This window comes from Delphinapterus leucas, chromosome 16 (genome assembly GCF_059928025.1).
Source record: "Delphinapterus leucas isolate spDelLeu-1000000601 "Yukka" chromosome 16, BTC_Dleu_Yukka2, whole genome shotgun sequence".
Taxonomy (NCBI): domain Eukaryota; kingdom Metazoa; phylum Chordata; class Mammalia; order Artiodactyla; family Monodontidae; genus Delphinapterus; species Delphinapterus leucas.
In genome coordinates this window covers 33,300,735-33,576,987 of record NC_143144.1, presented here as the reverse complement: position 1 = coordinate 33,576,987, position 276,253 = coordinate 33,300,735, and the positions used below count along the sequence as shown (strand labels likewise).

Below are 276,253 nucleotides of genomic sequence, written 5' to 3'. Positions count from 1 at the left end.
CGCCAGGAAGGACAGACCTGGGAGTGCGGCAGAGGAGACCTGTGCTCTAGAGGCTATTGCCTGGGCTGTGCAATGACTACATTTCCTAGAAAATAATACACATGAGAACACATAAATAGAAAGATGCACGTGTTAGGATATGTGCCCAGGAGGGAAGGTGGTAGAAGAATGGCTCTGCAGGCATCAAAGGCCGAATAATTAGTGAAAGCGTGGAGGGGAAGCCCTTTCTGGGCCATGAAGTTCCCAAGTGTCAAAGTGTCAGGGAAATGAAATAGCAAAGGAGACGGGAAGGGAGCCGTGGGCAGGGGGTGGGGGGAGGAGCGGGAGGGGGGGGAGCGGGGGGGGGGGATGGGGGAGGGGGAAGCCAGGAGAGTTGTGGGAGTGGGGAGCGTCCTTCGGAGCTAAGTGAAGATGAGTGCGGATCGCCCACGTGGAATGACACCAGCGGCTTACGTGACATGAGGCCTCCGAGTGCCCAGGGACTTCAGCCACATGGAGGTTGTTGGTGACCTGGGGAAAGGAGACTCCTTAAAATAATGTGGCCGTGTTTCGCACCCCAGTTGTAATCCTTGGGTACCTCTAATACACCAGGTATTAGCTGTCAGTGTCCCGTGTGCCTGCCCGCTACCCATCTGTCTGCCCTCATTCTGGGCTCTCCCACCCACCCCACTCCAGACTCCCTGGCTTCACCAAACGGGCCCCACTCACTCCTGCCCCAGGACCTTTGCAAATGCCATTCTTTCTGTGATACACTTCTTCTGTCTTTGGATGGATGCTCTGTCTCATCCTGTAGGTTTCAGATGAAATTTCTGTGTTTCTGAAAAACCCCTTCCTCGGTAACCTCCCCTTTCTACTCCCATGTTTTGTTTCTTGTTCAGTGTGTATAATGTGTAAATATGTGATTTCCTCGTTTAACCTTGGGGCCCAAACCCCTCGCGTCTCCTCCTATACCCACCCACCCTCTCGTCTCTTCACAGGTGGTTCCTCCGAACCCTCCCAGTCTCCGTTTACTAATCACCCTCCAGAAAGACTCTCCCAAGCATCCTCCATAAATGATGGCCATCTTACTCTGGTCCTGAGCCATCAAAAGCTGTAATTCCTTGTGGGTGGCAGTGCTTGCTTGTTCATGCCTGTCGCATCCATAGGACTCAGAATTCTTTTATTTATTTATTTATTCATTCATTCATTCATTCATTTATGGCTGCATTGGGTCTTTGTTGCTGTGTGTGGGCTTTCTCTAGTTCAGGTGAGCAGGGGCTATTCGTTGCGGTGCGCGGCAGTGGCTTGTTGCAGAGCACGGGCTCTAGGCACATGAGCTTCAGGAGTTGTGGCTCGCAGGCTCTGGAGCGCAGGCTCAGTAGTTGTGGCGCACAGGTTTAGTTGCTCCGCAGCATGTGGGATCTTCCCGGACCAGGACTTAAACCCGTGTCCCCTGCATTGGCAGGAGGATTCTTAGCCACTGCACCATCAGGGAAGCCCCAGACTCAGAATTCTTGAGGTCTTGCCTTGGCTGCTTTGTTTGCCATTTCATACCTGGCTCCAGTGCAGGGCCTGGCACAGAGAAGGTGCTCGATGTAGTCATATCAGAATGAATCCTAGGTGTGCCCATCTCTCCTGCTCCCTGAGCTCCCCTTATCAAAGAGGTTCTGCAGGGGCTGCGAATCCTGCTTGCCCTCCGGTGGGTTCTGTGCCAGGCTCAGGTGCCCAGAGATGTAGATGTAGATTGCCAGCCTTCATCAGAGTTGTGTGGGGTTTTTTGGGCGTTTGTTTTTGTGTGTGTGTGTGTGTGTTGTAGCGCTTGTTAAAAAGTAGCACTGTAACCATGAGTAGTTAACACAGCAATCACTTGGCAGTTTAATGTTTCAACACTGGAAGTGGACAGGGAATGAATGACACGATATGACAAAGCCCATTTCCCACAGAGGGTCCAGAGGAAGGTGACATCAGATGGGGAGGCACTCGGAGGCGGGTATCGAGGAAGGGGAGTTGGGAGTTTGGTCTGAGAGGTGGTGGTGGATGGAGGGGTGGGGGAATGAGAGGCGAATGGGAGAAACAGCAGTGGGTGGCTGGGGTGAAAGGCTTGGAAATTGAAACTTCAGGAGAAATTTTGGCCTGGGACAAATTCCCCAGAGCAGATGTGACCCAGGCACAGTGTAAGAAGCAGTGACACGATAGCCAAGATATGGAAGCAACCTAAGTGTCCACCAATGGAAGGATAAATAAAGAAGATGTGTCGTATATGTACAGTGGAATATCACTCATGAGCAAGGAGGAAATCCTGCCGTTTGCAACAACATGGATGAACCTGGAGGGCATTGTGCTGAGTGAGGTAAGTCGGGGAAAGACACACACTGTATGACGTCACTTACGTGTGGGATCTACAAAAGCCAAACTCACAGAAAAGAGTAGGATGGTGGTTACCAGGGGCTCGAGGGGGTGGGAGGGTGAGTGGATGGGGGAGTGGGGAGATGTTGGTTAAAGGGTACACACTTCCAGTTAAAAGATAAGTTCTGGGGATCTAATGTATAGCATGGTGATTATAGCTAATAGCACTGTATTATATACTTAAAAACTGCTAAGAGAGCAGATCTTAAATGTTCCCACCACAAAAAAGAAATGGTAACTACATGACATGATGGAGGTGTGAGCTAATGCGCTGGTGGTAATCATTGTGCAGTGTATCAAGTGTATCAAATCAGCACTTTGCACACCTTAAACTTATACAATGTTATATGTCAATTATATCTCAGTAAGTCTGTGGGGAAAAAAACTGAGACAGACACCTGGTTCCTGGGCTCTGAGGTCTACTGCCTTGGCATCTTCATGAAAGAGGTTTTGGAGAAATAAGGAAGAGGGGCTGTGTTCTGAGTTCAGTTCGTATCAGCCCTAGATGCAAAAAAATGTGGGTAGGAAAATAATTCATTGGAAGAGGAAACCAACCACGGGGAACAGGGGAGTTTACAACCCCCAAAATCCGCATCAAAGGTGGCATTGGACGTCCCCTTACAATATGGGAGGTTACAGCAGACCCATTTGATGTGACTGTCACAGGACAGTGTGAGACTCAAAAGGCATAAGGGAAATAATTCGCTAAATCTGATGTCATAAAAGAAATTCTTGTGCATTAGGTGAAAAAACCCACAAAGATAAAACATAACTGACAAATGGAAAATATTTACAATGTCAAATTTAATGAACCACAGATCAATAAGAAAGCAGCCAAAACCCCAGAAGTAAATGGACAAAGTATAAGGACAGGAATAAACATGTAATTAAAGAAATGGAAGAAACCACAAGAAATGAAAGTTGCTCGAAGGCGCACATTTCCAGGAATAACTTTTTAAAAATGCAATATTGTATTTTGGCGAACAAATGGCTGGGGGGGAAATGTTCTTAAAATCCAGGGCTGGCAAAGATGTAAGGAAATGTGCATTTCCAAATACGGTCAGTCGGTGTGACTTGTTACAAACTTTCTGGAGGGTACTTCGTTCTTTTTTCTTGAAATTTAAATGCCATGTTTGTCAGGTTTGACCCTTGGGTCAGAGGTGCCATCAAGATAGGGAGGGAGTGCTTTGCTCCCAGACCTATGGGTCAGGTGGCCACACCCTGTCCTGAGGACAGCAGGAGGGCAAGGTCAGTGTGGGCTGACCGGATCAGGGTGGTCGGGGGGAGGGGGGACTCTCAGGAAGCCCACGTCTGTTCTTGGCCTCCTGAGAGCAGGACTCCCTCCCTTGCTGCCAAGGCTGAGGGGGCTACCTCTAGGGTGTTTTGTGGAGCCCCCAAAAGATGGCCCTGGGACACGGGGGCTGGGAGGAGCCCTCGTCCTGCGCAAGCCAAGGCTGAAGCTGCTGAGGCGACCGTGGCAGCCTAAGAGGACCATTCAGATCCCCAGGTTACAGAGGGGGAAACTGAGGCTCAGGCGGGTGAGGCCACTTCTGAGGATCCCCACTCAGTAAAGGGCAGACCCCGTCCCCGGGCAGGATGGGAACCATGGTGTGGCGGCATGATTCCCCTTCCCTTCGTTGGGAGAAGTGGCTGGGTCGTGTCCTCACCCAGCACTGGGCCTCGTCCTGCTGCTCTGGAGGGGTGTGAGGACCCTCGGAGCCGTGCATGTTCTCCAGCAGGAGGGGCAGCCCCTAGGGGAGGAGTAGGAGACTGCTTCCCCTCAGTCCTGGACCCACCCCTCACCTCCAGGGGCCCTGGCCCCAACCTCTGTGCTCACCTCCCTCCTCCCGACAGGAGGTTGGATGGCTTGTTCTAGTCTCAACTCTGGGCTGAGGGATCCCGTAAGAGTCCCAGGGGGAGCACCTGGCCAGGCTGACCCTGCCCCCTCCCCATCACCTCCTCCAGGGCTGCTCCAACCTCCCAAGAGGCACTGTGGGACCATCCATCTCCCCGCACAGAACTCTGAAAGGCAGCTCTGAACATTCTCCCTTTAAAAAAAAAAGAAAAAAAGAGAAAGAAGGAAGGAAGACAGAAAGAAAAGGATGGAAGGGAAGAAAGGAAAGAAAAGGAATATCACCTTGTAATTAGCTCTGATTTTGACATCAAAGCATCCCGAGGTTATGAGTTCTAAGATATTTCATTTGTTTTGACCTCATTTCTATTTCTCTGCTTTCCTTGTGTTTCATTTTCCATTTCTAACTTTCTGAGCTGCATGTAGGCTCAGCTGCTTCTAGATCCAAAATTTACCCCAGAGGCAGTTCTAAAATTTCCACGTGGTTGTTCTTGCTTGAATTTTTTCACTTGTTCCTAGTTTCACTGACAGGCAATTACAGAAAATAATCTCTGTTATTTGTACTTTTCAAAAATTTTTGAGGTTTTTGTTGTATAACAGTCCAAAATGGTGAATTCTAATGTTATGTGGTCACCTGATGTTATTAGCATGTAGATTTGCATTTATTTTAATTTGTTGAATATTTAAATTTATATAACACGTATTTATATTTTAAATTATGTAATTTGTAATTCAGATACTCCTGTGGACAGTAATTTTAAGCTTTCCTTAGGGAAAGCCACAGACAAGAGAGAACAAAAATGTGTGAATGCTCAGGAATGGCAAACGGTGGTTTCCTCCCTCCCTCCTTCCCTCCCTCCCTCCCTCCCTCCTGCCGTCCAAGACTTGCATGGATCATGGAGCACCGTGCTGCGGGCCCCGGGGACATGGGCCAGGGAACCCAGGGGTTACATGTGGGAACGTGCTCACAGCATGAGCAGTGAGAGGAAGGGCTCACCAGACAGAGGGGACAGTGCGGGCAGAGGATGGGAGATGGGTCCTCGGAGACCACAGAAGCAAGGCTTCAGCAGAAGGCAGGAGGGTTGAGGGCGTGTGCCTTTATTGTTGCTGTCCTTCCCTGCCCCCCTGTAGTGCTGGTCTGCCCTGGTTACCAGGCGCAGGTGTGTCCCCTGGTCTCCTCCCTGTTGTGGCCCAGCAGACCATTGAGGGTGGGGGCCCTTCGTCAGCCTGGGGAACTAGGGAGGACTTAGCCTCCCATGAAGCTGTTATAGCGGCAAACCTAGGAGATGCTGCAGAGTTTCATGGCAGGAGAACCTTCCGTATGATATGAGGCCAAGTCTAACTCTCCCTGGATCTCAGTGGGAGATGCTGGAGGGTGCTGTGGTAGGTGTCCTGATAATAGTTCTCTTGTTTCTGATGGACTCGTTCAACCAGTGGCAGACGTTCTTTACGGGGAGCTGAGAAGCATGCCAGTAGCAGTTCAGCACTAATTCTAGGAAGATGTAAAGCCCTCATCAAGTTTTGTCCTGGAATAGAAGACCAAAGCCCAGAAGTGTCAGATGTCCTGGACGTGTCCAAAATGGATCTGGAGCTACAGAGAGTGATTCAGAGATCTTGGAACATCCCAGTGCAGGGGGCCCGGGTTCGATCCCTGGTCAGGGAACTAAATCCCACATGCCACAACTAAAGATCCCGCCTGCCACAGCTAAGACCCGGCATAGCCAAACAAATAATTAATATTTTTTTAAAAAACGCACAAAGATCTTGGAACAAAGCTGGAAAGATCCGTTTCTTCTTCTCAAAACAGGATTCTGTCCCTTGAACTGAAAACTCATGATCATTGAAGGCTGAAAGAAACAATATCACCTCCAGACAGGAGGTGCAGGCCCAAGACAAAGAATATCGGAAACAGCGATTACACCAGAGTTTCCAGCAGGGAGATCAGGATGGCGGAGTAGGAGGACACCGAGCTCACCTCCCCCCACGAACGCATCTGTAATACATGTGGAGCAGCTCTCACTGAAAACTAACAGGACTTGCAGAAAGCCTCTTCCCCAGTCAAGGCTGTAAAGAAAGATCCACATGGAGTTGGGCAGAAGGGAGAAGTGATCAGGTCAGGAGCTGTGCCCCTAGCAGGGGACACAGAAGAGGAGGAGGACTGCATGGGCTTGGAGATCCTCCCTGGGGAGTGAGGGGTTTGAGCCACACATTGGACGCCCCAGCTCTGGGGTCTGATGCGGGGAAGACGAGTACCCTTAGCTGGTTTGAAAAGCAGTGGGACTTACTGGAGGGCTGTAAGAGACCTAGACACCACCCTTGAAGAGCGCACACATACTCGTGCTTAGTCCTGGGAACAAGGCAGAGGAAGCAGATGGAAACCTCCCCCGGGCTCTGGCCAGTTTCATGCGTACCCCAGCCCACAGCGGGAGCCTGCCCAGCCACTCTTGGCTCTGGTGCAGCTGTCCCCCAGGGCAAAGGCTGCCATTGCTAAGGAGAGAGCACACTTGGTGGGGGGATGAAGATGGCTTGAACCTGGCCCTGCCTCCAATAGGGTGAGGGCTCCTGTAGGTGGCGAGCGTGCAGAGACAGCAGATCAGCAATGACCGGGGCTCTGACGGGCTTGCTGGAACTGTCCCAGAGCGTACCCCAGCCCACAGCGGGCCCCTTCTCCAGCCTGTCTTGCTCCAGTGCTGGAACCAGCTTGGACCTGACCCTCAGGGCTTCTGCACCAGCACCTGGGGCCCTGACCATGCCCCCAGTAGGGACTGATGGCCACTGAGCAGAGGAGACACCCCTGCTCACAGCTGGCTCCAGCTCTAGCCCCTCCATCTCGAGCCCTACCCCCCACCGAGGCGGTAGCTGCCAGCACACCCTGAGGGAAGATGTGACCCACGCTCACTTCCACTAGAGCCACTGGGCACACGCAAACTGCTTAGGAGCACTCTCACACAAGGACACACCTTCAAGACGGGGGTAGGTTACTAACTTTCACCTAATTTTATAGAGACGGTTAAACAGAATGAGAAGACAGAGGAATTTGTTTCAAACAAAATAACAAGAAAAAAAATGCTGGAGAAACAGAGAGATTTACCAGATAAAGAGTTCAAAGCATTAGTAATAAGAATGCTAACTAAACTAGGGAAAAGAATAGATGAACACAGTGGGAATTTTAACAGAAAATATAAAAAAGAACCAGTCAGAGAAGAATACAATAACTGAAATGAAAAACAGAAGGAATTACCAGCAAACTAGGTGATACAGCAGACTAGGCGATACAGAAGAATGCATAAACAATCTGGAAGATAGAATAATGGAAGTCAACCAATAAGAACGAGAAAAAAAAGTTTTTTAAAGGAGGATTGTTTAAGGGGGCCTTAGGGACAACATCAAGTGTACTAACGTTCACAGTATGGGAGTCCCAGAAGGAGAAGAGAGTGAAAGGGGTAGAAAATGTATTTGATGAAATTATGGCTGAAAATTTCCCAGAGCTGAGGAAGGAAACATTTCCAGGTACAGAAAGCACAGAGGGTCTCAAACAAGATGAACCCAAACAGACCCACACCAAGGTATATCAAGATAATTAAAATGGCGAAAGTTAAAGAGAATTTTAAGGGCAGCAAGAGAAAAAAAAAAAAAAAGATTCACATACAAGGGAACCCTCATCAGCCAATTTTTCTGCAGAAACTTCACAGGCCAGAAGGGAGCTCTTACAACTCAATATAAAAAAAAAACCCAAACAACCCAATAAAAAAAATGGACAAGACCTGAGTAGACATTTTTCCAAAGAACACATACAGGTGGCCAACATTCACATGAAAAGATGCTCAACATCACTAAGCATCAGGAGATGAAAATCACAACCACAATGAGATATCACCTTGAACCTGTCATAATGGCTATGATCAAAAAGAGAATAAATAAGGAGTTCCTTGGTAGTCCAGTGGTTAGGACTCGGTGCTTTCACTGCCATGGCCCGGGTTCAACCCCTGGTCCGGGAACTAAGATCTCACAAGCTGCGCGGCATGACTGAAAAAAAAAAAAAATCCACGGAGAGAGAGAATAAGTAATAAATGTTGGTGAAGATGTGGAGAAAAGGGAACCCTAGTACATATACCATTTGTGGGAATGTACATTGGTATAGCCACTGTGGAAAACAGTATGGAGGTTCCTCAAAAAATTAAAAATAGAATTACCATATGATTCAGCAATTCCACTCCTGGGTACTTATCTGAAGAAAACAAAAACACGAATTCAAAAAGATATATGCATCCTAATATTCATAACTGCATTACTTACAGCAGCTAAGATAAGGGGCAAACTAAGTGTCCATCAACAGAGGAATGGAAAAGAAGATGTGGTACGTATTTATGATGGAATATTATTCAGCCATAAAAAAGAATGGAGTTTTGCCATTTGCAACAACATGAATGGACCTGGAGAGTATTATGCTTAGTGAAATAAATCAAACAGAGAAAGACAAATACTGTATGTTGTCACTGATATTTGAAATCTAAAAAGCAAAACTAATGAATATAACAAAAAGGAAACAGACTTACAGATACAGAGAATAAACTAGCGGTTACCATAATAGAGAGAGAAGCGGGGAGGGGCAAGATAGGGGCGGAATTAAGAAGTAAAGCACTATCTTTAATATAAATTGGTGACAAGGGAATATTGTACAGCACAGGGAATACAGCCAATATTTTATAAGAACTTTAAATGGAGTATAGTCTATAAAAATATTGAATCATTGTTGTATACCTGAAGCTAATATAATGTTACAGATCAACTATAGTTTAATTTAAAAAAAAAACAAACAGAGCTTCTAGACTTGGGTCACACATCTGATGGTCCAGATGGAGCACTTATCAGGGAGCACATGCTACCCGAGCCCTGGGCCCTTGTTTTTCTCCCCCCACTTTTTCCCTCCATGGCTGCCAGGCGTTCCCTGCCCCTCCTCTTCCTCCACGCTGCCCAGTGAATCCACATGTGGAGTTCATGGTGGGAGGATGTTCTCTTCCACCCCTTCCTCCAGGAAGCCCAGGCGGGGCCCTGAGCTGGCTTCTCACCAAGGGGTCTTTGTCCTCCCCGTCGTCCTCCCTCAGGGGCTGGGTCTTCCCTGAACACGCTCATCCAGAACGTGCAAATGAGTTACCTCCTAGCTTCATGACCAAATCCCAAATCACCCCAAGGCCCACTATAATAGCTCACCTTTGTCCAAATGTAATTTTGAATTATCTGTATTTGTTTTTAGTTTAAAGAACTCTTTTTACATAAGTTTTTTACTTTTTCTCAGATTGTATCTCAATAGTATTATAAACAAACTTCTGGATAGTATTTAGTAAGTAGTGGGTTGGGTTTTTTTGTTTTTTTTTTTTGCGGCACGCGGGCCTCTCACTGTTGTGGCCTCTCCCGTCGCGGAGCACAGGCTCTGGACGCGCAGGCTCAGCGGCCATGGCTCACGGGCCCAGCCGCTCCGCGGCATGTGGGATCTTCCCAGACCGGGGTACGAACCTGCGTCCCCTGCATCGGCAGGCGGACTCTCAACCACTGTGCCACCAGGGAAGCCCAGTAGTGGGTTTTTTAATGATTCTCTTCATATTTTAATTTCTAGAAAATATAACGGGTTAAATTTAAGTTGATGACACAATTCACTATTTCTTTAACAACTATTCTCTGGGAGGAGTTCAACCACCAGAGACATTTGAGATATCAGAACACCTTCTCTCTGCCGATGCTTCTGTGTTGCTGGGTAATAAGAGAACAGTGGGGATGATGTCATGGTCTCTGTAGTTGATTAAAGAATGGCTGTGCTGTGCTGATTGTGTGGGGAGCAGGTGTGTGGAATGAGGGGCCCAGGGGGCTCCTGGTGTTCTGGGCCCAGTAGAGCTGCTGCCCTCTGGTTGTCAGGGCCCCTGGCCAGGGCTGGACTGAGCTCAGTTACTCAGGGCTGCAGAAGGTGGGTACAGGCTGGGATTCTCAGCTCTGTTCCACCTCTCCAGGGCATCTGGGTCTTTTCAGCTAGAGCAAAGAGCCTGCTCCAGTGGCACCACCGGCTGTGCAGTGCACCTGCTGAGGGCCTTGGGGGCAGCCTGTACCAAGCTCTGGGCCAGCAGCCTTGGGGCTGAAGGCTGGGGTATAAGTTGCTGAGCTCAGTCTAGCTGAGCCAGGATCAAGCATGTCCAGGGATGGATGTGGATTCTAGGCAAAGAGCAAGGCTCGAGCTTCTGGGGGATACAGTAAGCCGTCCAGGCACCTGAGGCTTGGATGAGGTCCACCTTGCCAGAGTGACAGTCCAGGAGGAGCCCATCCAGGGCCTGAGCCATGGCTGTGGGCAAAGAATGCACTGGATCTTCAGGGAAGCCATGCCTAAGATGCTGTGGGATCAGATGGAAAGACGTTTAAACCAGGCTCTAGAACCTGCAGGCTGTGCACTTCTAGTAAGTTATGGGAACCTCACTGAGACTCAGTTTCCTTCTCTGCTATAAGGGGGTAAAGATGGGCCCTGTCTTCCAGTGAGCCTGGGAGGGATATGGTAGATGTAAATGTACCTAGCAGGTGCTCAGGAATGGACACTGGTTTATATCAGCCTTCTCTGGGGCACAGCACTGAGTCAGCCTCTGTGGACAAACAGGGATGGGACGATTAGCAAGAAGAGCCCTGACAAAGGGAGGCCCACAAGGGTGAAGACTCTGTATCAGACTAGGTCAGGAGGAGGCAGGGAATAATCCTCATGGATACAACCAGGGGAGTCAGGGGAGTCAGAGGATTAAGTCAGGGCCTATCACAGCACCTGATACAAAGTAGCCCCCCGTGAAGGTGGAATCAATGAACATGGAGGGTGATGTGTGATGTTTGTCTGCACATCCTCTCCTTTGACTGCAGTTTTTCATACAGCCACCAGAGGGCAGAGCTGACCCATACATTCCTCGTGGGATCGAGGCCAGACTCCCTCTTGTGAGTTCTATTGGGGATGATAAGCCTCAGAACTCAGGGACCACCATTCCTCTCTGTAGGTACGGAAGCCATTCACAGCCCCTGAGAGGTCAGAACCCTTTTCTCAACATTCCATCTCTCTGGAACAAAAAAGTCCAGTTGAGGCAAATGTTCCTGTGTCAGTCTGATCAGATTTCTCAGGGTTTTGGTGTGCCTGTGCCCCTTCTCATCCCAGAGAGTACCCTCTTCTTTCTCCTTCGTTAGGGGTGTACTGTTCTGGGGGTGGGGAAGGATTATGCACATGAGAGATTGACCCTCAGGTTCTTCAGGAAACCAGGCGGGACTGACCCTCAGGTTCTTCAGGAAACCAGGCGGGACACAGATGCCGTCCAACATTTGTGTCTGCTCTCAAGTGGAACTTAGAAGGGAATGGGAATTCCCGATCAAGGACACTGAAGCCCCGGGCCCAGGAGCCATCCCCCACCCTGCAGCGAGCCAGGCCTCAGGGGCACAGCTGGGAACCGCGGGCTTCCTGAGTGAGGATTCTCCCCAGGGTCATAAGAGTCTGAGGCACAGGCAGCAGCATTTGTGGCGCTGTGTCCTACCACTCCCTGGCCTTTTGTGACATGTACCAGCCTGGGTCTCCTTCCCCCCGTGGGCCCCTCTATTCCTCTCATGTGTCTTTCCCAATCTGGCTAACTCTCCTTGGTTCTCTGGGGTGGACCTCAAGCTGTGTGCAACCGCTCTCTGCTGGTCTCTCAGTTCCCTCTGCATTCGCAGGGTGTGCTTGCGTCCTTGTGGGTCTCTGTGATTAGTCACCTGCTCCCTTCCCTGGTTCATGTTTATCCGAGACACTCATCCTCAGGTTACCCTTCCACACTTCACAGGCAGAGGCTCTTTCTCCTCCAGCTTCAGTATCCCTGTTGCTCCTCGGACCAGGCTGGATGCTGGGTCAGGATCTCATGCAGATTCCGTGTTTGTCCTATGGATGTCTGCAGGGCTGTGTACACACAAGCCACGGCAGTGGGCACAGCCCCAGGACAGTACCGCTGGGTTGCTGGGACAAGGCTTTGTGGTGGAAGCAGATGTGGCTGGTGGCCAGTGGCCCTGCAGTGGTCACCTGCCATAGTTGCACTCCTGAAGGCCCTGCCTCTCTGAATGTCCCTGCAGGCCTGGCTCCTGACCTGGGGCAGTGTGGGGTCCATGGCCCAGCATGTGCCCTCTGGTCTTGAGTTGGGGCACAGCCGTGTAGCTTAGGAGAGTCCCAGCTCTGGCACATGGTGGGGCTGTGCTCGCTTTGCAGAGGGCTGAGTTCCTCTGGCTCGGGTCATATATGAAGCACAGATTCAGTTTTTTATATTTATACTCACAGTCATAATTTTTATATTAACACCATCTCCCAGTAAACCAAGATGTGTTTGGTTGAAGCTGTTTTAAATACATGTTGACTGGAAGCTGGAGTCTTTATTTGTTCCTAGTCAGTTTCTCCTGGGTCAGTGAGTAACAACTCCAGCACCCACCCAACACATCCTCTGCCTCAAGGGGCCTGGAAAGCAGCAACCACACACCAGGGGGTAGTTTCGGAAGAAGACCCTAGAGTTAGGAGTGATGCAGATGCCAGGGAAGCCCTGCCTGCCCCCGCAGAGGGCGGGCATTGGACGGGTGCCTGAGGAGCTGGTCCCTTCACCTCTACAGATGTGGGACACTCCAGCAAGGATCAGACTTTCCCCACACCAGTCACCCTGCCAGGAGCTCTACCTGAACTGTCATCTTTTATCATCTCTTCAGCCCAATGAGGTGGAGCAGCCTGTGGTCTGGCTGCCCTTCAGGATGCCCTGAGGGAGCAGGGTGGGCGGTGCTGAGACCTCCTTCTCAGCCCCATTCTTGAGCCACTTTTAAGCTGAAAGCTCCGGAGAATGCCCTGTCTTCTTGAACATTCAGGTCTTTTAGAAAATGAAACCCAGACCATAGCCAGTCTTAGGCCCACAACTTGGCCTGAGGGGACATCGCTCCGACATCCCAGATCACTGGGACAAGCATTGCAGGCCTAAATGCCGAGAGGCTTTGGTCCCTTCTGAAATGTTTTCAAAAGTCTAGAATGAATGTGTTGAGGTATTGTTGCTGTAATCTGAGGTTAATTAAATATAGGAGGACTCACAGAAGGGCACTGCTCATGAGAGAGTAGAACACATCCAGGCTGTAGGACCAGGAAGAAGGAGCCTCTTTAGAGAGCTCTGTGGACACTCCCACAGCTGACGCCATGGTGTTCCGGGGCCTGGCTCCTGGGTGAGCCAGGAGGGGGCCAAGGCTGTCACGGGAGGGTCATGTGGGTGTCAGGATGTGGGCTCAGGTGTCCTCTGAGGACAGTGGAGGCCCTGGATGAATGTAGTGAATGTGGGGGAGGAATGGGGAGATCCATGATGGGAAGAGTCCCTTCAGTTCCAGTGAAAACACGAGGCTGGGATCAGACCAGAAGCTGGTTGTTCCGTGAAGCAGGGCGAAAAGAATCCCATGTTGTCCTGAGCCTGGAATTCCTCCCAGGGGAACAGCTGTGACTGCGTAGAGCACATGCTAATGTACCTGTTTGATTCTGAAGACCAGGGCCTCCTTGATCCTGTGATGCACTGGAGTTAAACTAAAGTGTTGTCCATGAAGAAGCTTGCAGGCCATTGAAAGTTCTCTCCTGTCACAGTGTAGGTGGCAGACGGTTTCTCTAGCTCCCTCAGGCTGCGATCCAGGTGCAGCCCATCCTGCATCTTTCCTGGGGAGAACCCCAGCCTGCTTGCTGCTAACCCCTCCCTGCCCCTGCTGTCTGCCTGTCCTGTCCCGTCCCACCGGCTGCTCTCAGCTTTGTCTCCACCAGGCAGCCTCATGTAAACAACCACCAGGGCCTGAGCCCTGGCTGGTGTCTCCTCTGGGCTTTGCACGTGTGGTTTGCAAGGCATCTGGGGCCCACTGCCCCAGAGAAAGGGACACTTAGACTCTGTGAGAAGCCTGTGCACTTGGTCAACATCCCTGCTTTGATGGACACTCATCCCCAGGAAGGCTGGTTGGGAGCTGCAGCCACACTTGGTCCCTTCCTTTGCTCTGTCCTGCTGTGTCTTACCTTGCTGTCCTCCCTCCCAATGTAGCCATGGAAACTCCTCGGGAGAGTCATTCTAGTCCGGGTGGAGGCAGGGATAAAGCAAATCCTGGGCTTTCTCACCCCCGGCTCCTGGATGTTCCCTGCTGCTTCAGGAGAGCTGGGGTTTGTTTTAAATACCAGCCCCATTTGTAACCCATACACTCCACACTTCAGCCCCTGCTCAATAGCCACACAGAGGTCAGGAAGACTTTTCATCTGTATCTGAGCCAAAAATCAGCAACTTTGACAATGTGGGCCCAGACTAAACCCATAAGATGACAGCAAGCCAAAGGAGGTCTCTCCTGCCTCACCCAGAGCCTCTGCTTGATGGTACCTGCAGGTAGGTTTGCCAGATAAAATATAAGATGCCCAACGACACCTGAACTTCAGATAAACAATGAATAATTTTTTAGTATAAGTACGTCCCAAATGTTGCATACTTACAGTAAAAAATTATTTGTTCCCTTGTGCACTGTTGGTGGGATTATAAACTGGTAAATGGGTCTAGCCACTATGGGTAACAGTATGGAGGTCCCTCAAAAATTTAAAAACAGAACTACTATATGATCCAGCCGTCCCAGTTTTGGGTATATATCCAAAGGAAATGAAAACAGGTTTTCAAGGAGATATCTTCACTCCCATGTTTATTGCAGCATTATTCACAAGGATGGAAACAACCTAAGTGTCCATTGATACATGAATGGATAAAGAAGATGTGGTGTATACATAGTGGTATATACATACAACGGAATATTATTCACCCACGAAAAAAGGAAATCCTGTCATTTGCAGCAACGTGGATAGTCCTTGAGGACATTATGCTAAGTGAGATAAGTCAGACAGAGAAAGACAAATATTGTATGACATCCACCCTTTTTTGTGTGTGGCAGAAAAGGCAGTCAGAACACTCCAGACAAGAGAAGAATCATGCTCAGAGGAAGAGCGACATGGAAAGCACCCCTCAGTTCCGTGAACTTGGAGCATCCTCTTAGAAGCTGGAGAAGGAGAGTGGTGGAACACAGGATGAAGAAGGAGGTAAGGCCAGGTAAATAATTAATTAGTCATTTTATTAGAATTTTTATGACATACTTTAATATATTGGCATTAAGCCAAGTGAGTGACTTAAGTTAAACAGGTGACTTAAAAGATTAAATAAAATACCCCGTGATACTCTTTCATGTTTTTAAATAAAAATAATATCTGAACCAGTGTTCATTTCTTGATTTTGATGGTTATATTGGAAAACATCTTCATATGAAATATAAACTAATATACTAGGGTGATGAAGTATCATGTTTGCAACCTACTCTCATAGGTTCAGAAAAAAATTTGTAGTGCACTTGCATCTTTCTTGTAGGTTTGTTATTACTTCAAAATAATAATTTAAAAGAACCCCAGAAAACCATGGCTCAGGAAGTTATATAACCTGACCTAGGCCACAGGGATAACAAGTGGCAGCTCCAAAGTGCAACTCAGGTGTGTCTGACTCCTTAGTTCACACCCTTCCCCACCAGCCATGGCCCGGACCTCCAGGCTGCCTCCCCCCAGACCCTTTAAAATCTGCCCAAGAGGACCCCTGCTCCCATTCCTTCACCTGCAGAACCGCATTCCCTCCAGGCCGAGTTGTGGTCCTTAAGCTGGAGCTGCTCTCCAGTTGCCCCAACCCTGCGCTGGCCCTGGCTCCCCATCCTGTGCCTGACAGAGCCGCAGGGCACGTGACAGGCGGCAGCAGGGCAGCTGAAAGCACTCAGGGCTCCAGCGAGGCTCTGACGGGCTCCCTGCTCCTGGGAAAGGGATTCCATTAGCTGAGCTCCCACTCTCCCTGAGGATCTCAAGATTTTTCAGACCACTCACAGGTAAGCGTGGCGACTTCTTCCTGTCTCTGTTCCCCATCGTTACCATCCCTACGTTAGAGATTCCCTCCTCATCAAGTGGCTTGAAGAGGGAATCTTATCAATTAAGGCTTCACGTGTCATTCCACTACTTAAAGAAATCACCACTGCAGGTCATCAGACATCACCAAGGCCAAGACAGAAACTGCTGTCCCCCTGTGACCTTCCAGCCCCCGCCCTGCTTCCCCACCTCTGAGCCTGCCGGGGCGGAAGGATGGGGGGAACCCGCCAAGGGTTCACCTGTACCTGTGAACCATGCTCCATCAACTCAGCTGCAGGCCCCATAAGCAAGAGCTGGGGCCACGCCCCATGACAGACAGCTTGTTCCAGCTCACCCTGACCACCCTTTGGCTTCAGACGTGACCTCTGCACACTCTGGAGCCCTATGGACACTTCCAAGAGCCAAAGAGGCTCTGGAGCTGGAATGGCCCCAGGAGGAAGCCCTGTATGTCACTGACCTGCCTCTTTGCTCCCCTGGGAAAAGAGTCCAGCCCTGGTATGTTCTCTCCAGCTGGTGGGCTTTTGGGGGATCGTGATTCTGGGGCTGTGAACGTGTCACTAGCCAGGACCGGGAGGCCAAGGCCCAGGAGGGAGAGGGCTCCCTTTGCCACGTGCCTCCATCGGTTCCCGTATAAGTGCTCTCGTTCTTCACTGCTTTGGGGAAACTGGGTGGAGGGAGAGTAGGTGGCCTCCGGTCCATGGGAATTTTCCCTTCTTACCGATCTGGAGTTTCTCTTTAGTGGGTTTCCTAAGTGGCCCTCCAGCTTGAGTGCCCTGTGGGGAAATGTACTGGGTGAACAAGATGGCAGCTTCCTGCCTGGCTGTCCTGGAGTAGAGGCCCTTGTGGCAGGCCCCTCTCTGGGGTGGAGAGGAAGCCTGGTAGCCTACATCATAAATGTTGCTGTCCACCTCGCCACCTGGAGGCAGATCTGGAGGCAGAGAGCCACATAGGCTCTGTTCGTGTGGGTGAGTTTAGCCCCATCCCCTGGGTCTTTCCCAGGGTTGCAGCAGCATGAAGCAGCCCAGCAGCCACAGGCTTCACTATGGGTCAGGCAGGGAAGGAGGGGCCCTCCCTGGGTACCACTGGGACTTGTTCCACAGAACCCTAACTATGGGTACAGGAAGATGGGCTTGTGAATATCCTCATACTTCACTGTGAGCCTGGGCCGGGCCCATTGGCCCCAGGGATTCAGCAGGGCCTGCAGGGTGGAGGCAGGGGGAGAAACAGCCTGCCAAAGAGAAAGCATCCCGAGAAAGCAGGGAGGAGGGGACTCCCTATCACTGACCACCGTGGGGTGGCCAAGACCTGGGCCCTGGTCATCTCTGCTCATCCTCAGGATCATGATCCCTTAGAACTCAAAAGGAGGGTAGCTGAGAGGATGAGGGACAGATGGAGCTAGTGGATGTTGACCACATCCTTCCCCCCAACAGCCTGGGAGGGACAGGCCAGGATTGCCTCCAGGACAGAAGTTTCAGCTGAAGCCAAGAGAGGTGAAGTGAGTTCCCCATGGTCACACAGCGAGGAACAGAGACTCCATTAGAACCCAGGTCCTCTGACTCTCCAGAGCTCTTTACAACTCCTCACCTGCCCAGGTACCACTCCACCTCCAGCCAGAGGGATGGGGCATGAGACCATGCTAGGTACCAGATGATGCTGGGAGTTTCCAAGGATAGTATGGGTCTTTCCAGAGCTCCTGTCTGTACCTGCCCTGGCCCTCAGGCTCCATCATGTGCCTGAATCTTGACAAAGCACGGCAAGGGGAGACCTTGGCAAATGCTTCGGGTGGGCCACAGCCTTTCCCTTCTACAGAAGGAGCCGCTGGAGCAGGCACCATGCTGCTGTGCTCTTTGACCCTCACCCTCATCTGGATGGTGGTTTCTGGCCTTGAGTGCGACATGAAGGAAGTTTGTCTAGGAAGCCGTGGCGTCCCTGGTACTCCTGGATCCCATGGCCTGCCAGGAAGAGATGGGAGAGATGGCATCAAAGGAGACCCTGGACCTCCAGGTACTGAGTGGGAGCTGAGGGACAGTGACCTGTTTTCAGGGGGACTTGCTGTCCAGGGTTCTGGGCTGGGTTCAAGGGTCAGCTGGATGGTGGGAGTTTCCGGGGACCCTTAGACTGGAGCAGCCCTGGAGGGTCTACACTCAAGGTGCCCGTGGAGTGACAGGTGAGTCAGCCTGGCTGATAATGGAGGTCCAGTCCTGTCAGCCCCAACCCACTGTGGATGATAGATAGCATACATCCTTGTCCCCCTCTCTCTGCAGGCCCCATGGGCCCCCCTGGAGGAATGCCAGGCCCCCCTGGGCGTGATGGGATGATTGGAGCCCCTGGCTTCACTGGAGAGCGTGGAGAAAAGGGAGAGCCTGGTGAGAGGGGTCCTCCAGGTGAGCAGGATGTGGCCAGTGGACAGAAGGAACTGGACACCGTGCCCATGTGGTCAGTTACTTGAGGGATGAAGGGGAGCAGACAAAACCACGGAAGTCCCCAAAGGGTATATGTTTCAACCTAGATAAGAGAATATGAGGTTGAGAAATCAGAGGGGTCTGGGTCGTGGGCCACAGCGCAGGGACTGGTGGGTATTGGAAGTGTTCCACGCATCACAACAGCTGATGGGGAGACATAGGGCGTCAGGTGTGGGAAATGGGACAGCACTGCGAGGAGGGGAGGCACTTCCTAGTGCTGAGGCATAGGGGAATTCTGAGGGCGCAGGGGGTTATGTGGACCAAGGACCAGACATGATATCACTGGGAACCCCGCATGTCCAGGGCACCTCTGGAGCTCTGAGCAGTAATCAAGGTCCATCAGGAGAGTCAGAGAGAACCACATTTGCTCTTGTGGTTGGAAGGTGGGGAAGGGAGCCCTGCCCAGAAACTAGAAAACCCTACAGAAGTGGACAGACAGAGCCATGAAAGGATGTGGCAGGAAAGAAGAGCAGAGAGGGGGCTGAGCAAGTGCGAGGCTGCATTAAAGGACAAGTGTGTAGGGAGTAGGAAACACACTCCAACCTCGGGGACCCTTATGACCTGGGGCCTGGGCAGCGGCTCTAGACAAGTGAAGGGCAGAATGGCAGGCTTGCAGCTGGCCTCGCACCTGCTTGGCACAAGTGAGGGTTTTTGTTGGCCTGCCCCTCTTCTTGTTGGGGATCTCTCTACAGGGCTTCCAGCTTATCTAGACGAGGAGCTCCAGAGCACACTCCTTGAGATCAGCCATCAAATCCTGAAGACGATGCGTGGTAAGGGGATCCCTTGGGGCCTTAGAGGGTAGGGGGTTCCCATAAGTTCTCCTCGTCCTCAGCATCAGACTCCAGAATCTAGAGACTTGACAAACAAGTGTGGACATGGAGGTCCTTGTTCAGATGTTCTTGAACGGCTCAGAGGAGACCGAGGTAGATATGGATTATCTCCCTATGTCCTGGGGAAGCAATGTTCCTGGCTATACTGCTTTCTATTGAATCCCAGGAAATTGCACAGCTTCAGGCACATAATAGACGGTCAATAAGTAATTGTTAAATGGGTGAATGGATAATTAAATGATGGGAGCATGGAGGGGAATCCAGAAAGACTAGGATTGGAAGAGGGAGGGAAGAAGGAGAGAGAGGAAGAGGTGAAGAGATTGCCAAGCGCATAAAGGCAGAGAGCATAAAGGGAAGGAAAAGGACTTGGAAACAAAGAGGCCTGTGGCCTGACCCGGATTCCTCTGCTGTCAGTCCTCAGTCTGCAGGGGTCCATGCTGGCAGTGGGAGAGAAGGTCTTCTCCACCAATGGGCAGTCGGTCAATTTTGATGCCATTAGAGAGTTGTGTGCCAGAGCAGGTGGACGCATTGCTGCCCCAAGGAGTCTAGAGGAGAATGAGGCCATTGCAAGCATCGTGAAAAAGCACAGTACTTATGCTTACCTGGGCCTGGCTGAGGGTCCCACTGCTGGAGACTTCCACTACCTGGATGGAACCCCTGCGAGTTACACTAACTGGTACCCAGGGGAGCCCGGGGGGCGGGGCAAAGAGAAGTGTGTGGAGATGTACACAGATGGCCAGTGGAATGACAAGAACTGCCTGCAGTCCCGACTGGCCATCTGTGAGTTTTGAGCAGGCACCAAGGCCACAGGATGGAGAGGGTCCTGCCTTGCCTTTCAGCCCACGTCCTGGGGAATCCACCTGGTCTATGAGGTGCTGTAACACCTTTGTAGCTATAAGAGTCGGAGGTATCTTAGCCACGGCACTCCCCGGTGGGCCCTGACTCCTCGCCCTTGATTACTAATCAGTGTGACTCCCCCCCGGAGCCCCCTCTCAGCTTTGCGCTCTAGACAGCCACTCTAACTCTGCCCTTTGGCAAGAGAGGGAGGCTTCTTTCTTCCTCTTCTTGTCCAACTCCTTCATTTATAGATGGCAACAGTGAAGTCCTGGGATGGAGGTTCCCTCCAAAAGCACACACAGGGTGCCTGCTTCCTGGCCCCTCTACTCTTTCTTTGCAGCCCACTGCCCGCCCAGCCTTATCAAGATTTAGCAGTGCTGCGCAAGCGTAATGATAGATGGGTGGACTTCTGGGAAATTCCAAATGTGTGGAGCTAAGGATACATTCGGGATTATCTGGCAGCCTGAGGTCTGTGGGGCACATCTGCTCAGGCTCTCCATGAGGTCAGAGGGCCGGGTGGTGCCCCAGCATGGTGGAGGCCAACCCATCCCTAGTGATTGGCATGTATTATCCACTCCCTTGACTCTTGGGGTACCAACTCAACTCCCTGACCTAAAAGCAGCCAGCCTATGCCTCTAGGGAAGATCTCACCCCCACCTCAGACATTACCCAAGTAACTTCCTGCTGAGGAACACATCCCCACCACTTCAGACCTCAGTGAGGTGTTTATTGAGCATATACTATATACCAAGCACCTTGACAAGCACTTCTAAGACATCTTATAAACTATGATTTAATCTTCACACAGTGCCATGGAATGAGCATTATTTTCCCCATTTTTTATACAAGAACACTGAAACTTAAGTTAAATGTTTTGAGTTTTGTTACACGGAGCAAGTGACAGAGGCTGTTTTCAAACCCATCTACCTGAACCTGAAGCTTATGCTCATCACCACCCCATCCTCTCACTGAACAGAGATGATTCAAGTGCAATAAATCATGAATATGTTAACATGAGTTTCCATTGCTTTGGTTTCAAGAAATATTTCTGTGATTTTAGAAATCAAGTTAACTCTGGCTCTGAGGCCCCACTTATCTGAAAAGTGGAAAGTTCAATCTCAGGTTAAGCTTTCTTTGTTGGGTGGAAGGGGCAACCTGCTCCCATCCTCAGGTTGTATGGGCAGATGGGGAGTTACAGAAACGTCTGGAGGAGCAGATGGGCATTAGTGTTGATGGCGGGCATCAAGATAGCTCCTGATCTAAGTCTACATGTTCCATTTGAGGGTGGTGATATCATGCCTTCCGTTCCCCGCTCAGCCCCCTGGATGTTTGCCATAGCCCAACAGTGGTGGCATTCAGGGCTCTGTGAGCCACCTCAGTCTCAGGACTGCATGGAAAGGGACCATGGCCCCCATGTCCCAAGGCTGTGTGGGAATTGGATCATGTCTCTACTTGCTTGAGGAGGTGACCATATATGTGTCCCATCCCCAGAAAGGTCCCCACTTCTCCCACCTTCACATAATGCCCTCCCTCACTGCATATACTTCTTTTTCGGGACAAGAGGAAGTTCTGGATCACAATCCACAAAACCAGATGGGAATGAGCAGAAATATTTCTCATTCTTTCATGAATGTCAATTTTTAATCTGGTCACCCTACCACATGATCTTAGGGCCCAGCACACAAATTATTGAGCCTTCCCCAAAATTCAAAAAAGTACGGAGAAACATATTTCCCGTATTTTACAGAGGAACAGTCTAAGTCTCTGAAAATCGTCTTCTCATTTCTTGTTAGGTTTATTTTTACTCCCTTTATGGTGTTATTTGCAATTGTTATTATATTATTTTTATCACATTTTAAATTAATTATTGCTGGTTTATAAGAAAACTACTGATTTATTTTTGGTTGATTGTATATCCAACCATTTTGGATTCTCACTTTCCCCCTAATATTTCTAATAATTGATTCTCACATTTTATAAATATATGCTTATATTTACAAATGACAGAAATTTTGCCTGTCCCTCATGATATTTATATTTCTTATATAGCATTCTTATCTTTTTATAGGGGCCAGGAGACCCTATATATTGTTGAAGACACTCAGTGATAAATGTTATCTTTAGGGGCGCATTGAATGTATAATGAGAACATTTCCAGTATTTCAGCATGGAGTTGCTTGTTTTAGGTTTCTGATGCCTTTTATCACGGCAAAGTTCCCTCTTTTTCATAGTTTGCTGAGATTCATTTTCATCATGAATGTGTACTGAGCTTTATCGGATGATTTCTTTGGCATTTCCTTTAAGCTGTTAACATCAAAAGGGTGTCAAGTGTGAGTTGAGTCATTTCTTGTTCCTGGGTACTGGCATCTAGAGCCCACAGGTGAGAGTAAAAGGGTCATCTTTTAATGAGTCCAGGGGGTTCCAGGGACCCCACCATGGAACCTGCAAGGTGAGGGCCATTCAACGTGAGTGGTTTAGTAATTCGCATTCTGTTGGTCAGTATAAGGAAGACTAAAGAGGCGAAAGCAAGCTGACCTTCCATGGGTGACATGTGTACTCTCACAATGGAATTTATCCCTTCCTCTCCTCTCCCTGTGGCATGGGGGAGGGGACTGTCCTATCCTCCTCCTAATCTTTGCAAATAGGGATGCCCGAATTACTTTGCCTTCCTTCCCTCATTAAGTCACCTAAGGCAGGAATCTCCTGTTCTAAAATTGCTGAAGAGCTGAACCAGCAGAGGGCCTGATCTTGCTGAGGCATGGGGAGATGAAGAAGGGGGAGAATAGAACTGTTAGCAGGTGTGTTCTGGGGCAATGTGGATTTCCACCACTTGGATGGAATTTCCCAGGGGCTGCCAATGTCGATGTCATGGAAGCTAGCCAGAGTTTAAGCCCTACTCATGAGCAGATTGCTTCTTGGAACACAGGGACTTGAAGAGCAAGAGACTATGAAGTGAAATGTTCACTGATGTCATGTTGAGGGTAGGGAGCAGGCAGCTGGAGGCTTTTACAGAGCCCCTTATCTGAAGGACCAGCTCCTGGGAGGAGCTGTCATTTATAATCAGTCATACCGAGGGACCCAACAACCGGTTAGGATGGGCTGAGAAGCAGCAGTGTTCCCACTGATATATGGTGCCTCCTGTGAGCAGGTATTGCCACCCTGGGCACCATCACTCTCTCTACCAACCACACATGCAAAAAAAAAAATAAGAGAGGAGGCACTGTCCACCCTTCACTTCAAGAAGCCACTACTCTATGGCCAGGGTGGTGATGAATCAGAGATAAAACAGATTTTAGTGACAAAACTAAGGGACAATAATCATTTGGACTATATTTTAACTCAACCCTAGAAAGTTTGTATTCCAAGGGAAGAATAGGTATGAAGAATTTTGAGAGCATGTATTAGTTTCGAGAAAAGGGTGAGCTTCAAGCCTCAAGATTGTACATATCTGCATTAAGATTCTTAAACTTGTTATATATTAAATTAGTGAGTTAACTGGACTATGTTTTGATGTTGAACCATCTTTGCATTCCTGGGATACCCTACTTGGTCTAATGGCTGATACTCTCATCACACTTACCACGTGCCAGGTATTATACTTCCATTAACTCATATAATCCTCATTAACCCTCTTATGTAGACGTTATTATTATGCCCGATTTACAGATAAGAATATTGAGGCACGTAGCGATTAAAGTGATTTTCCAAAGATCATGCAGCCAGTTCATGGCAGAAGTGGGCTATGAATACAGGAAGTCAGATTCCAGGGACCGTGCTATTAACCATGGATGCATGGCTGGACTTTAATAGCTCTTTTTTTACTTCAAGCTTTCAGGGGAGTTCCTGTTCGCTCCACATCATTTCATTATTCTGATATTAGTGGCTACTGGGGACATATTCTTCCCACATTTAAAGCTGCTGCTCCCTTAGTGTCCGCTCACGGTCACATGGCCAAGCCAAATATCAAAGGGCTTGGGGTGTTTACTCCACATACTCCAGTGGGAGGCATTGCAAAGTACCATGGCAAAGGGCATGGATATATATTTCTACGAAAAGAAAATGTGCAAATCAGGAGAGTAATTCAAACCACCAGGGTTATGTTTGCCAAATTTGTTTATTTTTGCAAAGAACGAGCGTTTCTGAAATTTTATTAATAGCTCTATAGTTATTTCCTTATTCTAGTTTGAGTTTCACTGTTTAATTTTTATTTATTCCTTATTTATTTATTATTCCTTCTTTATTCCTTATTTATACTGTCTTTTTTAAAATTAAATTTATTTATTTATTTTTGGCTGTGTTTGGTCTTCGTTGCTTTGAGCGGGCTTTCTCTAGTTGCGGCGAGTGGGGGCTACTCTTCCTTGTGGTGCGCAGGTTTCTCATCGTCGTGGCTTCTCTTGTTGCAGAGCACAGGCTCTAGGCACACGGGATTCAGTAGCTGTGGTGCGCGGGCTTCAGTACTTGTGGCTCATGGGCTCTACAGCGCAGGTAGTTGTGGTGCACGGGCTTAGTTGTTCTGCTGCATGTGGGATCTTCCTGGGCCAGGGATCGAACCCCCGTCCCCTGCATTGGCAGGCAGATTCTTAACCACTGAGCCACCAGGGAAGCCCTATACTGTCTTTTTAAAAGTATCAATTTATCTGTTGTCTAGAGTTGACAGCATTCCGAGGCCTAGTTTTGAGTCTTGTGTCAGTCAGATTTCACTCTACTTATTTTTTACTGTGTTCAGTAGTTTTCATAAGGTGAATTCAAATTTACCTGATCTCCATCTGAGAAAATCCTGAGGTGCCTGGGTTAAGGGTAAGGTCCTCCATTGCTTTTACGTCCCCATGCTACACTAGATTGTGATGAGCTGGGACACTTGAAAAACAATTTTTCATCTTGGCATGAAGGGAAATTTTTCATAATAATAATAATAGCAAAATAATACTAATAAGCATAAATTCAAACCCCAGATCTATGACAGGACAGACTCAATGGATATGCATCCTCGAGGGGGGCCTTTTTCCCACCAGGGTCAAGTATTTCTTATTGTCCCTTTGCTCGCAGTGCATATCCCTCCCTCCTCCCGTTCTATCCTCTCCCCTCCTTCTAAAGCCATCTTTCCTCTAAGTCTGTAGGACATATAGGGTCCTGGTTGTATGTAAATCTCTCAGCTTCAGATTTCCACCTTTCTGGGGAGTCTGCTCATTTGCCGTAGGGTTTGAGAGTTCTTTGTCCTCTGAGCCTATGCGCCCTTCGGAGTTGTGTCAATGGCATCAGGAAACACAGCCCCTGAGGGGGGTCTTCTTTACAATGGGCCCCTCTCAGTGCCTGGCAGCCTCCTTGATAAATCACAGGAACCTGGGAGGCTTGCTGAACAGGGCACAGTGACTTGAGTACACAAGGGCCGATGACTCCTGAGGGACCAAAGCACCAATCACAAGGCAGAGTCTACCCCTCCTCCACCACAGGGAAAAAGCAAACCTCTAGAGTTGTTTGGTGAGACTAAGTGTTTCAAAGAGTGGGTGTAAGTCTGGGGGAAGGCAGGAATCAAAAGTTATATCAGTGACTTGAAAAAGGCCACTTGATCAGGCTCTGGAGATAAGAACCAGACACTCCTGGAAACCCAGGCGTGGAGGAGCCGCAGACTGATCTGGTGTCTGCCCTGCTCAGGGTCTCTGCTTCCCTTCTTACTCTCTCAGTGGATCCTCCCCACGTGCCCAGCCCTGAGTTACACCCTGGAGACAAGGAGGGGAATCAAATGCAGCTCCTGCCCTAGAAAAGTATTAAAAGCACTGGGAGAGTGGGCACAGATGTTAGCTCTAGCTGGAGGCAAGTCAAGAGGGCCACTTTGAGGACACGATGCCGGAGGATTCCTTTGTTCCACAAACGTTTGAGCGTTGATTCCGTTTCCAGGCCCTCTTAGAGGTGGGGAAGCAAGATGCCTGTTTTCATGAAGTTCCTGTTCTAAAGGAGTGGGATGGTCAATAAATATGCAACCAAAGAAATAAGACAATTTTACATAGAGAAGAATTATAAGCAGATAACTAAAACAGAGAATTATAATTTTGTGATAGAATGGTTAGGGAAAGCCCTTTCTCCAGCAATAATATTTAAGATGAAATCTGAACGACAACAAGCAATTATGCAAAGATGGAGAGAAGTGTCCTAGGCTGGAAGAGCTAGTGCAAATGCCCATGTTCAGCCTTGAATTTGAGTTGTCTACAAACACTTCCTTTCCTTGTGCCTAGCGCTGCAACGCGCCCAGACAGGGCAGCTGACGAATGTTCTGAATGACAAGGGAGGAATGAGGTGACTCAGTGTTGTAGGTGTTTAACCCCTTCCCTCCTGCTCCTAGTAAATTAAATATGAATGGAAGGGGGAACTAGGCAGAACAACTGATACACAGGTGTACGCCTGTACATGTGTGTCTGCAGGAGCACGTGTTTGGTAGGATGTCTATGCACGTCCCTTCCAGAGACAAATATTTGGAAAGAACTGTCCTCTGGGATTCTGATCTATGATCTGAGAATCTGTGATCCCAGAGGATCAGATAGCAGAGCTATAGAGACAGATGCATGGGAGGGAGCAGTGGGAGGAGTCTGGGCTGTTGCAGTAGAGAGCTGCCCAGTGCTAAGCTGGAGACCCCACCAGCAGCCCTGGAGAACTGCCCAGGATACGGCGGTTCTAAGGATGGTTGTTTATTAATCTGGGGTTGAAGGCCAGTCCAGCACTGTCCCTGGTCACCAGACTAATTGGGGCTGACATTGCTGAGGCATCTTCCAGAGGCCTAGGCAGGAGGACCAGCTTCCCTGCCATAGCCTCTGTGCTCTGAGGAGGCCCCTAGTAAGTCATTTCTGAGGACAGAAGAGGAGGCCTCGGCCCAGAGTCTGGCCACTTGGCTTGATCCTGGTGAGTTCCAGGCAGGGGCTGTGGTGGGGTTGTCAGGCCCCCTGAGGGCCTCTGTCTCTCTGACCTGGGGCCTTGTGCCCTTCCTGGATCCAGGTTACCATCTGCAAACTCAAGGTGGTCTTTTCAGCCAAACAGAAGAATGGAAGTGGGGCGTGTATGCCAGCAACATGTTTAGCTCTGGCTTTGGCCTCCCACATAATCAGGGGAGCTTAAGAGAGAGGGAAGGTGGGGAAGATGTGATCAAGAAAATTCCCTTCCGGGACTTCCCTGGCAGTCCAGTGGTTAAGAATCCGTGCTTCCACGGCAGAGGGCACGGGTTCCATCCCTGGTCAGAGAACTGGGATCCCACATGCCACACAGTGCAGCCAAAACAAAACAAACAAACAAACAAAAAACAACAAAAAAGAGAGAGAACATAAATAAATTTAAAAATTAAAAATCCTAAAAAAAAAAGAAAGAAGGGAAGAAAGAAAATTCCCTCCCAACTTCCTACTTCTCACTGAGTCCTGGAGGGAAGGAAGGGTTAAGGGAGCTGACAGGCCAGGGTGGCCAAGGACAGATGCAGTAGTTATGCAGCAAAGGCAGGGACGTTGGAATTAGAGGTCAGAGAGGAGCAGGGGCATAGGCCCATGGGGGCTGGGCTGTGAGGCTTCCTGGAAGGGGACCAGCTCAAGCAAAGGCTGGATGGGAATCTGATGGCTGGATGGGGGCACAGAGCCGGAGAAGCGTCTCGGAAGCATGCAGAGGATCCTGCCAGGAGGAGTATGAGCTGACCCTGCTGGGCCCAGGGTGAACAGAAATTTTAGGAGCCTGGGTTCTGGCTGGAAAAATGGCCTCTCAGTGGAAAATCTCAAACCAAGGGAAGGAGGTAAATCTAAGTGGCAACTGGCCAGGATCAATGACCAAAGAATGTTCCATTCTCAGGGTCAGAATAAGTTTCCATACCTCAGGGTACTCTGGGTCCCGAGTCCCAGCAAGTGCCTGTCACAAAGTAGAGACTTTATTAAACAGGATGATTGACAGGTTGTTGGGGAAACAGCTGTGATTCTGGGGGTGGTTGGGGCCCTGTGGTGTAAAACAGATTTTTATGTGACATGAGACAACGGATGTTGTAAAACAGGTCCCGCCAAGCAATGGGTCACATGCTATAGTTTGAGTCTACCTTTAGCGTCCATAGGAAGGAGAAGAAGAGGAAAATTTAGGCTACTTAGGCTCTCAAGAAAGGGAGTTGAGAAGAGAGCAGCCAAAGGTCATGCAAGAAATGAACTCTCTTTGCTGGGCCATCGGGAACAGGGCTTGTGTGTCATTTGTAGACCCTGTGGGCTTTCGTGCTTAGGGCTGCCTAACCAACGAAGCCTTGGGCCCGCAGGGCATGAGAGCCCCAGGGAAAGTGGGCCCCTGTGATATTACTCTTGCATCTATATTTGTTTTAGCGCTGATCTAACTCTAAGACATTTTGCTTGCGCTAGTAGTAGTTTTCCTAGTAGCCTGGGAGTAACTCAGGGCCAAGAGTTGTGATATCCCCCTCTGTGTCAGCTGCCCTGAGCACAGGGTCCAACACATCAGAGATGGTAGCAAATCAAATGAGATGGAATTATTTTCTTTGACTTTCTCCACTCTAAGGTAAGGACCATGTTCCCGTTTTTGTCACTTCCTGTCCTCCTTCTGTGTGTGGCGACAGCATCCTGCTCAGAAACAAAAGCCTGTGAGGACGCCCAGAAGACCTGTCCAGTGGTGACCTGTGGCATCCCGGTCACCAACGGCACCCCAGGCAGAGATGGGCGAGATGGACCCAAGGGAGAAAAGGGAGAACCAGGTATAGGACAGGCCGCTCTGACTTCTTAAATCTTTTACCCCAACGGGAGAGTGTTCTCTATAAGGGATCTAGCACAGAGACATGAGGAGGCTCACCTTTCATTATGGTAGGTGATGATTCACTCAGAAAAATTCCTGTAAAAGGGCATTCTCTCCAAAATAAAGACGCTTCTCTGACTCTCCAGGATCCCTCATTGCCACCCAGGAATTGGTGATGTGTGGTTGTCCTTAGAGAAGGGGTGTCTTTTCTGCTCAGGGAGCTGGCCCTTAGGACAGGCCATCCCCTGAGACGCAGGAGGATCTTTCTTCTTTGGATCACTACTAGCTGAGTGGTGGTTTCTTGGGGTCAATCAAATATTGAGCTTTTGGAGAAAGAGAATGAGCGACAGACACTGGGTCACATTTCCTTCCTCTTCCAACAGGGCCAGGGCTCAGAGGCTTGCAGGGCCCTCCAGGGAAAATGGGGCCTCAAGGAAATATAGGGAATCCTGGGCTTCCAGGACAAAAGGGCCACAAAGGAGATCGTGGAGACAGTTCGGGTAAGGAGCTCACCCCAGCAAGTGATGTGGGCTGAGGGGACCCAGGACCTGGGAACTCCAGGGCCAGGTGGGAGGTGCCCCGTCTCCTGCTGCCCCACTGGAAGATGCTCAGCTCTGCTTCCTGACCCAGCGCCCTCATTCCTCTCAGTTCCTTGGGGCCCAAGGGGATTCCCACTGGTGCCCGGGTATAGACTTCCGAACCCTGCCTGCCTCACCCTCAGCACATCTCTGTAGGACATGTGCCCTGGCCCTTCTTCAGCTGCAACAGTCCAGCATGTGGTTCCAGGCTGCAAGGGAGGAAACTGGTCCTCTCTGCTGTTGGATTATGTCTGTTGTCACAAGAGTGGCATGAAAAGGGTTGGCCTCATAGGACCCCTGGATAATGGGGGACATCACAGCAACTTAGTTCAGAGTAAAATAAATTCAGTAACAACAAAACCAAAAGGATGACCTCTTACTTATGTTTGTCCACTGGCCTATCAGAATAATAAACGTATTAAACAGTTTGCCTAGAATAGGAAATGAAAATATGATTAAGAAAAATTTTCAAAAAGGAGAAAAATTAGCTGGGCCTTTTCTTATAAATAATTATAATATTGCAATATTTAAGCAGTATATGAAGAAAAGGATCCAGAGCTATAGTTTATGGTATTATTATTTCCAGAGTTATAGTTTACAATAGTTACTAAGTAGATCTGAGAAGGCAGGAATACAGTTTTTTTCCCTTTTGCTTCTTTTTGTTTTCTTATTTTTCTGGAATACGAATACTTTTCAGTAAGCTAATTTTTTTTTTTTCAAAATACTCTGCTCTCCAATTGAGGGTCTTCTTCTAAATAAATATCCTCTCCCTATTGCTTTATAGTTGCCGAGGCTAAGCTGGCTGACTTAGAGGGACAGATAAGGAGCCTGAAATCACAACTGGATTACGTCAAAAAGTGTAAGCTTTTTTTCTGTCCCCAATGTGTTCTTGACTCTAACTTTTTTCTCCAGAGTGCTCTAGGTTTTGGGGGGACGGTGGAAAAGAACTTACACTTATGACAACTTATTATATACTAGGTTGGAATTTTCTCATAATTTGGTTTTATTCAATCGTCTTGCCATCCCTATTTGTGGGCATTACACCCATTTTATGTACAGGTGAGATAAAAATAGGTCCAGGAAGTATAGATAATTCATTCAACAGCATACAGTTAGGAAGTGGGAAGGAGGATGGCGTGGAGGTCTGCTGACTCTGGAATCTTTGCTCCTTCCTTAGCACCCACGGGCCTCAGATGGTGGTCCATGCCTCTTTCTCATCCTGGTGCCCATGTCTGGCAGTGGGGCTCAAGCATGTTTCCCTAGGTCCACCTGTACTGGGACAGTTTTTAACAGATATTTGTCCTAAGGATGGGATATGTCAGGAGAGCCCCGGCTTGCTGCCAGGGACTTGCCTTCCACCTTCTTAATAGGATCTCACCAGAGGTGGTAGAGAATGGGGCTCAACCCCAGACTCCTAAGTTCCCAGAGAAGGGCTTTTTCATCTGCTGTCCCAGGCTGGGCTTGAAGCCAAGTCAACCTCACCTACATTTTGTGATTTCAGTGCAAAGCTTCTCCTTGGGTAAAAAGTCTGGAAAGATGCTCTATGTGACCAATGGTGAAAAGATGCCTTTTTCCAAAGTGAAGGCTCTGTGTGCTGAGCTTGGGGCCACCGTGGCCACCCCCAAGAATGCTGAGGAGAACAAAGCCATCCAGGACATGGCCCCTGACATTGCTTTCCTGGGCATCACAGATGAGGTGACCGAAGGCCAGTTTATGTACGTAACAGGAGGGAGGATGGGCTACAGCAACTGGAAGAAGAATGAGCCTAACAACCAGGGCTCAGGGGAGGACTGTGTCCTCCTGCTAAGAGATGGGCTCTGGAATGACATCTCCTGCTCCTCCTCCTTCTTGGCCATCTGTGAATTCCCAGCCTGAAGAGGCAGGTTCCTCCGACCCCTCCTTGGCTCCCTGCTGAGGTCCCTGCTGCTCTGAAAGAGAATTCAGTGCCAGTTTCCCCATGTCCAGTGTTGATTCATTCCTTCATGGGGATGGGAGAAAAGCAAGGGGACATATTTGACTGTGGGGGGATGAAGTGAAAAGAGACTGACAGTGGGGCATGAGGGTTTCTGGTCCAGTCCAGTCCATGGCAAAGGACACCTTCTGTCCTGCCAAAGAGCACAGCATTGGGTCAGAGTCAATCTCAGAAAAAGCACATTCAAACCCTCTCCTTTTTTAGTGAGGACACTGCAGCCCAGCAGATGGATCAATGGAGGTCCACATCTGTGTCCGAGCAGGCAGTGTCTCAGCTTCCAAGAGATCCAATTCCCACTTTTCCAAGTTGCCATTACCTGGTGCCAGAGTCTCCTTCCCATGGCTAGCCCAGCCCTGTCTACGACATGAGTGTTGTTTTTTAGCTGTTCATGAGCTATACACTGAAACTGTGACACTTGGCAGTGTCCTACATGGGTGACAGCGAATAGTCCTAGGAATCCCCTCACTTGCCCAAGTGGCTGTGGCCTCCCAATAGTCACTAGGGTGATCTTGAGAACAAAGGGCACCCTTCCCTTCCCGTATGCTTTTAGGAGACTCTTTTGATATTGTGGCCTATGCCAGTATCGCGGGAGGAGGCAAGTGGTCAGGCACGCTGGGTCCTTCCTTACAGGGCATCATTGGTCTTAATGCCTCCATGTTCAACATCCCCTTTCTTCTGTGACATCCTCATCCCATTATAGGTCAATGGGTCCATTATTTGTAGAGACAAGAGGGAAGATCTCCCTAAAGGTGCATTTCACACACTGGGGGGCAAATGATGCAGCACCATCCAGTCAGCAAATAAAACCTCCCCTCTGAGCAGAGTTCTGACACCATCTTGGCCCACAGTCAAGCTCATGACCATGGATGTTCTTGAGAAATCTCAGGGTGGACGGAGCTGGGATTCTATGGAGCCCAGGCAGCAAACTGTGGGAAGAGAGTGAATTCCGCTTCCAGCTGTATGCCAATCACAAAATGAGATTGAAAATATTTCATGAATGGGCTAAGGGCCAGTTTAACTTAATGAAATATCTTTGCTAAATTAGTTTTCCATTTTATTTTTCTTTGTATCCGAACTACCAGAGGGAGCGCCTCACACTTGGTAAGTGCTTGATGAGTGTTTGTTGCATGGGTGCACTAAAGAATTACCAAATGGACGAGTGGGTGGGATACTGCACATTGAATATTATAGGGTAGAGTTCTCTCTGAGGTGTGCTTCTTCTGTGAGGCTGTCGGGGTAGGGGTGGGGTGTGCTGAAGACATTGGGGCTGACAGGGGGAGGAAGACAGTACCTGTGTCCTCAGCCTCTGGCCCACTTAGACTGTCACATCACTGAATTTTCAACCTCGTGAAGCTCTTCTTCAGGCATGCACTTGGGGGCAGTGAGAAGGGTACTTTTGTGATGTACAGCAGAACAATTCACTATTTGCGCTCCAAATCCAGACTGCTTGCCAAAGGAATGGGAAACTGCCTAAAATTTAGAGGCACACATGAAACCTAGGTAACGTAGGTTATGGCAAATAGAAAAAGGAAAGACCAGAAAGTTTTTAGAAGGAAAGAAGATACCTGTAATACAACCCAGAACAAGAGAATTATCATAATCAAGCATGAAAGTTGCACCTGAATTTCCTCATTGCCAAGACAAAAATGAGAAAATGGACAGGTAACCATTATATAATTCTTTCTATTTTATGTAAGGGGGGGCGGGGACCATGTCTACCCTGAGATGATTGTCTCCTTTGTTTATACTGTGTATAAAGGTCAGTGTACAAGACGCAGTCATGTGCTTCACAGGAATTGTTTCCCAGCATGTAATGAGTGCCCCCTCAGTCAGGGAAATGCAATAAAAATCTGTGGATGAGCTCAAATTCTTCCATTTCCCTTTCAGTCTTCTCCTTCTAGTTCCTTCCATGGTGCTCCCTTCCCCCTTCATCCCTCAATCACTAGAGCCTCACATTCCTACTCTGAGAGCTTTCTATGCCACCCAAGACCTGACCCTGCTCCCCTACCCTTAAGTCATCCCCAGTGGACCTGAAGCTTTCTCCCCAGGCTCTTGGACATGTGGAGCTGGTTCTTCCCCTGATCTAGCACCTGATCGTCTTTTCAGATCTCCTCTCTCTAAATGTATCCCCTGGCCAGCATTCTTCCCTCAGTCTAGGATTGAGGCAACAACCTCCCTGTATTTACTTCCCAATTCTTATCAGCAAGCAGTGGGCAAATCAGCTCAAGAGAGGGTGGAGTTAACCTAAAAATGGATTCTCATGAGAGTCCAAGGATAGAAACTACAGTTCATCCAGGCTTCCCAAGACCTAAAACAAGAGGGAAATTATGGATTCAAGAATACGGTCCAGACCATCTCTTTCACTCTCTCAAGGGCTGAGGGCAGGCTGTTTTCCTTTACTAAGGGACATATGATGATTGACATCTCTTGCACAGGGGACCTAATGAAGCCAGGTGCTCCAAGGACAGACCTCAGGGGCCTCGGGCAGCACATTCCCCTTGGGACTTCAGGACTCTGAGCAACTTCTTGAGCCCCGTTGTTTGTTCTCGTGAAATAGGAGTCTTCGCCATGGCATGCTGGCTCCCTGGGCCTCAGTTTCCCTATCTGTAAATTGGTCAGTAATGGCTTCTCCCTTTTAAAGCTGGATGAATCAATGATCAGATGCAGACCTGCAGGGCCCTTTCAGGGGCAAAGCTGCAGGATCCGAGAACTGTCTTCCGTTTTTGTTACCTGCCAATTTTTTCCATACTCATTGTGCCCTGAACACTTATCACCAATTTCTCAGTTCCATAGAAAGTCAGTCTGAGTGAGTTAGAATGGCAAACACACCCTGCTCTTGAGATGGGGACTTTGAGTTTAAATTATGTCTATAAGTCAACAGTCTCCCATGAAGGTATATAGATACAGCCAATGTGATTCCAATTTACTTCCTGTACTAGAATGAAAATAACTACCAAAACTCGCAACATACAAGGCCCGGGCTCTGGCCTGGATTCTGGATCCTGGTATGGCAAGGCCTTGTTCCCACAGGACAGTCTTTCTTTGGAGCCTTCCAGCTCTACTGTTCTCACTTTTTAGCCATGCCCAAGCCAGAGGACAGGGGCTTGGGGTACCAGCTGAAGGCCTAGCATTCACACTCCTCAAATCCCCTTCCTGCCCAGGACCAGCCTGCCTCCCTTCTCTGGCTGTCAGAGGTGGGCGGGAACCAGGGTTCACAGTTTGCTCATTGCTGTCAAGGTTGTTTGCTCATTATTGCGTAACTGAACTATGCTTTAGAACCTGCCAGGAATCAGGGATTTTTTTTTTTTTCTTTTCTTTTCTCATTAACCAGGAAGGGATTGAACATTATCATGGAGTGTGGGCTGGAGATGCCGGGAAGTAGACTTTGAAAATTGATGTTGTCCTCCTAACCCTAAGTGGCTGGTGGGGTGCTGGGAAACGAGGAGGATCTCAGGGCTGGGCTCCACCTGGACTGGGTGCCCTTAGCCCTGGTGGCAACCTGTGCGGGGAGGAGGACAGTATCTCTAACTATGGACCCGTGGTTTGTCCAAGCAAATACAAGTGTCATGCTCAAAAGCGGTGAAATGCAAGTAACCATTTATTAGCCTAACAAACGCTTTGGGCTGGGCCAGCCGCCACCGACCCCAAATCCAGCCTGCCCTGTCCTGGCAAGCACAGCGCTTATGCCACCTCATGCAGCTCTCAGAGCAGCGACCCGCAGAACTGCCTGGAATGCTAGCCAAAGTCATAGGCTCTCAGCTCCACTCTGCACCCAGTGAATCAAAATCTCAGAAATCTGTTACGGTCGCGAGGCCCCGAGGTGACCCGGGTTTTTTGTCAGTTTGGGAAACGACTGCCCTAAGAAATATAGTCACCGTAGCTGCTTTCTGCCTCCCTCTCACTTTTGCAGGAGGGCCTAGAGCCAGGAAGCCAGGCTTCTCCTTTCCTTGTAGACCCTTCATGAGGTGAAGGGCGTCCTGCTTCCCTCTGTACACTTTTTCTTCCATTTTTGTTGAGCTATAACTGACATATAGCACTGTATAAGTCTAAGGCATACAGCCTGATGATTTGACTTACATACATCATGAAATGATTATCACAACAAATCTAGGGAACATCCATCATCGCATATAAATAGTGCTTCACTCTATACTGTCAGACCTGAAATAATCTCCTGTCAGCTGATCGATGTCACTAGTAAAAGCAGTGCTGACTGAAATCCTTCCCTATGCATTTCCAGGGTCTTCTTGTGACCCCTGGGAGTGGGTCTGGGCCTGGAACAGCCCTGGGGAGCGTCAGAGAAGGCGAGGCCCTGGGCAGGTGAGACTCTGGGTGGGGAATTGTGTGTACCTGGACTTGGGGGTATTAGCGTGTATTTTTGAGCGTGTGTGAGCATCTGTAGGAAAACCAACAGACCCAGAGCTTGAAGTTCCCAGCATCCTGTTGTTAGGGGCCTCAGCCTCTGCCCTGCCCCCAGCCTGTGTCCAAGCTGCTCTCTGCACACCCTTCACTGAGGACCATTGGCTCTGAGTGGTCCCAGGGGCTCTGGGTAAGGTGTGTGGGTGCTTCGTTATGGACTCAAGGGTCCGCAAATGGCTGTGAGTTGTGTGCTGGGACCCGCTAGGGCTCAACAGAGACCGTCTGGGTGCTAATATGATCCTCCGCCCCTGCCAGGTCTTGGATTGTATGTCACCACTACCCCCGACCCCAAAATCCTTATCTGACCACTGAATCAAGGTTGACCCAGCCCCAGTCACCATTATGATGCCCTATTTTATTTTCTTATTAGCAATTATAGTCACCTGAAATCAACTTGACCATTTACTTGTTTAAGTTATGTCAGTGTAGCAAAGTCAACGAAGAGCCAGACTGCCGGGATTCAAACCCTGGCTCTACCACATTGTAGCTGTGTGACCCTGGGCAAGTCACATACACTCTCCGTGCTTTAGTTGCCTTCTTGGTAAAATTGGAATAATAATAGTGCTCACCCCACAGGGCTTTCATGAGGGATAAATGAACCATACAAATAAGGCACTGAGGTTAGCACTGGCCTGCAGTGACTGCCATGCAGGCGTTCATTCTTGCTGCTCTTGTGATTATTAGGAAATTCGATCACTCACCTCTGCGGTCCCAGGGCCTAGAAAAGGACTGGGAGCCACACGCACAGTCAATAACTGTTGAATAAAGAAAAGAATGAACAAATGAATGACTGAATCTAAGTCCTCCCCCCAGATGAGTGTGACCCAACTCCCTTCTCTGGAGCTTGACTCAGCTCCAAGCTGGATCAATGAGAGAAGCAGCCAGATTTATTTTGGAATACGGCTGTGGGCACAGCCTCCGTTCTCGGGTTATTGGGTTCAGTGGCTTTGTACCCCGCCAGCTACAGCCTCCTGCTGCCCTCTGCTGTTGTCTCTAAGACAGGGCCAGCAAACTCAGAGATCATATGGCGAGCCAGGTGAGAGGCGGGGTCCCGTGAGCCCCTTGTCTTCGACTTCAGATGATCCTGTTTTCCTCCACTCCCTCTTTCCCCTGGTTGCTACACTCCCTTGGAATGCCTTTGCCTAAAAGTCCCTACCCTGCAGGGCCAGATGTCCTCGCCCACTGGGTGACCACACGTCTCTGGCACCCTGGACCCAGACAGCTTAAGACCATGCTCACAGTTACATCGTCATTCTAGATCAATGCACTGAGGCTATGGGCTAAATTCCAGATAAGAGAAAAAGCAGTGCCACTTTCCTCCTCCCTGACCAGGGAGCTGTAAACCCCCTGGAGCCCCAGGGCAACAGGTGTCAAATCTGACCCCAGGCCACAAAGTAAAGGTTAAGGGAGGGCTGAGGAGAGATGCCAAATTCCCTTCATCCTTGCCCTGTTTAATTATGACCAGTGCCTGAAAGGAGATGAATATATTGTTTTAAAGTTCTTTTAATCTTTCTCATGTTTGTGGTTATAGCACCTGTTTTATCTCTACTACTCTGCCTGTTGGTGTTTTGTCTTTTTGGGTTTTTTTTACATAGATTTATCAGGATATATTTTTCTAATTTGCCTTTTAAAACGTCTGATTTCTGGGTTAATTGATCATTTCTTTTATTTTTTAAATATTTCATTAATTTCACTTCTTATATTTATTTGTTTTGGCCTTTATTTTTTGTTGTTTTTAAAATTTGTTTTAAAAAGATGAACACTCAATTCAATTATTTTCAGTGCACCTTTTTATGGTTTTTTAATTTTTAATAACAAAAGTAAAGTATATTTTCCTCTGACTATAGCTTTAACTATAGCTCATAGATTTTGGGTACTTATTACTGATTAACTTGATTAATTTAATTTAATTTAATTAATTTAATTACTACTAAGATTGTGCATTTTTTCATGTTTCCATACTATTGGCCATCAGTATTTCTTCTTTTATGAATTCCCTCGTCTCATTCTTACTTATCCCATTTTTTCTACTTAGATATTAATTTTCTTATTGATTTATCTGTTATGTACTTTGCAAATAAATCAGACTTTTCTGATTTTATGTTGTGTTTTAGTTTTTGGCAGAGTCGTTTTATATATTTTTGTGTGTAGATATATCAATATTTTATTTGGATTTTCTTCTCTGATAGTCTTAGATAGCTCTTTTCCCTTCTAAGACTACATAAACCATTACTTACATTTTCTTCTGATTTTGATTTTTATATATAACTAAAAGAATCTGACTTCATTTTTCTTCCAAATGCTTAACTTTTTAATTCAGTATTACTAATTGAACAATTCATTATTCTCCTACAATTTGGGTATTCTATTTCTATTTTTATCAGGCATATATAAGATATATATGTATATATATGTATATTTGGACCCGTTTTTGGAGTCTGTGGTTTTTTACATTGTTTTATCTAGTCCTGTGTCAGTAATACACTGTTGTAACTATGTTAGCTTTCTAAAACCCTTTAAAATAAAATGACCACGTCCATTCTCCTTATGTTTTTAAATTAATGTTTATGACTGTTCTAGGATGTTTATTCTTTCATCAGAGCTTTGGAATCATTTGATGAAGTCCTCACAGCCTCAATCACTCTTTTTGGGGGGGATTGAATCTTTGGAGAATTCACATCCCTCTCAGACTCTCTGTAGCTGGGGACCAGGCATCCCAGGCTTGCACAAAACCCACCACTGGTTTTCTTCCCTTTCCTGCCCTGGTCCATCTTTCTGGTCACAGGATGCGTTTGCTTGGCCTGAAGTTGTCATCTGACATTTTGGCCCTGGCCTGGCCCCAGCCACTTACCCCTGAAATGAATGAAGTATTCAGGGGGTTAATAAATGTGCAGAAAGTCTGGCAGTGAGGTCATGGTGCTATTTCCTCATATCAAAGAGCCTGGAAGCATCTTGAAGTCACTTTCTTCAGGCCTACGAATAGACTTATAAGCAGGAATTAAGGATTTCATTCATTCAACTCTTCTACTTATTCACTTGATTCATTCTGTCTCCTTACTAAATAAATAGGAAAAGTACCATTTTGCTCAGGCAGGGCCCTCTTGAGTCCTTCTGTGGCTCCAAGTTGTTTCAGCCAGGCAGTCTGAGAGAGACTATACTGCTTAAGTAAATGGAGATCAAATATGTGAGTATTCAAAATGTATCCAGTAAGGATGGGCTACACATGCTGCAGTAACAACCCCCAAACCCCAGTCAAAATCCAAGTGGATCTGGGTGATCCCCAAGGGCAGTTGTTTTCCATCCATTTGCTCAGGTGTCCAGAATCCTGGATCGTCCAACTCAATAACCACCAACACTTCTGTGCTCACCAGGGCAGCAGAAAATTGGGCATTTCAGAAATGTGCACTTGCCCTCAACTGCTTCCATCCAGAAGGAATACATGTCACGGGTAACGCCTGCCTCCATAAGGCCTCTCTTATTGAAACAGTGAAAAACAATAAAATCTACCAAAAGGTACCAGTTATTAGCTATACAGAGGCCTAATAGTCACAGGCGATTAGATTGAACAATAATAAGTGTCTTGGTCTCTGAGTATCTTGGTGCCTTCACAAGAAGATGGCTCTCCTCTATTCTCCTGGTTAAAAAGCTCTATAATCCATCCACTCATTCCCAATCTACCCCTTGAGCACCCTCACTGCCCGTTGCTGAAGCACAATTCTACAGCTGATCTCTAATGTTAAGGAAGTGCAGGGCTGTAGCATATGTGAGGGCATGACCAGCTGTTTCCATCTGTGTATCCAGTGCCTGGATAAGTCTTTGGCATATAAATTAATATTTTATCTCTTCTGATAGGTACCTGGTATCTTTGCTCTACTATATAAAACACAAGTAACCCAAAAAGATCCAGTACACGATTAAACTTGAATTAAGGACATCTGGAAGGTAATAGTGATTGAGAATGCTCTGAATGTAAGCAACTCAAATGCCAGTGATTGATTTATTTATTTGTTTGTTTTTTAAAGTTAAGTATTTTTTAAATTAATTAATTTATATATTTTTTGGCTGCGTTGGGTCTTCGCTGCTGCACGGGGGCTTTCTCTAGTTGCGGCGAGCGGGGGCTACTCTTTGTTGCGGTGCGTGGGCTTCTCATTGCGGTGGCTTCTCTTGTTGCGGAGCACGGGCTCTAGGCATCTGGACTTCTGTAGTTGTGGTGCGTGGGCTCAGTAGTTGTGGCTCGCGGGCTCAGTTGTTCCACAGCACGTGGGATCTTCCCGGACCAGGGATTGAACCCGTGTCCCCTGCATCGTCAGGTGGATTCTTAACCACTGCGCCACCAGGGAAATCCCAATACCCGTGTTTTATGTCAGTGGAATTCAGAACAAAGATAGAATCCTAGAAAAGTAAACATCAGAGGGCTTCCCATAGGCTGCTCAGTATGGGATGTGGGCTGATCTGGTGACAGGAGGGTTGAGAACCAGGACGCAACTTGAGAATATACTATAAAACAGGGACTTCCTCGTGTGGTTGTCCCCTCTCCAGGTATGGAAGGCTCCCAGCTTGCTCCCATGATGTCACCTGGCATTGCGAGTGTCATAACATCTCTTGAGAATAAGGGTCACACAGCTCTGGCTTCATTTGGCACCTAGGCTACCAAACTAGGGACACGGCTACTATGGTTGGGGTGGGGCTGACATTGTTTAAGATCTATGTTGACCTTTGCCCATGAATGATGGTGTAGGAGAGACCTCTGTGCTCAAGAATGGGTAAGGACCTGCATTTTCTGAAATACTTGCCTCGATCCTCTGCTTTAATCGGGCTGTGTCTGCAGAACCCAAATGACCCACCTTACTTATTCTCTGCGCTGGAAAGCAAACCAGACCCCCGTGGCCCATGGTCCAGGTTGATCTGAAGCTTCCTCCTAGGCTTTGGGGTCTCAGCGTTCCCGGCCTTCAACAACACAGGAGATTTTTTTTTCTTCCTATGGAGTCACATAGTTCTGCCACTCTTTCCTTCCCTCTTGTCAAGAAATAGGCTTGGCTTACATATTGGGATGAGTAGTGATCACCCATAGAGCATTGTCCAGACCACCATGACCTCGCAAGGATCCCAGTGGCCATACTGTACGATGTGGCTCCTCCCCAGCCCCCAGGGTGAGTTGATTGGATCAGAGGTGGGCATCTGAGACAAGTAGATGCATTTCTACATAGTTTTGAATTGATATCAAGCAAGAGTTTCTGATCTCTGGGACACACAAGAGACCTGGACGCGGAGGAAGCTGGTGTGTAAAGGAGGGAAAGAGGTGAGGATGGGCAGAGAGAGGCAGAAGCCAGGGAGGTGGCACAGCGGTGCCTGTGCACCCCCAGTCCTTCGTAAGTCAATTCAGAATCCTCTGTTCTTTAAAAACACCCTCTTTTTGGCTTAACTAGATCCAGTTGTTTTTCTTATTTGCAGTAAAAGCAGTCTGTTCTAAGCTCCAGGCCTTTGTACTGGACAGTTGTTTGCTCATTATTGTGTAACTGTTTATGTTTCAGAAGCTTCCAGGAACTGGGGATTTTTTCAAGTAACAGGGGAATGATATGAACAGGGAGGCTGAGCTGCATGCTGTTGAGATGTGTGGCTTTTGTTTTCAGATGTGCTGTCCCGTATATGAAGTGTGGCTGCAAGAGTGTTGGGAAGACGGGTAGGGCTCGGGGGTCCCATTCAGAAAGGGCCAGAGAGGGCAGTCCTCCTGGTGCCTGGGAGCAAAGGAAAGAGTGGTAGATTTCCTGTCTGGGGGAGGGGTATTCGTTGCCCCCTCCCATGAGCCTATGGTTCATCCAGGCGTCATTCCAACTTCTTAAGCACAGACGTCATTTAAATCTTCCTTTGCAGCAGTGTGTCAATAAAATCAACTAAATATACAGAGGCCTTTGGCCTAAAAATTTACAGGCCAGAAGTATAAGCTCTGGGGTCAGATGGCCTTTTTCATGAGCTGTAGCACCGGTACTACCTGTGCAAGTTCCCTCCCTCTCTGTGTCTTAGTTTCCATGTCTGTAAAATGAGAAGGGTTTGAGTAGATTATCTCTGAGGCAGAGTGGAGAACATCCCCGGAACTGCCAGACAGGGAGAGGTTTGGGGATGAATTTGAACACGGCTGGGCACCCTCCGTGTCTGACATTTCAGAAGGGATTAGGGTTGTGCAGATGGTATGTTCTCCCCTGAGCCAACCACAGTCAGACTGTCATGGGTAGAGAGAGATCCTGGGCGGTCAAGGGTGAGGGGAGTCTACTGGGTGTAAGGCCACTCAATCTGGCCAGAGAGGAAGGTGCCTCCCTGCCAGGTCACCCCTCTGTAACTGTGCAGTTTCCTAGGCTCAGGGCTTGAAGCAAGAGGCAGACACTGAGACCTCCCAGCCCCGGGGCTCCAGATTGCATTGGCTGGAGGAGTCTGGGGTTCGGGGGGAGGTCTAGAACAGGGCTCTACATGGGCGAGGTATCAATAGAAAGGATTTGAAGCCGTGGGAGAGAATGAGCCCAAGCCTGGAGCGAGAATGAGGAGAGAGAGGAACTGGAGCTGAGGCTCCCGAGCTCCTCTGTGGAGCAGTCCAGGAGAGGAGGAGGGATGAGGCTGATGCAGAGCAGCCAGAAGGATAAGAAAATTGCAAGCAGAAGAGGAAAAGGGAAGGAGGAGGCAGTGATCAGCCGGGTCAAATGCGGCCGATGGCTGGAGGAGGTGGAGGGCAGAGGAGGAGACGCTGGATTTTGCAACAGGAAGGTCTTGGAGATCTCATTTTAGCCCTTGCCCTGGGAAAGCAGGCTGGCCCCCTTTTCCTCTGATAGGCCTTCCTGGTGTGAAGCCAGTTTCAAACTTTATTCTGAGGGAGGCGTTCCATAGCAGCCCTGCCTGCTGGGCTCACCCATGGCTCTGTGGAGAAGCCCTGGCCAGCAGAGGGTCACCTTTTTCTTTTTTATAAATTTTATTTATTTATTTATTTTTGGCTGCGTTGGGTGTTTGTTGCGGTGCACGGGCTTCTCATTGCGGTGGCTTCTCTTGTTGCGGAGCACAGGCTCTAGGCGTGTGGGCTTCAGTAGTTGTGGCACGTGGGCTCAGTAGTTGTGGCTTGCGGGCACTAGAGCGCAGGCTCAGTAGTTGTGGCGCACGGGCTTAGTTGCTCCGCGGCACATGGGATCTTCCCGGACCAAGGTTCGAACCCGTGTCCCCTGCACTGGCAGGCGGATTCTTAACCACTGCACCACCAGGGAAGGCCTGAGGGTCACCTTTTTATTGGGACATTGGCAGCATACAGCTCTGGGCAGTGCCCCACCCTCCCCCGGGGCTCAGAACTCGCAGATCACGAGGCACTGTTCTCCACAGGCCTTGTCGTTCCACTTGCCATTGGGGTAGATCTCCACACAATTCTCTGTGCCTCTGTCGTTGTTGGGCTCCCCGGGGGCCCAGTTAGAATACACCAGGGGCTCCCCTGTGGGGTAGGTGAAGCTGCCTTCCTTCTTGTTGTCGGTCATGCTCAGGAAAGCAGACTTGTTCTGGTCTGTGACCAGCTGTTTCAAGGCCTCGTTCTCGGCTGCAGAGCGTGGGGAGGCCATCTGTCCCCCGGCCTGTGTGCATACCTGCTGTGCATCCTGAAAAGTTTTTTCAAAACCTCCCGTCTTGAAGATCTTCTCCCCGACACCCCGGCCACTGGGAAAGAGATCCACTAGGGGAAGAGGAGAGTCAGGTTGGGGTGTGGCAGCACCTGGACCTTTGTGCTCCAACCAGAGCCCCCCAGCCTCCCATCCAGGGTACCAGGGCACCAGATAGGATGAAAGCGAGGCACTGGTTCCACAGCAGCCCTGGCTCCACGATGCGCCCTGTGAGTGGTGCTGTGGTCTCCAGTTACAGGTGAGGACCCTGGAACTCGGGGAGCTTATGTAAGAGGCCCAAAGTCACACAGCTGTCAAATGTAGAGTGAGGATCAAACCTTGTTGGATGTGACACTAAAGCTTAGACGTGCACTTTCTGTTCCTCCCCATGTCATATGCCAGAACTGGTTTTTCAATTACTGTGTAGATTGGAATGACTTTGACCAGGGAAATGACACGGTGCTGCCCAGGGCAGTTCCTAAGAGTGTGGAAAACACCATGCAGGGGGCTCGCTCTCACCCCTGCATGATGGCTGGGCATGTGGGGTTGTCAGAAGTGGGTCTGTGCTGTGTGAAGGGGTGAGGGGAAAGGAGAGGAGAGGGTGGGGCATCTGAGAGCAGCGACATGCTAATCTCTGCACTGGGGGCAGCCCAGTGTTGGCCTCTTGATATGCTTATGGGTGATGCCCCAGCCAGTCAGCCTCCCTGGACCGCTGGACAGGGGATGAAGGCTTCTGAGAGGTGTGTGTGGGAATGGGGGGCAGGAGTGGGATCGACGCTGGAGAGACCCCTGTTTGGGAGTCAGAAGGCCACGTGTTCAGCCCCAACCTGACAATGACGGTCCAGGTGGGCAAGGGAAAGTCACTTCCCTTTTCAGGGTTTCCCATTCCTTATTTCTAAAGTAGGTGTACACTACATAAAAGCATCACCTGTGTGACATGTTAAGTACCTCTTATTACTCCATCCTATCCCCATCCCTTTGACTTCTAGGCTCATGCATGGAAATCTTCAGGGCTCCTAAGAGGGCTCACTGGACTGGGTAGGAACCCAGACTACGCCCTGACCCACTGCCCTTCTCCTCTGAGTAGTTTCAACAAGGACTCAGAGGCCAGATTCTCCACGGGGTCAGGATGGCACCTAGAGCAGCCCTGGACGAGGTCAGTGCAAGTTCATGTGCCATAATTGGGTTTATGTCCCATGCATCTGGGTGGGTATGCATGTGCATGCGTGAATATGTCCATATATCCATCTGAAGGTACACAGGTGGAATTAAGGTCCATCTGGATGGGTGTGCATATTTGTGTGTGCATGTGTGCACATGTATGTAGATGGTGTGGAGTGTGCGATGGTGTTTAAGTACCCACACATGTGGCCGGTGCCTATGCCCGTGTTCTCCTTTGTTTACATCAGTGTGCATATGAGCAAGTGAACGGGTATGCAAATATGTTTGTAGAGGGAGGACAACATCAAACGCTGGAAACTCTCATCCTTACTACTTAGGTACTTAGTTGGCTTGAGTCCTTAGGAACCAATCTATATCCCACCCCTTTATGCTCTACTCCTTCAGAAAACTCTTCTTTTTTTGGATCATGAGGTTTGATGAATGATGTGGACTCAAAGCTGATGTCAAGGAAAGCAGAGAAGGGGGAGGGGCAGTTGGGGACTGAGGCAGAGAGTCCCAAAGGCACCGGGCACTCAGGTGCGCACTCCAGGAGGCCTCCGCCTCCTTAGGATTCCAGGCTTAGGGAAGAATCTCTGCTTTAAACACCCAAGGAGTTGCAGGGAGAGTCCAGCACTGGCCAGAGACTGCAGGCAGCCTGCCCCTGCCAGACCCAGCGGCATCTTTAGGGTGAGATACTCAGGGGCCACACAGCAAGGTTGGGCCCCACCAGACTTGAACCCCATGAGCAGCATCCCAGCCCCTGCTCACAGGACTATGTCTGGATTCTCTGGTGCCTGGGCTGTGCAGCTGCATCTCTGGGTACTTGCATACCTGGCTCCACAGAGGGAAGAGATGCATCGTGGGTTGGGTGTCCCCTTGTCTATCATAGGCACATGCCCAGAGTAGGCAGGGGTGAAGGTCTCCTGCATTGGTGACAAGGACTGCATTCTCCTCCTTTTCCCTTGCATCTACTTGCAGCTCCTGGAATACGTGGCTGCACTGCTGTGTCCCAGCCCATCCTTAGCCCCACTCCCTGCCCCAGTTCCAGTCCTAAACATGGTCCCAGCCAAGTTCAATTTTAGACCCAAGCCCAGCCAACTCCAAGCCAAGACCCAGACCTAGTATGAGGCCCACCCTTGGTGTCTGGTTCAGGTTCAGGTCCAGGAACTCACCTTTCTTATACTGAGAGAAAGCATTCTGGAGGCGTTGTAGCTGTCTCTGTAAGGTATCCACCCGCTGCCGGAGAACGGTGATGTCTGCAGGGCAGAGAGGTCGAGTGAAGAGAGGTCCAGCACAGCCTGGGATCAGCTCAGAGCCCGGGCCTCAAGGGAAGGGTACCCAGTTGCAGACACATATTGGGGGTGGGGGTAAAGAACTGGGACGCAGCCCTAGGAAGCCCACATCTGCTGACATAGGTGGGCCTGTGCTGCCCACAGGATTTCCTGTGTTTCTGCTATGAACACTGTTCCCTGAGCAGGTCCCTGCACCACACTGACACTGAACCAGGTGACACTGTAATTCCAAATTCTAGGAACCTGATTAACACTTCCTTTTGGGGGGTGGGAGTAGAGGAATACATGTAGCTCAAGTACTTCCCATCCACTGGGTTATTTGAAGTTCAAAGCTATCTGATGAATTGGGAAGGGAGGTGTGCTCGTCCCAAAGATCAGACAGAAAAACTGCTCAGGTTGCCCTCCAGCGAGTCATAGAGGCTAAGACCAGCGTCCGCTTTGACTTCCAGCCCCCGACCTGTAACTAAGGGGGACGCCTGAGAGGAGGGCCCGGGAGGGCCTCCTCCCACCCTCCGTCCCCACCCGCGCCCTTGTGGGGCCCCCAGATCTTCCTTACCTTGGAGTCCACTCTCTCCCTTCGCTCCTCTGTCTCCGGGAGCACCTCTGTCCCCCTTCAGTCCTGGGGGGCCCCTGGCACCTGGAGATCCCTGTGGACCCATGGCTCCAGAAGGCCCTGGGATCAGAGAAGAAGAATTGGGTGAGTTCTGAACACATTTTCTAGCATTTTCACCTCCCCCAGTACATGGACTATCTTATCGCCCAGCAATACACCCTCCCCATATACATATGTCCCTCTGTGCCCTGAACCCAGCCTTGCATCCTCTCTGTGTACTGACTGTCCCTGTCACCCAACAACCAACCTTCCCTGTACATAGACGGTTCCTGCTACTCGCCCTACCCTCTCCCTAGAGACAGACAGTTCCCAGAGCCCAACACTGGCTGTCGCCCTGGAGTGCTAGCTCTGACCTGGCGCGTGGTGATGGTGGGCACAGGGGAACAGGAGCCCAGCCCAGCTTCCATCACTCACCTGCTGCCCCAGCACTTCCAGGGGCTCCGCGTTCACCGGGGGCACCTCTCTCTCCTTTAAGACCTGCGGGGCCTCTTGTCCCCGGGGAGCCCTGCATGCCTGTGGCACCCACTCCTCCTGAGGAAGGAACAAATTGGGACGAACACGGCTGAGAGTGCGCTCAGCACTTATCATTGCCTCGGAAGCGGAGCTTTTCACCCACAGCTCCAGGTGAGAGAATGAACTGGGAGATGGTGCTCCTTAATGCCTGGCCTCCTCTGGGGAGGGTATCGGGGAAATACGGTCAGTGTGGGAATCTGCGGAGAGAGACCCTGGCAAGGCCTACCCGCTGCAGATGGTCCGGGCTTTTCCAGGCGCTGTGCGCGTGCCTTAGGCCCCATCACAGACTGCCACGCCTCCTTCCCACACCCGTCACATACCAGCCACCTACCTCTGGGTCCAGTCTCGCCTTTGGGGCCTGGTGCACCTGCAGGTCCTATGTTCCCCTGCCTCCCTGAGGGACCGTCTCTTCCAGCTGGACCAGGCCTACCTGGAGGTCCTGGAGGCCCTGGGGAAAAGGACCAGCCCAGTTAGTGACACTGAATCTCCTTGGAAGTGGGAGTGCATAAAAGATGAGGGCAGTAATAGAAGTCTGAGAGGCAGCATCCTCCTAGAGGTGCTGCCCCACAGCAGCTCCAGTCTTCCCTGAAATAACCCAGCGCCACCTTGAAAACAACCTTCTGCCTCCTTCCTGGGGTAGAATCTGTGCATGCCTACTGGCATGTCCTAGCGACAGCACACCACCTGCAGACATCTGCATTCCATGCCCAGCTGCTCACCAGGTGGTCCAGTGTCTCCCTTTGGCCCGGGTTCTCCAGCAAAGCCATTGTCCCCTTTGGGCCCAACTGGGCCAGCTGGTCCAGGCATCCCTGCTTCTCCTACAGGTCCTGGTAAACCTATGGCAGCAGAAGAAATGGGCATAAGCCTGGCCCCAGGTCCCGGAGGAGCCAGGTGATATTCCTTCAGGTTTCTATAAGGTGTAGACACTTCATCTCCACAAGACCCGGTCCAGTGGTGATCCAGGAAATGGGCGTCCACATCCCCATTTTACAGGTGAAGAAACAGGCTTGCCAGAGCTGGAGGCAGATCAAACCAAGACCTGCCCTGACTTTCCATACAATGCACCTTCCCCTGCCCCAAGGCCACAGTATTTATAGCAGACAAGTCTGTCAGCTTTTGCCCTTGATCATGGACTCCTTGCCCTCCCCCTTCCCAGAACCAAAGTTTATATCAGAAATGACACCAGATGCTAATCACCAGAGAAATATAAATCAAAACCGCAATGAGCTACCACCTCACACCTGTGAGAATGGCTATTATCAAAAAGTCAGCAAATAACAGGTGTTGGAGGGTGTGGAGAAAAGGGAACCTTTGTGTACTGTAGGTGGGAATGTAAACTGGCACAGCCACTATGGAGAACAGTATGTAAGTTCCTTAAAAAATTAACAATGGAACTACCATGCAATCCAGCAATTCAACCTCTGAGTATTTAACCAAAGAAAATGAAAACACTAATGCAAAAAGATTTATGTGCCTCCAAGTTCATTGCAGCATTGTTTATAGTAGCCAAGACCTGGAGGTGGCCTAGAGCCTAAGTATCCATGGATAGATGAATGGGTGGAGAAAATGCAAGGCGTATATACAATGGAATATTATTCAGCTGTAAAAAGGAATGAAATCTTGCCATTTGCAACAACCTGGGTGAACCTTGAGGGCATCATGCTAAGTGAAATATGTCAGACAGAGAAAGGTACCATACGATCTTACTTATATGTAGAATCTAAAAAACAGATGAACAAAACAGCATGCTCATAGATACAGAGGACGGATTGGTAGTTGCTAGAGGTGGGGCTGGGGAGTGAGCAGAACGGGTGAAAGTAGTCAAAAGGTACAAACTTCCAGTTATAAAATAAATGAGCCCCAGGAATGTAATGTACAGCAAGGTTACTATAGTAAATAATACTGTGTTGCACGCTTGAAAGTTGTTAAGGGCGGAGATCATAAAAGTTCTCATCACGCACACAAAAAATTGTAGCTCTGTGTGTTGATGGATTTTGATAAGCCTTATCATCATTTCACAATATATACAAATATAAAATCATTATGTTTTTCACCTGAAAGTAATATAATATTATATATCAATTATACTGTAATAAAAAGAAGAGAAAAAGCTATGTAACATGCTCTTAAAACTATAGAAATTAGACCAAATTATTATGCATCATTAAGTGATAAAAGTATGCTATAAACACTCTATTTAATACGATTCTGTTTCCTAAATATGTCCGTGAATGTGTAGGGCGTGTGCACACGTAAAACGCATTGGATAAACCACAAGAACAGCACCTACAAAAGTGTTAACAGTTGCTGTTTCTAAGTGGTACAATTAAGGTATTTTTAATTTTCTTCCTTTTATCTTTAGTGACCACTTATTATTATTATTATTTTTTTTTACACATATTATTTTTTATTGGAAAAATGACCAAACATTTTAAACTTGTTACCTCAAGAAAGACTGCCTAAGTCTGAAATTATATGAGATCTACCTCGATTTAAGAATTTTACACTGTGTGTAAAATTGTGAGTTTGGTTATTCTTTCATTGAGATGAAATTCACATAATATAAAATTAACCTTTTTTTTTTTTTGGCTGCGCGTGCAGCCTGCCGGATCTCAGTTCCCTGACCAGGGATCGAACCTGGGGCCTGGCAGTGAGAGGGCTGAGTCCCAACCGCTGGACCACCAGGGAATTCCCTAAAATTAACCTTTTTAAATTTTACAAGTCATTGGCGTTTAGCACATTCACAGCTTTGTGCAACTACCACCTCTATTTAGTTCAAAAATATTTCATCAACCCCAAAGAAAACCTCATATCCGTTATAACTCTGTCCCTGCTTCTTCGCAGGCCCGGCTACCACCATTCTGCTTCTGTCTCTGTTACTTTTTCTGGATATTTTATGTAAATACATACAATATATGAGCTTTTGTGTCTGGCTTTTTTAACTCGGAGTGACGTTCTCGAGGCTTATCCAATTTGTAGCACGTCTCAGCACTTCATTCCTTTGTGTGGCTGAGCAATGTTCTAGAGTATGAACACAACACGTTTTGTTTATCCATTCACCACGGATAAACGTTGATGGACACATGGACTGTTTCCATCCTTTGGCTGTTGTGAATAAAGCATTCATGTGCAAAAAAACAAGAGAAGAAATGACACCTGTCAGGTGCTGCTAACTTATTCATTCACTTATTTGTTCATTTCCTCATTGTTTCATTTATTTGTTCGCTGGGAAACGAACTATGGAACATAACTTTCTGCTTAGCACTGAGCAGGATGTAAATGTGAGCACCAGGTCCTGGTCTGCAAGGGATTTGTCACTGAATTTTAAACTGTGAGGCATGGGTAACGAGCGAGGAAGACAGTTTATGAGATGTCCCTCATCCCATCCCAGCACCTCCAACCCCAGCACACACACATAGTCAGAGGAAACAGGACTTCAAGGAGAAGAGAGGTGACATTTCAGATTTGGAAACCGTGCTCCAGGGTAAGAAAGGCCAGGGCCTGCCTGGGCCAAGCATGTGCTGGTGGTGGGAGACTGTGCATTTGACGGGTGGCTGAGAGCTTCTGTGCTGGGCATTGTGCTCTGCTTTTAGTTACAGTCCTCACTAGGCGTGGAATGGAAGCATAGAGGACGGGCCTGCATCCCAATCCCACAGTGTGCCGTGCTCAGGCAGAGACATCCTGGCCCCAGGCCAAGCCTCTCTCGGGCTCCCCACTGGCCGGGGTGGCAGCAGGTACGTGGGAAAAAAAGCCACTCCTTAGAGGGGAGCATTAGAGGTTGCCCATCCTTGTGCACAAACTGTGGAGGCCATGAGAGCACCCTTTTTCAGCAGCAAGCACCATGCCTCCCAAAGCACTCATTTTGCATCCTAGCATCCCCCGAAGTCCTAGCCCTGTACCTTACTGCCACCCGAAGTGAAGTTTTATGCACCACCGATTTGGCCAGTCTTAACTGTATTAAAATTCCTCCTGTCTTGGCAATTTACATTCATTTATTCCACAAGTATTCACTGAGCTTCTACTAGGTACAAAGCACTGTCCTAAATGCTGGGATTTTATTAGCGAAGAAAACAGACAAAAACCAAATCCCTTCCTCATGGAACTTAAACTCAACTGCATAGAAATAGATAATCAAAATTAAAATGTACAACATATGACAATTTATAAGATCAGAATAAGTGCCACAGAGGAAAAATAAAGCATAGAGTATTGGTGGGGCCGTGCAGTGTTCTCTCTCCAATAGGAGGGCCAGAGAAGGACTCTGTCTGTGACTAAGGCCATGAAGGAGGTGAGGAGTGAGCCATGGGGATGTGTATGGAAAGAGCAAGGCCCTGAGGAGGCAGGGGGCCAAGCGTGCTTAGGGACCAGTGACAAGCCAGTGTGGTCAGGGCCCAGGGAGAGTGGGAGGAGTGGAAGGAAATGAGATCAGAGAGATCAGCAGGGGTGGAGGGTGGTCTTGGGGACTGCTGTGGGGTGTGAGGTTTTACTCCAAGGGAGATGTGCGCCCCTGGGAGGACTCTCTCACTGAATCCTTTCGGGCGGGGGTCTTGGAGGTGCTGAGGAATGAGGGAATTGTCCTTGGAAATTCAGCCCCCCAAGCAGGGTCCGGGTCTTATTGGCCCTGCATGAAATGTCTGGAGCATCACCAAGTGACCCAGCTCCACCCTCTACCTCTGCCCAAGGGTCTCTCCTCTCAGGCCCACCTTGTGCTTTACAGCAGGTTCTTGGGACCACGTGCATCAGAATCTTGTCACCAGTGCAGACTCTGGCCCCACCCAGACCTACTGGGTCAGGATTCTGAGGATGCTCTGATCTCCAGGAAATCCTCAGACCCATAACAGTTGAATAACTAAAGTGCCTGGGACTGAGGAGCCAGAGAGGAGCCTGGTCCTTGGTCCAGCTGTGCAGTGTTCTCTCTCCAAGCACTGACCCAAGGCCAGGCTTGGAACGCACAAGAAGGGGAGGGCTCAGCCACATCCATGCTGCTCAGAGAGCCACTGTAGGAAAGGCTCCCTACCCCACACCCTGCCCCGGGATTCAATTCAGGGCCCCACTGGGAGCTAGAGAGAGCTGGCACCTTGAATACCACCCTCCTCCTGAGTTCACTTCCAGGCAACCTTCTCCAAGCCCCAGCCCAGTTATGTTGGGAACTACTTTCTGTCTGTTAAGGACAGACCGATAATTGTCCCTTATCCTACAAAGCCTGGGGATGTTACCTATTCTCTCCAGCTTAAATGCTGCTCGTTTTCTTCCTCCCCAACCAAAATGCAAACTCCAGAAAGATAAAGACCTCAGTTGATCCCTGCATAGCCCTGGCCTAGTGCCATGGTGGTCCCCTTGTTCTTGTTGCTGGTTCATTGAATTCTCACTTCTTGCCAGTAAGACCCAGATCCTCCCCTGTGGGGCAGTATTTCTCGGACAATTCCCTTAATAATCAGTACCTTTGGAAACCTCAGGAGAATTCACCTCATTGGTGCAGCAAGAAGATGCAACTTTATCCTGAAGACTCAACAGGAGAATGAAGCCTTGGCTCAATGATTTGTCACTGTATAGTAGATATTATTCCCATCTACAGATGAGCAAACTGAGACTCAGAGACACTGAGTGGCTTGTCTCTGGGGGTCCCTGCTGTGGAGCTGGAGCTAGCAGTCGAGCACAGATGTGTCTGATACAGAAGCCCATGTCCCTTTCATCTTCCAGGTTGGGTTTCACATAGCACCTTTGTGTCACAATTTTCCTACCTATCAAATGAGATTAATACATCCCTTGTAAGACTTTTGGTGGGATTAAATAAACCACTCAAGTGAACACCCAAGCACGGGGCTGAACAAAGAAATGTCAGCTGCCTTTCCTTCTCTCCTCTCTCCATAATGTATTTAGGGAAATCCTTTTGACCAGGCCTGAGTATGGGGCCACAGAGCCTCATCCTTTCCCACCCCTCATGGAGTAGAGTTTAATTGCATATTAAAAATATTTAACATCCTGCAGAGGCACCATGTAAGCAGAATGAACAACAATTAAGTTCTGGAGTATGGTTCTAGAGGACCCCAAATACCAGTCATTTACTCACTGTTTGCTCCTTCTTGGGTGGGTGGAGTCAAGATCCTAGCGGAGGAATCAGGGCAGCTGCTGACGGAGCTGGGGGCTCGGGGCAGCCCGTCTTTGCCAACCAGTAAGGCTGTGTTTTAAGTGGGCTGGATATCTGGGGGAAACCCACCCATGCGGGATGAAGAAGACCATCTCCAAGGTTTACACAGAAGAAAATCCAGAGTTTCTGGGTTGGTTACAATTCCAATGCCCACCCCTTCCCACCAGGACAAGCCCATGGTCCCAGCTCTACCTGGATCCCCCTTCTCGCCCTGGGGGCCTTCTCTCCCATCTTGTCCATCACGACCAGGCAGGCCCTTCTCCGGGGGGTTACACATGACCAGGGTGCAGGCGTTGGCCAGTGTTTTCTGGGAATAGATCTTCATTTCTGCCCCCAGAGACCTTGGGGGCTGTGAGAGCAGAATCAGCGTGGAGAGAGGGAGGAGAAGCATGTCCTAGGCAGAGGAACAGGAAGAAAGGGGGCATGCTTTTGGTGCGAGGATGTGGATTTTAGGGCTTGGCCTAGCTCCTGGAGGCGAGGAGAAGCACATCCTCAACCTCCTCTCCTCTGCTCTGGGGCCAAGAGCAGCGGGGCTCTGAAAGCAGTTTAGGGACAAGGTGGGCATAAGGTCTGGCCTGAGAGCACATGAGTTGACCAGCTGGACTTCTGACGGGGGTGACCAGCAGCACGAACCTATTCTTAGATGCTCTGTGTCATCCCTTCTTGTGCCTCCCCTTGGGCACTGCCATGGGCACTGTGGCAAGGATGTAGAATTCCTCACTTAGGCCATCTGTCACATCAGGAAGGACTCACTGAGAGCTCTCGGGCGGGACCCTTCCCATCTCTGGACCTCCTTCTCCCTTTCTGTACCAGTAAGTTGGTTGACTTAATTCCGACAAGGCAAACTCGTTTCCTCTCACTTGCTGCCTTGGATGGACTAGTCCTGGTGGTCTCAAGGGCTGCCTGAGAAAAAGCCAGAGCCCCGAGCACTGGATGGGTGAATGACTGCATGTTTGCCAGGTGATCTGCCATTCCCGGGCTCCATGAGGAAAGTCCATGGGACACCTAGAGTCCTGTCCAGGCCTCCTGAGAGGACTTGGAACAGGGGCCTCATGGAGGAAGGGGACGTGTGAGACGGGCACAGTCAGGGGAAGGCTAGTCTCGGGGAGGAAAGAGCAGATGTCCAAGAGCACATCCGGTTACCATCGGAAAGGGACTCAGGAATTAAGTGAGGTCAGGGTGGGTGCAGGACCTGGGCCCAACACTGGGCTTCGTTCCTCTCTCAGAGAGAAGCTGTAAAGTTACGAGCATGGAAAGGGCTCATGGGAGTTGCAGAGGCTGGGAACAAAGCCTGAGGACCTGTGCAAAGGACAGGGGGTCACGAGGCAGGCTGAGGTAGTGGGAGGGGAGAGGCTTCCTGGCCAGAGAAGTGCCTCCTTCCAAGAGGAAGATGAACTGCATTTTCCACAGGGGATTCCAGACAATGGCATCTGAGGTCTGGTTGGATGTCACATCCAACTCACCCAACCTCTCCCAGCGCAGGAAACACATCTCCTACTGAGCAAAGGGAACAGAATGAAGAGCGCTCCTTCGTACTCCATTGTGCCCTCACCTGCAACAGCTACCCTCCGAGACGGGAGCAGCTGCACAGACCTGCCTTCCTCAACACCCCTAGGGTAAACCACCCAGACAGGCAGGAAGATATTCACCAGACATTGGGAAAACAGAATGAGAGGCAAGGACAGAGACACTCACAGTTGCTTCCTTTAGGGCTCCAGAATCTCCAGGCAAATAGAGTTTCCTGGGCAGGCACGGGCTATTTATACACGCCCTGTAATGTAAGCCTCCCAGCCCCGGTTTCCCAAGAACTCGCATCAAGAAGTAAGGCAATTTACTTCCTTGTTGACACACTCAATTTCACCCCACCTGGGTTCTGGACACCTGTCACTGATGTTCGTAAAACTACACACACATCACCTTAGAGTTCATAGGGCACCCTCAGTCCACGATTTCATCTGCACCTCACTGCAGCCCTGTGAGTTAAGTGGCAGCATCAGTGTCTGTATTTCACAGATGTCCGGGAATCCAAGGTCCAGAGAAGACCAGCAAGTTGTACAATGACCTCCACCTCTTGCAAAAGCAGCTTGTGTCTGCAGAGTCCAAGAGCCAGCACCTGCTGTGCCCACTTCTCTTTCTCCTTCATGTCCACATTACGGCTCAGATACTAGGAAAGAGGTGGGAGCTCCTTGGCATACCTGAGCAGGGGTGGAGCAGGTGGAAGGGCTGCCAAGGCAGCAGCCTGTGGGAGCCAGTGGCTGGGAGAGCTGCCACCCGGCAAGGGTCACTCTTTTGCTTCCTGCTCTAGATGTAGGACAGCCTCCCCCTTGCCTTTTATGGGACGGCCTCCCCTTAACTTGGTTGCCCGAATCTCTCCACCTTTTTTGCCAGTGTTTGTCCATTCCATGGCTCTAGTGGCCAGTTTGGATCCCTGAGCTGCTAATATACTGTTGCAACCATCCCCAAGGAAGCTCTAACTTCCAGTGACTGTGGGGCAGCTGCCGGCATCTCTGCTTGCTTTTAGATCCCTGTGACTTTATCTCTTCCATCAACCCTTCACCTAGGTCTACACACCAGCCACCCCAGGTCTCCAATCCTCTCCTTTGGCCACCCCACTGGAGGTGCTGACTTGCTCCTGGGTTTTGATGATCCCTGTATATTATGGAATCTATAATGCCAGCTTTCCTCAGTTGGTAGGGAAAGGTCTTCTCTTTTCCATCCTGCAATTTTTTGAAGGAGGATCCCATAGTAGAGAACATGGGCCCCTAATGCTTGAGCTCTTCCATTATTAACACACAGCCCTCTCTATTCTAAGAGGTTCATGTGCCCTGCCCCCTAGAGATGTAGGTCAGCATGGAGGTTGAACTGAACATTTGCTCTCCTCTCCCCACAAAGCCTAATTGTCAAGTCTTATCCCGGTGGCTAGACAAACCCTCCTTATTTATGGTGACTTTTATTTCAGGAGTCCTATACTTTGTTCCTTCCTGCAAGCTGGCTTCTACTAACTACCACCTCCTAGACTGTCAGATACATCCCTCATGATGCCCTCAGGCCCCATTATAGACCAGAATATGGTGTTTCCTTTGTCTAACTTCACATTCCAACAGAATCCAGTTCTATTTATGATCCAGCCCAGACACTCGTGTTGCAATGATAACCTTTGCTTTTCTCAGTTCCACCAACACAGGTGAGAAGAATCACAATGGCTTTCATGCAGAGGATCACTGGACCACACTGTCTTCCCAATACAAAGTCCAGGATGACTGCACAGTTTCTTTGGGAGCTGGTCACTGGTGCTGTACTGCAGCCGCAGAAGTATCTGCACCCCGTGGTGGACTTCATGAGCTGCACTTTTGTCAGAGCTAAGCTGTAGCCTCTGGTATTTTACCGGCTGCTTGTCCACGTTACTGTTGAAACACCCAGCTCAGTCGGCCCATGTAGGGTTAGGCCATTCAAGATGGCTGTTCTCTTGCTCTCTCTACATCCCCCTGCTCGACCAGTCCCTGCTTCACTCACATGAGTATCCAATCCTTTTAATTATAGGGCTTAATTAGTAACTGCCTACCCACTGCCCCAGCTGTTGGTTTCCTTGGTAACTGATGAGCCAGCCTGACGTCAATTCCCCCTATAAATGGTAGCCTCCTCCCTCCCGAGTGGGGATTGTTATGTTCTTCCTGCTCTCTGCCGAAGGTGGTATGTTGTGGCTCTAGGACCCTTCTGCTTTGGACGTGTAAGATCCCTTGTCCAATAAGCCACTGATGTCTTTGTCACTATCTCCGGGCACTTTCTTCGGTCACAAGGCTGGGCGTCGACAAGGCTTGCAGGCCTGCGGGGTGCAGCTCAACAAACGGTGAGTCAGCCAAAACGCTGAGGAAACTCCCGGGAGAGCCGAGATGCCGGGGAATAAGGACGGGGAATGGAAAGTTGCGGGGGTAATCCTGGGGTGGCCGTCCACCAGCATGTGGGGCCCCACGGCAGCTGACTACTGTGAGAGTTGTCTTTCTGTCCCGTTGTATTGATGACATCCTGTTAACCTTAGAGCCTCTTTCCAGTTTAAAAGCAGCAGCCCAGTGCATGAGGAGGGCTGGTGAATACAGACAAAACGCAAGAGCCTTTCTGCTTTCTTTTGTTGTTGTTATCTACAAAATACAAACATACCCCTGATCTGCCACCCCCAAACAATTACAGACACAGGCTTTAAGGATATTCACTGAGGGACGGGCTTGTGAATTGGACGTGGCCAGTTACCCTGAAGGGTTTGTTTGAGGCTGGGACAACGGCAAAACAATAAAGGTACCCTTGGGCTTCTGGTCCCAGCTATGGCAGGGGGCAGAGCAGCGATACAGTGTGATGGAGCAAAGCTATATGCAGCCTACAAGGCCTTACAACAGGTGGAAGGTATTACAAAAGGCCTACCCGCGTTGTTAAGCAATGCAAAAAAACCCACTTTAGCAGCCATGAAGTTCAGGCCTGGGCCGATAAAATGCTATACACTGGCATTTTCACCTGCTCTCCAACCCCACTGCTGCTAATTGAAGGCTAATTGAAGGATGAGCGGCCTACTTAAACAACAATTGAGACAGGAGACCTGCTGTCTCAACCTGTGGACCAGGAGGCTAACTCAGCTCATACAAATTTATAGCTAAACACCCCAGGAGCAATCATCCCAGTGCCTATGCCGTGTTAACCCAGAGGCAACTAGTCAACACTATCCGAGTTCAACTGTTGAGCGGCCCAGGACCATTGCCACCTAATGATCAGGACAGTAACTCACTTTTGCCCTTCCCACAGAATCTACCCCCAGGGGAACATATTATAAATGGCCCTGGGACTGGCAGGTAAGTCCCCTGGCGGTTTGGGTTTGCCGTCCCATGGAGATTAGGACTAAAAAGGAATTAATAGATTTCACCTTTCTTCTACCCAGCCCCACCTAAGACTACTAAGGTAATAAATCCAGGCCCCTTACTGTAGAAAGAAAGACGCCATTATATTAACCCTATGGTCTGTTAAACCCCCTCTCCAGTATTTGGCACCGGCCGTGGGGACTGAGGGTGGACAGGTGGTATGGTACTGCAGCTCAGGACAAAACCCACAGGCAGGGGTGGTGTTATGTCAGAATGCTGTTACTGGGCTTCCCTGGTGGCTCAGTGGTTGAGAGTCCGCCTGCCAATGTAGGGGACACGGGTTCGTGCCCCGGTCCGGGAGGGTCCCACGTGCCGCGGAGCGGCTGGGCCCGTGAGCCATGGCCGCTGAGCCTGCGCGTCCGGAGCCTGTGCTCCGCAACGGGAGAAGCCACAATAGTGAGAGGCCCGCGTACCGCAAAAAAAAAAAAAAAAAAAAAAAGAATGCTGTTACTGCTTGTGTTTTGCTTAATGGTCATGATCTTCCCTGTATCGAGTTGGCTAGACATCTTACATTTCGTCTCTAGTCTGAGCGGAGGGAATCTGTTTGCAGACTGGGTGACAACGGTGGCCTCACTGCAAAATGAGTCTGATTGGTGGGTCTACAGTGAGATACCACTGTTGTCCTCCTCTGGAATTCCATGAACAACTGACCCGATAAGCGCCTGGCCCCAAAGTTTACCCACCTTTTGGGCTCCCAGTACTCTCTAGCTGCTGTTGTCTGTATCGAATTTGTGGTATCTGGTAGCAGTGCACCTCTACATAGCTGACCCCAGGGATATCGTGGAAGAGGGGCAGACCAAGATTACAAGGGTCCTGTGGGATAGGTAGGGGGGGAGTGTATGGTCAGGTCATTCAAGATGGCTGTTGTCTTGCTCTCTCTACATCCCCCTGCTCCAACAGTCCCTGCTTCGCTCACATGACTATCCAATCCTCTTAATTATAGGGCTTAACTAGTACCTGCCTACATGCTTGCCCCTGCCTAGCTGCTGGTTTCCACGGTAACTGATAAGCCAACCTGACGTCAATTCCCCCTATAAATGGTAGCCTCCTTCTCCCCCCAGTGTCAAAGATTGCAGCCATGTCCTGCTGCCGTACATGGTGGGGTGTTGCTGTAGGACACTTCTGCTTTGGATGTGTAAGATCCCCTGTCCAATAAACCGTTGATGTCTTTTTCACTGTCTCTGGCTCTTTCTTCAGTCTCAAGGCTGGGTATCTACAAGGCTTGCAGGCCTGTGAGGTACAGCCCAACAATGGTGGACAGGTTGCTTTGGTTTCGGTCCCAGGGAACAGTCAGGGGAGGTCTGGCATTGCGGCCTTCTGCCGGGGCATTCACGGACCCACTTCTGCTCTGCTCTGGGTGCTGAGCTCTTTGGTTCTAAAACCATGTCTAGGGTAGAAAAAAGGAGACGTGGACCTCAGAAGAAGTAAGATTCCGGCTCAGTTGCCCCCTGATCTGTCAGGCAGAGGGCAATGTCTGTTAGGCCTAATCTTGGGATCCTATTTATATCTTTCACCTGGTCCTTGCAAACTAGGTGCAAATTCAGGGCAACTATCCACACCTGGCTAGGAGTGGCTCCTACATTGGTTGGCTAGAATTCCGGGCTCCTCATACACTATTACCTCTCTTGCCCTTTCCCTGAAAGTTGATGTCTTAATATCTCCCACTTAATGAGTCCTAGGGCAAATAGTGATCTGCTTCCACTTCCCTACCCAGAATACTCAAGTCCTCAGGTATACAAGCATTCCTTAAAACCTTTCCCCCGTCTGCTAAGAGCTGTGATCCAAAGGAAAAATCACCTTCTCTGACTCAGATGGATGTCCCGGTTCAGGCATGGTTGAAATTCATGGCTTCAGTGAATGTGCCCACTTGATACGACTACAAGCCCATCTCTTACGGACAGACGTTCAGACACAGGCAGCCACCAAGTCCAGATGAAAAGCACCTGAGTCTAGAATCAACCCTCTTCTTTCAGGGTTGTATCAGGAAAGGAGCTCTCCTGATGAGGTTGAATTTCCTCTCCATCCATGGAGAACAGAGGTAAGGACACCAGGTCTTGCAAGCCAGTTGAAGTAGAATCACAGGTTCTTGGATACAAATGAGTCTTTCGAGACTCTGATATACCCAAAACCACTATCTTCATAACTTATGGAGAACAACAGTTCTCAACCAGGGGCAATTGTGTCTCCACCCCCAACCAAGGATAAGGTCAATGACCCTATATGGTTAGGTTATTAGGGGTAGGGGAGGATGGAGGTGGATTTTGGGCAGGGTCTGTATGGGCCCCCAGGCCCCTCAGGCCCAAGATGCTGATAAACAAATGTTACCTCTGCTTCCATAATAACTTCAGAACTTACCAGAGATGCAGTCTTCAGCACGGGTAGTACCTTGGAGATGGACATATTGTTTATTTCTTTATTCCTAACCAGCCTGATCCTTCATTATTTCATGGACTTTCCTTTTGGACCATCCATTCAAATGGGCCTGGAGCCATCAGCCACCTATGGCCACGTGTTCCCAAGGGATGCACATTCACTACTAGGATTTGAGTAAATGCTGTCTCAGACACCCAAAAGGGAAGCATGAAGAGAAATACATCATCTTGGGAGTTCCCCGGTGGCCTCGTGGTTAGGATTCCGGGCTTTCACTGCCGTGGCCAGGGTTCAACCCCTGGTCAGGGAACTGAGATCCCACAAGCCACGTGGTGCAACCCCACCCCCACCCCCCAAAAAAAACCCCAGAAAAGTCTTCTCCCCAGCATGCCCTCAGATGGAAGTTCCTGTAACCCATAGCTTTTTGGGAACTATAACATTTGAAAAAACCCTATATCTAATAAGTTCCTTCACTTTATTTGTTGGTAGTCTGAATATGGCTTCTTCTAGAATAACTATTTTCTTTCTAGCTGTCTCTTTGATCTCTAGATGCATTGTTTTCTTTCTTTTTTATATTGATTATTCCATTCAAAATTATTCTACTGGTCTGTAAACTGTCCTGTGTCAAAAAAAAGTAGCACAAAAAAAGGAATCCTGGTCTGAAAACTGGAAATATGGGTATTATTTTCATCCAGAGTCCTTATACTATATATTGTTCATTATTCTGTAGTATTGATTGCAGTGATCAATGACAATGTACCATGATCAAGTTGACCCTATTGCTTACATTCTCTACAGTGTCCACATGTGACTTAATTTTCTATTGTGAAGTGAATATCCAGTACAATTCCCTTCCCCCATCAGTGAATGCCCCAAACCAAGTTTTCCTCCATTGGTAGAAGATATAGACAAATTTATTTTTTCGTATTTAATCCTTCACATTGTATGATATAACATGCAAAAATTTCTTAGCAAAATACCTGATATAAGGTATTGAGTCAAAATTGCTAGCCCAGGTTGTCTCTTTATCTTGACCCTGAGACATAATGAAAGAGAAATTCAAGCATACCTGGATTCTAGTTTCTGGAATGCCAATTTTTTTTTAATTGAAATATACTCAACATACAGCATTGTATAAATTTAAGGTGTACAACATGTTAATTTGATACATTTATATATTGTAATATGATTACCATTGTAGTGATAATTAGCCCCTTTAACATAAACCATAATTATAATTTCTTTATAGTGGATGGAATATTATGTTCTAGTCTCTTAGCATGTTTGATTACAATATACTGTTGTCTATATTCACTATACTATGTATTTGATCTCAAGGACGTATTTACTGCTTGTTGCAAGTTTGTACACTTAAAATAACATGTTCTAACTCCCCCCTCATTATCCCCTAGTAACCATTTACTCTGTTTTTATGAGTTAGGCTTTTTTTAGATTCCATGTATAAGTGATATCATACAGTATTTGTCTTTCTCTGTCTGACTATGTCCTTATGCCTGATGTCCCCAAGATCCATCCATGTTGTTGCAAGCGGCAGGATATACTTCTTTCTCGTGGCTGAATAGTATTTCATTGCACATATGTGTATACCTCATCTTCTTTATCCATTCATTTGTTGATGGGCACCTAGGTTGTTTCTATATCTGAGCTATTAAGAATAATGCTATAAAAAACATGGGAGTGCATATATCTCTTAAAAAACCTCTTTTCATTTCCTTATGACATATACCCAGAAATGGAATTGCTATATCATAGGGTAGATCTGTTTATTTTTTTGAGAAACTTCTATATTGATTTCCATAGTAGCTGAACCGACTTGCATTCCCAGTGTACACGATGTGTTCCCTTTTCTCTTCATCCTTGCCAACACTTGCCATCCCTCGTCTTCCTGGTGATAGCCATTCTTAAAGGTGTGAGGTGTTAGCTTATTGTGCTTTTGATTTACATTTCTCTTTTCATGTACCTATTAACATGTACATGTTTCATGTACATCTTTTCAGGTACCTACTATTAACCATTTGCATGTTTTCTTTGGGGAAATGTCTGTTTCATCCCTTTGCCTATTTTAAAATCAGATTGTTATTGAGTTGTATGAGTTCTTTATATGTTTTGGATATTAACCCCTATACATGGTTTGCAAAAATTTTCTCCCATTCTGTAGGTTGCCTTTTCATTTAATTGTTTCCTTTGCTGTGCAGAGGCTTTTAAGTTTGATGTAGTCACATTGGTTGTTTTTTTGCTTTTATCGTTTGTGCTTTTGGTGTTATATCTAAAAAATCATTGCCAAGACCGATGTTGAGGAACTTCTACCCTATGTTTTCTTCCAGGAGTTTTATGATATCAGGTCTTATGTCTATGATTGATTTCAAGTTAATTTTTGTGAGTGTTGTAAGATAGGGGTCCAATTTCAATATTCAGCATGTGTTGATCCAGTTTTCTCAACACCACTGATTGAAGAGACCATCGTTTGCCCATTGAGTGTTCTTCGCTTCCTTGTCAAATATTTTGACCATATTAGGAGGGTTTCATTCTGGGCTCTCTATTCTGATCTACTGGTCTGTGTGTCTATTTTTAGTCTAATACCATACTGTTTTTATGACTATAGCTTTGTAGGGTATTTTGAAATCAGGAGGTGTGATACCTCCAACTTTGTTCTTTCTCAGGATTGCTTTGGCTATTCAGGGTGTTTTGTGGTTCCATACAAATTTTGGGATTTTTTTTTTTCTATTTCTGTGAAGAATGCCATTAGAATTCTGATAGGGATAGAATTGAATCTATCGATGGTGACCTATATCTATAAATCTGTTATCTATATCTAAATCTATGACCACTCTAACAATATTAAATCTTTCAATTCATGAACATCAAATGTCTTTCCATTTGTTTTTGCCTCTGATTTCTTTCAACAAAGTCTTGTACTTTTCATTGTACAGATCTTTCACTTAAGTGGTTAAAATCTTTGCTAGGCATTTTATTGCTTTTAAAGCTATTGAAATGGGCTAGCTTCCTTCATTTCTTTTTTAGATGTTTCATTATTCATATATATGGAAATGCTGATTTCTGTATGTTGATTTTTTTTCGTTTTTTAATCTTTCAACTTTACTGATTTTGTTATTTCCAACAGTTTTGGGTTGAGTCTTTGGGATTTTCTATATGTAAAATTATATCATCTGCAAATGGTGGCAATTTACTTCTTTTTGATTTGGAAGCATTTCATTTCTTTGTCTTGCCTAATTGCTCTAGCTAGGACTTCCAGTGCTATATTGAATAAGAGTGATGAGAGTGGGGGTATCCTTGTCTTGACAATGATCTTAGAGAAAAATTCTTCAATTTTTCACCATTGAGTAGATTGTTAGCTGTGGGTTTGTCATATTTGGCCTTTATTATGTTAAAGTGTGTTTCTCCTATACACAGTAGGTTAAGGGTTTTTATCATGAAAGGATGTTATATTCTGCCAAATGCTTTTCCTGCATCTATGGAGGTGATCACGTAATTTTTATCTTTCATTCTATTAATGGGATGTATCATATTTATTGATATGCATATATTGAACAATCCTTGCATCCCAGGGGTAAATCTCCCTTGCTCATCATGTATAATCCTTTTAATGTGTTCTTGAATTTGGTTTACTAATATTCTTTGCATCTATATTCATCAGGGATATTGGTCTGTAGTTTTCTTTCCTTGTACTGTCCTTATCTGGCTTTGGTATCAGGGTAATGCTGGCCTTGTAGAATATGTTTGGAAGTATTCCCTTCTCTTCAATCATTTGGAAGAGTTTGAGAAGATTTGGCATTAATTCTTTAAATGTTTGGTAGAATTCATCAGTGAAGCCATCTGGTCCTGGGGTTTTCTGTGTTGGGTTTTTAAAAATTACTGTTTCAGTTTCTTATTACTGGCCTGTTTAAATTTTCTATTTCCTCCTGATTCAGTCTTAGTAGGTTGTGTGTCTCTAGGGATTTATTCATTTCTTCTAGATTATCTAAGTTGTTGCCATATAATTGTTTATAGCCTCTTATGATCCTAAGTATTTCTAGTGTCAGTTGTAATGTCTTCTCTTTCATTTATAAGTTTAGTCGTTTCTTCTTTAACTGTTTATTGATTTTTTAAAATGTTTTTGAAAAACCAGATCTTTGTTTTGTTGACCTTTTTTATTGTTTTTCTGGTCTTTATTTCATTTACTTCTGCTCTGATCTTTATTATTTCCTTCCTTCTACTAACTTTCAGCTTAATTTGTTCTTTTCTAGTTCCTTGAGGTGTAAAGTTAGCTTGTTTATTTGAGTTCTTTCTAATTTCTTGATATTTGCAGTTATCTCTAAAACTTTCCTTTCAGAACTGATTTTGCCACACCCCCTAGGATTCAATATGTGTGTATCCACTTTCATTTGTTTGGAGATAATTTTTTATTTCCCTTTTGATTTCTTCTTTGGCCCATTGGTTGTTCAGAAAGGTGGTGTTTAGTTTCCACATATTTGTAGATATTCCAGCTTTCCTCTGGTTGTTGATTTCTAGTTTCTAACCACTGTGTCAGAAAATATAATTGGTATAATTTTTTTAACATCTTTATTGGAGTATAATTGCTTTACAATGTTGTGTTAGTTTCTGCTGTGTAACAAAGTGAATCCGCTATATGTATACATATATGCTCATATCCCCTCCCTCGTGCATCTCCCTCCCACCCTCCCTATCCCACCCCTCTAGGTGATCACAAAGCACCAAGCTGAGCTCCCAGTGCTCTGCAGCTGCTTCGCACTATCTATTTTACTTTTGGTAGTATATATATGTCCATGCCACTCTCTCACTTCATCCCAGCTTACGCTTCCTTATTCCCCCTGTCCTCAAGTCCATTCTCTATGTCTGTGTGTTTATTCCTGTCCTGCCCCTAGGTTCTACAGAACCTTTTCTGTTTTTAGATTCCATATATACATATGTTAGCATATGGTATTTGTTTTTCTCTTACTTCACTCTGTATGACAGACTCTAGGTCCATCCACCTAACTACAAATAACTCAATTTCATTATTTTTTTTTCTTTCTTTTTTTTTTTTTGCGGTACGTGGGCCTCTCACTGTTGTGGCCTCCCCCGTTGTGGAGCACAGGCTCCAGATGCGAAGGCTCAGCAGCCATGGCTCACGGGGCTAGCCGCTCCACGGCATGTGGGATCTTCCCGGGCTGTGGCACAAACCCGTGTCCCCTACATCAGCAGGTGGACTCTCAACCACTGCGCCACCAGGGAAGCCCCAATTTCATTTCTTTTTATGGCTGAGTAATATTCCATTGTATATATGTGCCACATCTTTATCCATTCATCTGTCAGTGGACACTTAGGTTGCTTCCATGTCCTGGCTATTGTAAATAGAGCTGCAATGAACATTGTGGTACATGACTCTTTTTGAGTTATGGTTTTCTCAGGGTATATGACCAGTAGTGGGATTGCTGGGTCGTATGGTAGTTCTATTTTTAGTTTTTTAAGGAACCTCCATACTGTTCTCCACAGTGGCTGTATCAAGTTACATTCCCACCAACAGTGCAAGAGGGTTCCCTTTTCTCCACACCCTCTCCAGCATTTATTGTTTGTAGATTTTTTGATGATGGCCATTCTGACTGGTGTCAGGTGATACCTCATTGTAGTTTTGATTTGCATTTCTCTAATGATTAGTGATGTTGAGCATTCTTTCATGTGTTTTTTGGCAATCTGCATATCCTCTTTGGAGATAGGTCTATTTAGGTCTTCTGGCCATTTTTGGATTGGGTTGTTTGTTTTTTTGATATTAAGCTGCATGAGCTGCTTGTAAATTTTGGAGATTGATCCTTTTTCAGTTGCTTCATTTGCAAATATTTCCTCCAGTTATCAGGGTTGTCTTTTCATCTTTTTTATGTTTTCCTTTGCTGTGCAAATGTTTTAAGTTTCATTAGGGCCCATTTGTTTATTTTTGTTCTTATTTCCATTTCTCTAGGAGGTGGGTCAAAAAGGATCTTGCTGTGATTTATGTTGTAGAGTGTTCTGCCTATGTTTTCCTCTAAGAGTTTTATACTGTCTGGCCTTACATTTAGGTCTTTAATCCATTTTGAGTTTATTTTTGTGTATGGTGTTAGGGAGTGTTCTAATTTCATTCTTTTACATGTAGCTGTCCACTTTTCACAGCACCACTTATTGAAGAGGCTGTCTTTTCTCCATTGTATATTCTTGCCTCCTTTATCAAAGATAAGGTGACCATATGTGCATGGGTTTATCTCTGGGCTTTCTATCCTGTTCCATTGATCTATCTTTCTGTTTTTGTGCCAGTACCATACTGTCTTGATTACTGTAGCTTTGTAGTATAGTCTGAAGTCTGGGAGCCTAATTCCTCCAGCTCCATTTTTTGTTCTCAAAATTGCTTTGGCTATTCGGGGTCTTTTGTGTTTCCATACAAATTGTGAAAGTTTTTGTTCTGGTTCTGTGAAAAATGCCAGTGGTAGTTTGATAGGGATTGCATTGACTCTGTAGATTGCTTTGGGTAGTATAGTCATTTTCACAATGTTGATTCTTCCGATCCAAGAACATGCTATATCTCTCCATCTGTTTGTATCATCTTTAATTTCTTTCATCAGTGTCTTATAGTTTTCTGCATACAGGTCTTTTGTCTCCTTAGGTAGGTTTATTACTAGGTATTTATCCTTTTTGTTACAGTGGTAAATGGGAGTGTTTCCTTAATTTCTCTTTCAGATTTTTCATCATTCGTGTATAGGAATGCCAGAGATTTCTGTGCATTAATTTTGTATCCTGCTACTTTACCAAATTCATTGATTAGCTCTAGTAGTTTTCTGGTAGCATCTTTAGGATTCTCGATGTATAGTATCATGTCATCTGCAAACAGTGACAGCTTTACTTCTTCTTTTCCAATTTGGATTCTTTTTCTTCTCCGATTGCTGTGGTTAAAACTTCCAAAACTATGCTTAATAAGAGTGGTGAGAGTGGACAACCTTGTCTTGTTCCTGATCTTAGTGGAAATGGTTTCAGTTTTTCACCATTGAGAAAGATGTTGGCTGTGGGTTTGTCATATATGGCCTTTATTATGTTGAGGTAATTCTCTCTATGCCTACTTTCTGGAGGGTTTTTGTCATAAATGGGTGTTAAATTTTGTCAAAAGCTTTTTCTGCATCTATTGAGATGATCATATGGTTTTTATCCTTCGGTTTGTTAATATGGTGTATCCACTGATTGATTTGCGTATATTGAAGAATCCTTGCATTCCTGGGATAAACCCCACTTGATCGTGTTGTATGGTCCTTTTAATGTGCTGTTGGATTCTGTTTGCTAGTATTTTGTTGAGGATTTTTGCATCTGTGTTCATCAGTGATATTGGCCTGTAGTTTTCTTTCTTTGTGACATCTTTGTCTGGTTTTGATATCAGGGTGATGGTGGCCTCGTGGAATGAGTTTGGGAGTGTTCCTCCCTCTGCTATATGTTGGAAGAGTTTGAGTAGGATAGGTGTTAGCTCTACTCTAAATGTTTGATAGAATTCACCCGTGAAGCCATGTTGTCCTGGCCTTTTGTTTGTTGGAAGATTTTTAATCACAGTTTCAATTTCAATGCTTGTGATTTGTCTGTTTATATTTTCTATTTCTTCCTGGTTTGGTCTTGGAAGTTTGTGCTTTTCTAAGAATTTGTCCATTTCTTCCAGGTTGTCCATTTTATTGGCATTTAAAGCTTGTGTTTCCTTATTTATTTTCAGTCTGGATGATCTGTCCATTGGTGAAAGTGGGGTGTTAAAGTCCCCTGCTATGAATGTGTTACTGTTGATTTCCCCTTTTATGGCTGTTAGTATTTGCCTTATGTATTGAGGTGCTCCTATGTTGGGTGCATAAATATTTACACTTGTTATATCTTCTTCTTGGATTGATCCCTTGTTCATTATGTAGTGTCCTTCTTTGTCTCTTCTAATAGTCTTTATTTTAAAGTCTATTTTGTTTGATATGAGAATTGCTGCTCCAGCTTTCTTTCGATTTCCATTTGCATGGCGTATCTTTTTCCATCCCCTTACTTTCAGTCTATATGTGTTCCTAGGTCTGAAGTGGGTCTCTTTTAGACAGCCTATATATGGGTCTTATTTTTTGTATCCATTCAACCAGTCTGTGTCTTTTGGTTGGAGCACTTAATCCATTTACATTTAAGGTAATTATCAATATGTATGTTTCTGTTGCCATTTTCTTAATTGTTTGGGGTTTGTTATTGTAGGTCTTTTCCTTCTCTTGTGTTTCTTGCCTAGAGAAGTTCCTTTAGTGTTTGTTGTAAAACTGGTTTGGTGGTGCTGAATTCTCTTAGCTTTTGCTTGTCTGTAAAGGTTTTAATTTCTCTGTCGAATCTGAATGAGATCCTTGCTGGGTAGAGTAATCTTGGTTGTAGGTTTTTCCCTTTCATCACTTTAAATACATCCTGCCACCCCCTTGTGGCTTGCAGAGTTTCTGCTGAATGATCAGCTGTTAACCTTATGGGGATTCCCTTTTATGTTATTTGTTGTTTTTCCCTTGCTGCTTTTAATATTTTTTGTTTGTATTTAATTTTTGATAGCATGATTAATATGTGTCTTGGTGTGCTTCTCCTTGGATTTATCCTGTATGGGACTCTCTGCATTTCCTGGATTTGATTGACTATTTCCTTTCCCATATTAAGGAAGTTTTCAACTATAATCGCTTCACATATTTTCTCAGTCTCTTTCTCTTCTTCTTCTGGAACCCGTATAATCCGAATGTTGGTGTGTTTAATGTTGTCCCAGAGGTCTCTGAGACCGTCTTCAATTCTTTTCATTCTTTATTCTGCTCTGTGGTAGTTATTTCCACTATTTTATCTTCCAGGTCACTTATCCGTTCTTCTGCCTCAGTTATTCTGCTATTGATTCCTTCTAGAGAATTTTTAATTTCATTTATTGTGTTGTTCATCATTGTTTGCTCTTTTGTTCTTCTAGGTCCTTGTTAAATGTTTCTTGTATTTTTTCCATTGTATTTCCAGGATTTTGGATCATCTTTACTATCATTACTCTGAATTCTTTTTCAGGTAGACTGCTTATTTCCTCTTTGTTTGGTCTGGTGGGTGTTTACCTTGCTCCTTCATCTGCTGTGTGTTTCTCTGTCTTCTCATTTTGCTTCAATTACTGTGCTTGGGGCCTCCTTTTCGCAGGCTGCAAGCTCATAGTTCCCGTTGTTTTTGGTGTCTGCCCCCAGTGGCTAAGTTTGGTTCACTGGGTTTTGTAGGTTTCCTGGTGGAGGGGACTGGTGCCTGTGTTTTGGTGGATGAGGCTGGATCTTGTCTTTCTGGTGGGCAGGACCACGTCTGGTGGTGTGTTTTGGGGTGTCTGTGACCTTATTATGATTTTAGGCAGCCTCTCTGGTAATGTGTGGGGTTGTGTCCTATCTGGCCACTTGTTTGGCATAGGGTGTCCAGCACTGTAGCTAGCTGGTTATTGAGTAGAGCTGGGTCTTAGTGTTGAGATGGAGATCTCTGGTAGAGCTTTTGTTGTTTCATATTGCATGGAGCCAGGAGGTCTCTGGTGGACCAATGTCCTGAACTCAGCTCTCCCATCTCAGAGGCACAGGCCTGACAGCTGGTCAGAGCACCAAGACCCTGTTAGCCACGTGGCTCAGAAGAAAAGGGAGAAAAAAAGAAAGAAAGAAAATAATACAGTTATTAAAATAAAAAATATTAAAAGTAAATTAAAAAGTAATAAAAAAAATGGACAGACAGAACCCTAGGACAAATGATAAAAGCAAAGCTATACAGACAGAATCACACAAAGAAGCATACATATACACACTCACAAAAAGAAAAAGGAAAAAATATATATTTTTTTTTAAAAAAAGGAAGAGAGCAACCAAATCAATAAACAAATCTACCAATGATAATAAACTCTAAATACTAAACTAAGATAAACATAAAACCAGAAACAAATTAGATGCCGAAAGCAAAACCCAAGTGTACAGTTGCTCCCAAAGTCCACCACCTCAATTTGGGATGATTCGTTGTCTATTCAGGTATTCCACAGATGCAGGGTACATCAAGTTGATTGTGGAGATTTAATCCACTGCTCGTGAGGCTGCTCAGAGAGATTTCCCTTTCTCTTCTTTGTTCACACAGCTCCTGCGGTTCGGCTTTGGATTTGGCCCCACCTCTGCATGTAGGCCACCTGGGGGCATCTGTTCGCCCCTCACACAGGACAGGGTTAAAGTAGCAGCTGATTCGGGGGCCCTGGCTCACTGAGGCCGGGGGGAGGGAGGGGTATGGAATGCGGGGCGAGTCTGTGGCGGCAGAGGCCGGCATGACATTGCAACAGCGTGAGGCGCGCCGTGTGTTCTCCGGGGGACGTTGTCCCTGGATCCCGGGACCCTGGCAGTGGCAGGCTGCACAGGCTCCCGGGAGGGGAGGTGTGGATAGTGACCTGTGCTTGCACACAGGCTTCTTTGTGGCTGCAGGAGGAGCCTTAGCGTCTCGGGCCCATCTCTGGTGTCCACACTGATAGCCATGGCTCATGCCCGTCTCTGGAACTCGCTTAGGTGGTGCTCTGAATCCCCTCTCCTTGCGCACCCCGAAACAACGGTCTGTTGCCTCTTAGGCAGGTCCAGACTTTTTCCCAGACACCCTCCCAGCTAGCTGTGGCGCACTAGCCCTCTTCAGGCTGTGTTCATGCAGCCAACCCCAGTCCTCTCTCTGGCATCTGACCTCCGAAGCCGAAGCCTCAGCTCTCAGCCCCCACCCGCCCCGGCAGGTGAGCAGACAAGCCTCTCGGGCTGGTGAGTGCTCATTGGCACCGATCCTCTGTGCAGGAATCTCTCTGCTTTGCCCTCTGCCCCCCTGTTGCTGCGCTGTCCTCCATGGCTCTGAAGCTTCCCCCCCACCCCCACCCTCCATCTCCGCCAGTGAAGGGGCTTCGTAGTGTGTGGAAACTTTTCCTCCTTCACAGCTCCCTCCCAGAGGTGCAGGTCCTGTCCCTATTCTTTTGTCTCCGTTTTTTCTTTTGCCCTACCCATGTATGTGGGGAGTTTCTTGCTTTTTGGCAAGTGTGAGGTCTTCTGCCAGCATTCAGTAGGTGTTCTGTAGTTTTTCCACATGTAGATGTATTTCTGATGTATTTGTGGGGAGGAAAGTGATCTCCATGGCTTACTCCTTCACCATCTTGAAGGTCTCTTTATAATTTCAAACTTCTTAAATTTGCTAAGATTTGTTTTGTGTCCTATCATATGCTCTACCTTGGAGGATGTTACATGTACAATTGAGAAGTGTGTGTATTTTGCTACCGTTGGATGGAATGCTCTATATATGTCTGTTACGTTCACTTGGTCTAAAGTGTGGTTCAAATCTAACGTTTTCTTGTTAATTTTCTGTCTGATCTATCCATTGCTGACAGTGCAGTACAGAAGTCCCCTACTATTGTGGGGTTTTTTTTGGGTTTTTGTGTTTGTTTTCTGCCTGCACCGCACAGCTTGTGGGATCTTATTTCCCTGGCCAGGGATGGAACCCATACCGCCTGCAGTGGAGTGTGGAGGTCTAACCATGGGACTGCCAGGGAATTCCCTCCCCTACTATTGTTATATTGTTTTCTATTTCTCCCTTCTTTTTCATTCAGCCAGCCAATATGTGACTTTTGGTTGATAAATTGAATCCATTTATATTTAGAATGATTTTGATATGTAAGGACTAACTACTGCCATCTTATTGTTTTTCTTCTGGTTGGTTCACATCTCGTTTCTTTTCCCCTCTGTTTCTGCCTACATTTATACATTGGTGGTTTCCCATGGTGGTATGCTCTGCCTTCCTGTTTTTCTGCGTTTCATGAATCTACTCTACATTTTTGCTTTTGGTTACCATGAGGGGTTATATAAAACATCTCCTTGATAAATTGCTATCAGCATAAAATGTAGTTTTATCTTTATTCACCTGTAAAATCTCCATCCTTTTACTCCTCTCCATTTATATAATTGACATCAAAATTTGCCTCTTTATGTTGTATATTTGTTAACAAATTATAATAACTAGTTGTTAATACTTTTTTAACCTTTATACTATATACTTAAGATACCATTCTAATATAGAAAACAGTTTTCAGATTCTGTCTATATTTTTACCTTTATCAGATTGTTGTGTACTTTCATATGTTTTCATGTTATTAATTAGCATCTTTTTATTTCAACTCAAGGAACTCCTTTCGGAATTTCCTGCATGGCAAATCTAATGTTGCTGAACTCCCTTAGCTTTTGTTTAGGAAAACCTTTATTTCTCCATATATCAAGGATAATTTGGCCAGATAAAGTATTCCTGGGTGAAAATGTTCATTTTCAGCACTTTGAATATGTCATTTCACTCCCCCCTGGTATGTAGAATTTCTGCTGAGAAATCCACTGATAGCCTAATAGGGGTTCCTTTGTAGGTTACATTTTATTTCCTGGCTGCCTGGTGAGCTGGGGTAGGGCAGGTTTGACAACTCCTTTGGATCTGCAGTCCTTTCTGGGGTCTTATTTATTTTTGGATGCACAGGTAGGCTAGAAACCTCCAGGATCCATTGGTGTAATGTGTGGAGGCACTTTTGTTTCATTATGGACATTTAATTTTTTGCTTAAAAAAGGAGAGGGAAAGTGATTTATGCCACATGATGCTGACATTAGTCCTTTGGAATGCCAATTTCTTTGACCAATCATTCTCGGGCAGATAGCCCAGGGTAGGGGTTCTGTGAAATAATGCTGCCGAGTGCTCTTTGGTTAATCTTCAAAACAATCTTCCTTCATCAGGATCTTCTCGGGAGTGAGCCTGTTTTAAAGAAAAGGGTAAGATGATTAGAAAGACTTCAGTTGATATCTATTCAAATTTGTGGTGCGAGCCCATGCCTTCTATTTATGCCATGTGGAAACCTTCAAACTCTAATGGAATCTATTTTTACTGTATGGATACACCTAATGTCATGCTGAATTGCACACAGGGTGTGATATATGTATATTAGAAAGGGTAACTATCAGTGAACTAGGTATTGATACCAACCACTAACAGTCCATAATGTAACATGGAAAGAAAAAGGGAAGCAAAAAGAAAAGCCATCAGTGAAAGGAAAATGTAACAAGTTAAAATTTTTAAGAAAATATAAAATATGGTTTATGAAATTAAACTTGTATTTTTATAAACTTTAAAATGTTGATCATCATGTCCTGTTCTCTGTATGTAGAATACCAACTTTTAAAAAATTATTTGTTTATTCTTGGCTGCATTGGGTCTGGGTTGTTGGGTCTTCGTTGCTGTGCATGGGCTTTCTCTAATTGTGGCGAGTGGGGTCTACTCTTCGTTGTGGTACGTGGGCTTCTCATTGCAGTGGCTTCTCTTGTTGCAGAGCTCGGGCTCTAGGCACGTGAGCTTCAGTAGTTGTGGCACACGGGCTCCAGAAAATTAGAAAAATAACATGGTGTGTATACTTTTGCCCCAGAGAACTGAGAGACTCAAGTTACATGTACTAAGATGAATACAAGGAAACATATCCAAAATCAGTTGGGGATAGGACTAATTACACCAGGGACTAAATGTATTCCATTAGATTACAGTAATGCTAGGGGTGGGTGTGGGTGTGTTTGTGTGTGTTTAAGTACCAGAATTAGCCCCTGCTTTAACTAAAGGAAACATTAGTTTAAATAAAAGTAATGTCCTCTGGGAGGGGGAAGGGTAAGCTGGGACGAAGTCAGAGAGTGGCATTGACATATATATTCTACCAAATGTAAAACAGATAGCTAGTGGGAAGCAGCTGCATAGCACAGGGAGATCAGCTTGGTGCTTTGTGACCACCTAGAGGGGTGGGATAGGGAGGGTAGGAGAGGGATGCAAGAAGGAGGGGATATGGGGATATACGTATAGTATAGCTGATTCACTTTGTTATACAGCAGAAAGTAACACAACATTGTAAAGCAATTATACTCCAATAAAGATGTTAAAAAAATGTTTTTTTAAAGTAATGTCCTCTGGAACCAGTACGTCACTCTCCAGACTTAGTTTTCAGCTGGGGCTTGTTTAAATGATGCTTTACAGCACAGCAAGTCCTGTGGGTGGGAGGCCTCTAAGCAGGTTGTAATAAACGTTTTTAATGGAAAATTTGAGGCCTCTCTATTAAGAAAAGAGAGATGTTTGTGTAAGTTGTGTGTTGAGGAGCTGCATGATGGAAAATCTTCTCGTTGTTTACTTTTTGCCAACATTTTGGGTTCTTTTAAAGCACTTTATTTAGGTATGTTTGACATGTAATTATATATTCAATGTATTCAATGAAATAATATTGGAGATAAGTATACATCCATGAAACTATCACCACCATCAGGTATATAAACATCCATCACCTCCCAAACTCTCCTTCCCCACACTTTTTTTTTTTTAGGGTAAGAACACTTAACATAAGATCTACTTCTTAGCGAGTTTGAAGTGTACAGTACAGTACTGTTAGCTTAAACGCTCTGTTGTTTGATAGATCTCCAGAACTTATATTATATATGTGAAACTTTGCACCTTTTTTTTTTTTCTTTTGCGGTACGCGAGCCTCCCACTGCCGTGGCCCCTCCCATTGCGGAGCACAGGCTCCGGACGCGCAGGCTCAGCGGCCATGGCTCACGGGCCCAGCCACTCCGCGGCACGTGGGACCCTCCCGGACCGGGGCACAAACCCGCGTCCCCTGCATCGGCAGGCGGACTCCCAACCACTGCGCCACCAGGGAAGCCCGAAACTTTGTACCTTTTAACCATCACCTCACCTCCTTATTTCTCACTATCCCTATTCCCTGGCAACTACCATTCGACTCTGTTTCTTTCGTGTTTGACTATTTTAGATTCCATTTATAATTAAGATCATGCAGCATCTGTCTTTCTGTATCTGGCTTATTTTCACCTAGCATCATGCCCTCCAGTTCCATCCAAGTTGTTGCAAATGGCAGGATTCTCCTGTTTTTTTTAGGCTTAATAATCCATTTTATGTATATACTACATTTCTTTATCTAATTATCAATGAGAATTTAAGTAGTTTCTGTCTTGGCTATTGTGAATAATGATGCAATGAACATGGGAGTACAGATATCTCTTCAAGATCCTGAATTCAATTCTTTTAAATACCCAGAAGTGATGTTGATAGGTCATGTAACAGTTTTTATTAATGTTTTGAAGAAACTGTTTTTTCCTAAGGGTTTTACTAATTTACATTTCCACAAACAGTATACAAAGGTTGCCTGTCCACCACCATCATTATCTTTGCTTTTTGATAATAGCCATTCTAACAGGTGTGAGTTGATCTCCTGTTAGTGTGTGTGTGTGTTCCTGTTGATTAGTGATGTTGAGTACCTTTTCACATATCTGCTGTCCATTTGTATGTCCCCTCTGAGAAATACCTACTGAGGTCTTTTGCCCATTTTTAAACTGGGTTAAATGTTTTCTTTCGTTTAGCTGTTGAGTTGTATGAGTTCATTACGTATTTTGGATATTAACCCCTTATCAGATACATTGTTTGCAAACATTTTCTCCCATTCCATAGATTGCCTTTTCCTTTTATTTATTTATTTATTTTTTGCGGTACGCAGGTCTCTCACTGTTGTGGCCTCTCCCATTGCGGAGCGCAGGCTCAGCGGCCATGGCTCACGGGCCCAGCCGCTCCGCGGCATGTGGGATCTTCCCTGACCGGGGCACGAACCCGTCTCCCCTGCATCGGCAGGCGGACTCTCAACCACTGCGCCACCAGGGAAGCCTTTCTTTCCCTTCTTTGATTATTTCTTTTGCTGTGCAGAATATTTCTAGTTTAATGTAGTCCCACTTTATTTTTGCTTTCTTTGCCTGAGAGTTTAGCAACATAACCAAACAATCATAGCCGAAACCAACGTCAAGGAGATTTTTCTGTATGTTTTTCCTAGGAGTTTTATGGTTCAGGTCTTATGTTTTAAGCCTTTAATCCATTTCAGATGATTTTGTGAATGGTGTAAGTTGTGTCCACTTTCATTCTTTTGTATGTGGATATCCAGTCTTTCCAACACCGTTTATTGAAGAGACTATCCTGTCCCCATTGTGTATTCTCAGCACCCTTGTGAAAGATTAGTTGACCATATATGTAAGGGTTTATTTCTAGGCTCTCTATTCTGTTCCAATGGTCTATGTGACTATTTTTATGACAGTAGCACACTTTTAAAAAATTTCTATAGCTTTGTTACACACCTGAAACTAACACAACATTGTAAATCAATTATACTTCAATTTTTTTAAAAAATAGGTTAAAAAAATTACTATAGCTTTGCAATATAATTTGAAATCAGGAAGTGTGACGCCCCTGACTTTGGTTCTTTCTCAAGTTTGCTTTGGCTATTTGGAGTGTTTTACAGTTTCATATAAAGATTTAGGATTTTTCTATGGATGTGAAAAATGCCATTGTAATATTGAAAGGGATTGCTTTGATCTGTAAATCACTTTTGGATAGCAGGGACGTTTTAACAATATTAATTCTGTCAATCCAAGAACTCAGGATAACTTTTCATTTACTTGTATCCTCCTAAAACATTGTATAGTTTCCAGTTTACAGATCTTTCACCTCCTTGGTTAAATTTATTCCTATGTAGTTGATTCTATTTAAAGTTTTCGTAACTGAGAAAGATTTCTTAAATTATTTTTTATAATGTACATTTTAGTGTACAGAAACACAACTTATTTCTGTATATTGATTTTCTATTCTGCAACTTTACCAAATTGATTCATTAGATCTGTTTTTGGTGGAGTCTTGGGTTTTTTCTTCATAAAAGATCATGTCATCTGCAAACAGACAGTTTTAATTCTTCTGTTCTGATTTGAACGCCTTTTATTCCTTTTGTCTTGCCTAACTTATCTAGCTAGGACTTCCAGTACCATATTGAACAGAAGTGGCTAGAGTGAGCACCTTATCTTGTTCATGATCTTAGAGGAAAAGCTTTCAGCTTTTCGCTGTCAAGTATAATGTTAGCTGTAGGCTTGTTATACAAAACCTTTATTATGTTGAGGTACACTCCTTATATGGCTAATTTCTTCAGAGTTTGTATCATTAAAGGATCTTGCATTTTGTCAAATGCTTCATCTGCATCTATTGTTATAATATATTCTTCATTCTGTTAACATTTACTTAAAAATGTCAATCCATCCTTGCGTTCCAGGCATGAATCCCACTTGATCATGGTATACGATCCTTTTAATGTGCTGCTGAATTCGGTTTGCTAGTATTTGGGAGATTTTTGTGTCTATGTTCATTAGGGCCTATAATTTTCCTTTCTTGTCATTATACGGCTTTGGTATCAGGGTAATGCAGGCCTCTTAACGTGATTGTGGAAGAGTTCCTCCTCAATTTTTGAAGACTTTGAAAAGGATTGGTATTAATTCTTTAAATGTTTGGTAGAACTCACCACTCTAGCCATCTGGTCCTGGGATTTTTCTTTGTTGGGAGGTTTTTGACTCATGATTCAACCTCCTTATTCTTCATTGGTCTGTTCAGACTTATTTTTCATGACTCAGTATTAGGTTTCCTATTTCTTCATTGTCCATTTCAATAAATTATTTCAGTTTGTTGGAATATATTTTTTATTGTAGTCCCTTATGACCCTCTGTATTTCTGTGGTATCAGTTTTATTTTCTCCTTTTGTTTATAATTTTGAGTATTCTCTTTTTTAGTTAGTCCAGCTAAATGTTATTTTTGTCTATCTTTTTAAAAAGCCAACTTTAGATTTTGTTGACCTTTTCTATTTTTCTAGTCTTTATTTCATTTATTTCTCCTCTATTATTTCCTACCTTCTGCTAACTTTGGACTTAGTTTATATTTTTCTAGTTTCTTAAGGTGTAAAGTTTTTGTTTTTTAGTAAAAGTGTTTGGGCTTTTTCTTAATGTAAGTGTCTATCATTATAAACTTTCCTCTTAGAGTTGTTTTTGTTGCATTCTATAAGCTTTGGTATGTTGTGTTTTCTTTCTCATTCATTACAAGATACTTTTCAATTTCCCTTTTGATTTTTCTCTAACCCAGTGGTTGTTCAGGAGTAGGCTGTTCAATTTTAACCTACTGTGAATTTTCAGTTTTTCCTTGTTATTCATTTCTAGTTTCATACCATTGTAGTTATTCTGTATAATATAAATCTTTTGACATTTGTTAAGACTTATTTTATGGCTTAACATATGATCCAGGCTGGAGAACGTCCTGTGTGTGCTTGATTGTGTGTATTCTGATATTGTTGCGTGGATGTTCTGTATAGTTTGTTAGGTCCATTTTGTCTATAGTGTTGCTCAAGTCCATTTTGTTCCTCATTATTCTGTCTGATCTATCCATTGTTGAAACTGACATATTTAAAGTCCCCTACTATTATTGTATTGCTGCCTATTTCTCCCTTCCGTTCTGTTAATATTTATATATTTTGGTACTCAGCTATTTGGTGTTTATACCCTCATGATGAATTGGCCCCATTATCATAAATATAATGAAGTTCTTTGTCTCTTGTGACAGTTTTTGACTCATACTCTATTTTATCCAATATAATTATGACTACCCTGCTCTCTCTCATTAACATTTGCTTGGAATAACTTTTTATGTTCCTTTGCTTTCTCCTGGATGTGTCCTTTAAGCTAAAGTGAGTTTCTTATAGGAAGCATATAGTTGGCTCTTGTGATTTCTTTTTTTTTAAAACCCATTCAGTCATTCTTTGTTTAGATTGGAGAATTTAATCCATTTACATTAAATAATTATTGGTAGATATGGGCTTATTTCTTTCATTTTGTTCATTATTTTCTTACTTTTTTTTTGCTACTGTTTTGTTGTTCCTTTGTTCCTTTCTTGCCAGCAGGTCTAGGGGTGATGAATTCCCTCAGTTTTTATTTGTCTGAGAAAGACATTCTCTCTTTCCTCTGAAAAGATTATCTTCTGGGTATAGTCTTCTTGGTTGAAAATTTTTTCTTTCAGTACTTTGAGTATATCATGCCACTTTCTCCTAGACTGCAAGGTTTTGCTGAAAAATTTGCTGATAGTATTATGGGGGTTCTCCTATATATGACACGTAGCTTTTCTATTACTACTTTCAAAATTCTCTGTCCTTGACGTTTGACAATCTGATTATAATATGTCTCTGTGTAATCTTCTTTGGGTTGATTCTATTTGGGGTCATTTGAGCTTCATTAGTCTGGTTGTCCATTTTTCCTCCCAAGATTTGGAAAATTTTCAACCATTTTCCCTTTAAATAAACATCTCCTTTTTCTCTCTCTGGGACTCCCATAATGTACAGCAGTTCTTTGACGGTATTCCATAAATCATGCAAGATTTCTTTATTCTCTTTTCTCCTCTGCTTGGATGATTTCAAATGACTTGTCTTCGAGTTCACAGATTTTTTTCTTCTGCTTGACTGAGTCTGCTGTTGAATCTGTTGCATTTTTCATTTTATTTATTGTATTCTTCAGCTTCAGAATTTCTGTTTAGTTCATGTTATAACTTCTCTTTGAATTTCTCATTTGGTTCACATTGTTTTCCTGATTCCATCGAGCAGTCTGTGTTTTCTTAAAATTTACTGAGCTCCTTTAAAACAGTTATTCTGAAGGTTTTGCAAAGCAGTTTATAGATCTCCATTTCTTTGGGGTCAGTCAGTGGAAACTTAATGTGTTTTTTTGGTAGTGTCATATTTCCCTGATGTGTGTGTGTGTATTACTTGTGTCCATGCATTTGAAGGGAGGGCCCCCTCATACAGACATTATGGTCCAGTTTCAGTGCAGAAAGACCTTCACTTATGATTGGGTGTGAGGGAACCAGATGCGTGGGGTGCAGCAGCTCCAGGCCCAAAGGGGGCACATTGGTGACTCTCACTCCTGGGGAGGTGCAGCAGTTAGACTCTGGGCGTCTCCATCAGCTGGCATCAGCACTGGCAAAGACTTCACTGGTCCTGACTGAGGGAAGCTGAGGGTGTCCATGGTGATGACTAGGGCTTTTAAGTCCTTGGTGGCAAAGGACACTGAGAGTCTCCTTTTCTCCTTCTCCCTGCACAGGGAAGTCACTGTGGAAGGGATCTGTCTTTGCACTGGGGTCTGGGCACATGCATGCACTGACCTAGGCAGCACTAGGACTGGAGTGGATGGTTGTGGTGGCCCAGACCCCAGGTATGCACAGTGGTGGCTCCAGCTCTCAGGAGAGTGCCCCAGTGAGGACTACAGGGAATTACATTGGCTCAGGTCAGTATCGTGAAGGCTTATGGGAGTCCGCAGTGGCAAAAGCTGTGGGTGTCCACGGTGATGCCATGGGTTACTGGAGGCCTAGGTCATGAAGGCTCTTTCAGTCCTCCTGCTCTCCTTTTCCCTCAAATGAGGAAGTAGTGGCTGAGGGGAATCCGTCACGGCACTGAGCAATACCAGCCCTGATGCTAGCAGAGTGCTTCCTACACTTTTTATATAACTATCCTCAATTTTTGTGCTTCATTGGTCTGTTGCAGCTTTTTAATTGTAATCCAGAGCTCTCCAAGAGAGATTTTTGACATACAAGAGGTATTTTTTGACCTACATAGTTATATTGTTTTCATGGGAGTATGAGGGTTAGGACCTCCTGGTCTGACATCTTGCTGATATCATTCTCTTTAATCATAATTGTTTCATGCCTTATGGTTATAAGATCTGTGTCATAACTGAATCTTGTTGTGTTGCTTGCTTTGTCTCTTCAGCTTGGCTTCTTGCCTTTGGGTATGCCCTGTTACATTTGGTTGAAAGACAAACATGTTCTATCAGATAATAGACACTGATAAGTTCTCACACCTGATTTATGTTAATTATGTTAAACTAAGAGTTTGGCTTTGTTCATGTTTCCTGCAGCCTTAGGTTCCACAAACTCCAAATTCACCCAGTGTTTTTTTTTTTTTTTCTTTCTTCTGTCTCCCCTCTTGACTTTGAGCTTCTTCAAGTACTCCTCTTTAAAAAGTGTCAGTTTTTTGCAGCTCTTTCAGCTGTAATCCACTATTGTTATACTGAAGCCCTGTTGATGTGGTGGTAAGATGAATGGGGGGGGAGGCACCCTATTATCTAATTAAATCCTTTCTTTTGTGTCTGTGGCCTTCACAAGCATTTCTTCCTGTATAGCCCTCTACCCCGTAGGTGAGATAGGGATGCTAGCATCTAGAGTGAGAAAATACCTTTTTCTCAATTGGGATAAAGTTCTGGCAAAGTCTTTTACCCTGGAGTATAGACCTTTGTATGGAGAAGATTCTGGGTATATATCACTTTCAAGAGCCATGAGAGGATCTTTCTCTGGTCTTTACTCTGAAAACCTGATGTGTTTCCCTAAGGTACAGCCCATGACTCTAGAAATTCCTCAACATTATCATTTAAGTGTTCCTACCAGTTTATAATTCCAGTAATAAGTATGCTGCATAGATATGCTCCAAGTAAGCATATCTTGGCTGTAACTCTGGATCTAACTTTCTGTCAAGATTGAGATTCTGGTTTCTCTGAATACTCAGTTCTCTGATGGGTGCAAGGAAGTTGTTGATTTTCAGTTTGACTGCCTTTTTTTCCTTGTGGTTACACATGGTGGTTTTGAAATCAGAAGTCTTCTTTCTTCAAGTATTTTTTGTCTGCATTAGTATTGTTCCTCTCCTTCTGTGACTCCAATGACATGAATATTAGACTTTTGATAATTTACCACGTGTCCCTTAGGCTCTGTTCACTTTTTTTTTAGTCTTTTTACTGTTTACTTTTTACTGTTTGCTCAGATTGGATAATTTGCTCAGATTGGATAATTTTACTTCCGTTATTGCATATTTTCCCCTGGATTAGAGATGTCAGGTCATGATTTCTATTTATACTCAATTGGACTAAGTAGTGCTAGTTTGCATTGCAGAATGTCTATACCAATCTACATTTCCACCAGAAGTATATGAGGATTCCTATATCCCCAAATGTCTACCAACATGGGGTACTACAGATTTCTTATTTTTTCAAATCTAATAAGTATTATCTTTTTATTTTTTAATAAATATTCTTCTTTCTTTTTGCCCTTTCCAAATTAAGATATAATTTACATACAATAAAATGAATATATTTAACCAAAGTTTGTTTTGACATACATGTACACTTATGTAAGAAGGTCAGGATCAATAATTAGAACACTTTTATCACCTCAGAAAGTTTCCTTAACATTTTCCAGTTAATTCCCCATCCAGGGCAACCACTGTTATGATTTTATTGGAATATAGTTGATTTACAATGTTGTGTTAGTTTCAGGTATACAGGTATAAAGTGAATCAGTTATTCTTTTCCCATATCAGAGTACTGAGGAGAGTTCCCTGTGCTGTACAGTAGAGGTCTTTATTAGTTATCTATTTTATATATAGTAGAGTATATATGTCAATCCTAGTCCTCCAATTTATCCCTCCTCCCTGCTTTCCTCTTGGTAACCATAGGTTTGTTTTCTACATCTGTGACTCTATTTCTGTTCTGTAAATAAGTTCATTTGTTTCAGTTTTCAGATATAAGTGATATCATATGATATTTGTCTTTCTCTGTGATTTACTTCACTCAGTATGACAATCTCTACGTCCATCCATGTTGCTGCAAATGAATTATTTCATTCTTGTTTATGGCTGAGTAATATTCCATTGTATGTATGTACCACATCTTCTTTATCCACTCCTCTGCTGATGGACATTTAGGTTGCTTCCACATCTTGGCTATTGTAAACAATGCTGCAATGAACATTGGGTTGCAGGCATCTTTTCCAATTATGGTTTTCTCCAGATATATGCCCAGGAGTGGGATTGCTGGATTATACAGTAGTTCTATATTTAGTTTTTTAAGGAACCTCCATACTGTTCTCCATAATGGCTGTACCAATTTAGATTTCACCAATAGTGTCAGAGGGTTCCCTTTTCTCCATACCCTTTCCAGCATTTATTGTTTTGTAGATTTTTTGATGATGGCCATTCTGACCAGTGTGAGGTGATACCTCATTGTAGCTTTGATTTGCATTTCTCTAATGACTAGTGATGTTGAGCATCTTTTCATGTGCTTTCTGGCCATCTGTATGTCTTCCTTGGAGAAGTGTCTATTTAGATATTCCACCCACTGTTATGATTTTTATCACCACCAGATTTATTTAGCCTGTACTTAAACTTTTTGCAAATAGAATCTTGCATTGTTCTTTGTGTGCAAGGCTTCTGTTCATGTAAACTGAGATATTTACCTGTATTCATTGCTTTTGGAGTATTCTGCACAATTTGCTTACCCATTCATCTGCTGATGGACATTGAGGTTTTTTCCAGTGTGCAGTATTATGAATAAAGGTGTTATGAATGATGTACAGTCTTTTCACGTTCATTTTTTATAGGCATCTTCACAGGTTCATAGTGAAAGTGTACATTTAACTTTGGGATAGTTTCTTATAAAGTTTTTCAGAGTGGTTGTAACACTTCATACTCTCAAAAGAAACGTATGGGAGCCCCAGATGCTCTACACCCTCACCAACACTTGGTATTGTCAGTCTTTCTAATTTGGGCTATTCTATAAGCAGGCAGCAGAATTTCAGTGTGATTTTATTTTCACTTTTCCTAATAATGTTGAGAACTTTCCATGTGCATATTAGCAGTTTCTGTATCTTATTCATGAAGTATGTGTTCAAAATTATAATGTTTCACTGGTTTTACCTATTTAGTACTGATTTGAAGTAGTAATTATATATTCTGAATTCATGCCCTTATAAAGATATCTATATCACAAATATTTTCTCCTCGTCAGTGGCTTGTCTTTTCATTTTATTAACATTGTATTTTCATGATCAGAAATGTTAAATCTTGATAAAGTAAATTTATGCAGATTTTCTTTATTGTTAGTAGATTAGCATCCTGCTAAAAAAAATTCTTCAAGTACTCCAAGGTCACAAAAATATCCTCTTATGTTTAATTCTACAATATGTTGTTTTAGCGTTTACATTTAATTTTATGATCCATCTCAAATTAATTTGTTTACAGTTTGAAATGTGGTGAAAGCTAATTTTTTTTTTCTCAAATGGATATCTAGTTAACAGGTAGTTGAAAAGAATTTTCTTGTCCTGCTGAATTAGGTTGGTGACACTGTCAAAATCAACTGGCCATGTGTATTTCTGGGCTTTGTATTATGTTACATTAATCCATGTGTCTATGCTTACAAGTAAACCAGACTGACTTGATTCCAACAAACTTAAGACTGGAAATCAGGTGGTGTAAGACCTTTGACTTTTAAAGATTCTTTTGACAATGCTGAGATTTAAAATTTTCCCTATAATTTTTAGAACAGGCTTGCCAATTTTTATTAGAAAGGCTGTTCGGATTTTATTCATTGAATCAGTAGACCGGTTTGAAGAGTATTGACATCTTAACAGTATTGAGTCTTCCAGTAGGTAACCCTGGTATATTTCTCCACTTATTTAGATTGTCTTTAATTTCTCTTAACAATGTCTTGTAAATTTCAGCATCCAGCTTTGTTTTTAGAGTGACACTGGCCTCATAAAGTAAGTTGAAATACTTTCTCATCTATTTCATGAAAGAGTTTTTATAAGATAGATTTCACTGGTAAAAGGATCTTATCCTAGAATTTTACTTGTAGAAAGTTTATAAAAGCAGTATTTCTTATAGGCCAATTCAGATTTCTTTTTCATAAGTTTCATCAGTTTTCATAAGTTGGGTTTTCACAGAATTTATTTAAGTTGTTGGATTTAATGACATGGAGTTGTTCAGATTAGTTTCTGTAGAATAATTAATGGTTCTTGTTTTATTCCTGATAGATATTAGTAATGTTTTTGTTTTTCTCAATCAATCTTGGTAGTCTTATACATTTTACTAAACTTTTAAAGAGCCTACTTTTCTTTGATTTTCTGTTCATTTTGTATTTCATTGATCTCTGGTTTATCTCTACTTCCTTTGGTTTTATTTCATACTTGAAGTTCTTTTTCTATTTATCTTCTTTGTTCTTACTCCTTTATTTCTTATTTTGTATTGAATGAGCGCAAAAATTTTTCTAAGCATTTTGAACATTGTAAACATTCATACAAAGTTGCAAGAATTTATGATTGAGGAGGAGGAAAGATGGCGGAGTAGAAGGATGTGAGCTCACCCCTTCTCATGGAAACACCAAAATCACAACTAACTGCTGAACAACCATTGACAAAAAAACCCCGCTGGAACCTACCAAAAAAGATACCCTACGTCCAAAGACAAAGAGGAAGCCACAATAAGATGGTCGGAGGGGCGCAATCACGATAAAATCAAATCCCATACACGCCAGGTGGGCAACCCACAAACTTACACCACAGGAGTTCTCCCACAGGAGTGATGTTCTGAGCCCCACGTTGGCTTCCCAGCCTGTGAGTATGGCAACAGGAGGAGAAGCCACCAGAGTCTGGCTTTGAAGGCCAGCAGGGTTTGACAGCAGGAATTCCACAGGACTGGGGGAAATAGAAACTCCACTCTTCGAGGGTGCACATGAGGTCTCGTGCACATCAGAACCCAGAGAAAAAAGCAGTGACCTCATAAGAGATTAGGCTGGACTTACCTGTTAGTGTTGGAGGGTCCCCTGTGGAGGCGGGGGGGGGGGGGTGCAGCTATGGCTCACTGTGGGGACAGGGACACTGGAGATTCACATTATAGGGGTCTCAGAAGGAGAAGAGAAAGGACCTGAGAAAATATTTGAAGAGATAATAGCTGAAGACTTCCCTAACATGGGAAAGGAAACAGTCATCCAAGTCCAGGAGGCACAGAGAGTCCCAGGCAGGATGATCCCAAAGATGAACATGCTGAGACACACAGTAATCAAACTGACTAAAGACAAAGAAAAAATATTAAAAGCAACAAGGGAAAAACAAATACATAGAAAGGAACTCCCACAAGGTTAACAGCTGATTTCTCAGCAGAAACGCTGCAGGCCAGAAGGGAGAGGCACAATATATTTAAAGCAATGAAAGGGAAAAGCCTACAACCAAGAATACTCTACCCAGCAAGGCTCTCATTCATATTTGATGGAGAAATCAAATGTTTTGCAGACAAGGAAAAGCTAAGAGAATTCAGCACCACCAGACCAGCTTTGCAACAAATGCCGAAGGAACTTCTCTAGGCAGAAAAGGTAACAACTATAAATTTAAAAATTAAAAATGGAAGAGCTCACCAGTAAAGACAAACATAGAGTAAAGGTAGGAAATCATCTGCCCACATATATGATATCAAAACCAGGTACTGTGAGGAGAGGAGAGCACAAATGCATGATATTGGAAATGCATTTGAAACTAGAAGACCAGCAACTTAAAACAATCTTGTTTATGTACAGACTGCCATATCAGAACCTCATGATAACCACAAACTGAAAATCTATAGTAGATACACACAAAAAAGAAAAAGGAATCCAAACACAACACTAAAGTTGGTCATCAAATCACAAGAGAAGAGAACAAGAGGCAGGGAAGAAAAAACACTAACAAAAACAAATCCAAAACAATGAACAAAATGGCAATAAGAACATACATATTGATAATTACCTTAAATGTAAATGGATTAAATGCTCCACCCAAAAGACATAGACTGGCTGAATGGATACAAAAACAAGATCTGTATATATGCTGTCTACAAGAGACCCACTTCAGATCAAGGGACACACACAGACTGAAAGTGAGAGTATGGAAAAAGGTAGTCCATGCTAATAGAAACCAAAAGAAAGCTGGAGTAGCAACACTCAGACAAAATAGACTTTAAAATAAAGACTGTTATGGGACTATCCTGGCAGTCCAGTAGTTAAGACCCCATGTTTCCAACGCAGGGGGCAGGGGTTCCATCCTTGGTCAGGGAACTAGGATCCCACAGGCCACAGAGCACAGCCAAAATATAAAATGAACATTTTTAAAAAAAATAAAGACTGTTACAAGAGACAAAGAAGGCCGCTACATAATGATCAAGGGATCAATCCAAGAAGATATAACACTTGTAAATATATATGCACGCAACATAGGAGCACTTCAATACATAAGGCAAATACTAACAACCATAAAAGGAGAAATCAACAGTAACACAGTAATACTGGGGAACTTTAACACCCCACTTTCATCAATGGAGAGATCAGACAGAAAATCAGTAAGGAAACACAGGCCTTAAATGACACATTACACCACATGGACTGAATTGATATTTACAGAGCACTCCATCCCAAAGCAGCAGAATACACTTTCTTCTCTAATGCACATGGAACATTCTCCCCAATTGATCACATGCTGGACCACAAAGCAAACCTTCACAAATTTAAGAAAATTGAAATCATATCAAGCATCTTTTCCAACCACAGTCCTGTGAGGTTAGAAATTAACTACAAGAAAAAAAACTGTTAAAACACAAACACATGGAGGCTAAACAGTATGCTACTAAACAACCAATGGATCACTGAAGAAATCAAAGAGGATATCAAAAAATACCTAGAGACAAATGAAAATGAAAGCACGATGATCCAAAACCTATGGGATGCAAGGCAAAAGCAGTTCTAAGAGGGAAGTTTATAGCAGTACAATCTTACATCAGGAAATAAGAAAAATTAAAAATAAACAACCTGACCTTACACCTAAAGGAACTAGAGAAAGAACAAACAAAACCCAAAGTTAATAGAAGGAAAGAAATCATAAAGATCAGAGCTGAAATAAGTGAAATAGAAATGAAGAAAACAATAGCAAAGATTAATAAAGCTAAAAGCTGGTTCTTTGAAAAGAAACAAAGTTGATAAACCTTTAGTGAGACACATCAAGAAAAAGAGGGAGAGGGCTGAAATCAATAAAATTAGAAATGAAAAAGGAGAGGTTACAACGGACACCACAGAAATACACAGGATCATAAGAGGCTACTACAAGCAACTATATACCAATAAAATGGACAACCTAGAAGAAATGGACAAATTCTTAGAAAGGTACAATCTCCCAAGACTGAACCAGGAAGAAATAGAAAATATGAACAGACCAATCACAAGTACTAAAATTGAAACTGTGATTTTAAAACTTCCAACAACACATTAAAAGGATCATACACCATAATCAAGTGGGATTTATCCCAGGGATGCAAGGATTTTTCAGTACCCACAAATCAATCAGTGTGATCCACCACATCAACAAATTGAAGAATAAAAACCATATGATCATTTCAATAGATGCAGAAAAAGCTTTTGACAAAATTCAATAGCCATTTATCATAAAAACTCCTACCTCAACCTAATAAAGGCCATATATGACAAACTTAAAGCTAACATTATACTCGATGGTGAAAAGCTGAAAGCATTTCCTCTAAGATCAGGAACAAGACAAGGATGTCCTCTCTTGCCACTTTTATTCAACATAGTTTTGGAAGTCCTAGCCGTGGCAATCAGAGAAGAGAAAGAAATAAAGGGAATCCAAATTGGAAAAGAAGTAAAACTGTCACTGTTTGCAGATGATATGATGCTATACATAGAGAATCCTAAAGATGGCACCAGAAAATTTCTAGAGCTCATCAGTGAAATGATAAAGTTGCTGGATACAAAATTAATATATAGAAATCTGCTGCATTTCTATACACTGACATTGAAATGTCGAAAGAGAAATTACAGAAATGATCCCATTTACCATCGCATCAAAAAGAATAAAATACCTAGGAATAAACTTACCGAAGGAGGCAAAAGACCTGTACTCTGAAAACAATAAGATGCTGATGAAAGAAACTGAAGACAACACAAACAGATGGAAAGATATACTGTGTTCTAGGATTGGAAGAATCAATATTGTTAAAATGACTGTACTACCAAAGGCAATCTACAGATTCAATGCAATGCGTATCAAATTACCAATGGTATTTTTCACAGAACTGGAACAAAATTTTAAAATCTGTATGGAAACACAAAAGACCCCAAATAGCCAAAACAGTCTTGAGAAAGAAGAAGAGAGCTGGGAGGAATCAGGGTCCCTGACTTCAGACTATATTACTAAACCTACAGTAATCAAAACACTATTGTACTGACACAAAAACAGACACATAGATCAATGGAACAGGAAACCCCAGAAATAAACCCACACTCTTATGGTCAATTAATCTATGACAAAGAAGGCAAGAATATACAATGGAGAAAAGACAGTCTCTTCAGTGAGTGGTGCTGGGAAAACTGGACAGCTACATGTAAAAGAATGAAATTAGAACATACTCTAACACCATATACACAAAAACAGAATCAAAATTGATTAAAGACCTAAATGTAAGACCGAATACTATAAAACTCCTAGAGGAAAACATAGGCAGAACACTCTGACATAAATCACAACAATATTTTTTTGGATCCATCTCCTAGAGTAATGGAAATAGAAACAAAAATAAACAAATAGGACCTAATTAAACTTCAAAGCTTTTGCACAGCAAAGGAAACCATAAACAAAATGAAAAGACAACCTACAGAATGGGAGAAAATATTTGCAAATGATTCAACCGACAAGGGATTAATTTCCAAAATATACAAACAGCCCATACAGCTTAATATCAAAAAACCAAACAACCCAATCACAAAGTGGGCAGAAGATCTAAACAGACATTTCTCCAAAGAAGACATACAGATGACCAAGAGGCACGTGAAAAGATGCTCAACATCGCCAATTACTAGAGAAATGCAAATCAAAACCACAATGAGGTATCACCTCACACGGGTCAGAATGGCCATCATCAAAAAATCTACAAGCAATAAATGCTGAAGAGGGTGTGGAGAAAAGGGAACCCTCTTGCACTCTTGGTGGCAATGTAAATTGGTACAGCCACTATAGAGGACAGTATGGAGGTTCCTTAAAAACAAACCTAAAAATAGCTACCATATGATTCTGCAATCCCACTCCTGGGCATAAATCCAGAGAAAAGTATAATTCGAAAAGATACATGCACCCGAATGCTCATTACAGCATTATTTACAATAGCCAAGACATGGAAATAACCTAAATGTCCATTGACAGAGGAGTGGATAAAGAAGATGTGGTACCTATATACAATGGAATATTAGCCATAAAAAAGAACGAAATAATGTCACTTGCAGCAACATGGATGGACCTAGAGATTATTATACTAAGTGAGGTAAGCCAGACAGAAAGGCCAATATCATATGATATCGCTTATATATGGAATCTAAAAAAACAATACAAATGAACTTATTTACCAAACAGAAATATATCCACAGACATAGAAAACAAACTTGTGGTTACTGGGGGAATAGCAAGGGAGGAGGCATGGCAGGGGAGGGGGGAATAAATTAGGAGTTTGGGATTAACATATACAGACTGCTGTGTATAAAGTAGATAAACGAGGACCTACTGTATAGCACAAAGAACCATATTCAGTATCTTGTAATAACCTATAATAGAAAAGAATCTGAAAAATAATATATATGTATATATGTACGTATGTATAACTGAATCACTTTGCTGTACACCTAAAATTAACACAACATTGTAAACTAACTATACTTCAGTTAAAAAAAAAAGTTTAAAAAAGCTAACAGGGAACTAGGTAAAGTGGGAAGATTTATACTTTAAAATTATTTTGAAAAAAGTTGCTAATTACAATGATACAACTAAACATATTTAGGTGGTATAAATCCAGAACTGATGTTCTCTTCTATACTGAATACTAGGTAACATCACTTAGTGAGATTAAGGAAGACTTAAGGAAGAGATATAACGAAGTACTGAAATTCTCAGTACTGAAGGCAGGCTGTTCTGTAGCTTTCATAAACTTCCAGTAATTTTTATTGATATGGCCTGCACCTCTATTTTTCATCATTTTCTGTTAAATTATCATTAGCTGTTAATTAAATCACTTATACTATGTGGTAGGATTAGAAAACATTGCATTTGTAAATTTAACACCAAAGCTAACAATTGATTCAACGATTTAAGGTAGTCTTTCATTAACATAAAATAATCACACCTTTAAATGTCTCATATTCAGTTGCCTCAAAGAGCCTACCCAGACTCTATTGCTTGTACCATTCCAAAACTTTACCTTCAATTCCATTGGTGAGTGAAAAATCTCCTGAAAACATCTCTACAGGAATTAGAGACATAAGAGAACAGGTGTGTCTATTAAAATCCTGTGTGCTGAAATTTTCCTTATCATGATAAAGAAGAATTTTGCTCCTCATGGACCCCTTAGATGCAACTTAAAGATTTTGAATATCATTCATCAGTTATCTACTTTTGAAGCTACCTTCTTCTCTTTGGAAGAGCACAGAGCACTTTGAAAACCCTGCTGTCACTATTGATCAGCACCAAAGGGCAGAGCACTGAGGATGAGAAAAAGACACTGATGCACTGTTGATTAAAATCTTTGTGATGTGAAAAGGAAATGTGCATAATGAGGAAAGAATTAATTAAAAAAAAAATATCACCAGGTAAAGGATTGTTTGAGTGGCTCTCTACTCCGAGGAGATTTTCTGGGTTTTCTTGCTCTTGGGCCAAACCTGAACTTTCTTCTGATGTCTGTGTAGGAGAGTCACCATGTAAATACTGGTCCAGACCATAAGGAACATAAAGAGAATGTCATTAGTAAGAATAACTTATAAATGCAACACGAGGCCCAAATGTTGTACAGTATTTCAGAGGAAATCCATGCCCAAGAAAAGTGACATTTTTTGATGCCGTACTACCTCTTATGATCTGGATGTTGAGCAAGATGTTAAAGGTCCAAAAGAAGAGGAAAGAAGATAAAATTAAACTGGATGCTTTGAGTTTGAGCCATAGTAGGATGCAGTTGCTGGGACTGATGGTGATGGCTTGGAAGATGCTCAGGAGACACGTGGAGCACATAGAAAGTCCACATGCAACTCTATAATAATGAATAGCACTGCCTTACATCCAACATCATCTAGAATATGTTTAATTCCAAAATAAAACATCACTTCTGGAATACCTCTACAAATTATGATAACCATTACAAAAAGTCAGATGGATGAGAATATTATCTGTGGCCTTCTTCTGACATGTGTCGAAGAAAATGTAAGCATATGCAGTGATCAATGAGTTCCCTACAACTCCAATGCAGGTTTGGGAGAGGAACAAAATTCCAAGGATCACATTGCTTGAAAACATTTTTTTGTGTCTTTGTTAGGATTAAAAACAATGCCCAAATACCTAGAAGTAGAATTAGATATAAGTTGATAAAATCAATTGATACACAGAAAATAAAATAGTGGAAAATTGTACTAAGGCCAAAGAAAACACTATCCCAGATCTTGAAACACTATATGCTACATAAGGGAACATATTTTTTGGCATTTGTGAGATCACTAGAGGAACGGATTATAAGATAATCAGAAATAACTAGATCTGTAAATATCACACAATTTTATTTGCTTCCACAAGAAAGCAGACTACAGAGAAAAGCAAACATTTGTGATCAATGCATGGATTAAAATAGTATTATGTTCTGCCTAAGAGAGTTATTAAAATTAAAATTGCAAAAATTTGGGGAAAAAAATTATAATGTGATATTTTAAAATTACATAATCCTACCCATATAGAGGTAAACACATTTAACATTTGATACTTAACTGCAGCTTTTTAAAATCTTTTAAAGAAATGATAACATAGAATTTTGTATCATGTTTGTAATTGAGCACAGAAGCATTCTCCATGTAGAGTGCCTTGTAAACATAATTTTAAATATATTTTTAAAATAAATATTTAATATTTCATAAGTTCTGACAGTGTTTTCATATTTGAAATTTCCTCACTAGAAATACTGCTGTGTTCTTCAGGTACAAAGCCTTATGTATAAATGGCAATAATTGCCAAGTTATTTCAGAAAAGTTATACCCAAATAAACTCATATTCAACAAAGTATCTAACCAACTCTAACCAAACTGGCATAGAGTAACTTTTGATAATCTTTGCCAGTTTTTCTTTGGAGAAAAATATGGCTTTGCTGTTGTAATTTGATTAATTTTGTATTAGGTTGAACTTTTAAAACAAACTTGTTGATTTGCTTTGCATCTTGTTAAATGTCAATTCAAAGTGTTGATTTTAGAAGAGGAACCAAGATGGCAGAGTAGAAGGATGTGCTCTCATTCCCTCTTGCTAGAACACCAGAATCACAACTAGCTGCTGGACAATCACTGACAGGGAGACACTGGAACTCACCAAAAAAGATACCCCACATACAAAGACAAAGGAGAAGCCACAATCAGATGGTAGGAGGGGCGCAGTCACAGTGAAATCAAATCCCATAACTGCTGGGTGGGTGACTCACAGACTGGAGAACACTTATACCACAGAAGTCCACACACTGGAGTGAAGGTTTTGAGCCCCACGTCAGGCTTCCCACCCCGGGGGTCCGGCAACGGGAGGAGGAATTCCTAGAGAGTCAGACTTTGAAGTCTAGTGGGAATTGATTGCAGGACATCGACAGGACTGGGGGAAACAGAGACTCCACTCTTGGGGGGCACACACAAAGTAGCATGTGCATCAGGACCCAGGGGAAGGAGCAGTGACCCCACGGGAGACTGAACCAGACCTACCTGCTAGTGTTGGAGGGTCTCCTGCAGAGGCGGGGGGGATGCTCTGTCTCACTGTGAGGACAAGGACACTGGCAACAGAACTTCTGGGAAGTTCTCCTTGGCGTGAGCCCTCCCAGAGTCCGCCATTAGCCCCACCAAAGAGCCCAGGTAGGCTCCAGTGTTGGGTTGCCTCAGGCCAAACAACCAACAGGGAGGGAACCCAGCCCCACCCATCAACAGTCAAGTGGATTAAAGTTTTTCTGAGCTCTGCCCACCAAAGCAACAGTCAGCTCTACCCACCACCAGTCCCTCCCATCAAGCCTCTTAGATAGCCTCATCCACCAGAGGACAGACAGCAGAAGCAAGAAGAACTACAATCCTGCAGCCTGTGGAACACAAACCACATTCACAGAATGATAGACAAGATGAAAAGGCAGAGGGCTATGCACCAGATGAAGGAACAAGATAAAACCCCAGAAAAACAACAAATGAAATGGAGATAGGAAACCTTCCAGAAAAAGAATTCAGAATAATGATAGTGAAGATGATCCAGGACCTTGGAAAAAGAATGGAGGCAAAGATCGAGAAGATGCAAGAAATGTTTAACAAAGACCTAGAAGAATTAAAGAACAAACAAACAGAGATGAACAATACAATAACTGAAATGAAAACTACACTAGAAGGAATCAATAGCAGAATAACTGAGGCAGAAGAACGGATAAGTGACCTGGAAGACAGAATGGTGGAATTCACTGCTGTGGAACAGACTAAAGAAAAAAGAATGAAAAGAAATGAAGACAGCCTAAGAGACCTCTGGGACAACATTAAATGCAAGAACATTCGCATTATAGGGGTCCCAGAAGGAGAAGAGAGAGAGAAAGGAGCAGAGAAAATATTTGAAGAGATTGTAGTCGAAAACTTCCCTAACATGGGAAAGGAAAAAGCCACCCAAGTCCAGGAAGCGCAGTGAGTCCCATACAGGATAAACCCAAGGAGAAACACACCAAGACACATAGTAATCAAATTGGCAAAAATTAAAGACAAATTATTGAAAGCACCAAGGGAAAAATGACAAATAACATACAAGGGAACTCCCATAAGGTTAACAGCTGATTTCTCAGCAGAAACTACAAACAAGCCAGAAGAGAGTGGCATGATATATGTAAAGTGATGAAAGGGAAGAACCCACAACCAAGATTACTCTACTTGGCAAGGATCTCATTCAGATTCGATGGAGAAATCAAAAGCTTTACAGAAAAGCAAAAGCTAAGAGAATTCAGCACCACCAAACCAGCTCTACAACAAATGCTAAAGGAACTTCTCTAAGTGGGAAACACAAGAGAAGAAAAGGAGCTACAAAAACAAACCCCAAACAATTAAGAACATGGTCACAGGAACATACATATCGATAATTACCTTAAACGTGAATGGATTAAATGCTCCAACTAAAAGACACAGGCTTGCTGAATGGATACAAAAACAAGACACATATATATGCTGTCTACAAAAGACCCACTTCAGACCTAGGGACACATTCAGACTGAAAGTGAGGGGATGCAAAAAGATATTCCATGCAAATGGAAATCAAAAGAAACCTGGAGTAGCAATACTCACCTCAGATAAAATGACTTTAAAATAAAGAATGTTACAAGAGACAAGGAAGGACACTACATAATGATCAAGGGATCAATCCAAAAAGAAGATATAAAAATTATAAATATATATGCACCCAACATAGGAGCACCTCAATACATAAGGCAACTGCTGACAGCTATAAAACAGGAAATAGACAGTAACACAATAATAGTGGGGGAACTTTAACATCTCACTTACCCCAATGGACAGATCATCCAAAATGAAAATAAATAAGGAAACACAAGCTTTAAATGACACAATAGACCAGATAGACTTAATTGATATTTATAGGACATTCCATCCAAAAACAGCAGATTACGCTTTCTCCTCAAGTGTGCATTCTCCAGGATAGATCACATCTTGGGTCATAAATCAAGCCTCAGTAAATTTAAGAAAATTGAAATCATATCAAGCATCTTTTCTGCCCACAATGCTATGAGATTAGAAATGAATTACAGGGGAAAAAATGTAAAAAACACAAACACATGGAGGCTAAACAATACGTTACTAAATAACCAAGAGATCACTGAAGAAATCAAAGAGAAAATCAAAAAATACCTAGAGACAAATGACAATGAAAACACGATGATCCAAAGCCTATGGGATGCAACAAAAGCAGTTCTAAGAGGGAAGTTTATAGTTATACAAGCCTACCTCAAGTAACAAGAAAAATCTCAAGTAAACAATCTAACCTTACACCTAAAGGAACTAGAGAAAAAAGAACAAACAAAACCAAAAGTTATCAGAAGGAAAGAAATCATAAAGATCAGAGCAGAAGTAAATGAAATAGAAACAAAGAAAACAATAGCAAAGATCAATAAAACTAGAATCTGGTTCTTCAAGAAGATAAACAAAATTGATAAACCATTAGCCAGACTCATTGAGAAAAAGAGGGAGAGGACTCAAATCAATAAAATTAGAAATGAAAAAGGAGAAGTTTCAATGGACACCACAGAAATACAAAGCATCCTCAGAGACTACTACAAGCAACTCTATGCCAATAAAACGGACAAGCTGGAAGAAATGGACAAATTCTTAGAAAGGTATAACCTTCCAAGACTGAACCAGGAAGAAACAGAAAATATGAACAGACCAATCACAGGTAATGAAATTGAAACTGTGATTAAAAATCGTCCAACAAACAAAAGCCCAGGATCAGATGGCTTCACAGGTGAATTCTATCAAACATTTAGAGAAGAGCTAACACCCATCCTTTTCAAACTCTTCCAAAAAATTGCAGAGGAAGGAAAAGTCCCAAACTCATTCTATGAGGCCACCATCACCCTGATACCAAAACCAGACAGATACTATAAAAAAAGAAAATTAGAGACCAATATCACTGATGGAAATAGATACAAACATCCTCAACAAAACACTAGCAAACAGAATCCAACACATTAAAAGCATCATACACCAAGATCAAGTGGGATTTATCCCAGGGATGCAAGCATTCTTCAATATATGCAAATCAATCAATGTGATACACCATATGAAGAATAAAAACCATATGATCATCTCAATAGATGCAGAAAAAGCTTTTGACAAAATTCAACACCATTTATGATAAAAACTCTCCAGAAAGTGGGCATAGAGGGAACCTACCTCAACATAATAAAGGCCATCTATGACAAACCCACAGCAAACATCATTCTCAATGATGAAAAACTGAAAGCATTTCCTCTAAGATCAGGAACGAGACAAGGATGTCCACTCTCACCACTATTATCCAACATAGTTTTGGAAGTCCTAGCCACAGCAATCAGAGAAGAAAAAGAAATACAAATTGGAAAAGAAGAAGTAAAACTGTCACTGTTTGCAGAGGACATGATACTATACATAGAGAATCCTAAAAATGCCACCAGAAAACTAGAGCTAATCAATGAATTTGGTAAAGTTGCAGGATACAAAATTAATGCACAGAAATCTCTTGCATTCCTATACACCAATGATGAAAAATCTGAAAGAGAAATTATGGAAACACTCCCATTTACCATTGCAACATCAACAAAAAAATACCTAGGAATAAATCTACCTAGGGAGACAAAAGACCTGTATGCAGATATAAGACACTGATGAAAGAAATTAAAGATGATACCAACAGATGGAGAGATATACCTTGTTCTTGGATTGGAAGAATCAATATTATGAAAATGACTATAGTACCCAATGCAATCTACAGATTCAATGCAATCCCTATCAAATTACCAATGGCATTTTTTACAGAACTAGAACGAATCATCTTAAAATTTGTATGGAGACACAAAATACCCCAAACAGCCAAAGCAGTCTTGAGGGAAAAAAAACGGAGCTGGAGGAATCAGACTCTCTGGCTTCAGACTATACTACAAAGCTACAGTAATCAAAACACTATGGTACTGGCACAAAAACAGAAAGATAGATCAATGGAACAGGACAGAGAGCCCAGAGATAAACCCACGCACATATGGTCACCTTATCTTTGATAAAGGAGGCAGGAATGTACAGTGGAGAAAAGACAGCCTCTTCAGTAAGTGGTGCTGAGAAAACTGGACAGGTACATGTAAAAGAATGAAATTAGAACACTCCCTAACACCATACACAAAAATAAACTCAAAATGGATTCGAGACCTAAATGCAAGATGACACTATAAAACTCTTAGAGGAAAACATAGAAAGAACACTCTTTGACATAAATCACAGCAAGATCTTTTTTGATCCACCTCCTAGAGTAATGGAAATAAAAACAAAAATAAATAAATGGGACCTAATGAAACTTCAAAGCTTTTGCACAGCAAAGGAAACTATAAACAAGACGAAAAGACAACCCTCAGAATGGGAGAAAATATTTGCCAACGAATCAACAGACAAAGGAGTAATCTCCAAAATATATAAGCAGCTCATGCAGCTCAATATTAAAGAAACAAAAAACCCAATCCGAGAATGGGCAGAAGACCTAAATAGATATTTCTCCAAAGAAGACATACAGATGGCCAAGAAGCACATGAAAAGCTGCTCAACATCACTAATTATTAGAGAAATGCAAATCAAAACTACAATGAGGTATCACCTCACACCAATTAGAATGGGCATCATCAGAAAATCTACAAACAACAAATGCTGGAGAGGGTGTGGAGAAAAGGGAACCCTCTTGCACTGTTGGTGGGAATGTAAATTGATTAGAGCCACTATGGCGAACAGTATGGAGGTCCCTTAAAAAACTAAAAATAGAATTACCATATGATCCAGCAATCCCACTACTGGGCATATACCCAGAGAAAACCATAATTCAAAAAGACACATGCACCCCAATGTTCATTGCAGCACTATTTACAATAGCCAGGTCATGGAAGCAACCTAAATGCCCATTGACAGATGAATGGATAAAGAAGATGTGGTACATATATACAATGGACTATTACTCAGCCATAAAAAGGAACGAAATTGAGTCATTTTTTGAGACGTGGATGGACCTAGAGACTGTCATACAGAGTGAAGTAAGTCAGAAAGAGAAAAACAAATATCGCATATTAACGCATGTATGTGGAACCTAGAAAAATGGTACAGATGAACCAGTTTGCAGGGCAGAAGTTGAGACACAGATGTAGAGAACAAACGTATGGACACCAAGGGGGGAAAACCACAGTGGGGTGGCGATGGTGGTGTGCTGAATCAGGCGATTGGGATTGACATGTATACACTGATGTGTATAAAACTGATGACTAATAAGAACCTGCAGTATAAAAAAAAAACAACAACTAATACTAAACTTTCTTTGGGTTATATGTATGGAAATATGTTAATACGTTTCAGACATTACATGAAATTTCTAAAAAGCTTATATGTTCTGGTATAATGTTATGTTATAATTCTAGTTATTACTTTAAAATGTATATCTCAGAAATAACTAAATTTCCTTGTCAATTGCATTATTATGAACTTTCATCAAATCTTTAACTGTGGTCATTTTTAAGTCTTTTGTCATTTACAGACAGTTCTGGGTATATTCTGATGCTTTTGCAAAAATGTTCCTATAAAAGGGTTTCATCTTCAAGGAATTGATGGAAAAGACTCTGACAAGTACAGGTTTCTGGTAACTGACTATACTGCTGAACTGAATGAATAAGCATTTTCAGAATTCATAAAAGTGCTAACAAAAGATCAAGATGAAAAAAAATTAATTACATGGGACTGAGTGAACTGATGAGGGTGATTATAATTTTTGTGACTTTGTTTGAATAAAAAAATAATCCCACAAGGACTCAGAGGCAAAAAATATACAAATCAATTTTCACTGCAAAGTAAAGGAGCTGTTACAGTGGAGGATTACTGGACTGAATGTCAATATTATGACACAGTATGAGTGTGTTTCGTGTTTGGTAATTGCAATCATTGTTGCTTTTGTTGTGGTCATCCATTTACAATGCTTGGTGTCAGTTTATTTGTCTCTTGTAAAAATAAAATGTGTGTGTGTGTGAAAAAAAGTGTTGATTTTAAATGATTTGCACATTTGTATGGCTGATATATTTTGCATATTTAATAAAATAAATTTATTAAATTTAACAAATACATTCAATTCAATTTATATATTTCAATATATGTTGCCATTAAATTTTGTTCATATATTTTTTCTAAGTTTGAACCTAATTTACTATACACAAAATTATTTTGTCCTTTGGCATTTGTTGATTTTAAAATTAGAAAGTTACCTGCTAACTTCTGAGATTTATTTCTAAGATTTCTATCAGTTATTTAGTAACAATTAACCTGATTTTAATCTGGAATTATTAGTGTGTGTATATATTAGTATATATGTATACATACATATAGATATATTTATGTGTATATATGTACATATGTGTGTATGTATATGTTCATATAAAATATCCCCTACCAAGAGTTATACAATGGAAAATCAAAAAGTAGGAGACACAGTGAGATATTTGCAATGCATCCTGAACTGAAAATGTATTATTCTTATCTCCTCAATATGCTAATATCTCCTTTAAATCTATAAGAGAAAGACAGGGTACCCAAAGACAACTGGACAATCTATGGAATAATTCATAGAAGGGGTAACCCAATGATCAAATAAGCTTTGAAACTATATTTAACTCCAGTAGCAATTATAAAAATGCGTCTTAGAAGAACAGGAAGATATTGTGCTTCATCATGCTGACAAGAGCATCAGTCAGATAATCTCAAGAGCTAGTGAGGATGTGGGAAAATAGAAACTGTCAGATACTATTAGTGGTGTAGTAAACTAGTATGTTAATTCTAGAGTGTAATTTGGAAGTGTTTATTGAATTTAATATGTATATACCATCTGATACATAAGTTTTATGCTTGAATGTATATTCAGTATAGACAGCTTTACAAGGACATGAAACAACTATTCACCAATTCAGATATAGATGAATATAAATGTGAATGCTGCAAATAAAAAATGTGCAGAAGTTTGAATGATTTAGACTTAAATCATTAATATATAAAGATCTGAAAAAATAGCACTGAATAAAAAGGCAAAATCAGACCAAGGAATATCACACAAAATTTGTGCACGTTAAATAGAATTCTGAATTACTATACAAGAGAAAAGGATTTGAGGAATGAATTTATGGGAACTGATTATGTATTAATATGTAGATGTCTGCACATACTTCTGGACTGATGAAAGCAGTGTGCTTAAAGTGGGGCATATGATGGTGAACCCAATACAAAGGAGACAGAGACACATCACTTCACCTACAATTATCTAGCACAGCACTATTCAATAATAAAATATGTAAGTTATACTGTCATTTTAAGTTTATACTAGATACATTAAAAAAAAAAATAGAAACAGGGGAGGGATAAATTAGGAGTTTGGGATTAACATATACAGACTGCTATGTATAAAATAGATAAACGAGGACCTACTGTATAGCACAAAGAACCATATTCAGTACCTCGTAATAACCTATAATGGAAAAGAATCTGAAGAAGAAGAATAGATTTAGATACATATGTATAACTGAACCACTTCGCTGCACACCTGAAACTAACATTGTAAATCAACTATCCTTCAATTAAAAAATAAAGGGAAAAAATAAGTGGAAATAAAATAATTTAACCATGTATTTTTATTTGACTCAATATATCCAAATATTATTTCAACATATAATCAATATAAAAATAGAGATGTTTTAGATTCTTTTTCAATTCTAAGTCTCCAAAATTCAGTGTGTATTTTATACTGAAAGCATGTCTTGGTTTGAATTAGCCACATTTCAGGTACTCACTGGCTAGCAGCTACCATTCTGGACAGCACACATATAGAGACTATTCTTTCCTAATTCTAATGCTAAATTATTATATACAGGTTGCTTATAATTCCTCTGATCTGCTTTTTAATGAACTACTACTTTCCACTGAATAATTGAATTGTTAGCTAATCATCATTACACATGTTTGTTTATTGTTGCTTAAATGTAGTCAAATATCTGGCAGGGTAAGTTATCAAATTTGAAAATTTCCTTTTAGTTTTTTAAAATAGTAATCCTCACATTTACATTTTACTTTCAAAAGTTTTAAGAACAATACTGTATTATGAATTTCATCTCCTTAAAAAGTGTGATAATTTCAATTGTAACAGTAATTCACAAAGTCCTCTATGCAGTCTATAGAATATATCTTTATTTAGAATTTAAAATGTTATTAATATAAATTTCTATAGCACTACAGATATTCTTCTGTGGAATAGAAACATTTACTCCTAGGGTAATGGAATATTTAATGGAAAAAATAAGTATAAAAAAGGAAAATAAATTAGGTGAAATAATTTAACACTAAAAGTTAGAAACTGTTCCATGTAAGACTTTTCTTATCTTCTTGAGGAATTTTCATCTATCTTTCCCATAGCATTTATCACAGTACTAAAAGTGTCTGGGGTTTCTGCTGCTTCTACTGGAAACTGAGCTCCATACAGGAAAGATCTGTTTCTGAGCTAACAGAGATGATTATCCCATAGAAGATATTTTTTAACCTGTCAACATAATAAGAAAAAATATAGGTGATAATTTAAAACATTTAAGAGCAAATATTGAGAGCAAGTGAGAAGTCAAATTATAATGGAGAAAAAAGAGGAGAGAAAAGAATGTGAAAAATATAGGGGGAATATGGTTAAAGAATATAAGGTAAAGGGGGTTTGTGAGATAAGAAAAAAATAGACTCTCTAGAGAGACAAATTTATTGAATTGAAAATAAGATAGGATAAAGTGATCAAGAGAGTGATTTGGGGAAAAAAACACAGCAAACGATAGAAGAAAACTTATATTCAAAGAAATAAAGAGGATAGAAGTACTCATACATAGAAATATCTCAAGATAAATAAATGAAAGAAGAAAAACATCAATAAAAATGCAAAATAATAGAAGATATATAACATTATAAAATTATAAAGGGAATGGGAGATGGGGGATCAGAAATGAAATGTAAAACACACAAGAGAATATGTGAAAAAATGTCACCTCTAAGGATAACTAAGCCAGATTACTAAATGATGAATAGATAAACAATAAAAGAAGAGATTTTAAAACAAACAATACAGTAAATGTAAAACCTAGAGAAGGCTGCATTCCTATGATGAATAAAATGGACTTAAGGACATTAAAGAGAGGTAAAGAATTAGAGAAAGGGCTTCCCTGGTGGCGCAATGGTTGAGAATCTGCCTGCCAATGCAGGGGACACGGTTTCGAGCCCTGGTCTGGGAAGATCCCACGTGCCACGGAGCAACTGGGCCCATGAGCCACAATTACTGAGCCTGCGCGTCTGGAGCCTGTGCTCCGCAACAAAAGAGGCTGTGATAGTGAGAGGCCCGCGCACCGCGATGAAGAGCGGCCCCCGATTGTCACAACTAGAGAAAGCCCTCACACAGAAACGAAGACCCAACACAGCCAAAAATAAATTAATTTTAAAAAAAACAAAAAAAAAACCCTACAAACCTGTTAAAAAAATTAGAGAAAGGAAATTATAACTGTAAAAGTTTTCTGTGCACAGGAAAAGATAGAAATGAATTAAAAGAGCAAAAAAGAGTGTAATAGAACACAAGTAAAAGCAAAGCAATTTAAAAAATAAACCCATGTTAGGCTATCAACAGAGGAAAGAAGGGTGTAGCTGAAGAAAATGACAGAGGTGCTGAAGAGAATTAAAAGGAGCTACAAATAAAGGGTGTAAAGCAATGAGAATATTAATAGTAGACCCTATGGGCAAAGCACACTTCTAAACCATTTATCTGTAATAATTTATTTACTCTTCACAACAACTTTTTGGGGGAATTACTGTTTTTATTCCTGTTTTACAGATAAGATATCTTGCCCAAGGTCATACATCTAGTAAGTGGTAGAAGTGAGATTTAACCCAGAAAACCTGACGCTAGATACAGCTCTTCTAATATTGTGCTATGTCACCTCAAAGAAAAATGAGATAAAATCAGAAAAAAATTTTAAAATGATGGAGAGATGTGGGTGAGAAAAGGAAGCATGAAAGAGACTAAGAAAAGATATGCAATGTGGTAAAAAAAATGCAAAAAATGAGAAAAAGAGGAAAGAAAACAGATCAATGATAACTGACGGAAAAGAAGATGACATATATAGAAAAAAATAGAAGGAAAAATGAGAAAAACATGACAATGAGCATCAAAGGAGAAAAAAGAAAAAATTTCAGAAGAGTCTGTCTCTATCATTCCCTGTAAGAGCTGAGGCAGAAGTGACTCATCTGAATGGGATTCCTCTCCCCCGTGCAGGTGGGAAGTGAATGACAGGCTAGTTCTGGTGAGGAACCATGAGGCCCATGCTTATAAGGAGTAGGTTGTGTTCTCACTTCCCATTTGGGATGCGGTTACCATGTTACCTGCACTGGCCGTGACAGACTCTAGGGTGAATCTCTGAGATGGTGTTAAAAAAAAATAGACAAATTATATTTGCTGCAGCAAATTATTCTACTAATGCTTTATTGTGACAATTAGCTGCCAAGGGAAAATAATCCTCTAGGGATACAAACTTTTCCATAAATAAACATGGCATTAACAGAAAATCAGGGATATGAAAGAGGAATGGAAATCAAGTACTGAGAATTTAAATTCTTCTGGTGAAAGAATAACTAGTAAGTTTCAGCATATCAACCTGATGGAATACAATGTAATATTTTAAATTACTATTTAAGAAGACAATATAAATGAAAATAAATGACATATTAGGGACTTCCTTGGTTGTCCAGTGTAAAGAATCTGCCTTACAATGCAGGGGACGTGGGTTCGATCCCTGGTCAGGGAGCTAAGATCCCATATGCTGCGGGGCAATTAAGCCGGCATGCCACAATTACTGAGCTCACGTGCCTCAACTAGAGCCTGCATGTCGCAAACTACAGAGCCCACACACTGGAACCTGTGTGCCACAACTACAGAGCCCTTGCATGCTGGAGCCTGCACGCCACAACTAGAGAAGAGAAAACTCGATGCCAAAACTAGAGAGAAGGCCGCACACCACAAGGAAGAGCCTCCGAGCCGCAGCAAAAGATCCCGCATGCCTCTACGAAGATCCTGCGTGCTGCAACTAAGACCCAACGCAGCCAAAAATAAGTTAAATAAATAAATCTTTTTATAAAATACATAAATGACATATTAGTGTTAAAAGCAAAACATAAAATAGGTTCTAAAGTCTAAATGTTGATTACCATTATTTAAGACAATATACATCCAAGTTTTTAGAGACCAAGGAAAATGTATAATATTTCTGATTGTAGGTGATCCATGAATTTGTTCATTTAAAGCTTTCTTTAGGGGGTGTGGGGAAGGGATGGAGTGGGAGTTTGGGGCTAGCAGATGCAAGCTATTATATACAGAATGCATAAACAACAAGGTCCTACTGTAGAGCACAGGGAACTATATTCAGTATCTTGTGATAAACCATAATGGAAAATATGAAAAACAATGTATATATATGTATAACTGACTCACTTTGCTGTGCTGTGTGATTTACACAACATTGTAAATCAACTACACTTCAATTAAAAAAAACTTTCCTTAAATGATATTGTCCCTTAGATAAAAAATAATAGGAAGAAACGGTCTTCTTGCCAAATGCTTCTGCCAAGGAAAATATTTTTCTCTGTGATTTAATTGGTGGTACTTTCTAAATTACATGAGTAGAAGTGCCTTAGGTTACATACCACAAAGTCAGTAAGAAAGTTAAAATGAGAAATAAAATGGTATCTTTAAAAAAAGTAAGTAGTAAAAATATCTTCAACCGTGAAACTACTAAGTTTACTAGCATTACATTTCCTTTCAAAACTAAAGCAGAGGAGATGGAGTCAAGATGACAGTGTGGGAAGACATGGAATTAGCGTCTCCCCATAACTAGGGCAGCTGCTGGCCACTGGTGGGGAACTCTAACGCCCAAGGAGACGGGAGGAACCCCAAAGTGAACCAGTAGAATGTAGGGGGACTGATGGGGGAGGAGAAGTGAAGGCCAGACAGAATCGGCCCCCCTGAGGCTGGGGAGATCAGGAGAGGCAGGCGGGAGGGACTCTCTAGGAAGAGCGGGAGAGGAGCGGAGGGTGATCGCCTGGCCACTCAGGCCGGGGAGCCTGCTGAGCTCCCAAGCCGGTACCCACCCCCACCCCAAAGCCCCCTCCATGCCGCATGGGTCCTTGGGGGCATAGGAAGGAGGCCAAGGGGGGAACAGGAGAGGCAGGCAGGAGGGGCCCTCCGGGAGGAGCAGGACAGGAGCAGAGGGGGTTTACCCCACCCACTCAGGCCCAGGGAGCCTGCTGAGCTCCCAGGCCAGTTCCCTGCCCTCCAAGGCCCCCCGCCCACCCCACCCTCTGGCCGAATTGGTTCTGGGGCATAGGCCGGGGAGATCAGGAGAGGCAGGTGGGAGGGGTGCTCCCAGGCTGGAGGAGCAGGAGAGGAGAGGACATTTACCCTGACCACTCAAGCCCAGGAAGCCTGTTGGGCTCCCAGGTGAGGTCCCCTGTCCTCTGAGACCAGGGGTGGGGGGCACGCCTGGGCCCCTGCTGTTCCTTGAGCCTAAGCTCCACCCCCTACAGCCCCCAGGGCCTTTTCCAGCCCTGTGGGTCCTAAGCATAGGCCCCACCCGCCACCCAAACCTCACCCTTGCTTAGGCACCACCCTCCACAGCCAAGGTCTTCCCCCCCACCTTTTTTTTTTTTTTTTTTTACTATTGTGGTACTGATGTACCTTCTGGCGGCTGATTCATCTATATTTTCATTTTTATATTCTTTCTAACACATCTGTTAGTTTCCTAGTCTAATTTTATTTTTTACTTTGTTATTGTTCTCTCACTCTCTCTCTTTCTTTTTGGCCACCCCACGCAGCTTGCAGAATCTTGGTTCACGAGCCAGGGGTCAGGCCAAAGCTCCTGCAGTGGGAGCTCTGAGCCCAAACCACTGGACTAACAGAGAACCTCAGACCCCAGGGAATATTCAACGGAGTAAGGTCTCACAGAGTTCCTCATCTCAGCACCAAGACCCAGCTCTACCCAGTAGCCTACAAACTCCAGTGTTGGAAGCCTCAGGCCAAACAACCAGTAAGACAGGAACACAATCCCACTCATTTAAAAAAAAAAAAAAAAAAATGAGATGGCAAAACAATACATCACAGATGAAGGAGCAAGGTTAAAAACAATATGACCAAATAAATGAAGAGGAAATAGGTGATCCACCTGAAAAAGAACTCAAAGTAATGATAGTAAAGATGACCCAGAATCTCGAAAATGGAATGGAGGCAGGGATTGAGAAAATACAAGAAATGTTTAACAAAGATCTAGAAGAACTAAAGAACAAACAAACAAACAGTAAAAGGAATCAATAACAGAATAACGGAGGCAGAAGAACGAGTAAGTAAGCTGGAAGACAAAAGGGTGGAAATAACTGCCAAGGAGCAGAATAAAGAAAAAAGAATGAAAAGAATTGAAGACAATCTCAAGAGACCTCTGGGACAACACTAAACGCACCAACGTTCGAATTATGTGGTCCCAGAAGGAGAAAAAGAAAGGGTCTGAGAAGATATTTGAAGAGATTATAGTCGAAAACTTCCCTAACATGGGAAAGGAAATGGCCACCCAAGTCCAGGAAGCACAGAGAGTCCCATACAGGATAAACCTCAGGAACAAAACACCAAGACACATATTAATCAAACTAACAAAAATTAAATTCAAAGAAAAAAATATTAAAAGCAGCAAGGGAAAAACAATAAACAACATACAAAGGAATCCTTATAAGGTCATCAGCTGAATTTTCAGTGGAAACTCTACAGGTAAGAAGGCAGTGGCAGGCTATACTTAAAGTGATGAAAGAGAAAAAACTACAACCAAGATTACTCTACCGAGCAAGGATCTCATTCAGATTCCATGGAGAAGTCAAAAGCTTTTCAGACAAGCAAAAGCTAAGAGAATTCAGCACCACCAAACCAGCTTTACAACAAATGCTACTGAAAATTCTCTAGGCAGGAAACACAACAGAAGAAAAAGACGCACAAAAACAAACACAAAACAATTAAGAAAATGGTGAAAGGAACATACATATGGATAATAACCTTGAATGTAAATGGATTAAATGCCCCAGCCAAAAGACACAGACTGGCTGAATGGATACAAAAACAAGACCCATGTATATGCTGTCTACAAGAGACCCACTGCAGACCTAGGAACACATAAAGACTGAAAGTGAAAGGATGCAAAAAGATATACCATGCAAATGGAAATCAAAAGAAACCTGGAGTAGCAATACTCACATAAGATAAAATAGACTTTAAAATAAAGACAGTTACAAGATATAAGGAGGGACACTACATAATGATCAAAGGATCAATCGAAGAAGAAGAAGTAACAATCATAAATGTTTAGGCACCCAACACAGGAGCACCTCAATACATAAGGCAAATACTAACAACCATGAAAGGAGAAATTGACAGTAACACAATAATAGTAGGGAACTTTAATACCCCACTTACACCAATGGACAGATCATCCAAACAGAAAATAAATAAGGAAACGCAAGCTTTAAATAAGACAGTAGACCAGATAGATTTAATTGATATTTATAGAATATTCCACCCAAAAGTGGCAGAATACACTGTCTTCTCAAGTACACATGGAACATTCTCCAGGAGAGATCATATCTTGGGTCACAAATCAAGCCTCAGAAAATTTAAGAAAATTGAAATCATATCAAGCATCTTTTCTGACCACAATGCTATGAGACTGGAAATCAATCACAGGAAAAAACTGTAAAAAACACAAATACATGGAGGCTAAACAGTGCACTACTAAATAACCAAGACATCATTGAAGAAATCAAGAAGAAATTAAAAAATACATAGAAACAAATGACAACGAAAACACGATGACCCAAAACCTGTGGGACAGAGCAAAAGCAGTTCTAAGAAGGAAGTTTTATAGCAATTCAATCTCACCTCAAGAAACAAGAAAAATCTCAAATAAACAATCTAACCCTACACTTAAAACAACTAGAGAAAGAAGAACAAAGAAAATCCAAAGTCAGTAGAAGGAAAGAAGTCATAAAGATCAGAGCAGAAATAAATGAAATAGAAATGAAGAAAACAATAGCAAAGATCAATAAAACTAAAAGCTGCTTCTTTGAGACGATAAACAAAATTGATAAACCCTTAGCCAGACTCCTCAAGAAAAAAAGGGAGAGGACACAAATCAATAAAATTACAAATCAAAAAGGAGAAATCACGACTGACATTGCAGAAATAAAAAGGATTATAAGAGACTCCTACAAACAACTATATGCCAGTAAAATGGACAATCACGAAGAAATGGACAAATTCTTGGAAAGGTACAATTTTCCAAGACTGAACCAGGAAGAATTAGAAAATATAAACAGACCTATCACAAGTAATGAAATTGAAACTGTAATTAAAAATCTCCCAACAAACAAAAGTCCAGGACCAGATGGCTTCACAGGTGAATTCTATCAAATATTTAGAGAAGAGCTAGCACCCATCCTTCTCAAACACTTCCAAAAAATTGCAGAGGGAGAAACACTCCGAAATTCATTGTACAAAACCAGCACCCTGATACCAAAACCAGAAAAAGATATCACAAAAAAAGAATACAGACTGATATTGCTGATGAACCTAGATGCAAAAATCCTGAACAAGATACGAGCAAACAGAATCCAACAACACATTAAAAGGATCATACACCATGATCAAGTGGGATTTATCCCAGGGATGCAAGGATTCTTCAATATACGCAAATCAATCAATGTGATACACCACATTAACAAATTAAGGAATAAAAACAATATGATCATCTCAATAGGTGCAGAAAAAGCTTTTGACAAAATTCAACACCCATGTATGATAAAAACTCTCTAGAAAATGGGCATACGCAGAGTGGCTGGGCCCGTGAGCCATGGCCGCAGAGCCTGCGCGTCCAGAGCCTGTGCTCCACAATGGGAAAGGCCACAACAGTGAGAGGCCCACGTATAGCAAAAAAAAATTAAATTGGGCATAAAGGGAACATACCTCAACATAATAAAGGCCATATATGACAAACCCACAGCAAGCATCATACTCAATGGTGAAAAACTGAAAGCATTGCCACTAAGATTAGGAACAGGACAAGGTTGCCTACTCTCACCACTCTTATTCAACATAGTTTTGGAAGTCCTAGCCACAGCAGTCAGAGAAGAAAAAGAAATAAAAGGAATACAAATTGGAAAAGAAGTAAAACTGTCACTGTTTGCAGATGACATGATACTATACATAAAAAACCCTAAACATGCCACCAGAAAACTACTAGAACTAATCAGTGAATTTGGTAAGATTTCATGATACAAAATTAATGCACAGAAATCTCTGGCATTCCCATACACCAACAATCAAAAATCAGCAAGAGAAATTAAGGAAACAATCCCATTTACCATCACAACAAAAAGAATAAAATACCTAGGAATAAACCTACCTAAGGAGACAAAAGACCTGTATGCAGAAAATTATAAGACACTGATGAAAGAAATTAAAGATGACAAACAGATGGAGAGATATACTGTGTTCTTGGATTGGAAGAATCAATATTGTGAAAATGACTATACTACCCAAAGCAATCTACAGATCCAATGCAATCCCCTATCAAACTACCAATGGCATTCTTCACAGAATTAGAACTAAAAATTGTACAATTCGTATGGACACACAAAAGACCCCAAATAGCCAAAGCAATCTTGAGAAATAAAAACGGAGTTGGAGGAATCAGGCGCCCTGACTTCAAACTATACCACAAAACTACAGTAATCAAGACAGTATGGTTCTGGCACAAAAACAGAAATATAGATCAACAGTACAGGATAGAATGCCCAAAGATAAACCCATGCACATATGGGCACCTAATTTATAATAAAGGAGCAAGAACATAAAATGGAAAAAAGACAACCTCTTCAATAATTAGTGCTGGGAAAACTGGACAGCTACATGTAAAAGAATGAAATTAGAACACTACCTAACACCATACACAAAAATAATCTCAAAATGGATTAAAGACCTAAATGTAAGACCAGACACTATAAAACTCTTGGAGGAAAACAAAGGAAAAATCACTCTTTGACATAAACCACAGCAAGACCTTTTTTGACCCACCTCCTAGAGTAATGGAAATAAAAACAAAATAAACAAATGGGAGTTAATTAAACTTAAGCTTTTGCACAGCAAAGGAAACCATAACAAGACAAAAAGACAACACTCAGAATGGGAGAAAATATTTGCAAATGAAACAAAGGATTAATCTCCCAAATATACAAACAGCTCATGGAGCTCAATATCAAAAACACAAACAATCCAGTTAAAAAATAGGCAGAAGACATAAATAGACATTTCACCAAGGAAGACATACAGATGGCCAAGAGGCATATGAAAAGATGCTCAACATCACTAATTATTAGAGAAATGCAAATCAAAACTACAATGGGGTATCCAGCTCACGCTAGTCAGAATGGCCATTATCAAAAAATCTAGAAACAATAAACACGGGAAAGGGTGTGGTGAAAAATGTTTCCCTCCTGCACTGTTGGTGGGAATGTAAATTGATACAACCACTATGGAAAACAGTATGGAGGTTCTTTAAGAAACTAAAAACAGAACTACCATATGACCCAGCAATCCCACTACTGGGCATATACCCTGAGAAAACCGTAACTCAAAAACAGACATGTACCACAATGTTCACTGCAGCACTATTTACAACAGCCAGGACATGGAACCAACCTAAATGTCCATTGCCAGACGAATGGATAAAGAAGATGTGGCACATATATACAAGGGAATATTACTCAGCTGTAAAAAGAAACAAAATTGAGTTATTTGTAATGAGGTGGATAGGCCTAGAGTCTGTCATACAGAGGGAAGTAAGTCAGAAAGAGAAGAACAAATACCGTATGCTAATGCATATATATGGAATCTAAAAAAAAAAGATACTGCTGAACCTAGTTGCAGGGCAGGAATAAAGATGTAGACATAAGAGAATGGACTTGAGGACACGGGGTGGGAGGGGGAAGCTGGGGCAAAGTGAGAGTAGCATCGACATGTATACACTACCGAATGTAAAAGAGATAGCTAGCGGGAAGCAGCAGCATAGCACAGGGTGATCAGCTCGGTGCTTTGCAATGACCCAGAGGGGTGGGACAGGGAGGATGGGAGGGAGGCTCAAGAGGGAGGGGATATGGGGACATATGTATGCATATGGCTGATTCACTCTGGTGTACAACAGAAACTAAGACAGTATTGTGAAGCAATTATACTCCAATAAAGATCTATTTAAAAAAATGGCACAGAAACCACGGAAAGCAAAAACAAAAAATAGGGACTTGAAATAATATTTGTCCACCCACGATTGTAGCAGCAATATTCACAGTAACCAACAGATCAAAGCAACCCTCGTTTCCACTGAAGGATAAATAAATGAAATGTCATATAAACATACAATGGTATATTATTTAGCTTTAAAAATGAAGAAAAAATTTTGTAGGTCCTACTGTATAGCCCAGGGAACTATCTATATTCAATATCCTGTGATACACCATAATGGAAAAGAATATGAAAAAGTATATATGTGTAACTGACTCACTTTGCTGTACAGCAGAAATTAATCACAACATTGTAAATCAACTGTACTTCAATAAAATTTTTAAAAAAGAAAATTTTTCTGTTGTTTTATTTGTATTTCTGGCTTTATTAAGATATAATTGACAAATAAAATTTGTCAATTATATCTTAATAAGTGATAATTTCATATAAGTATATATTGTAAAATGATTATCACAACTAAAGTAATTAACACATCCATCATCCCACATAGTTACTTTTGTGTGTATGGTAAGAACACTTATGATTTACTCTTAGCAAGTTTCAAAAATACAACACACTATTATTAGCTATAGTTACCCTTTTGTACATTAGAGCATCAGAAATTATTTATGTATAATAGAAAATCTGTACTCTTTGACAAACATCTCATTTCCTCCATGCTCCCAGCCCATGGCAACCATCATTCTTCTGTTTCCATAAATTCAATTTTTGTTTTTAGATTCCAGATATAAGTGATATCACACAGTATTTGTCTTCCTCTGTCTGACTTAAGCAGCTGCTTCATCCATCTTGCTGCAAAGGTGAGATTTCCTTAATTGTTAAAGATAAATTTTATATATATATATATTACACATACGCACACCCACCCACAATGGAATATCACATTTTCTTTATTGATGGACACTGAGGTTGTTTCCATGTCTTCCCTACTGTAAATAATGCTGTAATGAAGATCAGGGTGCAGATCTCTCTTTGAGGTAGTGATTTCACTTCCTTTGGATATATACACAGAAGTGGAAATGCTGGATCAAATGACAATTTTTAATTTTTTGAAGAGCCTCCATACTGTTTTCTATTATGACTGTACCAATTTACATTCCCATCTACCACATACAAGGGTTCCCTTTTCTCCACATCCTTGTCAAGATTTATTATCTCTTGTATTTTTTTTTATAATAGCCATCCTGACAGGTGTGAGGTAATATCTCATTGTGGTTTTGATTTGCATTTCCTTGATGATTCGTAATGTTACACATCTTTTCATGTACTATTGGTTACTTGCTCGTCTTTTCTTTCTTTTTTTTTGCAGTATGCCAGCCTCTCACTGCTGTGGCCCCTCCCATTGTGGAGCACAGGCTCCAGAGGCGCAGGATCAGCGGCCATGGCTCACAGGCCCAGCCGCTCCGCAGCATGTGGGATCCTCCTGGACCGGGGCATGAACCCGTGTCCCCTGAATCGGCAGGCGGACTCTCAACCACTGCACCACCAGGGAAGCCCACTTGCTCGTCTTCTTTGGAGAAATGTCTATTCAGGTCATTTGCTCATTTTTTATTCAAGTTACTCTTTTTAACCACTGAGTTGTATGAGTTCTTTATATATTTAGGTTACTAAGCCCTTATCAGATGGATGGTTTGAAAATTTTTCTCCCATTCTGTAGGCTGCCTTTTCATTTTGTTGTTTCTTTTGCCGTGCAGAAGGACTGTAGTTAACTGCAGCCCCACATGCATATTTTTGCTTTTATTGCAATGTGCTTTTGGTGTCATGTGCAAAGATTATTGTCAAGACCAATATCAAGAAGGTTTTTTCCTATGTTTTCTTTCAGGGGTTTTCAGGTTTCAGGTCTTACAATAAAGTCTTTAACACACTGAATTAATTTTTGTGAGTGGTGTAATTTAGGGGTCCAATTTCATTCTTTTGCATGTGGGTATCCAGTTTTCCCAACACCATTTATTGAAGAATTTATCCTTTCCCCATTGATTATTCTTTGCTCACTTGTTAAATACTGATTTACCTTATATACATGGGTTTATTCCTAGGCTCTCAATTCTGTTCCATTGTTATATGTGTCTGTTTTTAATGCCAGTACCATACTGTTTTGATTACTCCAGCTCTGTAGTATATACTGAAATCAGGCACTGTGGTGCCTCCAGCTTTATTTTTCTTGTGCTAGATTGCTTTGGCTATTTAGAGTCTTCTATGGTTCTGTATTTATTTTATTTTAGGATTTTTTTTCTATTTCTAAGAATAATGTCATTGAAATTTTGAAAGGAATTGCATTGAATCTGTAGATGGCTTTGGGTAGTTTGGACATTTTACCAATATTAATTTTTCTGATTCATGAACATGGGATATCTTTGCATTTATTTGTATCTTCAATTTCTTTCACTATTTTTAATAGTTTTCAATGTACAGGTCTTTCACCTCCTTGATTAAATTTATTCCTAAAGTATTTTATTCTTTTTGATGCTATTGTAAATGAGATTGTTTTATTTATTTCTTTTTCAGATAAAATGCATTTCTATAAAGTACGTGATGATTTCGTATCCTGCAACTTCACTGAATTTTGAGGGTTTTTCCCTCCTAGAAAATAAGTCATAAATAGATGGAGAGATATACCATGTTCTTGGATTGGAAGAATCAACATTGTGAAAATGACTCTACTACCCAAAGCAATCTACAGATTCAATGCAATCCCTATCAAACTACCACTGGCAATTTTCACAGAACTAGAACAAAAAATTTCACAATTTGTATGGAAACACAAAAGACCCCGAATAGCCAAAGCAATCTTGAGAACGAAAAACGGAGCCGGAGGAATCAGGCTCCCTGACTTCAGACTATACTACAAAGCTACAGTAATCAAGACAGTATGGTACTGGCACAAAAACAGAAAGATCAATGGAACAGGATAGAAAGCCCAGAGATAAACCCACGCACATATGGTCACCTTATCTTTGATAAAGGAGGCAGGAATGTACAGTGGAGAAAGGACAGCTTCTTCAATAAGTGGTGCTGGGAAAACTGGACAGGTACATGTAAAAGTATGAGATTAGATCACTCCCTAACACCATACACAAAAATAAGCTCAAAATGGATTAAAGACCTAAATGTAAGGCCAGAAACTATCAAACTCTTGGAGGAAAGCATAGGCAGAGCACTCTACAACATAAATCACAGCAAGATCCCTTTTGACCCACCTCCTCGAGAAATGGAAATAAAAACAAAAATAAACAAATGGGACCTAATGAAACTTCAAACCTTTTGCACAGCAAAGGAAACCATAAACAAGACCAAAAGACAACCCTCAGAATGGGAGAAAGTATTTGCAAATGAAGCAACTGACAAAGGATTAATTTCCAAAATTTACAAGCAGCTCATGCAGCTCAATAACAAAAAAACAACCCAATCCAAAAATGGGCAGAAGACCTAAATAGACATTTCTCCAAAGAAGATATACAGACTGCCAACAAACACATGAAAGCATGCTCAACATCATTAATCATTAGAGAAATGCAAATCAAAACCACAATGAGGTATCACCTCACACCGGTCAGAATGGCCATCATCAAAAAATCTAGAAACAACAAATGCTGGAGAGGGTGTGGAGAAAAGGGAACACTCTTGCACTGCTGGTGGGAATGTGAATTGGTACAGCCACTATGGAGAACAGTATGAAGTTTCCTTAAAAAACTACAAATAAAACTATCATACGACCCAGCAATCCCACTACTGGGATATACCCTGAGAAAACCAAAATTCAAAAAGAGTCATGTACCAAAATGTTCATTGCAGCTCTATTTACAATAGCCCGGAGATGGAAACAACCTAAGTGTCCATCATCGGATGAATGAATAAAGAAGATGTGGCACATATATACAATGGAATATTACTCAGCCATAAAAAGAAACGAAATTGAGCTATTTGTAATGAGGTGGATAGACCTAGAGTCTGTCATACGGAGTGAAGTAAGTCAGAAAGAGAAAGACAAATACCATATGCTAACACATATATATGGAATTTAAGGAAAAAAGTGTCATGAAGAACCTAGGGGTAAGACAGGAATAAAGACACAGACCTACTAGAGAACGGACTTGAGGATATGGGGAGGGGGAAGGCTGAGCTGTGACAACGTGAGAGAGAGGCATGGACATATATACACTACCAAACGTAAGGTAGATAGCTAGTGGGAAGCAGTCGCATAGCACAGGGAGATCAGCTCGGTGTTTTGTGACCGCCTGGAGGGGTGGGATAGGGAGGGTGGGAAGGAGGGAGATGCAAGAGGGAAGAGATATGGGAACATATGTATATGTATAACTGATTCACTTTGTTATAAAGCAGAAACTAACACACCATTGTAAAGCAATTATACCCCAATAAATGTTAAAAAAAAAAAAAGAAAATAAGTCATTTTCTCTGTAAAAGTTATAGCTATAACAATGCCCATGTAACAGTGTGGGTTTTTCTCTGTTTTAAGTGATGAGAAATTTTTCTGAACACTTGAGCATCTGTAGAATCTTATTTTTTTAATTGAGATATATATCTGTATGTTGTATATATGTCAGTTATAACACAATGATTTGATATTTGTGTGCACTGCAAAATTATCACAATAAATCTAATTAACATCCTCTATAACACAGAGTTATATTTTTTTTCTTGTAGTGAGAACTTTTGAGATCTACTCTTGAATTTATTGTTGTTTTTTATAAATCTTTTTATTTTTATTTATTTTGGCTGCGTTGGGTCTTTGTTGCTGCATGCGGGCTTTCTCTAGTTGTGGTGAACCAGGGCTACTTTTGTTGTGGAGCACGGGCTCTAGGCACGTGGGCTTCAGTAGTTGTGGCTCGCAGGCTCTAGAGCACAGGCTCAGTAGTTGTGGTGCATGGGCTTAGTTGCTCTGCAGCACGTGGGATCTTCCCAGACCAGGGCTCGAACCCGTGTCCCCTGCGTTGGCAGGCGGATTCTTAACCACTTCACCACCAGGGAAGCCCTTGAATATATTATTGATAACAATTTTTTTGTTTGAGTCTTCAGGGTTTCCTTTATATGAGATCATGCCATTTGCAAACAGAAAATTTTACTTATTCCCTCCCGTTTTGGATGCGTTTTATTTCTTTTACTTACTGAATTTCTTTGGTTAAAATTTCCGGTACTATGTTGAATAGGATTGGTGAGAGTGGTCATTCTTGTCTTGTTCCTGAACTTAGAGGAAAAACTTTCACCCTTTCACTCTTAGGTATAATTTAAGCTATGGGCTTGTCATATACCGCCTTTATTATGTTGAAGTACATTCTTTCTACACCTAATTTGTTGAGAGTCTCTGTCAAGAAATAATGTTGTGTTTCATCAAATGCAACGTTTGTCAAATTTTTGTCAAATGTATTGAGATGATCATATGATTTTCTTCTGTTAAGGTAGTATATCACATTTATTGATTTGTGTATGTTGAATCATCCCTGCATCCCAAGGACGAATCCTAATTGATCATGGTGTATGATCCTTTTAATATGCTGTTGAATTTGGTTTGCTGGTATTTTGTTGAGGGGCACCACAGTGTTGTGAGATTTACCTCCAGGAGCTCAGCCAGGTTCCCGTAATAAATATCATAGAAAAATCTCCTCGTGCTTTTGCCAGGAGGATGGCAAAGGAAACCATTTTGAAATATACCAGAGCATTCTGTTATTCTTAATAAGGCCTGCACTCAGGAGAAACTAGTTAACCAGATCCTCGCCTGCTGAGGTATGATCAAAATCTAAGTGACCTGGGGGGAGACAAATCCCTAACTAAAGCCAACTCTAGCCTTCCATGTGGGAGAAGGGAAATACCAACTGTAGCCCACTCTACTCATCCTCTCCTACCGAAAGGTGAACAAAAGAAACTGAGAAATTGTGAAGCTCACAGTCCAGAGGCATAGGCTTACTAAAAGACTGAGACCTTAGGATGATAGAATGCTTCCCCTAGTTCCATACCCTATTACCACATTACTAAAGGTTTATCTACAGGAGTTCTTTTACTCAGTACCTCATTTCCAGCTATTACATACTGTATGATTTCACTTACATGTGGAATCATAAGAAAGCTGAACAAATAGAAACATAGTGTAGATTACTGGTTGCCAGGGGCTGGAGGGTGGGGGCAATGAGGAGATGTTGGCCAAAGGGAACGAGCTTCCAGGTATAAAAAGAGTAACTTCTAGGGATCTAACATACAGCATGGTGACTATATTATTAATACTGTATTATATGCTTGAAATTTGCTAAGAGAGTAAATCTTAAATGTTCTTGGCACAACAAAAAATGGTAATTATATGAGGTGATGGATGTGTTAACTAACCTTATTTTGGTAATCATTTCCCAATATATACATGTATCAAATCATCATTGTACACCATATAATTAACATATAACCCTGTAAATTTATCTCAAAAAAAGCTAGAAAAAAATACAAAGGATGCCAAAAGACCAAAACAAAACAACCCCCCTCAATTTGAAAAAAGAGTAAGCATCAGAATCAGACTTGACAGAGATGTTGGAATATCAGGACAGGAATTTAAAACAGAGTAAGCATTTGAAAAAACAGAGTAAGCATCAGAATCAGACTTGATTCTGCCAATCAGGGGACACAGGTTTGATCCCTGGTCCGGGAAGATCCGACATGCCACGGAGCAACTAAGCCCGTGCGCCACAACTACTGAGCTTGCGCTCTAGAGCCCACAAGCCACAACTACTGAGCCCACGTGCCACAACTGCTGAAGCCCATGCATCTAGACCCCGTGCTCCACAACAAGAGAAGCCACTGCAATGAGAGGCCTGCACACCACAACGAGGAGTAACCTCCGCTCAACACAACTAGAGAGAGGCGGCACACAGCAACAAAGACCCAACCCAGCCAAAAATAAATAAAAATAATTTTTAAAAAAAGAAAACATAAACCAAAAGTCAAAGAGGATGTCAGTAAGAGAGAGGGCTTGAAGGTCCCAATGCTCATCTTCCCCAGAAAAAACAAAAACAATATATAATTATAGGCCAAAGAAAATAGTCCAGAGAAAGCACTGAACTACAAAGCAGAAGCATCAAAACCCCTGTGGAGCTCAAAAATTGAGGAAGGTCACATAGAAAAGTATAGGAATCGTATTACTTTGTGTCATCCCATTATACAGTCAAAAGCAGCATGGCACCACAAGGGTTGCCCTCAAAGGAATTTCACATCAGAGGAATTGGAGAGCAGAAGACCCCAGAAGGCCTCACCACCATGGACATTTGCAGCCTTTGCTATAGAGGTCTCTGACAGTCTTCACCAACACTGAGCCCAACTGATGGAGCTGCCTGGTGTTCCTTTCACTGCATCTACTCCTCCTGACTAGAGCCGACTCTGGTGAGATTTGCCCTCAGGGATCCCAGTCGCTGCTATGCCCCATTCTCTGGGATCAGAACACCGCAGCACCTCACCATATATGGTCTGGAGCTGTCATGGTTTGGTACGCCATACTCAGGTCATATCTTTGTCCCATTACAGGGCAGCCTCTGCTCCTTCAGCCCCACTCCCTGCATCCCAAGTAGCAGCTCTGAACCACCATTGCTGGGACTAGCCAGCTGCTGCCCTGAGCCCTACCCCTAGGTCCCAGGTCATGGCTTTGACCCATCATTGCTGCAACCATGCTTCTGCTCCCTTGAGCTCCAAGACCCATCCCAGGTTGCAGCTCTGATATGTCATTGCCCAGAAGCACCCTTGTTGTCCTCTATCAAACACCAATCCACTCTCTGTATCTATGAGTCTGTTTTTGTTTTGTTTATTGTTTGTTTTGTTTTCTAGATTCCACATATATGTGAAATCATGTGGTATTTGTCTTTCTCTGTCTGATTTATTTCACTTAGCATAATACCCTCCAGGTCCATCCATGTCATCACCGATGGTAAGATTTCATTCTTTTTTATGGCTGCGTAGTATTCTGTTGTAGATAGATAGATCACATCTTCTTTATTCATTCATCCATTGGTAGACACTTAGGTTGTGTCCATGTTGTAGTTACTGTAAATAACGCTGCAACAAAATGTTAGCAGACCAAGTCCAATGACATATAAAAAGGATCATACATCATGATCAAGTTGGATTCATTCTCAGGATGCAGGAATGTTTCAATATTTGCTAATCAATGGGATACACTATGTTAATAAAAGGAAAGAAAAAAAAACACATGATCATCTCAACAGATGCAGAAAAAGCATTTGACAAAATACAACACCATTCATGATAAAAACTCTCACCGAAGTGGGCATCGAGGGAAGATATCTCAACATGATAAAGGCCATTGATGACATACCCACAGTGACATAATACTAATGGTGAAGAGCTGAAAGCCTTCCCACTAAATTCAAAAACAAGACAAGGATGCCCATTCTCAACACTTCTATTCAACATAGTGTTGGAAGTCCTAGCCACAGTACTCAGACAAGGAATAAAAGGTATCCAAGTTGGGAGGGAAGAGGTAAACCTGTCACTATTTGCAGATGACAAGATACTCTATAGAGAATCCTAAACTCCACACAAAAACTATTAGAACTAGTAAATGAGTTCAGCAAGCTAGCAGGATATAATATTAATATACAGAAATCTGTTGAATTTCTTTACACTAACAATGAAATGTCAGAAAGAGAAAGTAGAAAAAACAATCCTGTTTATCACTGGGTCAAAAAAAAAAAAACAAAAACCACAACCTAGGAATAAACTTAACTGAGGAGGTAAAAGATCTATAACCTGAAAACTATAAAACACTGATTAAAAAAAACTGAAGATGATTCAAAGAAATGGAAAGATAACCCATGCTCTTGGATTGGAAGAATTAATATTGTTAAAATGGCCATACTACCCAAAGCAATCCACAGATTTAATGCAATCCCTATCAAAATACCCATGACATTTTTCACAGAACTAGAACAAATAATCCTAAACTTTATATGGACCCACAAAAGACCCAGAATTGCCAAAGAAATGCTGAGGAAAAAGAACACAGCTGGAGGCATAATCTTCCCAGATGTCAGACAACACTACAAAGCTACAGTAATCAAAACAGCATGGTACTGACACAAAAACAGACATACAGATCAATGGAATCCAATAAAGAACCCAGAAATAAACCCACACACGTATGGTCAATTAATCTTCAACAAAGGAGGTGAGAATATACAATGGAGAAAAGACAGTCTCTTCAGCAAGTGGTGTTGGGAAAGCTGGACAGCCTCATGTAAATCAATGAAATTAGAACACTCCCTTACACCATATATAACAATAAACTCAAAATGGTTCAAAGACCTAAATATAAGACACCATAAAACTCCTAGAAGAGAACATAGGCAAAATATTCTGACACATATGGCAGCAATATTTTCTTAGATCAGTCTCCTCAGGCAAAAGATTTAAAAGAAAAAATAAACAAATGGGACCAAATCAAACTTAAAAGCTTATGCATAGCAAAGGAAACGATCAACAAAATGAAAAGACAACCTACGGAAGGGGAAAAAGTATTGCAAAGGATGTGACTAACAAGGGGTTAATAGCCAAAATATATAAACAGCTCAATAACTCAATGTCAAAAAAACAAACTACCAATCAAAAAACGGGCAGAAGGATACATGCACCCCAATGTTCATAGCAGCACTATTTACAATAGCCAAGACATGGAAGCAACTTCAGTGTCCATTGAGAGAGGAATGGATTAAGAAGAGGAGGTGGTGGTGGTGGTGGTGGTGGTGGTGGTGGAGGTGGTGGTGGTGTGTATATAGTGGAATACTACTCAGCCATAAAGAATGAAATAATGCTATTTGCAGCCACATGAATGGACCTAGAGATTATCATTCTAAGTGAAGTCAGACAGAGAAAGGCAAATATCACGTGATATCACTTATATGTGGAATCTAAAAAAATGATACAAATGAACTTATTTACAAAACAGATACAGACTCACAGACATAGAAAACAAATTTATGGTTACCAAAGGGGAAAGGGGGAGGAGGGATAAATTAGGAGTTTGGGACTAACAGATACATACTACTATATGTAAAACATAAACAACAAGAACCTGCTATATAGCACAGGGAACTGTATGTTTTAAAAAAAGGGGGCAGAAGACCTACATAGACATCTCTCCAGAGAAGACATACAGATGTCCAACAGGCACATGAAAAGATGCACAACATCACTAATTATTAGAGAAATGCAAATCAAAGTTACAATGAAGTATCACCTCACACCTGTCAGAATGGCTATTGTCAAAAAGACAAGAAATGACAAGTACTGGCAAGGATGTGGAGAAAAGAAAACCCTTGTGCATTGCTAGTGGGAATGTAAATTGGTACAGCCATTATGGAAAACAGTATGGAGGTTCCTCAAAAAACTAAAAATAGAGTTGCCATATGATCCAGCAATCCCACTCCTGGGCATATACCCAGACGAAACTATATTTTGAAAAGATACATGCACCCCTATGTTCATAGCAGCACTATTTAGAATAGTCAAGACATGGAAACAACCTAAATGTCCATCAACAGATGAATGGATAAAGAAGATGTGGTGTATATATATATATACACAATGGAATATCACTCAGCCATATAAAAGAATGAAATAATGCCATTTGCAGCAACATAGATGGACCTAGAGATTATCATACTAAGCAAAGTAAGTCAGAAAGAGAAAGACAAAAACCATATGATATCACTTACATGTAGAATCTAAAATATGACACAAATGAACATATCTATGAAACAGAAGCAGACTCACAGACATAGAGACAGACTTGTGGTTGCCAAGGTGGGTTGGGGGGGGAGGATTGTGAGTTTGGGATTAGCAGATGCAAAGTAGTATACATCAGATGGATAAACAACAAGGTCCTATATTCAATAGGGATACTGAAATATATGCAATAGCCTGTGATAAACTATAATGGAAAAGAATATGAAAAAGAATATATAGAGATCTATAACTGAGCCACTTTGCTGTACAGCAGAAATTAACACAACATTGTAAATCAACTATACTTCAATAAAAATTTTTAAAAATATACTAATTAGACCAACATAAAATATAAAATTAAAATGCCATCATTCAGATGCTAGATTTATTCACATTTATATAAGCTGTTTCATAACTTAAAAGGTATATTTTATACCTTTGCTTTTCCTACTTGCCCAAATGCAACTGTCTACTGAATATAAACTCAGTCTACGTTTTTAAAATTTTTGCTGTGTATGTATACATGTATTTGTATCCAAGAATAATCAGTATTATTTACTATTTTATCCCTTATTTTCATAATTATCACACTATAAAACGATTTAGGCAACTTGATGTTTCACTGAACACGATTCTGTATCTTAAAGCTCAAAATTGTGAAAACCATTTTAAAGATAGAGGTTCACAGACGCCAGGCTTTTCCTCAAAAACTCAGGTTACCAATGTGGCATTCAGATGCTCCACTGGGTACTCTCAGATCTTGTGACATCTTGTTGCTCCACATCCACAGGTGACTTGGTCACAACACTTAAGTCCCATGCGCCAGCTCTCAGCTAAAGGGATGCTGTGGGCTGCACAGCTGATCCAACATCCTCCTGGAGCTCTTTAGAGTGCAACGGCTGGGCCTGCATCTCCATTGGAAGTTCCTGCCTTAACTGGAGAAAGCTCAAGAGGCCTCAGTGAAGTGGCTGCTTCCAGATGTATGGAGACCAACTGATGTTGTTGGTCCTTCACAGTCAGGGCTTCGGTGAAACTGGCTGCAGGAAGACATACAGCTGCTGTCCTGGCTCCACGGAGTAGAGAGCTTTGCAACGGCAGCCTTGTAGGCCTCTCATCCAAAGGCTACTGCAGTTGTGCCCTTCATGTTGCTTGTAATTGCTTTGGATTCAGCAACTTCTGTTGGATGGTTGTCTTGCTGCTATTGTGTTTGTTGGTTTTGTGTTCCATACTCCAGCCCAGCTTTCTACACATCGCTATAAGCTGTTGGTTAGGGGCTATAACACTGCTGGGCACGGCTACCCTACCAGAAAGGATCAACAGCTCTTGGAGCTTTCCCAAAGACAGTATTGGCGGGCCCTGGAGAGGGCTTTGCCTTCAGCTGCTGTGTGGATGACTATGGGATGACATATGGCTATTATTTCAGAAGCTTAGCATCATTTCCTAGAGCCACATTCTTGGTCCCAGCAGCTGACCTTTGTAGACCCTTCATTCCAAAGCTGCTGCATGTGGGAGCTGGGTTGCTCTGCAGCTCCTTGCTGTATCTCTTGCCCAAGAGGCACTGGCAGAGACCTGACCATCATTTGCCGAGGTACACGCTGAAGCTGAGAACAGAGAGGCTCTCTATTAGTTTGGGAACACCCACCCCCCAAGCTGTCATGACTGAAGCGCGGGCACCTGCTGCCCTAAACCCCCATGATTCAGGTGCACTGGACGCTGTCCTGGGACTACCGTTTCCCTTGGTGATTCTGAGGCTGTTGAGGCAGCCGAAGAGAACATAAGCAAATCATTTTGCTGCTGTCCTTGAAATAGTGAGTAATGACAATGGACCTTCTGCTTCTGTTGCTGCTGCCTCTCCCTGCACAGTACAAACGTGATGCAGGATGAAGGGCCTTGTATGCTGGCTTTCCCCTCTCTCAGGCCTGTCCCTCTCAAAACACTGCACAGAAGATGTAGGAGGATGAAGAAGGAGTGCCGATTTGTAGCTGGCAAATGGATAGGCAGGACCAAGTTTACTCCCCACGTCACCTTGGTACTCCAAAGCATAGCTTGGTTCCTTTTTAATACCTGGGACCAGAGTGTCACATGAGCCATCCTGTTGACTGGGAACTCCCTGTGTCTCCAGAGAAGGATAGTCAGCTCTACCCAGCAGAGCCTCCTGGGTGGAAGAGAAGGTCTGTTCAGTGATGTAGCTGGGAGATTCTACCTGGAGGCTTAAAAGTGAATGACCTTGGACAAGGAACTCACATGCTCTCCTAGCAGCAAACGTTCTGTGTCTCTCTAGGTGGTAGTTGGGCATTTTTGTTCTGGAACCAGTTCTGAAGAGAATAGTGTTTTATCAAAGTTACTTATCTGGTTATATTCCACAATGTATTTCCATAATGTAGGAGAGGATTTTGTAGTTAAGCCTAGGCTCAGCATTATCACTGACTATCCTCCTGACCTTGCGTAAGACAAAAAATAACGGCGATCCTTCCTGCGGCTGCGCATGTGATTATGGAAGTCATGCTGTACACAGTTCCAAAATCCCACCCCCTCCACCATATGGAGTGGTCCTTCTGTACTTGCAAACCTAGGCCTTTCAAAAATCTCCCTTCAATCTGTTTGCAATCCTCTGCGTTTAGACAAAACTGACTCCCAGCTGTTCTCTAAACCCAGCAAAAATTCCCCACAATTTTTAAATTTTTTTTTTTTTTTTTTTTTTGCAGTACGTGGGCCTCTCCCTGTTGTGGCCTCTCCCGTTGCGAAGCACAGGCTCCGGACGCGCAGGCCCATCAGCCATGGCTTACGGGCCCAGCCGCTCCGCGGCATGTGGGATCTTCCTGGACCGGGGCATGAACCCGTGTCCCCTGCATCGGAAGGCGGACTGTCAACCACTGCGCCACCAGGGAAGCCCCAATTTTTTAATTTTACTCGGGCTGCTTCCCCAGAACGAATTCATGACAATATATTCTAAATTATGTTCTTAAATCCATTGTTTTCAAAGGCTACATATAAACAAGCAAGAGACTGAGTCATAATTTGACTGTTTATTTTATATGTGACCCTAAGTATTTCATTTAACATCTCTAGTCTCCATTTTTTCTTAATCCTCCCTAAAATGAGGATGATTATACAGGCCAACCATAATCACTAGGACTTTGTGGGAGGTGGAAATGATAAAATTCTCTTTTGGACAATCCATCCCAATAAGCCATGGTTGCTATAAGGCGGTTAAGAGTCATGCAGCACAGGCCATAGTATCAAGGGGCCTTTTGTAACTTGCTCACTCCTGGAACTGCACCCCCTCCCACCATCTCCAAGTTCAGAACTGCTTTAGGCCGTGAGTAGCACTGAAGCTAGAAAGATGTCTGATACACTCATGGTGACTGTTTAAGGCAAAACTCTGGGAACAGTGAACTAGACACCTCCAAACACGCTCTCATTTTCTCTTCACAACTCCACAACGTAGATAATTTTACAAAAAGTTGAGTTGCAAGAGTCAATTTATCAAGTGTTACAGAGCCAATTAGAAGGTTGATCTCATGAGGACCCAATGAAAAACACGTGCTCACTTTCTCTGATCTAACAGACTCCCATGATCCTCCCTGCAGTTGTGCTTGCTTCCTGAACACATCCTGGGCACTTTCTCTAAACACATGGAACTCAATTCAATTGAACGTATTTGGACAGCTGTATCTGTGAACTTCCTGTTATAAGTCTCTCTCTCTAATAAGTATGGAGGATTAAGAAACGATTAAAAAAGCAGTTTGACCTTGCAAAACCCAAATGATCATAAATCTGAAAATGTATAGTATTAACAGTGTTTAAGTACATTACCTTATTCAGATTTTCTACTTATTTGTATAAATTGTAGAAAATACCTTGAGACAAATGAAAATGAAAAACATAATACCAAAGCTTATTTTTCTTGAAATGTTTCCAGTTCGTGAAACTTTTATAATATGATTACATCATTACATACATAGTATTTGCCTGTACTTTTATCCTCCAAAGCTCCTCTTTCATGCCCTTTCTTATTTCCTCTAAGATAATTTATTCCTATTGTCAAGCAACCAATTCAATGATCTACAAACCATTATAGAATATGGAAATTCTTAATTATGTATATAATAAAAAAAAGTACAACTCTAATGAAATTTCATGCAGCTATTGCCAATCATTTCCAAAAACAATTGTATCAGAGTTCTCCAAACAAAGAGTCATGAAGCACATACATACTAAAGCTGTGAGGTATTGTGCCAAATGGTGGGACACTATCAAACCTAGTCCCTTCTCCAGCACTTCAGACTTGTGTATCCAACTGTTCACTTTCTATCTCCTCTGGCATACTAAGTAATTGGCATACTAAGCTTAGTATGTTCAAAGTGAAACTCCTAATGCCTCTGGTTAAAAATGACTCCATTCCCAGGCTACCCTATCCTAAAAGCGACTCCAATCTTTGGTTTGCTTAAGCCAAAATTTTGGAGCCCTCTTTGTTGGATATGCAGTGAGAGAATGCAGAGATCTCCCAGCAAACTATCATCTCCACCTTCAAAATAATGAAAATCTTCCCAGTTCTCTATACTTCTACAGCCAGCACCCTAGTCCAAACCATGATTGTCCCTATCCCAGATAGTTACAATAGATTCTTAACTGATTTCTGCTTCCAGACTTGCCTCATAATAGTCTATTCTCCCATAAAACTCATACATAACATATTCTACCCACATTGAGATGAACAAGGAAAGTGATCACATATCAACACTTTGTTCTACATGATAAAATGTTATTAAACTTCTATAATTCTTTACATTTTCCATACCGTCTATAAACAAGACATATCCAGATGCAACAAGAAAAAACGGGAGGGGGCTTCCCTGGTGGTGCAGTGGCTAGGAATCTGCCTGCCAGTGTAGGGCACACGGGTTCGAGCCCTGGTCCAGGAGGATCCCACATGGTGCAGAGCAGTTAGGCCCGTGCACCACAACTACTGAGCCTGCGCTCTAGAGTCCACAAGCCACAATTACTGAGACCACAAGCCACAACTACTGAGGCCGTGTGCCACAACTACTGAAGCCCACACACCTAGAGCCCGTGCTCCGCAACAAGAAAGGCCATCGCAGTGAGAGGCTTGTGCACCGCAACGGGGAGGGTCCCCGCTCGCCACAACTGGAGAAGGCCCGTGCACAGTGACAAAGACCCAATGCAACCAAAAATAAATAAGAAATAAATAAAAAAGAAAAAGAAAAAAATGGAGAGAACCGAAATCAATAAAACTAGAAATGAAAAAGAAGTTATGACTGACACCAGAAAAATACAAAGGATTGTAAGAGACTACTACAAATAACTATACCAATAAAATGGACAACCTAGAATAGACAAATTCTTAGAAAGGTACAAATTCATAAGACAAATTCTTAGAAAGGTACAATCTCTCAAGACTGAACCAGGAAGAAATAGAAAATATGAACAGACCAATTACTAGTAATGAAATTGAATCAGTAGTTTTAAAACTCCTAACAAACAAAAGTCCAGGACCAGATGACTTCACAGGTGAATTCTACCAAACATTTAGAGAAGAGTTAACATCTATCCTCCAAAACTATTCCAAAAGATTACAGAGGAAGGAACACTTCTGAACTTATTCTATGAGGCCACCTTCACCCACCCTGATACTAAAACCAGACAAAGATATCACAAAAATAGAATATTACAGGCCAATATCATTGATGAACATAGATGCAAAAAGCCTCAACAAAATACTAGCAAACCAAATCCAACAATACTTTAAAAGGATCATACACCATGATCAAGTGGGATTTATCCCAGGGATGCAAGGATTTTTCAATATCCACAAATCAATCAATTTGTTAATATGGTATATCATATTGAAGAATAAAAACCATATGATCATCTCAATAGATGCAAAAAAAAGCTTTTGATAAAATTGAACATCCATTTATGATAAAAACTCTCCAGAAAGCAGGAATAGAGGGAACATACCTCAACATAATAAAGATCATATGTGACAAACACACAGCTAACATCATACTCAATGGTGAAAAGCTGAAAGCATTTCCTCTAATATCAGGAACAAGACAAGGAACCCACTCTCACCACTTTTACTCAATACAGTTTTGGAAGTCCTAGCCACAGTTATCAGAGAAGTAAAGGAAATAAAAGGAATCCAAATGGGAAAGGAAGAAGTTTGCAGATGACATAATACTACACATAGAAAATCCTAAAGATGCTACCAGCAAACTACTAGAGCTCATCAATGAATTCAGTAAAGTTGCAGGATCCAAAATTAGTATACAGAAATCTGCTGCATATCTATACAATGACAATGAAATATCAGAAAGAGAAATTAAGGAAACAATCCCATTTAACACCATATCAAAAAATAATACCTAGGAATAAAACTACCTAAGGAGGCAAAAACTTGTACTCCTAAAACTATTAAGACGCTGATGAAAGAAATTGAAGACCACACAAACAGATGGAAAGATATACTGTATTCTATGATAGAAAGAATCAATTTTGTTGAAATGACCATACTACCCATGGCAATCTACAGATTCAATACAATTCCTGTCAAAATACCAATGGCTTTTTTCACAAAACCAGAATAATTTTTTAAAACTATTTCTTTTTTCTAAATTATTTTATTATTCTTATTTTATTTATTTTTACTTTTTGGCCATGTTGTGCAGCACATGGGATCTTAGTTCCCCAACCAGGGATTGAACCTGCAACCCCCTGTATTGGAAGCGTGGAGTCTTAACCACTGGACCACCGGGGAAGTCCCTAGAATAATTTTTAAATATGTATAGGAACACAAAAGACACCAAATAGTCACAATGATCTTGAGAAAGAAAAACAGAGCTAGAGGAATCAGGTTCCCTGACTTCAGACTATACTACAAAGCTACAGTAATCTGAACAGTATGGCATTGGTACCAAAACAGACACATAGATCAATGGAACAGGACAGAGAGTCCAGAAATAAACTCATGCACTTATGGTCAATTAATCTATAACAAAGGAGGAAAAACATACAATGGAGAAAAAGCAGCCTCTTCAATAAGCAGTGCTGGGAAAACTAAACAGCTACATGTAAAAGAATGAAATTAGAACATTCTCTAACACCATATACAAAAATAAACTCAAAATGGATTAAAGCCTAAATGTAGGACCAGATACTCCCAGAGGAAAACATAGACAGAACACTCTTTGACATAAATTGCAGCAATGTTTTTTTGGATCTGTCTCCTAAAGTAAAGGAAATAAAAGCAAAAATAAACAAATAAGACCTAATTAAACTTAAAAGCTTTTGCACAACAAAGGAAACCATCAACAAAACAGATTGAAACGATAACTTACTGAATGGGAGAATATATCTGCAAATGATACGACTGATAAGGGATTAATATACCACATTTACAAACAGCTCATACAACTCAACATCAAAAAAAAAAGCAAACAACTCAATTAAAAAATGGGCAGAACAAAAGACATTTTTCCAAAGAAATGCAGATGGCCAAAAGACATATGAAAAGATGCTCAACATCACTAATCATCAGGGAAATGCTAATCAAAGACACAATGAGATATCACCTCACACCTCTCAGAACGGCTATCAGCAAAAACAACACAAATAACAAATGTTGGTGAGGATGTGGAGAAAAGGGAACACTTGTACACTGCTGGTGGGAATGTAAATTGGTGCAGTCAATGTGGAAAACAATACGGGGGTTTCTCAAAAAACTAAAATTAGATCTACCATATGATCTAGCAATTCCACTCCTGGGTACACATCTAAAAACCCAAAAACATTAATTCCAAAAGATACATGCCTCCCGATGTTCCTAGGAGCATTATGTACGACTGCCAAGATATGGAAGCAACCTAAGTGTCCATCAACAGATGGATGGATAAAAATGTGGTGTGTGTATACACACACACACACACACACACACAATGGAATACTACTCAGCTAAGAACAAAATTTTGCCACTTGCAGCAACATAGATGGACTTGGAGGGCATTATCCTAAGTGAAAGAAGTCAGAGAAAGACAAATACTCTATGATATTAATTATATGTGGAATCTAAAAAATACAGCAAACTAATGTATATAACAAAGAATCAGACCCGTAGATATAGAGAACTTGTGGTTATCAGTGTGGGGGAGGAGGAGCAATACAGGAGTAGAGGAGTGGGAGGTACAAGCTATTCAGTGTAAAATAGGCTCAAGGATGTACTGTACAACACAGGGAAGATAGCCAATATTTTGCAATAACTGTAAATGGAAAGTAAATTTAAACTGTATAAAAAATTTTAAAAATAGTTGCATATCAACAAAAAACACATATGAATGCATAGCTTTCACTATTTCACTTACATCAATTTCATACACTTTGCACTGTAGTTCTGCCAGTTATTTCCAAATGGTAAAACTAGGGTAAGGATTGTCTTCAAATGTCTGATTGGGATGCACAATTCATCATTAGTAAATGTATGTTCTTATTCTTCTCTTCATTTTGTTCCTTTTATTTCACAATGACCACTTTAATTGGAGATCATGAAAAATGTATAAATGGAAAGAGAAAAGCATTGGGGAATACTGGTAATATCTAGAAAAAGATGGTTAACCATTCGTAAAAGATATTTTTAAAGTACAGCCCTACCTCATACCTATTCATAATAAAACTAACAATGGGATAAAGGTCTATCTTTAAAATTATGATGGAAAAAATGAGATTTATGGGCTTCCCTGGTGGCGCAGTGGTTGAGAGTCCACCTGCCGATGCAGGGGACACGGGTTCATGTCCCGGTCCGGGAAGATCCCACATGCTGCGGAGCGGCTAGGCCCGTGAGCCATGGCCACTGAGCCTGTGTGTCCAGAGCCTGTGCTCCGCAGTGGGAGAGGCCACAACAGTGAGAGGCCCACGTAATGCAAAAAAATAAATAAATAAATAAAATGAGATTTATGATCTTCAAGGTAGGAAAAGATTTCTTTAGTCTAACAAAAAGTCATACATTATAAAGGGAAAAGACTGATGAAAAGATGCTCAGCCTCAATTGTAATTGAAGTAAACCAGCTCACACCCATCTGATAATTAACAATTTAAATGTGTGGGGGTGATATGGGGGAAGAATGACAAAGATGAAAGGAAACAGGACACTAGCGTCAGGGTCAGTATCAGCTGTTAGAACCATTTTGGAAGTAATTTTATTATACACAATCAAATTCAAAATGTAGCATACCCTTCACAGCAATCAAATAAAGGGCATTTGAAAACAGTAGGAAAGTTCTGTAGTGAGTTTATATATGAATGATAAAAACAATAACAAAAAACAGGATTCAACTATATGCTGTCTACAAGAGATGTATTTTAGATCTAAGGACACACATTGGCTCAAAGTGAAAAGATGGAAAAAGATATTCCATGTAAATGGTAACCAAAAGAGAACAAGGGTAGCTATACTAATCAAATAATATATATTTTAAGTCAAAACCTGTTAGAGACAAAGAAGGACATTATATAATGATAAAAGGGTCAATTCACCAAGGAGATATAACAATTTAAAATATTTATGCACCAAACTTCAGAGTTCCCAAATATATGAAGCAAATATTGACAGACTTGAAGGGAGAAATAGGCAACAACATAATAGTAGACTTCAGTGCCCCACTTTCAATAATAAATTTTAAAAACCCAGAAGATCAATAAGGAAATACTGGACTTGAACAACACTACAGACTAATTGAACATAACAGTCATATACAAAACATGCCACCTAATAGAGTACACATTCTTCTCAGCTACACACGAACACATCACATGTTAGGCCACAAAACAAGGTTTAACAAATTCAAGAACCCTGAAATTATACAAAGTATATTTTCCAATCACAATGGAATGAAACAAGAAATCAAAGAATCTAAAAAGACGAATGGATAAAGAAGATGTGGCACATACATACAATGGAATATTACTCAGCCATAAAAAGGAATGAAATTGAGTTATTTGTTATGAGGTGGATAGACCTAGAGTCTGTCATACAGAGTGAAGTAAGTCAGAAAGAGAAAAACAAATACCATATGCTAATGCACATATGTGGAATCTAAAAAAATGGTACTGATGAACCTAGTGGCAGGGCAGGAATAAAGACGCAGACGTAGAGAAAGGACTTGAGGACACAGAGGGGGAAGGGGAAGCTGGGACGAAGTGAGAGAGTAGCACTGACATATATACACTACCAAATGTAAAATGGATGGCTAGTGGGAAGCAGCTGCATAGCACAGGGAGATCAGCTTGATGTTTTGTGATGACCTAGAGGGGTAGGATAGGGAGGGTGGGAGGGAGGCTCAAGAGGGAGGGGATACGGGGATATATGTATAAATATAGCTGATACACTCTGTTGTACAGCAGAAACACAACACTGTAAAGCAATTATACTTCAATAACGATATTTTAAAAAGTAAAAATAATAAATAGGGGCTTCCCTGGTGGCGCAGTGGTTGGGAGTCCGCCTGCCGATGCAGGGGGCTTGGGTTCGTGCCCCGGTCCGGGAGGATCCTGCGTGCCGCGGAGCAGCTGGGCCCGTGGGCCATGGCCGCTGGGCCTGCGCGTCTGGAGCCTGTGCTCCGCGACGGGAGAGACCACGGCAGTGAGAGGCCCGCGTACCGCAAAAAATAATAATAATAATAAAAGAGTGGATATTTGTATAACAGATTCACTTTACTGTACACCTGAAACTAACACAACATTGTTTATCAATTATTCCCCGATAAAACTTTTTTTTTAAACTACTGGGTGGGGCTTCCCTGGTGGTGCAGTGGTTGAGAGTCCGCCTGCCGATGCAGGGGACGCGGGTTCGTGCCCCGGTCCGGGAGTGATCCCACATGCCGCAGAGTGGCTAGGCCCGTGAGCCATGGCCGCTGGGCCTGCGCGTCCGGAGCCTGTGCTCCGCAACGGGAGAGGCCACAACAGGGAGAGGCCCACGTACCACAAAAAAATAAACTACTGGGTGTAAGATAGGCTAGAAGGATGTGTAGTACAAACAGGGAATATAGCCAATATTTTGTAATAACTCTAAATGGAGTATAACCTTTAAACATTTTATAAAAAATTCAAAAAGTCATAAACTTTTAAACATAATAATAAATTCCCTTCTATTAAAAAATCAATAGCAGAAGGAAAATTGGAAGATCCATAAATCTGTGGAAATCAATCAACACACTCTTAAACGACCAATGGGTCAAAGAAGTTGCAAGGGAAATTAGAAAATACCTTGAGACAAATGAAAATGAAAAACGTAACACCAAAAATTATGGGATGCAGTGAAAACAGTACTAAAGGAAGTTTTATAGCTGTGAATGTTTATAGCTGTAAATATTTTAAAACCTTAAATCAACAATCTAACTTTATACCTCAAGAGACTAGAAAAAGAACTAAACCCAGACTTAGACGATGAAAGGATATAACAAAGCAGACAGAGATAAACAAAATAGAGCATTTTTTTTTTAATTGAAAAGGTCAACAAAACTAATACAGTCATCCCTCAGTATCCACAGGGGATTGGTTCCAGGAACCCACACAAATGTCAAAATTCGAAGAAGCTCAAGTACTTTATACAAAATGATGTAGTACAGCATGATGCCAAACCCATGAATATGGAGGGCCAACTGTATATTTACTGGAAAAAAATCCGCAGATAAGTGGACCCACACAGTTCAAACTCATGTTGTTCAAGGGTTAACTGTAGTTGTTTGTTTGTGTGTTTGTTTGTTTTGCGGTACGTGGGCCTCTCACTGTTGTGGCCTCTCCCGTTGCGGAGCACAGGCTCCAGACGGTGCAGGCTCAGCGGCCGTGGCTCACGCACCCAGCGGCTCCGCGTCACATGGGATCTTCCCGGACCGGGGCACGAACCCGTGTCCCCTGCATCGGCAGACAGACTCTCAACCACTGCGCCACCAGGGAAGCCCTGTAGTTGTTTTTTGAAGGAATAAAATTGACAAGTCCTTGACTAGATAAAAAAAGATTCAAATAAAAATCAGAAATGAGAGCAATACAGCTAATGTCATAGAAATGAAAGTGATAACAAGTGAATGCTATGAATAATTGTACACCAACAAATTGGATAACCTAGAAGAATGGATAAATTTCTGGAAACATATAACCTACCAAGACCGAATCATGAAGAAAATCTGAACAGACCAATAACAAGTAACGAGATTGAATAAGTAATCAATCATCAAAAATCTCCCAACAAAGGAAAAGCCATCTCCAGATGGCTTCACTGGTGAATTCTACCAAACATTTAAAAAATTAATGCCAATCCATTTCAAGCTCTTCCCAAAAAGACCGAAGAGGAGTGAACACTTCCAAACTCATTTTAGAGGCCAGCATTACCCTGAAACCAAAACCAGACTGCCCGCCCCCCGCAAAAAAAAACACTGGAAGAAAACTACAGAACAATATCCCTAATGAATATTGATGCAAAATCCTTAAAATACTAATGGACCAAATTCAACAGCACATTAAACAGTTTTACACCATGACCAAGTGGGATTTATAAGGACGGTTTAATATACACCCTCCCCAAATCAATGTAATATACCACATTAACAGAAAGAAAAAAACCATTATCATCTAAACTAATGCAGAAAAAGCATCTGACAAATTTCAACACCCATTCATCCTAAAAACACTCAATAAACTATGAATAGAAGGAAACTACCTCCACATAAAAGCAATATGTGAAAAACCCACAACAAACATAATACTCAAGGGTGAAAGACTGAAAGCTTTTCCTCTAAGATCAGGAACATGGCAAGGATGCCTGCTTTCACTTCTATTCAACATAGTACTGCAAGTTCTAGCCAGAGCAATTAGGTTAGAAAAACAAATTTAAAAGGCATCCACATCAGAAAGGAAGAAGTAAAATTATCTCTGTTCACAGATGACATGATCCCATATGTAGAAAAACCTAAAGATCACACACAGTGTTAAAACTAATTAACAAATTCAGCAAAATTGCAGGATACAAAAATCAATGCACAAAAATAACTTGCATTTTTATACACTAAGAATGAACAACCCAAAAGCAAATTTTTAAAAAAATCTCATTTACAACAGCATCAAAAGAATAAATTATGAATAAATCTAACCAAGGAGGTATACACTGAAAATTACAAAACATTGCTGAAGGAAATTAAAGAAGACACAAATAGAAAGATATACGTGTTTGTGGATTGGAAGACTAATACTGGTAGGAGGTCCATAATACCCAAAGTGATCTACAGAGTCGATGCAATCCCTACTAAAATCCCAATGGGATTTTTTTTTTTTTTTTTTACAGATAAAGAAAAATTCATTTGGAATCTCAAGGGCCCCGGAGTAGCCAAAACAAGCTTGAAAAATAAGAACTTGGAGATCTCACACTTTCTGATTTCAAAACTTACTACAAAGCTACAGTGATCACAACAGTGTGGTGCTGGCATAAAAACAGACATATAGGGGCTCCCCTGGTGGCACAGTGGTTGAGAATCTGCCTGCCAATGCAGGGGACACGGGTTCGAGCCCTAGTCTGGGAAGATCCCACATGCCGCGGAGCAACTAGGCCCGTGAGCCACAACTACTGAGACTGCGCATCTGGAGCTTGTGCTCCGCAACAGGAGAGGCCGCGACAGTGAGAGGCCCGCATACCGCGATGAAGAGTGGCCCCCGCTCGCCACAACTGGAGAAAGCCCTCGCACAGAAACGAAGACCCAAAACAGCCAAAATAAATAAATAAATATTAAAACAAAAAAACAAAAAAAACAGACATATAGACCAATGGAACAGAACAGATAGCCCAGAAATAAACCCTCACATGTATGTTCAAATAATTTTTGACAAGGGTGCCAAGACCATTCAATGGAGAAAGATTAGTCTTTTCAGTAAATGGTGCTGGGAAAACTGGATATCCACATGCAAACGAATGAAGTCAGACACTAACATCATATACAAAATCAACTCAAAAATGGATCAAAGAGGTAAATGTAAGAACTAAAACTATAAAATTTCTAGAAGAAAAACAGGGCAAAATCTTCATGTCATCGGATTTGGCAATGATTTCTTAGGCACCAAAATCACAGGCAACAAGAGAAAAAATAAGTTGGACTACATCAAAATTTAAAACTGTGCATCAAAAGACACAATCCACAGATTGAAAAGGCAACCTAAGGAATGGGAGAAAGTATCTCCATATCTGATAAGGGGTTAATATTCAGAATACATGAAGCTCCTGCAACTCAACAACATTAAAACAAATAACCTGATTTTTTAAATGGGCAAATGCCTTGAATAAATATTTCTCAAAAAAGATATACAAATAGCTATTAAGTACATGAAAAGATGTTTAATATTACTAATTATTAGGAAAATGCAAATCAAAACCATCATGAGATACCACCTTGCACCCTTCAGGATGGCTACGATCAAAAAAAAAAAATAACTGTAGTGTTGGCAAGGATATGGATAAATTGGAACCCGTGTGCACCGTCATTGGGACTCTAAAAAGGTGTAACCACTAATAAAAACAGTATGGCAGTTTCTCAGAAATTAAAAATAAAATTACGATATGATCTTGCAATTCCACTTTGGGGCATATGCACAGAAGAAGTGAAAGCAGGTACTTGAACAGAAATTTGTACACCCATGTTCACAGCAGCATTATTCACAAGAGCCAATTGATCCAAGCAACCCCAGTGTCCATAAACAGATGAATGGACAAACAAAATGTGGTATATACATAAAATGAAATATTATTCAGCCTGAAAAAGAAAAAATCTGACACATGCTACAACACGGACGAACCTTGAGGACATTAGGCTAAGTGAAATCAGCCGGTCACAAAAAGAAAATACTGTATGATTCAACTTACATGGGGTATCTAGAGTGATCAAATTGATAGAAACCTAAGGTAGAATGTTGGTTGCCAGGAGCTGAGGGAAGAGGACAATGGGGTGTTATTGTTTAATGAGTGCAAAGTTTCAGTTTTTCAAGAAGAGTTCTGTAGATGGATGGTGATGACGGTAACACAACACTGTGAACATACTTAATGCCACTGAACTGAACACTTAACGGTTTTGCTGGTAAATTTTGTTAATGTGTTTTATCATAATAAAGTAATCCAAGAAAATATTCCAGAAATAGAAGACCTGAATCTACTGAATGAGTCAAGTGTACTGAGGAAAATTAACTCAGGATGATTAACACCAAGACATATCCTAAAAAAACTATTAGACTGTAAAGATAAAAATTCCTCAGTGCTTCCAGGAAAATAAAAATAATTTAAAAGGGTATTTATATAGAATATTGGATTTATAAAAAACATGCAAATTAAGGCAATGTTAGCACAGGATTTTCAAGAAACTTAAGGAAAGAACATGTGAACTAAAGATATATTATATGGAGCCAAGGGGGAACCGGCCTCCTTCCTCAGCTGAGGTGCGGAGCAGAGCACTGCCCCTCTGGTCTGCAGGTTAGATTTGACCTCCAGCCTCCGTCTCTTTCCGCTCATGACCTTGGGCAAGGCACTTACTGTCTTCCAACTTCTGTTACGTCCCAAGGTAAAGGAGGTAAATGATAACTACCACCCTACATAGGAATTATGACACTCAGAACAAATAATTTCCGGCACTGTCTCCAAGGGGTGAAATGACATGTTTATGGTCACAAAAAGCCAGAAAAGGTTTGTCCCAAAGAGATGGATTTTTACAAAACTGGGGCTTCTTTCCCTAATTGTCTTCTGACCCTTCCTGTTGATTGTGGGATTGGGCTCAACCCAGATGAGATTAACAACATTCTCTGCCACATCTCTGCACAAACCGGAGGGTTAACCTCCAGTTCGTGCAGATTATCACCCCATACTATCCTCATTTCCTAGTCTTCAATGAGGAAACATTTATGGGGAATGGGGAGGAAATTACCATCATTTGTGTTTGAGACATTCCTTGACCACTGTCTGGATTTTTGTCCCCATACAGTAACTAATCTAACCTTCACACTCCAGCAAGTTGAAGTGTCTGAGTATTATTACAGGTTGTGAGCTGTTCTCACTGGGCAGTCCCCTCACTGCAGACTGAGAGACTCCAAATCCGGATCGCTGCTTGCACAAAGTGAAGAGGAGCTCTTCATGAAGAAGTTTTGATTTGGAAATTCCAGGGTAATTTTTCCCATTAAGCAATCTTTAGTCTTTGTCGACTGCTTTGGGATTATTTCAGACCAAGTTAGGGAGGCCTGGGTCTTTTTCTACTTTGCTGAGCTGATGAAAATAATTAACCTGATGACCGCATCACTCAACTCTGATATATAGCAACACCTGGCCAATTTCACTTCATCCACCCACCCATTCCACTCATCTCCTCAACAACCGCCCGCCCCCATTATTCTGAAGTGAATCCCAGACATATCATTTCACTCAAAAATACTTCCATATATATATATCTAAAACACAGAAATCTCTTTTAAACCAGCTCCACGTTGTTGAATATTTAGGTTGGTTCTACTTTTTCTTTTTTTCCAGTTTTGAGCTATAGTTGACAAGAAATCCCTTTTAATGTAACAAAGAGTTCATCTTTAAATCCCCGAGCCTCTCAGAAAGTCCTACTGCCAAATTCCACTGTACAGAAACCACAGACAATTACATCAGTGACGTGAGCTGTCCCCAGCCTATAAATCTATGTTTTTTTAAAGATGAACGCTCAGACCCCTGCAAAACACTAGTACACCAGGTAGGCCGCCTCCCACCAAAGAAACTCACCATTGGAATCCATACTGAATCTCTAGTCCGGGGTCTTTTGGAGTGAAAAAGTGATGAGCTCTGGAGCAGCACCAATACGCCCCTGAGGTGCGCAGCGTATATAAACCTTAGATGCAGCCCCAGACATGGCTCCGCCTCAGACACGCCTCTCAATCACTTTAGTGGAACCACCTTTTCAAAACCCCGCCTAATCCACCTTTTTAAAACCCAGCTTCCATTCACTGAGGACCAGCTGAATCTAATTTTCTTATTTAATCCCCATAATACCCTTATAAACTATGTATTATTTTATCCCCAGTTAGACTTGAGAACACTGGGGGCAAAGAGGTTTAGACCAAAGTGAGCCTCTGACCAAGGCAGTGTGACCTCTGACCTCACACTTGTCACCATCATCCTATTATGTTATAGGCTATGTTATAAGCGACAGGCCATGTGAGAACAGAAGCTTTGTCAGGCTCACAGATGATCCATATTGCTTCATATCATTATATCATTGACTAAGGAATACTCAGATCGGAGAGGCCAGAAACTAATAATGAATAAGGATTATGGACACTACATTATTTGCTAATTCATCTTATTCTTAAAACAACGCTTTGAGATAACCAAAACCTCCATTTTACAGGTGAGGAAACTTCAGGCCTTTGGGGTTTTCTTCCCAAATGTGTGGGAGGTTATTTTATACCCTAGGTATGGAAAAAAACAACATATGCTTGACAGCTGTTTCAGATTAATTCATCTGACTTCAGAAGGATTCACATGTCCCCCTTTCTATTTAAATAAATCACTACAAATTTATGTGGCAAGCCCAAAGAATAAATCTTTCACACGTAACCTTACTTAAATCTTATAGCGGCCCTGTATAGATATATAGCATTTATACCCATCGATTCTCAGAAGAGGAAAATTCCTAGAGGACCATAAAGCAGATAAAAGTAAGGTTTTTTTAAATAAGCAAGTTAATAGCTGAGATGCAGGTGGAGGGAGAGCCCGTGTTTCTGATTTGATTCCAAAATAGATCATGACTCACCAACCAAAATAAAGAAAAAGCACGAGGAACAGACTTGATGGGCAGATGAAATCCTGGGCGGTCACATTAGTGAGTTATGACTATAGTTGGGTCCTATACCGTCTGTTTGGAGTCAGAGGCACCGATAGCCCAACCAGTCCATTTGGGCGGTACCAGGTGCTTTGAGGTAGTTGAAGAGAACATTCTGGGGGCTGGAAGTGTTGAAGAAGTTTGGAGACCAAGAGAGCAGAGCAAACCAAAATAAGATGGACCTAACCTGATTTCTCTGGCTTTTTTTCCCCCAATAATTCAAAGTTCAGATCAACCTTTTTTTTGGTTTTATTTTTTCTCTCAGAAGCTTGAATTCACACTCGGTGGCCTCCTCCATGAAGCTGCTTCCAAAAACCATTTTTACCAGACACCTTCACTTCCTCATTTTACATTGTTTTCTCAATTCCAGTCAGTCCTGCCTCCCTTCCCACTCCATTATTCAGAGGTTGCTGGCAAAAGCCAACCAATCAGTGCCTCAGATGCCCAAGCTTATGGTTAATCTTCCCCACTAAGTCATCAAACATTATTGGCCATTGTTTTTTTATTCTTAAACTCTCTTACTTCAGATTCTCTAAATTAACCTTGGCTTCAAAGGATATCCACTGAGACTTTTATACTTTAAAAAAACACCTCATAAGAGTAAGAGCCCACCATATACCAGGTCCTGTGTAACAGCTGTGAACAGCACAAATGCAGTCTCTGCTCTCAGAAAACCAACATTCAGGTTGAACTTCTAAAAGTACTTACCTCCCAATGATCACTTGCAAGGAAATGTCAGAACTTTCTAGAATGCCTAAAAAGGAGTTTCATGACCTGGCCACAACTTCCGTTTCAGCCTCACCTCTGAGACTCCGTGGTGTCCTGCAAACTCTTAGCTCCAACCAGGCTAGGCCATTTCCAGGCACTGAGATACCCTGTGCCCTCCTGGCCTATACATCTGCTTAAAGTGCTGTGAAGAGCTCCAGGTGACTTTAAAAGAAAATAACCAAAAGCAAATTCATGTTTTTCTGTTTTTATTTTTACAAGGATGTTGCGTTTGCCTCTAGACGATACTTTTTTTCTTTCTCAATGTATGTGATCAATGGGAAATTTTCAGACAATTTCAATTTCTCTCACCCCTTACCCTATTCTGAAATATTGGTTATTCATGATGTGAGTTGATGTCTGTCAAACTGTATGCCACGTGCAGCAATATTGCACAAAAAGGAGTAAAATTATTCACACAGACATGAGGCTGTCTGGGAAGGTTAATCACAAGGCCACAAGCCTAGTGGGGTCAACTGAGAACAGGCCAAAGGGCCCCATGGGAGCCCCCAAACCAGCCCTGGAAGTCCACACCTCGATTTGTGAGAGCCATATCTAATCGTAATAACAAATACAATGTGCTATCTGAGAAATTGGTTTTAAAATCCCTTAAAAATTCTAAAAGTCAACAAAACAGGAAATGACATGTTAAAAGATTCACAAAATATTAGTATAAACAGAAAAGTTCATCTGTGACCAAAAATAAACATGTCTGACAGAGCTATCTAATGGCCCTATTGAAGTATTAAAGCCACATTCCATAAATGGTGAATTTGGCAAACTGATGATCAGCAAATTGACTCTGAGCACACTGGGTCTTGTTGAGATGATTTTATGTAAATTGCCCATTGAATGAATTGGATTTTCTCTGACTGAATTCTAGCCATTTGCTTGCTTCTTCTTCTCCTATAGAAGAACCAATAGATGGTTCACTGTACAATCAAAAGAAGAACAATAGCTAGCATTTATTTCTTACTTTACGCTACCTCTAAACTAACCATTTCCCAAGCACATAAAAAAATCAGTATCCTATAGGCCAAAATCCTGAAAAAACAATCTAATCATTATAACCACCACCACCACCATCGTCAACCATCGCCATTATTTGAATTTGAAGATTTTTTAAGTGAGGACAAACACGCCCTGGTTCCCCCAGTGTTTCACCACACCCTACTAGGTTACTTCTACCTCCTTCATTCATTTAATTGAATGTCATGAGGACATTTCTGTTTGCAACCCTTGAATGCATGATCTCATAAGGTCAAAATGGCTGTACTAAAACATTAAATTATGCTGCCCATAGTACATCCCTATTGATTTGCTGTCATCAGAACTACACTGTGCCCAACCTGAAGCCTGGACTGCACTTGTCTTGTCCACAGGTGTATCTCCAGGGCCTACCAAATGTTTATGGAATATTCGAATGAGCGATGCAAACTTTTCTCTATTCACTTTGTATTGCTCCATCAATCTTTCATCTTCTCTGCTTTCCCTGCTTCAAATTTTACCTCCAATGTACACCAGACATTTCTGCTCCACTGATTTAAAAAAAATCATCACTGACTCACCTTGGCTAAGGGATCAAGTCAAAACTCCTCAGTTGGACACCTAATGCCATTCATGATCAGACCCTACCTGTCCTTCCAGCCTCACCTTCCTTCATTCAATTTCACATTGTTCCTTCTTGCGACAACAAACTGCTCCTAATTCTCTGGATACACAATACTCTATTCACATTTCCATAGATTTGTTTATATTGCTCTCCTCTCTTCCCCATGATCCTGGGAAAGTGTGAGGGGGTTTCCTATATCAGCACATGCTCATTCTACCCTACAGCCATGTCATCAGAACTTGCCTAGGGGTACTATTATCTCTGTACCTTGTGATACTGCATTATTTGTGTATTTGTATTGGGGGGGGTAGAGTTTAAAATATTTTTTCCCAAATAGATAACCAATCAATAGTTTATTTGTTCCTCCTTAATTTGAAATGTTGCTGAAGGGGAGCAGAATTTGTCACCCCAAAATATGCCACCTCGGCACAAGGATTATTTTCTGCTAAAAGGCAATCAAAGATTCAGGAAAAGTTCTTTTCCTCTCCCTCAACTGCCTAAATTTACACTGGCAAGGCGGACTGTACCAGAAAGAGAGCTATTACCAGAGATATCTTTTTACCAGGAAACTTATTTGTGTAACAGGGCAACCTTGGTTTTCCAAACATCTCCTCTGCCTTCCTGTGAATGGCCTTCCTCACCATTGTATCCCCAAACCCCTGCCCCTTTCCTCATGTCAGGATGTTACATGAGTTTCAATGACCTGACTACCCTTTGAGTTTTCAAATCTGTATGGGGACTTGTATAATTTTGTTTGCTTTTTTATCCTGTTAATCTTGTTACCAATCCCCAACAGGTCAGTGACCCCTCAGTGGGTTCTTTCTTTGCCCAGAGTCACAAAGGCCAATCAAACAAAACCAGTTTCTGAATAGCAGAGGAGAAATTTTATTCATTGATCAAGGAATGGAGAAGAGAGACCTCATGTTCTCAAAACACCTTCTCTCTGAAGGGAGGGAGGGAATTTTAAGGGGTAGGAGGCAGGCATATCGTCAAGGCTCTAGGAAAGGGGCAGAGATTTCCAGAGCCAGCCTGGGGCAGCTGGAGCATGCGCAGTCTTCCATGCTTCTTTGCACAATGCGTGAATTGTGCCTAGCAGAGTACAGATCTCCCGCTTGGGGCAGAGATCTTAGCATGGTAATGAAGCAAAGGTAACTTTCCAGACACCTCCAGGTCTCATCTATGCAGGTATGTTCCTGTGGTCAAGTCAGAGCCAGTTCAGGGTGGCTGACCACTACATATCTCTAAGCACAGCTGCAAAACATCTCTCTCAAATACCAGGTGCTTTTGAAACAAACACAGAGATAAATCAAGGCAAGGATCCTTTAGCCCTCAGGGGCTGATACCGGTGACAATCTGTTTTAAATCAGTTTAATTATTAGATCAGCCAAAAACCTAGAAGGGAAGAAGAGAATATTTTTCTGCCTGCACATTATCTTTATCATAAAATAAATGCTTGGGTATATTATCAGATCTGTCTCTGGAGTATCATTTTCCATTGGTTTATTTGATTCGCATGTCGAATATCAAATGTTTTTAATTATTATAGTTCATCATCGTGTGTCTTCATACCTAGTAGGCCAATCTAATGGGGGAAAAACGTATCTTATTTTTGCTTTATTTTGCACATCCCAAATTGCCATTAAGGTTGAACACCTTTTCATGTTCCTTGGCTACTCAAGTTTCCTTTTTAAGGATTTCCAATTCATGTCTTTTACTTATTTGTCTATTATATATATTGAAGAATTCCTTCTTCCAGGTCTTTCAACTTTATTTATTGTGGCTTTCAAAAGAATGAAGTTTTATTTTATTTTTTAATAGAAATTTCTTTAATATGTGGTTAACTATTAAAATGTTTGATTATATTTGTACTCTACATTATAATGTTTTTCATTTTCATTTAGGTGATTTGAACTGTCACTCAAAATGTTATGACTTTTTTCCCCTTTCAGGTGTGATTGGGATAGGATACTACTGTACCCAAAGGGGCTTCTCAGAAGAAGTGAGAGATTCAGTGACGAAATTGGTTCCCTTGACACTCCGACTATGGCAGATGACTAAGATTCAAATGCTCCCACCCCTGCCAAATTCCATTACGTTTTTAACCTTCGAGATCTTTCTAGGATCTGGCAGGGAATGCTGAACACTACTTCAGAGGTTATCAAGGAACCAGATGTAAGTGATACATAAGAGAGTAAAACAAGTAACTTTTTTATTATAAACTCTAAATAAGGAATGAAGCGTTAAATTGAGAAGCAGTTAAATTTTTTCTTTCCCTCTACAGTGTATAATTTTATTATCTTGCTAAGAAGTCTCTTTCCCCATTCCCTAAGGTTGTAAAATTCTTCTCTCATATTTTCTTTATTGTTTTCAACGTCTAGGTCATTAATCCACCCAAAGGGGAGAGAGAGAGAGATAAAATGTAAAGGGGTGAAAGATTTCTCTGCCAACCCGTAGGGGATGGAGGTCTAGGATACCTGGAGGATAAAGAAATTAGCTACTCCTGTTACGTGGGGAGCGGGTGAGTTAAATACGAGAGAAATCCCTTCTGAATCTCCAGCTGACATCTCCAGTTGACTGTGGGTTTCTTATAGATTGACATAAACTACTCACATCTGAGTAAAGACCTTCTGACTCCTTCTGGATTCCTTATGTGTGCATGACGGGTTAATGGTAAGAGTCATGGGCTGCACTACTCTTCCCTTTCATAGTAAGAGGAGGCGCAGGACACTAAGTAACTTGCTGGGCTCAGAGAAAAGTGGTGGAAGATATGAAACCTAGTTTCCAATAGTCCTCTGATCCAAGCCATTTTGTGTCTTCAACAACTTTTATTGTAACATGAGTTATCTTCCAATAACTTCCTCACTGCAGATTTAACACCTGAAGAGAAATACTAAACAAAAATAGCTTAAAATTAGGGAATTTCTTGAAAAGTTTTGGTAAGGTAAAGGCTTGATCAGAACTGTACTTGTGGGGATTTCCCTGGTGATGCAGTGGTTAACAATCTGCCTGCCAATGCAGGGGATACAGGTTCGAACCCTGGTCTAGGAAGATCCCACATGCCACGGAGCAACGAAGCCCATGCACCACAACTACTGTAACTGTGCTCTAGAGCCCGTGAGCCACAACTACTGAGCCCAAGCGCCACAACTACTGAAGCCTGCTCACCTAGAGCCCATGCTCCAAAACAAGAGAAGCCACCGTAATGAGAAATCCGCGTACCACAACGAAGAGTAGCCCCCGCTTGCCACAACTAGAGAAAGCCCGCATGCAGCAACAAAGACCCAATGCAGCCAAAAATAAATAAATAAATTAAAAAAAAAAAAAAAGAACTGTACTTGTAGAAGATTACCCTGTCACTTGTAGGACAAATTTGAAAAAGAGATTATTGAAGTGGTAGAACATACCTCAATTGGGATGACCCAGGGAGGCAGTAAAAATTAAACCATGGTTTTGTAACCAGCAATGGCTCATGTGCCTGTGGCATAGAAAGCCAAACTCTGGCTGCAGGTGTTTGCAGCAAAGTCAGGATTTATTACAAGTCTCAGAACCACTCCAACTTGGTCTTTAAGTGACGGGTTTTTTAAAGGGGAAGAACAGAAAGGCTGGGATTAATCACCATTCTGTGATATGCTGTGACATTTCTTAATCATAGTTTGGGGAATCAGGATGTCCCTGGCCTATGATTCTCAGGCAACTGGTCCATGGCTCTGGGGTCTATTAGCTTATCTTATCCTGGAGAAACAACCTGAGTTTGTACGTTAACGGTGATATCTACAACAGCAATTTTAGTCATCTGACTCTGGTTGATCAGTGTTCAGTTAGTTAGTTCATTAGATTAATGGTCAGATGGGACAAAGAAAAGAAATAAAGTTTTGGATAGAGCGATTAATCATAAATTCAATTCAGTATCTTGTAATAACCTATAATGGAAAAGAATCTAAAAAAGAATATATATGTATAACTGAATCACTTTGCTGTACACCTGAAACAACATTGTAACTCAACTATATTTCAATAAAAATTTCAAAAATAAAAAATCATAAATTCAGCAAGGTAACTTGATTTTAGGGGGACTTGGCTTCAGTTTAATCCAGAAAGATGAGATATCATGTTACTTAATCAACAGAACTCTTGACAGATGACTAGATATGAGGGCAGCCAAAGGGAAGAGCCTGGGTGCCTGGAAGAATAAAGATGATATTAATGTAAATAGGGGAGTCTTGGCGAGGACTGACTCTGTGGATAATAGTGAACTTCTTGTCTCGAAGGTGTGGTGCCGTACCTAGTAAAGGTGACCAGCAGGCAACTGGAGAGAGGCTGAGACTGGAGAGATTGTTTTAGAGTCATCCAGAGGTGAAAATTAAAGTTCAAAAAGACTGTAAACACAGAGAAGATAATAGGAAACACCTCTATGTAGGGGACAAGCAGTAAAAGCAAAGCTGAGAAAATAGAGGTATTCAGAGAGGGAGGAGAACCAAGAGGGTGATGTGATGAAGAAAGATTAGAAGTAAGCAAAGCTGTTGAGCCCTGGTAAACCTGATACTGACAGGCACTGTGGTTTATCTGGGAAATGGACTGTGTCACACATTCTGGAAACCATTCTTTAAAACATAGCCAAATACCGTCATGAAAAAAATGAGGAAACAACTTTGGCTGTTCCCATGTCAACTGAAAAAGTTCTGGAAATATCCCATACGTTATATAAAGCATGGTCCTTAAGACTGCTGGAACACTTAGCTACCACTTGACTTCCAGTATACCTACCCATTTACATGACTTCGGGTACCTCTCTGTGCTATTTCCTGTCTTTCAAATGAAGGACAATAGTCTATAGTATAGAGCTGTTTTGAGAATTAAGTGAGCTAATATTTCTAAAACAATGCCTGGAACATAGTAAGTGCTCAATAAATATCAGCTATTGCTTTCACAATAGCTTTTAAAGCCCTTTCTCTCCTGAAGTCTCATCAGAACACTTTGGCTTGATGTGCCTCCCACCCCGCATTGATGATACAGCACTTAGCACAGGGGCCTGGCAAATACGTCAAAGGCTCAGTAATATTAATAACCAAAACTTATAAAGCACTATGGGCCGGACACTTTTGTGAGTGCTATTGACTGAAAGAAAAATGCACAATGTAAGAGCTACGACTTGAGTTTATGCAGTGCCTTACTGGGGACTACAGACCAAGAGACAGCCTCTCAGATAGCTCTGAGGAGGTATGGGGAGAGGCCAGCATATATATGATTTTGGGTAATGAGCACATGCAATCAAGCACACATCTCAGTAGAAAGTTACTGCTAGTCAAGAGGAACAGATATCTCAGTTAATGATTGTAGTGCTTTTCTAAGTATGGGAAAGCGCAAGAATTTGAGTTCATAAAATTTTTTCCTGAAATATATCTAACCATCTAAGGGCCTGTTTTGCCTGTTTTCCCAAAGCACTGAGTGCGTCATGCTATTCTTCATCCTGAATTCCTTTCAGGGTGTCCTGTAGGTCAGCAACTGCAGTGGCTAATGACTTGCTCCTTGTACAACTGGATGGTGGGCAACATTCTTTGCTTTACAGCCGTTTTATTACAAGTACTAACTCATTTAATCCACCCAAAACCTCTGAGGTAGGAACCAATGTATCCCCACTTTACAGATAGAGAAATTAAGACACAGATGGGTAATGTAACTAGTGTTAGCTTACACAAAATGTTACTGGCAGAGCCAGGCGGTAAAAGTAAACCCAGGTATCTGTTCCACAGCCCCTTCTTGTAAGTGCTGTGCCACATCGGTCCATACATCTGTACTAATGAAGAGAAAGAGCATTATTTCTATTGACCTGAAACAAACAGACTGCCAAATACTTCTCCAGGAAAGATGGGTTTATTCTGCGATAAGCAAAGAATTACACTTTAGGGTCTGCAACCACAGTGAGCCACAGCACAAGTCATGTGTCCCCCCCAGGGACATTGTTGTTCTCCTTACAACACTTGTAAGAAGAAAAGGAAGTTGGGAAGGCTATAAAAAACAAAGAGTCCATGGGTTTTCTTTGGCTGAGTGGTTGCCAGGAAAGAAGACAGGTCTTCTCCCTATCAGCCTCTGCTAACGTCACGGAGTGTGAGAGTTCCCCCTTCCAGTATCCCAAGTCTATTTAATTGCGGTTTCTATTAATTTTTTTTACATTTCCCACAGAGCACAGCAGAGCTGAAGTTCAAAAATTAGATCCATAGTCATTAAGAGCATAAAGCACCATCTATTCCAACACCGTTATCTTAAGCCCCAGAAAGTGACACTCAGAGAGGGGTCTCCCCTGCAAGGTGATAACCAGCCCACCAGGCCAGAGCCGATGGAGACTCGTTTTCAGTTTCAGGCCCACTGACTCTTCTCCCTCTGGGGAGGTAGGTGAGAGGAGGGAGGAGTGTTTGCCATGGCCCCGCCCCCATCCTTGCCTTCCTCCAGAGCAGAGGCGGCCTGCTCGGCATTCCCTGGGACGTGCTGCAGCGATGGGGAAGGCAGGAGGAGATGAGACGTACTTCCAGAGGAGCAGTCTGTTCTGGGTCACCGTCATCACCCTCTCCTTTGGCTATTACACGGTAAGGGCAGCGGGCCCCGGGCAAGGCCATGCGAGGGGACAGAGTGCTGCCTTGAGCCACAAGATCCGCACCTACGACACGGAGAGGTCGCGCAGGCGCAATCGCCGCTCTCGAGTGCTCTAAGCCAGGGGACTAGACCCGGGAAGAAGACGCAGGCGCACCTGTCTGCCCGCGCCTTCCGCCTGTGTGGAGATCTTGAGAAACCGGCTGCCCACGCTTTCCCTATATGAAGGCAGGGAATACTCCCCATCCCAGGACTCGGTGTCTAGATCTTTCAAGGTGGTGGTGGCGAAGTCGAATGCCGGTGGGGCTGCTACCTCCTATTTCCGTACAGCCAAACCGCTGCCCTCACTGGTCACGGTCCTGGGGCTGGGATATTTCGGGGTAAGGTGTAGCGCGGGGTGCATCTGTTTTGGCCCGCCAGGCTCCCGTAGGGCGAGGGGCGCTGTTGGGGGGGCGGGGTCTTGCGCTTGCGCGCCTGGCGCTTGCCTAGGTTATTGGCGTAAGCGGAAGATCGGTGGGCTTGCAAGCTTTCTGCTTGAAAATGTACCTGTGTTTGCGTCCCCACGGTTACTAGGGCTTAGCCAGGTTTGAATAGAACTCAAGTAGAAGGAGGTCAAGTTGACGGACAGTTCTAGGCCTGCCAAGTCAGGATAGGGCTTCCAAAGCAGAATGTTTGAGCCAGTTAGAATTGCTTGGAAAATGGGGGTAAACCTCAAGGATGGGTAGAATTTAATGGGTAAGAAGAGTTAGAGACTCTTCATAACATGTCATACATGTTATGACATAGATGTGGAATCATGAAGACAGAGAATCTCTACTGAGAGGAGCAGCGACTTTTGTTTGGCAGACAGAATTCATTTAAAGGATACAGGAAAGATACCCAGAAAAGTAGGTTGAGGACTAAATTGTGTAAGTCATTAATAACAGAAGTCAGCCAACCTGGGCACTACATCTGATAACCACAGAGTTTCCTCAGCATAAATCTCCCACTAGAATCGCTTTCAGAAAATAGAAGTAAAGAATGGAAGCCCAGATGACTTAGTTCAGAGTTTCTTTGGTCTGTTACTTGTTCTTATAGAATCGGGATTATTTAATAGCCTCGGTTAAAAATAGATTTAAGTGACCTAATAAGCATTCTGTGCTTCTGGTTCTCTTTCAGTGGGTGATCTTCTGGCCTGAGGCTATTCCTTATCAGAGCCTAGGGCCGCTGGGCCCCTTCACTCAGTACTTGCTGGAGCATCATCACACCCTCGTGCACAGCTGGTAAGGAGAGCTGCAGAAATGGGGTGTGGACCCTGCAGCTCCAGTGTCCCCGTAGACCTGGAAGGCCCCTGGTTGCCTTCTAAGAGTGGTGCTTGTTCACATGAAAGCACCTTTCTCTTGGGGGTTTCTGTGTTAGATTTCATCAGCAGAGAACCATCACCTTAAACTAGGCTGACTTTTGTTTCAGGTATTGGCTTGCGTGGCTGATTCACGTGGGAGAGTCCTTGTATGCCATTGTATTGTGCAAGTAAGTGTTTTTAATAGGTCTTTGTCGCTTTTCTCTTGGTATCTAATATAAGTTGAGAGTAGTCACATTTAAATAATTCATGCGCTTGTAGGCCGAGAACACTCTCAGGTAGAGTTGAATCCCCACACCTAATACTGAGCCTCTCTCAGTACCCAGAGGGAGTACTCAGTAAATAGTTAATGAATGAATTCATTTGTGTTAATGAGTCAATTATTTAGTCATTTAACTTAGATGATTTTTCTTCTTTTTTTCAAAAGTCTCTGTATAGCCCCAACTAGAAGAAAAGATTAGGGGGCTGCCTTCTAGTTTGAAAAAGAGCTGTATTGACCTATAGCCCAATGATTCTCAGCCTAGTTTCACAACTGAATCACCTGAGGCGCTTTCTCAACATTCACTTCTCTGGTTTCCAGGCCCAGAGATCCTAATGTAGTAGCCTTGCTTCAGAGGTAGGAACATGTTATTTTTTCAAGGTCTGTCGGTGATTCTGGGATGCACTGCAAGCTAAAAGTCCTGCGACTAGACCCTACTCTACAGTTGCCAGTGCAGGATAATACAATGTGAGAGAACTGAAAAAGCTTTTCTTTACATTTAGACTTTATGTAAGCACACAGAAAGTATGGTGTAATGAAAGAGATGGTTATAGTAATGCCAGATTGCTCTGCAATTGATTATTTTTCTTCTGGACAAGATTAATTACCACCTCTGTTTTTGTGGTATTACTTCTGAAAGTGGAAAATAAGATACTTTATTGTTTTAATAATAAAAGTAATGAATATTTCCTGGGTGCACACTATGTCAGACAAGTGCTAACTGATTTAAATAGATTATGTTCCTCCACCTTCTGCTTTATTAGGCAAGCTGGACTTTGTAGGAGAGGAGGAGAAAGCAGCTTTATTTTTTTGCCCGTCTCCACTCCCCCAAGGATTACTGTCTGTCTCCCACCCTAGCCCTGGACGAAATCTGAAGCAGGTCCATAGATTTTCCAGTCACTATCTCATATTATCTGGTCAAGTCCAGTCTATTCATTAAAACTATGAACTTTTATCTAATTCAGAACATCTGTTCTCCAGCTGGGGCTCAGCAGCCTGCTGTGGGGAAGAGGGGGTAGTTGATGTCTTCCCTCTCATTCCAGCTTTGTTCCCTGTTCACTAGCGACAGCTGCCTGTGGCCCCTTGGGGTGCTGGGAGCAGTTAGCGGAAGCAGAGCACAGTCTGCCTCGTGATCAGGCAGCTGGGTGCTGTGGTGGTTGCATACCCATTGTTGACTCTTTCTCTCCAAAGGAGCCTTGGTGGATTTTTGAGAAACCGCCCATCACTAGGGATCTCCCTTCTGCAGTTCCCTTGATGGTTCCTTCAGACCTCAGTCAGTATGTCACTTGCAGTTTTCCCTTAGGATCTGTAATGGGGGTCGTGGTGGGGGGCAGTTTCTCTTTTATTGAGATCTCTTCTACCCTTTAGTTAGGCCTCTGGGGCGGGGTTGCTTTTAAGCTCACCCATGCCAGTGCTCTTCCACAAGACCTGTAAGGCTCACGATGACAGCTTCCTTATCCGTCCAGCAGGATAAATCTGCAAGTGCGTGCAGTTCCCTGGGCAGCCATGTACCAGTAGTTAAACGTCTGAGTTAGATATTAAGCCTCCCTCAAATTACTGGGGACTCTTGCCAGGCTGAGTGGTTCCATTGAAGCTGTTCTTTGGGTTGACTTGGGATAGGAAGTGCCACAGCACTGATACCTCTTTGTAACGGCCTCTTCAGGCTCTCAGTGAGAGCTTAGCTCGGAGGTGTGTGGTCCAGCCCTCCACATTATAGTGTTGGAGTACTTTACACCTATTTTGTTATCGTCATTTGGAGCCTCTAATGAAAACGAAAAGACCCAAATTGAACATCCTGCTCTCAAGTTCTTTGATAGGCAGTGGGAGAAGAGGCATAGAGAGGTTAGGCACTATTCTCACATTCCTGAAATCATTTCTTTATGGCCTAACGTGTTGCAGTGTATCATTGGTGACTATAAACCAGAATGAGTATTCCTTTTGACTTATGAACGAATACATTTAAGTGAAAGAATCATGAAGACATGTAGAACAATTGGAAGCCCTACCCCACATCCCACTATCCAGCAATAAAAAGAAATTGATGAATTCCATTTAATCAGACATAAGACTTGACTGAACATTCGACTTTATAGCCACCATATCTATATACATATAGATATAAACTCTTGTATAACTTTTTTCTATTGTCATATATGCCTGTTTTCCTGTGTCTCTACCTATAAATTTACCTCATTTCATTAGTACACAGTATTCTATTATATAGATGTGCCTTAATGTATTTAACAAATCCTCCTTCTGACAGACTTTTAAGCCTCTAGTTTTGGGTTTTTTGTTTTTTTTGACTATTATAAATAATGCTGCGTAAACGTGAATTTCTTGTACATCCTGGCTCACTTTCATATATATTTCATTTTTCTATTGTTTGGTGGTAGAATGTATGAAGATAGTTGATTCTACTGACCTCACACCCAGTGACCTTGATACATTCATTTTTTAGTTCTAATAGTTCATCTGTTCATCTAATAGTTCATCATTAATAATTTAAAAGATTCATTTTTTCTAGGTACACAATTGTCTCTAGAAATAAAGACAATTTTATTTCTTCCTTTCAATTCCGTATACCTTTTATTTATGTTTTTTCCCTCGTTGCACTGGCTAGCACGTCCAGTCCAGTGTCAACCAGAAGTGGTGACAGTAGGCATCCTGGCCTTGTTCCTAATCAAAGGGAAAGCTTTCAGCATTCTGCCTTGTGTTTTCTCTAGAGTTGTATAGACCTTCTCTGTCAGAATAAAGAAGTTCCCTTCTCCTTCTAAGTTTTCTGAGAACTTGTATTGAGAATGGATGTTGAAATTTATCAAATGCTTTTTCTGCATTTATTAAGATGATCGTGTAATTTTTCTCCTTTAATCTGTTAGTGTAGAAAATTATATACTTTTACATATATTTTTTAAAATTTTGTTTTAAATTAAAAGGCAACCACATGAGACTTATTTATATACAGATGAGACTGTAGCAAACCATTCCCTTCATCTGGGCCATTTTCTTTTGAGCTTGGTGTTCAGCAGTTTCGTTTGAATGGCTGTATAAACAGGTATTTATTATTACCATGTGCCAGGCCCTTTACTAATCACTTTGGATAACTTATCTTAAAAATCATCTCAAAACTTGGTGAGATAAATACCATTATTCCTATTTTTCAGACGAAAAAACTGATTCTGAGAGAGAGTGATTTGCCCAAGGTCAAGCTGGTAGTTGGCCAAGCTAGATTTACATCTGGTCCAAAACACTTGCTTTGAAGCCATCCCAGTGCTTTCTAACCCTATATGCTCATCAAAATCACGTGAGAAACAGTTTCATAATACCATGTCCTAGGCAGTAGCCAGATTGCTTCCCAGGGAAGAGTGTACCATTCTAAATGCACAAGAAAAACGAAAATCAATGAACTAAGCATTCAAGTTAATAAGCTGGGGGAGAGCACAAAATAAGCCCCATGAAAATAGATAGAAGGAATACGTTTTTAAAAAACTAGAAGACAATAACATTAAAATTCTGGTGGATAAATTTTTCTCTTTTTTTAGGTCTAAAGGCATCACGAATAGTTGGACTCAACTCCTCTGGTTCCTGCAGACGTTCCTTTTTGGGATGGCATCTCTCTATTACTTGATTGATTACAGACCGAGACGCCATAAACAAACTTAAAAAAGATATCCAAAAAAAACTGAATCACTGTTTTGTACACTTGAAACTAATATAACATTGTAAACCAACTATACTTCAATTTTAAAAAAGAGAGAAAATATAGCATATAAAGTTCCTAGGAGATAAAAAAGATGTTCAAAAGCTTTCTCTATACTGACATTCAGCCTCACCTTTTTTGGGGGGTGCTGTGTTTACTTGATCTTTCTAGAAAGTTACGACCCTCTAGTTATTCACTGTTTTCTTCATCTGCTCTGGTTAAACTTGAGTAGATAGTAGGAAAAGATTTTAGCTTCCCAGTTCTGCAGACTAACCTATTTGGCAGAGGGCTTCCAGCTACCTTCTTGCGGTCCTTGGCTGTGTTGGCATTCTCCCTGTCACCTGGTTTAAGCCACATACTAAGTTTGCTTGTTGGGATATCTTTGCTCCTACCTTCTGATTAAAACACCTTACCCTTACCACCACCATCTTATCAGCTCTCCTTTCCCCCAATTTTTTTTCCACCCACCTGGATCAAAATAGAGTGACACTTCCATAACACATCAGTTCCACCCACATTTGTTAGACACCTGTGAGGCGGGATCTTCTCCTTTCAGGCTTCCATTTCAGATTATGGAGAAAGATGAGGAAGACAAGCAAGTGCCTGGAATGGGGCGGGCCAAGAGGTGACACAGAGGCACAGAGGACATCCTGGGAACCAAGAAGGAACGACTGGGGAATGCTTTCTCTGCTGCTGCCAGCCAGAAGTGATGCTTCCCTCCACTCGGACCCTCTGACATAGCGCTCTGTACGTGCAGGATCTGATGTCCACCTTCAAGTCAGGACCACATCTTAAGACAGCTTCGTTTTTTCCTCTAGCACCTGTCCCATTGCCTCACACACAGGTGTTCTCTCAGTGTTTACCAAACAAAGGAGGGAAACTCTGATTTCACTTTGCACTTGTTCAGCATCATTCCAATTTTTATCTGAAAACTGCAGAACCCTTGCATCAGAGAAAAGGGCAGGACTGCCCTTGACTGGTACTGCCATGTTTCTGTGGGTCCCCTGGTGGGAAACCCGTACCTTTTTCACACTTTCCTATTCCTGGTCACTTTTTCCAGACACTGTAGATGACTCCCTCCAGTTCTGACTCACTCAGCCATTCCTGTTCTAGAGAGTCTACACTATGGGTTCTCCAACTAGTTACTACCTCTCTCATTCACCTGGTTATAACTTAACTACTGACTGGTTGGGGCAGGAGGGTTACTGACTCACCTCAAGGAGCCTTTAGGGCTCCTTTCCTGGAGGACCCCCTGCTTGTTCACTAGGGACTAGACCTTATTTTCCTTCCATGACACAGTAGGTCATGTTATTTGTTTTAAGCAAACACTTATGAGAAACAGCCCCCCTCCCCCCAAAAAAGAGGCCTCAAGTAAAAGCACAACCATGAAAGATGATGGACTATGAATTGGTTTGGTGGAAATCAACTTCTACACGTAAATCCCAGTCTTTCCCTCTGTTTCTCTTGTGATTAAGGGGTTATTGTTAATGGTGCCAAGGATAATATGGCAGATTACTGAATGAAATGTATTAACTTGAATAAAATGTTGTGAATTGTGTCTCCAATCAAATGCTTTTTTTTGGTCAGTTTTGATAGTATTGTCACACATTTGATTCTACTCTTTCTCAAAAAGACTCTATTCTGGAACTTTGTAGCAGGGATTTTTTTTTCACTGATAAAGAAATGCAGAATGCCCTAGTTGTAGGACATATGGTCTTCCTTACGTTTCTAGAGCTGTCTATAGTCCACTTAACTCCTCCACATACACCAAGTTGTGGGTGGACATAAGCATCTCCTTTCATTGCAGGACTGGCCTCCTGTTTCCACTACATTTCATTCAGTGTTTGATGTAGTCTGCAGCAAGTGAAAGGAGTACTCTGATTTTTTTTAAACGCCAAAAGTATAAAATGCTGTTATCTTATTTGGGGTATTATCATGGCCTAGAGCAAAATAAGATCTTAGCAAACAGTGCGGGTCATTCATTTTATAGACCCATAAGCTGCATCCCATGGAGGTGAGGTAACACACAGAGGCCAGACTAACTGGATCTCATGTTCTGCCTCTTCCTCCCCCACAGTCCAGGAGCCTAGAAGTAAGTCTAAAGCAAAAAACAAAAAGAGACAGCTTTGTGTTGCAGTCACAGTGGTGATACAGGGGAAACATCTATGTTGAGTTTGGATGAGAAAAGGCCAGAGGCATCTTGTTGGAAACAACCATGGAGGGCAAACAGACTAAAACCCCAAATATATCAAGGGCAAGTATAGTTTGGAAGGCCAAAAAAGCAAGCCCCAATGGCGGGAACAAAAACAGAAAACTAATGACCTCACAACCTAAAAACAGGCCAGATTTATAAACTAACACTATTTCCTACATTCAACATGTTTATGAGTCCATTGCAATCCAACTCCAAACGTTTTATAAGCCACGGTTTTAAAACAAGTCTTGAGTTTAAGAGGCTATACTCTAGATGTGTAAAGAGGTTCTTTAGCAAAACAACTTGCCATCTGGGAGCCTGTATGTATTTACATGGAGGGCCTGAAAACACCAAAGAAACGTTGGAGAACCTGCCTTTAAGGTTAGAGCACGGAATGCAATCACATTGTTGCTCAGGGCCCTTGCTGGAAGCTTGTTAACTAAATCTCTTAGTTGAGCAGCCTGGGTTGTAAATATCATTTTCCTTTCCTTCTTATCAGCACAGACAAAAAAGAATCTAGGGCGCCTGAGTAATATATTTGTAAGTCTATGAGACCCTTCTCTCTGCAAGGCTCCTTGTCCACATCGAATTGAAAATTATGGTTCCTTTTTTCTCAACGTTGGACAATGAGAGTGTGTACTTATCATTTCACATTTCTCTTTATGAAGATTATAGTCTGATTCCACGGTGGACACTTGAAAATCCTATCCAAAATACTGTATTTGCAATTCTATCCACAAACATTTTAAGATGGCTCTTAAGGGACTTCCCTGGTGGCACAGCGGTTAAGAATCCTCCTGCCAATGCAGGGGACACGGGTTCAAGCCCTGGTCTGGGAAGATCCCACATGCCACGGAGCAACTAAGCCCATGTGCCAAAACTACTGAGCCTGTGCTCTAGAGCCGGTGAACCACAACTACTGAAGCCCACGTGCCAGAACTACTGAAGCCCGTGCACCTAGAGCCTGTGCTCCGCAACAAGAGAAGCCACTGCAGTGAGAAGCCCGCACACTGCAACAAAGAGTAGCCCCCGCTCGCCGCAACTAGAGAAAGGCCATGCGCAGCAAGAAAGACCCAACGCAGCCAAAAATAAATAAATAAAGAATAAAATAAAATAAATGTATTAAAAAAAAAAAGATGGCTCTTAAGCTTTCTGAATAGGATTGAGTATACTAATTGCTCCATTTCTGTTTATAGTGAGGCATAAAGTTGGATTGTGGAAAATACCTTTGGTGTAGTAATACTGTTCAGGGAAATATTCATGAAAGAACTTTTACTTTTTCCTGTACCAACACATTGCACCGGATGTTTGTAGTAAGTAAAAAATTACTCAATATGAATTGTCACTAACATTGAAATCTTGACATTGCTGTAAATAAAAGAGAGGAGTGACATCTATAATATAGAGAAATGTTCCCTGACCCTCGGACATGGAAGGACCACCCTCGCAACACAAATCTTCTTAAGCGATAATAACTATGAAATGCCACACCTGGTTAGTTTGTTCATTATATTTTTCTCTAATACATATGAGAATAAAGCATACTTTACATCGATACCTAATATCACCATGCATACTAATGCTACATTCAGCACACCATTAATAATCAAAAAGTGTTCTACTATCCACTGAGACTGAAGTTGGGATTTGCCTGGCTTCAGACACAGGATTTTAGGCAAGTCTGTCACCTTCCTGGACCTCAATTTCATCATGAAAAAGAATAAGAATAATTTTACATTGTGGCTGGGATGAAGATAAAATAGTAAATTTAAATGAAATCATCTATGTAAACCAACTTTGTAAACTGTAACATTAATCAAGAGTATAGTTTTTACTGGAAGGTTGGTCATGGGTGATGATGTATCCTGAATTTCTCAAACTTGACGGTGCAGATGGATTCTGTGAGATCTTGTGAAAATTCAGGCTCTGATTCAGTGGGTGTGGAGCGGGTCCAAGATTCTGCATGTCCAGCAAGCTCCCTGGTGATCTTCAGACCACTTTGAGTAGTAAGATTTTTAGAGAAAATTTAGAATAAGAACCCAAATGGTTTGACCCTGATTTCGTGAGGCTTGGGGTTGATTTCTAGACATGACAACATGTTTGTGTCAATAAGAAGCACAGCTAAACACCCTCACTGGGAGCTCAGCACTCAGTGTAAACAATCCTTGGAGTCCTGACAGTCGGCGAAAAGCACTGCTGTGGGGCTAAAAATGCTATGAATACAACAAAACAGAAACAGACTCACAGATATAGAGAACAAACTAGTGATCACCGGTGGGGAGAGGGAAAGGGGGAGGGACAAGATGGGATGGGGAATTAAAAGGTATAAGCTACTATATAAAATAGATAAGCTACAAGGGTATATTGTACAGCACAAGAAATATAGCCAGTACCTTATAATAACTTTAAATGGAGTATAATCTATAAAAATTTTGAATCATTATGTTGTACACCTGAAACTAATATATATTGTAAATCAAGTATACTTCGATTTTTAAAAAAATAATTTTTAAAAAGCTGATGAAATTAGCCAATTGGCATATCTGCATACTCCTCCCTCCTTGAGAATAAAAGTTTGGGATTGAGGTCTTTTGAAAGTAAAAAAGAACTCAATATTTTTCAAATATTTATTTTTATTCTAGACACCAATATGACATACCTAACATCCACAACTCTTTGAGGTAACAATTTAAAGTTGAGGACACTGAGGGGAGATCCCTGCCCAAATGGCTGACCAGCTCAGGCCACTGACTCCTTCTCCCAAGATCAAACTTGAAGAAACAGTAAACACATGAGAGAAGTATGAATTCCTAAAACCAAAGGGAAAATGTAGGGAATGTTCCCGCCCACCATCCTGGACAGAAGACTAGAATTGGTGTAGAGGTGGAGAAAGGGGAGCCTTGGGCAGCAGGGAGAACTAGGTTGATGGAGAACTTTTCATCTTCTGTTCTTGTCTCTCCCTCAAATTGAGCAGACAGTTATGGGCCTGACCCTTCAGCACAGAAGTGGGCAGTAGCAGGGTCCATGGCAGCTTCTCCTGATATTAGCAACACAAAGCCCCACTGGGTGATGGGGGAGAGTTCATGAAAACAGGCTGACAGCCCTCAGGCAATCACTCCCCTATACTCCCAATCAAATCACAAGGATTGTGGACTACATTGTTATTTCTTCCTAAAGGTTCAAAAGTGAAAACCTCAGGCAAAAGAGTGACCAATGGAATGGTATCAAACAGGGACTCTTTAAGGGTTCTGTGGTTCCTGAATTCTCATCTTTAAATCACTGATTTCAGTGTAGACTAGGGCCTGGCCTTAGCCCTCCCCCAATGCATTATCAGACCTGCTGGTTGATGCCCCAAGGGAAAACAAGATCACAAGCCCAAAGCACTGGGCAGCAGAGAATGACAAGCATAAGCTGAGCCACACCTGTCATCTGAAACAGAAGTGTTGGAACATAAGGACCCGGAATCTAAAAATCCTCTTTAAGTAGGACATAAGGAGTTAATAAGAGAATATGTTAGCAATATGATATACAAATAAGAAATCACACACAAAAAAGAACTAGGTGAAAATATTAGGCATGAAAAATAAAATAGTTGAAATAAAGAACCTATTAAATGAAAATAGAACAAGTGAAATAGAATGGATGTAGCTGAAGAAAGAATTTGTAGACTCAAATTTGTGGATGTCTCACAGGAAAATACAAAACATAAAATACAAAAGAAAAGCCTGGAAATGTGGATGATAAACATAGAAATGCCAGCGCCTAGGGGTATTATTTCCAGTTGGAGAGAAAAATAAAATGGAGTGGAAGAAATATTTGAAGAAATAATGGAGAGTAATTTCCCCCAAATGACCTTATTTGAAATGACTTATAAAGGGCCAAACAAAGGAGATAAGGCATACCAATCCCTAGGCATTACAATAAAATTTGAGAATAATCAAGACAAAGAGAAAATTCTAAGTTTCCAGAGAGAAAGAACGATCAACCTCCAAAGGAATGACAAGGAACAGACATCAAACAGCTACACTGGATGCTAGAAGACAGTGAAAAATAGTTTAAAAGTACTGGGGAAAAATTACTTTGAATGTAGAATTTTATATTCAGCCAAATTATCATTCAAACAGGAGAGAGTGATGGGAAAAGGATTCCCTGCCTTCAAGGGCTCAGAATGTTTGCCACACAAAAAGACCCACATTGAAAACACTTTTGGAAAAAGTCCTTAAATAATAAAAGGGAAAAAAGTCAGGCAATGCTGCCAGAGATATAGGGTAAGGAGGGAGGAGAGGCATCAAAGAAAAATAAAAGGATATAAACAAGCCCAAATTTAAATTATATACATTCTAGCCAATTTCCATGATGGGTATATGTGTATGTGTGTTTGGGAGGGAGGGCAGAAGGATAAGTGAACTGGGCATGAGAGTAAGTTGAAATATAGAGCTTCTTCAGTTATGTCGCAATAAACCCGCTGTACATTGAACTGTAAATCGAAAACGCATTTAGGGGCTTCCCTGGTGGCGCAGTGGTTAAGAATCCGTCTGCCAATGCAGGGGACACAGGTTCGAGCCCTGTTCTGGGAAGATCCCACATGCCGCGGAGCAACTAAGCCCGTGCGCCACAACTACTGAGCCTGTGCTCTAGAGCCCATGCTCCACAACAAGAGAAGCCATCACAATGAGAAGCCCACGCACTGCAATGAAGAGTAGCCCCCACTCACCACAACTATAGAAAGCCCGCACGCAGCAACGAAGACCCAGTGCAGCCAAAAATAAATGAATTTTTAAAAAAGAAAAGAAAATGCATTTAATACAACTAACCTACCAAGCGTCATGTCTTAGCCTAGCCCACCTTAAACATGCTCAGAACACTTACATTAGCCTACAGTTGGGCAAAATCATCTAGTACAAAGCCTATTGTATAATCAAGTGTTAAATATGTCATGTAATTTGATGAATACTGTACTGAATGACTGTGTGGATACGGAATGGTTGTAAGTGCATCGGTTGTTTACCCCTGTTATCTCCTGGCTGACTGGGAGCTGCAGCTGTTGCCATTGCTCAGCATAACCAGAAAACTAGTGACTACCAAAGGGAGCCGGTTGGGAGGAGGGGCAAAATAGATGAAAAGGATTAAGAGGTACAAACTTCTAGGTATAAAATAAACGTTAACAAGGTTGTAATGTACAACACAGGAAACTAGTCAATATTTCATAATAACTTCGTATGGAGTGTACTCTATAAAAATGTTGAATATGTTCTACACCTGAAACTAATACAATATTGTAAGTCAACCATACATAAATTTTTTTAAAAAGAACCAAACTTTAGGGCTTCCCTGGTGGCGCAGTGGTTGAGAATCCGCCTGCTAATGCAGGGGACACGGGTTCGAGCCCTGGTCTGGAGGGATCCCACATGCCGCGGAGCAACTAGGTCCGTGAGCCACAAGTACTGAGCCTGCGCGTCTGGAGCCTGTGCTCCACAACGAGAGGCCGCGATAGTGAGAGGCCCGCGCACTGCGATGAAGAGTGGCCCCCACTTGCCACAGCTAGAGAAAGCCCTCGCACAGAAACGAAGACCCAACACAGCAAAAATTAATTAATTAATTAATAAACTCCTACCCCCAACATCTAAAAAAAAAAAGAACCAAAGTTTGAGGAACTTTCCACTTTCTAACCCTCTAGAGTCCTCTAAAATCTCAATGAACTAGAATTTTTCACCTTGATACAACCTCAGAAAACCCGAGATGAATTAATCTTATCTTTCCTGCTACTAGGAAATGAAATCACCCCAAAAAGATAAGATCTGATAAAGAGAAAGCTCCCTAAGAGGGACTCTTGCAGGTATTCTACTTTCTAAGGGAAAAGTAACAACATAGCAACCCTCTGAGAGAACTGATAAATAACAAGTCACATTTCAATCTTTTATTGTAATGGGTGTTTCCACTTAAGAGCAAAAGGCAGCAGGGTGTAATGGAATAGCACCCTAGGCTTTTTTTTTTTTAACATCTTTATTGGAGTATACTTGCTTTACAATATTGTGTTAGTTTCTGCTGTGTAACAAAGTGAATCCGCTATATGTATACATGTATCCCCATATCCCCTCCCTCTTGAGCCTTCCTCCCACCCTCCCTATCCCACCCCTCTAGGTGGTCACAAAGCACCAAGCTGATCTCCCTGTGCTATGCGGCTGCTTCCCACTAGCTATCTATTTTACATTTGGTAGTGTATATATGCCCATGACACTCTCTCACTTCGTCCCAGCTTCCCCTTCCCCTTCCCCGTGTCCTCAAGTCCATTCTCTATGTCTGCATCTTTATCCCTGTCTTGCCCCTAGGTTCATCAGAACCATATTTTTTTAGATTCCATATATATGTGTTGCACCCTTGGCTTTTGAGTGACAACTATGTTCAAACTGTTACCCAATACTTACCAGCTATATTACCCTAGATAAATCTCATGTCTTTGAGTCCCAGTGTCTACTCCCTTCTTGTTTTGTTTATTTCCTTTTATCTCCATCTCCCTGATGCCCCCACTTCCAGGCAACAATTCCAAGGTGTTTGCTGTGCCTGTTCTTGGAAAATGTACACTGCTGTTTTGTGAGCAAGTATTTCTGATTTAAATGAATAGTAATATATATGTTGCCATATGTCAATTGCTACTAAACTTTGGCATCTTGAGAAGGACTCCTAGGACAGTGTGAGTTTGGTAACTTAATCTGATTTCTAGTTAAGTTTTGACAATTTGCCAAAAAAGAGCTGAGTTGCCCACATTCCCTGTTGCTCCCTTGGAGGGGAAAAAAATCATCTCTAAGACAGTGTGAGAGCCACTGGAACTTACAAGGCTTTTGAACAAGACAGGAAACAACAGAAAAAAGAAAGTCCAGGCTGGCCAACTAGTATAGCTCATCTTGGATGCCTCCAAAAATCTGTCTTAACTTTGTTCAACTTAGCCAGAATTGCCTTTTAACTACACAGGATATGAGACCAAATGATGTCTGTGGTTAACCCGTAATCAGAATGCTGGAACGGACTACAGAAATCTTCAGATAGACACCCCCCACCATCATTTTACACCGGGAGAAATTGCGCGCCTACAGAGAAAGGTAACCACCAATGTCACACAATCAATTTGCTGTCAGACCTGGGTCTCTGACTCCTTGCTATTTCACCAAGCTGCCTGTCAGCATATTGGATGAAACATCCAAAGTAATGTTCTCAACAGCATGGCTCACCTCCCAAATATTTTACAAATATTATCCAAGAAAGATGCATTAAGAGTGAGAGTAGTTTCCATCATTGTTGTTAGCGGCCCTAAACCCCTACATCCTGTTCATGTTACTGGCGCCTGCCTTTGATACTGTAGCCATAGCAATGTACAAATATTGTAAACATTCTGCAGACCTAGGGATGTTCTTGCCATTGGTTAAAGGTGCAGCAGTAATACGTTGCACATGTACACTGAAAAGGTTATTTATAGCATTTACGAAGCTTTAATGTCTGCATAGCAAAAGAATTTGCTGGGCTTATGTTCTGGGTATTACAGAATATTTCCTAGGAAACTGAAAATAAATATATTATGAAATTTCAATTTTGAAACATATTTAGTATTGTCCTGGCATCCTGTAATGGCTGTTGCAAAACACACTGTAGGCCAGAGACAAGCATTCCTTATGTAAACCCATTATATCCTTTGAATCTGCAGGAATCCCATAGAATGTTGCTTCTATGTTAATAATAATAAGAGTAACATTAATTGAACAGTCAGTGGGTGGCCAGGCATTATGCTTAGAGCCTTGTTTGCATTTTTTCATTTAATCCTCACTTTAACCCCTAGGAGGTATGCCCTGGCATCCCATTTTCCTAATTAGAAAACTGAGGCCTAATGAAATTAAGTAGCTCGTTAACAATCAGAGCTAGTGAGGGGTAGAACCAAGAGTCAAGAGATAGCTGTGACTCCCAAACGTATGTTTGTTACATGTGTGTTTGTTGCCTATTGGTTGTAAATTACAGATGCAACCATAGCATAAAATCTCTCTGTGGCATCCATATATTCACAGTGAAATATTTTGCTCTGTGAAATACATATTTAAAGTGGACTCCACCATCTAAATCCTTGTGTAGAAATCATCTGAATTCTACTTCAAGTAAGCAATCCATTCAAATATCCCTTTGAAATGGCATCTGGAAGGAAAAGATGTTTCCATCTGAACATGAGTCTAACCAGGGACTGGTTAGAGAGGCCTCCTCTGAAACCACTGGAGGTTGGCCTTATAAAGATCACAGTGATGCTTCCTGATTAATTCAAGAGGGGGAGGGGAAGAGGCCAGATCAGGAGCACAGAGCGAGTGAGCTGGGTAGGAGGGCTGATGTTGTTGATGATGCTATGAGGCATCATCCAACGTCAAGTCAGTGGCACTGAGGGCTTCTGGGGGTGGGGGTGGCCAGGCCCCTCTCCTGATCAGGTACACATGCTATTTTTCTGGAATCACTGTGGGGAAGATAGCTCCATTCAGGACAGCTATAACTGTCCCCAGGGGGTACCACTTCTGGTGTGACGATACATCCAGACTAGGTGGAGCAGGTAGGGAAATGGGCATTGGCCTTTAGGGCCTGTGAGACCAGGCGTATTCAAACAGCATCAGGATGGAGATTAAGAGGCCAGTGGGACTAGTGAGGGCTGGGCAACCAAAGGGCTGTGCTGAGGAATGGGGCAGAGCTGAAACATCCCAGTGACATTGGGGTGGGGGGAGGGGACTGTCTTGGAAAATGCAGCAAGGAGAACTCAGCCTTCATCATTTGGAAGTTCTAAAATAGAGGTTTTTATCCCAGCAACCACGAGTGAGTCAATGAACCTTTAACATTATCTGGGATCCAAAGAGGCCCAGCAACAGACAGCCTGGGCCCTCCAGGAATTGTTCTTTGGGGAGAGTGGGGGGCATTGGTGGATGCAGTATCAAAGCTCTCAGATGCACTAAGGAAAATGGACTTAGTGAATGAGATTGGAAAGCAGGGGACTTGCCTGGTGGTCCAGTGGGTAAGACTCTGCGCTCCCAGTGCAGGGCGGGGTGGGGGAGGGGGGCTAGGTTCGATCCCTGGTCGGGGAACTAGATCCCACAGGCATGCTGCAACTAAGAGTTCACATGCCACAACTAAGTATTCCACATGCCGCAACGGGGATCCCGTGTGCCCCAGCTGCCGGCACAGCCAAAATAAATAAAAATATAAATAAATCTATTTAAAAGATTGGAAGGCAGAAGAAGGGAGCAGCTGCCACCTAATTAGCCATGCAGCCTTGAGCAAATCTTTTATTGATACCTCTTGAACTTGGGTTTCCTCATGAGGCAGTTAAACCTGAGATTTATATAAGGTACCAGCTTTAAAAGTCCATAAAATTCCAAAAGCACTATCCACTCGTGAAACAATTTACTGGGAGAAGTAGTGAGCTTCCTGTCACTGGAAGTATTCAAGAAGAGTGAGAATAGCCACTTGTCCCATATGCCATAGAAAGAATTCCTATATTAGGTAGGAAGTTAAGATTTGATTTTGAGTAATAAAAACAACAAAAATAATAATAGTTAACATTGACTGAATACATAATATGTGCCCAGCACTGTTCTAGGCATTTATACACATCTTATCTGATTCTCTCAACAAGCCCAAGAGGCGTGGGTACTATTAACATTCCCATTTTACAGAGGACACTCAGATCAGAGACAGCAAGTTACCAGAGATCTCATGTCTAGAAAGGGGTAGAGCTGAGATTGGAGACCAGGTTTCTCTGACTCCCCCAAGTCTTAACCACTGCCCAGTTCTGCCTTTAGCACCTGCTGCAGCCAGGATAGGCATGCCTTCTGCCGGCCTGGGCTCTGAGTACAAGGCAACGTGACTGCCTCCAACTTCATCTTCCTCCAAGGTGGGCAATTGAGTATGGAATGCAGACAGCCAGCTTGCCAACAAGGCTGCTTTCCTAAGGCTTGTGACGTGAGCAGAAAGGAGCTGCCATCGCTGCTGAGAACCTCAGCTCCTCTGGGCTCCTTACACCCACAACTTCATTTTGCAGAAGAGGAAACGAATGCCCAGAAAGTGTGAGCTGACTACCCAAGCACACACAGCAAATAAGCAGCAGAGCTGGGAAACAGCTACCTTGAACCTTAACTTCCAGGCCAGTTCTCAATGTCATTCTGTTTTTTAGCTTGTTAACTGAAACACTCACACACACACGCACACGCACACACACAACATAAGAGCTGTGAGTTGAGTTTATTTACTGTCTTACTGAGGACTAGAGCCCAGGAGGAAGAGGTATGTGATTTTGGAGAAGGGATATGTACAATCAAGCACACATCTCTGTAGAAGGTTGCTACCAGTCACAAGGATCAGATATCTCAGTTAATGATTTTAGTACTTTTCTAAGCATGGGACAGTGCAAGAATTTGGGTCCATAAAAATTTCTCCCCAAAATATGAAACTATCTGAGGGCCTGTTGTCACAGTTTTCCCAGAGCACAGAGTGCCTCATTCCTGAGCTTCACCCTGAATTCTCTCCAGAGTGTTGCTATACGTCAGTAACTGCAGTGGCTAGTATCTTGATTCCTGTAGAACTGGATGGCAAGCAACATTCCTTAGTTGGCAAGTTAATCCCTATGACCGTGGTTGCTCTCATATGTCCCTCAGTTTTGAGATCTGATATATACACATTTTTTTCTGACGAAGGCCTACAGATCAGGCACAACAAATTAGAGATTCGCAAGAGTAGCAATTGTTTAAAATTAAATTAAAAAAGATACATGCACCCCAGTGTTCATTGCAGCACTGTTTGCAATAGCCGGGACATGGAAGCAACCTAAATGTCCATCAACAGATGAGTGGATAAAGAAGATGTGGTACATATATACAATGGGATATTACTCAGCCACAGAAAGGAACGAAATTGTATCATTTGCAGAGATATGGATGGACCTAGAGACTGTCATACAGAGTAAGGCAAGTCAGAGAAAACCAATATCATATATTAATACATAAGTGTGGAATCTAGAAAAATGGTACAGATGATCTTATTTGCAAAGCAGAAATAGAGACACAGACGTAGAGAACAAATGTATGGATACCAAGGGGGAAGTGGTGGGTGGAATGAATTGTGAGATTGGGACTGACATATATACACAACTATGTATAAAATAGATAACTAATGAAAACCTACTGTATAGCACAGGGAACTCTACTCAGTGCTCTGTGGTGACCTGAGTGGGAAAGAAATCCAAAAAAGAAGGGATATATGTATATGTACAGCTGATTCACTTTGCTGTACAGCAGAAACTAACACAGCGGTGTAAAGCAACAATACTCCAATAAAAATTAATTTGCAAAAACAAAAAAAAGTTAAATTCTCTGGCTCTTTTAAAAATTCTAATCTAACCTTGCCCCACACAACCAAATTTACCTCTTATTGATCCTGAATCGGCATTTCTGCCCCTTTTAGGCAAATTACTTCACTAACATTGACCCAAAAGTACATATCCCAACTACTAACCTTTTTCCGAGCCATCACTCCAGTAGAATTCCCTCCCAAATCCTCTCTTCTTTATCTGGGCAGATTGGAAATTCAGGCTCAAGTGGCAACCCTGAGGAGACAGCAATCATTTGAACATTTAGTTTACAAACTAAATTTATACCTCAGTCAGAAATGTGCAACCCTACTTCCCCCCCCATTTAAGCTTTACAACACCATACAAAATATTCATTATATTTTAGATTTACAAAGGAATAAAATCTGCAGACTGGTTGGAACAGTTGAGAATTCTGCACTCATCTATATCTCTTAGTCCTAGGAAACTGAGTTAAAGCAGAATTGTTCCACAGCTAAGATATTTGCATATACCTTCTTTTCCTTCCTTCCTTTTTCTTTTTTCTTTTCTGTTCTATTTTGTTTTTGTTCCTTCTTAGTCAAGTTCAGTGGTGTTCAAATTTTGGTTGCAAAATTCTCAATTTAAGTGTGGGGTTTTTTTTAAAGGATGTTCAAGGCCTAGGTAAGTGTAGGTCACACGCTAGTTTTGGGATCCACCCTTAGCAAGATGTACTTCCATAGCCTGAGGCACGTCCGCAGTGAAGAGCAGCCTTTGGAGTCCAGTGTGACCTTGGGCAGGTTTCCTACCTGTTCTCAATCCCATTTGTAAAATGGGGGCGATGAAGGTGGAAATAGTGGGTCCCGGGCTGCTCCACCCTGATCTCTGGCACCCACTCCCTATCTCACTCAGAGGCAGTTAGATTGTCCTCGGCATCATTTCCTCAATCTGCATCATGGTCGCCTCCACCAGGTCCTTCACACTCAGGGACTGTGTCCTATGCTGGGTCTCAAAACCCTGTTCTCCACTTTCTCAGGGATAAGGGAGCTCTCAGAGTTTGGGGAGGCAGGGCCCAGCCCCTCTTCTCCCTTAACACTCAGCACGTTTTCTACAGTCTCCCCAGCCGGGCCTTGTTTGCTCACCTCTGGTCTCTCCCAGTCTTGCTCTCTCATCTGCTTCCTGCTGCCCTGCTAACCTCCTGGCTGCTAACCTCCTGGCTGGACTTGGGCAAGGCCCTTTCTCTGGACGTCAGTTTCCTCTTCTGGACAAAGATGAATGTGGCTGCAACAGGAGTTGTTACTGCTATTACAAATGTATCCTGTGCTTGTTGTGAAACATCAAATCATTCAACAATCAGAATGTCTAACATAAAGTCCCCAGTTACGTTAGTACCCTCGCTCTCATCCCAATCCCTGTGCATAGCAATGATTAGCAGCTGAATGTGCATCCTTCTAGATTTCAGCTATACGCATATAAAATATATATACATAAATAAAGCAGTGTATAATATACATGCACACAGACTCACAGACATTCTTTGGTTCATGATGAGATTGTATCACACACACTTTTCTGCAACTTGCTTTCTTTATTCAACAGTAAATCTTGGAGGTAATTCCATGCTGGTGTACATAGATAGAATTCATTCATTTAATTAATTTATTTATTTGCTTACAGTAAATATTTATTTACTTACAGTTTTATTGACATATAGCACTGTATAAGTTTAAGGTGTACAGCATAAGGACTTGACTTACATATATCATGAAATGATTATTGCAACAAGTTTAGAGAACATCCATCATCTCATATAGATTCAAAATTAAAGGGATAGAGAAAAAATTTTTTTCCTTAACAAGAACTCATAGGATTTACTCTCCAAACAACTTTCACACAATATATAACATACAGCAGTGTTAATTATATGTATCATGTTGTACATTACATCCTTAGTATTTATTTGTCTTATAATTGGGATTTGTACATTTTGACTGCCTTCATCCAATTCCCCCTCCAACCACCCCCCATGTCTGGTAACCACACATCTGATCTCTTTTTCGATGAGTTTCTGTGATTGGGTTTTTTGAACTATAATTGACCTACAACACTGTATTAGTTCCTGTTACTCAACATAGTGACTTGATATTTCTATACATTTCAAAATGAACACCATGATAAGTCTAGTTGTCATCTGTCACCATGCAAAGATATGACATAATTATTGACTATATTCCCCACACTGTACATTTCATATTGTTGCAGTAAAAACAGAAATGAGACATTTCTTTTCTGATAAACAAGTAAAATAAGGAAACAACGAACAGGCTGGGGAAATAGCATAAACAGGCCTAAAAGAGTTAAGCAATCCTGGTTATTCTTTAGCTGTTATACTAACAAACACTTGTAGCTAGACTTGTCCTTCACAAAGCTGATTACTCTCTGACTCCATATGAATCACCCTTCGCACCTGGCATTTCTTCTCCCCCTATACTCCCTTGTAGCACTCTTCATTTCAGAAAGAAGGTCACTGGCCGATAACTTCAGGGACACCAGACCCCACTGATGAGCCACCTGACACCAGCTCTGGCCATGAATTTGCTGAAGAAAAAAAATGCAAGTCCTTCATTGCTTTGAACCTTATCACCTACCTGCAGACCATGAGCCCCAGGATAGAAACCTCTCTCTATTCCCAGAAAAGGGGGGGCACAGTTCTTGAGGTGCTAGCCTGCTGTTACCCCTTTTGCCAGGCAAAGATTAAAGCCACTTTCCTCATTCCTCCAAGACTCGGTCTCCGTATTTCTTTCTGGCATCGGTGCCCAGAGAGCCAAGACCTTGGGCATCAGTATCTGCCACTCAATTATTCTGCAACTGGAAGTTTGTACCTTTTAATCCCTCTCCTATTTCTTTCCTCCCCCAACCCCCATCCCCTCTGGCAACCACCTCTTTGTTCTCTGTATCTATAATTCTGCTTCTATTTTGCTGTATTTGTTCATTTGTTTTGTTTTTTAGATTCCACATATACGTGAAATCATACAGTATTTGTCTTTTTCTGTCTGACTTCTTTCACTAGGCATAATACCCTCCAGGTGGATCCATGTTGTCACAAATGGCAAGATTTCATTATTTTTATGGCTAAGTAATATTCCACTGTGTGTGTGTGTATACACACATACATATATATATCTTCTTTGTCCATTCATCTATTAATGGACACTTAGGTTGCTTCTGTATCTTGGCTACTGTAAATAATGCTACAATAAACACAGGGGTGCATGTATCCTTTCTAATTAATGTTTTTGTTTTCTTCAGATAACCACCCAGGAGTGGAATTGCTGGATCATATGGCAATTCTATTTTTAATCTTTTGAGGAATCTCTATATGGTTTTCCATAGTGGCTACAGATTCAATGCAACCCTTATTAAAATATCAAGAGCATTTTTCACAGAACTAGAACAAATAATTCTAAAATTTGTATGGAAACACAAAGACCCAGAATAGCCAAAACAATCTTGAGAAAGGAGAACAAAGCTGGAGATATTATGCTCCCTGATTTCAAACTATACTACAAAGCTACAGTAATCAAAACAGCGTGGTACTGGCACAAAAACAAACACACAGATCAAGGGAACTGAATAGAGAGCCCAGAAATGGACATACACAATCTGTCGAAGGAGGCAAGAATATACAATGGAGAAAAGACAGCCTCTTTAAAAAACAGTGTTGGGAAAACTGGACAGCTACATTCAAAAGAATCAAACTAGACTACTCTCTCACACCATGCACAAAAGTAAATTCAATACGGATCACAGACTTAAATGTAAGACTCGATTCTAGAAGAAAACATAGGCAATAAGCTCTGTGACATCAATATTAGTAAATTTTTTTTGGATATGTCTCAGGCAAAAGAAACAAAAATAAACAAATGGGACTATATCAAACTAAAAAGCTTTTGCACAGTGAAGGAAACTATGAACAAAATGAAAAAGCCACCTACGAATTGGGAGTAGATATTTGTAAATGTTAATATCCAAAATATATGAAGAACTCATACAACTCAATAGCAAAAAACCAAACAAGCTGATTTTAAAATGTGCAGATCTGGATAGACATTTTTCCAAAGAAGACATAGAGATGGTCAACAGACACATGAAAAGATGCTTAACCTCATTAATCATCAGTGAAATGCAAACCAAACCACAATGAGGTATCATCTCCCACTGTCAGAATGGCTATTGTCAAAAAGGGAACAGGGGCTTCCCTGGTGGCGCAGTGGTTGAGAGTCTGCCTGCTAATGCAGGGGACACGGGTTCGAGCCCTGGTCTGGGAGGATCCCACATGCTGCGGAGCAGCTGAGCCCGTGAGCCACAACTACTGAGCCTGCGCGTCTGGAGCCTGCGCTCCGCAACAAGAGAGGCCGCGATAGTGAGAGGCCTGCGCGCTGCGATGAAGAGTGGCCCCCGCTTGCCCCAACTAGAGAAAGCCCTCACACAGAAATTAAGACCCAACACAGCCAAAAATAAATTTAAAAAAAAAAGGAACAAATAACAAGCATTGGCAAGGATGTGGAGAAAAGGGAAATTCATTTATTATAACGTTTCCTTAGTATACCATATGTCATCTGTGTGTTTCATTTCCTTAGTATACCATATGTCATCTGTGTGTTTCATTTCCTTAGTATACCATATGTCATCTGTGTGTTTCATTGTCTAAGTGAAACTGTAAAGTCAAAGGGTATACACATATAAAATTGTTGTAGACATTGGCAAATGGCCCTCCACAAAGGCTGTACAAATTTATATTCCCAACAACAGTCAATGAGGCTTACATCATGGAAAGGTAGAGCCGTCAGAAGAAACAAATTTGAGGAGATAGGTCATTTTAGGCCCACTGGAGCCTGACAAGATGATCCTCAGCCCAGAGGACTGGGAGAAGGGCTACCTCCGCCAGGCTGAGGATGGGTATAATAGTGACCTCCCCACAAGATACTCATTAGTTACAAAAGGGAAAGCAGTAATTTTGCGATGGAAAAACCTGGCAGACATCACCTTTACCACATCGTCTTTTCAAAGGTAACAACACCAATAATGAGACAGAGCAGTATCGTAAGTGTCTTCTGATGTGGTGCACTGGAAGAACACAGCATCACTCATACGAGATTCTCAACAAAAATGCAGAAACTCAAACTCTTCATGAAAAAAGTTCAAGTTGAGGGACATTCTACAAAATAATTGGACAATATTCTTCAGAAGTGTCAAGGTTATGAAAGACAAAACTCACTAGCCTGGACTCTTAAAACTGTCCAATTATGAGAGACAAAAAAAGACAGGAGCTGTTCTAGATTAAAGGAGCCTAAAGAGACGTGACAATTGAATCAATGCAGGATCCTGGATTGCATCCTGGGCCAGAAAAAGAACAGTAGTGAGACAATTGGCAACATATGAATAAAGTCTGTAGCTTCTTTAATAGCATTGTATTAATGTTAATTTCCTGACTTTGATAATTCTACTGCAGTTCTTAAGATGTTAATATGTGGGGAAGCTGGTGAAAAATATTCAATAACTCGCTGTATTATTTTTGTAAATCTAAACTTATTTCAAAACAAAAAGTTTTTTTAAAAAAAGAAGAGGGTTGGCATGGTTGAGTCATCCTTCAGCCAAAAACCCTGCCAGCACCTCTGCCTACAGCACAAAGGCTGACTCTCCTGAGAGTGGCATTCGAGGCTCTCAATAATCTGGCCAAACATCCCCCCAGATTTATGGCTCCCCACTCTCCTGTAAACCACTCACACCCCACTAATCTCCATGGCACACAGTACCTCTTGCTTAGAAAAACCCTACTCATGTTCAAAGGCCCCCTTCATGGGGCCTTAACTCTGCACTTACTTCAGGAAGCAGAGTCAGCAGCGGCTCTTACTTGGTCAGCAGTTGACTTTCCTGACTCCCTGTGTAATAGGGAACAACAAATCTGACTCCATATTGGATCTGTTTCTTTTTTTTTAACCTTTGTATTCTACCGCTTTTGCTACAAGTTAATCACTAAAGGGATGTGGGCTATACCTTAAAGTATACATAATAGCCCATCTCTGAAAACCCTGCCTCCCATGCCTGAGGGTTAAGCTAAAATACTTTTCTTTAAGCTCACTGGAAACATCCTGACCAAGTCCACCTGTGAATGGCTTCAGGAATGAAGAAATTAACACACCCCCTCAGAAGTCTGGCCAGAACCAGGAAATATATCTCCTTTTTTTTACTTTACATCCTCACCTCCCCCTCTTTGTTCCATAAAAGAAACTAGCATCCAAACCTGAGCAAGATGGTTCTCTGGGAAACTAGTCCATGCGGTCTGCTGGCTTTCTGAATAAAGTCACTATTCCTTGCCCCCAACAACTCCTCTCTCGAATTTATTGGGCTGTCCTGTTGCAAGCAGTGTGAGCTTGTACGTGGTAACACCTGGAAACCCTTAACTCCACCTGAGGGCCTCTGCAGGCCTGCGCATTGCTCACACCCTTTCTACCCTCAAGGAACTCCCAACCTGCAGATAAATAAGGTGACGAAACAACAGTGACCAGCTGAGGAAAGCTCCTCAGAGGCAGGCAAGGAAAATCACGTTTTCTGCCATGAGGTAGGAGTTATTGTTACCCCCTCTTTGCAACAATGACCTGGCTGGGGAAACAACATAAACAGGCCTGAAAGAGTTAAGCAATCTTGGTTAGTCTTTAGCTGTTACTACTAACAAACACTTGTAGCTAGACTTGTCCTTCACAATGCTGATTGCTCTCTGACTCCATGTGAATCGCCCTTTGTACCTGGCATTTCTTCTCCCACTACCCTCCGTTGTAGCACTCTTCATTTCAGAAAGAAGGTCAGGGTGATAACTTCAGGGACACCAGACCCGGTTGCTGAGCCACCTGACTGACGCCAGCTTTGGCCATGAATTTGCAGAAGAAAAGAAATGCAAGACCTTAATTACTTTGAGCCTTATCCCCTACCCCAGACCAGGAGCCCCGGGCTATATAACCTTTCCCTATTCCCCAGGGAAGGGGGCACAGTTCTTGAGGCACTAGCCTACTATGTTTCCCTTTTGCCTGGCAAAAGAATAAAGCTACTCTTTTCTACTGTCTCAGTATTTCTATTCCGCATTGGTGGACAGGGAACCAAGATCCTGGCATCAACCACATCTAAAGGACCAGCTCGCCCTCCCTCAGGGGGTGAGCAAGGACACCCATTACTCGTTCTCACTCCGTCCTGCTGCAGCACAAGTCCCAGTAAAGCCTTGCCTGAGTTTCTTGTCTGCACTGTTATCAACTTCTATTGATTAAAGAGTCCAGGAACCCAGGCCAGTACACAAGGAGTGTTCTCGGTTTATATTTTACCCCAACTCCGGTCTCAAGGAGCAAAATGAGATCATCTCCCTAGAGAACATTGCAGACAAGGTTCTCACAGAACTAGGGGAAATGCCAACTGACTACCTACCCTCCCAAGCCCACAAGGATCCCGGAGTCATAAATGAACACATTCTTGGGAAATGTCTATGGCTTTAACAATGAACTGAGCTGACACTGAGCAATGTGAATCTATGCAAAAATATCTCAAAACTGAGCAGGTGGACCCTGTTAGGCTGTTTTCCTCCCCCTTTAATGTGGATTCATCACACTTCAAAATACACTGGGTGGGAAACTGCTCTTGCCAACCTCTGGGATAACCACAGAACCCTGCTCACACAGTACCAGCCGAGATTAACTGAGAAACAAGCATGTGGTGCTTGGAAAAGCGCCTGACGCAAAGTCGGAATCAATGAATGTCAGCATCAATGAATGTTGGCCTTTGCGACTACAATTATTGATATTATACTTGTTAACATTAGGCCTCTACCCCCATCCCCACTTCACTCCTCCCTGTACCCAGCAGATTTCCCTATCTTCCTACATCTTCCCCTACCTGGGAGAATTTGGGACTGCTTGCCAGAAAGGGGGTAGATTAAAAAAAAAAAAACAAAAACCTTCTTAAATCTCATCTTGTTAGGTCCCCCACACCTTCCATCCCCTACAGAGGCATCTACAGCCACACTCCACTGGTTCACTCTCTCTGCCTGTAACTTGTGTGGCCCTGGGCTAGCAGCCCTGCTCCATCTGTGCTGAAAGGGGGTGGCCTGGCCCACGCGGGGCTGAAGGCTTCCTGGAATTGGTTTTATCTGAACCAAGACAAGAAGACAAGGAGGCTTTGTATGGCTCCAACCCTCCCAGCCACTGAGGCCCCTTCAGTGGGTGGTCCCTCTCTCCCGCCTCCAGCCCCAGAGGGATGGCCAGCCCCCTACTTCCTGTTTGCCTTGGCCCCTTGCCTTTGGGTGCAGACTAGGAGAACAAACCCTGCCAGATGCCCTCTGCCCCCATCTTCCCCACAACATGGCCAGGCTGGGAGGCCGTGCACATCCTGCAGCGTTGCCTATGGGGGCACTGGCACCCTGGGAGCAAATCCCCACATTTCTATGTGACCTTAGGCCACCACCTAACTTCTCCAAGCCTCAAACTGTGTGTGTTCACCGTGGATCTTGGTGCTACCTGCCAGGGTGACAGAAGCATTAGAGGAAAGGAAAGCTTGCACATTATGGCACTTCAGCTATGCAGGCAGTTAGGGGTCGTCTCCCCCTAACTGCTTAAGGACTTGCCGCTCTGAGCCCCCAAATACCCGATTTGTCCTCTTCCACCTCCACCTCCACCTCCCTCCAGATTTCCTCACTACCTAGTTACTCACCTGGGGCCTGATAATGCTTAAGGGAGTGAATTTTAGGGCTTCCCTGGTGGCACAGTGGTTGAGAGTCCACCTGCTGTTGCAGGGGACACGGGTTCGTGACCCGGTCCGGGAAGATCCCACATGCCGCGAAGCGGCTGGGCCCGTGAGCCATGGCCGCTGAGCCTGCGCGTCCGGAGCCTGTGCTCTGCAACGGGAGAGGCCACAACAGTGAGAGGCCTGTGTACCGCAAAAAAAAAAAAAAGAGAGAGAGTGAGTTTTAGAATCAGATCCACCTGCCTTCCAACCTGGCATCTGCAGCCCTCTGACCTAATCAAACTTATCTGAAAAGGAGATAAAGACACCTTCCTTTTAGGTTTCTTGGGGCAAGGATTAAATGAAATAACATATGGACAGCCTGAGCACAACCTGTTTCAAAGAAGTTTAGCAAATATCAGAGTAATACTAAATAATGATACTTAATAGTCATCAGTCCCAGCTGGCCACCAACTTGCTTTGAGGCCCAGCATATGGCTGGCATATTTCCCTAATTTCCCCTATTTTTAACTTCACTGGTCATTTCTAGAGAACATTGGAAGGAGGACATTAGCAAACTGGGTCCTTATCATCCTGCCCAGAAGTTTTCCTTCATATGTTTGGGCTGGCTTCTGTTGGTATCAGGAAATAAATTGATCGCCAAACACTTATCTTAAATCCAGCCCATTTATTGAGTAATTCAAGTAGTTCTTTTAGCTCTACTGGATTTTTTGAGAAAGCAATTGAATCTTCTACTAATATCAGTATTTTGTCTCCTTTACGGTAACTCTTCTTTTCACTAGTACTTTATTGCATCATTCAGACCACAGATAATTAATAGCGGTGATGGATGGTGTCTTTACCTCATTCCTGGCTTCCTAAAGGATGCCACTCTCCTTTCTCCTGCAGGTATGTGCAAACCAGTTGTGTAAGGTAAAAGTAGTTATCTTATGAAGAAAATGTACTTTTATTTTCTTTATTTCTACCTCTTAGAGTTTGTTGTTGTTTTTAAGTCTGGGATGGCTATTTAATTTCATAAAATAATAGTTTCAGTATTTATTGAAATGATAAGCTTATTTTAGTTTTGGCGAGACATGATGGCGAGAGATTTTTTTGGACCTCCACTTGGGAATGAATAGCTAAACCAACAACTTTTTTTATGTTCAAATTAGTGGCTAAAGGATGGACTGTGCAATAAAGAGCAGGCTATTTAGATGTCCATGTGGGAAAATAATTTAAGCTTGAGTCATTCCTTGGAACCACATAAAAATTCTAGAAGTATTAGAGGTTACACCTTTAAAAAAACTTTAAGCTATCTGAAGAAAATGTTGGAAAATACTTTTATATTTGAGGAATCAAATATAATTTGATTATATGTGAATATAATTTGATTATATCCCTGATGTGAGGAATCATAAGCAAGTTGTAAAATCTAGAAGCCATAAAAGAAAATATTGAGAAATTTGGCTACCTAAATAAATATCTAAAACTTCTGTATAATGAAAGATATCACAAAGAAAGTTAAAGACAATAGAAGAATGGAAGAAAACATTGCCAACATATCTATCAGGCATTACTGGATTAATAATCAGAATATGTAAAGAAAAGAAAAAAGTATTTGACTAGGCAAATAAAGCTCATCTTCACTCAATAAATAGCATGTAAATAGAAGCAAAAAGGTAACATTTTTTTCATCATCAAACTGTCAAAATATCAAAAGATAAATATTCAGTGTTGGAGAATGTACAGGGCTGCCAGATCTACTTCAGCTCTTCCCACTCCAGATGTATTTTATGTAAATGGCGCCCCCTACAGCACAACTGCAACATAAACTACAATGTAACTGGGTGCACCTTGGAGCCTTGCTCTCAGTGCCTCGCCCCTCCTTTGGGCTTAGTAAGAGCCTTTGGCATATCTAGCAAAATGTAAAAGGCCCTCTGAATCACTGATTCCTCTTCCAGGAATAAGGCCTTTCAGAAATACAGAATTATGTAATATATACATAAAGATATATGCAAAAGGATGTTCACTGAAGCATGCTTTATATTGGAAAAAAACACAAGGAAACAAACTCCATGTCCATCAACAGGGGATCATCTGGACAAATAATAGCGCCTTCAATCATGAGATATTTTGCCTGTCTCAGATTTAGGTGTACTAACATAGAATGATCTTTAAGATTTGGTGTTATGACTGAGATGAACATGAAGGTGAAAGCAAATCCCAAAAATATATTATTCAATCCTATGTTTATATATTTGTGTCTGAATTTATATTAGATCGATAGGGAATGCACAGACAAGGAACTGGAAGAGTCCACCAAGCTGAGGGAACTTGACTGGAATTGAGACAGGCTGGGACCTGGGACCTGGGACCCTTTGCTGCAGTGCTTGCACCTGGATGAATGTCTCCTCCAGCAACATAATACAAAGAAACTATACAGGACTAAAAATAACTGCGTGAGTGGGCAGTTGGGGCAAATTAGGAACAACAAGATACAAAAGGACCAAAACCCAACGGCCACTTCTGAGGAACCGGGAGCAAAAGCAGGGTACTGTGCATGCGCCCTGCACGCAGCACCACCAAGGGGGTGGGCAGACCACCTGACCACCCCTCCTGCAAGACCCCTGGACCCACCCCTACCCTCACCCCACATAAGGAACAAGCTCAGCCTCCCCTCCCCCCCAGGGAGTAAGCAAGGGAAACTGTTACTTGTTTTCACTCCCTCGTGCAGCAGCACCAGCCCCAGTAAAGCCTTGCCTGAATTTCTTGTCTGGCTTCTTACCAATTTCTGTTGATTAAGAAGGCCAAGAAGCCTGGTCTGTAACACAATCACCCGGTAGGGGGAGTTTGTGACAGGGAGGGGTTTTACCCTGCATGCTTTATTACTTTGCGCCTCTACCACAATAAGAAAATATTGTATATATGTTGTTTTTATTGCAAATTCAAAATATTAGGCACCCCACTTATTCTGAGCTGCAAACCTGTGGGTTTGACTGTTCTTTGACAACTTCCCACCGAGGTAAACTACCAAGAAAGTCCTATTACCAAGTGTGAAAACTTCTTGGCATTTCTGAAATAAATCCTTCTTTTGAGCCAGTTCATGTGGGCATCCCAATTCCCAAGAGAGCTTTTTAAAAATTTAGATCCAAGTCTCTGTCCAAGATCTGCTGACTCAAAACCTGAATTTCTGTTCCTGAGGCTATTATCTGGAGGAAGAAGTGAGAAGGAAGGATTATTGCTTAGTGTGGTGGCTATATTTGTACAATTGCACAGCCACAGTCAGTAACAGAGAAGGCAGAGGTGCAGCCTTGATCTGCAAGGGCTCCAGTTAACCCTAAAGGGGCCGCTTGATGGATAAAAACATACTCCTGGGCTTGGCAATGAAGGGGCTCCACTGGCAGCCAGGACATGCACTCAAGGCTCTGCAGTGCAGATGTTAGGGCTGAGGCTTTTGCTTTCCCAAATCTTAACTTTTTTTTTTTTTTCATTTGTTGAGTGGGCGTGTCCCATAGGTGAAGGTTCAACTACTGTTTTTTAAACTGGAGGGAGGTGGAGATGATTTGAAGTTAACTGAAAAACCCACCCAGCTCTTACTCTGGGTTTGCTTAGAATGGGGAAAGAACCCGGCTCTCATTAATACGTTGTATCAATATATTATTATCTACCAGTAACAGAACTGGATTCAAATCCTGACTCCACATTACACCAAGTGTGTGACTATTGGCAAGGCTCTTAACACCTCTGAGCCTCAATTTCTTGGTCTGCAGAATAGACGTAATGATGCACTCCTGATGGGGGTGCGGTGAAGATCAGAGAGATGGTGTATGTAGAATAAATCAAACAAAGCTTAGTTACTGTTCATTCATACTGGGGTGGTCACTAGACCACGAACTCCTCAAGTGCAGACATGTGAATATGAGAATTATTTCGTTTTCTCCCCCCTCCAAAGTTTACCTAACACTAACTAGTACAGACCTTAAGTATGTGCTGAACACTCTGTCCGATGTCATGAGAGTTGATTACTTGTTCCTGGTGGGCAGAGAAAAGCTTTCACACCCCGTGGAGTCAGGAATTCAGATCCCGTGCCACACGTGTGGGTGGCACTCCTCTCGAAACTGCAGTCCGCCCGTCTGTGAAATGGGCTCATAACGGATCACTGGACCCCTGGCTGCATCGCCCAGTCCTCTGCGCTCGGGCCCGGGGGAGGCGCGGGGGCTCAGAGCGCGGCCCCTTCCAGGGGAGGCGCCCAGCCTGGCGCGTCGCCCCTCCGCCCGCGGGGTCTCTGGAGGGGGCGGACTCGCTCGAGCCAAAAAGCCCGGAGCCGCCCAGGAATCTTGGCGGGGACTGCGAGCATTTCCTCCCGGGCGGGCCGTCGCGATCCCGGGGAGGGCGGGGAGGGCGGCAGCGGGCAGACGCGGCGCTGCGCTCCGCCAGCCGGCAGCATGCGGCCCCTGCTCTGCGCGCTGGCCGGGCTTGCCCTGCTCCGCGCCTCGGATGCCTTCACCGGTGAGTGGGGCCCGGACGCAGGGCGAGGGTCGGGGAGGCCGCGGACCGCGAGGAAGGAGCAGGAGAGAGGGAGGGAAGAGGGAGGGAGATGGGAACGAAGCCAGATGGAGAGGGATGGAGAGAGGGAGATGCAGGGAGGGAGAGAGATAGATAGATGGTGAGAGAAATTGGAGAGAAAGATGGAGACAAAAAAGGCAGAGAGATAAAGGCAGAGGAACAGAGAGAATTACAAAGGAGAGAGGGAAGAATACAGAGAGCAAGGGAGAGGCTGGGACAGAAAGAAACTTTGGAGGTAGACAGATGGGTCTGAACTATGAATGAGGAGGATAGAGAGAAAAAGGAGTTTGAGAGGCAAACGGAACAAGAAGGAAGGAAATAGAGGAACTAAAATGGCAAGAGAAAGGGGGTGGGGGAGAGAGAAAGGGTGAGAGGATACTGAGGAAGCGAGGCCGATTTGAGAGAGACAAAAAAGGAGAGAGGGAGTGGAGAAGCCCATTGTCCCAGGTCGACAGGAAAGAGAGGAGGAGACCAGGATCACAAGGTGGAAGGTCAAGTCTGCAGGGTGGGGCAGCCCCAGCTCCCCACCCTCCAGACCAGCCCTGCCCAGAGGGCCTGCAGAGGCGCCCAGGCCTGGCCCAGCACAGCCGGTCAGGGCCCAGGCAGGCGGCCCCTGGAGGCCACGGCTTTACCTGCCAGGTAGTCTGAGGGGCTTCTGCAGTCTGTGGAGGAGGCCAGTCGTCAGCCTTTTGGAGAGCTTCCCTGAGGGCCTGAAGCTGCCTTGGGTGGGTGGGAGGAGGCTGCGGGAGGGAGAGGCCCTCTGGGCGCTCCACTGGCTGGGTTCCTTGCCGTGCCCTTTCCCTTCTACCCTTCCCTGACAGCAGTCTTAGTGCTGCCCCTTCACCGGTGAGGCTCGGACAAGGTGGCTGCAGATGGACTTACTGTGTGCACAGGTGTTCCTTCCACCACCCCAAGACTGCACTTTATACAGCACTTTACAAGCCACGTTCCCGTTTACCCAAGGTCTCTTGCTGGCCTCAACCAGAGGCAGCTGGTGCCCATCCCAGTTGAACGGGCGAGGGGAAGGCTCAGTCTCTCCAGGCATCCAGGGACCCTACCCCCTCAGCCAGGCCCTTGTCCACACTTAAGGCTGCTCCCCCATCAACCTGGAGCCGGTGGCTGTGAGTCACCCTGCCCTGTGTTAAGATGGAAGCTCCCCTGACCCCTGGCCCAGCCCCTTTCAGGCACAGGGAACTGTGGGAGTGGGCATCCAGGGAAAGGGTTGAGGCCAGTCTTGATCCTGGGCAGCCCCTGGCTGAGTGAACTTGGGTGAGTCATGTCACCTCTCTGAAGCTATTTCCTCTTCTGTAACGTGGGGAGAATGGTACCCACCAGCAGAGCTGGATGAAAGGGAAGTACCCAGCACGGAACACCTGTCAACACACATTGTCTCCTTCCCTCATCCCCTCGGACAGCTCCGCTGAGCTCTCTGAGGCCCAGTTCTCCACTGAGGTTGGCTAAGGAGGACCAACAACCCTTTCCTCACAGGCTGCGTGAGGAGTGGCTGGGACCATGCAGCACAGAGCCTGGCCCAGGTGCTGTCCTTTTTCTCTGCCTCCCCGCCCCGCCCCATCTTGCCTGGAGTCCCCACCTCCAGGAGCTGAGGGGACAAAGCCGAGTCTGTGCCCCCCCAGAGGGAGGAGCTGGCCGCCCACAGTGGCAGACTTTTTGTGGCCCCTTTAGCTATGACTGGTATATACATTTTAGCTTAAAGCCATTTTTAAACATTATTTTCCTGCTGATCATCCTCATTCCTCCAGATTAAGGAAAAAAAAAAGAGGAGAGTATAAACATATTAATGTAATTTCACACTGAGCTCACACATTTTTGTGTACAACCTTTCAGACTTCAGACAATATACCATGGTTTTTCTTAACTGTTGATTATCAAATCTGTTGGATATAAACACAGAATAGAGACCTAGAGATTGTCATACTGAGTGAAGTAAGTCAGAGAAAGACAAATATGATATTGCTTATATGCGGAATCTAAAAAAAAAAGGATAAAAATGAACTTATTTACAAAACAGAAACAGACTCACAGACTTAGAGAGCAACGAACTTATGGTTGGGAGTTGGGGGAGGGATACTTAGGGAGTTTGGGAGTGACATGTACGTACTGCTGTATTTAAAATGGATACCCAACAAGGACCTACTGTACAGCACAGGGAACGCTGCTCAATATTATTTAACAACCTAAATGGGAAAATAATTTGAAAAAGGATAATAATAAAAAAAAGAATAGTATAGTGAACCATCATGTGCCCATCACTGTTTCAACAAGAATGGATTCCTGACAGATCTGGATTCATCTATCATCCCCACCTTCTCTCCCCTCCCTCAGATTATTTTAAAGGAAATTCCAGGCATTATATATTTTTATCTGTAAGTATTGCCTTATGTATTTCTAAAAGATAAATAATCTTTTAATAACAATACCATTATCACTCCCTAAAAATGGACAATAATTCCGTAATGTCATCAAATATCCAATCAGCTTTCAACTGTCCCTGATTGTGTGATGTTTTTATATTTGGTTTGTTTGATTCAAATAAGGTACACACATTGCTTTTGGCTGATATATCTGTTAAGTTTCTTTTAGTAAGTTTTAAGTTTCTTTAGTAAGTTCTTTTTCCCCTCTTTTTTCTTAAAATTTATTTGTTGAAGAAACTGGGTTGTTAGTCTTATAAAGTTTTTCCCATTTCAATTTTAGCTGATTGCATCCCCCAGGTGTCATTTAAATTGTTCTCTCCCCTATATTGTCTATAAACTGGTAGTTAGATCTAGAAGCTTCAGCTAATTCCAGTTAGATATTTTTTTTTGCAAGAATACTTTAAGATGGTTTATTGCTTTAATTTTCATTTCTTTGATTACTACCAAGGTTGGATTTTTCTTCAAAGGCATATTGGTCATTTCTGCTAATTCTTGTGAATTGTCTTAGACTTTTCCATCGTGGTGGTGGGATTTTTTCATATCGATCTATAAAAGTTCTTTATGTGTTGAGTGAAGCAGACTGTCTTGTGCTACTTGTAGAGAATTTTTGTTTTTTAAGTTAAGGCTTCAGTTAAGCTCCTTTCCTATTTTGCTATCAGAGGGATATCAAGTCCTAGAGCCTAGTCCTATTAGCCATTCTCACCCATGCCTTGGGGCCCACAGGGGGAAGCTCTCACTGTCCACCACCATTCCAGGTCTCTGTGGACATCTGTCTTCCATTGGGATTCTGCTTTTTGCTTTGGGTGGAAGAGGAAGACGCTGAAGGGCCATGGTGAGGATCACTGCATTTCTTCTTACAAAAATGGATGTTGTGGGGAGTGAACCTCTCAAAGACAATCTGATTCAACGTACACAGTTGGGCTCTTGTTGGGCCTCAAGACAGGTGCAAAGATGTCATGTGTATAGGTCCCCTTTGCCCCATTCCTGTCCAGCCCCTCATTTTACAAAGGAGGCAGCTGAGACCCCCAAGATAGGAGGCCCTTAACTCATCACAGAACTGCCAGAACATAGTATAGACAGTGTCTTGCAGGTAGGATTCAAATCCTGTCCCCACTACCTACTAGCAGTGTAGTCCTGGGCATGTTACTCAACCTCTTTGATCTTTGGTTTTCTAATCTATAAAAAACTGGTAAGTAAGAGTACTGAGCTCACAGATAGAATTAAATGAGTTAATGCATGTAAGCACTCAACAAAAAGCTTGGCCCATAATAACTGATCACAAATTGACAGTAGCTTCAAATATAGAGTATGGTTGTGCCCATTCTAAAGGTGAAGAAACTAAGGATCCAGCAAGTGGGATTGGCTTGTAACAGAGCCCAGAGAGCCCGGTCAGCCCTGAGCCCTCTGTTTGCTTGTCGGAGAAGCCCCTCCCAAGCATCCCTTGGACTCCTGCACAGGTATAGTCCTAGAGCAGATGCCTCCCCATCTTGAGGAGACCTGGTCAGAGTGATCTAGTGAAAAGCACTGGCTCCAGGTGGAGAGGCGGGGCTGCAGGGGCTTTCACTGACCTGCTTAGTCTCCAGTCCACCTGGTGAATAACCTACACGGCATTTGCACATCATCTGGCAGTTCCAAGGCAACTTCAAATGCAGGATCCCCTTGGATCAACACAGCAGTCCCACCAAGTAGACAGAGCAGGGCAGATCCCTCACAGACGAAGCTGAGTCAGAGGCAAAGAACACAGTTCAGTGGAGGTGGGACCGTGCCTCTGACTCCCAGACTTGTGAGTCCCAGACAGTGTGTGGAGAGAGGTTTATCCTGGATGGCTTCCTAGACCTCAGCATGGTGGGGGTTTAGGAATGTTCTAGTACTTTATAACCCAGTGGATTATAAATCACCATATTCCAAGGTAGAAGGAATCTGGTTTCCTGGATGGCCTTGGAGAGCGGAGCTGCCTGCCAGCCCTGACCATCAGCCAGTCCACCTCTGAACTGATATGTGAGAAAGAAATAAACACATGTGTGATTGAGGGGGGCTCTTTGTTGCAGCAGCTCAGCTCGTATCCTCACTTAACCAGACGCCGACTGTATTGGACTGACATTGGTAAGCTCTCAGAGTGATCGGCAGGGCTCAAATCCACGTCTGGAAAATGACCAGAGAACAAGGGAGACAGAACATATCGCTCCCAAAACAAAACAAAAATGTTCCTTAGCATCTGAGCTCCCTCTTAGGGGGCTCAAGGGTCCCTCTCCTGTTTTCAGCCAGAGCACATCCATAGACTAGAGTTCTTCATATAGTTGTTTGAAAATAGTGTTCTTCTGATTAAAAAATAAAGAAAGAAAGAAAACAAAAAAACCACTGATGGTTTGGAATGAAGCACAAATTTTAATACAAATATCAAATGTGGTGAAATTTATTATACTATTATATTGACTGTGGTCAAATAGAATTAACCCCCAAGTGCCAAGTGTGGCTGGTCAAAGCAGCACCTTTCGGGGTCAGAAATCCTTTGAGTTGTGTGCGCCTTCTTAGTGTTCGGATCCAGAAACAAAAGGTCTCCTATGCCTGTCAGTGGGGGAGGGCTGGGGGGGAGGCCCAGTGGCCGTGTCCCTTTAACTGGTGCCTGCACTGGGCCTCCCGTCTCCACTGGCAGCCTGCTCTCACCATGTTCCACCTACGCCTGCCGTCCGGGGTGCACATAGGCCCTGAGCAGAAGCCAGGCCAGAGAAAACAACCCTGCATCCAAGAAGGTCCATTTCCCAACTGGCCAGGTCAGGGAGGGCGGGATCGAAGGAGGGAAGGGAGCACCAGGAACCACAGCCTTGGCCGCGCATGGTCAGTCGTGATAATCCTTCAGCTTCCCCCACTCTTCCTCTGGTCTGAGCTTCCCCAAAGCCCCGTGAAACTGGCGTTACCGTGAGCCCCTTTCTACTGGAGAGGAAGCGCGAAGCAAAGGGAGCCCTTGCCCAGTTCTTGCCTTGCTGGAGCTTCTGGGCCAAGAAGCAACTTGTCCTTGACTCATCCTGGTTCGGTCTTCGTAGCTAATTTTTGAGGCCTGAAAGACAGAGGCAAACCTTGGATGAGCTGCATCCGGCAGTGCCGCCCCCGCCCCCAAACCCGTGTTACAGAGGAGGCAGCAGAGGCTCAGGGAGAAGAAAGTTCCCACGGCCCTGCACCAGTTCATGGCTGGGAACGGAGGTCTGCAGTGTGTTTTCTGCCATCATGCGCTGAGGTCAATGCCATGAGCACCCACGTGGGGGAGGGAGCCGCAGCGCAGGGTGGCCTGGCTCTGCCCCAGCTCTCTCTCAGCAGAGCTCCTCCGGAGGCCTGGGAGCTCACAGACAGTTGTGCAGTGCAGCCCAGGGCGCAGTTGCGTCCAGATGTGATGGATTAGTGCTGTGTGATTTGGAGAGCAACCTCAGCCCAGCCTCTTCCCTGGAGGGGTTTGGGAGCCAAGTGAGACCTCATCGCTGACACGTAGAGAACAGGATGTTTTAGGCTGAGGGAGGGAGCAGATTCATGCTGTTCGTGACTTCCAGAGCTGGCAGAGCCCCACTTGGCCGGCAGGGTCATGTTGCTTCCTCTTGGCCTAAGCTGGGAGGAGGGGGAAGAGTACTTTAGGGTCTGGGAGGGGGCAGGTGGGACTCAGGGGAAAGTCTTGGCCTAAGGCCCCTGGGCGGAGCTTGCAGAGGGTGTGTGTGGGCCCGGACCTAGACCGGGACAGACCCCCTCTTCCCTGACAGCCCTCTATTTGGGTGAAAACAGCTCTGCCTGCCCCCTCAAAATCTTTTCTCTCTAGCTGAGCACCCCAGCTTTTTCAGCTGACACAAAGGAGTCAAAATCTGGAGTCCCTTCACGGTGGCTCCCTTTAGCCCTGCCTCTGCCTGTCAAAAGCCTTCTCACGATGAATGGTCCAGAATGGAGCCCAGCCCTCCAGGTGGGGTCTCTCAGACCACCCACCCCCTGACACCCATCCTGAACATTTTGTATCAATGCACGAAACCCATGGCTTCTGCTTTTTGCTAACAACCCCATCAGAGAACTGGCTTTTATTATGGAAAATTTCAAACCATATATACAAAAGTAGAGAGAATAGCAGAATTAACCCCACGTCCGCATCACCCAATTTCAACAGTTACCAATCTTGGCCAATCTTGTTTGCTCAATACTCCCACCCATGCCTCCTCCCACTCCCAGGCCTGGGTTATTTTGAAGTAAAGCCAAGACATCATAGCATTTTACATGTAAATATTTTCAGTATAGCTCTCTAAAAGGCTCCCTTAAAAAAAATAACCAAAGTTATAACATCCCCTCCCTCCCTAAAGTCAACAAGAAGACCATTGTTGTTTTTTTAAATACTTATTTTTATTTATTTTCTTTCTTCTTTTCTTTTGGCTGTATCAGGTCTTAGCTGCAGCACGCAGGATCTTCGTTGTGGTGCACAGGCTCTGTAGTTGTGGTGCGTAGGCTCTGTAGTTTTGCGGCACGCAGGCTCTCTAGTTGAGGCACATGAGCTCGGTAGTTGTGGCGTGCAGGCTTAGTTGCCCCACAGCACGTGGGATCTTAGTTCCCCGACCAGGGATCGAACCTGCGTCCCCTGCATTGGAAGGTGGGTTCTTTACCACTGGCCCACCAGGGAAGTCCCAAGACCATTGGGTTTTGGTTTTTTTTTTAAGTTATTTATTTATTTTTGGCTGTGTTGGGTCTTCGTTGGTGCGTGTGGGCTTTCTGTAGTTGCGGCGAGCAGGGGCTACTCTTCCTTGTGGTGCACGGGCTTCTCACTGTGGTGGCTTCTCTTGTTGCGGAGCATGGGCTCTAGGCACGCGGGCTTCAGTAGTTGTGGCTTGCAGGCTCTAGGGCGCAGGCTCAGTAGTTGTGGTGCATGGGCTTCATTGCTCCGCGGCATGTGGGATCTTCCCGGACCAGGGCTCGAACCTGTGTCCCCTCCATTGGCAAGCAGATTCTTAACCACTGTGCCACCAGGGAAGTCCACCATTGTTTTTTGAAGAGGTTTTTCTAAGTTCAGTGGATGGACATAATGAAGGGGAGGATGTAAAAACCCAAACTGTTCTCCACAAAAGATGCTCAGAGTGGAAGGAAGTTTTGCCCCTGCACTTGGTTCTCGCCCCTGAGTGGAAGAGCTGAGATCCAGAGAGAGTTGAGACCAGGGACTCTCAGGGCATGGGGACGGTGGCAGAGCTCCAGAAGGCCAGCTGGCTGAGGTGGGGCCAGGGGAAGGCCAGGGTGCCTGGGGTCCAGTCGTTTGCTGACTGTGTGATCATAGACAAGTCACTCAGCCTTCAGAGTTATACATTCATCACCAGCAAAATAGCTCACTATCCTTGCCTCAAGACCTGCCAACCTCCTGGGCAACTTTATATGTCCCCTCGGGCAACCCAGCCAACATCGAGGTCTTACAAGAGTTTTGCATCTACAAAGATCAAGTCCAATAACTCTTACCCCTGCTCTGCTTCAGATGCCCACAGCCTTGGTATTGTCACTGTGAAGCTGCTCCACCTCTAAAAGCTAAAATTGCAATATCCCTTATCACTTGTTCCTTCTGTTACTCCCATCATCTCACTGAGATCTGCAGTGCCTTCAGCCCCTCCATTTCTCCCAATTATTGGCCCCCTTATTGCCTTCTCCTTCGTTATTCAAGCTAGATGCCCGAGCTCGTCCCCTTAAGCCCTTGCTGGTCGAATCCTCACTCTTGTTCTTCACCGCACTCAGGCCACAGACTCCCAGGCTTCAGCTCATCAGCCAGCTGTCTCTGCTGCTGACACCCACCTGCTGAGCTGCTGCGGGAGGGCTTCCTTGTGACGTCAGGTTGTTCTGCATCCTCCTCCTAACCGCCTTCCTCGTTCTCCTCATCCCCTTTTGGAGCCCCCCCTTTATTCAAGCTTCTTACCCAGGGGCGGGCTGATACACTGGCTTTCGGAAAACAAAAGAAAGCATTTGTCAGTTTCCATGGTGGCAATACTTTCACCATGGCTCCCATTTTAGTGGCTGTGTCTAACAACCCACTCACAGAATTCCTGGTAATGCTTCACAACTCGCTTTCCTTTCCTAACCCGACATGAATTTTCAGCACATGATTCCCCTCTTACTTTACCGAGTGAACAGAGGCCATCAGGTGGGACTCACTCAACTTCTTGGCCCTTTAAGTAGAACTTTTTTACCCATTTTTGCTGCGTTTCCTCTCTCTCCCTTCCACATGTGACCCCTACCCCCACCACCATTTCTGGATTCCGTGGCCTCACATCTCTTTGGGAAATGCATTCTTTCAGTTCTCCCGGCTTCCTCCTGTCCTCAGGCTATAAGCATGGTTGTGTTTCTTCAATGCTTAAAAACCTGGAAACAACAACAATAAACACTGCTTTAGATCACCTTGTGATCTGATCTCCCTTCCTTCACAGCCAGGCTTCATGGAAATGTTTTCCAGGATCTTAGTTTCCTCCTCCTGACTTTTCCTTCCCTTCTCATCCTACTGCGACTAGACTTTGCTCTGTCGGCACCTCTCCACTAAAAGCGCTGGGACGGCATTCAGCATCCACTTTTCTGTTGCTCTGAGTCCTTATCTTGCTAGACCTCCATGCTGCTTTAGGCCATGCTGACTGCTTCATCCTTTTGAAAGCTCTTGGCTTCTCCTTGCTTCTGGGGCAGCATCCTCCTTTCTGTGTGTCCAGGTTCTCCAAGGACTCAGCCAACTCAGACGCCCTGCAGGTTATCTCAGAGCCACCAATACTGCAACTTGAGCTCAAAGCCCGGGCTCTAAGACTTCTGGTGTGAAGGTTGGTGGTGTAAGGAACCAAGGAGGAGCCAACGTTGGGGAGGAAAATGATGTTGAACAAACTGAACCTCAGATATTCCGCTTACTAGCTGTGTGACGTTAGACGTATCATTTCACCTTTCTGTGCATCAATTTCCTTATGTGTAAATTGGGGGTAATAATTGGTTGTAGAGGTTGACTGAGTTAACACATTTGTTTAGCACTCACTCGTGTCAGATGTTACTGACTGGTCACCAATGTCAGTTACGATTACTATTACTACAGTGTCTCCATGCATTTTCTTCCTCTCTTCCTACGGTTACTGCCTCCTTTCATCACTTCTTACGCTGATTACTGCAGTAACTTCCTGCCTTCAAAGACGAATCTCTCCAATCCATTCTCTGTATTTTAAAAATTCACATATGACTGCATGACTCTCCTGTTTAAATAAACCCCAAAACAAGCATTGTGATTGGTTTATTAGGGCCCGGCCTTGTTTCCACGATCCACCTCTCCAGTCTCAACTCCCACCCACCCTGTACTTTCCAGCCACTTCAGGCTTCCTGAGGGTTTGTGCACTGAGCCATGCTATTTCATTCCTATCTTTGCACATGCCGTTCCTTCTGGCTGAAACATTTCCTCCCTTCCTTTTCTTACCCAGTTCAGGCAGCACCTCCTTAAGGAAGCCTACTTGGGTCTGTAGGAGACCATGGCCAAGTGAGTGAGTGGGGCAGCCCTACACTCACACCCTGATCCACACTGAGCCTTCCTCTGCTTCTCTTTGGACTGTTTTTAGGACCCACCTCCCTTGAGCCCCATGTTTGCAGGAGTCTCTAATGTTACAGGGAAACCGAGGACCCCACAGTGACAAGACTTGTTTTCCTACAGCTGCTGAACCCTTCATCCCCTCCCGAGGAGACCCAGCTCGGACTGCAGGGTGTGACAGACACATGGCTGTCCATGGCCGGTTAGACGTCATAGAGGAGGTAATGAGGGTGACCTGAGAGGGCATGCAGCTTCAGGACCACCTGCCAGGCTGGTGGCTTTGGAGGGTTCAGGCCAATCTTGCTTTGGAAAGTTGGGGAAATCTGGGCCAATCCTGTTCCCTGGCCACTATGTTAAACATCTCCTTGCCCTACCTGGGCTGTTAGGCTGTCCAGCCCCCAACAGACCCTGCCTCCCCAGGACCTTGCTTCCCACCAGCCAGAGATCTCCCCATAATCACCAGATGAGAAGGTGGAAATTCAATTGCAGTGTTTTGTTACACAGCCATGGTTTGTAACCTGGGGTCCATAAACTTGTGTGGGGGGAAAAAATTGCACTTCATTTTCTCAGACCTTTAGCTGAGATTTAGCATTCTCATTCGCTATAAATACAGACAACAAACTGCAGGAGTATTAACGGTACTGTGACTTTGTCAGCAATAGAAATCACAGATAATTTCATCCTATTACAGTCATTGTGAATACCTCGATATATTGTTTACTATCAGTATGTCAAAATTTCAGTAGTAAAAAAAAAAAAAAGAAAAAAAAATTTCAGTAGTTGTTAGACCTGGTGTTAAATAAGTTAATAAATACATAAATGTTTATATCAAAATTTAATTTTTAATACTTTAATAGTATTTTACTGCAGTTTATACCCTTGGAAATCCTGTATGTTTTATTTTTCTCAATGAAAGCGTTTTTCTGATGGCGGTCTGTAGGTTTCACCAGACTGCTAATGGGGTTCATTTGCGAAAAAAGTTAAGAACCCTGAATAAAGAAAATTTCAAAATCCCAATACTGTCATTTGGCAGAATTGCCACCAGGGGGCGGAGTAACAAAAGGAATGTGAGCTCCCCGTGGTGACATCCTGAAAGGGAAAAAAGAATCCCAGAGTCCCTCCAAGCCCCAAACCAATGACTGGGTAAAACCCCTGAGTGCCAGAGGCAGAAGCAAGCAGCCTTAGAGAGTGAGCTCCTAGGATTTTGTTATCTGGGGAGCTGAGAGGCAGGCAAGGGCAGGGCCTCAACCAAGAGGAGCCAGGTCCCCTGGCACCCAGTTCTCTCCCCACTGCACCCTACTGGACTTCCAGGTGCTCCTTAGGATGTGGCTGATTAAGTGGGACTTGTCACCACTCTTGTCCTCTACTCCTCCCCCAACTTCTCTCCTTGCTTTAGACGGTGGAGAAGACGGTGGAGCACCTGGAGGCAGAAGTGAAAGGCTTGCTGGCTCAGCTGGAGGAGCTGGCCTGGAATCTGCCCCCGGGCCCCTTCAGCCTGATCCCCGACCTCGCAGAGGAGACGGTGAGCAGCTCAGGTAGCAGAGATGACAGCCTCCAGGGTTGGGCAGCAGCATGGGGACGGCTGCTCCACCCCCATGGTGTAGCCTGGACAAGCCAGGGAGGCTCCAGCTCCTCCTTGGGACAGAAGTGGGAGGCATCCTCCGGGCTCACCGCAAGTGCTCTCTGCCCCCACGCCCGGGGTTGCTGCAGCCCAGCATCGGGTAAGGGCACCTGGAAGAGTTCCACTCTCAGCACCACCCTGACTCAGAGCGGCTGCCTCCTCCCCTGGCCATTTACACACGTCACAGCTCCTACCATCTCCCTTCTACTCCTCTGACGCCACCAAACCCTATCAGGGAAGCCTGGCATCCCTCTCATTGGCAGTGGAGGGACTGCCACCTGCTCCCTCGAGCCCTGCGTCCTGGCACAGGAGTCCCCAGGGGACTGGGAGGGGAGGACAGGCAGCCTTCAGCACCCTGTTTGCTCACTCCGAGGCCGCCCCCTTTCTTTCAGATCGCCTCTGAGCACCAGAGCAGGAGCCACCCAACAGCGGGCAGTGATACAACAGCTCTCCTCTGAGAACAGAGCCGTGCGCTCTGGCCTGCCGTCCTCAGCTTTGTGCAAAATAAAAGCTACTCCTTTGGTCCCCTCTGTGTCTGCTGACAGTGACCCCTGCAGCCACAGCCCCTTCTCCATCTGCTCCCATGCGCTGAGACTCACACCCCCTGCAGGCTCAGACCTGTACTTCCACCCTCCTTATTTATAGGGGTGGACAGGGCAGGAGTTAGTTCAAGAGGTGAGGCACCTGAGGCGCAGAATCGTTAAGGCGACACAGTGGAAGGGCCCTTTGAGTAAACTTGTTACTCAAAATGTGGCTGTAGGTGAACAACAGGGGTGTCACCTGGGAGCTTATCAAAAATGCAGAATTCGGGGCCCTGCCCAGACCTCCTGAATCAGAATCTACATTTTAATGAGATCCCCAGGGAATCTGCGTGCACATTAAAGTTTTAAAAAATGTTTCTGTTGAGATAAAATTCAAAATTTTAACCATTTAAAACAGTACAAATTCAGTGGGTTCATAATGTGTAGTCATCACCACCTTCTAATTCTCGTCATCACCTTCTAATTCCAGAAATTTTCATCACCCCCAAAAGAAACCCTGTACCATTAAGCAGTCACTTCCCATTCCCCCTCCCATCCTCCCTTGGAAACCACTAATATTTCTTTCTCTGTGGACTTGCCTATGCTGGACATTTCATATAAATGTAATCATACATTTTTGTGTATGACTGTGTCAGACACAAAGCCTTTTGTGTTTAACTGTTTTTCGCTTAGCATAACATTTTCAAGGTTCGTCCATGTTGTAGCATGTATCAGTACTTCGTTCCTGTTTATGGCTGAATAATAATATTCCATTTTATGGATATATCACATTTTATTCATCCATTCATCAAATCAGTGGATATTTGGGTTGTGTGCACCTTTTGGCTATTACGAATAATGCTATGAACATTCATGTATAAGTTTGTGTGGATATATATGTTTTCATTTCTCTTGGGTCTATAATTAAGGATGAAATTGCTGAGTCAAATAGTAACTCTATGTTAAGTTTCTGAAGAACAACCAAACTGTTTTTGCATAGCAACTGTACCAGTTTACATTCCTACCAGCAACGTATATATAAGGTTTTCAATTTTTCCTTATCCTCCCCTACACATCTTATTGATTATAGGCGTCACACTAGGTGTGTGAAGTGGTTATCTCGTGGTTTTAAGTTGCATTTACCTAATGACTAGTGATGCTGAGCATCTTTTCATGTGTTTGTCGGCCACTTGTATGTCTTTTTTGGAGGAAGGTCTATTCAAATCCTTTGCCCATTTTAAAAACTAGGTTGTCTTTTTGCTGTTGAGTTGTAAGAGTTCTTTATGTATTGTGGATACTAGGTTTTTATCAGATATATGATTTACAAATGTTTTCTCTCATATTCTGGGTTGTCTTTTTATTTTCTTTATAGTGTCCTTCGAAACAACAGTTTTGATGAAATCCAATTTATCTTTGTTTTGTTCCTTCTTGTTTTGGTGTCATATCTAAGAATCCACTACCACATCCAAGGTTATGAATCATTTAATCCTGTCTTCTAAGATTTTTATAGCTTTAGCTCTTATATTTAGTTTTTAAAATCTATTTTAGGTTAATGTTTGTATGTGGTGTGAGGTGGGGATTCAGCTTCATTACTTGCACTTAGTTGAAGAGAATATTCTTTCCCCACTGAATAGTCCTGGCACCCTGTCAAAAATCAACTGAGCATAACGTTTAGGTTTACTTCTCAATTCTATCCCATGGTTCTGTATGTCTGTCTTTATGCCAGTATCACACTGTTTGAATTACTATAGCTTTGTGGTAAGTTTTAAAATTAAGTATGAGTTCCCTGACTTTTTTGTTCTTTTCCAAGACTGTTTTGGCTATTTGAGGAACAGTTCCTTGCAATTCCATATGTATTTTAGGATCAGCCTGTCCACATCAGCAAAAGGCAGTTGGAATTCTGATATGGATTAGATTGAATCTGTAGATCAATTTTTAGAGTATTGCCATTTCCACAATACTAAGTCTTCCAATCCATGAGCACAGGATGTTTTGTATTTTTTGTATTTTTCAGTGTAAAGTCTTACAGCACCTTGGTTAAATTTATCCTTATTTTATTCCTTTTGCAATGACTGTAAATGGAATTGTTTTCTTAATTTTACTTTCAGATTGTTCATTGCTAGTGCATGGATATATAAACGACTTTTTTGGTTGATCACATATCCTATCCTGCAGCTTTGCTGAATTCGTTTACTAGCTCTAATGGGTTTTCTGTGGATATTTTAGGATTTTCTATATATAAGATTATGTAATCTGTGAATACAGTTTTACTTCTTACTTTCCAATCTGGATGCCTTTTCTTTCTTTTTCTTGCCTAATTACCCTGGCTATAACTTTCAATACAATGTTGAGTAGTAGTGGCAATAGCAGACATCTTTGTCTTGTTCTTGATCTCAAGGAAAAGCTTTTATTTTTTCACCATTGGGTATGCTTTTCGTAGATGCCCTTTATTTCAGGTTGATAGATTTTCCTTCTGTTTTTAGTTTCTTAGGTTTATTATATGTGCAAAGATGTTGGGTTTTCTCAAATGCTTTTTCTGCATCAATTGAGATCATGTAGTTTTTATCCCCCTTCATTCTGTCAATATGTATTACATTGATTTATTTTTTACATATTGAATGTTCCTTATATTCCTTTGATAAATCCCACTTGTCCATGCTGGATAATCCTTATAATATACTGCTAGATTCAGTCTGATAGTATTTCACTGAGGTTTTTTTGCACATTTCTTGTGGCTTTGGTATCAGGGTAATACTGGTCTCACAGAATGAGTTAGGAAGTGTTTCCCCCTCTATTTGGGGGGAAAGAGTTTGAGAAGGATTGGTGTTACTTTTTCTTTAAATGTTTGATAGAATTCACCGGTGAAGGCTCCTGGTTCTGGATTTTTCCTCGTTGGGAGTTTTTGATTACTGATCTCTTCTTATAGGTCTATTCAGACTTTCTATTTCTTCTTGAGTCAAATTTCAGACTTTGTGTGTTGCTAGGAATTTCCCCATTTCATCTAGGTTATCTAATATGTTGGCATACAGTTGTTAACAGTGTTTTCTTATAATCCTTTTGCTTCTATGAAGCTGTTAGCAATGTCCTCACTTTCATTTCTGATTTTAGTAATTGAGTCTCCTCTCTCCTTTTTCTGTCAGTCTAAAGGTTTGTTAATTTTGTTGATCTTTTTGAAGAAGCTTTTGTTTCATTGATTCTATTGTTTTTCTAGTCTCTATTTTGCTTATCTGCACTCTAATCTTTATGATTTCCTTCTTTCTGGTTGCTTTGGGTTTAGTTTGCTTTTCTTTTTCTAATTCCTTAAAGTGGGAGGTTAGGCTACTGATTTGAGTTTTTTTTTTTCTTTTTTAATGTAGGCATTTACAGCTATAGATTTCCCTCTGAGCACTGCTTTCACTGCATCCCATAAGTTTTGGGCTTTCATTTTAATTAATCTCAAAGTATTTCTTAATTTCTCATTTCTTTAACTCACTGTTCTTTTTAAGTATGTTTAGTTTTCACCTCCTTGTAAAATTTCCAGATTTCCTCCTGATATTTCTTTTAAATTTCATTCCATTGTGGTCATAGAAGATACTCTGTATGGTTTGAATCTTCTAAAATTTATTTAGATCCTTTTGTGGTCTATCTGGAGAATTTTCCATGTGCACTTAAGAAGAATGCATATTCTCTTGTTGGGTGGACAGTTCTATATATGTCTGTTAGGTCTAGTTGATTTATAGTGCTGTTCAAGTTTTCTGTTTCCTTGTTTATCTTTTGTCTAATTATTCTATCCAATAGGGAAAGTGAAGTGTTGAAGTCTCCAACTATTATTGTTGGGACTATTTCTCCCTTCAATTGTCAGTCTGTTTCAAACTTTCTGGGGATCTATTGTTAGACGCATATATGTTTATAATTGTTATATTTTGATGGGTTAACCATTTTATTAGGATATAATGTCCTTTGCCAATCTCTGTCTCTTAATTGGAGCATTTACTCCATTTATATTTAAAGTAATTACTAATAAATAAAGACTTGTACCATTTTGTTATTTGTTTTCTATGTCGTAATTTTTGGGCTCCTTAATTCCTCCATTATTGCCACATTTTATGTTAGATGGTTTCAAGTGTACCACTTGATTCCTTCTCCTTTCTTTTGCTATTTTTGTTATTTTCTGGGATTACATTAACATCTTAATTTATAACCAGTTTGAATTAATACCAAGTTTCAATAGTATACAAAAGCTTTGTCTCTCTATATATGTCTTATATAGCTCCATCACCTGCCTTTAATGTTATTGTCACAAATCACGTCCTTATACATTTTATGCCCATCAACACAGTGTTATAATCCTTGTTTGGTGCAATTATCTTTTAAATCATATAGGAAAAAAAGAGGTGCTACAAACCAAAAAATATATATTAATACTGATGTTTATATTTACCTATGTTTATCTTTACCAATGTTTCATCTCTTCAGGTGGATTTGAATTACTGTCCAGTATCCTTTCATTTCAGTTTGAAGGACTTTCTTTAGCATTTCTCACATGAAAGGTCTACTAGCAAGAACCTGTCTCAATTTTTGTTCACCCAGGAATGTGTTAACTTCTTCATTTTTGAAGACTATTTTGCCAGATACAGGATTCCTGTTAACATTTCTTTTTGCAGCACACTGAATATGTCATCCCACTGCCTTCTAGCCTTTATGGTATCTGACAAGAAATCAGATGTTAATCTTATTGAAGATCCCTTGTATGTGACAAGTCAGTTCTCTATTGCTGACTTCAGGATTCCTTGTTTTTCAACAGTTTGGTTATAATGTGTCTCAAAGTGGATCTTCTTAAAAATACTACTTATGGTTCACTGAGCTCCTGAGATGTGTGGATTACTGTCTTTCATCAAATTTCTAAGCTTTCAGCCACTGTTTCTTCAAGTATTTCTGCTTTCTCTCTTCTCTTCTATGACCTCCATTATGTGTACGTTGGTATACTTCATGATGATGTCCCACAGGTCTTAGGCTCTGTTAATTTTTCTTCATTTTTTTCTTTTTACTCCTCAGATTGGGAAATCTCAATTGACCTATCTTGAAGTTTGCCAACTCTTTCTTCTCCCTTCTCAAATCTCCTCTTGAGCCCCTCTAAGTGATATTTAAAAATTTATAATTGTACTTTTCAACTCCAGAATTTCTATTTGGTTCCTTTGTATAACTTCCTTTTATTGACATTCTCTATTTGGTGAGACATCATTCTCTTAGTTTCCTTTGGTTCTTTACACGTGGTTTCCTTTAGCTCTTTGAGCTTTTTAAAGGCAGTTGATTTAAAGTCTTTTCTTGGTAAGTCCAATATCTCGGTTTTCCTCAATTTCTATGAGCAGATTTCTTGTTTTCCTGAGTATGGGTCATACTTTCTTGTTTCCTGGCATGCCTCAATAATTTTTGTTGAAAACTGGGCATTTTGAACATTATGTGAAAACTGTGGAAATCAGATTCTTCCCCCTCCCCAGAGTTTGTTATTGCTGCTTCTTGAATTTGTTGTAGTTTGTTTAGTGACTTTCTGAACTAGTTTTTTACAGTCTGTATTTGGTGTGGTCATTGAAGTTTCTGTTCAGTTAACTCAGTGGTCACTAGTGGTCCAACACAACTCCTTAAACTCCTGAACAACCACAAAACCCCAAATTTCCCAGTCTTTACAAATGTGTTATGTGTGTGTTGGGGAAAATCTTTGGATACTCTGCCAGGCAGTCTATGACTCTGCCTGCTTCACTTTCTGCATGTGTAGAGCCTGAAGGTCAGCCAGAGGTGAGAGCTTACGGTCCTCTCAAGTCTTTTCTAAGCATGTGTCCAGCCCTAGGCATGTGTGTGGCCTTCTAGATTCCCAGGAATTAATGGGAGCACTCTAAAACCATTATTCCCCAAAGCATCACATCATCGGCCTTTGCTCCCCAAACTTTTCAATTTGTCTCCTGTTTGCCCCAACTGTTATCCCTCTCTCCAGGCATCAGTGCTAATGAATCTGCCTTCAAATGTCCCTGAGGGTTACCACCTCCTCCTTGGGAGAGTTCCAAATTAGGTAAAATAAAAGCAAGTCATTTGAGCCAGTCTTTCAGGGAGCAACAAGAAAGATCAAAACAACCGACCATAATTCTTGAGAACAAGGTCCATTCTGCTCCATTCATTGCTGGGAACCTATAACAGAATGTGGATATTGTTTTTGAGGCTGATGCCGAGCTGTGGTGAGGAGGATAAGGCTGGAGTAAGTGAAAATGAAGCAAGATCCTCTTACCAAGACTCAACTTTGTTTTTTAAGCTTTTGTTTGGTTGCAAACTTTCATTTTCAGAGCTCTCATAAAGTTGATTCTGACAGTTTTTGCCATCTTATTTGTCACTTTTTACGGAGGAACAGGCATTTGGAGTTCCCTACGCTACCATTTTTGCTGACTACAATCAAGTTTAAGAAGCTCTGATCTAGTCTTCCCTTCATTTTAGGCCCAAAGAGGGGACGTGGCTTATCCAGGGTCACACAGCAAACCAGTAGCTGAGCTGAGACGGGAAAAGGGATGCCTGACTCCTGGACCAGTGCTCTTTCTGATTCAGGGCTGTGTCAGCTCTTATTGCTGGGAAGGAACGAGGTTCAGAGTGGACACCAGTATTAGGCCAAAGCAAGCTTTCCAAGGAGTAGGCGTTGAGGGTAAGAGCCCCTTACAGAGTTGAGACCCTGACCGACCAAATCCTTTGCTGAGAGGGAACCCTGTATAGGGCCAGTTGGAGGACTGAGTAATGATGTCCCTGTCCTTACAGGAACACGAGCAGAGAAGCTTTCAGGTTTGATGGGGTAAAAAATTTAAGCTAGTCTAGTATCTGCCTGGAGAAATGATTAGCTTGATTTCTGTTTTCATGTCTGACTCCACTCCCTATCAGCCAGGGTAGGAAGGAGCTGAGGGCAGAAATAAGGGGCCAAGTCCTAGGCTAGGACTATAACTCCCTGCCAAAGCACAAGGATGGACATGGCATGGCCATCCAGTTGTTGCTTTGACCATGGGCATCTGCAAAGGCTCATCTTTCAGATCCTTCTTGCCAAAGCTGGGAGTGGACCAGTCCCACCTCCCACCGCCGGACTGAAACACTCTGCCACCTGCTCACCTGCCCTGTGTGTGAACATTTCTAATTTCAGAAGTTCTCTGGCTCAGTGCAGGAGTATTTAGATCAGCATCAGAATATAAGGCAAGCAGGTTACAGATGCAGTTTCTTGGCCCCCATGGCTGCTCAGAATCTGTGAGGGCAGGGCCCAGGGACCTGCGCCTTTAACAAGCTCCTCAGAAGATCCTGATGCACACTAGGGTTTGAGAACCACCACTTAGGACCGTTGCCCCGTCTACAAAGTGAGCACTCCAAGGTTCCTTTCTCAAATTTTGCACCTGAGGCAAGTGACTCATTGCCTCACCCTAGTCCTGTCCCTGTCCCTAACACACAGTGTTCATTCCAATGTCCCCACAGCTGTTGAAAACAGACTCAGGGCTGAACTCACCTCATGCCTCATCCTCTGGTTGCTATTCTGGAAGTGACATTAGATGTGCGGCATGGACCGGCCTTGACTAACACCTCCAGGAGGCAGGAAAAGACCCAGTGTAGTTTCCTCCCAGAAAGATGACCTGTAAGATCAATGTCTCCCTCATCTTTTTTTATCCTGAGCATCACTGTCAGTGTTAATAACCTTTTACTGATCTTAGAAGGCAGTAGGTGCCTTTCTTTGTCTCTGGAGAGATCTGTGAGGCATTCACATAGTCCTCCAGCCCATCCTTACTATGAGTCGGGTCCCACGGGCATGACCAAGAGGGAAGTCAGAGGGACAGAAAGGTAGAAAATAAGGACCAGGCTGAACACAGGTGGCCCCCAAGTGTGTAGGCCAGGGGTCTCAAACTCAAAGACGCGTAAGGGCCCAACAGGTAACGTGCACATGGTATATCAAGAGGGAGTAGTGGGGCCTGTGGCAAAATGGAGAGTACACGCCTAAACAGGGCACCTGTGAGTTGGCTCCAGCAGCAACTGCTGTGCAGGAATTCTGGGCAAGCGTTACTAGAATTTTTGGCTTTTCGTGAGAATCCATTCTTCCAGATTTTTAAAAATATGAAATCGCTCAATGCTTAAATGTTGGCAACGAATTCAGATTTCTAAAAGGACTTTTTGGGGACCAAAGTGAATGCACGTACAGGTTAAATACTGCCTGTTGGGCACCAGGTTGGAACCTCTGGTGCAGACAATGGGACAAAGTAATGTCACAGAACATTTACAGTCACGTTATGGGAGGTTGAATCTAGACTCTGGCACAGTGCAGGAGGCCACCAACGTCGGCCTGGACCCACGGCAAGTTGTGCAGTGCCTCACAGTTCATCCCACCAGGCAGGTCCCACCTGGCACCCAAGGGCAAGGGGCCCGCCCTTGGGGAAGGGCAGCCAAGCATGCTGGGTCCTGGTCAAGAGGCTCTAGGCATGGAAACTGAAGCAGAGCTGACGTGACAAGCAGGGCCTGCCGTCCATCCCAGGGCCCACATCAGCCTTTCTGGCTGGGCAAGGCAGGTCTAGGTAGACCAGGCTAGTGTCCAGCTCACGGCTGCCCCACGTCCCTTGGGCCATCCCCTCTTCTATGTCCACAAGGCAGGGAGGAGTCAGGGTGGTGTCCCCAAGCAGATGTCTACTCTGTGGACAAGCCACTCCCTGGGGCCCCTGCTAGGGCCCAGCAGGCTTGGGCTCCCACCATAATCTCTGATTCTCTCCTTTCTAAACTTTCAACATAAGAAACCAGAAAGGGAGTGAAGATCCCTGACCAGAAAACAAGCTTTGGGCTTCTAGAAGTGACGACGACTTCTAGAAACTCTGTCCCTTCTGGACTTGCCTTCTCCTAACACCACCAACCAAGGGGCAAAGGGCCTGCCGGGGACCACAGCCAGGAGCTCCCTTTCAGACTGAAGGGTCCCTGAGGGGAGAAGCCGGTCTCACGCCTCTCTGATCCTCCTCGGTAAGGCCTCCCCCAGGAGTCATGCACACACCCCCTCCTTTCTGTGCCCCTCCTTCCGGACCTGGGGGGAAGGACCACGCTCCTCCTCCTCGCCCTAGTGGGCCTCACCGTGCCCGCATATGATGCCTTTTCAGCGTCTGGGCCCTGAGCACGAATTTCAGGAACCTCCATTTCTCATGTCCTTACGACCCAGTCCCTGCAAATTACTTATGCTCAGAGTTTCCTAAGCACAAGTTTCTATTTAAAGTCATAAAAATTTCCACCGGCTAGTAAGGCTGGACCCCTGCGCTACAGGGCAGAATCATGAAGCACAGGAAAACAGGCTGGCACCAGGTAAACACTTCCAGAACTGGCTGACTTTAATTTGGAAACAGCTTTCGGCCATCGACATTCAGGTTTAAGGCACATTCTCAATTACAAGTAACCTTGTCACTGGCAGGGAGCTGGCTTTGTTCTCGTGGTTTTGCGTGGAACAGATGACTTTCTGGCTTTTTTCTTTCCTAAAAAGGAGTGAGTTTGGCAATAACAAAGCTCATGACACATTCTCACCAGATGCAAAGCGTACTCTTAAAGGTTTTCCCTTTTACTCCTCAGTGAGGACATGGCGCCCCCAGTCCCCACCTGTCTCACCCAAACTGTGTATGCAGCAAAGACGTGTGCGCATCTGTCTGCAACGACTATATATTAAAAAAAAAAAAACCTCCAAATACACATACAACATTATATGACTAAAACGAAGCCAGGAGTTTAAGCCACAAGCAAAGGGGAATGACTGCATGAGTCAGGAAACAAAACGTCTACTTTAGCTGCAAGAGGCTGTGAGGAGTGGGGGTGGGGAGGAGGTATCCTGAGAAAGTTCAAGACCAACCCAGGTCCCTCAGCACGAGCACAAGACACGGATCAGGAGGGCAGGTGGGGGACGGGGCCAAGGTTCTACGGATGGTCCGCGCTGGGACACCAAGGGGTTTTTTGTGGATTTGTTACAAACAAACATTCTTTTGGCCTTTTCCTGGCATCGCTGTTGCCAGCAGGTGGACAGAAGTGACCCACCAGTCACCACTCAGTCGTTGCCACCACAGATCTTCAACAGTATCTTCCGGTAGTCCCCAGAAGTGTCCCCCTGGTCACAGAAACAAGTAAGGCATCAGTTAAGCGAGGCTCGGCCAATTCTGGCTTCCTGGCTCCTGATTTTCTTCTGCCCCAGGTGCCCTTACAGAGAGGCAGCCCCATCCTAGGAAATTCCCCACCGTGCTGGTGCCAGAGCAGGTGAGAGGCTCACACGCTGGCCTTGCAGGTGGCACAGGCCTTTGCCAACGCAGTTCAGCCTCCTGAGCCCTCCCATTAAAAAAGAGAAAGCTGGGGGCTTCCCTGGTGGCGCAGTGGTTGGGGGTCCGCCTCCCGATGCAGGGGACGCGGGTTCGTGCCCCGGTCCGGGAGGATCCCGCATGCTGCGGAGCGGCTGGGCCCGTGAGCCATGGCCGCTGAGCCTGCGTGTTCAGAGCCTGTGCTCCGCAACAGGAGAGGCCACAACAGTGAGAGGCCTGCGTACCGCAAAAAAAAAAGAGAGAAAACTGTACTCACCCGAATGATCAAAGTCAGAATTTGAAAAACAAATACAAAAAAATTTTAAATAGCCAAAACCCCCCCTACCCAGGGCTACCTACCAGTGGCCTTTGCCCAGTGCATTTCTGTTGCACTAAATTGGGATTATACCATAATGCACTACTGTGTCCTGTACAGGAAGTGTAATCTACTATGATACGACCGTCCAGTGAAGGGGACTGTTATTATTTGGGCATCCCAGTTCACACTGATATCCCCTCTATCTGAGTCCACTGCACTTACATTAGAAGTAAGGCCACACTTAGCTAATTTCTCATCATTTCCTGCCATCGTTTCCTTCCTTGAGGGCAAGGCCTGTTCGGTGCCCACAACCTACTGGCACACACAAGATACTTTGTGAATAATTACTAATTCTCTGCCATCAACAGCATTGCTTTTATATCCAAGAAAAGAGAGAGAAGCCTCTCTCAGTGACATGCCCAACATCAAACGTTAGTGAGTCTGAAATCAGGACCTGGGTGTGGTGACTTCAATTTCAAGGTTCATGTGAGTTCAGAAATTAAGTGTCAGACCCCCTGACCCCTGCCGCGACAGGAATCAATTTTATCAGACTGGCTCTGGCACAGTGATAAAACAGGAGCTAGTCTCTATCAGACACGTACATGTGTCACACAACATGCTTCACGTGGACCACCTCCTTTAAGACGCAACAGTCCTGGGCGGGGGGTACTATTATTATCCTCCTCTTAACGATGATGGAACTGGGGTTCAGGGAGGTTTAAGCAAGCTGCTTGAGATCACACAGTGAGCAAGTAGAAAAGCCAGAGCTGGACCCCAAGCAGTGTGACCCCCGAGCCCTCCCTCTGAACTGCCTTCCTGTGCTGCCTCCACCACAGAGCTGAGGGAGGGGACTAATCAGGGAGCTAGAGCCGCTCACCCTCCGGGGGGCTCGGGGCTTGAGTTCTCACTGATGGATCACAGACCCACAGGGTGGCTGGATTCTGAAGGCCAGGCACCAGGTGGGGGAGGTCCTGTGTTCCCTGATGCCGATTTTGGACCCTCCCCCCCACAACTGTTTACTGAACAGCAGATGTGCTGGATGCTGGGACACAGAGAGGGGCGACAGCAGGGTCAAGAGGCACCCTGCCATCAGGAGCTGACAACCTGCTGTTGTACAACCAGATGAACAAGTGAAAACTGAAGAGGGCAAGTACGAGGACCACAAACAAGATGCCCATACTTGGCTGAAGCCGAGCCCGCGAGAGCTCTGAGGAGGGAGAGTAAAGGGGACGGTGGGAGTGGCCAGGGAGGTCCGTGGGTGAGCAGGACGCCAAGAGGCAGCCCAGACAGCCCCCAGAGGCCCGTACCGTGATGTCGTGGTACAGGGACTTGCCGTACAGCCGCTTATACTCTGCTCTGATGTCCAGGAGGTCGATCTCGCTGCGAGACACCATGATGCGGATCAGGGTCCGGTCCTTGGTTCCTGCTCCCTAAAGAGAGTGGGCCCAGGGGCATGAGCAACGGGCCTCCTCACCGTCCACTTCCCCACCTTCCCTGGGCCCTGGGCCCCTCCCCGCCCCGGGGCCCTCTGTCCTCTTGGCTGAAGGGTGGCCCTCCTCATGCCTCCTCCCCTGAGCAAGGTCCCAGTCACGAGTGGGCTGAGACACCCCCCACCCAGACCCTGCACCTGGGGGTTACCTACCCTCATGGCCCTGTTGAGCCTTTCAGCAAAGAAGGCTGGGGTATTCTTAAGACATTTCACTAGAAGAGAGAAACACGGCATAACTCGATCTGCAGAAAACTCAGTCCAGGGTGACATGACGCACACAGCATCCTCTTAGGAGGCCGGATGCCAATCAAACACACCGCTGCATCCACCTTCCTCTCCCCTCATCTCCTCTAGGCTCAATTATCCTACAATCCTGGCTCCAGCCCTTTGGAACAGAGACATGCAGAGCCTGGACACCAACCCAACACATTTCCTGACAACCAGTGTGATGCAGGAAGCTGTGCAGGGAAGGAACGTGAATGGTGTGTGGAACCATGTTGCTGCTCAGGCAGGAGAGGACAGGCTGGAGATGCCATGACCCTCATGGAAAAGGATGGCCGAGCGGAACAAACATCTAACTAGGGTTCTCAGGCCACGATACCTACCATGGGGTACACAGGGAAATCTGTCCCATCCAGAAAGCTCCAAGAAAAGCAAAACAGAAGAAGGGCAAACCGTGATGTTCCCAAGTGGGTATAAAGAGGGGCCAACCCCTCAGGGTTGGGGGAGGGGGTAGGACGGACCTGGAGCCCATCAGGCCCTGCTCTGGAGGACATGACACAGGCACTGCAGGAAGTACACCAGTGTCCTGGGAGCTACGCCAGCTTTCCTTGCCCAGGGCCTGTTTTGCTGCTGCAAGTAAAAAAATCTTTCCACGTGTTTCCATCACAAACATCTGACAACTGCCTGCAGGGATGTATTTTTAGAGGAAACTTGGCAGGATATGCATCATCTTCCTCCGGGAGAACAGTTGGTCACGTTCCCACTAGTGCCCGCACTGCAGCTCCCTCCCCCAGGGCTGGGCTTGAAATATAAACAAGACACCTCCAGGACTACTGGGGGTACAACTATTCAGCAATCGAGAAGCAGCCTGATTTCCCACCATGTAGGCAACTGGATTTAGCAATCTTGGACCCTTTCACTATGATCTTCCTCAACCGGAGGGCGGGTGAGCACCCTGAAAACTCACAACACACGACAGCCCTGCAGCGGGCAGGCCAAGATACCTACCCACGGCCAGCATGCCCTGCTCCAGGTCCCCGGACATCTCCCGGCAGATGCTCTTCTCAATGTCACGGCCTGTCATTCGCTGATATTCGTTGAAAACTAGTGGCAAGACAGAGGGACATGTTATGGACTGAATTCTGTGCCCCCCCAAATTCCTTTGTTGAAGTCCTAGCTCCTAGGACTTCAGAATTTAACTGTACTTGGAGATAGTCTTAAAGAGGTAATTAAGTTAAAATGAGGCCCTTAGCGTGGGTCCAAATCCAATCTGATTGGTATCTTTATAAGAAAAGGAGATTAGACACACAAGAAAACACCAGGGCTGCAAACTCAGAGGAAAGATCACACGCGGACACAGCAAGAAGGGGGTCGTCTGCAAGCCAAGAGGAGCGGCCTCAGGAGAAACCATGGCTGCCAGCACCTTCATCTTGGACTTCCAGCCTCCAGAACTATGAGAAACTATGAGAACTATGAGAAAATAGATTTCTGTTGTTTAAGCCACACAGTCTGTGGTATTTTATTACGGCAGCCCTACCTGACTTGTACAGGACACGTGGTGAGGAGGCCTCTGCCCCTTCCCAGAGCCCACCTCTCGCCCTCTGCTCCCGGTGCCCTGGACGGCCCCAGTGACCACACCTGCTCAGCTCTCAAGTTGGCCAGTTCTTTGCCCCAGGGAGAGTGCACCCGCCCCCCCGCCCCCCAGGACTGCTCACCGTCCCCTTACCAGCACTGCCCTCGCCACTGCTCACCCATCACACCTCAATCCCTGGTCCAGGAGCCCTGACACCGATAGTCTCTCCCCAGATCCCCGCACCTCCAGTCCCAGCCCTGCTCCGTCATTCTATGTGCCAATCTTTCCCAGTCTGACGGTGAGCGAACGCCCATCCAGTGCCCCAGCTTACCCTGGGATGGGCCGAGCACCCACAGGAAGTGTGGGCTGTGGGTTCCGAGAGAGGCAGGTGTGCCATGGAGACCTGAGTCCTAATTTGAGCTCTGCCCCAGGATATAAACCTCCTCTTCCCCAGCCAGGGTCTCAGTTTCTATCTGTGTTCTCCAAACTGCTGTGATTTGCATATCAGTATCATGATTTCTGCTACATCTGTATCCAACTTCATTACTTACTATTTTCTTCCGATCAGCTCCTCTTTCCCCCTGACTAATAACATTTGTGAAAGCGGGGGTTTGATGTGCTACAGATATATTCCATACTCATTAAAATAAGCAACGATTAAGATGAGCATATGCTCGCTCGCGCTCCAGTACAGAATAGAGCAGAGGTTAAAAAGTGTGCTCTGGAGGCAGGCGGCCTGAGTTCAAACCCCAGCTCTGCCACGTTACCACCTGGGTAGCTGACTTCCCCAACTGCCCTTTGCCAGCTTCCTCATCTGCGAAACAGGAGAATGGCCCCTATTCGCACGTATTGAAGACTCAGTGCCCGCACAGAGCGGGCGCGGCGATTTCACCCACCCACGCTGCTAAGTGTGGTCATCGTTCTCTGTCCTCACCTGCCCTCTCATATTCGCCGCTGACACTGCTGGTTTCCAGGATGCCCCTTTCTTTGGGTGCCCCTTCTAATTCTCCTGCAATGGCCAGGGCCCTGTCCTCAGACTGCTTGGTCTCCCTCCCGTCTCCCTCTGAAGGGACCTCTTGCAGTCCCAGAGCCTCAAACTCCTTCGACCCACTCATAGTTCCCAAACTGCCATCTCTAGCCCAGACCTCTCCTGGCCTCTGGCCTCGCAGACCCGTTGCCTACATGGTATCTGTGGCTCAAGGCTCCTGACTTCCTTCCCTCCTAAAGCCTACTCCACGCACAGCTTCCCAGTCTTGGTCGAGGGCCCCCTCCCCTCTTCCACTGACTCAGCAGGAACAAACCCCGTGTCATCCCTGACTCCTTTCTCTCTCTCACACTCCACGTCCAGTTCATTGGCAAACAGGGCCAGAATCTGAGCGCTTCTTGCCACCTGCCCCTGCCAGCTGGTCCCAGCCACTGTCACTTCTCCCCTGGAGTTACTGCGGCAGCCTCCTAACTGGTTTCCTGCTCTGCCATTGATCCCTTCTCTCTTCTCAACACAACAGCCAGGACACTCACAGAACCTAAGTCAAATCACATCTCTCCTTCACTCAGAGCCCTCCAATGGCCTCCTGTTTTATTCAGGGTAAACACCTAAGTCCATGCAATTGTCATCAGGGCTTCCTACCGTCTCTGACCTCACCTCCTCCTATGCGCACTCACTCCATCTACTCCACCTCACCAGCCCCTTTTACTGTTTCTCGGTTGCACTGGGAACCCCATGCTCAGGGCCTTTGCACCTGCAACTCCTCCATGTTTTGTTTTTTTTTTGCTGTACGCAGGCCTCTCACTGTTGTGGCCTCTCCCGTTGAGGAGCACAGGCTCTGGACGCGCAGGCTCAGTGGCCATGGCTCACGGGCCCAAACGCTTCGTGACATGTGGGATCCTCCCGGACTGGGGCACAAACCCGTGTGCCCTGCATCGGCAGGTGGACTCTCAACCACTGCACCACCAGGGAAGCCCCCTTCATGTTTTTAACTCAAATGTCATTACCCCAGTGAGGAATGCCCCCAGCACCCTCCGACGCCTTTATCACTTCCTATCCCAGTTTCGAACTTATTCTTCTCTAAAGATTTACCAACTGGTACAGATTGTATTTGATTTTTGTTTACTGCCAGGCTCCCCAAACAAGGTGAACCCCCTGAGAACAGAGATTCTGCAGTGCCCGTTCCCTACACCTACTCCATGACCTGGCACGTGGCAGGAGCTCAGTTTATATTTGTTGAAGGAAAGAGTAAATAAGTGTTACTTAGTACTATTAATTGTGATGTTTACTTTTTATGCCACACTTTGGAAACCACTGGGTCAGGTGCTCTTGAAGGCTCTCTCAACTCTAATATTCCACATTATAGCAGATAAAGATACCAGCCAACAGGAGGCTCCCATTTGTCTAACCTCCTCCCTTGCTTTCCTGCAGAGCGGGATATGCTTGCAGACTCAGGAAACCGCTGATAATATCTTTTAAATCTCCACCAGGGGGCTCTTTCAAGGAAGTGAAAGGCCCATGCAGAGCGGAACTGCTAAGTGTTCCTGCAAGCTGTTTCCTGCCATACCTCATGTGACCTCATTACCTGGCTGCAGGGAGGCCGGGACTGCCTTACCTGCCACCAGGTGGGCCCGGCTCCGGGAGCACAGAACTGCATTGAACTTGGACTCATCTGTTCCGAGGCGATTCTCTCCAGCTGCATAGAGCTCCTGGACAGAAGAGGGACAGATAGACATGCAATGCAGACCTCACCCCAGACTCCAGGCCCAGGTCACCGAGGAGAGCTGGGCAGAGTCTCCAAGCCCTACAAGCCCAGAGGGGAGGGAAAGGGGGGCAGGGCCCCAGCTGAGCTCCATTCACTGTGCCGAAGTAGACACCATCCACACATCCTCTCACTAAGCCAGGAGAGCCAAGGCCGTGGGGGCCCAGGACAGGCAAGGAACAGCTTTAACCCAACCAAGGGAGCAGCAGCACAGAGGAAAACATGGGCTTGAGACCTAGCTCTTCTACCCACTTGCCACGGGACTCTAGGCAGGCTACCGGCCCTCTCTGAACTTCAGTTTCCTCATCTCTAAAACACGAAGTTTGGATTAGATTCGGGGTCACAAACCTGAAAGCCCAAAGGGGCCAGCTGGGTAACTTAAATGCAGGAATCAGGCCAGCTGTAAGGCCAGAGTGGTGGGGACCATGCAGAGAGGCAGTTACTTCTCAGCCGAGTACATGACAGAGGAACAAGGCTCACAGCTGCCTGACCCATTTTTCATGAGGAACCAGAAACCCCGATATCTACGTGAAATTTCTCAATCTTTAAAAGCAGTTTCCCTATCTATAAGCGGGAACACATGAGACAATAATTATAACAACAACTGATAGATCGCAGTTGTGGATGTGGGATTTTATGTGACAGGTGCTTGACTGCCGTTTCACTGCATACACTGTTATGTTTGCAAATGGGGAGAATTTGTACTTTCCTGTTCGGTTTTTGAAGGTTTGAGCCCAATCTATTTGCCAATTTGCAACCCTTGTACCAGATGGCTCAAAAGTGCCTTCCAGGCCTCAGATAGCAGCTCTTGGATCTAAAGGCACTGATACTTGAGGGCAGAAGGTGGCCATCAGGGGCTCAGAGACCCCACAGGTCGAGGTGAAGCCGAGCAGGTCCAGACCTAGGAAGGCAGAGCAGTAGGCACGAGACCCTGCAACCAAGGCAACTTCTGCCTCAGCTGGGAGAAGGCCTGGACAGGAAACAGAAACTGGAAGATCCCCACTGGGGCAAGAGCTGGAGCCCAGGACTCTGGCGATATCCAGCCCTGAGTCCAGTTATAGGGATGGGTGTCCCAAGCCAGGGAGACGTTAAGTGAGCGGTCTGGGACTAGGGCAGAGGCAGGCACCATCTGGGCACAGAGAGTGAGCCCTTGCCCAGACTCTGCCTCCAGGTTTCTCTGGACACAATGCTCAACCTCTCTGGGCCTCAGTGTCCTTACCTGGAAAGCAAATGGGCCAGACCAGAAGAGTGGTTCTCTTCCAGCCCTTACAAGAGGGCACTACGGAAGTCCTCTGACATATGACAGAGACAAGGAGCCTACTGGCAGCTCCTGGTGAATGCAGCACCCTGGGGGGCGGGAGCAGTGAGGTGGGGAGAGGCACACCCAGCTCCATCCCACCAGGAAGCCAGGGCTCTCTCCAGCCAGAACTGCTATGGTCTGAATTCATTAGTGGGAAACCCAAACTCCTCTGGAGAGGCACTCGGACTCCTGAACCGAGAGAGGAAACAGCCAGAGACTGTTCCCCTGCGAAACTCACAGCATCTGGAATCCACTCCTTATCTGTTGCTCTTTCAATCCCAGAACCCCTCCCTTGTGACACAAGAAAGTGGAAGACACTCCCCTGCTCAGGAAGCCAGGTGAGCGGCCACCACACTCACTTGCACATCTCTCTGGACGAGCGTCATGTCCACGTTTGTGCTTTCATCCCGGTTTCCCTGAAAGGAAGCAGGCTGTGAGGTCAAGGTCACTCCTTGGAGTCGCACCCCTCCCTCCCTGTTCCTCCTCCCCATGGCCCAGAGATCCACCTCTCCTTGCTGTGGGCCCGATCTCTGCCCTGGGAAAGGTACCTGAGAGAGAGAGATGAGGAGCCGCTGGAAGTGCCCTGACGTGTCGCTCCGAATGGCCTCCTCCAGGGCCTTTTTGAATTCTAAAAGGGAGACACAGGAAAGGGCTGCCCTGTAGCCCAGTGGACCAAGCTGCACACTGCACACAGTTAACAGTGGGCTCTGGCATGAGGAGACAGGTGGCCCACGTGGCCCCCAGGAACAAACAACCGGAGATCAGGAGGGGCTGTGACTTCCGGGCTGACCTGGCCCCAACCTCGCCCAGGAGGTTTTCCCCAGCGCCCCCTTACCTCAGTCACCTGCTCCAGTGTAAACAGCAGGCAGGGCTGGGTCTGGGAGGGAATCCCAGTGTGTTAGGGGTGGCAGGAGATAAGGAGGCCAGGAAGGAAGAGAGGCCCTGGGAGAGGGTGTGGCCAAGGCCCTAAAAGCACAGGGTTCTGCAAGGGGCAGAGGGCCCGGGGCCAGCCTAACCTGTCTTGTAGACTCTGTTCAATTCCCGGATGTGCTCATTGCTGCGGGAGGCCAGGATCTCGATCAGGCAGGCTTCATCAGTGCCTGCCCCCTGGGAGGCAGACAGCACAACAAAGCACAGGCTTGTTACAGCCTCCTCCCTGGCACTCAGGATCCCCCGGGGCACAAACCCCAGAGACAGGCCACAGACACAGACTCGCCCATCGTGCTGCTGCTGCGGCCCGGGCCTGAAGCAGCCAGCCTCCCCTCTGCAGTCCCAGGAAGGTACCAGTAATGACAGCAACACGGTGATAAGCAGAGATCATGGGAAGGAACATCCCCATTCCACCCGCCAGGACACTGAGAATTAGAGAAGTGTAGTAACCTGTTCAAGGCCACACAGTAAATGGTGGGGTTGAGAGGTGGACCTGGATCTGTTTTATTCCAAGTTCAGCCCATGAATGAGATGAGAAGCAACTGAGAAAATGGGTTTAAAGCGAGAGCATGACATGTGGGAAAACGTGAGTCCTAGAGTGGACTGTGGAGCATCTGGAGACACCTAGGAGAAGGCAGCAACATCGAGGATGGAAGAGATGAGCGAGTCAGGGACAGTGAGGAGGCAGAGGACAGGGTCAGTAGCCTGGTTTCTATGTCAGGTTGAATCTTGGTTCTGCTGGTCACTAGCTGTGTGACCTTGGGCATGTCACTTCACCTCTCTGTGCCTCAGGTTCCTTGACCATAAAATGGAAGTGATTCTGCAGGCAGACAGAGTAGGGTGTCCCCAGAGCAAGAGAACCAGGAATGGCTTTCTTGACATAAGAGAAACCATTTTTAGCCTAAGCTATCTTGTGATCTAAGCCTGGCCACAGTACTTGCCCTTAAAGGAACAAAAGAACAATAGGAAAGATAACAAATCAGATGTAAAGACTCCCAGCTCTGTTTCAATGGTAAAGACTAGCCTGAAGCACTTTCTTGAGCTGTTGGCAGAATTTAAACCCCCTTGGGCACTCAACCACCAAATCAACTGGAACCTAAGGGATGAAGAGGTTGGCCTTTTCAAGTTTGGACTCTGTGGACCACCCAAGCCCCTTCATGAATATGCATGTGCCTTTAGCTTAAAACTTCCCCAGTTTTGCAGTTCCGGGAGATAACGGCTTTGGGAAAGATCCCCAATGTTCTTACTTGCTGCAAGTAATAAATCTTTCCTTGTCTCGCTCTTTGGCTTGGCTGGGTCTCTTGACAGCCACAAAAAGGCGAACCCAGTTTCAGGTAACATCTTCGTGGGGGCAAGAAAAGTCACTGTGCCTATCAGGCCCCTGAGGAATGTTAGATTCCTTCTGCGGCACCTGCTCAGTTCACAAGGACTCCCCTGTCTGTGGGTGTGGCCCCTCCCCATCCACAGGACACCTGCTGGGGGTCTTGGGAGCCACAGGACTGTACAAAACGTGCAGGACCCTCCGCTTGGTCATAACTGATTGAACTAGGGGGATACTAAACCCAAACGAAGCCCATCAGAACCTGCCCCCATTTGGAATTTGAACCAAGGGACAGCTGGCCTCTTCTGTAGCTGGATCTCTGACAGGTACATGGAGAGGGGTCGACAGGGATGCTGTGCTAAGGAAGGAGAGGCACAGAAGCAGACGGAAGAATGAAGCACACTCAAGAAGCAGCAGAGATGAGAGAGAAAAGTCTGCCCGGCCCCCGGCCCTCGCCAAGCCAGGCTGCTGTTCCGCTTAAGCTCCTCAAGTGTGTTCCTGTTATCTGCTAACAACAGAGTCCTAATGAATGAGGATACAATCCACACCTCCCACTCTTATCACTGCATCACTAGCTCCCTCTGCAACCCCAGCTCCCCAGCTCCCACTGTGTTTTTAAGGTGGAGAGACTTAGATGCTCCCTGATGATGAATGACGCCTCATTTGCCTCTTGTGGGAGCCACCAGAAGTTCCCCTTCCTACAGCACTTGGACTCCAACCGGGAGGGTCCAGGAGCCGTGCTGACAACCGTAGCTAATAAGTGAGCGAAGACACACCACGTGACCCAGGCCTTTCCCGGGGCTGTATGTCCACACGGGTACACACACACACACACACACACACACACCCGCATACACACCTTGATGGCTTCCTTTATCTCATAAGCATCAAAGAGGACCGGGGTCTTCATCAGGGCCAAGACTGTCTTCTCAAAGTTTCCTGACAGTTCAGATTTCAGATCTTTGATCAAATCCTGATTGGACATTCAGACAAACAAACAAAACCTATTTTCAGAATCCACAGGAGGTGACCAACAGGGACAATATCCCAGATCCAGGGACCAGCAGCATCTGGAGAAGAGCCAAACCTCAGGCCCCGGCCAGACCTGCAAAACCAGAGCTCGCATTCAAACCAGATTCCGAGGGGACTCATGGCCATTAAAGCAGGAGAGGCACCGGGCCAGAACACTAGCCTATATGTACCCAGTGGTTACCTATCTAAAGATCTGAAAGCCCCCCAAATCAAAATATGGCCCCCGTGCATTTGTTCAGTACTTAAAGCCTCTTCCTTCAAAGGGAAATAACTTGCCCATGGTCTTGGTGAGTCGTGCACAGCCAGACTGGAACCCAGATTCCTGGGCGCCTCTCATCAAACCTCAGTACCCTGTGGACTCTGGAATTTCTCCTTCAGAGCATCCTTTGCTTCTAGAAGATGCCATCAGCTGAGAGACAGCAGGAAATGCCCTAATGTGCCTTATGGTTTGTCCAGGAGATCCAGACCCACTAGGCCCCAAGGAAAAGCAGGAGTAGGGCTGTGCTAGAGGATATGCCTTAAGTCAGGAGGGACCCCACCCCCACCCCGCCATCTCGCCAACACTCACCTTCCCATAAGCTGTCTTGAAGGACAGGAGGATCTGCTGCCGCTGCTTGTTGGAGCGACTCCCCAGGCAGTCAGTGATGGCCTGCTCATCAGTCCCTGGAGGAAGGAGAGGTGGGAGTGGGCAGGGCTGGGGGTCGTGCGGATGCTCTGCGGCTACAGACTTTCCTGGCCTGGGTCTTCCAATTCTCCTGGGCATCCCAACTGCACCCCCATATCCACCTTCTCTTCCTCCACCACTGGGGCCAGGCTGCCTCCACCCAGCGACCCCAGCCCACAGAGCCACTGTGTAACTGCCTAGGGAGTCGGGGGGTGATTAGGACTCGCACCACCTGGGGTCTCTCACCAAAGCCCTTCATGGCCTTCCGCAGGACCTCGGCGTCTCGCAGGGGGTCAAACCCAGGAGCATCTGTGATGGTGCCTCGGTTTCCAAACTGCTCAGACAGACAGACAGTAAGAATGCTATATCCCCCAGATGTGAGACTGCCTGCCCCAGACTCTGGAAATGACCTTTCCTCTAAAACTTGGGGTACCTGAAGGAGTCTGCAGTCAACAGCACAGGGGACTCGACAATGAGTCGGCCTAACGTGACCATTACCTGTCCTGGCACTGAAACGTCTGCCTGGCTCCCGTGGCTAGGAGCCCACCTAGAGCTGAGTCCTGATGCTGAGAATCTACCCTATGCCCGGGTCCTCCAGGCCTGGGCCCGGGCTCTTAATGAAGGGGAGGCCTCGGGAACAGGGGTGCAGCCTCTCCTCAAGGCCTCGGCACCACAGCACACATCAGGGCTTGCCTCACGGGCCTGCTTAGTCCGCCTTCGTGCACACGAGAAACCGGTGTTCCCTCTGGGATGCAGGTGTCCAGCCTTCACGATGGTACATGCCGCCCTGCTACCTCTCGGACTAGTTCTCATTTCCCAGCACTGTTTTCTGGACTCTACGGCCTGCTTGCCTGCTGGACTCCTTCCTGGCATGACAGCTACACTCCAAGCAAACTTGATTTTTCCTGCCGAAACTCTCCCTTGGTGGATTATCTAGTATAAACTGGTTTTAACAGAGTTAAGGAGATAAGCTGAGAGAAAAGAATAAGGGGGAAGGCAGAGAGGGAGGATGCAGAGCAGGGCAGGGGTAGGGGGATGTGTGGGTGTGAGGGAGGGAGGGGAAGGGACCCTCTGACTAAAAATAGTAGTCAACCACATACCACTAGCCCTGTGCTTGGCTGGTTTCACTGTGTAACCATGACAATGAATTCTAGGCTCTGCAAACATGAACTGCTCTCCAAAATGAGCCAAGAGCAGCCCTGAAAGAACTGCCAACAATCTTCCCTACCCAAAGGAGCTGGTTTTCAGAATCCTCTGAGGCTAGTCTGGGAGGGCACATCCGGGGGACTGAAAACTAAGAGCCACTGGGCAAAGGCCTTGAGACCAGTTCTTACAAAACCCAGGCAGTAAATAACACCAGACGAATGAAGAGTACCCGGAGGCATTCAGACCCAACTCCCACAGGGACCATCTAACAAGCTGGGACAAAGACGGTAGCTCCCTAGGTCCTCAGGCGTACAAACAGGGAATGGGGAGTCTGTGAGGAAGTGACACTGAAAACTACAAGTTAGAGCTGGAGGACCTAGTCCTCCCCCGTCCCCTGCACGGTCCCCAGCCCTGCTGGCAGAGGACACTGGGCCACATGTCTTGGGCCCTTGGAGCCAGGACTGGACAGAGAGTAGCACAAAGTTGGCACTCACCTGGGCTGGGGGCACAGCAGGGGTGACGGTCCCGGACCCAGTGCATCCTGGGTAGCTTGGCACCGGCTGCTGTCCCGGAGGTGGCATTGGCGACTGCCCAGGGTAGGTCATGGGCGGCTGTCCAGGGTAGGCCCCCGAGGGCTGCTGCCCAGGGGGCGGCATGGGCTGGCCTGACACAGGGGCCCCTGGGTATGGCGGATACGAGGGCATCCCAGAGGGCGGGTTTCCTCCAGGGGGTGGGTACATTCCATATGGAGGAACAGGCTGCTGGGCGGAAGGGGAATGCCCAAAACCCCCCGGGGGGACGGGAGGGTAACCACCCCCAGGGGGCCCCGGGTACAGGTTTGGCACGTTGGCTCCTCCGAACGTCCCGGACATGTTGGCAGCCTGAAAGTCCACGAAGCAAGAGGCTTAGACTAACAGCCCCTGAGGGGCACAGCCATACTCCGTCCATCTGCCCTTCCCCGCCCTGAGCCCTGCAGTGGGCACCCAGGAGCCACACTCAGCTCAAGCCAAGTCCGAGCACCACCAGCTTCTCAGCAAGGCCCACCTTGCCCACCCACCTTGTGCTACACGCCCTCTACCTGCACTGCTGACCCCCTTTACCTGCCCTGTGCCCAAAGAACCCACACTCGCTCTAACACCACACCGTTTCCTTATGCTACCGTCTGTCTCTTCCCAGTGGATGGTAAGTACTCCCAGGCTGGGATTTTTCTATCTCCAGTGCCTAGAATGGGCCTGGCGCAAATTAGACTGTGGAGTGGTTACACTGTTTACATTGAGCATCCATTTGTTTTTAGATGATAAAATATGCTATTCTAACAAGCGAATCAACAAAAGTAGCATGTGCGTCCGTGCTACCTGGCACCTGCTGCCAGGCCCAACCAGGACAGTCATCCACGTGTACCAACAGCCCCCGCACGCATGTGGCCACCTGCACATGGCACATGCATGCACACACAGGTGCACACCCTCACCCCTCTATCCCTACGCTGAGCTCATACAGAAGGTGCTCGATGCATACTCCACAAAGGCCCCACCCCTACCCAATCCCCCAGAGCTGAAAGGGACCTGGAAGACCATGTGGCCCAATGCATTCCCCCACCGCTCATTTTACAGACGGGAAAATCAAGATGCAGAGAGGGACAGTGAGCCGGTGAGAGCCCTGATGGAAACCGTCATGTCCTAAGATACAGCTTAACACCCTCGGCGCCCACAGATACACACGCACGTGCACACACCACCCCCCTGACACCACGGAAGCCAGCAGCCTTTCTCCCTCTGGCCACGCCGGTGTGGCCCCCGGGGCAGCCCAGCAGGAGGGCTGGACTCACCATTCCCGAGAGGTAGTCCTGGTTGAACTGCCCTGCGTAGGTGGCCACGTTATCCAGCCCGATGGGGGGCATGTTGGGTGGTGGGTAGCCAGCACCTCCCCAGGCACCGCCACCTGAAAGCAACACCAGGCCTGTCAGCGCCCCTGCGGCTCCCCAGCAGGACAAGGCAGAGACATCAAGCTCCCAGGTGGTCGGAGGGGAAGCCAAGCAGAGCCGCGGACAGTCCTATATAGACCACACGGCAAACACTCGGGCAACAAAGTCTAGCCAGATCCCGCTGCCAGAGGAAGGGAGGAGGGAACCTTCAATTCGGTGTTCAGCAAACACTCCCAAGACCCTCTGTGGGTATTAAGGTAGGAGGGCCAAGGGCAGACCTGCCCTCCTGGGCTCACCCCTATGGAGTGGGAGTATAGACATAAAGACAGGTCACTCGGGGACACTGTGCCAAGCCCAGGGCAGCGGCAAGCTCAGGGATCACTGAGAGTCCACAGTGATGGAGAACCATGGCGGGGGCGGGTGGGCGTCGGGGTGGGGTGTCCTGCCAATCTGGCTGGGTGCTGTCATCACAAGTCTGTAAGGGGCAGGGAGAGGCAGGATGACAGGATGGAGGGAGACAGGGCTCGGTTATGGAAAACAGACACCTGTCCTTGTCAGGGGACAACAGGGGAACAGCAGTAAAGACCCCCAGCTCTGAACCCATCGAGACCCGGGTATGTGCCCTGGGGCAAGGCACTCAACCACCCTGGCTCAGTTTCCTCAGGTGAAGTGGGGATAATTGGTGTTTGCCTCAAATTGCTGTTAGGAGGATTAAGAGAGTTAATGCCGGGCAGGGCTTAGCTGGGAGCCCGGCGAGCATTCATATGTTACAGCTGTCACCATGACAAGCAGCACGGCAGCTAGGCAGCTAGCATCATCCTGCGGGCTGTTGGCCTGTTAGATGCAGCCCTGTCCATGACAGCGAAAAGGCCCTGAGGGCCTCGTGTTTGGCTTTCCAGCCCCAGGGCTCCGGGATACTCAGGACGGAGCTCTCCCGGAATCGCCCGCCTGCTCCCTCTCTTGCTGCTCAGGTGATGACAGAGGTGGCAGTGGTAGGACATGGGTGCCTGACCAGCTGGCGCAGCCTCCCTGCTATCGGGCCACAGGAGCAGCTGCAGCAGTAACGTCTGACCCTTAGCAACTGCCTCCACTTCCTCCCTCTGCAGGGGCCCTGCAGCTGGGAAACCACACACCTTGAGCGCAGGGCAAGAGAAGCGACAATGGGCAATCGTCACCTACGAGTGCTCCAGAGGACACTGTGCCACAGGCTTTACCTGGCTATCGTGTTCTTGTCTGGGCCAGCCCAGTGATGGAGATGCTTGAAGCCATTTGCAAAGGAGAAAATTGAGTCTCAGAGAACGGTACACGTTTGTCTGCTGCTATCAGCTAATAAGGCAAGAGATCAGGGCCTGGCCTGGTCCTGGCTTTCCAGAAGTGGCTTCAAACCCTGACCTCGCCTGGCCCCAAGGTCCAAGCTCTTCTCCAGCCCCTCCCCCGCCTGGCTGCACTGTGGGGGTCCGAAGGGAGCAAGGAAATAACTGGAAAACACCATCACTCCTCCCCTCTCCACTCTTGGGCCCTGAGCAGAGAGGGCGTTCCCTCCCTCGCCTGCCCCAGACCCTCTTACCTGGTGCAGCTGGCGGGTAGCCGCCTGTGGGCGGGGGGTAGCCTGGGTAGCTCATGGTTAGATCTGAAAGGAAAGAGGAAAGTGTGTTCAGGCTCTGCCGGGGGCTCTCACCAGTCTTACCGGAGAACAGTGTCAGCCGCAAGCTGGCCCTTGCAGGAGGAGCTGCATCAGGCCTGACCCATGGCGGGCAGCCCAGCTCACCCTGTACCTGCTGGGCCCCCGCCAGCAACAGCAACCGGGGGCATTACAGGATTCACCACCCATGAACCAGTGAGTTTCCCTGAAAACCCCTTTCACCCAAGCTCCATTCCCACTTCTGCTGACAAGGGATGCAGCACGTGTGTGAAGCTCTTCTCCCACCTCATTCTCAGGGGGGTCCAGGTCTATTTGCTGGTATCTTCTTTATCACCATCCATCCAGCAACAGGGAAAGCCAGAGCCCCTATCTCCCTGTGCCCAACCTACAGACCCCAAGCTATACACAGCAGCCTCCAAATTGGCTCTGCCCCAAACTACGGTTTTTGTTCTCCAACCTCTGGTTCACCAGGCAAGGGAACGGGGTATGATATCATCATTCCTAGAAACAAGGAGAGACCTCAGGGGGGCTAATCTGATCCAGGATACGGAATCAGGACAAGTGAGGGAGCACAACCCTGTCCCTACAGACGGGGCAGATGGAGCTCGGAAAGGTAAGGGACTTGCAGATCAGTAGTAAGGGAAGGAGAAAGGCCAGAACCTAGAGCTCTCACCTGTTGGTGATGGTGTGATATCTGTTCTCACAAAGTCCCTCTCTGTACAGATCCCTCTGCCGTGTCTCACGTTAGTTGAACTGCCCGGGAGGGACACAGATCTGCCGTAACACCACACACTGTCAGGCAAGCTGCCTACTCTTGCTAACCAGTGGCTGCTGCCGTTTGAGAGGCATCCAACCACCAGTAGAGTGAGGAGACCTACGGGCCCCCTTAACAATCACACCTGCGGACCCTAGGTTAGCTGCTCTCTTCGCAGGCTGGGTCCCAAGCTAGTTCTCAAACCGCAGTGTGCATCAGAACCACCTGGAGGGCTTGTTAAACACATTGCTGGGCTCCACCCACAGGGTTTGAGTCAGTAGAACCAGAATTTGCATTTCTAACTAGTTCCCAGGTGATAGTCCAAGGACCCCACTTTGAGAAACACTGCTCTAGACGCTGTTAGTCACCTACAAGACTCTGGCTGCCTTTCACAGCTACACTGGCGAACTAGGCATGCTGTTTCCAAGGAAGCTGAAGGGCTTCCTCAAGGTGCCACCGGTCCCCATGGGATGGGTCTGGGTTCTCAGCTCTGTGGGCATGGTAATTTGTTTGGGTCAGTGGGTCCCACTGGTGACTGCAATGGGAGGCCAGGTGATGGCCTAGTGACCTTGGAGAGAGCTAGAATTGGCGACCTGTGGTGTGGGCCAAAGGCCCTCTCCCAAGCACGCTGTCACGTGGTGACTGAGGTCCCTAGTGGTGCTTTCAGTCTGACCCATCTGCCAGAACCCTCGGATGTCATTGTTGAGGAGATACCCTGGGGAGGCAAATGATGGATGGGCCAGGAACTTTCTGATGGAAGAAAGAGAAACCGGCCCTCAGAAAAACAGGGGGAGCTGCAGTTGTGCTCCTGACACCTTTGTCTCTGGAGACCACCTCCCAGGAGAACGAGCCCAAAGGCCCATCCACAGTCGGATGGAAAAACAAAACAAAAAAGCTGGATACTACCCTGTTCCATAAGCCAAAATAAAACTTCAGCCAGACCAAAGTTTAAGCATAAGAAGTAGCCCTTATCCCCAAAGATGAAATTAAATTTCTGCGTAAGAAACAAGTAACGAAAACAACATAAAGACTAGGGAAGTGACAAATTTAGGAAAAATGTTTTATGATAAGAAAAAGACCAATAACCTTTATAGAAACTCAAATGATGCAAACAATTACAGAAAAGGAACTACAGATATTCACCCTCACTAATATGCTGACTTGCCAGTTAAAAATAGAGATGTAGAAATTAAACATGACACATGCTTTGACTCAGAAGCTCTACTTCTGGAAGTCTGTTTCCCAGACACACTAGCCTGCGGCATCAGCCACAACAGCAAGAAGGAGCCCCCAGATACGCACCAGCAGAGGCTGGTTAAGTAAATCAAGCAGATCCACACGAGGGATACTCCGTAGCTTTTTAGAGATAGCCAGCTCTGTAAGTGGTGATGTGAAATGATCACCATTATTAATCAAGGTGTAGTGCTGTGTGTATGTTAACTTCGTTTAAAAAAAGAAAATGTACAAATTTAGTGCTGTATACACACACACACACACACACACACATCCCTGGAATGTTAAACAAGAAACTGGTTGCCTCTGGAGGGGAAAACTGGAACAGAAATGAAGCTCACTGTTTATATTTGCATCTCCTGCCACATGCATGTATGCCAATTAAAAAAAACAACTTTAAAAAAGGCCCAATTCAGGTGGGGATTTCTGAGCTCACTTGAGGCCATGCTGTTCTTCCAAGATTTGAATAACTCACACAGGGTCCATTCAGTGCAAGGCTGCCCGGCTCTGAGCCTGGGGTTGGCATTATTATATAAATATACCGTGGGACTCGGACCTGAAGGGACCGCTAAGGTTCCCGGCCTGGGGCAGGACCGCAGGCCAGCCTCAGCCCGCTCACAGGGTGATGGTGCTCATTCCCAGAGTTCCCTGACGATGCCCCCAGGACTCGATCTTCACCTCTCCCCAAGAGACCACCTCCAGTCTTCTCATTTTTATCCCACCATTTCCTGCCTGAAATAGCTTCGCGTCTGCGACCCACTCCGTTCTCCTTCTGAGCTCTCTTGGGAACCAAAGGCCCCAGGGGTGATTGGAGAGCACAGGGCAGTAGCTCCGCCCCTCCCCCCCCCACCTCCCCGGATGGGTAACACTTGGGTGTTCTGGACAATGGAGACGCGATGCTGATTCCTGTTAAATTTCTCTTCCATTCTGCCCATCGTCCCTCTAGCCTACTGAGACCTGCCATCCTGACCAACATCAAGCATCTTAGCACTCTCTCTCAGCTTTCTTTTATATCCACCGATTGGGAAAGCATGGCATTTGCGTTCTTCCAGGCGAGTGATACAGAAAGAGCACTCCTGAACTGTCGCTGCCGACCAATTCCCAGCCCGACATCAGCCCACCCAGGACCACGCGGGTACAGGCGTTCAACCAGCTACCAGGCCACCTAACTCTACCACAGCCCGACACCTGTTTCCTCATCTTGTTCACAACAGTACAAAGAGGGCCTCCATCAAATGAGAATGCTAACACGTCACCCCGGGCCTAGAGCCCTCCAGCTTATCCGTCTAATAATCCCCAGGAGAAAAGCAAGGGCAGCCGGAGAGCCTGGTTCGACCTTCGGATGCCCTAGTGCCCACCTTGCCCCTTCCCAACGACCACATGTCCCAGATCAGCACGCAACTCTGACTCCCAATATCTACAGCCTTCCCCGCTTTTTTGAAAATTAAGAAATCTGCTCATGGCCCAGTCTTTGGGTAACTCTGGCCTCCAATGTTTCTCAAAAGAGGCCACCAGCAGGGCCCACTGTCCTTGGTGAAGTCGGCCTGGCACGGTGGGGTGCTATATCCTGATTCAGAGGGGAGCTCGGGCAGGGCTTGGAGGGGAGGGCCTCATCTTCCCCTCCCAACTCTGTCCAACCCTCACTCTTCACGACAGAAGGGAACTCCCTGGGTTATAATCCAGCAGATCTGCTTTCTCCGTGGCATCTACGAATATCACACCTTCTGTGATGACCAATGCCTTCCTCCTACTTCTGCCCTTTAAGAAAGAAAAAAGGTGCCTGGGTGGGATGCTTCACACAGTGGACAGGCCGGGATTCTAACAGGCTGGGCACATCCCCATTGGCTCTGGTCAGAGCACTCTGTCTCGGGACTCACTGGAGAGGGCCTCCAAGTGCCGCAAGCAGCTGGCCTCTTCGGGGACTGCTCCAGTTCCTAGAAACCAGCCTGCAGGGAACTTCCGGCCTCTGGTCCCGCTTCTCTTGGGGCATGATGCAGCACAGATACCACCCTTCCTTCCTCACTGGGACCATCGACTTGCACCTGTATGCCTGATTTCATCCAGCTGTGGCCCTCTCTGGCTAAACTGGTGCTTCTCAAACTTCAGTCTGCAAAACAATCACCTGCTGGACTTGTTTTAACCCAGATTGTTGGGTCCTGCCCCCACAGTCTCTGCAAGCGTAGGTTTGAGACTTGTCCAAACATGCTGATGCTCCTTGACTCTGGACTACACTTTCTGTAGCACCGCTTCATCACACGTGAGAATCACCTGGACAGCTTGCTAAAAATGCCGAGGCTTTTTTTTTTTTTTTTTAGAAAAAACACATGACTTTATTATTCCCAGCACAAAGGGCAGGTCTTCGCAAAACGAGGGGGCAAGTTCTGGCGGCAGGGAGGAGTCCCCTACTTGCCGGCAATGAGCGGGTTCCGCAGGACCACAATGACCGAGTCCCCACGCAGGAACATTTTTGAGATGTAGCGGTCCTTGTTGACTGGCTTGGACTTCTTCTTGCCCTTGCCACTCTTGGGGACTTCGGTCCACATCTCCTTCACGTTCTCCAGCACCATGCTGCAGCGCCTGTCGAAGGCCTTCACACGGCCCAGGAGCTTCTTGTTGTTGTGGCAGTTGATGAGCACTTGGGTGTTGTTCTTGACCGACTGGGTGAGCATGGAGAGTGGCCCTGTGTTAAACTCCTCCTCCTCCCGCTTCTGCAGCTCCTCCGGGGTCATCTCACTCTTGGGCTTGTTGAGGAGGCTCATGTTGGCGATGGTGGTGGCCGCACTCTCAATGCCGAGGCTTTGGCCCCAATCATTCTGGGCCCTTCAGTCTGAAAAGGGCCCAGGAATCCGAAATATAAACAAGGATCCCGTTCCCACCTCCAGGGATTCTTTTTAATTTATTTATTTTTGGCTCCGTTGGGTCTTCATTGCTGCACGCAGGCTTTCTCTAGTTGCGGCGAGCGGGGGTTACTCTTCGTTGAGGTGCGTGGGCTTCTCATTGCGGTGGCTTCTCCTTGAGGAGCACGGGCTCTAGGCAGGTAGGCTTCAGTAGTTGTGGCGTGCGGGCTCAGTAGTTGTGGCTCGCGGGCTCTAGAGCGCAGGCTCAGTAGTTGTGGCACACAGGCTTGGCTGCTCCACAGCATGTGGGATCTTCCTGGACCAGGGCTCGAACCCGTGTCCCCTGCACTGGCAGGCGGATTCTTAACCACTGCACCACCAGGGAAGTCCTGCAGAAGTTCTGATGTAACTGATTCTGTGCTCCACACTCTAGGAAACAAACTTTCCTTTAAGGTACTTCGACACTTTCTAGCTTATTCTATCTAGCCTTTATTCCCAGCAGTAAACTCTGAGGATAAACACCAAACCTGGGCATCCCAAGATCCCATGAGACCAAGCCTCAGTTTCCTAGGTGAATGTTGAAAGCATACAGCAGGTACATAGGGGGCTTCTCAGGGACCGTAAAATGGCCTGTTCCCTAAAACTGTGTACATGTACACAAGAATACCATTCAATTTCAAGGGCCCCGCAAAGGCCCTAGCCAGAGTCCCAAACACAGGAATCTAGAAATTGTTGTGTTGGGAGAAGAGGCAAAATCACCCAGAACAAGAGGCACCTCACTACCCTGACCTAGCCACACACCCCATAATGGGGAGTCTTCTTGTTCCCCCAACCCCCACAGTGGGAGATGGCAATAAGGGCTGGGCGATGCACTATGCACATCTTCTGGTGTCCTGCCTCACTTCCAGGGACATGGAGGAAAAAGGATGGTGGCAGGGCCATGCCTCACACAAGGATATAGCACTGTCCTCCCCAGAGGGCCAGGTGGGGACACAGCTCACAGCGGGCTAACACTGAGAGGGGGCAGAGACCTGGACGCGTCTCCCAGGGCCAGAAGTTGCACGGCTGTGAGACCTCCCGCCCCAGTGACCAGCAGCAGACCAAGAGGGCCTGGACTAGGGTGGACGCTTTCGTGGGATGACCCCTCCACCGGCCTTCCCAGTCTGGGGGCTAGAGTATTTATTTGTGCTAGTTTTTTAACATTAAATCCTCAATCTGTGTTTATGCAAAAATTTAAATGTAGAGTTTAAACCATGCAGCTCAGATGATCCTTGCTGATTTCTTTTTAAAAATAAAAGGAAAAGAAGACAAGCTACAGAGTGGAAGAAAATGTTTAAAAAGACACATGTGATAAAGGACTGTTATCCAAAATACAGAAAGAACTCCTAAAAACTCAACAATAAAGTACACCTGAAACTAACACCACATTGTAAATCAACTATACTTCAATTAAAAAGAAAAAGAAAAAAAAACTCAATTAAAAAATGGCAAAAGACCTGAACAGATATTTTGCCAAAGAATACATACAGATAGCAAAAAAGCATATGAAAAGATGCTCAACATCATACATCCTTAGGGAATTGCAAATTAAAATAACAATGAAATACTACTACACACCTATTAGAATGGCCAAAATCCAAAACACTGATGACACCAAATGCTGGTGAGGATGTGAAGAAACAGGAACTCACTCATTGCTGGTGGAAGTGCAAAATGGTACAGCCACTTTGGAAGGCAGTTTGCAGTTTCTTACGAACTAAACATACTTACTCTTAGCATATGATCCAGCAACAGCACTCCTTGGTATTTACCCAAAGGAGCTGAAGACACACATGGACACAAAAACCTGTACATGGATATTTATATAGTGGCTTTCTTCATAACTGCCAAAACTTGGAAGCAACCAAAATGCCTTCAAAAGGTGAATGGATAAATAAACTGTGGTACATCCAGACCATGGAATATTATTCAGCAGTAAAAGAAATGAGCTATCAAGCCGCGAAAAGACAGGGAGGAACCTTAAATGCATATTATTAAGTGAAAGAAGCCAGTCTGAAAAGGCTATGTACTGCAGGATTCCAACTGTATGTCATTCTAGAAGAAGTAAAACTGGAGAAGTTAAAAAATCAGTGATTACCAGGAGTTAGGGGGAGGAAGGGATGAATGGGCAGGGCACAACGGATTTTTAAGACAGTGAAGCTATTCTGTACGACACTAAAATGGTGGATCCATTAGTCAAAACCCATAGAATGTACCACACTAAGAGTGAACCCTAATGTAAACTATGGACTTTGGGTGATAATGCTGTGTCAATATAGGTTCATCAATTGTAACTCTGATGTGGGGTGATGATAGTGGCGGAGGTGGTGCTGTGAACCTAAAGCTGCTCTAAAAAATAAATCACATTTAAAAATAAAAAATAAAAGGAATACAAACACACTGTAGGGAAATTCAAATGGAACAGAAAGGCACAAAGAAACAAAGTTCATTCTCCCCTCTAATCCCCTACTCAAAGGTCGCCACTGAGCAGTTTCCAAAGTATAATTCAAGACAAAACACACACACACATACACACAAATGTAAATGCATACATGTATGTATATATATATACAGTTTATGTATGTTCGTGTATACATATATGTATAATTTTTAAAAATACAAGGAAGAAATTTGCTTATCTGCAAACTCTCCTCGCTCCAGTGCAAAGCTAGGTTTGGGCAGGCTAAGGTGTAACCGGTCAGCCACATGCCTTCCTGGCCCACCTCCAGTACCTGGCTGCTGGGAGATGAAGGATTAGCCAGCCCTGAGCCGGTCTGAGCAGCTCCTGACCGACATACACTGCCCATCTCTCCAGGGTCATTGCTGAGAGGCAACAACCAAGAGCAGGGCGGAAATGGGGCCCAAAGCAAGACTATTTAAGGTAGTCAGTTCCAAGAATGTTAATACGGAAAAGGTCCCCGATCAGTGACCTGGAGCCAGGCCCTCACCTCCCCAGACCTCGGGTGTGACAGGGGGCTTCACCTCTTGGGGCTCTTCCTAGTTGGATTTTAGGACTCCTGAAGGGGACACCTCTTCAGGTTTTCACCCCAATCCTAGATTTACAGACTTCCTAAATGCCTACGCTGGAAGGCAACTTGAAGGTTATCTAGTTTCTAACCACCTTGGTTTTGGAGCCAAAATATGCCAGGGACACCGTTTACTCAAGTCACAAACACATGGGGAGAGGGTCCAAGGTAGAACCCAGCCTGCTGGGAGCAAAGCCTGCCTACCTTTCCCTAAGAGGGTCATACTGCAAAACCTGTGACCATTTCAACCTAGGCTGGGCTGGCTTGTTTGGTGGTCCCAACCGGTCCTGCCACTGGTGACCTAGTTTAAGACCCCTCCTCCAAGGACAGTGCAATGACTGCTCTGAACTGCGGTCAGCCAAGGACATTCCTCATGGCCAGGAGGTTCCAGAAACCCTCAGGTGCCTCGGCTCCCACCACCTCCCTCTCCCCATACCTACAGGGACAGGAGGAGAGAAGCCTGGCACAGCCCAAGCTCTGCCACACACAGTCCTTCAAAGTCGTGCTCAGGTCTAGCCTGGACTCCCATCTCCAGCTCAGCCTTGCCAAGCAAAAACAGGCAGCATGATGTAGAGCTCAGTGCTTCCTGAACTGTGTTCCCCGACACCAACTTACATCTTATGAGTTGAGAATTCACCAGGTGCCCAGTTAAAAAAGAGAAAGAGATTAGTTGTCCAAAAACTTTGGAAAACGCTGCCTACGACATCCCCTTCCGGAAAAGTGCCAATACTTAATAGGATAATAAAGGCTCTGAGAAGTCCTGTAACAAAGGTGCCTGCTTAACTTTTTCCCTCAATTTCCCAAACTTACTAGGCAATAATAATAATAGTTAACATTTATCGAATACTTATTATGTACTAGGCACTGTGTTAAGTGCTATACATGGAATAGAACTTTACAACAACTTTACAACAACTCTATAAGACAAATACTAAGATTATGATCTCTGTATTAGAGATAAGGAAACTGAGGTATGGAGAGATTATACAAGTTGCCCTAGGTTACAGCTAGTAAATGATAAGCCAGGATTCAAGCCCAAGCAGCCAGGCTCCAAGGCTCAGGACTTTTACCCCTCACATGGCCCACCAGGCCCAGACGCTAGTATTTCAAAGACCAAAACTTTAAAAACACTGGTTGATGGAATACAACAGACTTAGGAAGCAGGACACCAGGTTTCCCCGTGATCCCGAGCATCTCACTAAAGGCAGTCTAGGGTGGTGGGAGGAGCATGAACTCTGAAGCCAGATGTGGCCCAGGCTCGAATCCCAGTTCTGCTCCCTAAGAGGTGGGTGGTCTTGGGCAGGTTATTTAACCTTTCTGGGCTTCAGTTTTCCACATCTGTTAAATGTAGATAGTAACAGTTTAACATCAAATATGTTCTCATGATATCATTTAACCTCTCATTGTATCAGTTTCCCCAACATAAAACAGCAAACAGGATTAGAGGGTCCCAGAGGACCCTGGGCCATTTGATAATACACAGAATGAGAAATGTGGGAGCAGGGAGGGCACAGGGTGGAGAGCTGGGGTCAGAACCGTGTGAAGAAGGGCAGAGGACAGGAGCAGTAAAGTCAGCTGGTTCCTTCTCCCACACCAAGCCCAGTTCAGCAGCAGATCCTGGACGGGAATGGCTGTGTTGGATTTTCCAATCTCCACGAGGAGAAACCACCAACAGGAAACTGGCAGTGTTTTCTTTCCATCCCTGCTGCAGGCCTGGGTGCCCTGGAGGCTTGGTCCAAGCTCCAGGAAAAAAAGGGGGTGGGAGGGATGGAGGAGGAAGCACCTTTGAAAAGGCCTTTGGAAAAGAAACCTGCCCGGAGCAGGGCCTCAGCCTGCACAAAGCTCCAGCCCTGCCCGCACCCAGGAGCCTGCTGTCAGCATGTCCACCCTGGGACGGCCCTGATAGAAACCATATTCTCTGCTCTCAGTTGCCTTTCCAGACCAGGTCGGGGGAATGGAGAAGGAGTGAGGAGGGGGCGAGGCAGGAGGGAACACTTTCATGGAAAAGTACCTGCAGGCAGACAGGGAGATTCACAGCAGGTCCCTCTACTAACTCCTCCACGGCACAGCCCTGGCAAACCTGGGTCACTCCAGCTCATCGGGAGAGACCCCTGTGGCAGGTGCCCATACCAAACAGGCTTCCGGAAGAGCCAACACTTAACCAAATGCCAACCCCGATTCAGGATTTCTGAGAACTGGAAAGCAGCCACAGAGGAAGCAGGTGAACCCAGGTATGGTGTCAGTATTTGGCTGACAACCAGGCCCAAGACATGACGGGGGCTCAGGCTGCGGTTCTTGTAGTCGCCAAGGTTCTTGTGACAGACACAGTGGCAGTGAAAGAAAAATCCCCCCACCTAAGTCCAAGGTGTGGCCAGGACCTAAGGAAATACCCCTTTCCCCACATACCCCTTTCCCCTTCCCCAAATACGGAAACCGTGGTTTGTTTCTAAGTGCAGCTCAGGCTTGGGGAGGCAGGTCTGTGTCTGTCAGTTTCGCCACTTCCGCGTGGGGAAACTGCTGGCAATCACACCACCTGATCAGAAGGGGCTCCTCGGGACTAGCGGATGTAAATCAAGCACAAGCCCCAGAGTGCTAGAGGCCTCCTGGCTGTCCCAGACTTAGCGCTCAAGTCCCTGCATTTCCTGCAAACTCCAATCCAAGCGCTGTTCCTCCAGGATCGCCTGGGCCCACAGGAGTGCACTTCACTCCAAGCTCGGTGGCAGGTACTGTCTGCACAATGAACCCGTCAGAAGCTCAGCTGGAAAGGAACTTGGGGAGCTCCTCCTCTGAACCCCTCCCTCGTCTGGGTGGGGAAGGGGAGGCTGGGTGGCTCATCCAGGTCACACAGCCTAAGCATCACCAACACTGGGTCTCATAACATCCAACCCCAGGTCCTCTGTAGGTCCTTCTACCACCTCCAATTACTCTCTTTCCCACACTCTAAACCAGTGCCCCTATCTTTGCACAACCCACACTCCCCCATCGAGAGCTCTGTCGTATGAATTTTACCCACGGCCCACACAGCCTTGATAGAATCTTCTAATACTGCTGCTGGGCAACCAGGGAGAAACACAGGGTCCAATGACAATGGTTCCAATTCTAGCTCTACCACTTGCTGGCCGTTTGACCTTGGGCATGTTGCCTAACCTCTTTGAGCCTTTCTCCTTAAAACTGGGGAAAGTACATTCATCTTACTGTGTGGTGCTGAGGGTGTGATGCACTGATACACGCATATAAAGCTATCCATCATGTAGCTTATTAGCATAGAGTAGGTGCTCAGTTAATTTTAACTTACTCCCTAAGGAGCATTAGCTTGGTAGGTAGGGTCTGGGTCCTAACTTCACCACTTGCTGCGTGACATTCACAGGACAACTTAACCTCTCTGAACCTCCAAGCTGTCTGCCCACCTACCTTGAAGTTACTGTGAGGACTGAATGAAGTAAGAACAGGGAAGACCTCTGTAATATAAGGAGAGTTTTCTCCACTCTGTGACCAATTCAGCCAGTGTTGTACCCTCCCAAGTGGTCAAAGAGGACAGGCTCTGATGTTTGGAGAGGGGAAAAAGGGTCATCAAAGATCCTAGACAGACACCCAAACTTATTCAGTGTCTACCAGGTGTCTAGCCCACACAATGAGGGTAGTACCTAACCAATTCTTACGGTCATGGGTGCTTCAAGACAATTTTGAGAAAGGGAAAGGGGAGAGGGGAGGGCTTTTCAAAGCCAACGATCAAGGCACCATCAGGCTCCTTGTAGGTCTGTCAAAAATATTCCCAACAGACAGACTGCACCTTGATCCCCCAGAACGGGTGACTATGTTGCCCTACATGACAAAGGGGCTTTGCAGATGTGATCAAGGTTACCAACCTTGAGATGAGTAGTGTATCCTAGATTATCCAGGTGGACCCATGAGTCCTTTCCTTGCTATGTTAAGGATGAAAGGAAAGGATGAGGAGAAATAAAGATGAAAAGAAAGAGATAAGAAGCTTGAGAGGGATTCCATCCATGCAGGACGGGCGCCAGGATCCAAAGAATGCAGACGGCCTCTAGAAGCTAGAAAAGACAAGGAAACAGACTGCCCTCTAGAGCTTCCAGAAAAGATATAACCCTGCCAACAAACACCAGGAGACCCGAGAGACAAAACCGTATGACAGTAAAGTTGTGTGCTAAAATGGGGCAGCCGCAAACAGTAGGGCAGTTCCTCAAAAAATTAAACGTACGACCTAGCAATTCCACTTCTGCATACGTACCCAAAAGAACGTATTTGTACACCAGTGTTCACGGAAGTTATTATTCACAGCGGCCAAAAGGTGGAAACAACCCAAATGTCCATCAACAGATGAATGGATAAGCAAAATGCAGTATATACATAACAAAAGAGTATTTGGCCTTAAAAAGGAAGGAAATTCTGACACATGCGAGAATATGGATGAATCTTGAGGTCATTATGCTGAGTGAAATAAGCCAGTCAAAAGATAAATACGGGGCTTCCCTGGTGGCACAGTGGTTGAGAGTCCGCCTGCTGATGCAGGGGACACGGGTTCGTGCCCCGGTCCAGGAAGATCCCACATGCCGCAGAGCGGCTGGGCCCGTGAGCCATGGCCGCTGAGCCTGCGCATCCGGAGCCTGTGCTCCGCAACGGGAGAGGCCACAACAGTGAGAGGCTCACGTACCGCAAAAAAAAAAAAGATAAATACTCTATGAGTCCACTTGTATGAGGCACCTGGAGTAGTCCGATTCAGAAACAGAAAGTAGAATGGTGGTGCTGAGGGCTGGGGGGAGGGGAGAGGAGTGGGGGGTTAGTGTTTAATGGAGACGGAGTTTCAGTTTGGGAAGATGAAAAGTTCTGGAGATGGATGGTGGTGATGGTTACACAATAATATGAATGTACTTAATGCCACCAAACAGCAGACCGAAAAATGGTTAAAATGGTATTAAAAAAAAAAAGCTGTGGTTTTAAGCCACTAAATATGGATAAATTGCTATAGCAGCAATAGAAAACAAGTACATACAGTGACCACCGCTTTTCTCCTTCCCTCCAGATCTTTCCATGGTGTCCTCTTTGAAAAGCCTCTCTTTGTATAAGAGATCAGTGCACAAGTCTACCTCAGTCAGCAAGAGAAGCAATAAACCAAGACCACAGAAAAAACCATTCCACCAAGAAGGGAGGGACCAGGTGCTCACGTCTCCTACATGTCTGGGAATAAGAGCTCACTCAGTAAAGCTTTGCTTGCTTGTATTATTATCAGTCAACAAAGTCACCATGGTGAGACCCAGGGCTTGTGAGTGGGTTCCCTATGCCTGGCCAGGCATACCCAGCCAGCAATGCAAATGCTCTTGGGAGGGGAAAGGTGGGCAGTGTGATGTTCGGGTTGGTGGGGCAATCAAATCACACCCAGCTATTTGTAATGAGGTGGATGGACCTAGAGTCTGTCATACAGAGTGAAGTAAGTCAGAAGGAGAAAAACAAATACCGTATGCTAACACATATATATGGAATCTAAGGAAAAAAAAATGTCATGAAGAGCCTAGGGGTAAGACGGGAATAAAGACAGACCTACTAGAGCATGGACTTGAGGATATGGGGAGGGGGAAGGGTAAGCTGTGACAGAGCAAGAGAGAGTCATGGACATACATACACTACCAAACGTAAGGTAGATAGCTAGTGGGAAGCAGCCACATAGCACAGGGATATCAGCTCGGTGCTTTGCGACCGCCTGGAGGGGTGGGATGGGGAGGGTGGCTGGGAGGGAGACGCAAGAGGGAGGAGATATGGGAACATGTGTATATGTATGGCTGATTCACTTTGTTGTAAAGCAGAAACTAACACACCATTGTAAAGCAATTATACCCCAATAAAGATGTTAAAAAAAAAAAAATCACACCCAGCCAGCCAAAACCAAGCAACTGGGACACCAGAGATCATTCTGCCCTAGAGATGACTCAGTTCATTCCCCATTCTGCCCTAGAGATGACTCAGTTCATTCCCCATTCTGCCCTAGAGATGACTCAGTTCATTCCCGCCCACCCAACCCCGGCTCCTATTTCACAAGTGGAGAAACTGACAACCAGAGAGTGGAAGTGACAGGCCAAGGTGACACAGCAAGATCCTCCCAGGGCTGGCTCAGGACCCGCCCACTTCCTGCTCCCAAGCCAAGGGCCCACTGTCCAAAAGGCAGGACCCAAGCCAATTGCTGAGTTTTCACAGCATCTTTAGAGGGAGGTTCAGGTTTTGTTGAGCCTGAAGCCTATATAATTTTAGGGGCCCTTTTAAGACCCTGGATGCAGAACACTTTCTTGCAAATTCTACGAAACTATATGACTTTGTGAATTCACTTGCAGGGCCTCTCCCACAGCCTTGCAAAGGACACACGCAAGTGACTGGGGGGGTGGGGGGGCTTCAACCTGAAGGTTAAGTTTCATTAGCCTAACACTAGTTCCACCTCTGGGCTCAGAGAGGCACCCAGTGCTGGGCTAGACTTCCCGGAGCACAGGAGGAAAAAACAAAAGTTCTGACCTGCACCAGGCTTTCCCTCTAGCTGGGGAGATAAACACAAAAGAGCAATCACAGGAAAATACCCACAAAATGTTTAAGAGCCACTCCCAGGCAGAATGGAGATTAAGGCTGAGAATCAGGAAAGGGCTCTGAGAGCAGAGAGGAGGAGGGAGGAGAGGTGGGAGGCATGGTGTCTAGGAAAGCGGCTTCTCTCTGATGGATGGGCCTTGGCGAACCCAAGGCTCCCCTGGGCATCTCTCCCTCATCTGTTAAATGAGTGAGCCCGCAAGGGATCCGTGGTTGTCAATTTGTGCTGCCCAGGACCTGGGGCTCCCTGGAGGTTGTGTAGTTCACAAACATTTATTTTGTTGTGGGGAGGGGAGAGGTGAGGCCACAAAAGAGACTCTCCAACTTAAATTTTGTTTTAAATGGAAAAACAGGAAACCTGGCAACAAGGGTCCTACATTCCCACGTGGTGGCACACAGCTGGGGATGCAGCAGCTGCCCCTTCATCCAGGATGCCTGTTTCGGCTGCCCACTGTCCCCACCAGGGCAGTCCCTGCAGGTACCGGTATTTGTAATGAAAGGAACAGATGTTCATCCAGGGCCCTGCCAGGTAAGAGGTGGGGAGAGGGGTGGCGCACAAGACTAAAGACCTAAAGGCAGCAGGGAGTCCCTGGGCCTCTACAGTCCTGGGGCCTGTTCAAATGCCTTTGGAAAGGCCCAGTCCCTTCAAACCTAGAAGACCTGACAGAGTATATACTCCAGCTCCTGGAAGCCCCAGGAAATCTCTCCTTCAAATAGCACTTATCAAGGGCTGCTCTTCTAATGGTGACCAAGTCCCCAGCCAGTCTTATTCAGCTGGAAGCTGAAAAGAAATCCCCGTCAGAATCTGCAGATCACCCTGGAGGAGAAGATGCTCTTTCAGATCTCAGGTGGGGCTGATCACTGTGCAGGTGGGATGCTAAAGCCTGCCAACCCGCCCTGGGCTGTGCCATGGCCAGAAAACGGAAGGTCCCTGGAGGTCTCTGTGTGATGGAAAGAATGCAGGAAATGCATGTCTGTAGCTCAGTCAAGCCAATACCTCAGCACTTTCCATCTTCAGAACTTCTGCTCAAACAGTCCCTCTACCAGGTCTGTCCTCCTATCTCCTTTGTGCCTTCCTTAAGCCTAAGTCAATTCTGGCTTTCCTTTTAGCCAGATGGAGCCCCGCTTCTTTCAGGAAGCCCACCCTGATCTCTCCACCCACAACGATGATCTCCCTTTCTGGAACTTACCAGCACTTGGCCTAAAATGTTTTCTATGTCTTCTTAGTGCTCTAATAATACTCCCCCTTTTCCAGTACCTATGACAGGTATTAATACATATATTACCTCATTATATCTCACCTCATTAACCTTTGAAATGATCCTGCAAGAGAGGTATTATCACCTCAAGGGAACTAAGGCTCAGGGATAATTCTTGACAAGCAAGGATCACACACCAGACTAGTGCCCGAGCCAGAATTACTTTTTCTAGGTCTCCCAGTGAGAAAGTCAGTGCCCGGGCTATAGGACAGGCCTCTCCTCTCCTCCTCCACTGGCCAGTATGGGTCAGGGCACAGCAAGGTCCCTGACACACACCAACAGGACACCAGTGTACCCTGATTCATCTCTTTCACACCCTGGTGGCACCTGTCCCAATGACCTCTTCAGTCAGAGCTTCTGGTACAGAGGCTCCAGGAATTCTGGGGGCAGAAAGGACTGATCTAAGACATTCCCTCTCTCCCTCCCACGACAAGGTAGAACCTCAAGTTATGTGAGAGGGCATATGAACATCCCCGACTCTGCTGGGGCACTGCCTCACCTCTGAGGTGTGGGTCACAGATGCCATCAGGCCCCAGGAGCAAGCCAGGGAGCCCCAGGGCCGCATTCCACCAACCCTGACCGTCTTTTCCCAGGCACTGAACAAAAAGCCCATAGAAAGTGCTGTTAACATTCAACTCCTCACTCACACCCATGAATTAGGAATAGCTGGAGCCCATGTCAATCATTAGCCAGACAGTGCCTCAGACTCTGCCCTCCGAGGGCTGGCACCTGGGGAGGCCCAGCCTGGAGAAGCTCTGGGCAAAGCAGGCTGGAGAGTGGCCACGGACCAGTGTCCAGGCCTGACCAAGGGGTTGAACTTGAGAAAGCAGGCTCAGAAAGACAGCTCTTAGAAATAAAGCCAGGCCTTCCCTGGTGGTGCAGTGGTTAAGAATCTGCCTGCCAATGCAGGGGACACGGGTTTGAGCCCTGGTCCGGGAAGATCCCACATGCTGCGGAGCAACGAAGTCCGTATGCCACAACTACTGAGCCTGAGCTCTAGATCCCACAAGCCACAACTACTGAGCCCACATGCCACAACTACTGAAGCCTGTGCGCACCTAGAGCCCGTGCTCTGCAACAAGAGAAGCCACTGCAGTGGGAAGCCCGCGCACTGCAACGAGGAGTAGCCCCCACTCGCCGCAACTAGATAAAGCCCGCGTGCAAAAACGAAGATCCAATGCAGCCAAAAATAATAAATAAATAAATAAAATACATAAAAATTATTTTATACTTTTATTTTTATTTATTTTATTTTATTTTTTTTTGCAGTACGCGGGCCTCTCACTGTTGTGGCCTCTCCCGTTGCAGAGCACAGGCTCCGGGCACACAGGCTCAGCGGCCATGGCTCACGGGCCCAGCCGCTCCGCGGCATGTGGGATCTTCCCGGACCGGGGCACGAACCCGTGTCCCCTGCATCAGCAGGCGGACTCTCAACCACTGCGCCACCAGGGAAGCCCCATAAAAATTATTTTAAAAAAATAAAAATAATAAAGCCAATTCCCAGTGCGCTGGCATTTGGATTACACAGGAATCCTACAATATCAGGGCTGGAAGGGGCCTTCAGGAGTTTCTTTGACTCAACCAGCTTGTTTTACTGAGGTGGGAGCCGAGGCCTAGAGAGCAAGGCCTGCCTCGGCTCTCAGGATCGGCTGGGACAGGACAAAGACTCAAGTCATGTTTCTCGACCTCCCGGCCGATGCATCGCGGCCCAGGCTGGCTGCCCGCCACTCACGCTTCTGGGCGCCATTCCACCTTCCTGGGCTGGAGAATGGACTTGGAAATGTAAAGGCTACCCTGGGAAAGACAGAATGAGAAAATGACTCTGCTGCCTCCTAATAAAGCCCCATATCATCAAGCCACAGAGAAAGCATCCTCTGCCCAGGGGAAGCCTCTGTGACATTGCTTCCCTCCAGGTTCACCCCCATGAGTTAACAAAAGCAGAGAGCAGGGGTTGGCAGCCTCTTGTTTTCATCTCTCCAGGGTATCAGGAGCCGCGCTGACCAACAGCCCAACTCAGTTCAGGGTTCAAATGGCCTCTGTCCCCAAGCTCTCCCGGAAATAGACAATGATGTGTCACACCTGGAGTTGATGAAGGTAAGTCGGGAGAAGGAAGCACAGTTAGACTCTCTCCATCCCAAAGCTGGGTCTTGAAGGGACACCCGCCCCCGCATCCCGAGGGCCCTCTAAGATCAGGAGGTGACTCCAAGTGGCAGAACGAATGGCTGCCAGACCTGACTATTGGGAATGGCCTGGAAGCAGCGAGACCCTCAGAGCATGAGCAAAGTAGCAGCAGCAACTTGCCCTCAGGATCGGGGCTGCCACCCCCTGCACCGCCTGCTGGCTTGCCCCTGTCACAAGATACCACTCCTACTCCCTAACCCGAGGAAGGCTGGCTTAGCCAGTGGCAGAACCGACAAGCACAGGAGTCGCTTCAGACTGCGGGCACCAGTGGGTGGTGTTCCAGAAACTTCAGTCGTCACCCCCTCAACCATCTGCCTCTTGCTTCCATGACAGAACACTACCTGCAGCCGGGCACATGGCAGCCCCAAGTAAGGACTATGTTTCCAAGCCTCCCTGGCAGCAAGGCAGGGCCCTGTCAGGGAGTCAGCTGTCCTGGGCCTTGCAGGTAAGGGAAGCACCCAGAGCAACACTGCCCAAGTGTGGTCCCCAGACTGGTCGAATCAGCACAACCTGGGTGCCTGTCATAAAGGAAATTTCTCGGGCCTCACCACAGACCCCCTAAATCAGAACCTTTAGGGGTGGGGCCCAGGAATCCGTGTTTTAACAAACCTTGCCAGTTATTCTTAAACATGCTCAAGGTTGTAAACCAAAGCCCTGAAGAATGCTGGGAGCAACTTTTCATAAGGAGCCTCGTGCCTGGACAACCTCATGGAACAGACACTTATTAACTCTGGACTCCAATTTCTGGAGATAGAGAAACTCCTCTCTTAAATCATGGCCAAACCTGAATCCTAATGCAAGTGGGTGGGGAAGAGGAAGGAAGAGGAATGATGAGAAACTTAACCCAGACAGCAGAAATCAGGAAGGAAACAACATCCAAGTATAGTAAATAATAAACAGAAAACAAGACACAAGAAATAAAATCAAGACCATCTGGTATGCAAACAGTCTGAATTCTCTACCAAAGACAGAAATGACCAAATTCGGTTTGTTGCTATTATCACCGCCTTCCGCCATGTCCCCGAACCCCAGTCACGTGCTGATTACAAGAGAAACACTTTTTTTTTTAAACGAGAAAGAAAAGTTAAAAATTAAGGCAAAGACATACTAGGTAAACACAAAGACAAACCAGAAGTGGAAATATTAATATTAAAAACATGTTGAGGACTTTCTAATAATCCTGCCTCTGCAAACTGAGGGTTTTTTCCAACCATTTCTCAGCCATCTGGAAACACAAGACTTGGAAAACTACCCCCTAGGAATCCATGGTACAACAGGGCTTAGGCCATTCTAGTCCCTTGAAATAGTTTATGTGACTTAAAACACAAGCATAGAAACGAGTGTAAAACTTGTGGCCCAAGTCTTTATACCTGACATTTGGCCCTGGGACATTTTTCTGTACTGTTTTGTCATATCCCTTGGGGAACAGAGAAAGTACGCCTTGCCGCTTCAGATGAGGAAGGAAATGTAATTGCGAGTCACAGCCGTCCACCTCCTTGGACCTAAGGGATGGGGGGGAACCAAACACAAAGGCAGAGGAGTGGTACTCAGGCCCATCCCTGGGCGTTGCAGACAGATCTCCTTTTATCCATCCCTCCTAAAACCTGGCTATCATGGGGGCCACTGGGACAGGCAAGGAGGGGGAGCTCACAGTAATCCTGACTCAGAAGCAAGCGGGGGCAGTCTGATTACTACCTACTCTGCGTGAGTCTGAGTGGAAACTAAAGGATGAGGCTTACCCCCTCCCTGACTGACGCCTGCCTCCAAATTTCTGAGGCTTTCACTTACTGTCCTATAAAATGCACTTAGTTACTAATTTTAGGACTGTAAAGAAGAAGGGATTCTCCCAGATTCTTGGCGATATATGCTCCTAAAAGAGTTAATATAGATTTTAAGGCCAAAGGCCAAAAGCATTGAATAAGCAAAAGACAAAAGCAAAAGGTACAATCCACAAAGGTAAGCTTGATAAACCTGTATACACCAAACATGCATGCCAAATTCATAAATCCAAGACAAATATAAGTTGAGCTTGACTCAAAAAAAAGATTCAATAAGCAGGGATGCAGAGGGCAACCTCAAGATCACAGATGTATCTGAAGTCTGTATCCCACAGAGAGTACACGTCCATGAAACCTTTTCACATTGATTGTGTAGCTGGCCACAAAGAAAATCTTAATACAGTCCAACAAGAGATTTTGCTGAGCACATTCACTCAATAAAACTAGCAGTCAACATTAAAATATGACCATACCCCCCACAAAACTTACTCAAAAATTCAGGACGTTGCCTTCTAAAAAATTCTTGGATCAAAACTGATCTACAGAGTACTAGAAAGCAATGGAAAGGTGAGCATTTCATACAAAGGCCCATTGGCTAGAGTTGCACTCAGAGGAAAACGATGAGCTTTATATACTTTTTAAATTAAAATAAAACACTAAAAATAAATGAACCAATTTAGATGTTAAAAGTAGAGCAACAGGGCTTCCCTGGTGGCGCAGTGGTTGGGGGTCTGCCTGCCGATGCGGGGCACGCAGGTTCGTGCCTCGGTCCGGGAGGATCCCACATGCCGCGGAGTGGCTGGGCCCATGGGCCATGGCCGCTGAGCCTGCGCGTCCGGAGCCTGTGCTCCGCAGCGGGAGAGGTCACAACAGTGAGAGGCCCGCGTACCACACAAAAAAATAATATAAATAAATAAATAAATAAATAAAATAGAAGTAGAGCAACAAAATAAGCCAGAAGTAAAAAGAAATGAGTAACAATAAAGGTTGAAATGAATGACCAACAAACAGAAAAAAAAGGTAGGAATAAAAAAAATTATTTACAAATAATTTCCAAATTATATGACATATATTTTATGATATATATATATATATCTCTCCAGCATATCCAATTAGAATCCTATTCTTAAAATCTAATGAAGACATTCTACATCACAAGGCCTGTAATCTGTCCCTGATTTGGAAAACTTAATATCATAAAAATGTGAACTCTTCCTTATAAATAAAACATTCAGTGACATTCCAAACAGGATTTTATAGATTGTTTACTCCAACACCATTTCAAACTATAAAAACAGTCAACAGTCTCCATACCCAGCAATGGGGGAAAGGTTGAATAAATTATTTTACATCTGTACTACAGAACAGGCAGGGGACAACCTAGGGCGGGTAGGGGTGGCCTCTGCTTTTGTGCTCCCAGCACAGGGCTAGGCAAACAGTGGATACTCACTAACACTGAGTTCAATAGAAATATCCCTTGTCACCCGCTTCCTAAAATAGCCGTGACCTTTTAGGTGGACACAGCAAGCTGATGTCTGCTATCACCAGCCCCCCACATACACACCCTTTTCCCCCAGGGATGCCACTCCCCAGGCTTAATCTGCCATATACTCCCTCTGGCTCCCTGTTATCAGCCTCTGAGTTTCTCCTTGTCCCTCACGCTGTCCTCTAAGCCAGTCTCTCCCCAGCTACAGGTGTAAGAGGCTGGGGGCTCCTGACTTCCCTCTCAATTTCAGGAGTGATTCCTCCCCTTTTTTTTCTGCTAATGGGACCTTCAGGAGCACAAGCCCCTGGAAGACTAGACACTCAGAGATCACAGAACCAGGAGTCAGCTACCTGCCATCTGCACACTCCACCCCCAGCTTCAAGATTCCTCGCAGGCACACAACGAAGATATCAACACTGCCATTACCACCCCCTAACTGATCTCAAACCCCTTTTGCAAACATCACCTCACCAGATTGTGCAAACAACCACGTGAGGTAGGCATTTTACCACCCAGAACTCTGGGACTCTGTGTGGCTAGGTGGCTTGTCCCAGGATACCAAGCACGGATGAGAACTCTGTCTCCTCACTCCTCCATTGGCCTCACCTGTTACTTTCTCACATCAGGAGCAAAGCCAGCTGTGGTTCAAGTCACTGTACATGCTGCACTGTCAGGATTCTCCCAAATACAAACCACCACGTGAAATCAGGCCTTTATTTCATGGGGTACCCGGGCTCAGGGTCAGTAGGCTTAATATGGTATGGTTTCAGGGTTATTAGAAAGCGCCATGAATTTCACAACTCCTTTTAAAAATGCAAATTCCCAACAAGGAAACTTTGGTGTCTTCATTTCCCCTAAGAGCTTTTCTATTTAGGTAGCCCTCAGATTCCTGATGTTCTGCAGGCAATGGGCTCACAGGGTGCTGAGGAGAAAAACTCAGAGAAACTTGAGTCTGTATGCTTGGCTGTGATTGTAAAATACACCTATGCACAGAATCTTCCTCCAGTGGTCCCCATGGGGCAAGTATCAGGGACTTGGTTCAGGCTCAGCGGGAGGGAAAAGACGGCAGCTGAGAAGAGGAAGGAGCAAGAAGGAAGGGGAGCTCCACAAAGACCCTGGGTCCTCTGAACATCCAGCACTCGGCACAGATTTCATTTCTACATTCACCTCCTGCCCACACAGGGTTTACCCTCCCCGCCCAAGTGAATTCCCAAGAAAAACCCACACTCACCTCTTCTGGCTCAATTCTCACTCCTACCACCTCAGACTACCCATCCTCCCAAAATCACGTGGCCAAGGCATCACTAATGGATCTTAGGTGCAGCAATCCAGGATGAGTCCTGACTACCATCCTTGCCCTGGAGACATAAAGGAGTCCAAAGCGACTCCCACTTGGCCTCTCAGACAGTTCCTAGGCTCACCTCTCAGTCTGGACTCACTTCCGTCTCACTCTCCCAAGCTGTTGGGTTTTTTTGGCCTATCCTAATTCAGCTTCCAAAGCCAAACATTTTAACAGGGAAACCTTACTTCCCTGGCCTGCCTCTTTCACTTAGCTAATATCTACTGAGTACCGACATTCGGCAAGGTCCCTTCTGGATGCTGTGGGACCAAGAGACGAGTGAGAAATACCCCCCACCCTCCAGACACAGAGGACGGGGCAGAGAGAAGACTTGTGGCCATAAAATTATTACTCCAAGGCGAGTTTTGAGAAGTGATGCCAAAGGAGTGGAGGAGTGCTGCATGGGCTCACAGCATGTCTTGTCCCTTTCTGCTCCAGGCACCTGGATGGCTCCCAGGAGGGTGGTGAATAACACGCAGAACTGGGAGAAGGAGGGCAGAACAGCATGAGCTAAGACAGAGGAAGAGGTCAGAAGGAGAGTAATTCAACTCGGCCCTTCAGGGCACGAAGGGAGTGATAGCTATTGTTATTATTACTGTTGACTCTTCCAGATGATTACTCATGCGCCAGGCCCTGCTGTAAGCTTTATGTCTATCCTGGGACACAGGGTTATGGTGCACCAGTCACCACCTGTTCAGATCAGTGCCTGAGCTGTATGGTTGTTAAGTATATTAACTCATTTAATTCTCACCATAACCCTGTGAGGTAGGTATTACTACTACCCCCCACTTTAAAGATGAGGAAATGAAGGCATAGAGACCAGTAAGAGGTGAGACTCGGGAGGGATGCAGGAGCCCAAGGTAGTGAGCACCCCACGCCAGGGCAACAAATAGCCCTGGCACCTCACCTGGCCTCTCCTGGCAGGGAACACCCGGTAGCATGAAGAGTGCCTTGAGGGAAGGGGCCCTGTTAATCCTCCTGGAATCCCCAACAACTGACTGAAACAAGGAAGGAACGGAGGAGTATGATGAGAGCCAGTCCGGGGTGGGGGGGGAGCAAGATAGCACGCCCTACCTGTCCAGCTCCTGGACTCAGCCTGGCACTGCCCTGTAAACTTTTGTCCCTGCCGTGGGGCAGGGCAGAGGCTCACCCCTCACAGGGCCACTCCATGCCCAGGTCAAAGCAGCAGGGAGCAAAGTGACGGCAGGGAGGGAAGGCAGAGCGGCGGGCTACCACAGATCCCCCAGGTCTGTCCTAAAACACCCAACCTCCGAAGAAAGGTCACTGATTAGAGGGGCAGGGACAGAAATGTGCCAGGCAAACTGTTCCCAGCTTGGGCTAGAACTGTCTAGCTTAGCTTCTCCCCAAAGTCTCAAGCTGATGAACTGCACAACTCTCCTTTAGGCCAAGAGATGCGTTTCTACCTTTTTAAATCTTCAGGGGACTGGGTAGAGCCCAGCGGGAGGTAAAAGTCAAGAATCCCTCCCTGAAACTGTAGCTCAAGGTTGAAATGGAGGAAAGGCAGCGAAAGTAAACACACAGGTGAACACAGCACCTGGGATAGATCCCGCATTCTCTCAGAGTGCCTTGCAAATCAACTCCAACTAGCAGCTCCCAGGAATTTCCGTCTTTCCAGTTCCGGAGGAAAGTTCCTGAAGGCAGCCTCCTCTGCTAGCTCTCCTCAACATAAGCCCTTCCCAGAAGGGTACACACACGCCCGAGAACTCAACGGGGTCAGAGGGGCCGTGGCCACCGGCCATCCCCACACCAGCCAGTCGCCTTCTTGTCGCAGGTTCACCCGGTCCCAATCCGGCCCAGGCCCTGAGCCCCAGACTCCGGCGGAGCAGCACAATCACGTGGCCCTGGCCACTGTGGGCCCCGCCTGTGCACCCCCCACCCCACAGGGAGGGCTCCCCGCCGTTGACCGAGCTGGGCAGCCCGGCCGACTCAGCCCGTCCGGGACCAGCCCGACACCTGCCCCCTTATGGTTACACGCCGTGTAACCAGGAAGCCGCAGGGCCGGACCGGGAAGGGGCGAGGAACAGTCCGGGGCCTTCCGGCGGGGCCGCGTAACCCTGCCACCGCCCCGTCCCTTGCCCCCAGCAGGCCGGGGAACCCTCACTCACCTAGCCACTGGCCACCGGGGTGGGGACCGCGAGGGGCGAACGGGGACGCGGGCAGCAGCGGCTCTCTCTGCGGGCGTCCCAGGCGCGGCACCTCGGACCAGCCTCGAGTTATGTCCCACTCCCGCTCTCGGGGTTCGCTGGGCACTCGGGACCCGCGAGCTGCTCAGCAGTCAGGGAGGGTCTGGAGGAGGAGCCGTTGGGCGGAAAACTCCCCTCTCCCACCGCCCCAACGCGCCCCGGGGCGGAGCCGCGTGCGCCAGGGCGGGGCGGGCCCTGGGGGGCGTGGTCTGCGCTCGGCCCCGCCCCCAGGTTAGGGCGGTCCTGGGCCCGCAGGCTGCGACCATCCTCCCCGAGCAGGGGAAGGAAGCTATAGGGCCTTCCGTCGCGGGAGGAGGATACAGCAGGCGCCTGGAGGTAGGCGAGGAGCCAGTTCTCCCCACTGCCTCCCGCGACCGGTCCTTCCCTGCGCCGCACTCGTGGGGAGGGGATTTACCCAAGCCCCCTCCAGCCCAGTGTACCTTACTTAGTGACTGTGTACATTAAAAAGGTGACCCTCTCTACGTTAAAAAGGTGACATAACAGTATGGAAATGGAGATGGGGGTGGGAGAGTAGCTTTGTAGTGCAGAAACCGCGACCACCTACCTTAGCCAGATGATCAAGGTCAACATCAAGAATGTTAAATCAACAGTGATAGTATGTACCGATTGTGGTCTTCCTCACAAGTATACATAATCACAGTTTAATCGTGAGAAAAACATGAGACAAATCCCAGTTCAGGGATATTTTACGGAAAACTTGACCAGTATTCCTCAAAATTGTCAAGGGCATCAAAACCAAGGAAAGTCTGAGACACACACTGTCACAGCCAAGAGAAGCCTGAGGAGATGCGAAAACTAAATGTAACGTGGTATCCTGGATGGGATCCTGGAAAAAGGGCATTAGCTAAAAACTAAGGACATCTGAATAAAGTATGGAGTTTAATTAATAATAACGCATCAATATTGGCTCATTCGTTGTAGTAAAACACCATGCTAATAAAAGATAGTAATAGCAGAAACTGGAGTTTATGAGAACTCTATTTGAACTTTTTTGTAAATCTAAAACTATTCTAAAAATAAAGTTTATTTTTTTGAAAAAAGGACACCTATGCAATATATGAATATATTTATTTATATTGATATTATATATTAAATAAATATTTTTAAAAAACAGATTCACTCTTCATTCCCCCAGCCCACTTTTAGGCTTGCCTTTCATACATTACATAGATGTACTGTCTACAAAACGGTGTTGCTGTATTTTTCTGCAACGCGCTTTTTTACTCACTAGATCTTGGAGGGTCTTTGCATGCAAGCGCACCTGGATCAGCTTGGTTCTTCCTAAACACTGCATAATACTAGCGGTCTTGTGCGTCACCATTCTTAATTACTTAGCTCTTTACGAAAGGACTTTTAGATTGTTGCCCGTTTGAGGCTGTTCAAAAAAAAAAAAAAAAACTGCTGGTCCAGCTTGCGTTTTAATAGTGCAAGGAGCGGGACTGGGCCGGGTGCGGTGGGCTGCAGAGGAGGCCGGCGTGCGGGGGCTGGACGCAAGCCATGCCCTGCGGCAGCCTTGGCCGCAGCCCAGCTACGAACACTGGGGATCCAGTCATCTTCCGCAGCCTCTCCAACACCCCTACCTCCCCCAAGGCGCGGCTCTTTCTCGGGACTGGACTGCATTTTTTGGAGATGACTGGGCGGGGGAGGATGAAACTCAGGTCAAAGGCTCGGGAGCTGCTCGGAGGAAACACGCCCCGGAGCTGAAGAAGAGCGGAGGGTCAGAGGCACAAGGCGTCTCTCCCAGGGTTGTTGTTACTCGGGTGGGGACGCCTGCGGCGGCACAAGAGCAGGCGCCAGTGTGAAGCCCCCGACCGAACTGGCGGCGTTCCGGGGGGTTCTGTTACCGGGCGCTCTCTCTGGGCTGGGGGTTTCGTCCGGGAAGGTCACCTGGCACCCACCCAGCCCTTTCTTTTGCCTTAACACCCTGCACCCGCGCCCTGCAGCGTTCCCTGCTGCCCCGCAGCAGCAAAAGCGAGCTTCTTTGAATGGCTCATTTTTCTCGTGGCTGAGCGAACGCTTCTTGAAATACCACTTTAAAAGATAATAAACAAATCATTTAGGGTGGAATTCCTTCTATTTGTAGCACAAACTTTTCTGCCTTGGAACTGAGACCCTCTAGGCCAGAATGGTGAATAGCTACCACTGTGCTTTTTATGACTCGGTAGGAACACCACGTGGGGGAAAAGACTCTAGATTTGGTGTTTGGGTTCTGGTTCCCATTCTGACACTCGCAAGCAATGCGTTCTCCAAACCTTGGTTTTCTCGCCTATAAAATTTTCAAAACAATCTATACAAATCTGGAAAGTAACCTCTGCTTCATTGTTGCTCAGGGTTGATGCAAACATCAAAAGAAGGGAAAGTAAGTGCCTTGTAAAAAGGTCAAGTGCTGTAGAGCTCTAGAGTAGTACAGTACTGTCATCTTTCTTACATCGATTCATTCAACTGACAATGGTTGAATACAGCCAGCGTGACCCAGCCAACGTGACCGGCCCTATGCTAGGTGCCACAGGAAGAGGTGCAAAAGAAAATCCCTTTGCTCTAAACACAGTTCTTCTTTAATGGAGAAAAAATTAAATTGTAAATCCCCCACACAATATACACTAGGTATACACTACAATATATACTACAATATATACCACAAAAGTGAGAACAGCAACAAGGGCACTCCATGCCCGGAGATAGGCGAGGCGTGGAGCAAGACGGGGCCAATGGAGTACTGCTAGGAAGGTTAGACAAGCATCCCCATGGGAGCAGCTAGATGAGCCGACTCCTGGAGAGCTCCCTAAATCCCACCCTTGCAAACAAGGTGGCCAAGCTCCAGGTGCAAGCTGTATTAAGGGAGTGAGAGACAGCGCAGGGCCCAGATGGATGGCAAAGCCAGGGAAGAAAGGTAGCAGCTAAGCCCCAAAGACCACCCAAAAGAGCATCCACTCGTGAGGCATCCAGCCCATTCTGCACTCTCCCTGGAAGCAATGTGGAACACACATTTGCAAAATGGTTTTCACCCCTCCTCAGAGTGGGTTATGCAAGCAGATTTCTTGCAGGAAATCTCATAGGAAAACACAAATTCATTGTCAAAAGATTAAAGGTCACTGGAGAAGCACCAACACTAGGAAAGAGTTACTGAGTATTTATACATCGGGCACTATTCTAAATGTACCGCATGCATTTTAAAACAAAAACAAGAGGACTTTAACCCTACCAGAATCTTTTAAGGTAGAACTATTTTTATCCCCATTTTACAAATGAGGAAACTAAACTAAGGTATAAGTGATTAAGTAACTTCCTGCAAAGTCATACAGCTTAGTGTGTGAAGCACATTTCTGTCTCCCAGGCTGTCTGCTCCAGATTCCAAGATTAAACAGAACAAATAGGACAACCAGTACTGAGCTTTGAAGTAAACATAATTAATATTCTCAAATAAGAGAGGATAAAAAGAATCAGTTAGAGATGTTGGAAATAAAAAATACATCATTTATAATTATAGTGAAAAAAACTGCCTCAGTGGATGAGCTAAGTAGTAGGATGTGTGCAGCTGAAGAGCTCATGAGCTAAAAGATTGGACCAAGCAGTTTTCCCTGAAAATAACAGGAAGGGAAATAAATAGAAACTAGAAAAGATAATGGACATGGAAGATCGTTGCAGAAATGCCAACATCCATCCATCACATGATACAAAAAGAGAGACTGGAGTAATGGATGTCCAGTTAAGTGTGGTTGATTGGCAGCACAAGTTTATTTCCTCTTCCTCCCCAAATCCTGGAAAAAGCACAAGAGAGGAATAGCAAAGGTAAAATCCTACGAGAGCAAAGGAACAAGAGAGAAGAAAATAGTGGACGAGAATTTTTAACACATTTTTAGATGATAGAAAACATATGGAGAAGTGGTAACTAACTTGGTAGAATAGAGGAGGCTTCAACATGGGGGCCCCCAGAGGGAGAAAACAAGGAGAAGCCAGCTATTTCTCCCCACCCCACCCACAGGGTGACAGGGGCACCGGTGGAAACCCTAGGTCACCTTCCCTATCTCCTTCAGGGAGATATGGGAGAAAGGAGACTTATTTGTCATATAAGCTGAACTGTGGGGACTGCAAAATGGTAGATGTAAGGCAATGAATTTGGGAGGAGGAGGTAAGGTACTGGGCTAAGCAAGGAATAAGCAAAAATCTGCATATTGAATAATGGGACCCCAGTCCCCAGCAAGTAAGCAACCTGATTTACCATCCACAAGCAGGTAACTGGAGGATTCATCTGTGCAGAAAATGAGCATCCCAGACAAACGTCCTCCAATGACTGATAGTTACTGGTTCTCTCAATGCCAACACTGATGGATGCTTAAACACCCTGCAGTGAACTCCATCAGTCAACAAGCCCAATTCCCACCCAGAGATTCCAGGCGGTGTTTTGGGCCTCACCTCCAAATGCGGATGTCCAGCCCAAGATCACCAGCTTGTAAGGAAGACCTCCAGGTAGGGTGACCCACCATCCTGGTTTACCAGGGACTGAAGGGTTTCTTAGGACACTGGGCATTCAAACTCAAACTGGAGAAGTCTCTGGCAAACCAGGACAAGCTGGTCACTCTACTCCAGCAAGTACAAGCAAAATCCAACAGTTTGGCTTCTGTTTAACAATTTGCAAGCCTGACTTTCTCCGTGCACAGCTTGCAAGCTGTGTGCACAGTCATCCGCGCTAATTTATAGGGCCTTGAGGCAAAATCTGCCAAAAATTGTATTCAATGGCTTGTGACTTTTGCTGATCCTTTCCCAGCCTTTGACACAATATGTAGGGAAAATTATGGTCTACACTATTCATAACATCCAGTCGGGTCAAACAAAGATGTGTCCTGGCTTCTTTTATTATTAACTTGATCTTTTTTTTTTTTGAAGATCTAACTAGCTTTATTCAACAATTATGAATCGGGCAGTAAATAGCCTAGTAAATAGAACGTCCTTCTTAACTTGATCTTTATCACTTGAAACCACTTTTGGATGAGCTGCAGGTTTGCTTCTTGCTGGACTTAGTGCAGCCCGCCAGCCAGTGTCAGTTCTGAAGGGTCAGTGTCTGTGCCAGGCGCGCAGTTAAAAGTGGTCTCCCTGTGCCATCCTGCCCTGCACTGGAAAACAGAAAGCCAAGCAGTCTTTGGGATGCAAATTACCTCATTTTCATGTCATGGACCAGGAACGGTCTTAATAGACAATTGATACTACTATCTAATTACCTCCAGAAACATTCTGGATCTGAGATAATAATTTTAATAGCTAGCCTCCAACTTTAGGGAGATGTATAGAAAATAATTATAAATAGTAAGTTACCTTATTCAGTTACTTTGGGAGGACATTTCACAACCAGTTTAACTAGCAGATCTGTTGCTCAAAATGAGACGTGTTGCAGGTTTTTGCGTGTGTGGCCAAATAGGGAAGATGGTTAGCAACCCGCTTTACCATGTCTCTAGGCTAATTTTTATTGCTGTCACACTTTAGGATGTGGAACTGTGGGGCCTCAATTACCCATTTGTTGCATTGCTAGAGAACTCTCAAAGTTCCTCCCAAATGAAATCTTGGCTCTGCCGGCAAGGACTCCCTCAACGCACTTTGGAGGGGATGTGGGTTGGCCTTCTCTTTAGGGATATGTTCTTGTCGGTGCCTGAGTTTTCATAAGAGGATCGAATAAAAGTTCCAGCCCAGTTTATTATTAAGGCATGTGGCTCATTTCTTATTTGGCCATGGAAAGCACCACCACTGCAAGTAGAAGCTAAAACCCATAGACACAAAGTACTTTTCAAAAGCTGGCTAAGAGAAATGCTGTTGGTGGACAAGTGCCTATAAAGTATGTAATCTGTTCAATCTCTAGACATGTATTCTTAAATATATTACCAATTCAGCCAGAGCAGCAGACTTCTGTGCTGTGACTACCTCCCATGGCTTCCTGGAGAATTACTTTTCATGCTTTCTGCTTTGGTTGGTGGCCTTCGACCTACACTGAGGGACATTATACAAAATACAGTTTTGAACGTTGAGCCCCTATCTGTTGTAGGGATGCTGTTGAGGGCATAGCTTATTACATTCACAGTGGCCTCTTCATGAGGACCACTCATCGAAGTAAATATGCTCTTTGGCCTCACTATCTAGAATAGTTGCTTTTTTTTTTTTTTTTTGCGGTACGCGGGCCTCTCACTGTTGTGGTCTCTCCTGTTATGGAGCACAGGCTCCGGACGCGCAGGCTCAGCGGCCATGGCTCACGGGCCCAGCCGCTCCGTGGCATGTGGGATCTTCCCGGACCGGGGCACGAACCCGTGTCCCCTGCATCGGCAGGCGGACTCTCAACCACTGCGCCACCAGGGAAGCCCCTAGAATAGTTGCTTTTTCTTAGCAACCTGCAAATACTCTGAATCTTATAATGTGTCATATTTCCCTCTCTCCATCAGCTGCTAGGGTCTTAGAGCTAAATTAGTGAACAATCATGAGACCATACAAAGGGGACTAATCACTAGGATTGACACCACTGATGAGTATAGAATCAGAGCATGGGTGCTGACAAGATGCTCTAGGGGGCCGTGCCTGCCCCATTGAGTGTCAGGGAATCCCTCCCTAGATGAGGTTTGGAGATGATCATAGATCCCTCCAAAGCAGTCCTACAGAGGTGCCTGCAGATCATCCCTCCTCCTTAGAGTGAGGGTTAAGGTCAGGTGCAGTAGGGCGATGATGAGGGGAGAGAGACACATCTGCTGGTACGGGTCTCCTTTACTAGCTTCCTATCTTGTAACACATATGACATGACTGACAACTGATGGACACTGAATATGAAGTCAGGCACCATGTGCTTTCCGTTGTTTCACCCATCATGGCCCCCAGGTCAGGGTACATTCTCACCCCCAAAATCACTTCCAATATGTGAGCTGGGAAATAGTACACTGTAGACGTTAAAAATGTGGGCTCTGCATAAAAAGAAACAAAATTGAGTTATTTGTAGTGAGGTGGATGGACCTAGAGTCTGTCATACAGAGTGAAGTAAGTCAGAAGGAGAAAGACAAATACCGTATGCTAACACATATATATGGAATCTAAGGGGAAAAAAATGTCATGAAGAGCCTAGGGGTAAGACGGGAATAAAGACACAGACCTACTAGAGCACGGACTTGAAGATATGGGGAAGGGTAAGCTGGGACAAAGTGAGAGGTTGGCATGGACATATATACACTACCAAATGTAAAATAGATAGCTAGTGGGAAGCAGCCGCATAGCACAGGGAGTTCATCTCAGTTCTTTGTGACCACCTAGAGGGGTGGGATAGGGAGGGTGGGAGGGAGGGAGATGCAAGAGGGAAGAGATATGGGAACATATGTATACATATAACTGATTTACTTCGTTATAAAGCAGAAACTAACACACCACTGTAAAGCAATTATACTCCAATAAAGATGTAAAAAAAAAAAATGTGGGCTCTGAAGTTCACACTGCACATATTTAAAACAATTTTTTTCCAAGCTGTTATTGGTTTTTAAAATTTATTTTTGGTGCCTTTTGCCATTAGAGATTATTATTATATTTGTTTAGGGTAAGGTTTTCTGTGTACTCATGTATATGGGTATGTAATTCAGTCTATGTGTGTGTAATCAAGTCTTTCAACAATATTCTTTATACCTGTGCTCTTGTTTAATAAAGACAGCCCTTATTAATTCCAAAATTATGAAAAAAATAAAATAAAATTGTGGGCTCTGGAGTTGAGGGCCAGTATCAAACCCTGTCTCCACACTCACTAGCTGAGCGGCCTTGGGTAAGAAATTTAGTCTCTTCACCTATAAAATGTACAGAACTGCTTATCACACACAGCTGTTATAGGAGACATTATATAACTACTGTGAATCGTCTAGCACAGAGCTTGACACAGTAATAGATGTTTGCTATGAAGAAGTATACCATGGTCTTTAAGAGTTTGGGCTTTGGAATTGGATATAGTGGGGTTCAAAATCCAGCTCTTCCTGGGCCAGCTGTGAAACTGGGCAAGTTCCTAACTTCTTTAGTCCTTTGCTTTTTTTTTTAATCTGTAAAACGGAGCTAATAGTACATATAAAACCTTTGGCACACCACTTGAAATGAAGTGTGGGCTCTATAAATGATAGCTCTAATTGCTTGTTATTTTACTGCTACACCAGGAGAGAATGCAACTCAAGCTAAACAAGCAAGAGGGACCCCTTCAGGGAGATTGCCAGAGCTGCCAACCCTTTGCGGCAACAGGGGAAGTGATTTCCATCCCCAGCATACGGTAGTAACACAAAAACTTAGATTTATTGTTCTCTGTGTGCTCAGCAATGAGCTGAGAATTTTATATTTTTGTTTTATCTGGGTCTAGGTATGGTGGATCTTAATATTTTGGATTTTTAAAATATTTTTTTGCTAGTGCCATGCGGCATGTGTGATCTCAGTTCCATGACCAAGGATCGAACCCGTGCCCCCTGCACTGGAAGCACAGAGTCTTAACCACTGGGCCAGGGAAGTCCCAGGATCTTAGTATTTGGGGGGCCACAAGCACACAAGTCCCAGTCTGGGTCCAATCAGGAGACAGAAACCACATAGGGATTTAAGAAATGGGACTTTAATTAAAGAATATTGTGCTATGATAAAAGAATAACTATAGGATGTAAACAGAACCCTATAAGGCTACTCTCCCTTCATCTGAGGAAGAGGACCCATGGAAGGGGGCCCCCTTCCTAGGCTGGGGATCAGACCCCATTGGAGAAGGTGCCATGGCTCCCACTGGAGGCTGAGAGATCAGCTGGTGCCTGGGCCAGAGCTGGTCTGCAGCTGCTGGACAAGGAGGAAGCAAACCTCCAGGGCACAGTTGAGCCACAACCTGCTGGGTAGGCATGTGGGCATGTAGAGGGGGTCAAGTGGCAGTGTAGGCGGGTGCCATGGCACGCACAGTGTCTGGGTTGGGAGGGTCATGGGAAAATGATCACCAGGCCAGGCAGGACTGCAAGGTCTCTGGAGGACCTTCTGGGCATGTGGGTGGGGCAGAGCAACACAGGATGTCTTATAACTGGCAAAGCCAGCAATTGAAGCCCCTTCCTCCTGCAGTGTTCTCCCATCACCCTCTACTGAGAAAGCTTACATTATAGCACTATGCTCACTGTACAGGAGAGATGCTTATGGGAATTCTGCCCATCAGCACAGAGCTGGTATTGGTGGGTGAATTTGGAGTTGAGGAATAATACATGAATAACTAGCACAGTTATTGGTGGGGGCATGTGAAGAAACTGGGAACATATAAATGTGGAAACATACACTCATACATGTGCTCATATATATATATAATCTCCCCTGCTCATGTGGTATACTACTCCTAGGGTGTTCACAGACCCCAAGTGAAGAGTGCCTGGAGGGTAAGTTATTCAAAGGCAGGCTTGTCTATGGTTGCAGGGCAGCCACAGGAAAGCCTGGACAAGGCATTGAACCCTCTGGGGAGGTGGGGCATTTTGCATTATTTTTTAACTCTCAGGTCTCCTATCTGCATATGTAAGCTGAAAGTGCCTTCAGGGTAGATTTTGCCTTTGAGAAACTAATGGTAAAACTAACTTGGTGCGCTGAATTAGGAGTCAGAAAATCTGACCTTGCTGTGTGTCCTGGAGCACATCGCCTTGCCTCTCTGAGCCTCAGTTTCCCCAAGTGAAAACTGGAACCTTAAGTAAGCCGCCTTCCCTGCCACTGTACCACAGGCTTGCCATGGGGATCGGCATGTTAAGTCTCTGTAGAGAGTAAAAGTGTTCACGTCCTTGTTGCATGTCCCTGGGCTCTCCTCCCGCCACTGTGTCCCAAACTGCAGCTTCCACAGATGCTCAGTACATTTTTTCATCAAAGGAGTAGGAGGACGGGTGTTTCAAACGGGAGCAATGGGCATTCCGGAGGCACTGACAGCAGAGTTTGGAAGATGGAAAAGAAAAACCAACTTTTCTCCCCTACACCTGCAAGTGGGACCTTAGGAGCCAGGAGAGCTCCATGCTGCCATCTGCTGGTCATTTTCTGTGTAGCAGCATCAAAATATTAATAGTTTTACAACACTCTTATTTAAACTTACCTAAGGACCTGGAGGGAGGACGTGGCATATGTTGAGCACCTACTGTTTACAAAGGACCATCTTCAAGGGTGGTATGAATGCAGATGTGAATTAGTCTTGGATGCTGCCTGTAAACAGGACACAGATTCTAGGGAGCCAGGGCTGCTTCTCAATGGCTGTGCTCCCCAAGCACATTCTTCGGCTGCTTTCAACTTCAGTTTTCTCAACAGGTGGATGGACAAAGGATTTGGAGGGAGGACCTTAAAAGATGAAGAGGTTGTTACAGGTGGGTACTGAGAAGGAAAGGAGGGCATCCTAGGCAGACTAAGACTGAGGGTTTGTCTAAGACGAAGGGTTTCAAAACACGCCCTTTAGAAAGCCTGACATGTGTCCTCTTCTTGTCCCTTTGTTTGTGAAGCCAGTTAGGCTTCAGATCTCTAAGCATCTCTCCTCCCCTGACAGCTGCTCAGGGGCAGGGACAGAGGAATGGGAAGGGCTTCTTGAAGGAAGAATGAAACCAACTCCTGTGTAATCTCTGCCAACTTTAAGAAGTAGGAACCATATCATTTCCTTTGAAGTATTCCATTATAGGAATATATTATCATTTATTTACAAATTCTGCTGTGGAGGGACATTTGAATTGCTTCCCATTGTTTCCAGTTTTTTGCTGCCTTGGACATTCATACACATACATTTCTGTCAAGTATACACTCAGGGGGTGGAACTGTTGGGTTGTAGACCATGTGCATTTTCAACTTTATAGATAATTACAATTTATTATCGCAAGAGGTTCCACCAGTTGAAACTCACGTTAGGAGTGTGTATGCTTGTGTATGTGTGGAGGACGGGGGATCCCTATTACACCAAATTCACTGCAAGCACTTGATATTGTCTGATGTTTTAAGTTTTGCTAATTTGGTGGGGTGAATGGTGTCTTGCTGGGTTTCCATTTCCATTCAATGGTGACTCTGTACATGTTATTCACAGCTGAATCTTGAAGTATACCATAATTACTTTCCCTAATTTGTACATTTAAAATTTTTCTTGGAGTAAACAACTTTTTCTTTATTGATTTACCATATTTTTAAGTACTTAGAACATTTCATTCCCAATGCTCTGCTATGAGTTTACATCACCACATAAAGTATTCTGTAAATTGAATTGCCTTGGAGATACCTTTCCTGGTCTGGAGCTTTCTGACCTGCCCCCTCTGTGTTGATTGCTCTGTAAGCTCACTGCACCGCTGCTAGCTTGCTGTTGTTTTTGCTGTTGTTTTTTTTTTAAACTGTCATCCTGGGCATTCTCATTGCCAGTTTCTTGTGTTTTCCTGGATTGCATATCTTCCTCTTTCTTGATTTTTACTCCCTTATTTTTTTTGCAGTATATCCTCCACTAGGTTCCTGAGAAAGAATGCTCAGAAGGTAAGTTTTTAGAAGTCTTGCACATGTGTAAATAGCTCTACTCAAACTTGAGTAATTATTTTGTCTTGATATGTAGTTCCATGTTGGAAAACATTTCTGCTATGAATTTTGAAGGCATACCTACATTGCCCAAAAGGGTATGATTTTATTAAGAAGTCTCATGTCTTTCTAATTCTTGATTTCTTTGTGTTTCTTATTTAAAATTTTTTTCTGGAAGTTTCTTTTTATTCCTGGGGCTCTGTAACACCACAGTGGTATGCTCTGTATGAATTCTTTTTCATCCATTTCACAGGGTGCTTTGGGTATCCTTTCAATCTGGAAACTCATGCCTATCTGTTCTGGAAAGGTTTTTTAAAAATTATTTACCTAAAAAGTGTTTCCCCAATCTGTTTTTCTGCTATTTCTTTCTGGAATTTCTACTCGTCAAATGCTGCATCTCTGGATTGATTTTCTAATTTTCTCACATTTTCTTCTCCTATTTTCTTCTCATACTAGGTTTTGGAGGAGTCCTATAATTTTATATTCTTTCTGTAGAATCATCATTTATGGCTTTTCTTAAATAAAATTCATTGGATCTTTTTTGTCCCGTGACTGCTCTTTTTTTTTTTTAAACAGCCTACTCTTGTTTCACGTTTATGAATCTTCTTTTATCTTTCTGAGTATATTAGTGGCATAGTTTTCGTTTTTTCTATCTGCTTGTTTTTTGTGTTTTCTAAATTGTTTTCTAGGTGTGCTGTTTTTCTGTTTGGCTTCCATCTTTCATGTTAAAACTTCGTGATAATTTCTGGAAATCCTTTAGTGAGGCACTAAAACATCTACTGGAAGGCCTGTGTGCATGAGTAGGGCTTGTCAACTGGTGGCCTTCACTGTCGGTGACTGTGTAGGGATACCCAAATGTGAATTCCTATAAATCTTTTTGGGGAAGAAGGTGGCCAATTCCCCCGAGAGGAATCTACTAATCTCCTGCTTGGCATGTGGGTTTGGAGTAATACATCTGCTACCAGCATTCTAGAGCAGAGGACAGAGGACAATGTTTGGGCTCTGTGGCCTGAGAGGGCAGGAGCCTCAGTGCTCATGGTATTGTCCATATTTAATCCCATGTTAATTCCAGCATCTAATGCCCACCTGCGACTAAGCCTGGTGCCCCTGAGGCCAGAGGGTAAAACATTTCCTCTGAGTAGACCTCCCGTGGTTTTGCTAAGGTGGAGGAGGGAGACCTACAGACTCAGTGAGTGGAGAAGAAAATCTAGGACTGTTACTGATTTTTACTCAGACTCTCAACCAATACTCCTGCTTTTAGCTCTACTCCATACTCTGGTTGCATTAGTTCAGGTAACTGGCTAAAGCCAGTGTAACTAACAAACAAAACCAGAAACACCTAAACATGTAGTGGCTTAGAGAAAATAGAAGTTTCTTACATGTTCTTACATGAAACAGTGCTGTGGTGGGCAGTCCGGGTTGGCGAGAGTCTTTGCTCCACGTTGTCATTCAGGAACCCAGGTTTCTTCCATCCTGTTGCTCTGCTGTCTCCTAGGACACGGTCCTCCTCTGCATGGTCAAAGCCGGGCCAAAGGCATCTCTGTGTTCCGGCTCTGAAAAGGATAAAGATGAGAGAATAGCAGACACCCAGGGTATTTGGGCCCAGACTCAGAAATGGCACACATTACCTCACACACACTTGGTCACTGATCGCTTAGGCCATAGCCACAGTGAGATGCAAGGGAGGACGGAAAACTAGAGTCCAGCTGAGCAATCATGTGCCCAGCTCCCGTTCCATTACTCTGAAGGAAGAGAACAGATATTGTGACTCTGCTGCCCCCTCCTGGTGCCTCCAATTCCTGACGGTCTCCAGGAATCTGCTCTGTGTGTTAGATCCTTGGCTGTCTCCTCCACCAAGCGAGAACGTGGGGGTTTTTCCCGCCTGTTGGATTAGCACACAGTCATTTCTTTTCCAATTTCTAAAATTTTGTTGACATCTCCTCTCTGCTGTTGTTTCTTCCCCTAATTCTCTTGTTCCTGTGGTGCTATGGGCTTTTTACACCTTTACTAGCATACTAATGGTATTTAAGAAAGGAGTGGCAAGAACTCATAAGTTCAATCTGCCATGTTTCAGAAACTTTAAATTATACCTTTAGGGGGCTTCCCTGGTGGCGCAGTGGTTGGGAGTCCGCCTGCCGATGCAGGGGACACGGGTTCGTGCCCAGGTCCGGGAAGATCCCACATACCGCGGAGAGGCTGGGCCCGTGAGCCATGGCCGCTGAGCCTGCGCGTCCGGAGCCTGTGCTCCGCAACAGGAGAGGCCACAACAGTGAGAGGCCCGCGTGCCGCAAAAAAAAAAAAAAAAATTATACCTTTAAATATTTCTTCAAGTTCTTTCAATTCCTATGATGTCTTTGGGTATAGTTTCCCTCTATTGAGTGTTCATCATTTGTCTTCCATAGCTATAATTTTCTCTCCTGTTTTAAATTGTTTGTTCATTCCAAAGTATGTCTCTTTGATTTGGGATAAGATAAAGAAATACTCCATCTCTCTTTGTGTTTTCCAGTGTCTGTTCTTCTGCTGCTCCTGGTGTGTTGTTCATTTCTGGAATGCTTCTTTTCTCTTCACTTCTTTTCAAGATCTCCATCAGGGTCTGTCTTATCTCCTCTGTTGTCTTGTCTGATCTTCCCGGACCTCTTACGTATTTGCTTAGAATTTTTGTGTAATAGAAGAATTTGCTTTATTACATTTATAAAATTCATGGTGATGTATTTGAACACAATTTCCCACTGCTGTGTAGTGATATTTTTCTATCATTCTGGCATTCATTTGACAAATATTCTGTCACTTTCCTATTTTTATGGAGTATCTTTTTATAGATACCACGTTCCTCTTTGATTATTATTTATCTGTGAATGAGAAAAAATTTTCCTCAACTAGATATTTGTAAGACATTCACTGGGGAACAGGGCAGGACTGTGTTTCAGGACAGCTGGAATCTTCCCTAGGACACAGGGCTGTGTGTCTGAGTTATTTTGGCATTTACTTTTTCCAGGCTAACAGAGCATGGCAGAGGCAGAGCTCACAGTGGACAGTATTTCTCCTCCAGCCTGCCTCACTGACCGAGGACTTTATGCAATATGGCTTGCCTATATGGCTTCTCATTTTACCAACTGTGCTTCTTCGTATGACAGAGAAATACACTTCTCTGTTGCTTAAACCTCTTTAATTTGGGGCGTCTTTGTTACAACAACCTAACTTGCATCTTGCCTAACACAGTTTCTATACATGTTTGGTGGTTGAATGAATGAATACAGGTATTTATTGATGTAGAATTGAACACATGGGTGATATACTTTCTTCCAAAATCTAATGATACCTTTTTGGTACCAATGCTTGTTCTGTTTATGGCTATCCCTAGGAAGACTGAGATACTACTTCATTCTAAAATATTGCAGGAAACTAATTATATAGAAGAATTTTCAAAAATTTGGAAGGAGAGACTATGTAACACTTGTTTACAGTGTCTTATCATCGTTCACTTGCTTGTTTATATCTTATTTTAAGCTCCTTGTTGGCAGGAAGCATGTCTTTTTAATTTTTTTCTTTTGATGAATCAGTGTATTTTAAAAATCTTTGTATCTTGTAGAACTAGCATGTAAACGTGATTTCTTTACTGAATGAATGAGTAACAAGAAAGTATTGAGATCATTGTGTAGCCTAAAAGGGAACTAACATTTCTTGAGCACCTACTATGTGTCCAAGGTTATGGGAGAGCATTTTGGAATTTGGTTGACTTTGAGGATAAAGACAGGTGACAGAAATGCTCAGAGTTGACCTTCAAAGGAGGGGAAGCTACTGTGTTTTGATGGTCGTGTGCTCCACCTGGGAGTCATGGGGGAAGGTACAGCTTTCACTGGTATGCGGTGAGCCTTCATGAACAAAAACCTGGGGAATTGTGCTCTATACACAACCAAGGTCCACAGAGACCTTGTAAAGATGGATGAGAGGCCAAAATGAACAAGGAGAGATTTGCTACAGGTCCCTGTTAACATTATCTCCTTGGACTCAAAAAAATTAATTTCGCAAATTCAGGATCAGGGAACATCTGACTCAGGAAGGATCTTTGGGAAAAAGTCTAGAAATTTGGGTTGACTCCAAGACTAAAACAAAATAAAAACTTTTTTTTGCCCTCTTTAGCCACAAAGATGTAAAAACAAGAACAAGGGAGGTGATAGTCCCATATTCCACATTGCTCAGCGTATTATACGAGGCCTATATTTGGTGTAGAGAGTATCAAATGTACAAGGCTTATGTTCAAGGATAGAAAAGCCATCACGTTGAGGATACCATGTCATGAGTGCTCTAGCGGGGTATAGAGAGTGCTGAGGCAATGTTATCTCCCTGCTCAGCACCAGAAAGGTCCAGGACGCTCCTCAGAGACTCCGTATCAGTTGATACCTGAAAGATAATTAGGAGCTCCATAAATGGATATTTTAATCCAGATGGCAAAAAATGGACACTGGTAAAAGGACAGTCTTGAGAGGGAACAGCACAGGCAAAACCACTGTCCAAGATGCACAGTGGCTTGGAATGGGAGCAAACCAGACTCAAGTAGGGAGACCTCTGGTGGTGACTGAGAAGAGTACAGTCTCGCACACTGTGCTGTGGGCCTGGAGGCTGCGGAGAGATTCGGAGTCCCCCGGTGAAAGGACCACTCTTGAGGAGGGGGCGGGGGAGGGGAAGAAAGGTGAAGTAGCAGCAGGATAAAGGAGCTTTGGAGGAAAAGTCAGAAATGTTTAAGGGGAAATGTTACTAAGTTTCTGCTGTGTGAGGTGAGATGTGCTTCTTCTTCCATCTCCCCAGGAAATAGTCTGTAAACTCTTCATATCAAGGTAAGAAAGGAGGGAGGGAGAGAGGGAGGTCACCTGAAAGCCATGGGAAGGCTGGGTTAGACATGAAATGCCTGAGAGAAGAAGACTCAGGAGGACACAATTACTGACGTCTTCAAAGTCCACAACACTTGTGCGAAGGTCACAGCTGTGTCCCGTGGGTAGAAAGTGGAGGGAGACAGATTTTGATTCTCACTGGTTTGAGAGCAAGCCATTTAGAATGGACTGCTACAAGAAGTACTGAGCTCCCCGTCACCAGAAGGACACGAGCAGAAATTGGTTGGCCATCCGCCAGGGAGACTGCTCACATGATTTCTGCATGAGGTGGAATGTTGCCAGGTGAGTGTGAGGCCCCTAAGCTTTCAGTGGAGGCTGAGAAAGGCAGTCTCATCCCCTTGGGTCCTCTGTTCTCAACCAATTCATTTAGGCACTGAGACGGTCATTTCTCATTTGATGGAAGGTGTTAAATTGCACCTATGTGTTCAGATTAAGCCTTGGGGGAGGGACTTCCCTGGAGGTCCAGTGGTTAAGACTTTGCCTTCCAATGCAGGGGGTGTGGGTTCGATCCCTGGTCGGGGAGCTAAGATCCCACATGCCTCGCGGCCAAAAAACCAAAACATAAAACAGAAGCAATATTGTAACAAATTCGATAAAGACTTTAAAAATTGTCCACATCCAAAAAAAACACAAAAGTCTTGGGGGACACAGGGCATATCTAGAAAGAAATGTAGGAGAAGGCAGAATCTGCAAGGAGAGAGGAGGGAGAGGGGTCGACCCGTTGATGATGATCCAGACCTTAAATTTCAAGTCAAGCATACTCCATGTGAGCCGGGTGTTTAGACATCATTTTCCCTTGAGGGCTGTGTCCATTAAGGTCTCTTTGGGAAACAGAATCACCCCAGATGGTACCCATGAAGATGCTGTAACAAAGAGATTACTGACAGAGGTGTGGGCAGGTTAGGGGAACAGACAGGGAAGCAAGAGGCTTATAGAGACTAGCAGCGGTGGGAAGACTTCATCACTCCCAGGCTGAAGGAATTAGGAAAGGAAATTGTGTTCTGGGCCCCTTGAGAGCCGGAGCCATGGAGGAGGGATCTCCTGAGGGAACTGCGACCGTGGGGGTCATACCGGCAGATGGATACTTGCTGGTGAAGAGAGTGGGGAGCAGGGGAGAGATACCCCAGTGCTCTCTCCTCCTGCCTTCCAGAATCCCCCCTGCGCCTCCCTTGGTTAACCCAACAGGAAGCCAGTGGCAAAGGAGCCAGGAGGACTCAGTCTGCAGGGGTGAGCCCCCCCAGCACAGAGCCGAGAGACAGGAAAGGAAAAAAGTGGAGGAAGGGGTGACAAGAGAGAATGACCCGCGTAAGGGCTCCTTTCCTTGCCTTTTGTGACAGAGACTGCAGGCTGCCCCACAATACCCCACCACTGGACTGCAGACACATCAGTGGGCCATTCTGGACCATGAAGATGATGGCAGAGAAACTGCAGTGAACCTGGTCCCCAGAGCCACAGGGCTGCTGCCCCAGCCCCAGACTGCCTTTAGGATTGTTACATGAAACAGACGCAATTTAGCAATGGCTCGGAGCTGCCGACCTGTGCCCACCCAAGCTATTATAGCCTTTGTGGATTTTGAGAAGGACAGAGTCCCCATCTTTCAGGAAGCTTCAAGATCTTACTGCATGTTTTTACAGGGACCTAGTTCTCTTCTTGCCTAGGACCCCCCAGCCCTGCAATGGCTCGGAGCAGCTATTACCTTGCCCAGAGAAGCTCTCTTCCAGTGTAGACGTCCTTCCAGCGCTCTCTGCAAAGTGTCAGCCCCGAGCAGATGGGCAGGTTGGCACCGAGTGATAGATGCCCCAGCTCTGTGTCTCTCCTCCCTAGCTGGGCTCTCTGTCCTGCACTGGTGTTTTCCTCATCGTGGCTGTGACTTCCCTGCCCCAGACAGCCCATGGGAGGGCAGTCGCTGGCAAGAATCACTTCCTGCTGGGGCCTGGGTTGAGAAGAAAGAGAGAGCCCATCTTGCAGCACCATCTCACTTCCTGTGTAACTCCATTCAGCCTCCCCTGGAAGCAGCAGGGACCCCTGCTCATACCACCCCACGGAGTGTAGGATGCCGGGACTTGACCGGAAGTGTGTGTGTGTGGCAGGGGTGGGGGTGGGCGTGGGGGGATTGAGATGAGGGAGGAACAACAAGGCATGTACAATTGTATGAATTTCCTTCTTATTTTAAAAAATAAATTTATTTATTTATTTTTGGCTGCATTGGGTCTTCGTTGCTGGGCGCGGGCTTTCTCTAGTTGCGGCGAGCGGGGGATACTCTTCGTTGTGGTGCACGGGCTTCTCATTGCGGTGGCTTCTCTTGTTGCGGAGCACGGGCTCTAGGCGTGTGGGCTTCAGTAGTTGTGGCACATGGGCTCAGTAGTTGTGGCTCGTGGGCTCAGTAGTTGTGGCTCGCGGGCTCTAGAGCACAGGCTCAGTAGCTGTGGCACACAGGCTTAGTTACTCCACAGCATGTGGGATCTTCCCGGACCAGGGCTCGAACCTGTGTTCCCTGCATTGGCAGGCGGATTCTTAACCACTGCACCACCAGGGAAGCCCTGTATGAATTTCTGACAATCCTATTTTGTATCAGTATTTCTTCAGGTTACAAAGCAATTTCACAGAGAGTTTCTCTTCATCTGAGAAGTTTGGAAAGAGCAGTTTTTATTCCCATTTTGCAGAAGAAGAAACTGAGGTTTACAGGGGAAAGGTAACTTACCTAGTGACATGTAACTGGTAATCAGTCAGGCTAGCAGTAAAACCCAGTTTCTGGTATTTATGCCAGATCTTCCCCTTGTTCCAGAGAGCTCTACGTGGTGAAAGAGAACTCCCCTTCCTTAGTGGACATTTTATGAAGTGACACTTCAAGAATTCTGAAGGTCTCCCTCCTCCCTGCCGTGGAACAGAGATAAAGTGGTTGTCAGGGGACACATCGCAGGTGTCCCAACTCTGTAAGTGACAGAGACAGTACCAGAGAGCTCATCTAGGCGCTTCAGACCTGTACTTTATGACAAAGTGTGGGGTGTGGATGGCATGTGTGCTGTGTATATGGCAATGGGTGGATGTATGATATGTGTCAGTGAGGTGTGGCATGTATGTGTCTGTGTGAAGTAGCGTGTATATGTTGGGTGTGTTCACTTGAGGGTGTGTGGGGTGGGTGTGTCATGTATGTGACGTGATGGTTGGTGTGTGTGTGATATACTGTGCGTGTATGTGCGTTGTGTGTCTGTGCTGTGATATTCTTGTGTGAGAGTGTGACGGTGGGTCTTTCTGAGTCTGCTGATGCCGTACGTGTGGGGTGGTGGGAGTGTGTGTATCTGGGGGTGGCGGGTCTGGCGCGGAGGGAGCCGGGACAGGACGCTCACGTCTTAGCGGCATGTGTGTTGTGGCTCACGGCCCCCAGGTACCCGCCCTGGCGTCCCTGCCTAGTTGGTCAGCATGCCCAGCCGAGGCCTGTTTCAGTGTGTCAGCTGGGGCTTCCTCTGTTCCAAACAGGCCCACATCCTTGGCACAGACCGAGGTTTCACACTGGTTCGTCCCCAACGGCAGGTCCCCTCCAGGCCAGGCCAGCAGCCCCGCTCCCTTGGGACTTCCACCCACAGCAGAAACGCTCCCTGCCCAGGACGGGAGGAGCCGTGCCTGGGCCGGACAGAAGAGCCACGTCAGCAGCTGCCCTCGCTGCCCCTGAAAATAGTCAAAACGAGTGCCTGCTGCCAGCGCTCTGCAAACGTACGCAAATCCTTAGGTGGGGAGGGTGGGCCCTGCTCAGCTGCCATCCTCTCAGTAAGGCCTGTCCCACCTCCCTCTTTCAGACAGCAACACACCCCTCATTCTCACCCACCTGCACCCTGACCCCTCACACTGGTCCCTTTTCTCTCTCTTTTTTAAAATAGCACTTTTCACCTTCTAACACACTGTATAATTTACTTGTTATGTTTCCTCTTTGTCTCCCCTTACTACGATGTAAGCTCCTTGAGGGCAGGGATCTGTACTTAGAGGAGAGGATACAGGACGTTTAGAAGGTGCTCAAAACATATATAGGGAAGGAGGGAGAGACTTAATGCCAACATCCGCCCCCCTGGGCCAGGCCCATGGTGAGGGGTGTGGCAGAGCGTCCCCTCCCTGGTACTACTGGGGACAGCCAGAGGCCAGGGGGCAGATCGGGGCTGCAGATGGGTGGGAGGCCTGCCTGCTTTCCAGCCACCAGCCTGATGGGAAGGCACAGCTGTGGGTGGGAGGGGAGCCGGGAAGGATGTGCTCAGTTTCTGGGGAAGGAACTGCTGGCCAAGGATGCACTTAATTTAGCCCAAGTCTGGCATGGAGCAGGGAGTGGAGATTAATGCAGATCAGGTGCTGTTCTTTCCTTGCGGCTGGGGCTGAGGCTGGGGGCTGGGTTGGGTCAAGTGTGTTACTGGCCCAGGGTGAGATAAACACCCTCTTGGGACAGTCCTTCCTCCAGGAGGACAGGACGGCCGGATCTCGCCTGCCGGGGCCTCGGTGAGCGAAGGGTCCGCGCACGGCTTTACAGCCTGCATGCGCCTGTCGCAGGTGTGGTCTCATTTGGGCCCCAAAGCCCCCTGCCAGGGAGCTAAAATTTCCATTTTACAGGTGGGGGGGGGACGCGAAGGGAAGCTGCAAGGGCAGGAGGGGCTCTCAGGAGGGCAGCTGGAACCCAGGGCTCCAGATCCAGTGCTCGCTCCTCCCTCTTCCGTCTCCTGCGTGTGATGGAAGGAGACAGACCCCTTACCTGCTTCCTGGTTGCAGAATGGGCCCACTGGCGAGGTGGGGCAGCCCTTCCAAGCCCGTACCAGGCCCCGTGCTGACGTCAGGAAGGCAGCGAACACCCAGGCTGGGAATCAGAACAGCCAGGGTTGATCTCCGGTTTGGCTCCAGATTGGTCAAGCCACCGCTGCTCCCCAGGGCTCAGCTTCCCCACCTGGACAAGCCTGTCCAGCTGATGGTGCTCAGGTGGGCTCCACTGAGACTCAGGCACAACTAGGCTTTTCCACCGTGGACACCACTCACTGGCCCGGAGCTTCCAGAGGCTCCTGTGGGAGCTTATACTCATTCTTTCTTTCCTCCCACCTTCCCTTTCTCTTCCCATCCTCTTGTCCCTCTGCCCTGGGCCAGGGGATCTGAATAAAGACCAAGAAACTCAGCTGTTCTCCAAGGGGCAATGCTCAGCAGCCGCCCCAGAGCACTGCTGTGACCATCGTGGCAGCTGCCCGGGCAGGAAAGGACTGACGCTTCGTGGGGGGACTCTGGTTGGAGCTTTGCTCACCCCGACGTTTGAGTGATGATGGTGGGACCTCAGCCTTTCAATGACTTTCACTTCAAAATGGGGCCAATGGTGGAAACAACCCAAATGTCCACCAGCATTCGGTGAATGGTTGATGAATGATGAATAGATAAATAAGATGTGGTGTATCTATCCAATGGAATGTTGTTCAGCCATAAAAAAGGAATGGGATACTGATCCATGGGGCAATATGGATGAACCGTGAAAGCGTTATGCTGAGTGCAAGAAGCCAGTCATAAAAAGTCACATGTTGCTTGAATCCATGTATCTGAAACGTCCAGAACAGGTAAATCCAAGAGACAGAAAACAGATTTGGTGGCGGCCAGGGGCCGGGCAGCGGGAAAGCAGGGGAGCAAAGGCTTCGTGGGTAAAGAGTCTCCTCTGCGGATGCTAAGCATGTTTCGGAACTAGATAAAAGTGGTGGTTGCACGACACTGTGAATGTACTAAATGCCACTAAATTATAATCCTCAAGTGGTGAATTAAAAAAAATAAATAAATAAAAAAGTGGTGAATTGTATGTTACCTGACTATTACTTCAGTGAATGCATTAGTCCCAGGGTGACTGCACCTCCCCTCCCTCCCTCCCCAGCCTCTGCTGCATCCAGATACTGCCGCTGTCCCACCAACACCCCCTCCTCTACTACCAGTGAGGTTCAACCCCCCTCCAGGCCAGCCCTGACTGCAGGCAGGGGGTTCTTCAGCCAACTCACACTGAGCCCGTCCTTCCGGGGATCCAGCAAGCTTGATGCAGCTGTCCCTATTTAGCTAACCCTACCGTGTAGCAGCGCCCCGCTGAACATTTACAACCCCCTGCCGGGCGGGAACTTTCTCCCCACTTGCCAGAGGAGAAGCTGTGAGGTGCCCAATGCCTCTACATTGTGGCTCTCCCGTGGGTGGCTAGACCTCAGTCCAGCCCCTTGCACTGCCAACAGGCCTACCGTCCCCCCGCAACACCTCAGACACAGCAGCGCAAACTTCCCCCTCTGCCTCACTCCCAACCTTCTGCTGTGCCCAGGGCACTATGGGTATAGGCCTCCCCACCCCGAGGCAGGTGCATATGTATAGGCCTCCCGCTGCATTAGCCTTTAACCTGGGCAGTGCCTAGAGAATGTCCCAAACTTTAGGCAAGACCTGGCCCTCCTGGGGTAAGGGCCCAAGGTCAGGGCTACACTCTTCCTTCTAAGACACAATCCCCAGGGCTTTGGAGACGACCAGGCACTCACATTCTCACTGGATATGATGAACTTTGATTCAATAAGATCATGAAGAAAGACCTGCCATTGTTTGCTGAGTCCCTTAGCACTGTCATCTCACTTCAGCCTCACAGAGGTCCCAGAAGTACAGCGTGGCATAGTGACCTCGGCAACTGGCATCCCTGGGCTCAGTCCCAGTTCTACCACTTACTCACTCTGTGACCTTAGGCAAGTTACTTAACCTCTCTGAAGTTCAATTCCTCATCTGAGAGACAACTGCTTTCCTTGCATTGGCTTGTTGTGAAGACTTGGTTTTCAGCCCGGCTCAGGGTAAGCGCCCAGCATAAGATTGATGCTCAAATTACTGTTATTATTGTTGTTCATATTTCATATTGCCAATGTCAAAGCTAAGGCTCAGAGGGCTGAAGTGATCTATTCAAGGTCACCTAGCCGATATTAATGAGCAATTGGGCCCATGACCATTTCGAGCCAAAACATGGACTTTTTGAAGCAGAGGGAAAGGGCAGGGGCAGTTCTTTGGGGGATGGGGCACCTAGCTGGTTATGGGGGAGGCCCGCGGGGACCTGAGCCTGAGGCTCAGCAGAAAGGCAGGACTTGGAGGGACAATGCTGGAAGATGGGGCTTAGAAACAGGGGAACACAGGGAGGATGGAGGTGTTGGGAAGCGGGTAGGGCTAGGGGAAGGCTGCACAGGCCACACAGGCAACAAAGGTGTTTTTCTCACCTAGAAAATGAGGTGATGACACCATCCGTGGAAGCAGATCTAGTCGCCAGCCCCGAACCCAAAGCAGCCGCCACTGGTGGCAGAGGGGCCTCAGGCAGGACAGCCGGTACGGGAGGCGGGGTTGCCCCCGGGCCGGTGCTCTGAGCCTTCCCCAGCCCAGGTGGAGTCCCCAGGGGCCTCTAGCATCTCATCAGCATTGCTTGTCCAGCAGCCTCATCCGACAGTTGAGGAAACTGCGGGTATAAGTGACCTGCCCAGGGTCCCACCGCAGAAACAGAACTCATTTCCTGTCCAACACTCCTTCGTGGCTCCACACTGAAAACCTAGATGGAGAGGGACAAGGGGGAGCTCCTGGGACCTCACAGCGTGAGACTGAGGTCCTGAAAGGCCTCAGGTCCCCAGTCTCCTCCCCTGACTTCCCCCCATTTCTGGAATCCCACCCTTATAGGCCAGTTCCCTGGGAATAAGGAACAACTATTCACGTTTAGAGTTAGTTCACGATCACAGGCAGGGACTGCGTAGAGTCAAAATTACCCTTAAAGACATCTTAAGAGACAGTTGGGGGACCCTCCACGCAGCCCCTCAATACACCCACGGGGGTGGGCTTCCCTCCCGCCCGGGCTCAGATCCTTGAGTGGTAGCAGGCTTGTGTTTCAAGGTCACACACAAACGGTACCCCTATATTCATCCAGAATCACTCCCAGCATGAAAAGGAACTGTGCTGGAGACTGGGGACCCAGCCAAGGGTGGTGGATTCCGCCCTCCCGTCGCCCGCTTCCTAAATCACTAGCTAAGTCATCCTCTCCTCATTCTCGCCCTTGGCCAGATGTGTTCAGCTGAAATGGCACACGTAGATCCATGGCTCCCAGGGTGCTCCGTAAGTAAGTTAGCAGGTGCAGCTGCCCTGCGTGCTCCAGGCCAGAGGACTGGGCTCGTGTTTACTAGGCCAGGTGGTTGGGTGGAGAGAGGGCCTGGGCTCAAAAGTCATCAACACATCAGAACTGGGTTCAAAATCCTGACTTTGCTATTTCATATTTCTGTGAACAAGTTAGCCTCTCTGGTTCTCCATTTTCTTATTTGTCAAAGAGGAAAAAGCAAGACTGTTGAGGATAAAAGGAAACAAGATTTTCATGTACCAAACATTCAGGAAGTGGTGGTGAGCGTGCACACATACCTCTGCTGGCGGAGGGTGAGGAGGGGGGCTGTTGATGGGGATGTGAAAAGGGAGGTCAGAGATCCAGCACCCTGGGAGACAGTTGGAAGAGGCATTTAGGAACTGGGCGGGGGGGGGGGGGGGAGGAGGAAGCGGCGGAGGCTTGTAGGTGAGGGTACCACTGAACCAAGAGGCCCCACCCCAAGTCTAGTCCTGCCCGCGGCACTGGGGAGCTGTCTTGTGAAGGCCAGCCAGGCTCGGAGCAGAGGGGTGGACACCAATCCAAACATCAATGCAGGGCCTGAGATTTTTGGCCAGATGAGAGCAGTAGGGAGTGGAAAGGCCCAAGAAACGCTGTGTATCTGAGCTCCCTGGGGGTTTAGAGACCTGGGTTGAGTGGCTGGGAGCCTTCTGGATTCCATCCAGACCCCTGGCTAGCCCTGCCCCACTGTCTACTTGACTCATGTTGGGAGGAGAGAGGAGAGAAAACGGAGGCAGGGGAGGGGAAGCCACGCAGCTGTTCCCGAGCTGGGGCCTCGGAAATTCGAGCTGAGGCTCAGGCTGCCGGCAGGCAGGAGAGGGCCTCTTGGACGCCCACTTCTGAGGCGCTGGCCCAGTCTCACCAGCAGACCTGGGATTAGCTCAGCAGCCTTCTCTGAGCTCTGAACATCTGCACCCTGGCGTCCACTTCCCTCTCTCCCAGCCCCCTGAGACGCAGAGGGGGAGGAAGGGGGAGCAGACAGCTGCGACCTGGGAGGGGACGTAGGAGGGGCCCCTGAGTGGCCTGAGACGTGGGGATTAGGGCACAGCAGTGGTAGAGGAGCCACCTGGGGCTTCATTCCAAAAATGCCTTCCACTCCCCTCATTTTGTGAACCTGAAGGAGATGGGGTTTAGGAGGAAAAGAGGGAAAATAACATCTGTACAGGCCCACTAGATACCAGGGGGGTGCTGGGCACTTGACCTGGTACTTCTAGCTATACCAAGGTTGGGTCTTATTATTTCTATCCCTTTGCGAAAACAGGCTCAGAGAGGTTAAGTAACGTGCCCACAGTGACTCAGTAAGTTAGTAGTAGAGCCACGATATAAACCCAGGTCACTCTAATTCCAAATCCTGAGTGTTCTTTTTAGCCAGGGCCCAAAGAATTGGAACCAGGCAGGTCAGAATGGAACCCCGGGGAGAGGGAAGACTTATTTGCCTGCCCAAGGCTTAGTGCAATCACGGCTGCGTAACTGAGGTCGAGAGCTGAGGAGGAGGGGAGAGGCAACGGCTTTGCCAACTGCTCCTGCAAGGGTTCTCACATTGCAACCTGTCTAGAAGAAAAGATCAGGTGACAAGTCAACAAACCAAGTCATAGGAGGCTCAGCTGGAAAAAAATGGGCTAACTAGCTTAGAGAAGGCTTAGAGGAGGCTGGGTTGTTGCAGACTGACTTGCTCTGTGGGACCGATTCAGCCAGGACAGGCTAGGTTTGGCTGCGATGAGGAACAATCCCCAAGTCTCAGTGGCTTACGCACCCAAGGCTCATTCCTTGCTGACATCACAGTACAGAGCAGGAGGGGCTCTGCTCATCCTGGTCACTCAGGGATCCAAGCCAAGTGGGGTTTCCTCCAGACATGAGCATCCCCTGCCCCCCAAACACCGTGGCAGAGTAAAGAGGTGAACTGCACCCTGACTTCTAAAGCTTCACATATCATTGGTTGAAGGAAGTCACGTGGAAACACGTAATTTCAGGGGGCTGGAAGTGCAGACCCACCCAGGACCCAGGAGCAGATGGAAATGTTTGACGGGCAGCACTAATGATGATCTCAGGGCCGGGAGGGGTAACTGGGCTATGGGTGAATGCATTCAGAAGTCAATTTTAAGTCCACTGAAGCATGACCTTCGCAGGGGAATAATACGTACCCACCAACAGAGGTATGCAAGCCAAGGCAGGATGGGCACGTTGCAGGAAGGTGTTGGAGGAGACTGCCATTGCTGGGGTGATGGGAGATGGCCTGCATGGTGGTGGGTAAGGGCTAGGGCTCTGGAGACAGAGGTGCCTGTGTTCAAATCCTGTTCTCTCTTATTAGCTGTGTTACTTTGTGCAGATTACCTAACATCTCTGGGCTCCAGTAGTCTCCTCCTCTGTTACATGGGGGTAATAATGCTAAAAACTGTTACAAGGACTGGATGAGATAATATATGTAAAGTCTATAGCATACCGTGCCGGGCAAATGGGAAGCTTGAATCAAGTCAGTTGCTTTAATTGTTGTTCTCGTTCCTACCCAAGATTCTGTGACCTGCCCCTCCTGGAATCCTTGGCAGCATCCTTTCCTGGGCCTCTCACATCCCTAAGACATTAGTCAGCGGCCAGGGCAGAGCTGGGAGAGTGCTGTGCACAGCCCAGCAGGCTGCTTTCCGCACTACTGTGGCATGGTCTGCCGAGGTAGGATGCTTTCTGGGACTTTCTCTAACCCACTCCCGCTCCCCAGTATATTTCCCCTTCCTCCTGCCTCCAAGCCTGATTGCAAAGCAGTTACCCTCTCCAGCTCATCCTCAAATCTTCCCTAACAACCATGGATCCAATTTATGTCTCCATGACTTTGCCCTTTCCACAATGTCATAGAAATGGAGGGTTACAGTATGTAGCCTTTCTGCTGTCTCTTAAGTTACCTACTTTATTGAGGTTCGGCCGTATTAGATGGGAGATAATTCTATCTGCCCTCCCCCTTTCTCCCTGTCCAGCTACATCGCTGGTATTTGTTCCTTGATTGTTATCTTCATAGCTCTAATTAGCATATGTATACCTCCAGCTGTAAAAGTACCCCTAAGGCTCTGCACTTTCTGAAATAAAGCTATCCGTGTCCCCATAAGCTCGAAAATCAGCATTTCAGAGACATCAGAAGGAGGCATGGCAGAGTGAATTGGTATGTTTCAGAAACTCTCGGAGCACCGATGAGAGGATGAAATTAAGAGAAGTTTTCTGGAAGAGGCAAGGTTTGGGCTGAGTCCTGTCCACTTACTTTTCCCAGGGCAGCTGCTGGTCTGTTGCTCTCTAGGTCTGTGAGCCTTGCCCTGCAGTATCTTGTTCAGACACCAGGGGGAAGACAAGTGGCTTTGCTGGGATGTCCTCTGCTCTGACAGAGAGAAGACAGCTCAGCTCTCCCCACTCCCATTCCTTTGGGCAGGGGTGGAGTTGCCCACGAGGTTCTCAGCTCCAGACTTCTACCTGCTCAGAGGCTTGAGTTCCTGCACGCCGTCTGAACTGTAGCTTCCAGGCCTTCTGTTTGTGGATACCGTCTCATCTGCACTCCACGTTCGCAAAGTGTGGTCCCTAGAGCCTTCGCGTGGGAACTAGTTTGTAGACATGTAGATTCCTGGGCCCTGCTCCAGACCTCTTGTCAGGAGATGAGGCCCAGGTGTCTGCATTTTTAATACTCAGCCCACATTCCTCTCATACACAGGAAGGACTGAGAACCTCAGGTTCAAGGCTTTCTATGATCTTAGCCTGTCAACCCTCTTCATCATGTTTCTCCCCTATTTTCCATAGTCATTTCTGGGTAAAGGGTCCATAATTTGAGGAAACATAGCATATTTGATTCCTGGAGATTAAGCATCTCACATGGAGTTAACACATGTTAAAAGCCCTGTAGTGAATAAGCCTGTATGATTTTGTTAAATGTAGCATTCCCCAGGTTATTTGACAGGGAAGTCCTCTGATACCTCATTTTTTGTCACTAACTGGATGCTCAGCTCTACCCATCTTAGTATAACAAAACCTCTTCCCTCCCTTCATTTGTAACAAATACAGGCACAGGCCCTCCTGGACAATATCTCCAAGAGAGGAAAAGATGAGAAGACTCATTCCAATGCCCCACGAGCCAGCCCGTGCCATAGCCTGAGCCGCAGCAAGTCGGCCCTGGTCCCGTCCCAGTTTACCATCTCATCCAGCAACCCTGCCTAACTCACACACCACTGCCCCGGGCTGATCTTCAGGGTAGCAAAGGTAATTGCACGTTCTCAGAACAGACCTAAAGTTCCTGCCACTAACATCAGAGACCGTCTGGATTTCTACTGTCTACCCATCTAGCCCAGTTCCCAGACTCCTGGATTTTAAGGGCGTATAAGCGACAACCCCCCACCCCCGTGTCCACTGCCTGCAATTTGGAGGGCTAAATAAGGTTCCCTACTTTTTATTTTCCAAGAAGTCCATTAAAATATGATCTGATCTGCACTTCAGTTTTCCCAAAATGTAGTTCCTTGAACTTTTGAATAGGGATCACTCATCATTTTATAAAATAATTTTAATACAAAGTTTAATATCGATACTTTTATTTTAATACCAGAACAAGGAAGAGGAACAGAGTGTCTGAATAAAGAAAAGTCCTCTAAATTAATACATTTAACTTTATGGAACATTCACTCTATTGCCCTCAATTTTTCTGTTTTGCACAAACAAATGAAAAACTCACCACAAACCAGTTTGTGTCCTTGGGCTGGGGTTTTGGAGCAAGCTGACGTGAGGACGTGGTTTGAGAAGAACTCCACGTTAGGAGGCTGTGTTGTGATTGCAGTAATAAGGCAGAGTGTCAATACTGGCCTTTCAGTACATATTTTGTGTATTAACAAGACCTGACATTTTAAATGAGAAAGAGATTGTTGTTTTCTATATTTGGTCCTCATGCTGTTTTAAGGATTGAGAGTTTAAGAAAATAATACCATTCATATACTTACCGTCTACTGTGAGGATTGAGATGGGCCTAGAGTCTGTGGGCAGTTGTAGGCGCTGCCCTTTGGGCAGCATGGTCAGGACAGTGAAGGGTGGGAACTTGCATGGTCGGGGGAATGAAGGGAGGAGCTGGGAGTGAACTCTACAGATGAGCACCAGGAAGGTCATGATGTGGCTGCCCTGTTTCTGAAGGAAGGCCCAGGAGGCAATGAGCTATCTGACATGCTAAGACCCTAGAAAGAAGATCTAGGCCTAATAGCAAGAAAGTACGGAGATGCAAATTTAAGCTTAATAGAGGAAAGATGTTTTAGGAATCAGAGATGCCTAAATATAGAAAGTGAGCTTCTCATTACTGCATACAGAGGTTGAACAGTCATCAGTCTGGGAGGTGATGGATAAAATAAAAATAAAAAAATTTAATAGAAATAATAATTTTATATTTATAGTACTTGACATTTATTTATTTATTATAAATTTATTTATTTATTTATTTTTGGCTGTGTTGGGTCTTCGTTGCTGTGCACAGGCTTCTCGCTGTGGTGGCTTCTCTTGTTGCGAAGCACGGGCTCTAGGCGCAAGGACTCCAGTAGCTGTGGCACGCGGGCTCAGCAGTTGTGGCTCATGGGCTCTAGAGCACAGGCTTAGTAGTCGTGACGCAGGGGCTTAGCTGCTCCGCGACATGTGGGATCTTCCCAGACCAGGGCTTGAACCCGCGTCCCCTGCATTGGCAGGCGGATTCTTAACCACTGCGCCACCAGGGAAGTCCTACTTGACATTTAAAAAGTTGTTTTGGCACAATTGCCTCTTAAAATAGTCTTCAGGGAATTCCCTGGCGGTCCAGTGGTTAGGACTCCACGCTTCCACTGCAGGGGGCACGGGTTCAATCCCTGGTCAGGGAACTGAGACACCACATGCCATGCGGCATGGCCAAAAAAATAGGC

At 44.9% G+C, this 276,253-nt stretch overlaps 8 protein-coding genes and 1 pseudogene across 15 annotated transcripts; 4 read left to right on the top strand and 5 right to left on the bottom strand.

Annotated features, from left to right (window-relative positions):
• Nucleotides 1-17,739: 17,739 nt before the first annotated feature.
• Nucleotides 17,740-21,480, top strand: LOC111183594 (pulmonary surfactant-associated protein A). The gene is made up of 4 exons (XM_022591046.3): nucleotides 17,740-18,194; nucleotides 18,455-18,574; nucleotides 19,345-19,422; nucleotides 19,897-21,480. Exons 1-4 carry the CDS (start codon nucleotides 17,918-17,920, stop codon nucleotides 20,271-20,273), a joined length of 852 nt encoding a protein of 283 aa, XP_022446754.1. The 5' UTR covers nucleotides 17,740-17,917; the 3' UTR covers nucleotides 20,274-21,480.
• Nucleotides 21,481-26,854: 5,374 nt separating this feature from the next.
• On the top strand, nucleotides 26,855-31,936 carry LOC111183561 (mannose-binding protein A-like). Its single transcript, XM_089897776.1, has 4 exons — nucleotides 26,855-29,026; nucleotides 29,448-29,564; nucleotides 30,427-30,501; nucleotides 31,144-31,936. Exons 1-4 carry the CDS (start codon nucleotides 28,843-28,845, stop codon nucleotides 31,515-31,517), a joined length of 750 nt encoding a protein of 249 aa, XP_089753902.1. The 5' UTR covers nucleotides 26,855-28,842; the 3' UTR covers nucleotides 31,518-31,936.
• Nucleotides 31,937-42,501: 10,565 nt separating this feature from the next.
• SFTPD (surfactant protein D) lies at nucleotides 42,502-53,844 on the bottom strand. Its single transcript, XM_022591004.3, has 7 exons — nucleotides 53,572-53,844; nucleotides 47,951-48,067; nucleotides 47,563-47,679; nucleotides 47,133-47,249; nucleotides 46,662-46,778; nucleotides 45,986-46,069; nucleotides 42,502-43,726 (listed from the first exon to the last, which is right to left on the bottom strand). Exons 1-7 carry the CDS (start codon nucleotides 53,768-53,770, stop codon nucleotides 43,350-43,352), a joined length of 1,128 nt encoding a protein of 375 aa, XP_022446712.1. The 5' UTR covers nucleotides 53,771-53,844; the 3' UTR covers nucleotides 42,502-43,349.
• Nucleotides 53,845-72,890: 19,046 nt separating this feature from the next.
• On the bottom strand, nucleotides 72,891-201,989 carry LOC115801496 (uncharacterized). Of its 3 annotated transcripts, none has more exons than XR_016388091.1 (12): nucleotides 191,082-201,989; nucleotides 187,799-190,752; nucleotides 186,390-186,541; nucleotides 183,022-183,129; nucleotides 181,802-181,956; nucleotides 177,812-178,027; nucleotides 175,867-175,982; nucleotides 171,528-175,002; nucleotides 170,589-170,682; nucleotides 170,203-170,341; nucleotides 169,249-169,339; nucleotides 72,891-73,442 (listed from the first exon to the last, which is right to left on the bottom strand). XR_016388091.1 is itself a non-coding variant. In XM_089897774.1 (8 exons), the coding sequence occupies exons 2-6, from the start codon at nucleotides 186,441-186,443 to the stop codon at nucleotides 170,229-170,231; spliced, it is 513 nt and encodes a 170-aa protein (XP_089753900.1). In that variant the 5' UTR covers nucleotides 186,444-186,541; nucleotides 187,799-201,989; the 3' UTR covers nucleotides 72,891-73,442; nucleotides 169,249-169,339; nucleotides 170,203-170,228. The 3 variants fall into 3 exon arrangements, 1 of the variants encoding a protein (XP_089753900.1); XR_016388090.1 differs by having other exon boundaries at nucleotides 187,799-190,748; XM_089897774.1 differs by lacking the exons at nucleotides 170,589-170,682; nucleotides 171,528-175,002; nucleotides 175,867-175,982 and having other exon boundaries at nucleotides 177,812-177,995; nucleotides 181,802-181,855; nucleotides 187,799-201,989.
• Nucleotides 150,069-157,265, top strand: TMEM254 (transmembrane protein 254). Of its 2 annotated transcripts, none has more exons than XM_022591000.3 (4): nucleotides 150,069-150,232; nucleotides 151,395-151,498; nucleotides 151,686-151,745; nucleotides 155,374-157,264. In XM_022591000.3, the coding sequence occupies exons 1-4, from the start codon at nucleotides 150,143-150,145 to the stop codon at nucleotides 155,492-155,494; spliced, it is 375 nt and encodes a 124-aa protein (XP_022446708.1). In that variant the 5' UTR covers nucleotides 150,069-150,142; the 3' UTR covers nucleotides 155,495-157,264. The 2 variants fall into 2 exon arrangements, with proteins under 2 accessions (XP_022446708.1, XP_089753901.1); XM_089897775.1 differs by lacking the exon at nucleotides 150,069-150,232 and adding an exon at nucleotides 150,257-150,560 and having other exon boundaries at nucleotides 155,374-157,265.
• PLAC9 (placenta associated 9) lies at nucleotides 182,080-202,151 on the top strand. Of its 3 annotated transcripts, none has more exons than XM_030759309.2 (4): nucleotides 182,080-182,332; nucleotides 192,479-192,576; nucleotides 193,752-193,877; nucleotides 194,369-202,151. In XM_030759309.2, the coding sequence occupies exons 1-4, from the start codon at nucleotides 182,269-182,271 to the stop codon at nucleotides 194,432-194,434; spliced, it is 354 nt and encodes a 117-aa protein (XP_030615169.1). In that variant the 5' UTR covers nucleotides 182,080-182,268; the 3' UTR covers nucleotides 194,435-202,151. The 3 variants fall into 3 exon arrangements, with proteins under 3 accessions (XP_030615169.1, XP_022446706.1, XP_030615168.1); XM_022590998.3 differs by having other exon boundaries at nucleotides 193,752-194,076; XM_030759308.2 differs by having other exon boundaries at nucleotides 193,752-202,151.
• Nucleotides 202,152-203,818: 1,667 nt separating this feature from the next.
• Nucleotides 203,819-245,969, bottom strand: ANXA11 (annexin A11). 2 transcript variants are annotated; one of them, XM_022590997.3, is made up of 16 exons: nucleotides 245,736-245,969; nucleotides 221,021-221,083; nucleotides 220,668-220,711; nucleotides 219,358-219,470; nucleotides 218,024-218,410; nucleotides 216,630-216,717; nucleotides 216,288-216,382; nucleotides 215,547-215,660; nucleotides 213,453-213,543; nucleotides 212,985-213,064; nucleotides 212,796-212,852; nucleotides 210,990-211,083; nucleotides 207,825-207,920; nucleotides 206,748-206,806; nucleotides 206,413-206,535; nucleotides 203,819-204,602 (listed from the first exon to the last, which is right to left on the bottom strand). In XM_022590997.3, the coding sequence occupies exons 4-16, from the start codon at nucleotides 219,427-219,429 to the stop codon at nucleotides 204,543-204,545; spliced, it is 1,416 nt and encodes a 471-aa protein (XP_022446705.1). In that variant the 5' UTR covers nucleotides 219,430-219,470; nucleotides 220,668-220,711; nucleotides 221,021-221,083; nucleotides 245,736-245,969; the 3' UTR covers nucleotides 203,819-204,542. The 2 variants fall into 2 exon arrangements, with proteins under 2 accessions (XP_022446705.1, XP_022446704.1); XM_022590996.3 differs by lacking the exon at nucleotides 220,668-220,711.
• LOC149747254 (small nuclear ribonucleoprotein Sm D2 pseudogene) lies at nucleotides 221,878-230,987 on the bottom strand (annotated as a pseudogene).
• Nucleotides 245,970-255,929: 9,960 nt separating the features above from the next.
• Nucleotides 255,930-264,545, bottom strand: LOC149747253 (uncharacterized). 2 transcript variants are annotated; one of them, XM_089897773.1, is made up of 3 exons: nucleotides 263,928-264,545; nucleotides 258,722-258,895; nucleotides 255,930-256,142 (listed from the first exon to the last, which is right to left on the bottom strand). In XM_089897773.1, exons 1-3 carry the CDS (start codon nucleotides 264,203-264,205, stop codon nucleotides 256,106-256,108), a joined length of 489 nt encoding a protein of 162 aa, XP_089753899.1. In that variant the 5' UTR covers nucleotides 264,206-264,545; the 3' UTR covers nucleotides 255,930-256,105. The 2 variants fall into 2 exon arrangements, with proteins under 2 accessions (XP_089753899.1, XP_089753898.1); XM_089897772.1 differs by having other exon boundaries at nucleotides 258,732-258,895.
• Nucleotides 264,546-276,253: the final 11,708 nt, after the last annotated feature.

What these genes read in the sequence shown, in the direction of transcription:
- LOC111183594 (XM_022591046.3), top strand. Translation starts at nt 17,918, where the DNA reads ATGTGCCTGAATCTTGACAAAGCACGGCAAGGGGAGACCTTGGCAAAT. An exon ending in TGGTGAGAGGGGTCCTCCAG is followed by an intron (nt 18,575 to 19,344) that starts GTGAGCAGGATG and finishes ATCTCTCTACAG; the next exon opens with GGCTTCCAGCTTATCTAGAC. An exon ending in AATCCTGAAGACGATGCGTG is followed by an intron (nt 19,423 to 19,896) that starts GTAAGGGGATCC and finishes CTCTGCTGTCAG; the next exon opens with TCCTCAGTCTGCAGGGGTCC.
- LOC111183561 (XM_089897776.1), top strand. Translation starts at nt 28,843, where the DNA reads ATGTTCCCGTTTTTGTCACTTCCTGTCCTCCTTCTGTGTGTGGCGACA. An exon ending in GGGAGAAAAGGGAGAACCAG is followed by an intron (nt 29,027 to 29,447) that starts GTATAGGACAGG and finishes CTCTTCCAACAG; the next exon opens with GGCCAGGGCTCAGAGGCTTG. An exon ending in AGATCGTGGAGACAGTTCGG is followed by an intron (nt 29,565 to 30,426) that starts GTAAGGAGCTCA and finishes ATTGCTTTATAG; the next exon opens with TTGCCGAGGCTAAGCTGGCT.
- SFTPD (XM_022591004.3), bottom strand. Translation starts at nt 53,770, where the DNA reads ATGCTTCTCCTCCCTCTCTCCACGCTGATTCTGCTCTCACAGCCCCCA. An exon ending in AGGCGAGACTGGACCCAGAG is followed by an intron (nt 47,250 to 47,562) that starts GTAGGTGGCTGG and finishes TTCCTTCCTCAG; the next exon opens with GAGGAGTGGGTGCCACAGGC. An exon ending in GGGAGAGAGTGGACTCCAAG is followed by an intron (nt 46,070 to 46,661) that starts GTAAGGAAGATC and finishes TCTGCCCTGCAG; the next exon opens with ACATCACCGTTCTCCGGCAG.
- TMEM254 (XM_089897775.1), top strand. Translation starts at nt 150,459, where the DNA reads ATGAAGGCAGGGAATACTCCCCATCCCAGGACTCGGTGTCTAGATCTT. An exon ending in GGCTGCTACCTCCTATTTCC is followed by an intron (nt 150,561 to 151,394) that starts GTACAGCCAAAC and finishes GTTCTCTTTCAG; the next exon opens with TGGGTGATCTTCTGGCCTGA. An exon ending in CACACCCTCGTGCACAGCTG is followed by an intron (nt 151,499 to 151,685) that starts GTAAGGAGAGCT and finishes CTTTTGTTTCAG; the next exon opens with GTATTGGCTTGCGTGGCTGA.
- PLAC9 (XM_030759308.2), top strand. Translation starts at nt 182,269, where the DNA reads ATGCGGCCCCTGCTCTGCGCGCTGGCCGGGCTTGCCCTGCTCCGCGCC. An exon ending in CGCCTCGGATGCCTTCACCG is followed by an intron (nt 182,333 to 192,478) that starts GTGAGTGGGGCC and finishes GTTTTCCTACAG; the next exon opens with CTGCTGAACCCTTCATCCCC. An exon ending in GGTTAGACGTCATAGAGGAG is followed by an intron (nt 192,577 to 193,751) that starts GTAATGAGGGTG and finishes TCCTTGCTTTAG; the next exon opens with ACGGTGGAGAAGACGGTGGA.
- LOC115801496 (XM_089897774.1), bottom strand. Translation starts at nt 186,443, where the DNA reads ATGATGTGCAAATGCCGTGTAGGTTATTCACCAGGTGGACTGGAGACT. An exon ending in GTGGACTGGAGACTAAGCAG is followed by an intron (nt 183,130 to 186,389) that starts GTCAGTGAAAGC and finishes TCCCTCCCGCAG; the next exon opens with CCTCCTCCCACCCACCCAAG. An exon ending in CCCCTCAGACTACCTGGCAG is followed by an intron (nt 181,856 to 183,021) that starts GTAAAGCCGTGG and finishes TCTGCCCACCAG; the next exon opens with GAACAAGTAATCAACTCTCA.
- ANXA11 (XM_022590996.3), bottom strand. Translation starts at nt 221,075, where the DNA reads ATGAGCTACCCAGGCTACCCCCCGCCCACAGGCGGCTACCCGCCAGCT. An exon ending in TCCTCATCTCTCTCTCTCAG is followed by an intron (nt 212,853 to 212,984) that starts GTACCTTTCCCA and finishes GCTTCCTTTCAG; the next exon opens with GGAAACCGGGATGAAAGCAC. An exon ending in TCGTCCAGAGAGATGTGCAA is followed by an intron (nt 211,084 to 212,795) that starts GTGAGTGTGGTG and finishes TCTTCTGTCCAG; the next exon opens with GAGCTCTATGCAGCTGGAGA.
- LOC149747253 (XM_089897772.1), bottom strand. Translation starts at nt 264,205, where the DNA reads ATGGTGCTGCAAGATGGGCTCTCTCTTTCTTCTCAACCCAGGCCCCAG. An exon ending in AGAGAGCTTCTCTGGGCAAG is followed by an intron (nt 258,896 to 263,927) that starts GTAATAGCTGCT and finishes TATCCTTTTCAG; the next exon opens with AGCCGGAACACAGAGATGCC. An exon ending in CCACCACAGCACTGTTTCAT is followed by an intron (nt 256,143 to 258,731) that starts GTAAGAACATGT and finishes TCATCTTTTAAG; the next exon opens with GTCCTCCCTCCAAATCCTTT.